Genomic DNA, 251,515 nt, shown 5'->3' on the forward strand with positions numbered 1-251,515 from the left:
GGCTGTCTTGACCAAATTCGGCTTTGGGGAGGGATTTCTTGGCTGGGTGAAGCTTCTTTACACGGGACCCATGGCTCAGGTGGTAGTTAATGGGTGGGTCTCTCGGCCCTTCGCTCTCGGTAGGGGTACGAGGCAGTGGTGCCCGTTGTCCCCTCTGCTCTTTGCTCTTGCCTTGGAGCCACTCGCTGCTTGGCTCCGCTGGGAGCCCTCGCTCAGAGGGATCCGGTGGGCCCCGGGCTTCGAGGATCGGGTCTCGTTGTATGCGGACGATATTCTCCTGTATCTCACCTCGCCGCGGCAGTCGCTTAATGTTCTCTTTGATGTTCTGACTTCCTTTGGGAGAAATTCGGGTCTAACGATCAACTGGTCTAAATCCTGTGTCTATCCTATCTCCGGTGACCCTCCTCTCTTGCCGCCTCGGCTTCCGATCCAATTATCTCTGTCCGGCTTTAAATACCTGGGAATATACGTCTCGATGGACCCGGTGGCTCGCTATGAGCAGAATCTCCTGCTTCCACTTCGTCGTTTGAGGGAGGACACGGCTCGGTGGTGTAAGCTGCCCTTGTCCCCGCTGGGTCGGGCAGCACTGTTTAAAATGATGTCCCTTCCCAGATTTCTCTATGCACTTCAGAACTCCTTCGATGTTATTCCTGTGTCCTACTTTCGGGAGGTGGAGAGCCTGCAGAGGAGACTGGTGTGGGACGGACGGGCACGTATCGCTCTGGCAAAGCTTACTCTCCCCTGGTACGACGGGGGCATCGCGCTTCCCGACATTCGCAGGTATTATTGGGCCTCACAGCTGTCGGCCATTAACCATGCCACGTATGCGCCTGGCTTGAATCCGGCGTATGAGATGGATAAATTCCTGCTTCCCGGCGGAAACTATAACAGGGCACTTTACTCCAGCTCGGCTGGACGGACCCTTACGGGCCCTACTAAGATTGCGGTACGGATCTGGAAGGCGGCCAATGTAGCCTTGGGCTGGAGTGAGCGATTAACATGTGCTACTCCTCTGTTTGCCTCCGACCGCCTGGGAAGCCTCTGGACAACGAAGGGGTTTGAACGTTGGGACACGATTGGTATTAGTAGAGTGGGAGACTTATGGATTAAGGGTGCTGTTAAAACATTCGCGGCGCTCCAGAGCGAATACGAACTCACGGAAAGGGAGTTCTTCCGCTACGCCCAGATCCGGCATGCCCTGCTCTCTGTTTTTGGGGAGGGGACCAATATCCCGGCTTCTTCGCCCCTCGAGGACCGCATACTCGATGGTCATGTCCCCGACAGTACTATTTCATTAATTTATAAAAAACTTATCAATAATCGGGCTGACCTCTTGGTGCGCCTCCGGGAGGCGTGGACAGGGGATGGGGTGGAACTGGACGACGAGGACTGGCAGTCCGCACTGTCGTCCCCCAAGGAAGTGGCCATTCCAGCCCGTCTCCGCCTGGTCCAACTTAAGATTCTCCACCGGGTGTATGTGACGGGTCCCCGTTTGGTCTCGATGGGATTTTCTGAAGACGGGCTTTGTAAGCGGGGATGTGGACTCAGTGCCACCTTTCTCCATATCCTTTGGGAGTGTCGCGAGGTGGCGGAATACTGGCGCCGGGTTCATGTGGTCATGGGACAAGTCACCGGGGTTGTGCTGCTGCCGGAGGTGCGTCGCTGTGTCTTGAATGTGTGGGAGCCCAATGATTATAACGCGGCTCAGACTCGGTGGGCGGCCCTGGGTAACATGATTGCCAAGAGAGATATAGCGCAGCTTTGGGGTTCCCAGCGGCCTCCCACCGTGTCCGTATGGAAGGAGAACATGGACTGGTGCATGTTCAGGGAGAAGACTGTGTATGTGGCTCGTGGTAAACCGGGGGCATGGGGTAGAATCTGGGGGCAATGGAACGCGTATCGTGGGGGTATCTGTGACCCCCCCCTAGTGGACACCGATATTGCCTTGTCCCCCTGACCCTTGATGGTTCCTTGCGGCTTTTGGAAGAGTCGAATATAGACGTTCCTCTCCCGCGACCCCCCCCCGACCTATCATTACTCCTTCCTTTTAAATAGCTATTTGAAGGTCAGAAGTAGAGTCCCCCGGATGTAGCCTGACCCACATTTTTTGCCCTTACGCCTCGCCTTTTGTTTTTATTTGTTATTTATGTTAAACTTATGTATCCTGCTTCCCTAGGACTATCCGGAGTCATGTACGGGGCTGGACCCCGGGAGTCGACTACTGCCTTAACATCTGTATGATCCTTTCTGAATATAGCGGCCGGCCCTGGTGGTTGTAGGCCCATGCTTGTAATTGATTTATTGTTCAATAAAATTTTCAAAAAAAAAAAAAAAAAAAAAAAAGGTTCACTACTTGAACTATGCATCCACTTGCCTAAAAACACTTTACAAAAGTTTGTTCTGTTCACTACTCTTTTCCTTTTGCTATGTGATTTCAGTACATTAACCATTTTGTCTAATGTACGCATCCTATTCAAAATTCATATGAATAGTTTCCTTTTTAATTCTAATGCCTTTGCTGCAATGGCTTCTATTTCTTTTTTTCTTTTATAAAACTTTGTCTTTTTCTTATATTTCTTCACATCCTTCATCAAATTAGACATAACTCTTCTCTGAAACATTTTTCTACGTATCTCTTTAAACGCTGTTTTTCTATTTATATAAATCTTTTCAGTTGCTGAAGGTATATTTGCATTAACTAAATTGTCAATTTTTTCCTCTCCTTTTTTTTTAAAAACATCCTTTCGAGTACAGACATTTTGTACATTTTTCATTCTTTTGAATATATTTTTAAGAAATTGTTTTTTGTGCTTACCAGAAGATTTTTTCTTTTTCCCAACATCAGCATCTTCTACTAACTTTGGTCCTCTAGTTGTCTTCAAATATAGGTTTTTTTTTAGCGTTTTTTGAACTCTGGATTTTGTAGGCATCTTAAATTTTGTTCACTGCTCTTCAGCAATACCTGAAAAAAACTAAAAAAAAAATTCCTTTATTTTATTTAAATATATTACTACATTTCTTTTCACAATAGTCACAAAACGAAATTTCTTTGCCAATTTGAATGCACACTTACTGCTCTTTTTTTTTGGCAAGTGAAAATCACTTTTACAGACCGACACATTATGAAACCACTTTTCAGATTTTTTAAAAAGCCCATGTCCAGACTGCTACACTCCAGCAAGGGCAACCAGCCTTAGTGATGCTGAATGTATTTGCATTACAGACTGAAACCTCAAAACCCCACTCGCTTGTAAATACTATGCATGATTATACATGGCAAGCAGCTGGGTGTGTGCTAAGAGTCTGCTTCTGCACCAAAAAATCGCTCCCCCTTTTTCCTACTAATGCAACTGTGAAATCACCAGAGCAAAACGCAATAAATCTCTGCCTGTAATTCCTATTTGCACACAGAGTCATGCTTTCACATTAGTCCCAAAACGAAATTTCTTTGCCAATTTGAATGCACACTTACTACTCTTTTTTTTTCAGCAAGTGAAAATCACTTTTACAGACTGACACATTATGAAACCACTTTTCAGTTTTTTTAAAAAGCCCATGTCCAGACTGCTTTTTCAGACCACCACCATGTGTAACCTGGGTGGCTGCCTACATTCCAGCAAGGGCAACCAGCCTTAGTGATGCTGAATGTATTTGCATTACAGACTGAAACCTGAAAACCCCACTCGCTTGTAAATACTGTGCATGATTATACATGGCAAGCAGCTGGGTGTGTGCTAAGAGTCTGCTTCTTCCCCCAAAAAATCGCTCCCCCTTTTTCCTACTAATGCAACTGTGAAATCACCAGAGCAAAACGCATTAAATCTCTGCCTGTAATTCCTATTTCCACACAGAGTCATGTTTTCACATTAGTCCCAAAACGAAATTTCTTTGCCAATTTGAATGCACACTTACTGCTCTTTTTTTTGGCAAGTTAAAATCACTTTTACAGACTGACACATTATGAAACCACTTTTCAGTTTTTTTAAAAAGCCCATGTCCAAACTGCTTTTTCAGACCCCCACCATGTGTAACCTGGGTGGCTGCCTACATTCCAGCAAGGGCAACCAGCCTTAGTGATGCTGAATGTATTTGCATTACAGACTGAAACCTGAAAACCCCACTCGCTTGTAAATACTGTGCATGATTATACATGGCAAGCAGCTGGGTGTGTGCTAAGAGTCTGCTTCTTCCCCCAAAAAATCGCTCCCCCTTTTTCCTACTAATGCAACTGTGAAATCACCGGAGAAAAACGCAATAAATCTCTGCCTGTAATTCCTATTTCCACACAGAGTCATGTTTTCACATTAGTCCCAAAACGAAATTTCTTTGCCAATTTGAAAGCACACTTACTGCTCTTTTTTTTTGGCAAGTGAAAATCACTTTTACAGACTGACACATTATGAATCCACTTTTTTGATTTTTTTAAATGCACATGTCCAAACTGCTTTTTCAGACCACCACCATGTGTAACCTGGGTGGCTGCCTACATTCCAGCAAGGGCAACCAGCCTTAGTGATGCTGAATGTATTTGCATTACAGACTGAAACCTGAAAACCCCACTCGCTTGTAAATACTGTGCATGATTATACATGGCAACCAGCTGGGTGTGTGCTAAGAGTCTGCTTCTGCATCAAAAAATCGCTCCCCCTTTTTCCTACTAATGCAACTGTGAAATCACCAGAGCAAAACGCAATAAATCTCTGCCTGTAATTCCTATTTCCACACAGAGTCATGTTTTCACATTAGTCCCAAAACGAAATTTCTTTGCCAATTTGAATGCACACTTACTGCTCTTTTTTTTTGGCAAGTTAAAATCACTTTTACAGACTGACACATTATGAAACCACTTTTCAGTTTTTTTAAAAAGCCCATGTCCAAACTGCTTTTTCAGACCACCACCATGTATAACCTGGGTGGCTGCCTACATTCCAGCAAGGGCAACCAGCCTTAGTGATGCTGAATGTATTTGCATTACAGACTGAAACCTGAAAACCCCACTAGCTTGTAAATACTGTGCATGATTATACATGGCAAGCAGCTGGGTGTGTGCTAAGAGTCTGCTTCTTCCCCCAAAAAATCGCTCCCCCTTTTTCCTACTAATGCAACTGTGAAATTACCAGAGAAAAACGCAATAAATCTCTGCCTGTAATTCCTATTTCCACACAGAGTCATGTTTTCACATTAGTCCCAAAACGAAATTTCTTTGCCAATTTGAAAGCACACTTACTGCTCTTTTTTTTTGGCAAGTGAAAATCACTTTTACAGACTGACACATTATGAATCCACTTTTTTGATTTTTTTAAATGCACATGTCCAAACTGCTTTTTCAGACCACCACCATGTGTAACCTGGGTGGCTGCCTACATTCCAGCAAGGGCAACCAGCCTTAGTGATGCTGAATGTATTTGCATTACAGACTGAAACCTGAAAACCCCACTCGCTTGTAAATACTGTGCATGATTATACATGGCAAGCAGCTGGGTGTGTGCTAAGAGTCTGCTTCCGCACCAAAAAATCGCTCCCCCTTTTTCCTACTAATGCAACTGTGAAATCACCAGAGCAAAACGCAATAAATCTCTGCCTGTAATTCCTATTTCCACACAGAGTCATGTTTTCACATTAGTCCCAAAACGAAATTTCTTTGCCAATTTGAATGCACACTTACTGCTCTTTTTTTTGGCAAGTTAAAATCACTTTTACAGACTGACACATTATGAAACCACTTTTCAGTTTTTTTAAAAAGCCCATGTCCAAACTGCTTTTTCAAACCACCACCATGTGTAACCTGGGTGGCTGCCTACATTCCAGCAAGGGCAACCAGCCTTAGTGATGCTGAATGTATTTGCATTACAGACTGAAACCTGAAAACCCCACTCGCTTATAAATACTGTGCATGATTATACATGGCAAGCAGCTGGGTGTGTGCTAAGAGTCTGCTTCTTCCCCCAAAAAATCGCTCCCCCTTTTTCCTACTAATGCAACTGTGAAATCACCAGAGAAAAACGCAATAAATCTCTGCCTGTAATTCCTATTTCCACACAGAGTCATGTTTTCACATTAGTCCCAAAACGAAATTTCTTTGCCAATTTGAAAGCACACTTACTGCTCTTTTTTTTTGGCAAGTGAAAATCACTTTTACAGACTGACACATTATGAAACCACTTTTCAGTTTTTTTAAAAAGCCCATGTCCAGACTGCTTTTTCAGACCACCACCATGTGTAACCTGGGTGGCTGCCTACATTCCAGCAAGGGCAACCAGCCTTAGTGATGCTGAATGTATTTGCATTACAGACTGAAACCTGAAAACCCCACTCGCTTGTAAATACTGTGCATGATTATACATGGCAAGCAGCTGGGTGTGTGCTAAGAGTCTGCTTCTTCCCCCAAAAAATCGCTCCCCCTTTTTCCTACTAATGCAACTGTGAAATCACCAGAGCAAAACGCATTAAATCTCTGCCTGTAATTCCTATTTCCACACAGAGTCATGTTTTCACATTAGTCCCAAAACGAAATTTCTTTGCCAATTTGAATGCACACTTACTGCTCTTTTTTTTGGCAAGTTAAAATCACTTTTACAGACTGACACATTATGAAACCACTTTTCAGTTTTTTTAAAAAGCCCATGTCCAAACTGCTTTTTCAGACCACCACCATGTGTAACCTGGGTGGCTGCCTACATTCCAGCAAGGGCAACCAGCCTTAGTGATGCTGAATGTATTTGCATTACAGACTGAAACCTGAAAACCCCACTCGCTTGTAAATACTGTGCATGATTATACATGGCAAGCAGCTGGGTGTGTGCTAAGAGTCTGCTTCTTCCCCCAAAAAATCGCTCCCCCTTTTTCCTACTAATGCAACTGTGAAATCACCGGAGAAAAACGCAATAAATCTCTGCCTGTAATTCCTATTTCCACACAGAGTCATGTTTTCACATTAGTCCCAAAACGAAATTTCTTTGCCAATTTGAAAGCACACTTACTGCTCTTTTTTTTTGGCAAGTGAAAATCACTTTTACAGACTGACACATTATGAATCCACTTTTTTGATTTTTTTAAATGCACATGTCCAAACTGCTTTTTCAGACCACCACCATGTGTAACCTGGGTGGCTGCCTACATTCCAGCAAGGGCAACCAGCCTTAGTGATGCTGAATGTATTTGCATTACTGAGTCCAACCTCAAACCCTTAAACTATTCTTTTTTTTTCCAGTACACCTTAATTTATCGTGAAAACATAGTCCATATTATTTTACATGTTCCTCACATTTAAATTTCTCCCAAAACAGAAAATGATAAACGCAACTTCAACAAAAGGATTTCCATTTCTATTATTCATTTCTTAATTTACCATATACATCTCCTCTCAAACTCTAACCTCACCTTTAAAATTAGTTAGTTGTGAAAGAAATGTGGCACTCAAACAGCAGATTAGCAGAGCCAGGATCTCAGAGCTGTACACCTCTCTCCTCTCAGCAGAACCAGATAATGGCAAACTTTCCCTCTATTTTTCCACACATATACATGTAAGTTTCAAATCTCAGTGCTTCCCCCTTTTTTTCAAATGTAATCACACATTTCTATTGGTTGAAAACCAACCCTTTTCCAAAAGTACCCTGCCCCCAACTTGACTTCTGCCTAGTACCCTTCCCCCAACTTGACTTCTGCCTGCTACCATAGCAACAGCTCATGGAACACTGCTGTGTGGAGTTAGGTCAGAAGTTCGCCACACAATGTTTCAATTCCACAGAGCAAGAGTGCTTGACTTTTCAAACCTAACAGCAAATCCATAGTACTGTTCTTTGGTAACACATTTTTTTGTACCAATACAAAACATGCTTCTATTAATTTACACATACAGCCTAGTTTTTATTCTAGAATGGCATGAAACAGCCAATCAGTTCTTTTTGTTTTGAAAAAAATATGTATGCCTCCATTTCCAAACTGTCTTTCTTTTCATATTGCCATTCTACTGAAAGACACCTCCTGAGTGCATCCAGTTCTCCTTTGAAGATGTTCACAGTGTGGATTGTAGGGCACAGCTATGTCTTCTGGAGTGAAAAGTTTGCAGAGAAAACAGGTATGGTGAGAGACCTTGCTTTGCCAAATGTAGACATTAAATGGATTGGTCAGAGAGGGTTAAAGTGGCACCAATTGATGCCATTGGTGAAATCCTTCATGCAAATCCAACACCCTGACCTCATAATAGTGCACTGTGGTGGCAATGACCTAGGCACTTTGACTGGGGTAGGTCTGGAAATGCTTATGAAGGACACCTTTGCACAACTGTTTTCACTTTTCCCTAAAACTGCCTTTGTGTTTTCCAACATATGCCAAAGGCAAAAATGGAACTGGTCCAATCATTTCTGTCCGCAGATTGACAAAGCAAGAAAGCACGTCAACAAATCTGTTTCTGCTTTCCTCCGTGACTATGGTATGGGTGCCATTTACCACAACAACTTGCGTTATGACATGCAAGACATTTATAGAGGAGATGGTGTGCACTTCAATGATGAAGGGAACAGAGTCTTCCTCTTGAACCTTAGACTCTGCATCGGTACTTACTTGTAGGTACCACTAAAAAAATGACTTCATAAACACAACAGCTCTTTTTAGAGCTCCCTAATATCTAAACTCTTAAATCTGCATTTCATTTCTTTTTTAATTTATTTTTTCTTCCGTACGCTTACCGTACGCGTACCCCATGATTTTTTTAAAAATCAATAAATGTTTTCTTTGAACTTTACAGTCCTTCTTTGACCCCCTCACAAATGTAAGGGGGTCTGTAACTCTCCTCCTTGCCCCCTTTTCTTGTTTTCACTCTTTTTTTTTCTGAGTGAAACACACAAAATGGCGGCCGCCGCTTCCTGGTTTCGGCCGATTCGAATGTTTACTAAGATCTAACAGCCAATCAGAATCGCGCTCGCGCACGCCACCGTACGCGTACGGTAAGCTTACGGTACGCGTACCGTAAGCTGGCTCAGATATATATATTGATTTAAAGGCTATTTTCTCAGAATCTACTGAACAGATTTACACCAAACCTACAAAAGGCACTTCCTTGACCTAGGGACTACCTCTCTACCAAATTTCTAGTAATTCTGTTCAGCCGTTCGGGCTGTAGCCCTGTCTAAAGGTCCTATGGAAAAATGCATGGGAAAAACGCGTTTTGGGACCCCCCTTTTATCTCAGCCCCCGCTTGACGAATCCCCCCGAGACTTTCAGGGTAGGAGCGGAGCGTAGCGCCCCACCTATTTTGAGAAATTCGCGAGGATTCATCGACCGGCGCCAAAGTTATTCAAAATAGAATGTTGCGGATTTCCTATGGAAAAGGGGTCCTAACTATAACTACCTACTGGCGACCGCCAGTAGGTAATATATATATATATATATATATATATATATATACATATCTACACACATAGCAGCATAGATATGAATCAGAAAAGCAATGGTTCTTGACTGATCAACTTATTATGTGCACCCAAACCTGGAAGGCACCCTGGTTAAAAAAAAGAAACTGTGCATGTGGGCTTTAATGCCAGTGATAAACGCCACACACATGGCTGAGATATGAAGGCAGCGAGGGACGGAATGACTACTTTTCTCTCGCTCCTTACACCAATGCTTTCAAATTGATTTTTCCTCAGCCACTACAGGAGATGTTTATGCTACCTGGGCTGAGAGAGGATCTAAAGAATTAGTGACCTGTTTAATCCTGCTGAAAACTTCAACCCTTTGAACAAATTAAGGATGAATGTGGGATCCCTGAGAGAGAAAGAATACATTACTTGCAAGTTCGACATTGGGAGATCCTGAACTCAATTACACCTTTCGTCTCCTGATACTTGTTTGAATTTGGAAAAATTGCTACTGATGAAAGATGGGTGCAAAAGACTAACTTTCGATAACACCTTATCTGGTAGAGACATGATCTAGCCACAGATTTCTTACCTTTAAACTTCCAGGCGTCAGGCTGGATCTGGAAGATTTTTGATAGCAGTACCCCTGCGTGCCGATAGGTGATGTTGTAGGCATCGGGTTAGTCTACGTCATGACATCCGTATCGTCTATATAGGTGCCACTCCGCGTGCTCACATCAGTACTTTCACGACTTTCCATGCGAGAAGCGCTGAGCCATGAAGTGACTGACCATGGTGTGTTAAAAAACAACTAGGGCTCTGAAGGGAAGCAGCCCTGCCACTAAAACTAATCTGCAGTGCGGGAAGGATGGGTGGGTCGGTAAGCAATCTGCAGCTAGATCACGGCTCTACCAGATAAGGCGTTACCAAAGGTAAGTAACTTGTCCATCTGATAGAAACATCTAGCCACAAACTCCTTACCTTTGACCAGATACCCAAGCAATACCATCCCCAGAGGAGGGACTGTGGAGAAGCTTCAAACCAAAATGTCGAGCAGAACAGACAAAAAGTCCCTCCCTGCGGACCTGGTTATCCAGGAAGTAATGCTTGGTGAACATGTGCAGAGATGCCCAAGTGGCTGCCTGGCAAATGTCACGAACTGGAACACCACGCTGAAGAACCGTGGTGGCTGCCTTTGCCCTGGTAGAATGGGCCCCGAGGCCTTCATGAGGCTGTTTCGTCACCAAGGTGTAACATATTTTACTGCAAAGAATGACCCAACGTTAAATGGTACTCTTCTGAACAGCACGCCCCTTCTCTGCTCCAGCATACCCTACGAACAGCTGGTCATCCTACAGGAACATTTTAGTGCGGTCAAGGTATAACAACAATGCTCTATTTGGGTCCAAGCGGTGGAGACGCTCTTCTTTTGAAAGATGTGGAGGAGCATGCACAGTGACAGATTGTCTCATATGGAAAGGTGTTACTAACTTGGGCAGAAAAGAAGTCCTTGTGCACAGCACTACTTTGTCTGGAAAGACGGTCAGGTAAGGAGGCTGAGATGACAGAGCCTGCAGTTTGCTCACCCTCCTGGCTGAAATTATTGCCACTAAAAAGGCTGTTTTGAAAGTGAGCAGCCAAAGGGGACAGTTATGCAATGGTTCAAATGAGGCATACATCAAGAAGGTGAGAACGAAATTAAGGTCCCACTGGGGCATAATAAAAAGTGAAGTGGCAAACAAATGAGTGAGCCCCTTCAGAAATCTCTGAACAAGAGGTGATTTAAAAAGTGATGGTTAGTCTGGCAATATAGGAAAAGCAGACAGGGCCGAAAAGTAGCCATTCAGGGTGCCCAGATCAGACCCCTCCTGTGCCAAGGAAAGAATGAATAGAAGAATGTCTGAGAGGGAAGCAGATAAGTGGTCAACAGACAGTTCAGTACAATATTTTCGAAATCTCTGCCACCGGCAGGCGTATTTTGACTTTGTGAAGGGACGCCTAGTTTCAGGGATTCTGGGGAGTCACAGTACTATGCTTGGGATTATGGGACCTTAGTAGGCAGGGACTGAGTCATCTTACCACCTGAGTACCCATGAGCCTGGGACTGACTAGCTATAGTGTCTCACTTGCCCTTCTACTCACTTTCAGGGGAACAAGTGGTTAGAAACCCAAGTACACAATACTCCAGACCCTCTCAGGAATCGTAGTTGCAGGACACACTCTTTCAATCTCACACTCTTACTAGTCCACAATGAGTTCTGACAGAGACACAAAGAAAGTTCAAATGTTTATTTTAACTAGCGTGCTCTGGTATGCAATATATGTGCCACAACAAGGAGAAAATGGCTAACACAAAGACGGTTAGCTTAGCAAGTAGTCTGTAAATCATAAATGGAGCTGTCCTTATGTAAGACAGTGCAGACTAACCTCCCTCTCCTTCTACAGAAGCAAAATAATTATATATCAGAAGATCTTATAGGTATTAGCAGCAGACCCTGTACCTCAGTATACACAGATGAAAGCTCTACATCTCAGGTGCTGTCATGATCTTTTCCCTGGAAAGGACCCTCTCCAAGTGTGTGTTACCTATCTGTGCATACCTATATGACAAAAAGTACGTGTTCCCAAACAACAGCTGCATTTGCATGTTTTGTCAAGGTGCAAGGGCCTGACCAGAACAGAATAACAAGGCGCATTGTTATTCGACCTTGCCTACATGTCTCAGACTAAATCCCAGGAATGAACAGAGTGTAAAAACAACAGCATGTTCTGTGTGAAAGTTCATTGTGGCACAAAGTAAAATATAGCTGTAAGGTAAAGTGTGCAAAGCAGAGGACAGTCTGCAACATGCTCATGCTAAAATAGGGAAAACGACAATGGGCCTGCACAGGACTTATGACACCCTCCCCTTGGTCAGGACAGTAGCACTGAATGACGACAGAAGTCAAACGGTAAGCAGAACCTAATGGCCGGCTTATAACGGGGCTTATGACAGCCTGGCTGCCAGGAAAACTGCACAGACTTCGGCAGGAAGGTCAAAAGCTGTCAAATGTTGCAGCTCAATCTCCACACAAGGAGGCGGAGAGTGGACAGGTTCGGGTGAAGAACCCTCCCCTGCTGCTGCGGCAGAAGATCCTCCCGAAAGGGCAGCTGGATTGGTAGATCAATGCTCATTTGCAGAAGCTCGGAATACCACACTCTCTGTTCCCTGTCCCGCAGCCACAAGGATTACTTGGGCCCAGCCTCTCCTGATCTTCTTGAGCACTCTGGGCAGGAGTGGTATGGGCGGAAAGGCATACAGGAGGCCTGTGAAAAGCACCGCCGAGGGAGAGCTGCCTTGGAAGCTCCAATCCGCAAAACTGCTAACATTGCACGTTCTCTTCAGAGACAAACAGATATAAACAAGGTTCTCCCCACTGTTGAAGGAAACCTTGCACCACCTCTGGATGGAGACAGCACTCGTGATCCGCAAGTGACTAACGGCTAAGTTTGTCTGCTCTGACGTTCAGCGAACCAAACAGATATTGAACCACAAGGGAAATGCTCTGTTGTTCCAGCCAAGTCCAGAGACACTGGGCCATTTGACTGAGGGTCCACGACCCCAACCCGCCTTGTTTGTTGCAGGACCACATGGCGGTAGTGTTGTCAGCAAACACTTGAACTTGTCTTCCCTTGAGGGGTGTTACGAAGACTTTCAGTGCCAATCAGATTGCACGAAGCTCCAAGATGTTGAAATGGAGCCTGGCTTCCGCAGGAGACCACAGTCCTCTGATGTCCACCTCTCCCAGATGGCCGCCCTATCCAAGAAGTGAAGCGTCCATCACTACCGTGAGATCTGGGTGGTGAAGGGAGAGGGGTCTGCCACTGACCCAATCGTGGTTTGTCAGCCACCACTGCAGGTTGTTCGTGGTGCCCTCTGATAACTGAACTAGGTCGGTGAGATTCCCCGATGCTGTCCCCATTGGAACTTTAAGTACCACTGCAGAGCCCGCATGTGCCATCTGGCATGGTCCACAAGCAGGAGGCAGGAGGCCATGAGGCCCAACAGCCTCAGAGTAATATTCACCGAAACCCAGAACAGAAGCTCAAACATCGGTATCATAGCCTAAATATATCCTGGACTTACTGCTCAGGATAATAAGCCCAAAACTGCACCGTGTCTAGAACTGCTCCGATGAAAGGGAGTGTCTAAGAGGGGGTCAGGTGTGACTTTGGCACGTTGATAGTGAATCCCAGCGAATGCAGGTGGTTCGCTGTAGAACGGAAGTGGGAGGCGACTGCTTGAGATGAGCCCTCCTTCAACAACTAGTCGTCGAGATAGTAGAAGACTGGAACACCTGATCTCCGCTGATGGGCTGCGACCACCACCATCAACTTTGTGAACACCTGAAGGGCACTGGTGAGGCCGAAGGGGAGCACTGTAAACTGAAAGTGCTATTGGCCCACCATAAACCGCAGATAGTGGAACAGGCAGGCAAGACGGGGATATGGAAATAGGCATCCTGCAAGTCCAACGCTACAAGTTTTCCGGGTCCATGGCAGACAGGGTTTGAGCAAGGGTGGGCATCCTGAACTTCTTTTTGAGGAAGTAGTTGAAGGCTCTGAGGTTGAGGATAGGACAAAGGCCTCCGACCTTCTTTTCTGGGACATGAACCCTCTCTATTGCCCCCTTGGCCAAGAGAGTCTCGACTTCCTCGCGGAGTAGCGCAAGGTGATCCTCTGTCAGCCGATCTAAGTTGGAGGCATGGAGTGAGGGGTAGTCTTAAAGGGGAGGGAGTTGCCCCTTCGCCTATTTGCAACACTCACCTGTCCGAGATGATATCTCACCAGTGGTGGAGGTGATGGCGTATCCTCCAACCAGCTGGACGGCCATAATCCAGAGGGATCAGACTAGGAAGGTTTTGCAGTGGAGGAGGTGTTTATGGCTTGACCTGACTTCTGGCCACCCGACCCGCAAGGTCTGGGTGAACTTCGTCCACGGCCCTACAGAGGTTGCTGGACTTGCAGAGTGCTCTGGCTGGAATAGGGTTGGCGCGGTTGGTAAGCCCTTCCGTAGCCACGAATGGGGCGAAAGGCAGACACAGCCCAGGATGACTTGGTGAGGCCCAACTTGGTTGAAGCACTCAAGCGCTGAATCTGCCTGGTCTCTGAAGGAACGGGAGCCATTAAAGGGCATGTCCTAAGGTTAGCTTGGACATCCCCTGAAAAGCTAGACGTCCTCAGTCAGGTGTGGCGCCTAACACCCACCGTCGAGGAAATCACTCTTCCTAGTGAGTCTGTCGTGTCTAAGCCACATCGTATGGCAAACTTCGCTGCATCTCTCCAGTCTGCAGCAGCTTGGGAGAGGAGAGCCCAGTCCTCCTTCAAGACTCTTGGCAACACTTGCGCAACCATGTCATATAGCGATTGGGAGTAACGGCCCAAGAGGCATGTGGTGTTTACGGACTACAATGCTAGGCTGGTGGAAGAAAAAATCTTCTTACCAAAGCTGTCCAGCCTTTTGGATTGCCTGTACGGGGGTGCGGAAGGGAACGAGCCATGGAAGTGGAGGCTTAGACCACCAAGCTCTGTGGGATGAGATGGGTGGAGAGGAAAGCTGGCTCGCCTCGTGCAGGGTGGTGGCGGTGAGCAATAGTTCTATTCACAGGAGCCTCTGTGCTGGGCTTGGACCAGGTGCCGGTAGAACGTCTGTCAAGGTCTCATAGAAAGGCAACAAGGGTTCCGAGGTAGACACACAAGGCTGCAAGACCTCTGTCAAGACATTAGTCTTGACTTCCACTGTAGGAAGCTGCAGGTGCAAGATCGCCATAGCCCTATGCACCACCATCGCAAAAGAAGCCCCCTCCTCCGTAGCCAGGTTAGGGTGAGACACCATGCCAGTATCTGGAGAGGTGTCCAGGCTGCTGGCATCACCCAGTCCAATTCCTGATTTGGTTGCGGGATTTCTAAGGGATCCTGATGCCCCTACAAATCATCATCCCCCGTAACCCTTCAGAATAGGGCAGACTTCATGGCATGGAGCTATATGGCTCCGTCTGCGCCGTTCTCGATAGACGCCTACCGTCTCTTCTGTCTCGTCACGTGACGGACAGAGTGAAGTCGAAGCACGCTTCGACTTTTTGCGCTTCTTACCAGACCATGAGGACTTCGACTGGGAGGAATAAGACTTTGACCCCCGGATTGGGGCTTGGACCTTCCTCTCAACCTCTGTGGTGCTGTACCCCGGGCTACGATTAGCTTTAGGGACAGCTCCCTCAAAAGCCTTCAGCACCATGGCCTGGCAGTTGGAGCATGACTTCGGGTAAAGTTGCGCTCCAGGCACCAAAGACACCCCAGGTGGGGGGTCTGTGATCGACATGGTGTGGGAGGTGCATGGCTTGAACCCAAAGGTCTTATTGCTGGACATACCCACACACCAAAAGGACTCGACAAAAAGTTTAAAAAAAAAGTCTGTCAAAAAGTTACAAGGGGTAGCTCTGTGACAGATCTGCGCTGGCTGGGGAAGAAAGAAATGAACTAACGTCCGAGCTCACGTGTTTTTGGGATGACTTACTGAATTATGTTGATACTGTTTTTGGGGTCCAAATTCCCAGATTCCTTACCTACACTTTACTAGGCTTGCCCAATATGCTAACATACTCACTACATTCAATCAAGGGCAGGTTGAAGACGATGGCTCTCTGCACAGCACTACAAGCGGTGGTGGGACTGTGGGGGCAGAGATATGTCCCTGGAACACCGCAATTGGACCTTTTGACTATGGGAGTTACTGGGTATGGAGAACATTTCCATGAGCATTGTGCAAACAAATGTATCCTTTAAAAAAGTATGGACTCTGTTTTTAACCCTTCTTGTAGACAAATTCAGAGAACTTACATGCCCCAGGTACCTAATAATATTAAACCTAACCAACAATACACAGAGCGATGAGGCACGGCAGTCACACGCCAGAGAATAAAGCGAGGGGCCTGGACTCAGCTTGGATCTGGTACAGGCTAAACAAGACTAGATGAGTCACCTTGACAGGAGAAGTGGATGCTTTCTTTCATTAAGTGCCTTACACTGTCCAGAAGATCATGTACTGACATTGCCTGGTCCTATTTGGGGGGAGGTGTCTATATTTTTGTTTTGCCTGTTTTCTTTTTTCCTCTTTCTGCCATTATCGCTACTTCCTTGCCGACACTGAATGTAGGTGAGCATATATGTTTCAGAAAACATTTAATAAAACTAATTGATCAATAAACCAGATTTTATATAAACAAACTTTCTTTCTAGAGCCCTGCCAGACTTTTACCCTCAGATCAGAAATTCTTGTTGCCGGTAGCTAAAACCTGGACCTGTAAATACAGGGATGCTGCAGCAAAGTTGTGGAACTCATTGCCCCTCCCTCTCCTCACAATTTCTGACTCAGGTCTGTTTATTTATTTTGATTTTAACCCCTTTCTTGTCCATTAGTTCTTTTCTAGTACAGCAGCAAGAAACCGCTCTGGTGGATGTACTAATCCGAATTTAAAGCAAGTAGAGCAGCGATGGCCTTTCTCCAGCGACCAGTCTGAGGGTAGGCACAGATGTTCAGTTTCAGAGTCTTGCCCTGAAACCCCCTCAGATCTAGAGGCCAGCCCTCACTTGCAGAGTTTGAATGTCAGCATTGGGTGGTCATTTGAAAAGTGGAAGCATTCAGGTTTGATTTGATTTTACTATACAAGATGTATGCCTAACGTGACTCAGAGGAACATTCCATAAAACTTTACACAATCACATACTTATAATACACAAGTCGCAATATATAAATAAAACATTTCTAAAAAGAAATGTAAATGTCTAAATCATAGACATTCAGGGTCTAGCATTTCTTTCCTTTTCATGTATGGATGGTCAAGTACTATCTTCAAAAAGGTTAATCCCAGACTAGGGCCTACATTTGTGGTAACAGAGTCATAACTCTATTCTGGGGGCTTCTGAAGTCATTTTAACAAAGGTAACTAATGTTCCACCAGACTCCACATGCATCCTTGGTCGTGAAGAGGTGTCCATGATGTCAAATCCAAAGTCCTCTCGACCAGAAAACTGGTGGGTCCCGGCTCACATACAGGGAATGACATCAAATGCTGCTTCCTGATCTGGCTAGGAATTGACAGCGTGCCATCCTTTGATGATTAAGTCCTTTCTTCACTCTTTGTTTGGACTTACATTTGCACCATGGACTAAGTGGGAGCCAAATGAAAGTGGCATATTCTAGAAACCAGAATTTCGGTCTAGTGGTTCCCCCAGAATGGAAAACCTGAAGGTTGATCCCAGATCAGTGCACAAAGTTCCTCAGTCTCCTAGCAAGGCATGCGCAAGCCAAGGCAGGTCCCAGGTGCTCCAGCTATGTTGTATCCCTAAGGCCCTTCCAGCCATGGGGGCACAATGAATAAACAAACATGGTTCTGGGTTTGGTAATATACACACAATTCAGGGCTGTATGGAGATACATTGGGGGAAAAAAATCACTCCGCACCAGAATACCTTAGATTTGTGCACATATGTCATTATGGGCCTCACTAACACAAAAAGTACCCTTTAGCATGACATTAAGCATCAGCGGTATCTAGATTGAGATTCTTATGTGAGGTACAGCCTGCAGTACACATTTCAATATAACTGGAAAATAGTAGGCCATGCACAATATGCCTTTTTACAGAAATTGCACCTTGTTCTTAGGAATATCCCACAACATTCTGTTTGCCGCTTGGTGACTGTTAGCCTTGCTATTTGCTGCAAACCCGGTAACACTAGCTCAGTAGGTCAGGTTCTGCGTCAACTCCAATGGTTAATGTGCCGTTGCCTATGTTGCGCTATATTTTTGTAATGATGAGGATGTTGCTGCTTTGCAACACAATATTTTTGGCAGTACATTCACAACTTTCGTTGTGTCCTCAGAGCTAAAACTCACCAGATGAAAAGTTGGCTGCAAGGACGGTGCAGGAATGAAATTGCAAGAGAAGTAGCACTTTCATGTACTGCAAGCGCAACTCCCCACCAACAAAACTTGAAATTTTCTTATATGGGAAACCCTTTAGCTATCAACTGACCACTATGAAGGGTACTTTTAGTTGACCTGAGAAAACTCAGCCAAAAGCACTGAACATCTGGGCACCTGTAGACACCAACTTGTGTATTCCGAAAAGTGAAACCACGATGCTTAATGCTGCTGCATGGGCGTTTTTTTAAGGGGCATGGTCGGAATTTTTTGGTTGTGAAAGCCAGTGGGGAACCATAAATAAATCGCTACAAAAGCGCCAGTCTCTTCTGAACTATTTTTATTGAAGCAAACAGAGACAAAATTGCCATTTAAAAAAAAGATAATAATAATACAGTGATGCAAGTAATTATATGTCAGGGCTGGAAGAACTGATTATACGTTTTGTTGATATCTACATATTGCATTAGTTTTATTGACTGTTGTAGTCTGGGTATTGCTGAGCGTCTCACCCTGTTCTAACACTTTGCAGCTGATTGCGGTCTTTGCTGATTATTATTTCGGCATCGGTGTGTTGTGAGTTATTGTTTCAAAATTGTGCTTGATTGTTCACAAAATTGCACGAGCTGCGTCGTGAATCTTGTATGCACGCCGGCTGTCCCCGAGGCGGATTTTTAGCCTCAGTGGAGCGGAAACAGGGAGCGGACTACGTCAATCTATGTGATGGGGGCTGTTCTCTTTCTATTTCCATACTCCGCACCACACTGGGCATGTGCATGTTTCCTTCAGGCCTGGGCGTAGTGGGGCTACATGGAGCAGCGCGTAGTGTGGCAAAATCCTGACCTAGAGTGTTTACAGGCTGCTTCCTCCACATTTAAATTGAGGCACCATATTTGCCTGGCAGGGGTTACATTCACCCTCTCTCTCTTGAATTACTAACTGACTAAAAAAGATATCAAGATAATGGCACAGTGGGAGCCTTATCAGGAGTTCTTCCCTGATGATAATGATGAGCAGTTGGAACTGGACTTGGATGCTCTTAACTGCAGTGTGCAGCAATCAGTTAATAAGGCTTTGGGCCCCTTTGCTCATCATTACATCATTACGACTATGCGAGCCAATGGGGTTGGCAGCTCTTGACCCCTTGGACAGGGAGCAATGCCGCCCTTACACAAAAGGACAATGCCAAGGCCAAAACGAAGACCCAGGTGGAGGTGCTGTGGAAATGTACCCAAAAGTGAGCACACTGGTGCAGGGTCACCCTCTCATCCACGGGTCCAAAGACTCACAAAAAGAGATCGGGACTGGAGTTGAAATAAAACAACAAGTTTATTAAACACGCATGAGCGGGACCACATCCACACAACACTCTCATGTGTTGTAGGAGGCGGTACACTGAACTCACAAACCATCATCCTTATATACAGTTTTGTTGCAATGTAAGCATATGGACAGAAATGGAAAGAACTAGTTTAGAAATAGCTATCAGCAAACAAGGGCAGATGGATGACCACTTGGTCAGCAAATAGGGAGGGGGAGCAGGAATGCTTATGGCGGCAGTAAACAGTCAACAGATAACATCTAGGACCAGGTGCACCAGCAGCTACAAACCCCCAGCACGTACATTGCTGAGCCATGTCGAAAGAGGTCAACTAAAATAGATGACACAAGCAGGGTGAAAAGGCGAACAGCAGAGGACGAAAGAATTACGAAGGAAACAAAATGGACATCACAGCCAAAATGGCTGTTGCTTATGCTAATGTAAAATATTACACGTTTCCACAGTGCAGGCAGAAGTATTTGAGAAACTGCGACACAAAAGAGACACTGAACCTGACTATAGCTCCTCCCTCAAGGAGAGACCACTCACAACTCCTCAGACTCTGTGCCTTCTCACTCGGAGGACCACAAAGAGGAAGATGCCCCTGGGCCTAGTAAAAAGAAACTCTTATCTCCATCCAAAACCCTTGAGTACTTACCTTTGAGCCCACAGAAATTTTACACCCCAGAGCTTCAAATTGGGCCCCTCCTCAGGTGGCAGATTATGTCCAATCGCACCTCCATCAGGACTTCAAAAAGGAAGTCCATGCTCGTCTTCGAGGACAATGCCCTCACCCAGATCTGTTTAGTAAGTTAGCAGATACCCCCAGAGAAAGTATGCAAAGGACCCTAAGAAGGGCCTAGACCGAACATGGCGCAATTGCCAGAACAAGCTCCCGGACATGTCTGGCCCATTGACAAAGATACTCAAATTAGCTTTCCATGCCAAAACTCTCTCCAGTGGACCCGGAAGTCCTAATGGGTTGGGCGCAGCGGGCCATTTGCCAACTGGGAAAGATAAACTGCGCTATTTCCACAGAATGATAGAGATCAATTCTCATGAGAATTGACCTCAAGCTTAACGATTTGGCCACCTCTTAAGCTGGCCCAGTGGCTGAGTTACTGCTTTTCGGGGGTTCATTTGTTAAAGAACTCATCAGATTCTGCTCCAAATATTCCACACTGGACAAGGCCCAAATGATACTTAAAAAAGTGTTTAGAGGGAGCCTTTTTGGGTGGGCACGCGTCAGGCTGGGGATCCTATCAAGGTGCTCAATAGGGATACTATCCCAGAGGCAGAGGCGGATGGCATGGGAAACCAGCAGAGCGCACCATCTATCCCACCCATTCCCGAGGAGGGAGTCCAAGCTTCCACCGTGGCAATCACAGAGAAGCACAAGGAGCTTTTCAAGATGCCGGCTATAACAGTGAGAATTATTCCTTTTTCGAAGGTAACTTTGGAAGGAAAGAATGGGGTTGTCCACAGGACATCTGAGATAGATTACCCAACACCAGTGGGTCCTAGAGACCATTCTAGGCTTCAAACTAAAATTCTACAACACCCCAGTCCAATCATGTCCCCCTAAACCAATGTGTTTTCCCCAGAAAGAACAGTCTTTTATAGACTCAGCAGTCTATCGAAGGGGCAGTATGTTTTTCGGTACCTCACCCCAAGGGGTTTCTAAGTCCCATTTTCCTGGCCGTAAGGAGGGGGTGGCTACCGTTTAGTTCTAACTCTAAAGGATTTCAACATCTGAATATTATACAGACATTTCAAAATTGAGGGAATTAATTTGCTAAGGGACATCCTTCAGGAAGGCGACTGGATGGTCCGAGTGGACCTGTAGGATGCCTACATTTCGGTTCCCATCTACCCGCCTCACAGGAAGTTTCTACAATTCCTGTGGCAGGTCAGGGCCTGGAATTTATGTCCCTTCCTTTTGGTCTCTCATCAGCCCACTGATAAGGCCAGAGGTGGAGTTGCTGAGAGCCCGGGGAGGACTTATGATGATGCATCGAGAAGACATTATTTTGATGGCACAGGATCTTCAGATGCTCAGGACTAATCTTTCATGGACCATTCAGTTTCTGCAATGTTTGGGTTTTATAATTAACTCACAGAAGTCAGTGTTGTCTCCTGCACAACAGATGCAATTTTTGGGATTCCACATAGATTCAGTCTAGGTCCAATCGATCCTTCTCTCCTAGAAGATTTGCAACATAATGAGAGAATTGAGGTCTGCATTGTGCAGCCAGACTCTGAGGCTGAGGTGGATTGACAAGATTGTGGGTCTGCTAGCCTCCTCGATCCAGGCCATTTTTCCAGATCCCCTCCATTACAGAGCCCATCAGAGACTAGAAATTCAACATTTGATTAAGGGTTTCTCTTATTCGGAACAGGTTCTTCTTTCGGACGAAGCTAGGACAGAGATGACATGGTGGTTGGAACACATGAAATCCTGGAAAGGCAAGTCTATTTTCGGCACCTCCCCAAATGTGGTGATAGAATCGTATGCCAGCCGTTTAAGCTGGGGAGCGGATCCCTTTCAGCTGGGGAGGGGGGGGGGGGTCGTTGGTCATAAGCAGAGCTGAGTCTCCATATAAATTGAGAAAAACAGATATATCCTGAGCATATTCCACAGTTCGTCAAAGTTCTTAATCAATCAACACCAAGTGGTCTTCCTAATCTTCTTTTATTTCTTACATTTCTTCCAAAAGCAGTCCTAGCCAACACGTGTTTCGTCTTAATGTGGTATGAACCACAGACTTCCTCAGGGCCAATTCACAAGTATTAGGACTAATAAAGTCCAAAATTGAGTAGCAACTATAATAAGGTTAATAAGCATCCAAGAATTTTAAATAATAATGTACGGTGGGACAAGTTATATAGTCTCCCAAATGTTCTCCAGTTTTCAAGAAAAACTTCAACATGTAACCGTGAGTAACGGCATGATGTAAGGCGGAGAATGGAAAAACGGTGTTGAAGTTTTTCTTGAAAACTAGAGAAGATTTGGGAGGCTATATAACATGTCCCACGGTACATTATTGTTTTAAATTCTTGGATACTTTATTATAGTTGCTACTCAATTTTGGACTTTATTAGTTGAAGAAATTTAAGAAGGGGAGCGCGGTGCTTGGAGTTCCCCAGGAGAAGAGGCAGAGCGTGGGCTTCGCAGCGCAGCGCTGCAGCCCCTTTAGGAGGGAATCCCGGTGGAGAGGCATTCCCCCGTGTGGACTAAAGCAGCGGGTGCCCACCCCGCTTATTTCGATATTCAAATAGTGGGTGCCCACCCCACATGGCCGATTCATGTTTATTTCTTGAGGACGGGTGCCCACCCCGCCTCGGTATGCATTTTAAAATTGGCGGGTGCCCACCCCACGTTGCTGCCCGGAGTGACGAAATCACCGCTGCGGCCCCTATCGGCCGAACAGGAAGTCAGGCAAACCTTGTCAGGACGTGGGCTGGTCTTGCCTTCGAACAGGAAGTCGCCTCAGGCCCCGGGGGAAGAACGAGGAGTGTGGCGTGGTGAGAGGGGCTCCCGTGACCTGTGGGGAGCCCTGGCGCCAGAAGGAGGAAGCAGAAGGCATCTGGAGCCTCGCGGGCTCCACATGGAAGTCCCGGGTCCCAGGAGGGGGCCCAGGTGAAGAGGAGAGGTGGCCGAGGCCACCGATGCCAGACAGGGCTCCCATGGTGAAGAGGGAGCCCCGCATGTAGCAACAGAGACTGGGCAGAGCAGAGATCGTGGGGAGCAGCGCAGAGTCCCACCAAGAGCCCGGCGATTAGGGCTTCTCCCTAGTTACTACCGAGCGGGGAACAGCGCGAGTTCTCGGTCCCTGAATGGTCCCACCAGGAAGCAGGCCGCTCCTACAAGTGGGGGCCATTTCCTTTGAAGGGTCCCGGAGTGGGGCTTGGTGGCATTTCTGGGCACAGGTTGTTGGAGCAAGTGAAGGCCCGTGCCTATTTGCCATGAGCGGACCCGCCGTTGCGGGTCGCTCCAATGTTGGGGCACATTGATTTAAAGCACCCCAGTGGGGCCGTTAGGCCACAGGTGTGCCAGGACCCCTCTGCTCATTTCCAGCTGTGCCACACCAGCGCGGGCAGCTACTGCGAGATGGGCATATTTGATCCGAGGGCACATTGAGTGCCCAAGCCCTTCTTTCATTCCCAGCTGCGCCGCAATTAGTGCCAGCTGCAACGTTTAGGCCACAGTTCCGTGGGGGGCTCCCGATCGGAGCACATTGTCGGTGCTCGTGCTCCTGCCACAGTTGCCCCGCTTGACAGTGGGCGACTGCAACGTTTTGCTTATTATTCAAAGGGCACAGTTGTGCCGGGACCCAGGTGACACTTTCCTCAGTTGCGCCGCCGTGGCGAGCAACTGCAACGTTTGGCATGTTGGTGACAGAGTCCCTGAGTGGGACAGGAGGGCACCGTGAGTGCCAGTGGGGTTCACAGCTGCACGGCAAGTAGCGTCAGCTGCAACGTTTAGGCCCACTGTTCTTTGGGGGCATTTTTAAAGGAGATAGGGGTGAGATGCACTCCTCTGCCCCAGTACTTTCACAGCTGCACGGCATTTAGCGTCAGCTGCCACGTTTAGGTATGCGCAATTGCGCACTCTTGAACTCTGCTGCATTGGCAGCCGCCCTGACTTTTGGACATAGTGCATTTGAGCCCCTTTGAGAAGGCCAGTTGGCCAGGGGGACTGTTAGGTTAATAGGGCACCTGGACCTAGTGTGATGTATGTGGGGCTAGGAAATGTGATGCATGTATTATGATTTACGCACACTGATTTATGCCTCTAAGGTGGTTTTATGATTATGAGGTTGTGCATACTGTGTCTATGTATGAGTTATTCTATACTGTGATACATGCCTCTAGATATGGTGTAGGTAGGAGGTTATCTGCATACTGTGTTTATGTCTGAGTTATTCTCCACTGTGGTTTATGCTAGTGAGATTATTTCCCAACGTTAGTTATGTTTAGGAGATTATGGTCTAATATGTTTAGGTTTTTTGAGGTTGGCGCAGAATATATTTCCCGCCTAAATGGGATACTGTGCATAATATGATATATGTTACAGGATGATGATGAGTACAGTGTTTGCCAGTAATTACTGGTTGTGTCCTATGCTTATTATATGTTCTACATTTACTATCTTTACTAAGTGATGGTTCTGACAGTGGTCCAAGTGGCCCTGTCATGTGTATATAATCCCCTGTAAATATTGCCCAGTGCCAGTTGGCACAGTGTATATTGTGATTACTATTCTAATGTGTTTTATGATAATACAGAGGCTGTTTTTGATATAACCTGGTGTGGAGTTCCTTTTGTGGTGTGCCTAGTATGTTGTTGCTGTGTGTGTTGCGCAAATGCTTTACACATTGCCTCTGGGATAAGCCTGACTGCTCGTGCCAAGCTACCAAGGGGGTGAGCAGGGGTTATCTTTGGCGTGTAACTCCCTTGCCCTGACTAGAGTGGTGGTTTCTGCCTGGCTTTGGCGCAAGCCTTAGCCAACCAAAAATCCCATTTCTAACATCTGCCTAAGTCATCAAATTTCGACCACAGTGGAATCTCTCCCGGGCAAGAGAAACACAATAGACAATTTGAATTCACGTCACCTAAGGGACTTCATAGACTGAATGCTGCATCCCATGGTATTCCAAGGCCTTCACAATCTGAGATGTCCATGCAGAGTAGACTTGTTTGCATCTCGGCTGGATCGTCAGCTACAGAAGTTCTTCAGTTGGCGCCCAGATCCAGAATCTAAGGTTACCAATGCGTTTCTCCAGGTCAGGTTTCAGTTTCAAGGTTATGCTTTTCCCCCATTTCCTCATGACACCCAGCGTCCTGCCACAAATCAGACATCAAAAGTCAGAGATCATTGTCTTGACTCCAGTCTGTAAGACTCAACCTTGGATCGCGGTAGACCTAGCAAGGGCTCCTCCAGTTCACCTCTGGTTCCATCTGAATCTACTATTGGATCCGGAGGGTGATCCTCATCCCTTGGTCTTGTCCGGACAACTCAGATTGATGGCTTGGATGGCTACAGGATAAGATGGTATACCACAGGCATTTCACAGCAAGCTGCTGTTTTCATTCGTCAGGAATGGGCAAACAGCACTCACAAGGGTTATGCCTCCGCTTGGAGGTGATGATGTGCTTGGTGAAATGAGCAGGGTATTTATCACATGGGGGCAGAGGGTTGCATGGTAATACATTTGCTTTCCAACCTTGCATATTCTGATTTGGCATACAGAACGTCAATTTTTTCAGGTCTGCTATTTCTGCAGGACATCTACCTTTTAAAGGTAAGCCAGTAGGTGAGCACCCCTTGATCTGCAAACTCCTCCGGTGACAAAGAACTAATCTCTGTGGGATGTGAATGTGGTTCTCAAGTTCCTGGGGCGATGGCTGCGAACAGATATTCGTCCTGCAAGCAGCTTGCGTCTAAAATCACTATGCTGCTATGCCTAATTTCGTGTAAAAGGATTACCGATGTTCAAACACTGAATTTGGCAGGTAGGGTTTTCCCTGAGATTGAGTGATGTTCAACATCACATGTCATATTAAAACAAATTCTAGGTGGGTATCCTACCCGGCTTTCCCGGGTAATTCTCAATTGTTTATTGTTCAATCTTTGAAAGAATACGAAGGTTCTACTAGTGAAGAGAGACAGGAATCTGGTGGCCAACTGCTCTTTGCTTTACAAAAGCCTTTTAGGCCGGTGTCCTCAGCCTCGTTAGCACGGTGGATGAGATGGTTGCTGGCAGAAGCAGGTATTAACAACTCCACTTTTGGAGCGCATTCTGCTAGGTGGGGGGACCAGGAATCAAAATCGTACACTTTAAGGTTCCCGCATAGAGGACATTATGAGGGCAGCAGATTGGTATATTTAATCTACATTTCAAAGGTTTTACTATAAGTCTATTGTGGATGTGGCGTCTGTTGTTTTAACGCAGCTTTGAACAAGCATAATCCGAGCCTCTGGTCCTGACATAAAATGTTCTAGCTTACACATAAAGAATTTTGAATTCTATTAAGGACACTGAGGCGAGGAATATATATACATACAGCACTGGTTCGTCCCGAATGATCCCCGTACAAACTCCGACACTTCACAGGAGGGGGTGGAAGGGGGTGGTGGTGGGTGGTGGTGGTGGTGGTTATATATATATATGAACAGAAGAATGGTTGAAAAGATGATTCCGTCTGTCATTGCTGTTCACTTATAAGATGGGGTCTAGCAACGCTTGATGCCTTTTACACTTCTGAGGCTCCAGTTCAGATGTCTGTGTCTGGTCCGGTTTAGATTGTTCTACGTCCCTGTTAGATCGTCTGGAAGCTGTTGGATTTACGTTTGGATCGCTTTTGACGTTTGGTGACTATTATGATGTTTGCAAATTGGAGACTTCTGTACTTATGACGTTGTGGTCCAAAGAAAGAGAACACAAAATGGAGTTGTCTGTACTTATATGGGCTGTTCTATAGTGATTTGGGCATGTGTCGTTTTTTGTTTATTCGCATGCTATTGCCTGCTGAAGATTTTCAGCAAAGAAAACAGAAGCATAATCCTAGCCTCCGTGTCCTTAATAGAACTGAAAATGCTTGACACGTAAGCTAGAATTTTTTTTATTCTAATCCTGTGTACATGCAGCTGACGCATTGCTCGCATTTGTCAGAACACGTGCGCACCAGCGGAATGACGATGGCACCACTTACTTTTATTTTTAATTTACCGATCCAAGATGAAGCATGCCACTTGGACTGATAAAACATTACTATTTTTTAGCGCTTTATTTTACCAAAAAAACGACTGCAAGGAGGGGGATTATGGAAAAGTGAATGAGGTGGGGACAAGGAGGCAAAGAGCATTGCATAGAGAGAAAGTCTAGCACTGATGGGGTGGGAGAGAGAATACCCTGGAAGACGTGGAAGTAGCACACGAAAATTACAGCAACACGGGGAGCCTGGAAGAAGCACCTGGGTGTGAACGACATGCAGCGTGAGGGCGCGGGAGGAGAAGTACATGAGAGAGCAACAGAGTGCAGGGAATGGCAGTTTTTGGGGAGCACACACGAAGCATAGATGCCAAGGTCTCAGATTGCTTATGTGTGACCTTTCCATAATTTCAGTGTAATTATGAGTGACAATTAACGACTATGAGTGACACTCTCACAAGCAAAATCAAGCAAAGAAGACGAGGGAGATACACACCTAGCGGTCGCCAGTAAATAGTTATAGTTAGGACCGAGTTCCCATAGGAAATCTGAAAATTCTATTTTGAATAACTTTGGCGCCGGTTGACGAATCCTCGCGAAATTTTCAAAACTAATGGGGCGCTCCGCTCAGCTCCTACCCTGAAAGTCTCGGGGTGATTCGTCAAGCGGGGGCTGAGAAAAAAGGGGTGGTCCCAAAACGCGTTTTCCCCATGCATTTTCCCATAGGACCTTTAGTCGAAGGTACAGCCCGAACGGCTGAACAGAATTACTTGAAATTTGGCAAAGAGGTAGTCCTCAGGTCAGGCATGTGCCTTTTGCATATATGATGTCAATCTGTTCAGTAGTTCCTGAGAAAATTGCAGTTAAAAGTACATAAATATCTATAGGCGTGCACCGTGCGCGGCGTAATTCTGATTGGTGGTTAGATGTCAGTCAACATTCGAATCGGTCGAAATCAGGAAGTGTCGGACGCCATTTTGTGTGTGGCAGTGAAAAAGAAAGGTGGAGAACGTGAAAAGGGGGCAGGGTAGAGAGTTCCTGACCCCCTAGCCTTTGTCAGGAGGTCCCTGAAGGACCTCGAAGGGTGGAACATTTTTTTTTTTTTTTTTTAAATCGCGGGGTGCGCGCACGGTGCGCGACACCATTTTGTGTGTGGCAGTGAAAAAGAAAGGTGGAGAACGTGAAAAGGGGGCAGGGTAGAGAGTTCCTGACCCCTTAGCCTTTGTCAGGGGGTCCCTGAAGGACCCCGAAGGGTGAAAAAAACATTTTATTTTTTTTCAAAAAATCGCGGGGTGCGCGCACCGTGCGCGCATGGTGAAAAACCCTTAAAAAAAAAAAAAACATTTTAAACTGTTTATAAGTTTATAGAAGATATTAATTATGCTGTTCAACTTTATCCAAATTCAAAATAAAAGAGCTGAGCCATTCCATATTAAAGGATACAGTCAATCTATAACTATATACATAGGTAGTTTATTGTAAATTAAATATATAAAAAATATAATAATACAGACATAAATTAGCATTTAAAAAACCTCACAAATTCACTAAAAAAACCATAGGTGTCACACACGTTATAGTTAGGAATTAGCATTTAAAAAACCTTGCAAATTCATTGAAAAAACCATAGGTTTCACACGTTATAGTTAGCTGGACATTTCACTCGTAAAAAACCATTGAAATTCCCCCGTTATAGTTAGTTCAGCTAACTATAACTCGCGCGACCGCAATCCACTGCTGATGACGTCACATATTACATCACTCATGACATGGTCAGTGACATCACTCATGACATCACTGATGACATCTCAAATGACATCACTGATGACATCATCCAGTGAATATGTGTCTTTCTGAAAAAAAAATATTTTTTATATATGTATATCTAAAGGTTAATGGAAGAATAAATGGGTAAATAAGTGTCTAAATGGATGTTTTTTTTGTAAAATTAATTGTATAACTGACTTATTTAACAGTATCTTAGTGAATACAGTGATGTAATATGCGACGTCATCAGCAGTGGATGGCGGTCGCGCGAGTTATAGTTAGCTGAACTAACTAGAACGGGGGAATTTCAATGTTTTTTTATGAGTGAAATGTCCAGCTAACTATAACATGTGTGAAACCTATGTTTTTTTCAGTGAATTTGCAAGGTTTTTTAAATGCTAATTCCTAACTATAACGTGTGTGAAACCTATGTTTTTTTTAGTGAATATATATATATATATATATATATATATATATATAGATACAGATATATATATATGAAAACTACACTCAGTTGAGCAACTAGAAACTCTAAGAAGATATTCAAACTGCTGGAAAACACCAGAAATGGAAGGACATTAGTGCCAGTGTGACCTGATTGTACTGATAAACTAATGCAACATAGGAGGGCCCACCTACAGGCAACTTCCAGAAAGCTGTGATGTTATTATTAAGTGTGAAAAGCGGACACACTAATGACCCTTGCTTTGTAATGTGCAGCTGCCGGGGGACTACTGGGCTGAAAGGTATTTAGCATGATATATGCACTATAAGTATAGTGAAACAGCGGCTTTGGAATGTAAGCTGTGTACTTCAGATTGTGTAAATGTCTCCCTTGATACCACGGTCGGGAATTCTCTGGCTTGTGCTCCTTGGTGGACAGGGTGTTTGCTGACTCACTGAAAAGAAAGAAAAAACTCTGTTTATTACAAATTTCCTATGGACTAGGGCTTTGTGTAAGGTTTGTATGTTGATTCATGCACAGCTTAGTGGGACTAAATATGAAATCACCAATTAATGGTGTGGGTTTAGACTCGGAAGTGCATTTAAATCCAGATCTGTGACCTGAGGCACGTACTGGCTGGCCCGGGGAAAGTTCTGTTATTGTAACATACCTGCCAACTTGAAGAACAATCTCACCCAGTGAGAACAGGGCGGAGCCTCATGCCGAGAAGTACCTACGAGGCACTTTTGAACCCCAACCCAAAAGGACTGGCGCTGATGTCCTGGGTTGTTTTGACACCCCTTAATGGATGTCTGTAGTTCAAAGCCTCAGAAAACAAGCTGGAAAACCACTATTTATAGTGGTTTTCAGCTTGTTTGCCCTGTCACCACGTGATATTGGCTCCTCACTGGGAGAACGGGTAATAGGGCCGATATCGTGTGTCACACGGGGGCACCGTGTGAGTTTGCAGGTATGTTGTGACCAAAATCCCTGCAAATAACTTAGAATTGCCCAGGCCAGTTTCCATAGCAACCGGTCACAGCTCAAGCTTCAATATGAAAGGGCGCTGATGTGCCTAATGGGAAGCAAACTACTATCCACACAATAAAATAACGATACAATACGATAAAATATGCAGTAAAGCAGTTAAATATTTCCCAACTTGCAAAACATTATTTTACTATCATGTAATCAATATTTGAGGAACCAAAAACTTGCATTTGAGCACTCACCTGACACTGTGCTCGGAACTTAACTCCAGTACCATGCAGCTGATAACGACCGGCCTTGAGAGTACCGGCGTCTCAGCCCGCCTGCCCCATCCAGGGAAGAGAGAGGAACGACTGGTGACAACTTGATGCCGGGCGCCTGGTACAGCAGCAGGTGGGCCCCCAGAGTGCTAAGGACCTATTAAGTGGAATCATCATGGGCACTGATAACCTGCCGTAATGTGCCCCGTGCACAGAGCCCCACTTCTCCACCGTGGCTCAAGCGGAGTGGCAGTGTGTGGGATAAAGCCTTGACCAGCCATGGCCTGAACTATCAAGTGTGGCGTACGCACTCTATTGCCTAAAAAGTAAAAGAAGGCAAGTGTATGCTGAATCGAGCCCTATGGATTCTCATGATTGCTAACAGCATGTGCCAACAGGTGGTGCACAAGACAGCAAGCCGGTGGGGTAGGGTCCAAAACTTTATGAAAACTGCCGGCGCCCACCGGTTACAACCGCAAGAGACAGCAGGGGAAGAAGGACCCGCCTATTAGTGTGTGCTGATAGAGTGCAAATGTGCTCTTTAATTTGTAGGGCTGCATTATAATCATAAGTAGATTGCACCTGTATTTATTATTTTGCCGTATTAAATAATGGTGTTAGAAATGTACTGTGATGACATGAAAGTGTTGTTATAGTTGTATTCACATGAATGTGAAAGGTGTTTGCACTATGGAATAGGTGTGCTCAGCTAAAAGCCTAACAGGCAACGAATTGTGTATGCTACTTACAGTTATTCACTTATTTGATGTGCCCATGTAACGTGGTGAATTAGAAGTGCTTAAGCAAGCATCCATTTATATGCAATTTCATGAGGCTTGTACGTCATTTTCTTATGTTGCCGGATGTCTGTAGGCCTGAAAATGTAATTTACCCTGGAGGCTCTCCAGAGGGGTTAAAGTGTAGGTTTGAATTTCATGTGCATGTTTAGTTGTTCTATTTTCCGTCGCAATTGGTGAATTCATCATTGTTAGTTAGAATAATGCTTTTGTTTTAGGAGTTAGGCTCGGAGAAGCAATGGATACAATGAGCGTATGAGAAGCTGATATCGGGATATGGTGTTCTTTTTCGTTGGAACAGGCCTGGGAAGCAAGGTCATCGCGTCAGGAGAGCAGAGGTGGAGTGGAAATTCACCTATGAGAAGATGCCCAGTGGGACGGGTCGATGAGGAGACCCGAATGGGCGTATTTTCTGGTTTGAACTAGGGACAATATCCCGGGGGTTGAGTTAGAAGAGGAGAGACAGGAGGAGAAGAGCAGCATCTTAGAACGAGCTCCATAGCTTATGCTACTTGACCCATACAACGCAAGTGTACTTCTTAGGAAGTCTTCACTCGCTGACACCTTTACCCTTTTCCTAACTTGCCTGGGAGTAAATGCTAAGTAGGTAAGTCACCTTAGGGATAGAGTAGGGATAGATTAATGCTTTTCATTTATGAACCTGTGATGAAGTCTGACATAGACGTGGGGGCACCTTTTGCCTGCGTTCTGTTTCTGGAAGTTGTCATTCTGTTTATGCTTCATCGAGTAAACTTTGCCCGTAGGTTTGGTTTTGTATTAGTTCCGATGTATTTCTACAACCTAGTTTTGAGGTGTCTGTATGTTCAGCTATTTTTGGCTTGGTAATAAACCGACTAACTTGAGAATTGGAGTCTGTGAGCCTTCGGAGTCATGATTTATTGGGCCTGCAACTTGGGTTGTAAGTAGTGATTATGCTATATCTCTTTCCTCTACACTGTTAAGCAGAAACCAGCGGTCCATCCGCCAGAGAGTGTTCCAAAGTAATCTTAGGTGGAACCTCAGCCCCATCAGTGCCATTGGGCGCTGACTCTGACCGTCCTGACGTGATTGATAATGCTGCTTCATCTAAATAGTGTTACATTGTAGCACTGTGCAGGCTGAGCTCAGCCAGGGCCCCTAAGCCTGTGGGAGCAGCGCCCAGTGCGCGCTGCCACTGCAGCTTGTATAGTGCATTACTATAGCAGTGCTCCGGGTGACAGCTGAGGAGGCACTAGTATAATATGTGACATTGCATTTCAGTGTGGTGCTTGCTGCGTTCACCTCACTGAAATGCGTTAGTCAAGCACCTGAAGCGTGGTACATGGCAGGGTCAACAAAGTAATGTACAGCTGGAGAACACATAGGTCTTGCATTAGTTACATTTTGGGGTATTGGCGCTGCAAATAGCAATGTTTCTTTATGTATGACTTCACAATTAACTAGTGGCGGGATCCCGAGAAAAAATAAGCAAAGCCAATGCATGCCAGATAAAGTAAACGGCAGCACTTTATCGGTTTTTAAGAGGGAAAGAGAGAGTGGAAAGGAAAGAGAGGAAGGGTGTGCTTTTTTAAGCCAGCATGGATGCCCCACAACCTTTGAGCTTTAAGGTGCAGGCAGGTGGGGCAACGATGCAGTCCTGTGATGTTGAAATGCAGCTATGCTAGGCAACCGAGCAGCAGCGCTTATTGAGAACAGCATTAGCCCCTGGGAATACTAAATCGCTGTGTTTCTTTAGTCACAAGCTGGAAGTACTTACAAGTACATGCCTGCTGGTTTATCCCTACGCCAGCCAAGGGAATGGTGCTAAGTGAATACAGGGTTTACTACTTTAGAAAATAGAGGTGGCTAAAAGGAGGGGTAAAAGCAAAAGCGAGTGTGGCAGCAAAAGAGGGAGAGGGGATGCATTTCGGCAACATTGGCCAAGGGACCCCCAAGAGTGGAATTACAACTTCAAGGGGGAACAGGGCTACCCACGAGGCAATAAAGCGCAAACTTGGCATGCGCTGCCTACGGTCAGTAGCTGAAAAATGGATGGATGACTGGGTGAATTGAATCAGCCAAGCCATTTATGTCCCATTTGCAGGCTTGAGCCATGACTCAAGAATGGATGAATGCGTAAATGAGCGAACACGTGGATAGACTGAATAATGAATGGACGGGTTAATTGAATGAGTGCACTTGTGGCCGAAAGATTGCATGGATGGCTGATAAATGGAATCAACATACGAAGATCAATGGAATCAATACAAGAATGCTAGGCTACCATGGATGAACACATGGCTCGTGATTTGATAAATGCATACAATGAATGAGCGTGTTGCCTCATGAAAGCTGAGGCTATTACAAATGAACGAACGCAGAAATGAGTGCATTAATGAATGAATGAAAGAATAATTAATTGATGATTAATTGAAGCCGTTAATACTCTTGTCTAATGGAACCTGAGGCTACTGGAAATAAACGAATCAATAATGAATACTGTTGTTCCACAGGAGCTGCATCCATGGAGATGAAAAGTTATGTACTTTTTTGTCCTGTTGGCAAGTTTAGTCATTACTTGATTTAAAGCTGGCTTCGTGAATCAAATGATCGCTGCTGGCACCTAAATGTCATGTTCTGGCTTCCAGCAATACCAGCTACGCGCTTCATCCTTCTATAGTCAACAAATCCAATACCATTACATTTGGTTACAGTAGCACATTTAAGCAGAAGAGACATGTTATAAGGTGCCATTTAACGGCTAATTATTATAGCTACTGTGAACGATACGCAGTATTTTAAGCAGGGGCGTAGTGCAGGAGAGGCCCCAACCTTCCAGGGGGCCCTAACCCATCAAGAGGACCCGATTCCGGCAATTTTGGCCAAGGGACTGTCATGGGTGGAATTACAACTTTAAAAGGAGAATGGGGTTTCCCAGGGGGCTTTGAGATAAGAAGGATGCCTAGGCAATGCAAGCATTTGCAATACAACAGGTCTTGCATTAACGAGAGTTTAAGCTATTGGCAATACAATAGCTTAAACTCTCACACACGCAAGACATATTGCTTTGTAAATATTCGTTTTTTTACTAACCTCCATACGGCGCTTTCACATGCATGAACGCCGCACCCCTTTCTTTAGACAAGGCACATCTAAAGAAAGGGGCGTGTTCAACATTAAAGTGAAACCGCAGCATGGGGGCTTTGACAAAAATAGCATCTGTTTGCCCATGCTGCACTTTCACTTTAATGTCGGCCGCGTACCTTTCTTCAGATGCGGTTTGTGTAAAGAAAGGGGTGTGGCCTCCATGAATGTGAAAGCGCAGCATGGGTGCTAGTAAACAATATAAATTAATAAGTAAGCACGGCCGGTAAATGTGGACCGCACTGCTAAAATAAATAAATAAAAAAACACGGTGGCTATAGTTAAAGAAGACCGCCATTAGTAAAAGTTGAAATAAAAGCGGGCGGCGTGCTGCGAGATAGTGGGTGGAATGGGGAAAAACATTAAATAAAATAGTGCTCTCCCACTTATAAAGCAGACCATGTAACAACACCAGTAAAAGGTCCAGTTGTTATGGGAGGTAGCAAATGCAGACAAGGCGGTACCAAGGAGGGACTAACAAGCCTTGGCATAGCCAATAGGTCTCGCCTTTGGGACCTTATAAGTGATTAGGCATGCAGTACATTAGACTGGGTGCTAGGCCGCTAGGAACTGAAGAGCTATACAATTGCTACACACTGGGTCATGCAGTCTGATTCAGGAATACATGTTGTATCTCATGTTCAAAATAGCTTAGTTCTTAAATGCCTACTATAGCAGATTCCAGACATGCAGAGTTCTCATGGCCTCACACATGAGGTGTGAAAACCTCACTCAATTTTTTTTTTCCTTTTGCATTGTAAAATTGGAAGCCCACAGCAATAATAAATGTTATTGTTGCTCCATGTAATGTTCAAGGGGCAACAAGACAGGCTCATGCTGCAACCAAATGAAACAAAAGGATAACAATGGAAAAAGCACAACTACAAGTACCACAATGCAAAGCGCAAAACAAAACTTGATGCAACTGACCTCGGACAACTTGAGATCTGTGCCTCAGACATTCATCTCTTTTAGAAGCACAAGCTTTTCACATCATTTTTGAATTTCTACCTGGTGATTCAGCTTTTCTACGTGCACCGTCACTTAAAAATGAGTGTACACTTAAAAGGTTAGTGGAAGGAACATTGCAGGGGCTGCCCCATCCAGCCCAACCTTCTTAAATATGTGCCTGTGTCAGGGCTTTGCAGCAATGACAGTAACACATCTTTGAAGTCTGCAGCAGGGACTCGCATTTCCTGGGGTGAGGGTGCAAATGTGCTGGGAGGGGCAGAAGCTGTCCAATTCTCACAGTACTTTGTGTGTAACACGTTAAAAACATCCAACTCAGAATATATTGCCTTCGTTTCACTAAGTGTGATTAGAGTTAATGTTTTCTTGTAGGGCTGCTACTAGTAACACTGCTCAGTGGGTTAATGGCCTGCCGGCCACATCCATGTGGCACTTGCTGGTAACAGAGAAGGCATTTAGTGGAGCCAGTTCATCTTTCATCCTTCTGATGTAGGTAAACTCGGTTGGGTGATTAAGTATTGTATTTGTTCAATTATTTTTGCACCCTGCATACACTGATCTCAGGTTTCAACCAAGTGCTTTTTCGAAAATAACGTGTGTGCAATTTTTTCACGCAAACAATTTTTCTCGAATATCCTAGTTTTTGCACCTAATGAAGTTGAATCGTTTCCTGGTTTACATTTCCCTTCACCCAATGCATTTTTGTGAGGCAGAAGGATACACCCAAAGAGCAAATAGCATTATCTGAGAGGTGAAGGCCCCAGTGAGCTGATCCAAGGTATGATTGACAAAAGCTTAAGCCAATGGCTGAAAAAGGCTGGATGAGGAGAGCAGGTGGTTGAATGGGGCAGACACAATGACCAAATTTTTTACATACTGAAACCAGTGGCTCTGGTTGACGTCTCAGCTGTCAAAAGCAAGACCTAATAACGCTAGGGGGCAATTCCGTGTGTGTGCTTGCTTAGATGGAAGACTGTAAGTCAAGAGAGGTGCCTAAAGCTTCGCTGCTCTTTGACATCACGCCCAAAGCCGCAAAGAAACTTATTTGCCAGACGGCACTAATAAATATTTTCAGAAATCGCGCAAGGATTTCTTGATCTCACACACCTTTTGGACCCTGCTATGGGGGCCCTTAAAGCAGAGCTCTGCAATCTTGTGGCTCCGATGAGCTTTCGACTACGAACGCTTGACCAAATTGTCGATTTTATTTCATTTTTTATTTCTCCTCAGAAGCTACTATTTTCTTCAGAATATGGGGCTATTTTGGTATTTCGTCACTGGGGAGTTCTGGAGTAAAGAGCGACAATTTACCACTGAACCTACAGCTGCCGATTTTAGACCGGGAAAGCAGATTGGAGTCCCAGCGTCAAATGTACAACCTGTGATTGTGGGCAAACCACTGAGTATCTCTCCCTATACCTAAAAATGAATGTGACCGCGTGCAACGTAACCTGCCCGCGCATAGCGCTGCAAAAACATTCGGGTTGAGTTTACTCTCTGTAAAGCTTTTCAAAACAAGCGGCTCGGGGAAAGAAAGAGTGACTGCAGCCTCGATGTTATGGCACAAAATAAGTAATTGGTTAAGGGAACGGCAGAGACGCACGTACAGCCTGGACCACCGTCCACTATTGTAACAAGCTGCTAATTAAAACAAGCAGCCAAACCAGCTGTGTGGGAGAGCTCGGTGAGAGGTGGAGAGCATATTGGAGTCCTGGCGTCAAATTTACAACCTGTGATTGTGGGCAAATCACAGAGTATCTCTCCCCATGCCTAAAAAAGAATGTGACCGTGTGCAATGTAACCTACTTGCGCACAGTGCCGCAAAAACTTTCGGGTTGAGTTTAAGCTATGTAAAACTAATTAAAACAAGAGGGGCAGTGTGGCGACCCTGAACGTGCTAATTGGAGAAACAAGCGGGGCAGCGCGGCAAATAGACCTCTCAAATGCTCGCTAGTTTACGTTCTTATTGTAATTCATTTATTAATGGAGATGTTGCGGATGGTTGTGGTACACTGAGGGGATTAAGCCGTGCTAGTGAGTCCGTTGGGTGGCGCCTGTGTCCCCTGCCTGGTCACCTGGACACAATCCTAAATCTATGCTATGATGCAATAGTATCTCACTTAAGTGCCTGTAGCTGTAAAACAGCTGAAGAGGGTAGCACCACCGATCAGCGGGGTCTCGGGGGCTGAAGTTGGGCTCATCACCTACTCCATGACACCCTCAGAAGATGCGCCACGCCCTTCCGCCTTCACTACCCATCTTACCAGCAGGGCTTGGGTGTTGCATGCGGCAAGTACTGCGGGTGGTAAGAGCCAAACCCTCATAGTGCGAATGGTTTACTGAATCTTGGGACTTGACTTGTGAGACGAGAGGCAGGAATTATATTTTCGTAGCAGTCCCCAAGGTTCTGTTAAAATGAAAATGAAAGCCTTGTTTGTTCTCAGACTGTGCGTCAAGGTCTAAAAGGGACGCGGTAGAAGCTTTATGTAACTGCTTGTCTTGGAAACGGTTAATAATTTCGATCTCCTTTGCTGTTTTGACAAACTCCTGACGGCCTGTAGCATTTGGCAGCTGTGGATTTTGTGGACAACAGCTCGCTGAGTGCCTGTGGGGCTCCCTGTTTACAGAAGACGATAAACAGTCCGAATCACTCTGGTTTACCCCAGACGCACTTATATGCACATGTTATTTGTACAGAGTCCCATCTTTGAGCAATTGTTGCCGTCGGGGCAATTCCTGAAAGAAAGCAAGGCTGGTTGAATAAACTTGGCATTCCTGCCTAAAACAAGCCATGAACATCAGAGACCAAGACATTGTGAGGCAGTATGGGCGATGGTTCTTTAACGATGCAGTAGATGTGGTCGCATTACCAGTCCAGTGGCCATGTTAGAACGGAAAGAACTCGTGGTAGTTCGTGAATGGTGCGCGCACCACAGCGAGACATCTGTTTTCTATTATCGCGCACGCGTCTGGGCACGATAATTTAAAACAGATGTCGCCGGTGATGGTAACCGCAAGCAATAGGCCGTGGGCGGAGCAAAGGCGGGACATGCACCCGATTTTGCCCAATTGCGTGCTGTCTTTCTTAGAAAGATGCACGCAAAGGCCAATAGCCTGTAACGAAAACAAAACCACACGCGCAAGCGTGTGGTGAGCTTTTGAAATCCCCTTACAAGAAGTCTCGCCAGAGCAACGCATGCGCGCTGCCCAGGCGAGACCTAAAAACAACTGGGACGTCAGCGTTTACCAAGGGCAATAACACTCGCCAATTAAAAATATAGGCGGAGAGTGGGCGCGGCTTCAAAGACATACTCATCTACTGCATGCCTCACAGCAGTGCATGCCCTGCCCAGGGTCGATCTAAAAAGAACATTTCCACAACAAGCATTTGCAATGCAATAGGTCTCGCATATATACGAGTTTGAGCTATTGGCATTGTAAATGACAGTGCCTTTTATTTATGTTTTAAAAAAACCAAACTTAAATAAAAAGCATTGTCATTTACAATGCCAATAGCTCAAACTCGTATAAATGCGAGACCTATTGCATTGCAAATGCTTGTTTTTATACCTTGCGCAATAATTTTACTTTAAGTTTTGGTTTCAATTCTCCGTTGTCGATCTGGGTAATAAAGCTTTCTAGTTTGGGATGTTTCAAACGTGCTGGGTCCATACGCACAACGTGTTCATGCAGATGCATAACTCAGCCTCCAATTTAACGTGTGTTGTTAATAAAAACGTTGTGGCGCTGTGTGGTGTCCTGTGGCATGTTCACTAATGTGATACAACAGTGCGCCCTGAGCGTCACATTGACAATGGGATAATCTGACACGTGACACAAAAAGTAGCTGAAAGCGGGCACACATTGTTCATGCTTCATTAGGCATGCCCTGTGCCTGAGAGTGCTGCGTTACAGGCAGCATTTTTTTACCTCCTCCATCTCATGCTAACGTCGCCGATAGAAGTACAGACAGCAGCAGAATGTTCTCTGGGTCATCTCTCAGGTGAGCATTGAGAACTCCTCGTCCTTAAGCGCGGCGCGCTTTTGAGGATAGCGCAATTTAAGAACTTTAATTTAACAAGGAGCTTTCGATTCTTAGTGTAGACAAAGTTCCCGTTTGAGAGTTCTGGACACAAAACTGGCGTGAAGTTCTGAGGCATTGGGTGTGGGCGGCCTGATGAGACGTTCGAGGGCGCCACATGTGGGTAGCAGGGCTCTGTGTTAGTTAATTGTACTGGCGGATTTAAGGGGGAAGAAAAGTGAGTTTTCTCTGCATGCATAATAAACAGGCCAATGAGCGTCTGTTGGCTGCTGACGGGGGTGTGTGTGGGGGGGGGTGGTGTTTTGTAGCTGAGAGGAAGGGGTCACATCAAAGCGGCCGTGCGGCCCGCGGAAGTGAAAGCAAACAAGTGCTTTCAGGCCTCCAAATGGTGCGCGCGCCCGGCCGACGCACATGCACTGTATTTGGAGGCCTGAAAAGCCACTGTTTGCACTTCCAAAACTCGCTTACTATAAGTCTCGCCAGAGCAGCGCTAAAGCGCTGTCTCAGTCGAGACCTAAAAATGAGCAATGGTCAGATATAAGCCAGCCAGCCAGCCAGAGAGGTGCCAAGAACCTATACAGCAAGGAAGGGACAAACACAAGATGGATAAACTGGGAAAGTGAATAAAAAGCAAGCAACGCAGAGTGTCAATAAAGCCAGCCAATGATAAACAGCCCCTGTAAAATCTCCGCTACCTACCAACCCTGTACCATATACTTGTTTTGACCAAAAATATTTTAAAACAGTACCGCGCTGAAAACGAAAAGTAAAAGAGTGGGAACAACTTAGGTGTGGAAGTATCCTAAAAGAGCGCACTTCGAGGGTTTAAAGTTGATAATTACATAACAGTTAAAGCGCCTCGAAGTATCCGTTAGGCGAAGCATCGCAGCTATGCGAAACACGATATATAAATTCCTCTCAGGTGTTTTCCCTCTGTTCTGAGCCAGGGTTATTTTTAGCCGCAGCACATAGCAGGCCTAATTCGAGACGCACAACCCGAGGCTGGGAATCTGGCGAGGAATGCAGCAGGCGAGGGCTGCAGGCTTGTTTTCTCTTGGGGCTGAGCCCCGGAGGAATGGAGACGCTCCCACCCGCTTCCGAAACCTGGGAATCGCATGACGGGGGAGTAGGGCATTCTAGCGACGGCCCGGGACTTCCACCGAATGACAGTCCAGGGTGAATACAATGCAGGAAGGGGGGGAGGGATGCACACAAAAAGCACGCGCTGCTGGCGGTTGACAACGAGCCGAACAGCACGTACACCGAAAACGAAAAGTCTGGACCATACCAAACCGAACGCTGGCGGAGGAGGGGTCTGCTCATCCCTGAGAGATCACTGGACGAAACCAATATCGAGATATTTATTATTGGACTAACTAAATCTTGGAAAACAATGCACCCGACATTGGGAGACCACTGCACATATATTAGGGCCACTGGAATTATGTGGCAGGGGAGGCTCAAATCATGTGGAAGGGGAGGGTTGAATTATGCTGTATGGTTAAGTAAATTATGCTGCAAGAAAAGCCCAATCGTGCGGCGTAATGCAACACATTTTGTTATAGTATTACTTCATTATTTTTACATTTGTACACTTCATAACACAGTCTGGGCATTGGTTGCCCCTCATTAGTACCAGTTTAACACCCTTTTATAGCAATAAGAAACAGAAAGGTGACCAGTCAAGCTTTGGCAATGGCCATCCACAGTGCGGCAACACATGCTGCTGCATTTTTAGTAACTTTTGAACCGTTTACATTAGTAGCATTTTTTGCTAATATCTGCAGATTATATAGTAGATGATGGATTAACTTTAGGGCTCCCGGTTTTATGGTATTTATTTTTTTGACATTTCCGTCTGTATTTATCCATATTTTATTTTTTGCTAATTTTATCTGTATTTATCCTATTTATTTTGGTATTTGTGAAAAAATGAAGGTGAAATTAGTATATTTCCACATATATTTAACTGATAAATATGCACTCATGCTTGAATGCCTTGCCAGGTTTCAGTGCTAGGAACACCCGCTGAAGGTAAATCAATGAACTTATATGAAAACATGCAAATTACAGTAATCAGCCTTGTGTATATCCACTGCTGTTTAAGCCTCTTTACTTAAATCCCCTTCACTTTTTAAACCCCCTTTCCTATCAACCTACACAGCTATTGGTTTGGCAGTCATAGGAGACAGAATTTAGAATTACTCAAAAAACAACCATATTTCTGTTTTTATCCACATTTAAAAGTAAATTCAGCCGCAAAAAGAAATGTTTTCTGTCTGTATTTATCTGTAAAAAATCAGTAAAAATGGAAAACAGGGAGCCCTGATTACGTTTTACATGCAGCAATCTATATTTATACGAAAAATGCAGCGGCCACATAATTGCGTCATTCCAGTGACCCCGACGCATAGACAAACCCAGCACTTAAAGGCCATTGACCAAACATTACCCAATATTGATGGCCATATGGGGCAAACTTTTTTTAAACAAAAAAAAAATGTGGAGAGCCCATTTAATGACTTTCACCTGATTCCAGTGGACAAACGCCACCCAGTATGGACAGCCGATAAACCAAATTTCACCTGACATGTGTCATTTGACAAACTTCACCCAGTCTTGATAGTACTTGAGACAAACTTCAGGGGAGAGGATGTGGTCCGTCGGCTAGACTGCTGGCTTTGGTGCTGGAAACCAGGGTTCGAGCCTCGGGGTCGCATCCACATCCTGTGATTCTGGGCAAATCACGTAATCTCCCCGTGCCTGAATATGTAATGTAAAAACGGTGCTCATGTAAAGTGCTCCAAAACCTTCGGGTCGAGTTCGGGCGATATAAATATGCCCAAAAAAAAATGCTGACAGGCGATTGGACGACTATCACCGATCACATAGACCCTCAGACGAACTTCACCCAACTCCTGATAGAATATTAGACATTCAGATTTTGTATAGCACACATAGCTGTAGGCACCACGATAGTGTCCATGTGTACTCTGACAGATGTGACTTTTAAATAGTGTAGCATGCACCGTCACACAACCTTGTTTAATCTTTTGCAGCTTAACCCCCTGGTTTGCTGGTCTCATGTATTCAACAGCTTTACTCTACCATACTGTTAGGCTAAACTCTGGAAATCGTTTTATAGGTCGAGCTTGATCAGCTAATGCGCTGCGTTCTGTATTGAAGTATGGCATTGAAGCACCGGCCATCTTTTCAATTGTGAATAGGCTTGGTAATCCCTCCTTGGTACCGCCTTATCTGCATTTGTAGCCTTCCATAACGACTGGACTTTTTACTTGTGTTGGTACACGGTCGGCGTTATGTAGTCGATGAGCACTATTTTCTTTAATGATCTAACCCCCTATTCCACCCACGACATCGCAGCATGCCGCACGCTTTTATATTATTAATAATGTATATTTTTTTACAGCATGGCATGCCACAGTGGCAGCCGCGCCTTTGGTTTATTTGCGGCGCCGAATGCGGCCGAATGTTTTTTTGTTTGTTTTTTTACTATTCATTCACCCTTTGGTTGTTGTTTTTAAGCACCCCATAATGCGCTTTCACGTTAATAGAGACAACACCCCTTTCTTTAGATGAGCTGTGACTAAAGAAAGGTCCGCGGCCACTATAAAAGTGAAAGCGCCGTATAGGGGCGCTTTTACCAAAAAAAGCATTAGTTTGTCAAGTTGAAAGTAAACAAAAAGCATTTGCAATGCAATAGGTCTCGCATTTTTGAGATGTTGACCTATTGGTATTGTAAATGAGAATGCCTTTTATTATTGCAGGTATTTTAAACACATAAATAATAAAAAGCATTGTCATTTACAATGCAAATAGCTAAAAATCTCGCAATTTCGAGACCTATTCCATTGCAAATGCTTGTGTAGAATATGGTCTACAAATTTGAGGGGGGGGGGGGGACAGTTGGGCTTATGATCCAAATACATTGGCCCAGCGTTGTAAATAGGGAAAGCTAGGAGAATGTGGGTTGCAATAACTCAAAATTTCCTTTAAAGCTCAGGTGTGTCAGCAAATAAAGACACCAGGGTCCTAGGGAGATGCCCTGCTCATGCTTTTATACTTTCCATTTTAGGGCAGCATGGACTAAGTTCAGTGCTTAATTTGTAAAAAAATAAATAAAAAAAAAAGTGAGTGCCTGGTCCCTTCTCGGGAGGCCACTATAGCCTGCGCCACGTATTGCCCCTGCCAGCACGGCCAATGAAAGTACCAACATAACACCTAACCATCACACTCCTACGACTGTGACAAGTCAGACTGTTTCAGGCCACACAAAACTTTAATAATGGTGTGAGAGGCTATTATTATTCATTTGCAATGCAGTTTGACTTAATAAAAACACTTGTTGTTGCGCCTCTCTGTAGATTAAACAGACAGCACCATGTGGAGGACTGTCATTCGAGCCGGTGCTGACAAATAAGTGCCGGTGTGGAGCACCAGACACCACCGGCACAAATTAAGCACTGACTAAGCTACCAAAATGGCACCGTGGTCAAAACCCAGCAAACTTGATGAGCGCATTTGGAGTATATTAGGTATATGGTAGAGGCCGCCTCCACACTTAAGGCTCTCTGTCAGGACCAAGATTCCACAAGTACGACAAGTTGAAACTAAAGAGCTAGAAGCAGAACCTAGAAAGAGACCAACAAGGGCTGGTATAAAAGGAGAAGGAGACAAACAAACTTTGGCAAAAGCAATACATCGGGCTTTCTGTTAGTGGGCACATTTGGTAATAGTTGGGCTACTTTGAGTTGTTTACAGCAGTCTTAGAAAGAAAATCCTACAGTGAAACTACATCTTGGGCTACAACAAAAATATGGTAGCTGGGAGCATGGGCTTTTTACAGATTTGACTGCTTTTGCCGAGTTTAGTTTCTCCCTCAGACAAGTTTGTTATGAAAAGGAGCCAGAAGATGGCGTATGCTTTTGTAAGTGTTTACTTGCAAGCCATATGCAGGAAAATATTGAACAGCAAATACCTTCGAAAAAGGGGCAGTATTTTCGTAGCATCTCTCCAAAACAATATGAGCATGTATGTCTTTACTTCGTCAAAAAAATAAAATGTTAATTCCACATGTTAGCATCACAGAAACGTAAAGGAATGAACAATGGAGTTAGTAAATAGCTGTGTCTTTATGACTCAGTGGGGCATCCAAAACAGCAAAACCATCATAAACGAAGAAGCCATAAATCAACAATTAATATATCATGCAAGCAAAGTAAATATATCAAAGAACAGACAACGAATCATGTCATATCTGTACTCTAACATAAGGACTGTTTGATGCCCCATCACTAAAGTTAACTGGAACACAAATGGAACAATGGAACCATCCTCGTAATCCCAGGGGTTTAATGGATAGCTCCCACAAGCAATGGCAAAGCATAACACAGCAAGTGAAAGCCATTGGCAGAAGGGGGATGACCCAAAGCCCTTTCCTTATACTTTTTCATATTGTACTCTTTAGATCTGGCACAGACTGCTTTATTGTCTCCAGACCTCAGGTCACCAGTTCTACAAAAATTACTATAGCCCGGGGGGAGGAGCCAAGATGGCGACCGGGACGGCAGCGTAGGCTCCCGGCTCCGTGACCCTCCGCATCCCGCACAGATATCCTGCATGAGATCCTTAGCCTGCGCTATGTGCCCGTGTTGGTGAATGAGAGCGGCAACCGATCGTGTGACTCCGAAGTTTCTGGCGGTGGTATCGCCGGAGAAATATCCATTTGAAGCTTGCGGCCTGTGCAACCCTGGAACCGGGACCTCGAGTGGATAACATGGCCGGGCGGCAGTTCAACAACAGCGGCCTTTGGTGACTGGGTGGAGTCGGACTAACCGGAGCGGTGCGATTATCGGCCTACATTTCGCCGTGGTCGTTCCTACCACTGAGCGTAGCGGAACGAGTGCACGCCCGAGGTGGCTAATCCAAGATTCCCCGGTGATTGCCTCAGCCTTCGCCGGTGTGCTGCCCGGCCGCCGCCCGTAACTCGCCCTGATTCTTGCGGACTGCTCCCGGATTTTCGCGGGCGCAGATCCGTGGTGGGGATGACTGTTGCCCGTGATCACACTTCGGATATATTTTTTGCCTGCCCCCGAAACCCTGATTCCAGTGACATGGAACCTGAGGCGCTTGTCCCTGAGTCCTGGTCCCAATCTGGGTTGGACCTACCCGGCGGCCATCTTGACAGGACGAAGTCTACCATCCTGTACACTGGGTCGCAGCACGATTGGAAGTGTGCGACTATGAGGAGCGTAGCGGAGCGAGCGCCGAGAGCTGTGCTGGGGTATGGTGATCTTCTCGAGGCTCTCGACGCCCTTCACTCCACCTTGGTTCACGGCGCCTGGGTATTGGGGAGTAAGCTTGATGGGGTGGCCTCAGCGTTGGAACAGTTGCTGCCTGCCTGTCCCCAGGTACACGGGGACTTCCTACACTGCACACAGGAGGACAGTGTCGTGGCCGCCCCTGTGGATAGCGACCAGCTGGAAACTCCGGACAGTATACTAATGTGTGATCGGTTGGCTGTGGGTCTGGTCTGTTCTGGAGGTCTTGGACCTGAGTGGGGGGTGGTGGCCTTGTCCCGTGCGCGGCCTCCGGCGACCCAGGCAATATTCAAGCGACGGTCGCCTGCTCTGGCTGATTTCGTCTTCTTGGACCTTGTGTGCAGTGCAGATCCTGGAGCGGCACTGGGAAAGATGACTCTCCATACTGCTGACTGTGTTGGGACTCAGAGACTTCCACCCTACCTGTGTGTGTCGCTTCATGTTCTGTTTTGGACGCTCCTCTTCTTTGTAACATTGGACATGGCACTGGGTCGATGGGTATGCATGGGTAGATTCGCAAAGAGTGGCCAAGGATAAGGCTGATCCTTCAGAGGTGGTCATCTAATAAGCGGGCGGGCTCTGGGGTTGCGTGCTCTCACGGCATAACTGTTAGTGTAATAGGCGCATAATGCTCCCCATTCTTCTTTGACATGGTTGATTCGGTGTTGCTTATTGTTTGCTCTGGGGGAAAACATATTGTGCGGGAGGGAGAAGCCGGGGGCATGTTTTGAAGGTCCTCCTCCAGTTTATTAATATTCTCTCTACCCCCCCGTCTGGTGGGGTTTCTTCTATATTTCGGGTCTGGTTCCGGGGCGACAGGCACACTGCTGGGGGGGGGGGGGGGGGGGGCGTACTCATCTGCAGAGGTGCAGGGTGGGGGGTTGGGGGAGGGGATCCTTTAGTCTTTAACCCCCTTTTTTTCCATGGCCTCCTTTTTCTTCTCTTATTCTTCTTTGTCTTTCTTTTCTGGGATCAGCATGGTAGAACTCCTTCGGTGTTAATCGCTGCGTTTTCATGTGTGCCACAATTTCCGTGGTGTCTTCTGGGTTTTAGGGCAGGGGACTGCAGGCGCAAATGGCCGTGATATTCCTCCACATCCTGAACTTCCTGTTTCAGCGCCATTGACTAGATAAATTGCTGTTTATCGTGGACGTTTATTATTCTGCCTGCCATTTCTTGCTGCTGGGAAACTGTTTGGCACCTGATCCTTCCATCCTCTTTTATTATAAAACGAAAACCTTTTGTATCCTGGTCTCCTACTTGGGCTGGTCAGTGGCGAGAGTATACTAGCATGGAGATTCTGCTCCCCGAGGTGCTGCCTGTGACAAATATTGATTTTTGTTACTCTGACTGCTTAGCGGCCGGCCCCGGGGGTTGTAGGCCCATACTTGTTATTTGTTGAAATCTCAATAAAGGTTTTTCAAAAAAAAAAAAAAAAAAAAAAAAATTACTATAGCCCATACAGAGAGAACGGGGGCTCTGGGCTAGCACACGGCAGCCACTGCACTCGTTTGACTGTTTTTTCATGTTCTGCCATTGTTTGGATGAACTGTTCATAAAGGCCATAGTATTTTGTGGATATTAAATTGCCCTACGGGAGAGATTTGGCGCAGCGGCCAAAGCGGCTGACTCTGGAGCGCAGAGTTCAAGGTTCGATCCACGGCTCAGCATCCTGTGACTCTGGACAATAGCTCACCTATTCTCCCCAACGGCCCCCAGTGGCTTGAAACCCTTAAGGGGGGTGATATGTTTGTTCTATACAAATAGGAATTATAATTCATATTTTATTAGGTGTTGATGATGGGGATTAAGCAATTCTTTTGTTTGATTAGAGTCAACGTCTGATCTTTGATGAATTCCCTTAGCTGTCATTGCAACCTTTTCCTTGCTTATTCAAGGCTTTTAGATAAGGATGTTGACAGACCTATTACATACAATACATATATAGTGGGCTTTGGTCCAACCCTTCCAACCATTGGATTTCTTCAATCAGCCTCCATCAGCCATTGGCTTGAAACTCTGTCAATCATATCTAAGCTGAGTATTCATCTCTTAACTAACACAACTGACTGACTGGATCCTTCCACCTCCACGTGAGTGTAGCTGTTTAATTCTGTGCCTCTTGGCTCCTTCCTGTGTCATATTGTTGTAGCCCAAGACGTCACTTCCCTGTGGGATATTATATCTAGAACAGCTGCAGAGCAACACACAGAAAGTTGTCCAACCATTACCAAACACCACTGTCCCTAAAAAAAAAAACAGACCTGTAAGCCTTGACAATGCATTTTTTTCTTTAGTGATCTGATAACATGAGGTCTTACATACAATTAAAGTTTGTTTTTTTTAATTTATTTTTTTTAACTTTATTTATTACAATTAAAGTTGTATGTGGTTCGAAATTTAAATAAATACATAAAAAACGGTCACTGGGTAGGACTACTGTATTTGAATGGAAAGGCCTTGTGGGCATGAGGGGCAAAAGGGTGAATGGAACCCATTGGGTAGACTTCACCCAACACTGGCATCCACCAGACACAATACAACGAACACACGGAGAGTTCATAAAAATATATGCGACAGCAATGCATCTGGACACAGCACACCCAACAACACACAGAAAATACCAAATACTGAGAAACCAATCGTTAAAGTTAACCAAACACAGCTGTTGTTAGACAGCAAACAGAGCATCGGCGAAAATGTGATCAGCAGAGAGGCCACTGCTCACATGTCACCCAACAATGGTGGTGTGGCTGGGTACAACACTCAGGATGCCGCAGAAAGCAATGCACCCTGCACTCGGACGCCATCGGACAGAGTACACACAAAACAGAACGCTTTGGACAAAGCCCACCCAGCACAAGACCACTGGACAAAATGCACCCGATGCTGGGAGGGCACTGGACAGCACGCGCCCAACTGAGGCAATGGCCGCCACACACTTCGGGAGAAAACTAGCTCGAACCAGTTTAATCAATAGATCAGAATTCGAAGGATGCTTTGGGAAACATTTATGGTTTCAAAACAGCCGTGATTGGGCAGGTTTTCCTCTGGAGCGAGATAAATCAGCCCAGCGCTGGAACTTTCCGCCCTCCACAGACACCTGGGATCAGAAGAGTAATCCGGCGGAAAAAGCAGGGGAACATTACGCATACCTTCCAGCACCTGCGGCGCAGCTGCCCCGCTGTGCGCCAGGCACCCCCCGACCAGGGTGGGTGGAGGTGGGCGAGTGTGGCAGGCCCTTGAAATCCAGTGGAGGGAGGGCGGAGGGCTCCGCCGGGAAGAAAGACTCGGGACAGGAGTGCCACGGGAAACCCCTTTCTTAGTCCCTCGAGGCCCCCTAATGCGGAGGGGGACCCTACACTGAAAGAAAAAGCTGTACTAAGAACTGAGACCAGCTCTATCAAACTGCACTACTCTGCACACGTAACAGAGAAGTATACAGGGCAGAGGACATTCCTGGCAACACTACCATCACGCACCTAGTAGCCTGCGCACACACATACGTATGGCACAGCTGGTCTCTTGAAATGTCCAACCATTAACTCCAAGGGTGTAGACCCCAATGAAAACCATGCACGTCCAACATGATTTGCGCCCCCCAAACATATATATATATATATATATATATATATATATATATATATCAATCAATCAAATTTAGCTTTATTCGGTTTTCAATTTGACACATAAAAAACCATAAAAGCACATATTTACAATGCCATGTCACATGTATTGCACAATAATCGTTAAGAAAATGATTTAGAAAGTCAACACAGTTTTGCCATTTTATATTGCACATATTATACAATAGTTATAAAAAAGAATTTATATTAAAAGTTAAAACATCATTTACAGGTTTAAAAAATAGTTAAGAATTACGGCGTATCAGCGTATTCTAAAAAAAGGACTAGGTTCAGAGATATTTCCTACATCTGATCGTACATTTCAAGAATAGGGCTATGTTTCTTACAAAGCATTCATTATCTAAGAACTGCAGTGCCAGGTAGGCCGGACGGCATTGCCTCAAACCCCAAATTTTCAAGATAGGTTTAATCCACCTCATCCTCTGCTCTAGATAGAATTTGCAGAACAGGACTACATGGATTCTTGATTGGGGTGAGATTCCATCGTAAGGACAATTTATTAAGGTTTTAGCCCAGTCGTTTGTGGTCGGAAAACTTACCAAACGATGGCATACATCAAGTCTGAGGCGTGTGAGAACAAATCTGTCATACCCCGTTGTTGTATGCGTTAAATATGGTTGAATAGCGAGGGTAGAGCACATCAGTTGGTTCAATTGAACTGTAGGCCTTGATGCCTCACTGGCAAATCTGTTTGCCTGCATGTGGGTTATGCATTGTTTTAAAAAAAATCTTTCTAGAGATTGAACCCATCGAGGAGGGATTAGGATAGTATTCAGGCTGGCCCAAATCAGTCATAAATTATTTTATATATTTCAACCACCTGATCTTTAGGGCTTGTTCTAACTTGAGACTGTCACTTAACACGTGCCGGTTAAATGTGTTTTTTAGCGAGGTCCAGATCCGGTGCCACAGTAAAACTGGTTGCACCTTTATTATGTCTGTAATATATGGTAGTCCCAACTCAGTGTGGCAAATATAGGTTGACATACTGCGTGGAACAGCCAGTAAGTACCTTAAAAATGTGTTCTCGACCCTCTGTATTTCGGTTACGTTACAGTATCCCCATATCCCGGCCCCATAGGTAGCTGTACTAACGCACTGGGCTTGGTAAATTTTAATCAGCTCTACTGGGGGCCTCTTACCTAACTTTTCTGAAAAATTTACTAGGGCTGTCGTAGTTCTCATAAACAGAAGTTTCCTAGCTTTGATTGCCTGACACCAGGATCCCTTGTGGTCGATTAAAATTCCTAAGTAGGAGTACTTTATAGTGGTTTCCACTTTTTTATTGTGTACAAAAATGTCCCTCGGCTTGCTTCTGCTCCTTCCACAGTTCATTATAAAAGTTTTAGTGGTATTTATTTTTAGGTCTAAATTTTTCATAAACTCATTGTAGCTATTAAGAGCCCGTTGACGCCCAATTGGTGTTCGGGCCATGATTACAGCGTCGTATGCGTAGAGTAGGGCTGGTATGGGGCGTTTTTGCAGCTGTGGTAGGTCCCGGCACCCTTCCAGCATGACTTTTTCCAAGCCATTAGTATATAAAGTAAACAGGAAGGGTGCCAGAATGCAGCCCTGTCTGACCCCCCTCTCCACTTGGAACGACGCTGTACACTCTCCATTGGGTCCATACCGTACCCAAGCTCTTGCATTTGTGTAGCGTTCTCTTATAAAGTGAATTAAAGGAGCCTCGACCCCCATTGCCTCTAGGATGCTCCATAGTTTTTCATGGCGTACGCAATCAAATGCGGCAGTGAGGTCGACAAAAGCCAGGTACATTTTTCCCTTTCTTGCTTTTGTATATTTCCCCATTAAGATGTGTAAATTGAGGCCCTGTTCTATTATACCTAACCCTCCCTAAAACCAAATTGCAGGTCTGATATTACGTTATTGTCCTCGGCCCATTGTTGGAGCCGGTTAAGGACAATAAGACCTGCCACTTTTCCCACCGAAACCAGCAAAGAAATAGGTCGGTAACATGCCGGGTTATGTCTGTCACCTTTTTTAAAGATTGGTACCATAATAGAGTCTGACCATGTTTCTATGAGTCTGATCGTGCAGCAGGCAGCTAACGCTCACGTTATTAAAGGACCCCATAGCTCTAAGTTTTGTTTAAAGATGTCTACAGGTACTCCGTCTGGGCCCGGAGCCTTTCCCCCCTTACTAGCTTTTAGGGCAGATTGTACCTCTTCTAAGGTGACGGCTAATTCAATTGGGAAGTCTTGTGATGGAGAACTAGGGCTTACGGTACTTACAGCTGTGCCATCCTTCTCCCTTGCCTGTCCAAAAATATTGGAAAAATGTTCCACCCAGTGTGTTTCATCGATGGTGATTTCTATAGTAGGGATGGCTTCAGTTGTCAGGAATGGGGATTTGACCACACGCCAAAAGGCAGTACTGTCCTTATTGACGCTTGCCTTATTAAAGTCAGCCCAGATATTCTTCTTTAATTCTCCTTAGCTTGTTTTCACGGCCTGGTTGAATGCCTTCCTACACTGCTTTATTTCGGTTCTATCCCTTTCCTTTTAATGTAATGCAAGTTTTAATTCTGTGTAGGCTTTTGTACATTTACTATTGAACCACCCCTTGTTGTTCCTTTTCCTCTTTTTTATTTCAACTTTCAATGCATTTCTAATTGTTTCAATTATTTGTGCATAAGACCCTAGTACTTCCTCGTGTGGTGTGTATTCGTTCAAACATTTCATTATCGGTTCTAAACTTTTCTCTTCCACTGTCTTGATGATCTTATGTGGTTCCACCTTATCCCACTTTATAGAGTAACCATTTATTTTGTTGATTACCAAATTTAGGGCCGCATATATCCTCTTATTATGGGGAATATGAGTTTTTGATGGAAGAGATATAGTTACGCTCAAAGGAAAGTGATCGCTTATGGCGTTCTTGTGCGTTTTATAACTCAGTTAACAGGAAGTGAACCTATTTAGAATTATTATAAAATCGATGATCGAACTCAAACCTCTCTCGTTGAAGGTCTGGGTGAATGGGATTGGTGGCGAGCTTAGTACATTGTATATATATATGTGCCTCCCGAATTACTGCCTTCTCCACGGATTTCCTCACTGCCACTTCCAAGCAGGGGCGCAACTAGAGCCAAATTTCGGGGGGGCTGATTCTTCTAGCAATATGCAGAGTAGAAATGCAGGGCTTTTAAGAAGGGGTGAAAACACAAGAAAGCCTTGTTAGCAAGTAAATGGTCTTTTAAAGACCTGTGAAGTACTCGGGTGCGGCTGCGTGTGTGCCCGGGAAGCTGTCTTAGCCCGGGCTGACACACACGACGGAGGGGGGGCACAGCCCCCTGAGCCCAATGGGCATTGCGCGCCTGCTTCCAAGCGTAGTTCTCCTCGGTCCATAGCCTTCCTCACACATTTTTTTTTTTTAAAAACCTTTATTGCACATAAAAACTCAATACAAACATGGGCCTACAACCACCAGGGCCGGCCGCTGATATATACATGTTCAACAACACTAAGGAAGCAATGGGCCCCCTGGGGCTCAGCCGAATTGACAAAGTACCGAGTGCACCTCAGAAGTTATCCGGATACATACATTTTAGAAATACAAACAAAAAAGGAAAAATAAAATAACACCAAAAGACAAGGCGGAAACCATCGAAAAAGAGGCGTCTAACCACGGCTGGGCGACCACACAGTTCCAACTCCACCCTCGGGTGGTCAATGAGGATGATCAAGGGGGAGGTGGGGGCGACGGGAGAGCCACAACCATCTACAGGTGCAATGCAATAGTCCGGGAACCTCAGGATCAGGGGGACAAGGCAGCATCAGATGAGTCCACGAGGGGGGGTGTGCAGATGTTCCCACGGTATGCGTTCCACTGGCCCCAAATTCTACCCCACGCCCCCGGCTTACCCCGGGCCACATACACAGTCTTCTCTCTGCACATGCACCAGTCCATGTTCTCCTTCCATACTGACACGGTGGGAGGCCGCCGGGAACCCCAAAGCTGTGCGATGTCCCTCTTAGCAACCATGTTCCCAAGGGCCGCCCGCCGAGTCTGAGCCGCATTATAATCGTTAGGCTCCCACACGTTCAGCACACATCGGCGAACCTCAGGCAACAGGGCGACCCCAGTGACACATTCCATGACAGCATGCACCCGGCGCCAATACTCCGCAACCTTACGGCACTCCCAGAGAACATGGAGAAAAGCGGCGCTGAGCCCACAGCCGCGCCTACAGAGCCCGTCTTCAGAGAAACCCATCAGAACTAAACGAGGGCCCGTCACGTAGACACGGTGGAGAATTTTAAGCTGGACAAGACGGAGACGCGCGGGTATGGCCACCTCCTTAGGGGAGGACAGCGCAGACTGCCAGTCCTCGTCGTCCAGTTCCACCCCATCCCCGATCCACGCCTCCCGCAGACGCACGAGGAGATCCGCCCGAATGTTTATTAGTTTTTTATAGATAAGGGAAATAGTACTGTCGGGCAAGTGACCGTCGAGTATGCGGTCCTCGAGTGGCGAAGACACAGGGACTGCAGTCCCGGCCCCGATGGCAGAGAGCAAAGCGTGGCGAACCTGAACGTACCGAAAGAACTCCCTCTCACTCAATTCGTACTCACTCTGCAGCGCAGCGAAGGATTTAACCGCACCCTTCACCCAAAGGTCACCTACTCTGCTGATGCCAATCGTGTCCCAACGCTCGAATCCCTTCGTCGTCCAGAGGCTTCCCAATCTTTCAGACGCAAACAAGGGGGTCGCGCCCGTCAAGCGATCATTCCAGCCCATGGCCACATTCGCAGCCTTCCACAAGCGTACTGCAATCTTAGTGGGACCGGTTAAGGTCCTCCCAGCCGATCGAGAGTAAAGCGCTCTGTTAAAGTTGCCGCCAGGCAACAAAAATCTATCCATTTCGAAAGCCGGATTCGGACCAGGTGAGTACGTTGCATGGTTAATAGCAGATAGCTGGGAAGCCCAATAGTACCTCCTGATGCCCGGGAGCGCAATGCCCCCATCGTACCAGGGGATAGTCAGTTTTGCAAGAGCAATACATGCACGACCGCCCCAAACAAGTCTCCTTTGTAAGCTCTCTACTTCCCGGAAGTAGGCCGCCGGAATAATATCAAAGGAGTTCTGAAGTGCGTAAAGAAATCGGGGAAGAGACATCATTTTAAAAAGTGCCGCACGACCGAGGGGAGACAAGGGAAGCTTACGCCAACGGGCCACGTCTAACCTCAATCTCCGAAGTGGAGAGAGGAGATTATGCTCGTAGCGGACAGCAGGATCCAATGAGACGTACACCCCCAGGTACGTAAAGCCGGAGCTGGACGCCTTAATGGGAAAACGAGAAGGCAAGAGAGGAAAGCCACCGGATATAGCATAGACACAAGATTTGGACCAGTTAATGATCAAACCAGAGTTCTTGCCGAAGGAAGTGAGGATGTCAAAGAGCACATTGAGTGACTTACGTGGTGAGGTGAGGTACAAGAGAATGTCGTCCGCGTACAACGAAACACGATCCTCGAAGCCAGGGGCCCACTGGATCCCTCTTATCGACTGTTCCCAACGGAGCCAAGCAGCGAGCGGTTCCAAAGCTAACGCGAAGAGCAGGGGAGACAACGGACACCCCTGCCTAGTGCCCCTCCCAAGAACGAAGGGCCGGGAAACCCTCCCATTAACGACCACCTGTGCCAGCGGGGCAGCGTATAAGAGTTTAACCCAGTTAATAAATCCCGCCCCGAAGCCAAACTTTGCCAGGGCGGCCCAAAGATACGGCCATTCTATCGTATCAAGGGCCATCGTGGCGTCCAAGGAAACCAAGATGGCCGGCTCTGAAGGATATTCCGCCCTTGCAAGTACGCCATGTAGGCGCCGCAAGTTAAGGGCCGTATTCCGGTGCGGGATAAAACCGGATTGGTCCGGATGCACGAGATCGCAAAATAACAGTAAGCAGGCGGTTCGCAAGAACCTTGGCAAGGATTTTCGGCTCTGCGTTCAGCAGAGAAATAGGCCTATACGAGGCGCAACGGTCCCGAGGCTTACCGTCCTTGGGAATCACGACTATAGTGGCCAGGCGTTGGTCATCAGGGAGAGAGCCGAGTTCAAGCGACTCCGAGAACATACGACGGAGAAATGGCGCAAGCTTATCTGGTTGCAGTTTATAGAGTTCAATCGGGAGTCCGTTGGGGCCCATAGCCTTGCCTGAGCGAAGGGAACGAATCGCGGTGGCAATCTCGTCAACCGAAAGTGGGGCATCCATCTGCTCACGCTCCTCCACCGACAACCAGGGCAAGGCAATATCCTTCAACAAGTGACGAGAGTCAGCCTCATCTCTAGTAGACACCGGGGAGTACACAGCACAGAAGTAGTCCGCAAAACACTCCACAATCTCACCAGGGTCAGTCACACTCACTCCCTCCGACGTCTGAAGCACGGGGACCACTCGATTCACTCTCTCCTTCTTATCAAGCCAAGCAATCAATTTACCCGCCTTATCCCCGGCATCATACAGTCTACCCTGCTGTTCCCTATACATTGTCTGAGCAGCATCCGTAACAAGGGACTTATATTCGAACTGCTTCAGGCTGAGGGCATGAAGCCCGTCCTGAGTGACACCCGTCTCCAAGGCAGCCTCCAACCCCGATATCTCAGCCTCCAACGCAACCACCTCCCCGTTCTTAGCTTTCTTGGCCTCCACGATCAGGGATAGGGCGTGTCCTTGGAGGACCGTTTTGAAGGCCTCCCACAGGGACACTGAGGACAAGACGGACCCCTCATTCTCCAGAAAATACTGATCAAGCGACTTAATGAGACCCTTGCGAATCTTGGGGTCATGCAAGTACCAGGGGTTAATGGGGGCGATCCGCCCGGCGGATCGCATCCCTGTATCGAAGAGGAGCCACAATGGGGAATGATCGGAAATGCCCCGGGCCAGGTGCTTAACCTCCCGGACCCGGGTGGTCTGGGCCGCGGGCATTAGAAAATAATCTAGTCTGGAGAGACTCCCGTGGGCCCCGGAGTGGAATGTGTACTGACTCTGTGTCGGATGCATCAACCTCCAGCAGTCCACCAGACCGAAAGTGTCCAAGAACCCGCCGAGCCACGCCTGGGCGGCAGAGAGGGCCCTGGGGGGGTAACGATCTAACTCGCCAGAAATCACGGAATTAAAATCCCCACCCACAATCAGGAGACTATCAGGAAGTTCAAGTAACATACGACCCACATCAGATAAAGTGGAGGTCTGGAGGCCCGGGGGAACATAGACCGAAACCAATGAAAGAGTTTGCCCCTCCCACCGCCCAGTCAAAGACGCATAGCGCCCTCTATCATCAAGAGTAACTTTGTCAATCTCAAGCGGGAGGGAAGAGCGCAGCAAGATGCCCACCCCTCTGGAGCCAGTGGTGAAGCCAGAGTGTGCGACCAGTCGGTAGCCCCCCCTGTTCATAGCATGACATACATTTCCCACCAAGTGCGTCTCTTGAAGAAATACCACATCAGGGGCCAATCGACGCAAATATTGCAACACAACCCCACGTTTGATACGGTCCCCCAATCCGTTGACGTTCCAAGACATCAGTTTCAACCCGTCCCCCCCCATCCCAACACAAGAAGCTGGAGTCCCCGGGCACGCAGCCAGACACCTGAAACTGAAAGGAAACAATAACACCGCCTTGAAAAGAAAAAACACACAACCCATCCACCACTGTCACCCTCCCACCCCCACACCATTGCCACCCCCCCACCCTGCACCCCTGCGGACTATACAGCCCCCCCAACTTGCAGTGTGCCTGTCGCCCTAACAATCCCATGCTACAAAAAGACCCTAGAGGAGGAAAGGGACCCGTCCCCGCCCGCACCCAGACGAAACATTAATAGACAATATATACAATTGAAGTAGAACCTGGCTGAGCACAGAAGGAAATGTCAAAGTGGAGGACCAAGAATTATTCCCGCAGAGGCCCACCGCCCTCGGCACCGCCAGTACGCCCAGTTCGGTCTCCCGGTTCCGGCAGGGAATCCAACCAGTCACTCACTGTGTCGGGGCGTTCAAAAAAGAGAGTCCGATCTCCATATTCCACACGAAGCCTGGCAGGGAAAAGCATAGAGTATTTGATGTCCAGATCTCGAAGACGGCGCTTCACCCCCTGAAAGCTCATTCTCTGTTTCTGAACGAGTTGGGTGAAGTCCGAGAAGAGGTTGACGGAGGAATTCTCATATTTAACTGGGCCGTGCACCCTCGAGGCCTGCAAGATCGCATCCCGGTCTCTGTAATGAAAAAGTTTTGCAATGATAGGCCTCGGGGGAGCGCCTGGTCGAGGCCTACCACCCGGGACCCGATGGGCACCCTCCACAGCGAAGAACTTGCTCAGGCCTGAAGGAGCAAGATGATTGAGGATGAGATCCTCGACCATAAGGTCCACCGGACGATTGTTGGAAGTCTCCGGTACACCTATGACACGGATATTATTGCGTCGTGCCCGACCTTCGAAATCCTCCAGCCGCCGGGACATCGCGTCGTTTGCAGACTTTAGATCGCCAAGAGTTGCCTGGAGGTCTGAGACATCCGTGACAAGAGTGGATGTCCTCAAGTCCAGCGATTGAACCCTCTCGTTAGTCTTAGAGAGATCCGCCCGGATTAACGTAACATCAATGGCGACCGTGTCAATTTTACGGGCCAGAGCCTCGTACTGCTGGGCGATGGTCTCCCTTATGCCGTTGATGGCGCCCATAACGTCCTGCAGCGACAATTCCGTGGGGACGGACGGACCCCCACCGGAGTCCTCCATGACGGCACCCGCCGGCCCGGGGGTCCCTTTACCCTGGGTATAGCGATCCATGATGTTACTCTGGACTGGTCCTCCACGCAGGGATGTCTTGGTCTTCCGTTTCTCGGGATCCCCCTTGCCCCCCATGTTGGGCGATGCTCACCGATAGCAAGGGGGCACCAGCAGATCAGACACAGACTGTCCGAGAGCCCATTCGGGAGAGTTGAGAAAAAGGCACAAATCAGTCCAGTACCAAGGCCGGAGGACGCCCCAGCCGTGCAAAGTGGCTCCTCGATCAGGACATGCAGAAGTGCAAAAGCGAAACTGAAAGTGGGGGCGCGGTCATTGGCAAGGCTCCGATGCCGCTGTTGTTCAACTACTCCCCGGCCCCACGGTTCACCAAAGCACCGGGCACAGCTTCCAGGTGGGCCTCCAAAATGCAAGACGCTGTATTTCAGGTCTCCCCGGTCCGATTTTCGTTCTGAGAAGAGTTATGGATTCAGCCAAGGTTCATCTTCCAGAATCCGTCCACAAATCCAGGATAATGTCAGGATAAGTTGCGAGGAGCGGCAAGGGTCCGGGGAGCCCTCACACTTATTTAATTTCTTTTATTATGCCCCTCATCCCAATGTATAGTGCGAGACTGTTTTACATCAGACACACAAACAGAGACAATTAATCATACAAGTACATAAAGCAATGTGTAGAAAACGTTTCACGAGACAACGAGGGATTCAAGGGGCAGATGATCCTGACTGGTAGCATTGTAAGTTAAGACTGCTTTCTCTAGAGAAACACAAAGTCAACATTTTAAATCTAACTGGTTGGGTGTGATGGAGCGGGTAAAATATTTTCTTTTTATATACCCAATCCATTTATATAAGTTTATATTAATACAAATAAAGAACTAATTCTAATGAATAATAGAGTGATGTGATGTTTATTGATCAATCTTATTAACCAAGAGAACACACGTGGGAATGCATTTGCATGGCTAAAATAATAAGTGAACTAAGTTGGTACGCATACTAAATTTATATGTTGGCTTAAGCAATGTTAATGTAATTTGCGCTTAAATAAACCAGCATTAATAGCCTTGAATGTTGCATATGGCTAGTTAAATACATACACATAAGGGTATTAGTAAGGGAATAACACTGTTTTAATTATTTCAATGTATTAATTACGATTTTGTGTTTTCTTTACTTAAGTTGACTATTCTGGCCTACCAAAAGATGGCTGCCGACTGAAACCTAAACTAAAGTACATGACTTCATAACTGAGCAATGGAAGAAGGCGCCTGTACCGACTTCGTTGTGGCTTTTCCATGAACTATCAGACCAGGTCCATGAAGACTACTCTGGGCGAAATGCCAATGTCCCTGAACATGAAGCAATTGTTGCCATTTGGGAACCAAAAACCACCTATTCACAATAGACTGATACTTTCCTGACCTGGGAACATCATTTCCCATGCGCCTAGTTTATTCATCATCCGTATGTGAAAATTGGAGAATGTTTCTTAATGTATTTGGATGAGGCTGAATTCAGCCAATCAGGGGCCTGGAAATAAAGAAAATGTTACTGTTATATGTAAATTTGGTATAAATATTAGTAGGCTAGAGAGGGAAATGACCGCTATTCCTTAGCACGAGGCACGTTCGTGACCCTAGCTGATCGATGCTACTCTACGCGACACTCTATGCTGCTCTTCGCTAGGAGATCCTTATGCTGACAGAAGAGGACGGGACTTTAGGATGCTGATGAATTTCCTGAGGACCGGTTCTGACTTAGAAAATGACAAATAGCCAGAATAGGTAAATATGACAAAAGATAATATGACACTGTTAGGATTTTAACCTGCACTTTAATTAGATAAAGAAAATCATTATTTGAAGAACTGTGTCGGTTGATTATTTCTGGCAATGTTTCATTGATTAAATGAGAGTTAAAGCGATTTACATCAAAACCTATCTTAACTAAATGATCTAGTCGACATCCGGATGGAGGAACTAGTAGGGTAAATCGATAGATGAGTTACCTCTATCCAAAGTGAATAACTGTAGTTCGGGATTGAATATCCTCTGTAGGCACGGATAGTGTGATGAGAATGAATGTTGGTGTTATGGGCCCCACCAGCGTGTGATGTGTGTATGTGCGTGTGACTGAGAAATCATTCCGTCCGTGGAAGCAGGGGAAGATTTTGTGTTCTGAACTGCACCAGGTGCACTAAAAAGAATATATTACACGTTGTGCGTGCTTTGCAACAGGCACTAAGTTATGAAGAGTAAAAAATGCAACTAGACAGTATTCATATTTCACTCATATTTCTTCAGCAAGTACATTAATCCCCAGTTTTATCTTGACATTTTAATTACCGCCTGAAGATTGTTCACTGCACAAAGAACTCAGCAGCAGGTGCTTTTAACCTCGTAAGTACGGCCACTGGAATTATGTGGCAGGGTTGAGTAAATTATGAAGCAAGGAAAGGCAAATTATGCGGCTCAATGTGGCACATGTTATGATAGTATTAAGCCATTATTTTGTCACTTATTAACATGGTCTGGGCATAGGTTGCACCTCATTAGTTCCAGTTTAACAGTCAAATATAGCAATAAGCAACAGAAAGGTGACCAGTCAAGCTTTGCAAAGGGCCTTCCACTGCGCAGAAACACTTGTCACTGCGCTTATGGTATCTTTTGAACTGTTTGAACTAGAATTTTTTTGTTGTTAGAATCTGCAGACTATGCAGCAAATGGTGGATTATGTATGTGTCAAATCTATAATTATGTAAAAAGTCCTGTGGCTGCACAATCGCATATCCAGCGGCCCTGAAAAAAAGATATTTCAAAATGGGGCACCATTGAAACTTGGCGACTCGGGCAGTAGCACTGAATGCACTACCCTAAAGTCAGCAGTGTCCCCCCCCAAGCAATCTATGCCCAAACTAAAAAAAAACATGCACTGGCCACGAGGCAGCATCCTGATACAATAATAATCCACAAGCCCTTTGAAACCGTTCATCTACAAGAGAATTGTTGAAGGCAACAAAAAGTCCTTGCATATCCAACTTTGAAATCAATAGAGACCAGCTCTTATACTAGAAAACTGTGAAAGGCATTGGGAAACCCACATGCCATCCCCACCACTAACCCATGAAGGGAAACATCCTTCACCAAACAGTGACTTTCCCAAGCTTCCATGCTAAGCACTAGTTCAGGTAAAGATATATATATATATATATATATACATACATATATATATATATATATATATATATATATATATATATATATATATCCTCTTGCTTCTCTCGAGTATTTCTTTGCCACTCCTTAGCAAGAGCTGCGTCGCCACGAAGGACCTCTCGAGAGCAGGTCCTAATACATCCATCCAAAGAAGACGACGCCGTGTGCGGTTCAAAGCTTTATTTAAACTGCCGTTATCAAACGCGTTTCAACTGCCAAGCAGCCTTGTTCACTGATAGCGAAATTCAAAACGCGCGGCCATTTTAAAGTGCATACGTGCCTGAAAACTAATCACATGGTAAACTTTAATCGTGACAAACGTGAAAACAGACTCGGAGCAAAACTGACAAATACTGTTTATATGTCAAACATTTATATGTCAAACATAATATTATGGCACCAAAATAGAGCGTGCAATGTTATTTTGTTTAAATGTTGAACTATCCGGCATGAATTTAATCATGAAAACCGCCGTGTATGATGTGAAGGTTTCATTCCAACAAACGCATTTGACTATTGATGTGCAATACTTGAAAAAACTACGTGTCTGTTTTCACGTTTGTCACGATTGTAGTTTACCATGTGATTAGTTTTCAGGCTAGTATGCACTTTAAAATGGCCGCGCGTTTTGAATTTCGCTATCAGTGAACAAGGCTGCTTGGCAGTTGAAACGCGTTTGATAACGGCAGTTTAAATAAAGCTTTGAACCGCACACGGCGTCGTCTTCTTTGGATGGATAGATACAGAAAGTGAATTACGAGTAGCCTTGTACAAAAATGTTCAAAACGTTGATTGTATTTTTTTCATGTCTATCACGCCAATTATGCGTCAGCCAATCAAGTTTGTTATACCTTGCACTTGCACTTTAAATTTCCCCTGCATAGCCTCAGGCGTCATGTGATCAAGGCCTTCCGTAGGCTGAAACGCGTCATGCAGGCATTGCTGGTCTAATGATAATAAATTAAATTTCTCACCCGCATCCTGGGTCAGCGTTCGTTTGTTCCTGGTCTCCTTTGGATTTGAGGCGCACAGGAGCGCTTGAAACGAAAAACTCCGTAAGCTACTTTACCGGCTTGCTTCTCCGGTACCTACGCTGACCCCTCCTTCGCAACGGGCTAAGTGGCAGGAAGCAGTTCTTTCTGGTGCTCCGGAAGGTTTTTTCCTGTTCCTGTCAGGTTCAGCCACTACAGCCCCCGCATCACCTGTAATACTCCCGTAACCGATGGTGGACCCGAGTTGCTGAGTGTCGGACGACATCAAATGCGCGAAGGGATTCACTCCGGTGGGGAGACTGATCGTATTGTGCGGTGAAGGAGTGCAGAGGATTCGGGCAGTTTCCGATTTTCTCCAACTGCCCGTGGATCCCGTGAGTACACATTTGTGTTGATAATTTATACAGCGCCATGTCTGCAGACGCTCTGAGAAGCAGGGAGGAGGCAGCCATCGATGTGTTCGATGACTCACCGGCTGGTGGGTCCAACGCTGTAAAACAAACAGTTGAGCACACTAGTGGGACTCCTAACCCACGTGACATCTTTAAACGGCTGGAAAAGTTGATGAAGGCTGAACAAGCCAAATGGTGGGAGCACCGCTCCCTGAACCGCTATTTGGAGGTGGGGCGCATCCCTCGGGGGCTTCGAATAATGCTGGCACCCAGCTATGAGCAACCTGATCCAAACATGCTCAATGAATGGGCGGAATGTAATCTGGAGTCATCGCGCAAGTTGGTGGTTATTTTGGTCAAATACGCGGAGAGTGATCGCGCAGCACTACAGACCCAGATAGACATTGTTGAAAATGAAATCCTTGCTTTGGGTTCTACTGTTGACTGCGCTAAATTCAGAGAGGAGATGGTTGAAATAATCAAAAAACGCAAGGCGTTTAAATTTCAACGCGATAAAACCGACTATCAAGAAGGTCGGATTTTCACCTTTGCTAGGAAGTTTGATGCCATCAAAACGTCCAAACCACCTCCAATGCAAGCGCCATCTGAGCCAGGTACAAGTGCCACTCAAGTACATCAAGGGGCTTCTTCAATCTCAGACCTGAGCTCAGTACCCGACAGCGAGTCTGACAGTGAACGCCATAGTAACCTAATGCGATTGGGGTTTACCAAACATTCCTTAGCGCAAGAGGTGGACTGCTTGCGACAAGAACGGCGCGAAACGCTGAGACCAAGACGCCAAAACTCCAACGGAGTAAAAGAATCAACCAAAAGCGTAGAGCGCGTCGACAAGCAGCCTCCAGGCGCCAAGCCCAAAAGAAATTACAACAGAAAATGGAAGAAACAGTAGTTGGGGACCATATGGAGGGGGTAGCAAGTAGCTCCATATCTGTTTTGAATCTCACAGATATTCAGTTGAGCCAAGCCGATATTAAAATCCTGCATTTGGGCTTGTCCTATAGTCCAGTTAGCAACTTTAGCTACTCCAAGACACGAATAGATTTGTATAAGTTCATTCGTAAGCTGAAATTGAGGAAGTACTTTCGGCTTAATCCTCCAGCACTACGACCCCAACCCTTGCCTATGGATACTCAATTTCATGGACTCCGAGCCAGTGATTTTCAATTATTACAAGATCTTCAACAACTGCATACTGAGGACTCTGGCTCCAGGCGTACTAATGATGAATTAATTCCTAATGTGTCTGGTCTTACCAAATTCAAGTCCAAATCAACGTTTTCTCCTCTAATGCTGCATGACAATCTAGACATCTTTCATGAATTATCTGTAGCTGGTATGAAAAAACTGTATGCATCCACACTTCAGGAAAAAAGGCAATACACCGCTCAGAACACTTGGTATGTTCAGTTGGTCAAAAAACTACAGGCAAACAACAACATCGTTGTCCGCCAATCAGACAAAGGCGGTAATGTGGTACTGTGGCCTCGTCAACTCTATCTAGATGAAGCCTTTAGCCAACTGAATGATCCTTTATGTTATAAAAGGTGTGAGGCAGCTACAATGAGGAAAGCACAGAATGACTTCTATGCACGTTTGGTTGCTTGGAGAAGTACCGGACTTTTGAGCCAGGATGAACTCAAGTACCTCAAAAATGAGTATCCAGTCACTCCGGTGATTTATTTCATCCCCAAAGTGCACAAGGATCCCGTTAAGCCTCCTGGCAGGCCTATCATCTCAGCCTGTGGGGGTTTATTGGAGAATACATCTGTGTATATTGATAATTTCTTGCAGGAGCATGTTCAAACCCTACCTTCATTTGTGCAGGACACAGGTGAATTTCTAAGAAAGATCGCAGACACTCCTTGGGACTCTATGTGTTGGTTGATTACACTTGATGTATCAGCGTTGTATACAAGTATACATCATTCTGATGGCTTGAAAGCTATTGCACACTATCTAGGGAATAGACCCATCATGCTAGCCAATCACAATAAGATGTTACTTGATATGATTTCATTTTGCTTGAACAATAATTTCTTCATGTTTGGAAATCAATATTTCCAACAGGTCAGGGGTGTAGCCATGGGGGCCTGTTTTTCTCCCAGCTATGCCTGTTTGCATATGGGCTGCTGGGAGGAGCAGGTCCTTTTTGGTCAACACCATGACACATTTTCCGGACATGTAACGGTATGGCTCCGCTATATCGATGACATCTTTTTGATATGGCGGGGTACCAAACAGGCAGCTCTTGATTTCATTAGTGTACTCAATATCAACACTCTCAACCTGTGCTTTACATCCAACATAAGCCAGGAGTCGGTGTGCTTCCTAGATGTGGAGATCGTTGCAGGCAATGATCAGTTGCTAACGCGACTATTTAGGAAGCCCACTGCTGGTAACACAGTGCTGCATGCCTCAAGTCATCATCCGGCTCATCTTATACGCAGCATACCCTATGGGGAGATGTTGCGTATAAGGCGGATTTGCAGCACTGACTCAGAACGTGTTATTGCTCAACAAGCAAGTAAAGCACGTTTTTTGCAAAGGGGCTACACTGTTGCGATGGTTGACAATGCAATTCAAAAAGCCAATCGCATCCCACGGAGTGAGGCCTTAAAGAAATCTATACCCATCGAAACGAGCTCACCTACTAACCAACCGATTAGATTAATTGTGACCTATAATCGTCAACATCAGGCTCTACGCAAAGTATTTAAGAAAAATTGGAGCCTTGTCTGTAATGACCCTGTCATTGGGGATCTGATGTCAGCTAGTCCGGTCATTACATTCAGAAAAGCTCGGTCGATGAAGGATGCGCTAGTTAAATCCAGCCCTGAAAATTCAGTAACTAGAACATGGCTGCAAACTTGTAAGGGCTTCAAACGCTGTTCCAGTTGTAAAGCGTGCAGACATGGGGCTAACAAAATGGAATATTGTATTCCGTTCTGTGATATTCCTCGCCCCATAAACAAATTCCTTTCTTGCAGAACTGACTTTGCGGTGTATGTGTTGGAGTGTCCGTGTGGCCTGCAATATGTTGGTAGTACCAAGTTGCAGGTTCACAAGCGGATACTCCAGCACATACGGGCCATCGATGGCAGTGATCCCGCATATCCTGTTGCACGCCACTTTAAGGAGTGTCACGATAACAAAAGTGAACTCCTTAGGTTTTTTGTCATCGATTCTGTGCCCCCGCTGAGACGAGGTGGCAATCGTGAGGCTCGCCTACGAGCGCTAGAAACCCGCTATATTCTAGAATTGGACTCTAAGACCCCTGCGGGTCTTAATGCTAGCGAAGACTTTTTCACCTGTCTGTAATTTTACCATTTTTTCATCAACTTTTTCCTTAAGTTTCAAAGATGCCAAAAATTATTCCATTGATGTATGGCCTCCATAACTTTTTTAGTATACAAAAAGAATGATAGATTTTGTAACAGCACCTTATAGTTCTTTACGACTGATTTTAATTTAGCACAATACCCGTGCACATTGTATACTTGCACCATCTTGATTGGCGCTCTGATGTAGACAGGATATTGTACATTGAGGATGGTTATTTATATTGCATATGTCCATTGATCATGTATATAATTAGGATTTACCCACTTGGGTTTTATTTGCACACATTGCGTCTTTTGCACGGCAGACTGCGTTGTTGCACAAGCAGGTGTTCAGTTTTTTTCATACAAAGCATTTCCAGCTTGCTTTAAACTGTCACTGTCCTGAGGTTTGTACCTTTAAATTTGATTGCACCTTATATCAGTGCCTCTTTTTTTAAGGATCATGGTACCAATTGGTTAACGTATTTTGCAATTTTTTTATGTATTTTACAGAAAGTGAATTACGAGTAGCCTTGTACAAAAATGTTCAAAACGTTGATTGTATTTTTTTCATGTCTATCACGCCAATTATGCGTCAGCCAATCAAGTTTGTTATACCTTGCACTTGCACTTTAAATTTCCCCTGCATAGCCTCAGGCGTCATGTGATCAAGGCCTTCCGTAGACTGAAACGCGTCATGCAGGCATTGCTGGTCTAATGATAATAAATTAAATTTCTCACCCGCATCCTGGGTCAGCGTTCGTTTGTTCCTGGTCTCCTTTGGATTTGAGGCGCACAGGAGCGCTTGAAACGAAAAACTCCGTAATATATATATATATATATATACACACTTACATATATACTAGGCAAAGAAAACACATGTATATACACATATACACATATATATATATTATCTACTGGCGGTCGCCAGTAGATAGTTATAGTTAGGACCGAGTTTCCATAGGAAATCTAAAAATTCTATTTTGAATAACTTTGGCGCCGGTTGATGAATCCTCGCGAAATGTTCAAAACTAATGAGGCGCTCCGCTCAGCTCCTACCATGAAAGTCTCGGGGTGATTCGTCAAGCGGGGGCCGAGAAAAAAGGGGGGTCCCAAAACGCGTTTTCTCCATGCATTTTCCCATAGGACCTTTAGTCGAAGGTACAGCCCGAACGACTGAACAGAATTACTTGAAATTTGACAGAGAGGTAGTCCTCAGGTCAGGCATGTGCCTTTTGCATATATGGAGTCAATCTGTACAGTAGTTCCTGAGAAAATTGCAGTTAAAAGTACATAAATATCTATAAGTGCGCACCGTGTGCGCACCGTGCGCGCACCCTTACGTGCGCGAGCGTAATTCTGATTGGTGGGTACATTTCAGTCAACGTTCGAATCGGTCGAAATCAGGAAGTGTCGGCCGCCATTTTGTTTGTTTTGGGTGCGACACTGAAAGAGAGAGGTGGCGAACGTGAAAAGGGGGCAGGGTAGAGAGTTCCTGACCCCCTAGCCTTTGTCAGGGGGTCCCTGAAGGACCCCGAAGGGTGGAAAAAAACATGTTTTTTTTTTTTTTTTTAAATCGCGGGGTACGCGCACGGTGAAAAACCTTAAATTTTTTTTATAATAATACATACATAACTTAGCATTTAAAAAACCGTACAAATTCACTTAAAAAAACCATAGGTTTCACACACGTTATAGTTAGGAATTAGCCTTTAAAAAACCTTGCAAATTCACTTAAAAAACCATAGGTTTCACATATGTTATAGTTAGGTGGACATTTCACTCGTAAAAAACCAATGAAATTCCCCCGTTATAGTTAGTTCAGATAACTATAACTCGCGCGACCGCCATGCTATCACAAGGATGATGTCATCAGTGATGTCATGAGTGATGCCACTGACCATGTCATGAGTGATGTAACGTCATGAGCAGTGGATTGCGGGCGCGCGAGTTATAGTTATCTGAACTAACTATAACGGGGGAATTTCATTGGTTTTTTACGAGTGAAATGTCCACCTAACTATAACATGTGTGAAACCTATGGTTTTTTAAGTGAATATATATATACACATATATATATTACCTACTGGCGGTCGCCAGTAGGTAGTTATAGTTAGGACCCCTTTTCCATAGGAAAACCTCAACATTCTATTTTGAATAACTTTGGCGCCGGTCGATGAATCCTCGCGAATTTCTCAAAATAGGTGGGGCGCTACGCTCCGCTCTTACCCTGAAAGTCTCGGGGGGATTCGTCAAGCGGGGGCTGAGATAAAAGGGGGGTCCCAAAACGCGTTTTTCCCATGCATTTTTCCATAGGACCTTTAGAACGAGCTACAGCCCGAACGGCTGAACAGAATTACTAGAAATTTGGCAGAGAGGTAGTCCCTAGGTCAAGGAAGTGCCTTTTGTAGGTTTGGTGTAAATCTGTTCAGTAGATTCTGAGAAAATAGCCTTTAAATCAATATATATATCTGAGCCCGCTTACGGTACGCTTACGGTACGCTTACCGTAAGCGTACGGTGGCGTGCGCGAGCGCGATTCTGATTGGCTCTTAGATCTTAGTAAACATTCGAATCGGCCGAAACCAGGAAGCGGCGGCCGCCATTTTGTCAGTGTTGTTTATCAAACAAGATGGCCAAAAACATGTTACGGGGCTGTTTTGACAACTCCCTCCCACATAGTCATGTTGAGGGAGTCCCCAAACATCCCCCAAGAGCAAAAACGGTTTTATTTTTTTTTCGGCAATTTCGCCGAGTACGCTTACCGTACGCTTACCGTAAGCGTACGGTAAAAAAAAAAAAAAAACACTATCCACACTTACCCCACCCCCTGTGCTTTTGGTGGCCGTAGGCCACCAAATGTACAGGGCTTATTAATAGGTAAAAAAAACTAAATTTTGGCAACATGAAATTATAAAATCGAAATAAAAAAAACACTATCCACATTGACCCCACCCCCTGTGCTTTTGGTTGCCGAAGGCCACCAAATGTACAGGGCTTATTAAAGTTGATAAAAACCGTGCACGGAACGAACTGCGTTAAGTGGGCGCGCACGCCTCGAATGGCGTAAAGTAACTTAGCATTTAAAAAACCGTACAAATTCACTGAAAAAACCATAGGTTTCACACACGTTATAGTTAGGAATTAGCATTTAAAAAACCTTGCAAATTCACTGAAAAAACCATAGGTTTCACACATGTTATAGTTAGCGGAAATTTTACTGATAAAAAACCAGTGAAATTGCCCCGTTATAGTTAGTGCTGGCAACTATAACTCACACGACCGCAATCTTCTGCTGATGACATATGTGTCTTTATGAAAAAAAAATATTTGTAATATATGTATAGCTAAAAATGTATGGAAGAAGACATGGGCAAATAAGTGTCTAAATACAGTATTAGCATCAGCAGAGGATTGCGGTCGCGTGAGTTATAGTTGCCAGCACTAACTATAACGGGGCAATTTCACTGGTAAAATTTCCGCTAACTATAACATGTGTGAAACCTATGGTTTTTTCAGTGAATATATATATATATATATATATATTTTTTTTTTCACTAAACAAACAAAGGGTACAGAGACCTTCTAGTTTAGTTCAGATTTTACACACACAAACTCATAGAAATTCAGCAATTAAAGTTAACTAGAACTCTTGCCCTAAGGTAACTAGAACTCGTGCCCCTGCCATGCATAGTTGTCTCATGAAAATTTTTACAGCAAATATTGCAGTGATATTATCAATGATGTCATAGAAGATGTCATGAGTGATGTAATATGTCGGGTCATTAGCAGTACATGGCGACGGCGCAGGTTATAGTTACCTTAGGGCACATGCAATAGTTACATGAAATAAATATAACTGCGGAATTTCTCTGGTTTTGTGTCTGTAAAATCTGAACCCAACTATAACATCTGTGTAACCTTTGTTTTTTTCAGTGAACTTCTAAATGTTTTATTTTTTCACCTAAATGAATATTTAATTACTATCCGTTAATCCAACCGCTACTGCACATAGCCTTTGGCCAAAAGCAGCGGAGGATTGGAGGCAGAGCCTGGCCTGTGGCCAGACCATTTGGCCAACTTGCCGCATGAAGCCCACTTGGGATGTTTTTGACCACATGGACCCCATCCCCCGGGGGCCCACTGCTGTATATATGGGGGGAGGGGGCACGCAGCCCCGGGGAAACCATTTCCCAAAGCCCGGCCATATTGTAAATGAGGAGAGGGGCAGGCAGCCCCCCTGCCCAGGAAGACTTCTAGCCCTGGGGACCCCATCTCTCTGTACCCGGGCATACATAAAGGCGAGAGGGGGCATACAGTCCCCCCCTCCCTGGGCCAAATTGGCCCCGGGGTCCCCATCCCCCTGGGGCCCTCCAACTTTTCAAATATGGAGGGGGCATGCAGCCCTCCTCCCCGTTCTGATTTTGGCCCAAGGGACCCCATTCGCCTGGGGCCTTGTCAATAAAGGGTGGGTGCCCTGGAGCCCACCCATGACACCTACTGTATCCTTGTTGTAGGGGAAGCCCCAAGGCCCCAGTCAGCTCTCCTCCTCCAGGGGGAGCCGGCATTGTCCTGCCCGCAGAGAGCCGCTAAAACTGCTGCACCCTGCGGATAGGAGCAATATTTCCAGATGTTTTGTCTGCTTCAGTGCGGGCAGAGAAATAGATGAAAAGTCCGCTCCCTGAGGGCAGGTGCATTTTTCATGCTCCCCGTCGCTGAGAGCGGACTTAGTGTTTGCTCTCGCTTGGCGGGATCTTTCAAATTGCTCTCGCCAAGCGAGAGCAAACACAGGTTTCCCTGTCTGCGCCTTTCTGGGCAGGGAAACCACTATGTCCTGGGGGTAGGCACCCCAGAACATAGCAGGAGCAAGCCCTGAGGCATGGGGTCTCCAGGGCTATTAATAGCTCCAGGGAGTGATTCGCAAGACCAGTCTCACTATTTAAAACATGGTCAGACCCCGGGGGAAAGGGTCCCCGGGACAGAACGAAGCCCGAGGAGGGGTGCCACTTGGCCCCTCCCCATTATATAATAATTAATTTCTCCACGGTTCCTGGCCCTGGCTAGTAAGACCAAGCGTGGGAAAAAATGTTTAAAAAAATATATATATATACATTCTCATGGATCCTCCGGGGATTTACAGGAATTTTTTCTTTTTAAAACTAAGTCTTTGGCCCCTTGCGGGGTCCCTGTAGGACCCCACCACCAGTCCTAAGGGGTGAGGGCATTCCTACCCTACCCCCTTGTCTTTTAAAAACATGTGTTTTCTCGGGACTGGGCTGAGTCAGAGTCCCAAGATGACTGCCACCACTTCCTGATTGAAGTGGCAACAGCTAATCAGATCTCATTTTGAGATCTATCAGATTCGTGGACCCTCAGCGTCTCTAGATCTACATAAATCTTTTTTCTTGAATAACTCAAAAACTACCGAACAGATTTAAACCAAATTACAACAAGCACTGGCATAGCCAAAAGGTCTCACCTTTATGACGTTATAAGTGTAAAGCCAGAACTATTGACTTTTCCAATGCCTTTAACCTATGCTCAGAAGTTATAATAAAGTGTTAGGCATTTTTGTTACCTCATATATAACCAAGAAGACATAATGCACAACTGAACGATCCTATTAAAAAAAGAATTAACATAAAAAAAGAATTAACATAAAAAATGCCTTCTAGTTTTTTTTGTCCTTGCAATGCTGGAAACTTCTTGCCTGTTCTATCTTATTTTTGTTAATGGGTGGGGGGCACAAACAACGGGAGGGTGGAGGTTGGGAAACAGTACCTGATTACAACACGAGCAGTGGACGGACCCTAGGGGAGAATCAACAGAAGGAGGGCAGACTGAGGTGGTCCTGAGGTAGTGTTGCGCTTCTGCCGGGGTCATGTTCAGGTGATGCTCCGGTGGTGCTGAGATGGTGGTGTGCTGGTGAGGAGGTGATGCTCCAGTGATGCTGAGGTGGTGCTGAGGTGATGGTGTTGAGCTGGTGCTGAGTTGGTGCTGTACTGATGCTGCATAAATGCGGAGGTGGTGCTGTGGCCGAGGTGTTGCTGCGCGGATGCTGAGGTGGTGGTGCGCGGATGCCGAGGTGGTGCTGCGCGGATGCCGAGGGGGTGCTGCGCGGATGCTGAGGGGGTGCTGAGTGATGCCGAGGTGGTGCTGAGTGATGACGAGGTGGTGCTGAGTGATGACGAGGTGGTGCTGAGTGATGACGAGGTGGTGCTGAGTGATGCCCAGGTGGTGCTGAGTGATGACGAGGTGGTGCTGAGTGATGCCCAGGTGGTGCTGAGTGATGCCCAGGTGGTGCTGAGTGATGCCCAGGTGGTGCTGAGTGATGCCCAGGTGGTGCTGAGTGATGCCCAGGTGGTGCTGAGTGATGCTCAGGTGGTGCTGAGTGATGCTCAGGTGGTGCTCAGTTGGTGCTGTGCTGGTGTTCAGGTGGTGTTTTGCTGGTGCTCAGGTGGTGCTGAGTGATACCGAGTTGTTGCTGCACTGGTGCTGAGGTGATGCTGCACTGGTGTTGAAGCGGTGCCTCTCTAATGCTGAAGTTGTGCTACATTGGTGCTAAGTTGCTGCCAAGGTGGTTCTGCGCCGATGCTGTAGTGGGGCTGCACTGATGCTGAGTTGGTGCTGCACTGGTGGTGGTGGTGCACTGATGTGGAGGTGGTGCTGTACGGATGCTGAGGTGTGGTCTTGATTTATGCTGAGGGGATGCTGCGGCGGTGCTGAGTGAGGCTGTGGTGGCTTTTAGTGATGCTGTGCTGAGTGATGCTCTGGTGGTGCCGAGTCTTGCTGAGGTGGTGCGGCGCTGGTGGTGAGATGGTGCTGAGTCATGCTGAGTTGGTGCTGTGCTGAGGTGATGCTGTACTGCTGCTGAAGCCATGCTGCTTTGGTCCCGAGTTGCTGCTCAGGTGCTGCTGAGGTTGGACTGCTATGGTGCTGAGGTGTGGCTGTGTTCTGGTCCACTGATGCAGAGGTGGTGCTGTGTGGATGCTGAGATGGTGCTGTTGAGGTGCTGAGTGATGCTGAGGTGGTGTTGAGTGATGCTGTGGTGGTGCTGAGTCACGCTGTGGTGGTGCTGAGTCATTGAGTCATGCTGTGGTGGTCGTGCTGGGCTGGTGCTCTGATGGTGCTGAGTTGGTGCTGTGGTGATGCTGCACCGACGCTGTGGTGGTGCTGCGTTGTTGCTGAACTGCTGCGGAGAAGAGGTTGCGCTTGTGTTAAGGTGGGGCTGCATTGGTGGTAGTGCACTGATGCAGGGGTAGTGCTGTGCTGATGCAGAGATTGTGCTGTGCGGATCTTGAGGTTGTGCTGGTGCTAAAGTGGTCCTGCGCTGATGCCTTAGTTGTGCTGCACTGGTGCTGAGGTGGTGGTGCCGAGTGATAGTGAGGTGGTGCTGAGTGATGCTGGGGTGGTACAGAGTGATGCTGGGGTAGTGCTGAGCCATGCTCGGGTTGTGATGCTGCACTGGTACACAGGTGGTGCTGAGTGAGGATGAGTTGGTGCTGAGGTGATGCTGCACTGATGCGAAGGTGGTGCTGCGCTGATGCTAAAGTTGTGCTGCGTTGGTGCCGGACTGCTCCTGAGGTGGGGTTGTGCTGGTGCCGAGGTGGGGTTGGGCTGGTGCCGAGGTGGGGCTGCGCTGATGCCAAGATGGGGCTGTGCTGGTGCCGGGGTGGGGCTGTGCTGGTGCCGGGGTGGGGCTGTGCTGGTGCCGGGGTGGGGCTGCGCTGGTGCCGGGGTGGGGCTGCGCTGGTGGTGAGATGGTGCTGTGCTGGTGTTGCGGTGGTGTGTTGGTGTGGTGCTGCGCTGGTGGTGCACTGATAAGGTGGTACAGTACTGATGCAGAAGTGGTGCTCAGGTGGTGCTGTGCTGATTCTGAGGTGGCACTGCCCTGATGCTGGTGCTGCACTGGTGCCGAGTGATACTGAGGTGGTGCTCAGGTCGTGGTGTGCTTGTGCAGAGGTGGTGCTGAGTGATACTGAATTGCTGCCTAAGTGATGCATGGATACTGAGGTTGTGCTGTGCTAATGCTGAAGTGGTGCTGTGTTGGTGCTGAGGTGCTGCTGCGCAGGTGGTGGTGCACTGAGGCGGAGGTAATGCTGTGCTAGTGCTCAAGTGGTGCTGAGTTGATGCTGCACTGGTGCTGAGGTGGTGCTGCATTAATGCTGAAGTGGTGCTGAGTTGCTGCTGAGGTGGTGATGCAGCAGTGGTACTTGGGTGGTGCTGCGATGATACTGTGGTTGTGCTGCGCTGATGCCAAGGTGGTGCTGAGTGATGCCAAGGTGGTGCTGAGCAATGCCATGGTGGTGCTGAGCAATGCCATGGTGGTGCTGAGCAATGCCATGGTGGTGCTGAGCAATGCCATGGTGGTGCTGTGCTGATGCAGAGGCTGTGCTGATCTTGAGGTGGTGCTAAGGTGGTCCTGCGCTGATGCCTAGGTGGTGCAGCACTGGTGCTGAGGTGGTGAGGACGTGGTGCTGAGTGAGGCTGGTGTGGTACTGAGTGATGCTGTGGTAGTGCTGAGCCATGCTCAGGTTGTAATGCTGCAATGGTACTGAGCTGGTACTCAGGTGGTGCTAAGTGATGAGTTGGTGCTGAGGTGATGCTGCGCTGATGTGAAGGTGGTGCTGCGCTGATGCTAAAGTGGTGCTGCGTTGGTCCTAAACTGCTCTTGAGGTGGTGTTGCAATGGTGCTGAGGTGGGGCTGTGCTGGTGCCGAGGTGGGGCTGTGCTGGTGCCGAGGTGGGGCTGTGCTGGTGCCGAGGTGGGGCTGCGCTGGTGCCGAGATGGGGCTGCGCTGGTGCCGAGATGGGGCTGCGCTGGTGCCGAGATGGGGCTGCGCTGGTGCCGAGATGGGGCTGCGCTGGTGCCGAGATGGGGCTGCGCTGGTGCCGAGATGGGTGCACTGATGTGGTGGTGGTGCTGTGCTGATGGTGAGATGGTGCTGTGCTGGTGCTGCACTAGTGGTGGTGCACTGATAAGGTGGTGCAGTACTGATGCTGAGGTGGTGCTGTGTTGATTCTGTGGTGGCCCTGCGCTGATGCTGCGCTGGTGCTGAGCGATACTGAGGTGGTGCTCAGGTCGTGGGGTGCTTGTGCAGAGGTGGTGCTGAGTTATACTGAGTTGCTGCTGAAGTGATGCATGGATGCTTAGGTGGTGCTGTGCTAATGCTGAAGTGGTGCGGAGTTGCTGCTGAGATGGTGCTGCACAGGTGGTGGTGCACTGAGTTGGAGGTAATGCTGTGCTGATGCTCAGGTGGTGCCGAGTTAATGCTGCACTGGTGCTGAGGTGGTGCTACATTAATGCTAATGTGGTGCTGTGTTTCTGCTGAGGTGGTGGTGCTGCACTGGTGCTTAGGTGGTGCTGCGCTGATGCTGTGGTGAAGTTGCACTGGCGCGGAGTTGGTGCTGCGCTGGTGGTGGTACACTGATGCAGAGGTGGTGCTGTGCTGGCGCAGAGGTGATGCGCTGTTGCTGAGGTGGTGCTGTGCTAGTGCTGCTGAGTGAAGCTCCGGTGCTGCTACTGAAGCGGTGCAGAATAATGCTGACCGGTGCTGAAGTGGTGCTGTGCTGAAGTGGTGTTGCACTGTCTACTTGCAGGCTAAATTGTTGTGTAACCTCACATTACATACCGCATTTGGAGAGCACAAGGAGGCATCCCTTAATATTGGTTTTATTTCACCAGCAATTGAAACCTAACAGAAAGCATCAAAAGTTGAAGGTGCGTAACACCTAAAGCTGCTTCCATTTTCATAAAGCGGAGCAGTAACAGCATGTTTACCTTTTTAATTGTTTTAATCACGCTGTCAAAAGCACAATATAAATTGGTTGATCCAACTTTCAGCTGTCTTCTTGAACTAAACTTCCATTAAGAAAGTATAATATTTAAGGTTTAGACATTTGAGCTAATGAAACCAAAAATGGTACAGGATGAAAAACACGGCCACTTGCTGAAAAAGCGCTCATGAAACCAAAGACAGTGGAAAACAAGATAAGGACAGGATTTGCAGCCCTCGGCTGAGCCCGTTTGGAAAGCCAAACAAACAAGCACATGCAAAAGAAAAAGTATTGCACCAAAACTAACATATATGGCCAACAGCGAATGTGATCCATGCAACTGGGCCAGTCTCCAGCACGTGACCAAAGCAGCAAAAAGAGGGACACATTTAAACTATTCACCAATGAAAACAAAGGAATTTGGAAAGGCACATCAAGGAACAAATAATAAGGTAGGGATTGCTGAAAGCCCATACATTAAATACAGCATGTCTTGAGATAGAGCACGTGTGCTGCCTAGGCGAGACCTTAAAAGGGCTCTTTCTGACAAATTTGGTGTAATTCATTCCAGCTGTTCGGGTTGTAATCGTGTCTAAAACCCCTATGGGAAATTGCATTGGGAAAACGTGTTTTGGGATCCCCCTTTTTCTCAGCTCCCTCTTGACATATCACCCTGAAAATTTCCAAACAGCAGCTGAATTGAGTGGCAAACTGGTTTTGAAAATGTCACAAAGATTCGTCAAACTGCGCCACAGTTATTAGCAAAACAAAAAAAGCTTTTCCTATGGTAAGTAGGTCCTACCTATGACTACCTACTGGTGACTGCCGGTAGGAGATAGATTTTTTTATCCACAAAAAAAAAAGAAAATGTTACAGGGACGTTATAGTAAGGCTCACATTACACGTGCACAAAACCGGAAAATTTCAGCAGTTAATAGTTACGTGAGCAAACTATAACTTACACTGCTGCAATGCACTGCTTATGGCCTCACATATTACATCACTCATGACATGGTCAGTGACATCACTTATGACATCATCCAGTATGTGTAAGGATGATACTATTTCTAATATGTTATCTGAGTGATTGTGAGACTGTCTGAATCAGTCTGTGAGTGGGTTTCTCAATAGCTGTATACATGTGTGAGTGGATATCTTGGTCGCTGTATGGGTGTGTGAGTGGCAGTATAGATGTGTTTGTGGGTATGTCAGTGGGTGTGTGAGTGGTTGTATGGGTTACTGAGTAGTTGTTGGAGTGTGTGTTTAGGAGAGGGTGTGAGTGCCTGTATAGGAGAGTGAATAAGTATGTGTGTGTGTGTGTGTGTGTGTGGTTGCATGGATGTGTGAATGGGTATGTAAGTGGCTGTGTGAGTGAGTTAGCAGGTGTAGGAGTATCTGTATGGGTGATTGTGAGGATACATGAGTGACTAGGTGAACAAGTGGTTGTGTGAGTGGCTGTATGGGTCAATGAGTGGGTGTGTGACTGGTTATATGAATGAGCAAGGGGGTGTGAGCGAGGCTCTATGGGAGAGTATGTGGTTGATTCAGTGAGTGTTAAGGTGACTGAGTACATGTGTTAGTATAAGTGAATGGGTGTGTGAGTTGCTCTATGCATGAATGTGTGGGTGAATGAGTATTTGTAATGGTTTGTAAATGGGTATGTGATTGGTTGTGTGGGTATATAAGAGGTTGTTTGGGGGTTGCTGGTTGTAACATAAGAGTTAAGTGGCATAAATAACAGTGGTGAAGAGTCGATTGGCGTAGAGTGCCTTGGTTTTGAGTAGATTGGCATAGAGTACATTGGTTTTGAGTACATTGGTTTTGAGTAAAGTGGTGGAGTGCATTGGCATAGAGTAGAGCCGTGCAAAGTAGGGTGCAATGGCATAGAGTGGAGCAGTGCAGAGTGGAGTAGAGTGGTGCAGAGTGAAGTGGCATACATTGGAATTCTGCAAGGTAGAGTGCAGAGGAGTGACACAGATTTGAGTGGTTCATAGTAGAGTGCAGTGGCAGAGTGCAGTCATGGAGAGTGCCAGGGTCGTAGAGTGGTGCAGGGACATAGTGTGGAGAAGAGTGATGTAGAGTACAGCGGTGCAGAGAAGAATAGAGTGGCATAGAGTGCAGTGGTGTAGAGTTACGTAGCGTGCAGTTGCATAGAGTAAAATATTGTATAGTGATAAAAAAGTGAAGTGGTGTAAAGTAGTTGGCATAGGTGCAATGGCATAAGGTGCATTGGTTGAGTGAAGTGGTGTAGAGTACATTGCCGTAGAAGCATCTCGTTGAGTGCAGTGGCATAGAGTAATTTGTTTCAGGGTGAGAGTATAGTGGTGCAGGGTAGAGCGCAGTGGTATAGAGTAGAATGGTGTAGAGTGGAGTGGCACAGGGTAGAGTGAAGTGGAATAGAGTAGTGGCGTAGAGTGCACTGGTGCAGATAGGAGTGGTCTAGACTGGAGTGTCAGAGTGCAGTGATGCACAGTAGATTAGAGTAGTGTGGAGTGCATGCATTGCTGTAGAGTGCAGTGAACAGTACAGTACAGTGGTATAGAGTAAAGTGGCGCAGAGTAGAGTGGCATAGAGTTCAGAGACAGACTGCAGTGCTGCAGAGTAGGGTGTCAGAGTGTGGGGTGTGGAGTGGCGTAGAATACAATGATGTAGTGTACAGTGGCGTAGTGTGGTGCAGAGTAAAGTGACAGAGTGCAGGGCGTAGAGTGCAGTGGCGTAGAGTGGTATAGATTTGAGTGGTGCAGAGTAGAGTGCAGCGGCATGAGTGCAGTCATGCAGTGTGTCAGGGTCGTAGAGTGGTGCAGGGTCATAGAGTGGAGAAGAGTGATGTAGAGTACAGTGGTGCAGAGAAGAATAGAGTGGCATAGAGTGCAGTGGTGTAGAGTTACATAGCATGCAGTGGCATAGAGTAAAATGTTGTATAGTGGTGAAAAGTGCAGTGGTTGGCATAGGTGCAATGGCGTAAGGTGCATTGGTTGAGTAAAGTGGTGTAGAGTGCATTGACGTAGAGTGGAGAAGAATCTCGTAGAGAGCTTTTGGCATAAAGTGCAGTGTCATAGAGTAGATTGTTTCAGGTTAAAGTATAGTAGTGCAGGGTAGAGCACAGTGGTGTAGAGTGTTGCACAGTAGAGTGTAGTGGTATAGAGTAGTGGCGTAGAGTGCACTGGTGCAGATAGGAGTGTCCTAGACTGGAGTGTCAGAGTGCAGTGATGCACATTAGATTAGAGTGGTGTGAAGTGCATTGCTGTAGAGTGCAGTTTACAGTAGAGTGCAATGGCTCAGAGTAGAGCGGCGCAGAGTAGAGTGGCATAGAGTTCAGATACAGAGAGTGCAGTGCTGCAGAGTAGAGTGGCGTGGAGTGCAATGGTGTTGCATGCAGTGGCGTAGAGTGGTGCAGAGCAAAGTGACAGAGTGCAATGGTGTAGAGTGGCATAGAGTGCAAGGTTGTAGAGTATGATGGTGTGCAGTGGTGCAGAGTAGATTTTTTTTATTAAAGTGGTGTAGAGAGCATTGGTGTAGAGTGCAGTGGCTTAAAGTGCAGCAGTATAAACTTGAGGGGTGTGGAGTGTCACAGAGTGGATTAGCGCAGACTGCAGTGGCAAGAAGTAGATTATTTCAGAGTAGAGTTATGTGGCGTAGAGTACAGTGGTATAGAGTAGATTAGAGTGGCTTAGAGTGGATTGGCATAGAGTACAGTGGCATAGAGTGGAACGATGCAGAGTAGAGTGGCGGAGAAAGTAGTGTTGCAGAGTAGAATGACAGACTGAGGTGGCATAAAGTGTAGTGGTGCAGGGTAGAGTGCATTGGCATAGAGTAGAGTAGTGCAGTGGCAGAGTGCAGTAGGGTGGCGCCAAGTGTAGTACAGCTGTGTTGAGTATAGTAGAGTGGAGTGGTGTGGCGTAGATTGCAGTGGCGCAGAGGGCAGTGACGTAGAGTACAGTAGTGTAAAATAGAGTGGCGTAGAGTGCAATGGCAAACAGCAATGGTGTAGAGTGACGTAGCATGCCGTGAGCGTAGAGTGCCGTGTCAGAGTAGAATGTTGTAGAGTATATTGGCATAAAGTGCAGTGGTGCCAAGTAGTTGGCAAAGGTACAGTGGTATAGGGTGCAATGGTAGTAAGCACAGAGGTTTAGCGTGAATTGGCGTAGAGTGCAGCGGTTAAGAGTAGAGTGACATAGCATGGAGTACAGTGGTGTAGACTGGCACAGCATACAGTGCAATGGCATGGAGTGGCACAAAGTGGCGTAGAGTAGATTGTTTCAGAGTAGATTGGACTGGTGCAGGGTAGAGTGCAGTAGCATGGAGTAGTAGCGTAGAGCACAGTGGCGTAGAGTGGCGTTGAGTAGAGGCACAGCATTGATTGCAGAAGAGTGGAGTGGTGCAGAGTAGAGTGGCGTAAAGTGCAGTGGCAGAGTGCAGTGGAAAAGAGTAGATTGTTTCAGAGTAAAGTGAAGTGGTGCAGGCGAGAGTAGCGTGGTATAGAGTAGTGGTGTAGAGTGCATTGGTGAAGAGTACAGTGGTGCATCATAGAGTGGAGTAGCGTGCACTGGCATAGAGTAGAGTGGTGCAGAGGCGTAGAGTGTATTGATACAGCGTGCAGTGTCAGAGTGCAGTGGTGCACAGTAAATTAAGAGTGGCGTATGGTGCAGTTGCATAGATTGCAGAAGAGTGGTGCAGAGTAGAGTGGCAGAGAGTGCGGTGCTGCAGAGTAGAGTAGCAGAGAGTGCAGTGGTGTAGAGTAGAGTGTCGTAAAGTACATTGATGTACAGTGCAGTGGCGCACAGTGGCACAGAGTAAAGTGAAGTAGAGTGCAAAGGCGTAGAATAGAGTGGCGTAGTATGCAGTGGTGCAGAGTAGAGTATAGTGGCATTCAAAGCAGTGCCGCAGAGTAGAATGGCATAGAGCGCAGTGGCATTAAGTATATTGGTTCTGAGTAAAGTGGTGTAAAATGCATTGGCGCAGAGTGTCGTAAAGTGCAGTGCTGCAGAGTAGATTAGAGTGGATTGGTTAAGATTTCAGTGGTGTAGAGTTTAGTGGCACAGAGTTCAGTGGCATAAAGTAGAGTGGCAGAGAGTGCAGTGTTGAGAAGTATACTGTTGTAGAGTGCAGTGGTGTATAGTAGAGTGGCGTGGAATGCACTGGCAGAGTACAGTGGTGTAGAGTGCAGTGGCATAGAGTAAAATAGAGTGGCTTAGAATATAGTAGAGTGATTTGGTGCCGAGTAGATTGGCGTAGAGTGAATAGGTTTTGAGTTAAGTGGTGTAGAGTGCATTGGTGTAGATTGCAGTGGCATAGAGCCCAGTAGTCTAGTGTTGCAGAGTATGGTGGCGTGGAGTGGCATTGAGTGGTGAAGAGTGCTGTGGTGAAGAGTGCAGTGGTGCATAGTAGAGTAGTGTGGAGTAGAGTGCATTCGCGTGGAGTGGTGTAGAGTAGAGAGGCTTAGAGTGGAGTGGTGCAGGCAAGAGTACAGTGCCGCAGTATGGAGTGGAGTAGCGTAGTGTGGAGAGGAGCAGTATAGAGTGCAGTGGAGTGGTGCAGAGTGGGGTAACACAGAGCAAGTATGGTATGGTAGCGTACTGCCATTACAGTCAGCACATCTTCAATTGAAATGACCGTTACATTTGCACTCACATACAGTTGTACTGATAATATACAGTGCACAAATGATATGTGGAAATGTCATCACCAAGTGTATTGGTTTGATTGTCAGCATAGTTAATTTACAAACATTTAAATGTTGTTGTGTGCTAGAAAAGAAAACATCTGTACAGACTTACTCAAGCAGACCATCACTAGCCATCAGGATTGTCACACAAATCCTCTCACTTTGAAGTCAGAGAAATAAAAATGTATACACCAAGCTCCCTGAAAGACACAGCCTGACATTTGACCTCTGTGTTTGAATGCACAGCAAATGTGACAAGATCAGAACAATGATTAAAGGCCTGTTTACAGAGAGCGAGTTTATGGAAGAATACAATAAACAAGTTTTGGGCAACGGGAGGAACCAACTTGAGCTGGACAGCCTAAAGCAAATAAAGCCAGCGACTAGAAAACCAGAAAATGTAAGTTAGTAAACCAGAAAGCCAATGGTAAGCAATGGGCAGAATGCATTCCTAGATCAACTATATGCACATTAGTAGGGGATTAACTTTTGTTAACTATACTTACCTTGCGTGGTAAAGGCATGTGTGGTAAAGGCATATGCCTGTTAAAGGATATGTGGGGAAAGGCATGTGTGGTAAACTAATGTGTTGTAGTACATTCACCAGTGAACATACTCATCCAAGAGAGCTGCACCTATAAGTCAGACAGCACTCTGGGACACCACTCTGTTAAATCCTAGTACACTTGTTCACATATTACAAATACCTAAAGGGTACAGGAAAATTCCTCAGATGCATCTAACCAAACAAAAACACCAGAACCTACTCCCTTATACACGAGAATTAATCCTATATGATATGGGGTGTTCCCTGGAGAGCCCTCCCACAACCCTAACAAACCTTCCCAATTTCCAGAAAACCTTACATGGCAAAAGTGATGCCTTGTACATGCAACAATTTTTTATTTTTTTTAAACTAAAGGGATATGCAAAAAACCTAACCTAACCTAACCAGCCAGCAAGCTGGACCTAAGAGTGCCATCCATGGCAGGAGAGCATCATTAAGGCATCTATCCCCTAAATCAACAGGAACCTGCTCATAGAGGAGACATACCCACAAGGCAAAATTCACCGAGGGATCCAACCTTTGATGCCTTCTCCCTTCAGAGAGAAATTAAACAAGGCAGACACATGGACCAGACTTTGATCCTGGTGCAAGCTTCTTCTGTGCCACAGAGCTTCCAAAGCCCGCTGCAGTCTGCTAGCAGAACATCAACATCAGTCGTGACTGCAAAACAGACGCTTGTTACCAGATCAACGCTATCTATCCCACAGAAGGCAGGCTGTGGAGCCAGGTTCAAAAGCAGATAACCACAAATATGTTGGCATGAGGCTGAAAACGTCAAACCAATGTGTCAGGCACATTTACCAAAAAAGCAGACGATGACTGTTTTTCTGGCTCCTGCCTCACTTTAGATCAAGCTGTGGAGACAGGAATGGCGGATTGCAGACTTATTCTCTAGCACGAAGGCAATTTCGTGTAAACATAGCGTGCATATTCTGTATTATTGTGATAACTAGGTCTCATGCAGCGCAAGGATTGGCATATCTTGAAGTACGATAGACCCACCCTGTAGTACAATGAAATTCTGTGGTCCAGTGATGGATGTCCTGTACAATAAAGATGGCTATGTTCTATAATGGTGGTCTCCTTGCCTAGTAGCACAATCATGGCCAAATCATGTCCTGTCGTACAAGGATGAGCTTTTCATGCAGCAGAGTTTAACTGTGGTACATTAATTCCCACTACATTTGCTGTAGTACATGAATTCCCACTCTATGTTGTGGTACAAAAATGGCCATATCCTTCCAGCAATGGCTGTATTCTATGGATCACACAGTATGAGGAGGGTCATGTGCCAGGAACCTCTCATTAGGAACAAGCTTTACGGTTGACACGGATCCACATGCTCATTCAAACATTCCACCACATAGACGCATGTACAGACCTACTGGCAGGCTTGCATTCAACAAAACGACAACAGAAGCCTGGCACAAAGAGCTCTCGCCAGTGCGGCATTAAACTTCGTGGAGGCTCCTAAGCAGTCGAAATTTCAGGCCCCCTCTCACAAATTATCTCCTAATACCCAATGTACCAGAATTTATTACAGACTGACAGTTGCCATAAGATGATCTTTTAAGAGACAAACGTATGTGATTCTCATGTCTTTGGTTTATGTGCTTTGAGTTGTTAATGGGTACATTACATCAATACTGTATTTTCTCTATAGAGCCTTCAATGCCAAGTTGTCGTGTCTTTGAGTTGATTCATTTTTCCCCATCTTTTGCAAACAATTTAAGAAACCTTGATTGTAAAATTCTTTCGAGATCAAATAAATATTGTGATCCATTGTTGTGAGGCCCCAAAAAGGATTGTGGCCCATAGGCCGGAGGCTACTTTGTCTATTTGGTACTCCAGAACTGGCCCTCGTCACCTCTGTGGTCAGTGAATTTTCCAGTACCTTCCAGTTAACAATCCTTCCATGGACTGAAGGTAAGTGGGAGCACACTACCTCACATCGGAGTACTCAGTTTGCCCCAATGCATCATGGTAAATGAGGTATGATAACACTTACTTCAGTAGTGGTCTTTCATGTTTCACCCTTGTTGGTGCCGCTTGTGCTGTGGAACTCCAGACACTTGTTTCTGGATTCCTTCAGTCATCAGTAGAGAGCAGCATCCTTCCCTGGGGTACAGCATCTGCCGCTCTCTGCCTACAGTGCAGACTGGGCCGGTTAAATGCAGTGACTGGGCATAGGGGGGTCATAAAGCTGATGCTCATTAGGCTCCAGAAAAGGGAGCTAAGCTATTAACAAAATGAAGTCGCCAACCACACATCCATTTAACTAATTGTATTTTTGAGGCGGCAAAGAAAGTTGTGACACTTAGAGTTCCTCACAATATTAGTAGGTTAATTGCTGTGGGAAAGAATCAAAGTAGGGTCTTCACACTCAAGCATGAATGAAAGGGCACCACTGACTGACACAGCGATGAACAGAAGACTCTAGCATACCGGAGACAGCAGTTAGGAGTTTTTTTAATAACCTGATCAACTCTGAGAGCAGGGCCCTTGGCTCAATGCAGCTGAATATATATTGGACAAGGGGAGCTCAGTGGGGTTTAAGAAGACTCAACTGGTGGACTGTGCCTCCCAGAGGATTATCTGGAGACCACTCACAGGAGGTAGGCTTTTTTTACTACTACTTTCCACAGATGCATCATTCCTGAATATCCTCCAGGCACCCTACAGGGACCAGAAAACTCTTTCCCATCAGAAGCTTCCTATGGGTGCATGGTTGCACTGCTACAGCTTCTGATAGGACTGTGTTCCATACAAGATGACAGACTCCTCATAACCTGTTAATCTATTTTTTCCACGCTTTTCAAACACAGATCCGGAGAACTTTATTGATTTCAAGACATCTGGAAGTTCTTTTTAGAGTTTCACACCTACTTGTCAGATTTGTTCCCCCCTGCAAGGTGTAGAAAGGTAGGATCCTTCTGCATGGTTACCCCCACCTTTTGCTTGGTGCTAAGCTGTTTTGGACTAGTCTGAACGGGATCCTGCTAATCAGGACCCTAGTCCCTCTGCTTTCTCCCTTAAATTATGTTCAGTACTTCGATACATCCCTGATTGGATACTGGAGTACACTTATAAGACCCTAGTATATGGTACTAAGGTACCCAGAGGTCCCACATGGGCTGAAGCATGCATTATGACACCCATGGGAGACCATTCAAAATGGAACTACAGGCCTGCCATTGCAGCCTGTGTAAGCTGGTGCTGGCACCACTTACTAAAGCTAAAGGTTTCCTATATCTAGGGTCACTGCACTTAAAACCTACAAGTCACCCCTCTAGCAGGCCTTTGCATTCCTTCAAGGCAGGGTGCTTGGTTCTATATGAGTGAGTGCCCCTGCATGAGCAGGACTCCTCTACAGCCTATGGAGTCCATTCTCCCACGTTGTCAGTGAAGCAGCCATATACCATATAGAGGGGCACCGCGTAATTATGCGATAAGCATCCCGAAACTGGCTGCAGCAAATACTATCATGTTTGGTATCAAACATGTTGGAATCGTACCCCCACACCGTAAACAGTGTGGTAGTTATGATTCCAAGCACTGGAAGAGTCCTCCGTTAGGCTCTCAGTGTTCCTGGTGCAAGCCTTCTAGACCCGGACAGCACAAAATGGTTGCTGCCGACCCGAGTCACATTTCTGTCCTCCTGCCGCTGAGCCAAGCTCGAGCAGGGGAAGGCAGAACAACAGGCATCCTGTCACAACAGGGAGGTGTGACCACCTCCAAGACAGGATTTAGTGTATTGGGACTGGGTGGGTGCACTTGCCAGCGCCAGAAAGTCTGCAGGAGGGGCACATTTGGTGTCCCTGTGCATAGTTCAGTTCAAACCAGTCCTTGTAGTCGTTGGCTCCCGCTCTGGCATGAAACTGGACCAAGGACATGGGAGTAACCTCCCCCGTCCTGACCCTCCCCTGCTAGGGTACCCTGAATCGTCCCAACCCTATCCTTAGGGTACTTAAGGGCTTACCGGTGGGTTTCTCCCTAGATTCGTCGTGGGACAAGATTCAGATCAGACACCACTTCTACTTCTACCATCTGAGCACTCTGGACTTCGTTTGGGCTCGACTTCGTCTTCCCTTCCATTCTGCTGCATTGTCTGTGCATGTGTACCATACAGGAACCTTCCAAGGCCTGTGGGCATCAGAGACACCTGAAGGTATCTCCCTTGAAGTGAAGGAGTCACTTCCCTGCATTCACAGGCACTGCAACTAAGTCGACCGGTCTGCTGATCCTGAGCTTCTCCGGACTCCGTAAGGTTCTGCAAAACAGGTGGTGGTTTTCCATAGCTCCCCGAGGCCTGCCCTGCCCTCTTACAAAGTTTGAGGCCAGTATCCCTCGAGGGGGCTGCAATAACAGAAACCCTGTGCACTGCGTCAACTTGCAGTTGCAAAGGCTTGTTGGCTTCCTTCCATCAAGATTTTCGGTCTCCAAGTAGCCCCAACCTCAAGCACCTCCAGTGACCATGGCCTGCATCTTTTGGTGAGCTGCTTGAGGTCCTCTTGCAACTTCAGTGCCTCCGGCCTGTGGGTCCTGTTGATAGTCACCTTTGTTTCTCTTGGGCTCCCCTGGTTTCTCGGGCCTGCCATGACCCCTGCTTGTGGTGTGTCCCCTGCACCTTGCTGGTCCAGACATTGCTCCTTCTTCAATTCCTGCGCTGGTACCATTTGCCAAGGCCTGTTGGTGCTCCAGACGGATACGACCCCTCAGCACTCTACATCCTCCTCAGCGTCACCTGGTCCCCTCAGCTACAGAGTCAAGGACATCGTCAACTCTCCTGCAATACCGGACATCGGAGGGCATTCATCTTCCAAGTCTCCTTGTCACTCCTGAGTGACATAGACTCTGTCCCCTCTGCTTGCAGGTACCGCTCATCTAGAATCCACCTTCAAATTCCACCGGACACTTTCTTCTTCTCCATCAGCGTTACTTTCCTGAAGTCCTCCACTGGGTTCGACGGCGGTTTCAGACACTACTTCACACATATGCACCTGGCTTCCCTAGTGTAGGTAACGTGGGTACTTGGGTATCCACAGGTGGGGAGGCTCTGCAACCTTCTGTCTTCCACTCGACTTACATGTAGACTTGTACGGAGAACGCGGTCGTGTTCCCACACTGTACACAACCTCAGCGGGGCTCCTAGTCTCTCACCTTGAGTGGTTCCTTGGGTCCCTGGCACTTCTACGTCCTCTCGACATCGTCCTGACTCGAGTCGTGTTTTTTTTACCACTTTCTTATTAAATGGTTTGGTCCCCCCCTGGAGTCCACTGTGTATTCTGTGCTATTTACTGCATTTCTTCTTAAAGTATTGTGTGCATTGTGCATATCTCCGGGTAGGAGATATTTGCATGTCAGAGAGTATTATATAATAAATACATATTTTTATAAATACCTTGTGTGGTTCTTTTTCAATTAATCTATATTATAAGATTGCATTCTGGTAAAACAAGCTGCTTTACACTCCTTCTGGACTAAGCCTGAAGGATGCTCTCTACAGCTACCACTTAGAGATCTTTCTAAGGTTGTCTAAGACCTCTTAAATCGCCATAAGCGTTGTCTGGACTAGTGCAGGGTGCCCACTTAAATTAGTGGACATCATATACCAGGCCAGCTTCTCACACAAGGGGATTACAGCACCTCTGAAAAGGTCATCTCTTAAGCCCGGTCCACCCTGGAAAAAGGCCTAGGTCCATTCATGGCTGTCTTTAGCACTGGTAGTGACTGGTGCGACAATCTTTTTGGCGCCCCCATGACCTCTTCTACGCACCTCCAACAGCGTCCCCCCATCTCTTCGTAGCCTCTATCTGACACATGTATCATTTGTTATAGTGCTACTCATAGTTCACTCACACTCAGTCCTGTGATCTGCATGGTACACATTCTTTGCCGCAGGCACATTAACCCTTTGCACTACTTCTGGCTGAGTTAAAACTGCCACTAAACCTAGAGGTATTTTGACATGTTTATTGCTGTCTAAAAACTGGACACACTCTGCAGCGTGCTTTTAAACCAATACATTATTTTTTAAACACAGCACCCCCCCCCCACCCGACATCCCCCCCAACCAGGTCAGCGCCAGGTGCGGCTCCACCATTCGCACCACCCTAAAGCCGACAATGTCCATTTCAAAACCTAGCAGCACCTTTTTTGCCAAATATATTAATTGAACAATTTTCAGAATATAAAAACATGGACCGTTGACAGCAGAAATGCAGGCAAGCTTATCCGAACAAAAATAGACCTCGCATAAGGTAAACCAGATGTACTGTAAACTTTAAAAAGTTGAGTAACCCTGTCCAGCCTTTAAGGGTGGTGCATAGTCCTTTCCAACAGACAACATGCAACAAACACCGGGTGAATTCCACTTCACCACCTGAGGAAGGACAGGTCTCTATAGCAGGGTGAAGAGAAGGGCCGAGCCAGGAGTCTATGGAAATAGGCAGGGCCAGTTGTAGGATTTTTGGGTCCCCGGGCGAAGGGGAATGTGCAAGGCCCCTCTAATTTACATAAGTGACACCTTCAGGGCTCCGGAAGCTGCTTTGTGGAGACTTCTCCAGGGCCACAGCTCCTCCTCTCAGCCTCCTACAAGCACCTCTTTTACAGCTCATATCGGGCTGAAGGTGTGAGAATTGCTTGTGGGCTAAGAGTTAAAACTGTGGGGGCGCTAAAGTGCTATACAATGGGTTTCCCACAGTGTCTCTGAATGGGCAGGCGGCAGGAGGCCTAATTGCAGGACAATCCTGCAAAATGTGTTTCATTGTAACTGGGACAATAGGAAGTGTCCCCCTCCCCTAGGCATTCCCACACCATCCCGGAGAGGCCCATGTGTTACGAGACACCTTTCTTTCAATTGGATCGGTAGGGGTACATGAGCACCGTTGTTGTGTTGCACTTGCGCTGGGCCCATGCTGGTAGGCTGAGTGTGAGGCCTTGGGCAGCTGCCCATGCCTTACGCTTGCTCTGGAAATAGGGAACCAAGAAATCCCATCCCACCTCTCATCAGGAGAAGTGTACAAAGGTCCGAGACCCCCTCGGAAGTCTGAAGGGGCTACTCACGGGGTCCCCACTTCTTGTAGGTGCGAGGTTACATATGTATCAACCAGAGGTGTACGGATCTCAACCTGGGAGGATTCACAGCACCTTTAAAGTGGTGTGTAAGGGTAAACCACGATTCACCTTTCTGTGGCAAGTGTGCACAGATGCACGCTGAGGCAGTGATACACAGGGAGGTCAAGGTCTTCCCGGCGAAGGCTCATCACGGACCGGCATCACAAGAGGCAAGTCCTGTTCCAAGCAGAACAGCCAGTGAGACGGCACAGGCGTATTAGAATTTACCAAAAGAAGAATCAATGGTCCTCTAGAAAGAGCACCAGGTCTAGAAACAAATCTGTTGGTCGGTAGTACAGCTTCCTAACATCGGAGACACCCACTCCCTCTTCCGAGCCACTGTCGGTGCTAAAAAAAACTGCCAACAGCACTTCTTCCTCCGTCTACTAGTACCTTCAAGCAGGCGATGCTGGATATTTTTATGTAACTTTGAACAGGCAGGTGTCAATCCAGCACGGGCCACCTCCTTCAGATCCAAAGTTTCTGCTCCCCGATTTCCAGAAAGCTGGTGTTATAAGTCCCTTCAGGTAAGCTTGAAGGCCAATTATTTCCCGACTGCGTCCCAAAGACAGAGAAAGCATAATGGTGCACAAAATGTGTACATCTAAGAGTATAGCACTCCAATGGTTTGTGAGACTTGTGATTACTAGCCTGCCAGATCATATAAAAGAACCTTTTCACAGATGTCCATAAGGGGCTTGATGCGGCCAAACAAACTTTGAAGACAGGGATGGACATGGCCAATGCTGTGGCATGCTCCGTGAACACAAAAGTTATCATACTAGGACACACGCTCTTGCAATCCGTAGGGTTCACTGGGAATGTCTAGGCTAATCTTATTGATCTACTCCTTTGGATGTGTGTAACTATAAGGAGAACAAGTATTGGCAACACCAATAGGTCTCATCTATGCAAGAGCTATTGGCTTTGCCAATGTGTTTTAGCCATGTTGCACACCAGCGTGCCTGCTGTTTAGGATGGCTAAACGTTAGTGGGGTAGAAAAGAGTGGCGTAGAGTGAAATGCTACAGCATGGAGTAGAGTGGCAGAGAGTGCCTTGTATTGGAGTGGATTAGTGAGGGGTGTGTAGAGTGGCATACACTGGAGTGACAAAGTAGAGTGCATTGCTGTGGAGAGTCAGAGTTTAGTGGCACAGAGTACAGTGGCATTGAATTCAGTGGCGTACAATGAAGTGCTGTAGAATGCAGTGGCTTACATCAGAGGGGTGCATAGTAGAGTGGAGAGGCACAGAGTGGCGTGGAGTGAAGTAGAGGAGTGATGTAGAGAGGAGTGGAGTAGTGTTAAGTGATACAGAGGGCATAAGCGCAGAGTAGTCTCCAGAAGCATAAAGTGCAATGGCGTAGAGGGCAGAGTGCAGTGGTGTTTGAGTGGTGCAGAGTACAGTATGGTGCAGAGTACAATATAGTGCAGTGTTGCAGAGTGGCGTGTCAGAGTGCAATGGTGTGGAGTGGAGAGGCATAAAGTACAGCTATGCAGAGTGGAGTGGCGTAGAGTGCAGTGACATAATGCAGTTCTGTAAAGTGGCGTGGCACAGAGTAGACTGTTTAAGAGTAGAGTGAAGTAGAGTACTGTGGCATAGTTTAATAGTGTAAAGTGGCGTAGAGTGCAGGGGCATAGAATTGAGTGTTACAGAGTAAAGTGCAATGACATGGAGTGTATTGGCATAGAGTGCAGTTGCGTAGAGTGCAGTGTTGTAGAGTGGAATTGTGCAGAGTATAATGGTGTGGCCTTGTCTGGAGTGCAGTGGCGAAGAGTGCATTGGCATGGTATAGAGGGGTACACAGTGGAGTTGATAGGTATAGAGTGCAGTGGCGTACAGTGGTCCAGAGTGCAGTGGAGTATTCATGGTGTAGTAGCATACTGCCATTACATACAACACATTTTAAATTGAAATGACCATTACATTTGCACATAGTTTTACTAATAAAACTAGGTAGTGCTCAGACAAAAACGAGTGGAAATGACATCACCCAGTGTAAAGATGTATTTTGATCATATTAAAAGTACTTCTTTCCAAAACGCTTGAAAAAACACAAAATGTGCTTCATTTGGGCTCCTAATTCTGAAATACTTACACACTTCATTTAAGTGTAATTCTGTTCTAGAAAAAACTATTTTCTACCCTCCGTGCCCAGCAAGATTTTCACATAAATCCTCTCACTTTGAAGTCGGAGAAAGAAAAGTAAACAAGCGCCCTCGGAAGACAGTGCCTGACATTTGCCCTAAGTCTTTGAATGCATAGCAAATGTGACGAGATAAGAACAAGCTTTACAGGCCTGTTTACAGAAAGCGATTAGGCAACAAGAGGGAAGAACTGAACCTGGAGAGCTTAAAGCAAAATAAGACAGCAAATAAGACAGCCAGAAAATGTGAGTTACAAACCACAAAGCCAATGGTAATAAAAGGGCAGAATCCATCCTAGTTCTACTTCCTGAAAGTTCCGAAGAGGTCTTTAACAAACCAGACAACTGCTCTGTTTGGTAGGCTGCGACCTAAAGAGTGCATTCCTCTTTGGACCACTTCTAATATAGCAGGGCCAATGTGTGATTGCAAGGCTTGGGACCCCCATGCACCAATTCCACCAACGGAAATGCAAGTTACTCTAGGCAGAGACCCCATTGCACCAATAGCAATGCAAGTTACTCTACGCGGAGGGTGCCAATCCATTTGGTTCCTGGACCGAGTGGTTTCATCAGTACAGGGACAAGGAGTGCTACAGACAGGGAAAAGCACCATAGGTAGTCTCTTCATCAGCACAAGTATTAACAAAAAAAACACATTAAATTGCACTCCAAAAAGCACAAGCACACAAAGTAGGTGTACGGGTGGCGTTTAAGTAAATGAAAAATGATTTAATGGGTTCTACAGATTGCTCGGTGGAATTATTTACTCCCATTAGTGCGAACGCCCTTGCTGGTTTTACCATCTGAGTCCTCTCTCCTCTCCTCTCCCCTACACCGACATAAATCCAGCTACTGTTGGAGAAAGGTGCTCTAGAAAGGGTCTCTCTATATATAATATATAAAAAAAGAGAGAGAGTTGGCCTTTCATTTAGGAGTGTGAAAAAAGGATAGTGGTTTGACCAAGACGCCAAATGATATGTCTTAGATCCAGATGTAAGTATCTTTCAAAGCACAAGCCCTCCAAAGACTCCGGTACCTCGACAAATACTAGAAGAAAAGCTCAAGACATGGACATTGCCTCACGTGCTACCAGCTTTACATCAGTACGACTGGGCGGTGTCTTTGGACTTGCAAGATGTTTACTCTCAAATAAAAGGTCTTCAGAGACACCGTGTACATTTTGTGCTTAGGTGTGAGCACATTCAATAGGTCTTGGTCCCATAAGTCTGAATGTCAGCCGGGTATGTTCTTACATAAGTTGTGGCAAGATGCCTGCGCAGAACACAGGACTACAGGTTTTTCCATATTTCTCTTTAGAGCCTGAGAACCTGCAATCAACTTTTTCACCTGGTTTCTTAGGCTTCTGATGTGGATAAACGCAATTTACGTTGCCAGGCACCTTTCTACCAAATCCATCTAGATTGGCTATTGGATTAACTGTCAGTTGGTGTGTTATGGCACAGTTTGATCCGCTACGTTTCAAACATTTTGTTGCTTGGAGTTTTGATATTTCGCTCGCAAGTCAAGGACTCAATTTAAGCACAGGGAAGGTATACCTATCCACTTTGTTTGCTTTTTTGCTCTTAGCCTGGCAAGCTTTCATTTACATTTTTTTGAAGGTGCTATTCTTGCAAGGGTTGAATCATACATATGGCCCTACTTTGTGATCACTTTTGGATGGTGTGAATTCAGTCCAAGCGTTTTTTCTCAATATAGTTGTAAACATTACAATTATTTTTCTCGATTGCTGTCACGCCAGCTCTTAGAGTCTGGTACTTGAAGGCCGAGTCTGTCAAGTTGCTGTGTACTTTTTCCAGATTAGTTTGTGGACAGGCGAAACATTCTTCCTCAAAGAGGGCTCCTCTCATCCTGAATCCGAGGCTTTCACTTTGCAAATATTTTTCCTCCTCACACTCTTTAGTATGAGGAGAGGACATAGGCTGGACACTTGGGAAGGCTTTGAGTTCCTAAATGGATAAACCAAATGTTCTTCGACGTCATGATCAGCTAAAAAAAAAAAAAAAAAGATTTGAAAGTGGGCTGCTACCTCCTAAATTGTTCTCTGCAGTCAAACTACACCGTATTCTTTTACACTGGAACAGCACTTCATACCCCCTGGCAAGGTCACAAAGCCCTCCAATGTGCATTGAGTGCGGGCCTTTTCGGAACGCATGGTTGAAAAGGGTGTTGGTTGTAGTTTGACCTGTATGGAAGGTGGTGGGGGAGGTGTAGAAATGCTGTAAACATGGTGCAGAGACATCACTGAGTATAAGATTGTGTGGCACAGTGCACGAGAACAGACGCACTAACACACAAGTATACATACTTACCTTTTGATGTGCTCTGTACCATGAGGTAGCCATTGATGTGGATCAGTGACCTTCACACTTAAAATATTACATGGAGTGTACCAAGTCATTACCCTTCGGGCACTGGTATATCACTGGGAGGCCTATATGGAATCCAACCCAGAGTGACCGAGCTACAGCCTATTCAAGATCAGGAATCTGCAGAAGTAGTACTCTTCAGCAAAACAAGGCATTTATCATCAGAATGCTTTTTCTGGTGCATACTATGGTGAAGAATCCTTATCGCCAACCAGCCTCCTGGTTTGAGGCAGCACTGGTTCAAAGGATGGCGTTCGAAAGAAAAAAATATATGGTTGGAAAGCACTACATTTATTGTTCGTGGTATGACGTTGGGGTACACTGGTGATTTTCATTTTGTGTTTGACAGGGACCTGTACGTTGGGACGTGACGTGGCACCTTTAATGGCTCCCGGTTGTCATATACTGTGGAAAGGGCAGATCCCCGGCTAGTGCTGCGGCGGTGCTATCCATTGTTAGACACTGAGTCTTAGTTTTTCCAGATCAAGTCTGCCCCCAGGAGGATATTCGAAGATGAGGAATATGCATCGAGATTGCATATCCACCACTAAGAGTATATCTGACGGAAAGCAACTTGTTCTTCCTTTGAATTACATAAGGGTTCCCTGCATTGCCCAACTCCATTTCTTTGGGGCAGATGCCACTGTCCCTGGTGCACCAAACCTGCAACCTTTTGGAGGTGGCCTCGCACTCAGCTTGGCTTAACGGGATAGCTGCTTGTTTACCAAAGTTAAGTAACTTAAAATACGCTAATACCACTTTGTTGCATGGTGGGTTTCCTCAGTGGTTCCTGCAATAGAGGGCCATAGCGTGGGCAGGCCTTTTAGGGCTACACAACGATGCAAATTTAGCCTGCTAGGGATGCACAGCAGTTTTGGGCCCGTCTAGATATAGGGATTAGGGTGGAGTGTAAAAGACTACCCTTCCCCCCAGCGTCTTGTGCACAAGGACCTTGAAGTGAAGTACACTTGTTGTCTGACCTACTGGCCACTGTTGGCGTACTATAGTGTCCACAGCCATCCTCTCCTGTATAAAGCATTATCATTTATTGTAATTTGCCTTTGAATTCCGCCAGACGCCCTCACCATAAAAGGCAAAGACTGAGCGGGCGGTGGACGTTCTGTTCAGACGCAGGAGCCCTTCTTCCTGATCAATGACAGCCGCTCTGGGGGCGACAGTGATGGTTAGGAATGTTTCAGAGGAGCTCAGAAGATAATGCAAAGCATTTTTATGGAATTACAGAGGCATTCGAAGCATCTGCGAGAGGAGCCAGTCCAGGGCGGCTGCTCCCGAGAATCACGAAAGAGATGTCAACAGCATCTCTGCAGTGCAAGAGATGCACTCCTCTGAGGTACCGCATGTCTTCAAATATGCGGCAAACCACCAGCCTCCTTCCATTATCATTCCGTAGCACCTCTGGGGAATGGTGGGTACTTCCCTTTAGGGGTCTGGTAGGCTCATCTTCGGCAGTATCCTTCCCTATCTGCCTAACATGACTTTGTCGCTCTCTCATCAAGCACCACACCCCATAACGTCACATTACAAGTACAGCACTGCGTATCATAGCACAACTTCAACACCACAGCACCACCCCACTCAAGGAAAACAGCACATTTCACCAGCAAAGACCATTTACACCATATTCTTACTGTATCAGAACAGCTTCGTCCAAACTTTCGCTACCTAAAACACAGTACCCCCGTGTCAGCACTATAGTGAAGGCAAACACCTGAAAAAAACACATTTAACACAAATGTAAATTGGCCAGTTTGTTTAAATTTGTTTTTGGTTCTTCATGAAACAGAAAACCCAAAGTAACCACATCCTGTGATGTAACCTTCGGACCATAACGTTGTGAAATTAGGAAGACACGAGAGGAGAGTCTAGTTCCATCAAGTCTTTAATACTGAACTCAGTGCAGAGTGTGTACAAAAGAGGGGCCTGGTGTCCCCGAGGTGCGGAAAGCACATTCAGGCTCCTCTGTACATGAGTAAACACCAATAAAAAAGGGGAAGTCCACCTAATAGTGAGCTATAAACCGCCCATAGGTGACTTTAAAAAATAAAATGTTATTACTATAGCTGGAAACACATCCTCGAAGTACAAAACAGGGAGAAAACTGGGTCGCAGGGGAGTCCACTTGTGACCCAACCATCTCAAAGGGGGAAAGGACACGGGATCCATAAAGCACTGGGTCAGAGAATTGAAGCAGTCCATAACTTACTGGTGAGGCTCCTCCTCAGGAGGGGAAGATAAGTGTTGGCCCATAGTTTACCGGGACCTGGTTTCTACATTTGGAAGATGGCGGGAGGACAGGGTACTTCAGAGAGTGACCCCTTACTATCCCAGTATAAAATGTAATCTGCGAGCTCCGACTCCTCCCCGCCCTCCTCGCGGGTGCGCTTTCCGGCGCTGCAGTGCCCGCCTGCTCGTCACATCCGGTTAGTTCCCCGCAGCGCCCCCTCACTCCTTCAGGAAGAAATGCATCTTGTCGTTGATGTTCTTCCGCTCCGGGTTTAGCCGCTTCAGGATCTGAGCCAGGACGTTGACCGTCTGCTCGCTGCTCAGACCCGTCTTCTTGGTCTGGAACTTCTTCAGGAGGTCCTTGGTGGTCATGGGCTTGCGGGTCAGGTAGCGCCTGACCGCCTCCTCGGTCAGCTGTACATCCCTGCGGGAAGAGGAAAAAATAAAGGTCATTCATGGAGTGGACAGGCAAGACGTAGGGAGGGAAGTGGTGCAAAACTGCCCGCCATTCAGCACTCCCAAATTCATACGACATGTTTCACTGATCTGCACCATTTTGCAACAGGAATGTTAACTTTTTGACTGCTGCGTGGCCCCAATACACTCTTTCTGAGATGCTTAATAAAGATCTCTGCTCAATTGTATTGTGCATCTCTTTAGGCTGACCCAGCTGTTTTCGGCAACTCTTTTCTGACATCCTGCCCCATCCCCGACCCCTTGATTCCTGCACCAGCAGGATGATATTCCCTTGGAAGAACGTCTAGGAGAGACACTTTATTTCTGAATCTGGAGCCCACAGCTTTCTGGTCAGTGCAATGCTACTTCCCTGAAAACAAAATCTGTGCAGTTAAACTGCTGGCATTCTTCCGTAGCTTACCATGCAGGGGCACAATGGAGCTTTTTCAATAGTTGCTTTCCCTCTGCTCTGTCGATTTGCATTATATGTCACCATGCATAATTGTACAGTACTTTGTGTGACCTTAAGGTTGCCCAAAAGTGTGAAGAGGGTAGGATTGTGTAGGAGAGATGGAAAAAAAGGCTCAGGATAGAGTAAAATGAGGGTACAAGATAGCTGGAATATAGGAAATGAGTCTTGTGGCTATCAATTACAAAACATCCATTATCATGATTGTAGGTCCCAGATCGATCTAATCAAGAAGTTATTTTATACAGGGATGTGAGATCACAAACGTAGAGGCATTTTCATATCCAAGTGTGCAGTTTGCTTGCAATGGTACTTGGTTGTAGGAGCTCCTGGCACTTAAAAACTAGTTGATGGCCCATACTGTCTCAGTGGCTTCTGACTTTGCTTCTAGACTAGTGAAATACGCATATCAAAGTCATCATTAAGATCTATCAGACGAAGTGTGTTTCAGTCGCTTGTTACAGTAGGGATATTTGGGGATGAACAGACACCTCTGAACAGCAAGAAAGAATTTGTTGAGGCAGCTATCAGTACTCCAGTGTTACATCATTTGTTGCTTATGAAGAGCTAAGTAAGGAATACACCGCAGACATACTTGCTTCATGCCCCCCCAAGGATGGAGCTCGATTTAGCTCAAGAGAGACCAAGTTAAATCGTGTGATTTTGAGGGATTGTATAAGCCTAGAGGGTGGAATCGGGATTCCCTGGCTAAAATATATAAAATCTGTATTCACAGATTTGGGCCGCCCTGAATTATTTGACACCCACTGAACTCATTGTTATGTCAGATTTGAATTGGACAAAAACTGGAAATTTTGTCCAATGTATGGGAGAAAAGAGTAGCAAGGGAACTGTGAAAACCTCTCATTCATGCTCATGCTTTATTGAGAACTTTTTCTGAACTGTACTCAACTTTGGTGACAAAAACTAACTATTGTTTCTTTAACCAGATTCAGGTTAAACCCGATACACTTTCTTCTGCTTAATCCAAGGGCTTGGCATTTAGTAGAAAATCTGGACCCGTGTGAATGTGACGTATTTTCTGAAAAGGACACCATGCAATGTATCATGTTTTATGAAGATTTGAAGAATTGAGTACCGAGTACATTTTACCTTTGCTGGGCGGCATGATCTTTACTTAAGTCAGACCGGCGCTGGCTCACTTGCACATGTTACGGAATGAACTTGCATGTTTTAATGTTGCTGGTTTCTTAAAAGGTGCTGTCAGGAAGCGATCCATGTTGGGTTTTTCAGTGGTTGACGATTATATGTTTTTTCTTTTATGGTTTTATTATAAAAACGAAAATAAAGATTATGATGATGCTTAGTCTTGTGGATGGAATAGTCTTCCCCAATAGCTAGAATCACAACGAACAAAGGGGTTAATGCCCTTTAAGTAGCTGGTCCTGTAGCATTCTTGGAGGACGTAGGATGAGAGGTAAGGGACGGGAATTAGAATGGGGGCAGTGAAGTGGAATGTAATAGGGGGAGGGAGACTAAATCGAAGGGAGCATGGAGAACGAGCTAGAGTTGACAGTGCGAGAAATCTGGGCAGAACTGAATTTGATATCCTGGTACACTGCTGCCGAGCAATTTAAAAAAAAGGCCAGAGATAACCCTTGTAAGACAGGAAACTGGTTCCTCCCAGGTCCCGCCTATGAAGCCTCTTCCCAAAGCTACCATCGACCCATGGGTTCGCACTATCTTCTCTTTTAGTATGTGGCAATCATGTAGAACGAATGTGTCACATTTACCAGCCTGTTGTGCAGAGCACTTTTGGAATGCGGTTTTCAGACCACTGGTCAGCCACCAGTGCTTGGGAGCCGTATGAAATGGCCAACAAAGCCTCCAAGTTCCGCAACGCGCCCGTGGTGCAGTGGTGTTCTTCTTGGTCAGTAAGCTGTTTGGTTCCACTTTATAAGCAACCACATATTTCAAAGGGATTACTCTTCCACAGAGCGCTTCATAACTCAACGGCGAAAGAGTTGGGCTATCAGCATACCTTTAACACCAAAGCACACTTACCGTTTAGTCCCTTCACCTAGTTTGTCTGTGTCCTTTGATACTTTTTGGATAAGAAATATCCTACACGCTGGATCCTCCCTCTAGCTCTTTACGGCTGCATACCACACCCGTACCGGTCTCCTGCTGAATAGGCGCAACTCATGTGCTATACTTGTTCTTACTGAGATGCTGAGTATTTTTTACCATCCCTATGACATAAGTGATTTAACATCTCATGGCAGAACTCCTACTCTGAAAACTGTTCTAGCACCGCAAGTGTGGAGAAATTGGAGAAGAGTTAGTGAGTACCCTTAAACATGTAAGTTTGAAGGCATACAGACTCGCAGGGAATTCGAACCCTAGAACTGGCAATATGCTGCATACTTCCAGTCTCTGCAGGCATTTGAGATAATGTGGCAAAACCAAAGCCTTGCTAGAACCCTCACCCTAAAGGGTCCTGGCATAAGCAGAGAGACTATTATCAAGAGGCATGACAATGAAAAAACTGCCATTAGTTTTCACCTCACTGTATGGCATCAGAAGCGACAGGTTCTTTTACCGGAGGGGTAGATTTCTCAAGTGCCTTGTCCTATGAGGAGTAGATGTTTAATTCAATTCCACACCTCAGTTTATGGTACTTTCTTGTTCAGCTCCAAATGCCATTGATGTGAGGCCTGTCTGCCCACCTAAAGCAATTCAAGGTTTCCGCTGCATAGTTTCTGGATACAAGTGACTGTCTCCTCCAATATTCTGTGTGTTTTTACCTAACCACTTACTTTCGTCATACTAATTTCACCTATTCTGCATGCCCCTTCTTAAGGCATTAACTTACTCTTCACAATACACTCCCTCCCCTGCACTCAAATTCTCCCTCTATATGGCCAAGAGGAAGGAGTATGGCTCAAAGGTTTTCGACAAGAGCCTGCACTTCCTAGAGTAAGATGGCTAGGAGGTCCTCTGAAAGCCACTCTGATGTAGGGGAAAGATGTGGTGGGACACAAAGGAATGGGAGTGCATAGCCCTGTTGGACAATCTGGAGGTCTGATGTAATCTGTCGCTATCCCGGACGAAAGTGACAGATCCAACTGCCTACAAGGTCGTCATAAGCCGCTAAGGGCAAGCTAAAGCAGTTTCGAGGCTGCTGTCGCAGGGCTCAATAACAGAGAGGATTTGTATCCCTGCTGATCAGCATGTTGCCTGGCTGATAACGGTCCCCTATACCTAAAGGACTGGGGTGCTTGCTATGGCAGCAGGATGACCTGGGTCAGTATACCAACCCTCTGTAGAATCCCATGAAGGGCCAAGTTTCCAGAGGGGAATTGCTTGGTAGGAGCCGAAACGCCCAAGGGACGTGCCATGGCTCTGCTTTCTTTAAAGCATTTTAGGGCACAATCTGCTGTCTCTCCAAAGAAATGAGAAACATCAAATGAAATATCTGTAAGGGCTGCCTGACCAGCCCCAGGAAAACAAACAGCATCATCGAAGGGTGAAAGGGGGAAGATGAGAAAAAAAACATGGCTTAAAGGGAAGAAACATAAAATTGCTATGACACGGCCAGCATTGACCACATCGTACATTTTATTTTTCTTAAGCCATGTTGTGCTGCTGTGCAATATTAAAAAAGACGCAACAAGCAACGATGAGAGGTGGAAGTAACAATAAAAAGAAGAGGGAAGGGTGGGTGTATGTGCAAGCAAGGATGGCATGGATGATGTTGGGGGGCAGCAACACAAAGAAGCGGTGGGTGGGAGGTGAAAGAAGAAAGAAACAAGCAACAAGTAAAAAAAAAAAAGTACCTCAATCACAGTGCGAGCAGTAGAGGGACACTAAGAAACCCAATCTGTGCTTGCTCCATGCACCAAAGAAGAAACCGGAAGACACGCCTGGCCCACGCTGTCCAATTAGGAAGCAGCAAAGAAGAGTGACCCTGAAGCCAACGAATGGTAAGCAGTGTGTGCGGGCTCCAAGCCCTTTTTCATAAATAGTGCCTCGCAAGCGAGCGTGACTCTAAAGGCTGGTGGCGCACCTGATGGTGGCTCTGTGGGAAGGTTAGCTTTCTGGCAGAATCAGATTGAATGGGCATGTCAATGTGGAATCCAGACACAACCTCGTTCAAGGCAGAAACAAGTTCGGCTCCGAGTCAAACACCAAAATCCGGCACAGACACCGGTGCAGAACTCGAAGCGGGTTTGAGGTGTGTAGACTGGCCAGAGGATGAATCTGCCAGTGGTAACCAGACTGGAGGTCCCTGCAGATCTTTGGGGCACAAAGGCATGCCAGAGGGAACCAGGGTAGTGCAACATGGCTCCCTGAAGGCCTCGATCTTTAGCGACATTAACAGTGATCCGGGGAAATCAGGGTGCATTAAGCCAATATCACAATCGGTTCCTCAGTGGATTGGAAGCGAGGTAGGTGGCACGTTGATGCCCTCCTGACTTCTCGGGAGACAAAGTGGTGAGATGTGGACAGGTCCTGCTTGGCATTTGAGTTTCCTCTTCTTTTTAGATCTATACTTATTTGAAGACTTTGACCTTGATGGCGACCTGTTGTGGGAACGGTCTTCGGAGTGGGAGCGAGTCAACGCTCCCTAATTTGAGGCAGACTTGCAAGGTTTTGGGGACATACAGCTTTGCTTCATGATCCTTCAGTTTCATGAGGGCGCACTCCTCACATGACTCGTGCCCGAGCCAAAACGCCAAAGGAACACCTTTTGGGGGTCTGTCACAGACATTGGTTTGCCACAGTAACTGCATGGTTTAAATCCTATAGTTTTTGGAGAGGACACTAGTTTTAATTTTTTGAAAAGAAACATGGCAAAACTTTCTTCAAATGCCAGAGAAAAAGAAAAGCAGAGCCCTGTCTGAACGTGCTGAAAGACAAGAACTGACGTCAGTGCAGAGGGGTGGTGCCTGTATCAGCTCCGTTCCGTTACTTCTGGGGTGGAACAAAATCAAATCGGAGCAGCATGTCACCACCTTCTAACACGCTGGAGTGTACTGTGAACAGCTTCCTGATCTAGTCTAGCACCTGGTGATTATTCTAAAAGGTTAGTAATATGCAGTTAGAAGTATCAATCAGAAAATACATTTGGTTCATTTTGCAATTTTTTTGTGTACGTTTTATATTGAAAGCAAACAATCACCAATTCTGCTTTCAGGCTTTAGCGTGTATCTGCATACAAATAGTGAGCATTCTGGGAGCATTAAAAGTAGTCTTAACTTGTTACATTTTGTGGTGCATGGCCAAGCAACATGGCCGTCAGGACGCAAGTCTCCGAACTCCCGCCGGTCTGCGCTGAAATCTTGTAAATTCTGCCCAATTCGGCCAACAAACATACCTACGGCATGACAGCCAGACCTGGGGGATAGATTGGTGCCAAAATCGGGGCTCTGCGTCGACCGGTGACGGACTGGGCTGTGGAGACCGCAAGGTAGTGGGCTTGCCTCGCAGTGATTCGGACCAGATTGCTCTTGCCTTGTGGTTGTCGCTGCCCCTGGCCTGCTGCGGCCCGCAGTGGTCCTGCTGTGAGCCGGAGCCCCCGGTGATGGGGAAAACACAATAAGAGGACACTGAACCTGGAGTCCATGGCTCCGGGGGGCTACCTGAGGCTAGTGGAGTGTGGACTGCTGTAGCGTAGTGGCAGTGGCAGATGGGGTTGGCTGGGGCCACCCTCTGCCAGGGTCCCTGCCAGAGCTGAGGGAGGTCCCTCCTGGTCCTACGGTCTGTTTGCTAGGCTGCGGTAGGTCTGCCTCCCCCACCCCGAGCCTCGATTGTGGACCCCCCCACACATGGAGAGAGGGGCCTGAGGGAAGCCAACAGAGCCCTGGGCGCCCTGAGCCGGTAGCATTCACGCTACATTCCTAGGACCCCTGCCTCTTGCCCAGCTGCTGACTCAGCTTTGCGTACTGCAGAGGGCGGAGAGAGTGGAACCGGCTGGGCCGTACCACCTGCGCGAGACGAGCTGTGAGGAATGCCTGTACGCCATGTAGCTGTGGTCGATATTGGGCCTCACTTGGGACACCCTCTTGATCAGTCCTCATTGCAAGGCCACGGACAGGATGTAGGTGAGGCTACCACCTCCGGCACAGGCGCTTGTCCCCCCCCCCCCCCAATCTACTGACAGTAGGTGCTGGCCCCCGAACTGAATCAGAGTTATGGAAGGCCCCCTTAAGGTCTGCCTGGCATAAGGTCTCTGCCACGTCCCCAGGCACGGGGGCGATCGGTGGGGGCACCCAGCAGCAGCTGGACCTGGGTGGCAGGAGCCATGGGTCTGGCATAATACCTGATGAAGTCAGCTTCCTGGGGGCTCGCGGATGTGAGCATCTGAGGGCTCGCTGCCTGGACGGCGAGTGCCCGGCCAATTGGGATCGGACGACTGTGGCTGTGTGACGAGACTACCACTCACACGGGACTGAGTCAGTGGGGGTGGGAGCGCACTCCCACGTAGGGACCATGGGCAAAGACAGGCCGAAGTGCTCGCATCCTGCCAATATCATTACACAGTATACAACTCTTCGACAGAAGCCCCAGAGATTTACGAAACAGGTAGGGGCGGATAATGTGGATGGTTTCCCCGAGAGGGAGCAGAAACCAACCAGGGCTGAGCTGCTGGCTGCCATACTCGGATCACAGTCTGTTCTGGAAAACAAAATTCAAACCATCTCCAATGACGTCAACCTCCTTAGGGCTGATTTAAGGAAGGTGGCAGACAAGGTCACTACAGAAGATAACATGGAAGCTTTGCAGGGGGAGGAGGCATCACTTAAAGGACAAATGGCGCATATGTCCAGGATCTCTGGGGAGCTCGAGCGTAGAGTCGAGGACACGGAGGGTCGCTCTAGACGCTGCAATATCTGGGTACTGGGGTTCCCAAAGAGGGCAGATGGGACCTCAGCAGAAAATTTCATCGAGAATAATTGGGTGAGGAGGGAGCTCCGGCCGCAAGGACTGTCAGACTTCTTTGTGGCAAAGTAGGCCCACAGGGCCTTGGTGGCCTCCCTCGCTGGCCCCGCAGAGTGTGTTAATCACCAAGATCCCAGACTACCGCGACAGGGACAGCGTGCCTCTCGAGAACAGTCGGTGCCCCTCTCCGAGAACTGTAGGATTTCCATGTATCTAGAATATACCAAAAAGGTGTAGGAGCAATGCAAATCCTCCTTGGCTGTAAAGCGAAAGCTGAAGGCGCTACAGCTAAAATACATGCTCCTATACCCCTTGAGGTTTGAAAGTCATCTTGCAGGGGAGGGCACACTTTTTTGACCACCCTGAGGATGTCTGGGATTGGCTGGCGATTTAAGACCATACCAAGATCCATCGTCCTGATGGCACCTGGTCACGCCACCAGCAGAGCCCCCAGACATAAGCACGCCAGAGGTGCTGGCCCATCTGATGCCCAATGAGTGACTATTTGTGATGATGGCACCATGCAAGTACATGACACTGGAGATACTGAGGTGGTGCCGGACAGTGGGGCTCAGATTCATGGAGATGCTGCAGAGGCCGGAGCATAGAACCCGGCAATGGACTTTGTGCCAGACACACTGCTGGCCCCAGAGGTGGGGGAATGGTGCAGATGTTGATGACAGACGAATGCTCCTTTACTGTGTGATGGCCTTGACTGTTTGCGAGCGTGTCTTATGTATGTGCTGTATGCTGCCGGCCCCTCGAGGCAGATGGCGAATGGCGCTGGTAAGTGGCTGGGCAATTGCTACTGCTGTGTTTGGCCCCAAAGATAGCAGCACATGGTGGCCCGCAGGGTGCACCTGGTCGATGACTAAGGACCGGACTCCCTGTACAATTGTGCGCGGCTGGCTGAGCAGCTGTTTGTATTCGCTTGTCCCAACTGGATGGGCGGGGATGCTGTGCAGGTCCTGGCACATGCAATGGTTGGGCATTATAGTTGGCACGCTTCTCTGAGGATGGGTGAATGATGTTTGGTTTCATGAGTTTAAAGTGTTTTTTGTTTTTCACAGTGCTTGGCAATGTGTGTGGTACAGTGGGGGGAGGAGGGCACCCACGGGTCCTTTGTCTAGTTGATGGGGGGGACATTTTAGATTATGGACGTGGAACGTCAGGGGATTATGTTCCTATCTAAAATGATGCAGGGTGCTCACTTTCCTGAAACACCACAACATTATGGTTGCATGCTTGCAGGAAACACATCTGGGGGATGCTGGGGGCCATATGCCTGACCAGGAAAAGGCGGGGTCAGGTTTTCCATTCCCCCTATTTTACATATGCCAAGTGGGTCCTGGGAATCCATTTGCCACAACTTAAGTCAAGGCAGATGTGGAGGGCAGGTATGTTGTTTTTGCACGGGACTCTAGATGGTAGGCCATTGACTTTATTGAACATATATGCCTCTAAAACAGACAACCCTTTTTTTTCTACCAATACAGGATCTAGTTGTGAGGCATGCGGATACGCCTATCATCTGGCTGGACGACTAACTGCATGTTGGACGGGAGCATGGATCGAACTCTGCCTAGAGAGAGGACTAAGCTCCACATGACTACTGCACTTAATGCTGTGATGACTAACATAGGCCTAGTCAATGACTGGCATGCTTGTCATCCCGCACGGCAATCATGCACGTCACTCACTGACTCACAATACGTGTAGTAGACTAGGCAGGATCCTGGTGGGAGGAGTCCCACGGGCTGAGGACATAGAGGTTGTTGTTCTTGGCGGTGATTATGCAGGGCCTGCTGGACTTTTTCCTTGAGGTCAGGAAGAAGGGTATGCTACCCCCACAATGTGGGAGGGGGGCATTTGTATGCTACTAAAACGTGGCGGTAACAAGCAGGCTCAGCAGCGTATAGGCCGCTCACAATGATTAAATCTGATGTGAAGGTCCTGTGCAAACTATTAGCCAATCGCTTGAACCCCCGTATGACTGGCTTGGTCCAGGAGGACCATTGTGGGTTTATCCCAGGCCGTAACACTGGGATGAATCTTCGGCGGTTGTCCCATGTTATACATGAGGTCGAGCATCAAGGAGAGACATGGCCTGGTCTCAACTGACCTACAAAAGGAGTTCGACACCTGAACATAGGCAAGATTGAGTCGGAAGTTGACGACCTCAGTCGCTTTCTGGAATACACTCCCGCTGTCATTAATGGATCGGCTTGCCAGCTCTAAGATGGTCCTTCTTCCACGCTGCATATACACCCTTCAGAATTTGCTTTGTCCCCTGCCAACCAGGGTGTTTCAAGAATTAGACTTCATCCTAGTTTCTTTGCTCCGGGCGGGCAGGCGCAGAAGAGTGGCCTTGACCACACTGACCAGACTTTATGGTGAAGGTGGCCGGGAGGCGCCTCAAGTGGATCTGTATTATTATGCTGCGCACATGTGGCTCGCAGACTAGACCCTGGAGACAGCTGGGAATAGCGCCTGCTTGCAGGAACGATCTGAGTCGGGCAGTTGCTGCAGATTTTAATGGAGGGTGCTGGAGCCCCAGATTGCGTGCCATAGGTGGTGCGATTGCGCAAATTTAGAAATGCTTCATCACCACGGTGTTGCATCCTGCTCCATTCCATCGGGAGTTGCCTGTGTGGATATTGGCACCAGTCTGACAATTGGTGGCTCATATGTCCTACCAGGCTTGGAGAGAGTAGGGCTGTACTATATTGGGAGATTTGTACGCCAGCGAGAACTTAATCACCTTTGAGGACGCTCGGATGGAGTTTTTACTGGGGCCGGGCCAATTTGTGCACCATGCAGGCCTGGTGGAGGTGACCAGGCAGGCCTGGCCCTCTTTTCCTGCTGTGCCTGGGTCGTCCGACTTTGTGGGAACCCTGTTGACCTGTGGGTCGGGTAGGCGTTTGATCTCCTTGCTCTACAAAGCCATGAGGGCAGATGCAGTGGGCGCTCAGCTACGGGCTCGTGCAGTTTGTGATGCGGACCGCTAGAGGACACTGACTGGGCATGTGTTTGTGAACTCACGCAGTTTCTTGCAATGCCAGATTCAAGCTCATACACTATAATTTCTTACACCACACTTACCTAACCCACAAGACCCTTCACTGCATCTCTCATGCCCGTGCTGACTGTTGCCCTAGCTGTTGAATTCAGGGGGAAGATTTCCTCCACTTGGCCTGGGGCTGCCGGGCCATGCAGAGCTATTGGCACCAGGTGGTGGAGGAGCTATCGTGAGCCACTTCCTTGCAGGTGGTGGTGACCCCGCAGTGTTGCTTGATAGGAAACCTCAGGAGGCCCAGGGGTTGTAACATAGCTGTACAAATTTACAAGCTATCACTGGTGCATGCCAGGCATAGTAGGGTGGCCATTATGTGGATGGAACAGTGTGCTCCCGAGGTGTATCACTGGCACAAGGATGTGGCGGAATGGATGCTAGCCAAGGAACACAATATAAAGTTAAGCAGGAATGATGACAAGGTGGGGGAGGATCTCATTGTTTGGTGGAGTCGGTGATGAGCTCTTGGATCCTGATCCCACAATGATGAGCGAAGATGGGGGAGGCTCTGATGGCTCGGAGGGCCCGGCGCTGCCTGCCTCAGCTGAACAGCCTCCATGAGACAGATCTGATTGAGCGTGGTGTGCATTTGGGACCCAGAGCTGGGCAGATGTATTGCATTCTTGATTGCCCTAATATTATCTCTGTGTGTACGTATTAATTATACTCCAGAGGTGCTGCAGGGGCTTAGACCTACTTATCCAGTTGACAAAGTAAACATGAAAACTTGTTGTCCTTGACCCCAAACAATGTCACAGGTACCACAGACAGAAGAGTAACATAGGAGAAAGTAAGGCTATGGTTGGTTCAGCCACAAAATAAACAGCTCCTGTATAACGACCATATACAGCTAGGTCCATGCTACTTCTAGTCTCTTCCAAAAACACCAGAGCCAAATCTGTCCCCAATGGAACCATTCCACATGCGCTCCTGCTTTACCCGGACTCTCTTTTTCAGTCAGGCCCATACATCCACCTAATAGGCGGATTGGAGTGACACAGAACACTACTCCTCAGTACTCTTTACTATCCGTTGGAGGTGCATTCCTAGTTTCAGAAATAGCTTTGCTACAGAAATAAACTCATTAATGGTCTTACCCGCTGCTGGGTGTGGATTTGCCAGATTGAGGCTGCGGAGTGGATTTTCCAGATGTTTTTGGGCCACCCTCCATCTTTAGTCGCTTGGCTGCTGGAAGATTTCCAGATGCTCCTTGACGTTTCCCTAAACCAGAATAAAAATACACAACTGGTAAGAGGTCAAGAACTCCAGGGCCCTGGTAAACTGTAAACCACCCTGACCCTGCAATGTCGTTTCCCACCCTTCACCCTGGGTCTAGTGGACTCAAAGACCTCTCCTCCCAAGTAGCTGCTCTGAGACCCAGGAGTGAGGAACCTTGGCAAATACAAGCCATACATATACCTTGCTCTGGCTTACAAGGAAAGAGACTTTGTCTTGTTTCAACAGAGTGAAAACAGCCCAAGAATTTACCTTGCTCCAGCTTGCTTGCTGCTGCCCGCAGAGTTGACGAGGTACTACTGGCATCCACTGTGGGTGTCCCAGGGCGACTGCTTGCTTTAGAGCTTGAGGCGGATCCCCTTTTCTCCTTCTTTGGCGGTGTTTTCTTTTTCTAGAATAAACAGTAATTCCGTTTGCTTTTCCTGTACCAAAAATAATTGCCATCTCCTACACCCCATTTCATTGTCATGGTACCAGCTCCTGGTTCACCCGATACTGTCAAATCCCTGGGCTGAATGATCCTCCGCTAACCCAGGGACCCTTAGCACTCACATGCCTGGAGCTAGAGAAAAGATCTATGCTCCTAACTCGATCAGGTAAAATTGTTCCCTTTCTACGACTAATACTACTCCCAAGTTAGTGAAATTGACTGGAATATCTTTCATTTACGCTTTCCTTAGAATATAAACTAACTGAGGTCTAATAAAGTATGATGTTGTTCGTGGAATGTACCAAACTTACAATGCTCACCTTTTGCTGAAAAAAATACAAAATAAGGCTGCTTACAAGCCATAGTGCCTTGCCAGGGTCTGTATGTGAGAAGCTTCAAAGCCAAGTTCACGCTTGGTGCTAGTCTTTTGTGGGACTTGTACAGATTGTAAAATCAGTTTCTATTTCTCGGTTACGTTACCTGTAGATTCGACATCCAGCTAGCACATTCCTATACAGTCCCATCAAACATCAGGTCTGTCTACAGCCTTATTTTCTTTCCCCACCTACTAACCTACGAGTCTTCCTCCCCTTCTGGCTTCCCTCATCTATTTTAATTGCATGCAAAGTATTTCATCCTGTAAAGAAAACCAGATGTGAAACCACATTCTAAAACAGTTCCTTCTCAAACGCTTGAACTGCACATTTAGGTTTATTTGGTCATCTCCTTCTTCCAACCTTCCACAGTGGAGGTGAGGAGTTCTCATATTTGAATTTCCTCCTCCAAGTCTACAAAACCTTTGCAAATCTAGACATGACTAAAATAAAATCCAGTTTAAATGTTTCTTTGCAATCCATGCCAAAAGCAATGAAGACAGTACAGAATGAGTTGGAGTGAGTTACCTGGATGAGCAAGGCAGAGGAGGCTTCGCCGTCTATGTCACTCTCTTCGGAAGTTTCGGACTCATCGCTACTATCTAGCAGGATGAGATGGAATCACAATTAGAACAATAGGGCATAAAAGGAAGAATGTAATAGTAGAAGCAAACTGAAAGAGAATATGAGATGAGGGGCAAACTGAGATAAGTGGTGGGCAAGATGTTGATGAGGGGGTGTTCTAAGGTTTGCAAGACAGAAGATGACAACCAAGTACAGAGGATGGTAATTAAACAAGACTATACGTTTAATTATTGATGCAGGCTTGATTGCCTTCTCCAAGTCTTTGCCACTAAGGCTTGTTTACCTAATTTAAAGTACATATCTGCTGGCTGTGATGTTGGTATGCACATGAGGCCACATACGACCTCATCACAGAACAAAAACGTCCTAAATATCCATGTCTATCTGAGCATCTAAACTGAAAATCATAAATAGGATGGAATCCCTTCTTGTGTACAGACGCAACATATCACCAAGAAGGCAAGTAGCAAACATAGTGAAGAACTGTTTTCCCGACAAATGTGGGAATTACACCAGCAAAGTAACAACACACAATCTTTTCAGTTATTGAAAAACCAGTCATGCCATGTTTTGTTTTGTGCCGAAGAATCCAATATAGTCAAGCTCATTTTGCTTAAAGCTAACGTAAGTTACTTTGAAGCACTGCAAACATTGATATCACTGACTTCAGCAGTAAAAACAACTCAATCTGCAGTAGCAGTGCAACATTCCCTAACGCACAGCATGGGGCTTACCGCTCATTAGTGTAGCATGTGTGGTGGCATGGGTACGAGTGGCACATTGCACTCAAATTGTGCTTGTTGTTTTCTAGCCAACAGTGGCCCATTAACCTACTTTACCCACAGTGTACAAAATATACTCGGGTGAAACATCCCCTTCCCTGTGAAATCCTCTTAAGGAAGGTGGGCTCTTCCGCAACAAAACTCAGAGAGTAGCAAGCAAGTGGGTAGCGCCAATGCAGGAAACTAGAGGCATGAGTGGCAAAAGTAGGAAACAGCATCTCAAGAAAGACTTTGTAGACCCACATTAATTTATTTTCATTTGTATTTATATACTTAATAAATTAAGCACTGGTTATGGTTTACCAGTGAGAGCTAAATTGCCTATTCACCCATGCGTTATCACCATAGCTACCTTGAAATCAAAGATGCTACAGATCTGCTTTACTAAAGCTCTTGCAGTGCCAGGGAAATCTTATTAAGTTAGTTGTCTACAACATTCATTTCACAGCATCTTATTTATGGTTTCACATGCTCTACTTGCTCCCACCGCATAGTTATTACATCTGGAATGGTTCACGGCGTTATGGGCCTGAAAATGAACTGTGGGCTTTGAAAGAGAATTGGGTTTTAACCAGACTATGGGACTAGAATCCTAGAATCCCATGTGATCGAGAGATTTAAAATAGTCTTGTATAGACACAAAATCTCTTCACTTTCTTCAAACCCGCACCCCTCAAGGAAATTGCATAGGTCGCATGTGCATCTACAACAGATGACCACCTGCAAAGCCAGTGTTATAGAAAACTAAATGGCTCTTTAAACAGTTGATTGATTAAGATGCATTTGCTTTACATACATTGCCTGAGGCTGCAATCCAGAGGTGGTGGTTCGAAAGATATACTGTTACAAAATACATTTCTTAATGGCTCTTGCACGTAAGTATTGATCTACAAAGGTAAATAGTTCACCTACACATGTCCTCCAATGACATTTCACTTAGTAATGCTTCCATACCTACCTCTCCCCTTGTTTAGCCCATTGGTAGTAGCATAGAAAGCTGCTTATTGCCTAAATCATATGCATCATGCAATCCTTCTTGACAATCTTGCCTTTGATGCGGCAACCTTTACCTCTGAACCCTGGCCCATAGACCTCACATTTGAGGGCACTTCTTACAACTGCACTTTGGTCAGTGCAGTACAGCAATGTCCTTCTGGTATGCAGTTGTAAAGTTTAACAGGCAAAAGTGATCCTGGGAAGACTGCAAGCATCCGATTAATGTAAAAATAGTACATGCTATTAGGGATTAAAGATGGACATTATGGTTTCTTTGGAAATCGAACTCACTATATGTGCAGAAGTAATCATCACAAACTGTGTTCCAGGAAAGGAAATTAAAATCACATATGTGCATGGATTAAACAGGGCAATTATACACTTTGAAAAGTACACTGTTAAGATCAGAATACACTGGATGTAGACCTGCAGGCAATGTCCTTTTCCACCGCAAATTTACCAAGTGTTTCTCCAAGCAGGTTTTAATTTTTAGTGCACTCCAAAAGGCAGGAACACATGCCTCACTCAAGCCAAGTGATGAGAGTCTGAGATATCTCCAATTTGGAAGTTAACCCTGTTCACTCAGTAACTCTTTCCAGTGAAGACTCAGTATTATTTAAAATCTCTTATTTGTTAACAGCCTCATCATTGGGAGTAACAGGTGCATTTCTTTCAAAGCCCTCTAGAATTCGTAGGGCGGTCTTCTTTCTCTCTTTTTTTTCCAGTTTAAGCTTGAAACTTTACAGAACCTTCCTAAGCTGCTTCCCAAAGAGAGAAAGTCTAAAAAGAAAAAAAATCCTCATTGCACACCCTAGATTCCTATTTTCCAACCAGTCCAGCTAAGTCTATTTGAACAAGATTGCATTGTATCACACTAGTGGCTATAAAGAAGGGGGGCAGATGCCTGGCCGCATTGATGAACACTGAACCAAGACAGCCTCAGAGACTGGCCTGTGGAACCTGAACATCATTTGAAAGTCTACTGGGTACATTGTGAACAAATACAATAGTCTTCCTTCAGCTAAAGGAATGTTAGTCAGCGTTCCTTGAGAAAGTTTGAAACCACAAAGACGTCAGAGAGACTGCGTAGCTTTGAGCTTGCCTGAATTATACCAAAAGTGATTTCAAGCCCTGCGCAATCCACAGAGCTCCCACAATTCAGTCTCTGACAATCTTAATGTCAAGGTCCAGAGTAAAGGGTTTTATTCAGTACGATACTGTCCTCATCACCTCTTGAAGGCTGCCCTTACTTGTTGGAATGCAGTACCTTAACATGCTCATGCTGCAGGTCAAAAGGACCTGAGTGCCCATGCACTTCAATCCCACATGCAGTGAGTGAAATACTGTCACTTGAGATATTTTTACAGAACAGCAATACTGAGGCTTGTGCTAGTGGCTTAACCTAAGTGTGTGGTCCATGTACTTGATTTCGACGTAACATGTATGCAGTTTGAACCAGTTATACGATACACCCAAGTTGCGCAAACTAGTGTATGTCTGCTTACACACAAAAGTAACTATCATTTACGAAATCGCAACAGCTAGACTTACCAAAGGGGCCCAACGTTGGATAGTACAAACACAATAAGCACCATCGGAAGTTGCGAATGGGCACTGTTGGTAAGTGTACACTGGTGTTTAATGCACCATCTTGAGATCCATGTCTGAACTACGAAACATGGATCCAGATCCCAAGGGGTACACTCATCTCTCCGTTCCTGAATAACTATCAACACAAACTGCTTTGGAGGAACCCGATAGCGAAATAAAGAATCTAAGATGGAAATCATGGAGTGGGGAAATCGCAAGGGGGGGGGGGGGTGCCTGAAACCAAAGAAATTTAAGATAAAAGTAAGAGGGGGAGAGGTAAAGTTTCCAGAACAAACCACTGGATTGAAGAAAAAAGCACAGCATGTGTACCTAGAAGAGGTTCACACTGCAAAATATGATTACTATGCTTCATTGCATCAACAAATGCTACACAACAAGATGTTAATTGCGACACAGGTATTTTTGAACTATACATATCTGCACAGTAATCGCACTTGTTTACAGAGTTAAAATTTTGATCTGCCACCACGGAACTTAGCTTGCGGAGGTGGGTATTTCAGATATGTACCCTAAAATGCTTGTGACAGGTCTTTTCAACTAGTAGAAATTATAAATTTAATAGACTTCATTGTGCTTGTTAAACATTAACAGAATTGCATAATCTTTGAATTATTAAATTAAAACACTGCTGGATTGTATGATTATATACATCTCTTTGTAAATCAGATACCGTGGATGATAGAGACAAGATGGCATCTCTGTGCAGAGATCGTAGCGCTCTCCCGATCCCTCGCCGCTCGATGTCAACTGGGGAAGCGGAGCGAAGTTTGAAGACATCACGCTCGCTCGCTGAAAAGGTCACAGCCTGTGGAGTGCCTACCTGGGTCAAGGTAGCGGCTCCATGGCTCGCGTAGCTGTGGGGGGCTACGAAGGCCCTGGCGGCGGTAGGGGGCTTCTTTTACAAGGCTCACTCTTTCCGTCCAAGCCGCTACAGAGCTTCTGGCTGTGCTCGCAATATGGCCTGGGTGGCTCTTGGTGCAGAAAAGCATCAAATTCAGTATGCCCCCCCCATACAAGTCTGCCTGCTCTGCTCGAGATCGGAGTGGAGAAGCTAGACAGCCTGGATTGACAGCTGTCACTATGGGGGCAAGTCCTCCCCCAGGCACCAAGGGACTAAAGACCACTCTCTCCAGTAGAACCAAGAATGCCACCAATGGAAATAAGGGTCTGGAGGCCAATGCCAGCAAGAATAATACCAATGAAGATAAGGGGCAAAAGCAGACTCTCCCCTGCAGCAATCTATTTCCGAGTTCTTTACCCCCATGACGACGGCACCTGAAGGAAGGCAGGATATCACCAGCGAGGTAGGAGGTGATGGATGGGGGAGGGGGGGGGGGGGGGGGTCAGAGCACCAACCTGTAACTGAAGGTAAAGAACTGAACCCCTATGATGGTACTAACGGCTAACGCTAAGGGGGGCGGATCTGGGTCAGAACAAATGATACATACATTGGAAAGAGACTCCTTCATCAGCCCCAGTTCACGAAGACCCAGGGCTAGGGCAAGGGCCGAGTGCCATTCAACTGGAGGAAGTGGCTCAGGCCAGAGTGTAGCAAGGCCACGCCAGAGGCTTCATGTCTCCCGTCTTGTAACAGGGTAGATCTTGAGACAAAGGCATTAACAAGGGGGGTCGCAAGTCTCAGGTCCCTTGAGGATCCCTGGACCGAGGGGACTCGTTATTTTCCCTGACGGATGACTCTGATACGAGCGTGGCAGTATCTAAGGGGGAGAGTGTGTCTATATCTCCAGCTCGGACCCTAGCAGCCAGCTGAATGGGCCAGATACAGTAGTTCACAGGAAGAAAAATCTCAGGTGAAGCAGAGTGGATGTCCCAGGGTCAGGGCAAGGAGGGCCTGAAGAAGCAAGGAAGTCTCGCTTTAAAGTGGGATTATTCTGCCACGCAAAAAGCATATGAGGAGCCCTATATGGAGGTCAGACAGGGACACAGTAATCAAGACCCTCAGTTAAAAAAAAACAACAACAAAAAACAAGACCCTCAGGAAGCGACCTTCAGATTGATATGACTCGATCAAACAACACCAGGAAGAGACGCGGCGAGATAGCAAAAAAAAAATAAAACGCCTGGCAACCAAGAAATTACAAGGGGCTGTCAGAAAGGTAGCGAAAGCCTGTACTGAAATAGGCGAAAGGATTAAAGCGGTAGAGTAACGCACGGCAGGTCTAGAGAATGAAGTGGCAAAAGGATAAAGCCAAACAGAAGCCCTGGGAGCACAAATAGCAGACAAGCATTGGAAGCTCGAGGACTATGAGAATAGGCTAAGACGCAACAGCCTAAGGTTCCTGGGTATAGAAGAAGGCATAGAAGGAGGAGACATCAGAGCCTATATCTTAAAACCGTTAAAAGGGGCTTTCCCGGTGCTCCAGCAGTGGAACTGGAACATGCAAGTCCAACGGCTCCTTCGCCACCTTCTTATGCTTAAAAACCCCAGGCAGGCTCAGTCAGAAGGTATGCAACAACCAAGAGGTATCATAGTATATTTTGGGAACTTTTTATTGCGAGAGACAGTATTCCTTAAAGCTCGCCCGGATTCCAAACGATCATATGAAGGACAGTCATTCTTCACTCAACCCGACTTCTGCCATGTGACTGTGGAAAGAAGCTGGCGCCTGAGACAGCTGATCCAACCTTGTCAAGCACATGGGGCAAAGGCGTACCTACTAAATCCAGCCCACTTGAAAGTAATTTACAACAACAAAGTGAGAGTCTTCACATCTGAAATAAAGGCAAAGGAATACCTGGATGAAATATGGAAGAAGAGACAGAACAAGAGCAATGAAATAAATTAGTCATCTGTATGATGAAGGGATAAAATGGGGCAGTGAAGAGAGACTTTGCTTAGACGCTCCCAGACACAAGGTTTTGGTTATAGGTGGGGGTACTGAGCAGGGGGAGGGGTGGACAGGCACCATCAATCAGACCTCACAAGGTCTGTTTGTCTCACTAATTGGGTAGGGGAGTGGGGGGAGGGAGGGGCGGGGTTAGGGGCAGTCAAGGGAGGAAATGGGGCACAACAAGCACCAGAGAGATTTCAGATCAGAGTAGTTGTTAACTCTTGGGAGAGGAAGAGTAAGAATAGAGTATTTAATGGAGGGAGGTGGCTTCTCCTAGAGGCAGAAAAATAAAGATTACCATGACTAACTTACGGATAGCATTGGTTGTTATATTATCGTATCAGAGGTACATGTCGTAAAATTCATGGCACATTTCCGAGTCCTCCAGCCGCTCTCCCGGCCCTTGAACAAATATTAACTAATTCCTCCCCCAGTAAACTCATTATTCGATTATATAATACTATGCAGCGATCATCCTCTGTGACACAGCCAAAAGCACTAGAGGGCTGGAACTTTGATTTAGATGAGCCCATGCCAGAAGATCAGTGGCGGTTCTGTTGCGTTAAACTAGAAATGCTGTCCCCAAATCATTAACGGAGACTTATACATTTCAAGTTCCTACACCGTATATATAGGACGCCCATTCAACTCAATGCATGGGGCTCCGCGCTGATGCGATCTGCTGGAGATGCAATGCCCCCCAGGCCTCGTTCCTCCATACCGCCTGGGATTGTCCTCCGATAAAGAAATTTTGGGTTGAAATATTTCAAACGGTTAGCGAGATATTGGTATTCAATATAGACCCAATATCCAAAGTGGGGCTACTGGGATAAGTACAAGAGGCTCAGATCGGATTCAGTCGACTCTTGGCCATGCTCCTGGCAAAGCATAGAGTTGCCATGCACTGGGGAAAGCTAAACGTTCCCACTATAAAGGCTTGGGTTCTAGACATCACATTTTGTCAGAACAATTTGACCACATTCTGGCAGCTGCTACCGCTGGCATCCAGAGACATATGGGGGCCCTTTTAAACATGGCTAACCACTTATAACCTAGCCCAAGACTCAACTTCATAATCAGATCGCACATCCGATCAGTGCATGTGCTGAGTTAATAACCAGCCGCCTCTAAGATGCAAATAACACGTCCACACCGACACTATCTGGGAGAGCAATATGCATAATACAGAGTTGGAAGGGGGCACTCAAGGAAAGGATAATATTGTGAGCTCAAGTGAACCTTACGGTGCACTTCAGGAATGAAAAGTATGCTGTCTTACTTCCTTTAGTGTTGTTGTTATAGTTGTTGTTCAACAGAAATGGTTATAATATGATATAGGATATCAATATGTGTACTTGCTGGAATATATGTACTCTTTTTCAAATGCCAATAAACCCCCCCCCCCAAAAAAACGGATAGCATCAGTTAACATTTGTGGTCTAAATGATTCTGGAAAACGACGTAGGGTGGCAGAGTATATGAAAATGCTGCATTCTGCCATTGTCTGCCTCCAGGAAACATATTTTGGGTGCGGAAAAAAAGTTTTAGATCAACTCGGGCCTAATCTTATAACTCATACCACAAAGGGCACCAGAACTAGAGGGGTAGCTATTTTAACTCAGAGGAAAGAGATTTTAAGCAAGAAACAATTGGCCGATAAATACGGGCACTGGGTTATCGCAGAGCTACATATTTCTGCATTCTCATTAAACTTGTGCTCAATATACGGGCCAACTGGGATCAATCCGGAGGTTTTTGATTTTTTGAATCTGGGACTAGCAGGATGGCTGATCCTGATTATAATGTGTGGGGATTTGAACATTAATGGGATTGGTGTGCTGCGGTGGGGTGACAGCCCGGGATCATATAAAGGCAGGAAACCCAGGGTCTATAGGGCTTTGACCCATTTAGCGGAAGGGAATGGGCTATTAGATGTATGGGGATATCTAAAAATGACAAACCTTGATTCAGGAAGTACCTATTTTTCGGCCCCTCACAGAACAGTAGCCCGGCTGGATTACTTTTTTGTTTCTCAGTGTATAATTAGGAAATGTCCTCCTAGGGATAACACAGATCAGGGGAGAGGACAAAACAGAATTGGACCTTTGAAAGCGGGCTGCTAGTGGATGAGGGTTAATTGCCCACATGAAAAAATGGATAGAAGAGTTTCTGGGAAATAACAGAGGGAGTGTATGGTCTGGGATGCCCTAAAGGCTGGCATCCGTGGAGAGACACTGAATTTTAGTCTACACCGCTCTAAAAAGCAATGTCAGCAATTAACTGAACTATATCAAAGATTAAGAGTAATTGAAGAACTAGTTGGGGTAATAGAGGCTGGAGAGAATATGGAGGGTATATTGAGCAGGCTTGCCCTAGCCAAAGCAGCAATAGGCGACATAGTTATAGCAAAGGTTTCCCAGAAATATACGACACGAAGGGAGGAATGCTACGAGTGCAGTGAACGGGCAGGACGTACATTAGCAATGCATACTAGACAGAAAAATGTGCGGAGTGAGATAACAGCAATTCAGAATGAGAAAGGGAATCTGGATACTACAGCTCCGGGAATCCAAGAGGAATTCTGCAGGTTTTATATGAAATTATATGATTCTGAGACAGACAGCGAAGAGAATGCAATTAGAGAATATCTAGCATCTGACTGCTGAAGGAAATTCACTTCGGAGGATCTGGAAGCTCTAGTAGTTACCTTCCTTCCCAATGAAATATTCAGAGCACTTAGTGAGCTCTCAGCAGGAAAAGATGCAGGGCCAGACCGGATTCCGCTTGAGTTTTATAAAGCTTTTTGGCCATCTCTCGGGCAGACTTTTCAAGTATGCTCCATCAGGTACAGATGGGCGGAGTCTACCCCAGAATCTTGGGCGCAAGCTAGTATCGTGGTATTCTTGAAGAAGGGGAAACCAGCCATAGACCCAGGTTCATATCGACCAATCATGCTGATGAACACGGATGCCAAAATATTCTCTAAGGTCTTGGCAAACAGTTTGAGCTCGGTTATCGGATGAGTCATCCTGCCCTGACTGCATGGATTCATACCTGGGAAGGAGACCAAAGACCATGTCAGAAGAGTTATTACGCTTTTTGATGCTGCTTCAGTCGCAGGAGACCCTATGGCAATCCTATTACTAGATGAAGAGAAAGCATTTGATAGGGTCTCCTGGGACTTTCTGTGGGCTGCACTTGAACGTCTGGGGGTCTGAATGGGTTTTATCAAAGCCCTACGCGTTTTGTATGCCTCTCCTACAGCCAGACTCATATTGGTGGGAGGACAAAGGGAGGAATTTAAGATAAAAAGGGGGACCAGGCAGGGCTGCCCTTGCTCTCCGTTATTGTTCGCCTGCTGTATTGACCCTCTAATTCGTAGGATTGATGCCAACCCAGGTATAAAGCCTAGAAGCTATTATGGATTTGAAATGAAGATCTTGGGTTATGCAGACGACCTAGTGGTCATTACATCACTTCCGGAGTTGGCACTGGCTGAAATAACGAAAGAAACACTGGCCTTTGGGAAAATATCAGGGTACTCACTCAATCAATATAAAACCCAAATTTTAATTAACGAATATCTTGGGCTGAACGACCCTTGAGTCGCCCAGTCTGCAACGTATTTAGGGGTAAATATATCACCCAATATAGGGCAAATTGTAGAGCTGAATCTAGCTCCGGTCATTCAGAAGGGGGTCACAGGATTTTGCCCGGCTGAATAATCTCCACTTATCATTGATAAGCCGTTGTAATGTGGTGAAAATGATCTTTCTGCCTAAAGTTCTTTTTTTATTACAGATCAATACCTCTGATATTCGAGACAGTGTGGTTTCAGAAGTTAGAGGGGATGATAAATAGATTTATATGGGCATACGGGAAGACAAGGCACACCCTGAAGTTCATGTCTCTCCCAAGGTGGAGAGCTGGATCGACTATCCCAGATGAGATTATATCACCTAGCATCAGCCCTGCAATATATGTCTGGATTTGTTGGGGTAATCCCTTCAATCCCTGGAAAGGAAAGATGCCAAAAACTTCTATTTAATATTTACCGAGCCTAGTTACTACAAGAAGGTGAGGTTCAAGAGTCTATCAGCAGCAGGTCAGGTTAGACTAGCCAAAAACATCATGATGGATGGGCTAAGGGAGGAGGAAGGGTGTACCATCAGTAGACTCTATAGTGAGCTGATCGCCATGCAGCCAGAGGATTTAGAGAGGCAGGCGGACAAATGGGACCAAAGGCTCGGAATAAAAGAATCCGGCTTCCTCGATTCCTTAGATAAGGGACACACTATACTCTGTTCATCAAAATTACAGGCGCAGCATTTTAAAACGATTTTAGATTTGTACTACACGCCAGATAAAATACGAAAGTGTGTGTGTGTGGGGGGGGGGGGGGGTGATCAGTAGATATCAGATGCCCCCGCTGCTAAGGCCTCAGGGCAGATGTAGTTCACACGTTCGACCTTTCCGCGGCTTGATGCCCTAAAGAAAGATATAGAGCAGTTCCTAGAGTTAACCCTTAAGGTGAATGTGGTATTAACCCCAGAATTAATGCTACTGGGGGCAAGTAGCTCAGGATCAGATAGTACCCAACCATACTTAGTTTCTCGCGATGGCAGTGGCTAAAATCTGTATCACCACAGCCTGTTTGGATCCGGTGGCCCCATCCTTTTCACAAAGGTTTGCCTGGCTCCTCTCCATTTCTAATCTGGAGACAGGAATCCATGAAAGAAAAGGCCGAAAAACTGGGTAAAACAATATGGGCTCCAGTTTATCCGGTGGAAGGCGGAGGGGGGGGGGGACTTTGAAGTAATAACGAATTGAAATACTGTATATTAAAGTAACGCTGCTATTAATGTAAAGGTTTTTATCCCAATGCTTATTTTATCTCTATGAAATCTCTCTGAATAATCGCCTGTATATGAATTTATTTATGTGCCCCACTCAAAAAATACTTCAATAAAAATATATATTAAAAAAATAAAGTAAATCAGATACATACTTAAACAGGTTGCAGGTTTATATGTAGATGGTCTGTTTCAGGTTACTTACAGGACCACCATACTAGGGCAGCATCTTGCCAACTCAGCCCAATATCTTACTGCCAACATAGCCACAAAATTGCCTCCCTAGCAGTCTATGGTCTTATAAGCAAAGTTGAGCAAAAAAATAAGGCGCTACAAAAAAAAATAGCAGTTTATAACACATTTCCTTCCCTTAGAAAATAATAAACCCCAGGGATGTAGGTTTGTTGTAGGTATTAAGTCATAGGTTGCTTAGTAGAACACTCAACCAGGAGCAGCATCTGTGCTAAGCCCACCCTCTATTACTGCCAGCCTATGGCTGTTCCTATTGGGGGTAGGATCAAGGCTGATTTGCATATGGCTGGGTCTAATCTAAGGTAGCATTGTAGGAAAAAAGAAACATAAGGACTGGGATGTGGCCCAAAGGAAATTAGCAGTGGAAGATTAATTCATGCATCCCACCCATCATTCTTTTGTTTACTTCAGCCCAAGCACACAGGCACTCGCCAACATTTAATGACCCCAACAGCTAGGCTGAGCAAAGCAAGGAAGGCTTTACATGAACAGCAGATTGCAACAATGCTACTCTTATTCTCTGGAGACAGACCATGCCCCGAATCAACATTTCAGTGCACTATATTAATGGACAAATAATTGATAATTCCTTAAAAGATATGAATAGCCGCAATTTGAATGAGCCACAAATCTAATTTTAAAACCTAGCACAGGGTATTTGTTGCAAGTCACCATCATTCAGAAACATTCTAAATAATTCTTTGCAGTAAGACAAGATAGGAAATAGTTCACAGCAGTTTGTCCGATATTCGTGAAGATTATGCAAAGCTAAATGTTCCTATCCGACACCCAATGGCAACTTTCAAATACCTGCTGGCCACATACCTACCAACGTAGTTCTGCTTTAGGGGAAGAGGAGGGGCCATGCATACATTAGCTCTGCTCCTCCCTTTTGAACTCTCTTCAACTGCATCTCCAGTTTGAACCCAAATGATCAGTTCAGAGGAGCTCTAAAGACCATTTGCACATTTCTGAATATGGATCAAAGACCAAAGAAAGGGTTTCCTCCTTTCTGAATATGGATCAGACCAAACAATGGGTTTAATTTATGTGCTTTCTCAAACACACCAGTCCATCTGTTCATTTATATCTTCCTCCCTATTCTCTACTCAAACAATTTGAAGTAATTATTTAGAAGCCCATGCAAAGGACAAAAGAACTAAAATCAAGAGCATTAGCTAAACAATAGGATCACAATACAGTGCTTCGACTACTACATCGCTATACAAGGCAATTACCTTTCTTTTTCTTCTTCTCTTGTGGCGTAGGCACTTTCTTCTCCTCCTCCTCTTCCTCCTCCTTTTCCTCTTCTCCTGCTGGCTTCTCTTCTTCACTCTCCTCCTCACTCTGGTTTCTCTCATCAATTCCTGGGGGGAGGGAGGAACAGTAGGTGAGAGCTGAACCTTGTCAAAAGGCCTAAAGACAGCCCTAACGGAAGAATGTAAGGCTGGGATAGGGTACAGAAGCTGATGAGTGAACTACAAGGTTAACTTCTTTTATAGATGGCAAAGTGAGCCACCTCAGTTGGATTCCAGGCAGTGTAAAAAGCACCAATGTAGGGAAGGCTCAGTAGTCAAATCACTTATATTCTGGGATCATTTACACCTCAAAACAGTATAGAGGACGAAACCTCACAGCTGAATTTCTAGATTTTAAAACACATAGTTTACTTTTCAGATTTCAAAAACATATCCAAGGCTACAAATCAAATGCAAACCACACACTATGTTACAAACCAACCATGTACTGACAACAATTTAGAAGAAGTCAGGCATGTACCACATCCCAGGTTCAGAGAGAACATGAAGGCTATATATAATAAGAGTAAATATGTGGATTTGAGAAGGATACAAAAAGATGCATTTTCTACATCCTAGGTTACACGGATAAAATTGTGTCAATACTCTGAAGCAATCAGAATTAAGACCACACAGAATGAATCAAAAACTTTCAATGGAAAGCTTGAAAGTGCATGTTTGCATAGCAACCAGATACTGGTTTGACACGTTGGGATTGAGTTTTTATTTCACTCGCCTCGGCCTCAACACAAATCTCAACTTTAACCCTCACCCTAACTCTATGCTTTAACCCAGCTGCAAACCTAACCTTTAAGCCAACCCTAAGCCCCACCATATTCAGATCTACTTGCAGGTTTCAAAATCATCTTTCCTTGTGTTTTTCACTACTTAAGCTTTCAAACTACAAGTAATTTGAACCAAGTGACTGATTACCTAGAGGCAGAATTGTGTACACATCCCAGGTACGAGTCGTGCCCTAGGCAGACAAACCTGCATTTACCCAATTCACTATCCAACTTCCGTCCTGTGGAGAGTGTTTTTTTAGACAGACATCGCACAACTTGTTTTTCCTCTTTTATGATGGCCAGACCACATTTGTTTCTTTAGCATGTATCTGTTGGATGTGGCGCACCATCTGACGGGTTGTTCTTAATGCACTGATGGGGTTGCAGTAGTGATCAGGGAGATATTGGATTTTCTCCCAATTTATATGGACACCAGAAGAGGCCCCATACTTCAAAAACTCATATGTACGGAGATAGATTGTATGCAGAGTTTTCAATGAAGACACAAATATAATCCTCAATGACGGACATCTGGAGCTTTCGGATGAGAACTGCTATTCCCCTATTAGAGTGTCACTCGCACAGTATAGTGGCCAAATGTTCCATTCCCAAGGCAAAAAAGCAGGGAGTGGGGAGAGATGGCAGCCCAGCCTCGTACATCATGGAAATGGATTGGAAACCAATAGGACTAGAAAGACAGTTAACGCGTTCTGGGCTGCTCAGGTTGGTGTATACATGTTTAATGATTAAGACAAGGTAGCTGCTTGCAGTCTCTCCAAGACCACCATTACTTTCAACCATACCGCACAGTAGCCGCACGGTTGTACAACATGACTTTAAAAAAAACATTGACAAAGCCAATAAATCTCACATAGGTGAGACCTATTGGCTCCACAAATGCTTTTTTTTCCTGGTAGGAGGAGGCATGTCTTAAACGGCAAGAAACTTCAGAGAGGGGTTTGAGGGGGTGATGGGGCAAGCAATGACGGGAAGGTGGCGGGGGAGGCAGGAACAGGTCAAGCCAGTCAACTATATTTTGTTTTACAAAGATGATTGGAGTTTTATATGAAAGTATATACAGTATGGTATGGCCTTTCACTGTATGGTATGACATGGTCTGTCACTGTATTGTATGCTATGGCCTCTCTTTGTATAGTATGGTATGCAGAGGCCTGGCTTATCATAATATAGTATGGTATGGCCTACCAATGTATAATACGGTATGGCATGACTATCATATGGCCTGCCCTTGCATAGTTTTGATGGAGCAAGGACTCGTTTATGTGAGACTTGCTCGAAATTCAATGCACTCGTTTAACTTATTAACAAGAATTATTATGTTTCGTGATTAATCCTTGTACCTTACAGCTACATAAATAAGACAGAGAAGCTTGCCTATGTGTTTTCTAACCATTAATACGGATAGCGGACTAAAAGTGCGGCTTTAACAGGGAAAACTTTACGTAGATGTAATTGACGCATGCGTAGTAATGTGACGTGTAACAAGCTTTGGAGGGAATTTCTCGCGCATGAGAAAAATGCACTAACAGGGCGTCTTCATTACCCACATGCATGGCATCTGCTTTGCTGTTTAGAAAACGCTTTATTTACTAAGAGCTAATGCAGGGAAAGTATTAATTAAATAAAGGGGAATAGAGTAGATGTAGGTGGTATACAGTGAAATAATTTATTTCTTGAATTCATATTTTCTCTCTTCACCTTTTATTAGTTCGGATTTTGGGCCTTCTTGCCACAACCCGAGTGATTGAAAGGCAGCCTTCTGAGCATGTGTGACCGCTATTTTCCCTGGAAGAATGATCCCATGATTGGACCACATCCAAGGCCATCGACTACTAAACCCTGGGAAACTCGGATGTCGGAACTGAAGTGGCTAAAAGTCATATGAACATTATTGATAACATTGTATCAACTATGAGTAAAGCTCTGGTGGGAAATAAAATAAAATGCATATTAATAAGGGGATGGGTTTGGGAACAAAGAAAGTGCTATGCCATCATGGTGTGATGACTAAGACGCCCCTTGCTTGTCCAATCAGAGTTCATATTTTTAAGACATTGCAACTTTAGGGGGTGGTACATGAATCCCAAAAGGTATAACTAAGGTAGTTTAGTTAGTTGGGTGTGCGTGATCCTGAGAGAATGCTGAGAGGGAAGATGATGTCGGAGTGAGATACTGAAGAAGATTCAATTAGAGAATTACCTATTCTAAAGAAATTGATTAGAAGACTATCGTGTAAGAATCTCGAGGAGGAAGAGTGTCAGAGAGGGGTGCGACGTGTTCGGCGGTCTAGAGAGGTTCACTATCCTGTCCTGATTCCTGTCCTGAAGTCTTTGTCTCTGATCTTTCCCGGGGACCCTCATCAGCCCTTTGGCCAGGGGGTGGGTCTTCACACCATCTGTGGCAACTATAAATTCCCCGATGTACTGTGGTTTATATTCTCCCCTTTCTGAGCAACGTCAATCTATTGAAGCGTGAAAGTATTTGAATTGATCGATTCTTCCTTCCTAATGATTAATGGTGTCTGTGGTGTATTTGAATGGTTCACTCACATTTAAACATTAGATAAAGGTTTTGAAAACTTCCTGAATCTGTGTTTATTATTATAGATGAATTATTTACAAGATAGGTTACCATCAACTAGTTCCAACTAATTTAGTTCATCGACCAAATGGAAAGAACTTATTGATCAGTGATAATAAATAGGGTGAAATATGAGTTATTGCGGTACTGATCAATTCATGAAATAATAAACAAACAACACCCCCCCGACCCTCCCCAGCGGCTAACCAGATGAATTTGACTGTAGGTGTGATTGATGGGCCCAATTGATTATATGGTATTGGAGTATCTGTAGTTGGTGCGCCGCTCGATCAGTATGGCCTGTCATTATAATGTATGGAATTGCATATTGGGGGGGGGGGGGGGGGGGATGTCAGACGACCAAGAGAGAGCAATGTGGAGCACAGGGGGTGTGCAGACAGGCAAAAGAGAGCAATGTGGAACACGCAGAGTAGCACATGGTTGAGAAGGGGGGTGGGGTAGTACAAAAGGACAATCACAACAAGAAGCAATGATGGGAAGGTGGGTGGGGGAGGTAGAAACAAGTCAAGCAGTAATGTGGGAGGGAGCAGGGGAACATGGGCAAGCAACGGCGACAGGTAACAGGACTCAAGCTACAATGCGGCAAGGGGGACAAGGGGATGGGAGACAGTCAGCAAACACATACACGGTTAGTGAGGAGGGCAAATAGAAGAAAAAAAGTAGCATGGGCCATAAAGCATGAGCCGTGGAAGAAAACTCCCAAAGGACGCAATACGTGGGCCGTGCTCCAGGGGAGAGAGAAACTCACAAAGATGAAGAGAAGCCGGCACACGCTGACCAAACAGGAGCTAGCAAATCAGAGCAACGATTAAGCGGACCAATGGGCAGGCTCTAAGCCCCCGTTTAAGCAAATCAAATAACCCACGAGCGACAGAGCCTGCAGATAGAAGCAAGCAAATGAGATGACAACAAAGCAAACTAATGGTATCAGGCCTCAAAAAATGTACTCGCCCACTCGCTATGGCGAGTCAATTTCTTCAAGGGCGAGCCCGCTGTCAGGCCTACTTTACCGGCCTGGCGAGTGAGCTCTGCCACTGAGCTAATCTGAGTTTACTACAGCTAGTGCAGTGCCAGTGGCAAGCTCTAGGGGGCAGCAGGGTGAATTGTTATTTGAAAACACAATAAATGTGGGAAAGCAAGGGTATTGATTGGTTGGTTGCAACACAGGCTCAGACTGCCGAGGCTTAGTTGCAAACAGCCATTCAGATGGCAGCTCTCATTTGGGCTCTCCTTTATGGACATAGTGTATTGAATATGCTACTTACCAGTATGCATCTGTTCTTGGCATGTAGGGCTGCTGACATTCATATCTGTGCATAGATCGCCGCCTAGTGTTGGGTCCGGATGTTTGCACGTTGTTGTCCTGGAAGAGTCTTCGAAGTATCCTTGGATAGGTGACTCCTCCCCTGGACTACAGTGCGCATGGGCATCCTCTCCATCCTCAGATTGTTTTTCGCCATTGTGGCAGTGATGGAGTAGATACAGAAAGTGATGACCATGCTTGCAGTAATTCTGAGAGCTGCAGCTGCGACAGGCGCCGGGGAGGAGGGAGGGCGATATGAATGTCAGCAGCCCTACATGCCAAGAACAGATGCATACTGGTAAGTAGCATATTCAGTTCGAGGCATGTGGGCTGCTGAATTCATATCTGTGCATAGAATACATAGCAGTGCCCTCTATTGGCGGCGGCTACCCGTGCCAGCTGCAGCGGTCTGAAAAAGTGTTTTGAGAACAGCCTGTCCTACAGCTGCCTGCTGTTTTGACTGCACATCTACGCAATAGTGTTTTGTAAATGTGTGTGTAGTGGACCATGTGGCTGCTCTGCATATATCATGCAGGGGAATATTTCCTAGGAAGGCCATGGAAGCCCCCAACTTACGTGTTGAGTGGGCTCGTGGTGGAATAGTTAATGTGCGTTTTGCTTTTTGATAACAGATTTGAATACACTTAACTATCCATCTGGCTATCCCTGCTTTGGAGATGGCGTTACCTTTGTGGTGTGGGGCAAAGGCAACGAACAGTTGTTTTGTCTTCCTGAAGGGTTTTAGTCCTATCGATGTAGTACATGAGGGCCCTCCGTACATCTAGTGTATGTAGTGCCCTTTCTGCAACAGTTTGTGGGTTGTGGAAGAAAACTGGCAGTTCAATAGTTTGATTCATGTGGAACTGCGATATTACTTTGGGCATGAATTTGGGGTTGGTACGTAGTACGACCCTGTTGGTGTGAACCTGTATAAATGGCTCTTGAACGGTTAGTGCCTGGAGTTCACTAACTCTTCTTAGGGAAGTGATCGCTACAAGGAAGGCCACTTTCCAGGTAAGGAATTGAATCTCGCATGAGTGTAGAGGTTCAAAGGGTGGACCCATCAGGCGTGTGAGGACCAAGTTGAGGTTCCACATTGGAGCCGGTGGGTGGCTTGGTGGAATGACTCGTTTGAGTCCTTCCAAGAATGCTTTGATGGCAGGCACTCTGAATAGAGAGAGGTGCTGCCTGGTTTGCAGATAGGCTGAGATTGCGGTCAAATGGACACGTATAGAGGTGTACGCCAGATTGCATCGATATAGGTGTAAGAGATAACAGATGATGTTTTGGATGGATGCGTCCAGCGGGTTGATGTCATTATTACCGCAATAAATGACGAACCTTTTCCATTTGGCTGCATAGCAAGCTCTGGTAGTGGGTCTCCTGGCCTCCTTGATGATGTCCATACAGTCAGGTGGCAGGTTGAGATAGCCAAACTCTAGGACTTCAGGAGCCAGATCGCCAGATTCAGCTGTTGCGGATCTGGGTGCTGAACCTCTCCATGGTTCTGCGTCAAATGCGCGGGTTTGATCCGCAGCCTTTGATGCGGCACCACGGAAAGTTCGAGGAAGGTGGTGTACCACGGCTGGCGTGCCCACGTGGGAGCAACTAGGACGAGTGTCAGGGAGTGTTGTCGGAGTTTGCGGGCCACTAGCGGTATCAATGGCGCTGGGGGAAAAGCGTACGCAAATCTGCCGGACCAGTTCATCCATATCGCATTGCCCTGCGACTGCGGATGTGGGAATCTGGCGGCGAAGCTTTGGCATTTTGCGTTTTCGCTTGTCGCGAATAGGTCTATCTCCGGATGACCCCACTGCTGGAAGTACGGTTGGAGTACTGATGGGTGTAACTCCCACTCGTGCATCTGGTGGCTGTGTCTGCTGAGCAGATCCGCCATCTGGTTGTCCTTGCCAGGGAGGTGTTCCGCCATGAGGAACATGTTCCTTTGAATGGCCCACTTCCACATGCTCTGAGCCAGATGAGACAACTGTGGAGAGTGTGTTCCTCCCTGTTTCTGTATGTAGTACATTGCGGTCATGTTGTCCGTCCGGATCAACACGACCTTGTTGCATAGATGTACTTTGAATGCCTTCATGGCTAGGAAGATTGCCATCAATTCCAGAAGGTTGATGTGCAATTTCTTTTGTTGTGTTGTCCATAGTCCTTGCACTGTGTAGTGGAGTACATGAGCTCCCCATCCCTGGAGAGACGCGTCCGCTGTCAGTACTATCTGTGGGACAGGCTCTTGGAATGGTCGGCCCTTGCAAAGGTTTTGTGGATTCCACCAATGCAGAGAGTTGTATGCCCGACCGCTCACCAACACTAGGTCCTTTAACTGTCCTTGAGCCTGATTCCACTGACGTGCTAGGCACTCCTGAAGTGGGCGCATATGTAATCTCGCGTGCGGGACTATGAAGATGCAGGAGGCCATCATGCCTATCAACTGCATAAACACTCGCGCTGGAAGTGAGTGATTGGGTTTGAATTTGGAGATCAGCAGTTGTATGCTGTTGATCCTCACTAAATTTGGCTGAGCTGTGGCCGCCAGAGTGTCTATAGTCGCACCTAGGTACTGTTGTACGTGTGCGGGCTGGAGATGGGACTTTGGATAATTTAGTGAGAATCCCAGACTGTGAAGAAGGTGAATGGTGCGGGACATGTGGCTTGCACATTGCTGGGCTGACTTCGCTTGAACGAGCCAGTCGTCTAGGTAGGGGTAGACGTGTATATGCTGCCTCCGTAGATGTGCTGCCACCGTAGCTAGGCACTTCGTGAAAACCCTGGGCGCTGTTGTCACGCCGAAGGGAAGGACTTTGAACTGATAGTGCTGCCCCTGAACAGTGAACCTGAGGTATTTTTTGTGTGAGGGGTGGATGGGTATGTGAAAGTACGCATCCTTGAGGTCCAGTGTGGCTAGGAAGTCTCCCTGCTTGAGAAGCGGAAGGACTTGCTGTAGAGTGAGCATGTGAAAGTGCTCTGAAAGAATGTACTGGTTCAGGGGTCTCAGGTCTAATATAGGTCTGAGCGACCCGTCCTTTTTTGGAATTAAGAAGTAGAGGGAGTACACTCCCGTACCCTGCTCATGGATGGGTACGACCTCTATAGCGCCTTTTAGAAGCATACTTTGCACTTCTTGCTGTAAGAGCGTTAAGTGCTCTGAGGACATAGGACGGCTTCTTGGTGGTATTGTGGGTGGAGTGGAGGTTAACTCCAGACAGTAACCGTATTTTACAATATCTTTGACCCACCTGTCCGTGGTGATGGAATTCCACGTGGACAGGAACTTTTGTAGCCTTCCCCCGACAGGTGTTATGTGGTCGGGAGGAAGGGAGAGGGCGTCACTGCTTGTTCTTGGGGGAGGACCTGGTGTTGCCGTAGCCGCGTCCTCTGCCCTTTGTGCTGTAGCCACGATATCCACCTCGGGTGTTTTTATCATAGGTGGTCTGTGTATTGCCTTTGTTATATGTTTGTTGTGACCCCTGTCCTCTACCTGCTCCCTTGTTTCCGGGGCGACGAAAGGAGCCGCTCCGAAAGGACTGAGTTTGTAGGGCGCCCATGGACTTTGCAGTGTCCGTGTCCTTTTTTATCTTTTCGAGGGTGGTGTCAACCTCTGGCCCGAATAAATAGTCGGGGTTGACGGGCTGGTTCAGTATATTGTTTTGTACCTCAGGCTTGAATCCTGAGATCCGTAGCCAGGCATGTCGTCGCAACATGACGCTTGTGTTTATGGCTCTGGCAGCCGTGTCTGCAGCATCTAGTGCGCATTTGATGGAAGCGTTCGTTAGTAGCTGTCCTTCTCTGATGAGCATTTCTGCGCCTTCCTTGAACTGGTCAGGGAGATGTTGGAATATTTGCTCCAGTGTGTCATAGTGCGCTCTATCATAGCGAGCAAGGAGCGCTTGAGTGTTGGCTATGCGCCATATGTTGGCAGCTTGGGCGGCAACTCGCTTGCCAGAGGTTTCTAACACCTTGGACTCTTTGTCCGGGGGAGGAGCGTCACCTGTTGTTTGCGAGTGTGCCCTCTTGCGTGCATTCGCTACGACGATGGAGTCGAGTGGTAATTGTCCTCTGATGTAAGTAGGATCCCCAGGTGCTGATCTGTATTTTTTATCAATCCTGGGGTTTATCACTCGTGCCCTGGTGGGTTCTTTGAAAATGTCCTTGGCTGGTTTGAGGACCCCCTTCAACATTGGCAGAGTCTTTACATGTCTTTCTGAGGATGCAAAGGTGTCCATTAGAAAGTCATCTTCGATGGTATCAGAGTGAAGCTGTACCCCATGGTTATTTGCAGCACGTTCGATAAGAGCGTTGAACGCCGCAGTATCCTCCGTAGGAGATGTTTTTGCCCCATAGAGTTGTTGGTCCTGTGCATCGAGAGGTGCACTGGGGTCTGCTGGGTCGCCCCAAGTTTGATCAGGGTCCTGCTGGTCATCAGGGTCCGTGTCTACATGGTAGGGGACTTGGTCATCCATGTAGTCCTCCAATGCATCTGTATCGGAGCGTGTGGGGGAGAACCGGTGTGGATCCTGGTAGGATGAATGGAAGGGTTCATAAAGGAGAGGTTCCGATTCTGCAGGCAACTTCCTTTTTAGTGGGATCCTGAAAGGGTCCAACGGCGGCTCCGAAGTTATCCTTCGGTCGTGGAGAATCATCCTGCCAGTGTCGGCGTCGATGATACGTGCCGGAGACGTCTCAGCAGGTGTGACCGTAGGTTGGGTGACCCGTGTCCTGAGTTGGAACATTTTTGGGATTGTTGACGGAGGCAAGCCGAAGGTAATGTTGGCCGGCACCGAAGAGGCTGCTGGAGCTCCGATCGAACCGGAACCCGACGTGTCCTGGAGGACAGCTGTGGTTTTGCTGCCTTGCGCCGCACCAGGTCGTACTTGGGGCGCCTTCGAGGCTTTGGCACCGGCCAGGCTCGTAGAGGCGGCCGTAGATTTTTTCGGCGCCGGCGGTTCATCGAGTCGAGGTGCAGAGATCACCGTCGAAGTCTTCGATACCTGAGGCTGAGGTGTCGTCGAGGGAGCGATGCGAGACACAGCAGGCGGTACGGCCCTTGGTGTCGTTGGTGCCGGTAGCCGAGCAGGTTTGTCGGTGCCGATGGCTTTTTTCCGTTTCTCGACTCCAACGTCGCCCGCTTCAAGTTCGGCACCGAAGTCCCTCTTGGTGCGGTCGGTGCCGACGCGGTGCGCTGGCGTCGAAGGCCTCGATCCGACCAGCGCCACTTTCAGTTTCGGTTTCGGTGGAACCTGAGCAGCTTTCGGTTTCGGTTTTGTGGTAGGGAAACCAGCCTGTTTATGTAGTAATGGCTGCCGCTGAACGTCCGAGGCCGGGCCCGAGGGCGGGGCCGAAGAACTGCGGGATGGGTCTCGGGTAAGGCCCGAAGGCGATCCCTCGACCGGAGCCATAGGCTGTGGCACTGGTGTTTGAACGGTTTGAACAGGTAGGCCTTGTTCATCATTGGAGCTACTTTCTTCGGCCCCTAAGGCCTCCTCGTCGTCTCCTACCTCGGTGTCGTCTTCACCTCTGTGGAAGAGTGACTCGTCTACCTCGTCCGATCCGGGTTCGTGTTCGGAAACGGGACTGGAGGGCAAGACTTCTAATTCCTCGACGTCTTCGGCCTCGTCGAAGATGTCTGTTGGGGCCGGTGCCGCGTGCTGCGCCTCAAGTCTCGCCGCTCGTCGATTCCGCAGAGTCTTCTTGGAACGGAACCGGGCACAGGCCATGCATGTCGATTCGTCGTGGTCCGGCGAAAGGCATTTGTTGCACACCGGATGGACGTCGATGTGTGGGTACTTCGCATTGCATACCGGACACCTTTTGAATGGCGTCCTCGATTCCATCGTCGAAGTAGTCGATGGACAGGTAAATGCGAAAAAAGTCGGTGCTGAAAGTTAGTAAACTAACAGGATTGTATCGAAACCCGATCGATAAACAGTACCGACGCAAACTAAAGGCCTTTTGGCCTCGAAAAAATATTTTCCTAACTTGAGCTAAGATAGCACATCCGAACCCAATGGCGGAAAAAAACAATCTGAGGATGGAGAGGATGCCCATGCGCACTGTAGTCCAGGGGAGGAGTCACCTATCCAAGGATACTTCGAAGACTCTTCCAGGACAACAACGTGCAAACATCCGGACCCAACACTAGGCGGCGATCTATGCACAGATATGAATTCAGCAGCCCACATGCCTCGAACAAGCATGTTTCTCATTGGCTGATTACAATGAGACACGGTGCAATATACATCACAAGAAGCGCGCAAACTACTTTGCCAGCCCCTACATGGGTGTTTCCAGATCCGTGGTGGCAGTGAACTGGCTGGGCACAGCGTAGTGCCATATTTCAGTTGTGCTCCACTTCATAAGTGGCCACTCCATGAGCAGCAGACCTTGCTCAGCAGTAGGTAAGCTGGCGCTTCTTGCTCTCCTACTGGGCCTTGAGACACCGTTGCCATTTCTCTGAAGCTCCAGAAGGCACGACCTGGGATGTACAGCCGGAACAGGATGGAAGTGTGACAAGCTCTTTAACAGGGCATGGGGTGAACATATACCTGTTTTGTTCAAGTTACAAAGGTCATGTGTGGGACGAGCAGTCGCAACACAACTTGTTGGTGCAGAGTGAGTGTGGTGGCAACTACAACTTGGTGAAAGCAGGGAAGGGCTCGAGGCCAGCAGGACCTTCTTCCAAACAGGAGACGTGAGTCTGGGCTGACTGAGAACGAGTACGTCGGTTCAGTTAATTGTGCTAACCTGCAGCCGACCTACAGCCAAATGTTAGAGTTAAAAAGAGAACCCTGTTCTAGAGGTCTTAGTAATGTCCATGCTTAAGATTACCGGATGACTCTATGCCACAGACGAATTAACGATCCAGTTCAGGGCTTTCCTTTAACAGAGCCTTGTTGTCAGGAATTTTAGCTCAATAGAACCAACTGATATGAACCAGGACTACAACGCCCCGAATGCATAATTAAGGCAAAACTGAGCATGAGACTGCTATGTTCTTGCTGTCATGGACTTAACTGATATTCTTACTGCAGCTGCACCTTCAGAGGGCCATCTTCGTGGCATTGAATATCACAGGATTCCATAATTGCAACTGATAAATAAAATCAAACACATGCTGGACCTTATTCAGCACACTTTATAGTGCTCTCTAAAAACTGAGCATTTCTTTGCAATAATTGTTTCAAGCCTCGTACAAGAGACCATACTTAGATTTTACCCCTAGGGTCTTGGGGACGAGACTGTGTTTGGTTAGCCATATCATAATATCCTTTGACTTTGATTTTGTGTGTTTAAGCTTTATTTCGACAACTAGTGTCATAAAAGCTAGAAAAAGCTTTTTTATAAAAGAGATACATAATAAGCTGATCAGACAGCAACATACTAACAGTAATATATACAAGTAGTCCATACAAGTACACTGCTGCACCCTCGGTGTGAAGTGCAGTTACCGGGATCAGCTGGTTAAAAAATTAATACACATCATATCAGTAAGAACATACATTTAATGCAATAAAAATAAAAGGGGAGGAACAGTGTCACAATTCATCTTGATAAAATACTTTATAATAGGGTCAGGCTGCAGCCCCCCGTAGACCTACTAAAAAGTTCCAACCCTCATTTTGGTAACAGCATGGGAGGTTAAGAATAAGAACAGAAAGTGCACATGCGTAACGTGATTTTAGAGCTAAAATGAGCAGCATTAGAGCCCTGCAGCAGTTGCGTGTCAGCATAATTCGGCAGAGTGCTGTGCCATTCCGGTCAGGGTCTTCTGTCTGATAAGCCATGCATGACTAAGGAACCTTGCCACACTGCATGCAAAAAGAGTTCTGGGATCAGACCCAAGGATGCGCAGGGCAACCTGTTAGTCCTGTGAGCCCAGTTGCCGGCATATCGTTTATTTTTATTTTTAAATTATATTTGATTGAACTTTCTATGCAAAACATTCTTGGAGCACAGTGTAGCATCATACCAAAAGCATACAAAACACACGATGGTCTGTAAATTACAGAAATATAAAACACATGAAGATCTTCTGTAAATAAATGTACAGTTGAAATGGGATGCCCATATATTGATCTGGCACCAGGCGCGAAAACCCTCCCGCCAGCACAGGTGTGTTATCCTGGGTACTAAGGTATCGTGGAATCATGATATCTAAGGTGACGCAGCAGAGGATGGGCAACCAAAAGCAGGCTAAGTAACAGGAGTATGGATACTGCTATCGAGCGCAGAGGTAAACACGCCACTTGTATCAGTCTCTCTAGTGGACAAGTATGTTGTGTAAAGCCCCCAGAAGTTCTTGGGTCGGCTCGGGGGGTGCAAGTAGGTCGCTGAAGTTCTCGGTTTGGTTGCTACAATAGAGCATGTCATGCAACCACTTTGCCATAGTAGGTGTAGGGCCCCTAGACCAGCTTATAGCTACCCTCCGTTTCGCCATGAGGAGTCCCATGTCTACTAATCTACGAATTGCCTTGGGCAGCTGTTTGGAATATCCCAAAAGGGCCAGAGCTGGGTCCGGAGGGAGTGTCGAGTCAGTTATTTTCCCCAGTTCTTGATAGACCATGCCAGATTAAAGAAATCTGCGGACTGTGCAGGACATCTGTTGCAAGCCGGGCTATCCGACAGCCCGAACCTATGTAATCTCTCTGGAGTGTAATACACTCTGTTCACATACTTGAAGTGTATCAGCCTATGTCTGCAGTGTAAAGAAATACGTTGTGTAGTAGTATAACAGTAAGTCCACATGGGGTCATCTATAGTTTGTTGTGAATCACACTGCCAGGCGAGCCTGGCCGCGGTATAGTGATTTGCCCTATGGGACATTGCTAGCTTATATGGGCAGGAGTAATAATGGGAATGATGCAATCCTAACAAAGTCTTATTAGGTGGCAATCATTTTGCATTTGGTTTTTAATGTCTTAAATATAAGGTCTGGGAACTGCCCTGCATTGTTAAGTGTCTCAAGAGAGGAAATGTCAGGCGCAGCAAGACCAACAAGTCCCATACTATGGGTCACCATGGGCCTTAAGGAGACTGTATTCCTATGGTAAGGTGGTATGATAAGTGGTGCAAGCCTGGAGCGCAGTGTTCTGTTTGGTATGTATTGCTTGAATTGAACTTGTAGGTATAGCGGTGCTGTTTATGCTGGTATGCAAAAGATGGGAAGATGCAACATACTGATTTCATGGTGTAGAAGACACTTTTTTTTTTTTTTTTGAAAAACCTTTATTGACATTTCAATCAATAACAAGTATGGGCCTACAACCCCCCGGGGCCGGCCGCTAAGCAGTCAGAGCAACAGAGATCAAATGTTAACACAGGCAGCACCTCGGGGAGCAGAATCTTTATGCTAATATAGTCTGGCCAGTGAAGAGCGCAGGTAGGACACCAGGATAAAAAGGGGTTTTCATTTTATAATCGAAAAAGACAGAAGGATCAGGTGCCGAACAATTTCCCAACAGCGATAAGAGGCAGGCAGAGTGATAAACGTAAGCAATAAACAGCAATCTATTGGATCAATGGCGCAGACACAGGAAATTCAGGATGGGGAAGAATATCATGCCCAGCTGCGCCTGCAGTCCCCTGCCCTAAAGCCCAGAGAACACCCCGGAAATTGTGGCACACATGAAAAGGCAACGATTCACAACAAAGGAGGTGTACCACACTGATCCCAGAAAAGAGAAAACAAGAAGAAGCAGAGAAGAAAAAGGAGGCCATGGAAAAAGGAGATTAAAGACTAAAGAATCCCCTCCCCCAACCCCCCACCCTGCACCTCTGCAGATGAGTACGCCCCCCCCCCCCCCCAGCAGTGTGCCTGTCGCCCTGGAACCAGACCCGAAATATAGAAGAAACAGGGAAAAAGGAGTAAGAAAAGAACCCCACCAGAAGGGGGGGTAGAGAGAGTATTAATAAACTGGAGGAGGGCCTTCAAAACATGCCCCCAACGTCTCCCTCCCGCACATTATGTTTCCCCCAAAGCAAATAGTAAACAACACAAAATCGACCATGTCAAAGAAAGATGGGGAGCATTTTGCACCTACTATACCGACAGTTATACCATGAGAGCACGCAACCCCGAGCCCGCCCGCCTATTAGCCGACCACCACTGAAAGAGCATTCTTATCCTTGGCCACTCTTGGCAAATCCGCCCATGCATACCCCTCGACCCGGCGCCATGTCCAATGCTACACGGTAAAGGAGCGTCCAAAAACGACCAGGAAGCGACGCACCCCGGTGGGGTGGAAGTCTCTGAGTACCAACCCAGTCAGCATTATGGAGGAACGTCTTTCCCAGTGCTGCCCCACTGCACACAAGGTCCAGGAAGGCGGAATCAGCCAGAGTAGACAACCGTTGCTGGAGTTTTCCCAGGGTCGCCGGAGGCCGCACACCGGACAAGGCTACCCCCCCCCCCACTCAGGTCCAATACCTCCGGGACAGATCAGACCCACAGCCAGCCGATCACACAATAGTAGACTGTCCGGAGTTTCCAGCTGGTCACTAGGCACAGGGGTGGCCCCGACGTTGTCGTCCTGAGTGCAGTGCAGGAAGTCCCTGTGTATCGGAGGACAGGCAGGCCGCAACTGTCCCAACGCTGATGCCACACCATCAAGCCTACTCCCCAATACCCAAACGCCATGAAGCAAGGAGGAATGAAAGGCACCGAGAGCCTCGAGAAGGTCCCAGTACCCCAACACAGCTCTCTGCGATCGCTCCGCTACGCTCCCCAGAGTCGCACACTCCCGATCCTGCTGTGACCTGGTGGACAGGATGGTAGACTTCATCGTGACAAGATGGCCGCCGGGTAGGTCCAACCCGTATTGGGACCGGGACCCAGGGGCAAGCGCATCAAGGTCCATGTCGCTGGCAAACAGGGTTCCAGAGGCAGACCAAAAATGTATCCGTTATGTAGTCACGGGCAACAGTCGTCCCCACCACGGACCAGCGTCCGCGAAAATCCGGGAGCAGCCCGCAGGAATCAGGGCGAGTTACGGGCGGCGTTCGGGCAGCTCACCGTCGAAGGCAGAGGCAATCACCGGAGAGTCGTGGAACTGCCACCCCGGGCATGCACTTGTTCCGCTCCGCTTAGTGGTGGGAAGCGACCACGGCGAAATGTAGGCCGATAGTCGCACCGATCCGGCAGTCCGACTCCACCCAGTCACCAAAGGCCGCTGTTGTGAAACTGCCACCCGGCCAAGGTGTCCACTCGAGGTCCCGGCTCCAGGGCCGCGCAGGCCGCAAATTGCAAATACCCGTTTCTCCGGCGGTACAGCCGCCAGAAACTTCGGAGTCACTCGATCGGTTGCCGCTCTCATTCACAAACACGGGCGCATAGCGCAGGCTGAGGATCTAATGCAGGATATCCGTGCGGGATACGGAGGTTCACGGAGCCGGGAGTCTACGCTGCCGTCCCGGTCGCCATCTTGGCTCCTCCCCTAGAAGACACTCTTTATGACATTGTTAGCATGAGGTATCAAGGATGGGTCTGAAACCATTTTTGAAATTTCCCTTCTCTCCCTCTCCCCAGCTGCAACTAGAAACTGAAAGAGGACCACTCCCGCCCCGCCCCTGAATATTCCACTGGAAAGAAAGCCTTATTATCACAGAAAGAGGACTAACCCAGTCCCTCCGTTACCTGTATAGTTCTTAACCCCTGCCCTCCTGAATCCTCAGCCCCCTCCCTCTGAAACCAGCAGACACTGACACAGAAATGGGACTACCCCAGCCCACAGAGCAACCATCTTGAAACAGGATTCCATCCTCTCACTATGTGTGTTTATCTATATACATGTGTATGTTTATACATATCTCCACTACTCTGATTTATTACTCTGATTAAATGTGTATTTATACATACACTCATATGTTTGTATTTATCTCTATATATCTATATACATGTGTGTTTATACATACATGTTTGTACACACACATGTATATATTTATCTCTATATATCTATACTTAAGCGATTCTATCTCCGCACGCCCTTTCTATCGCATGTCCTCCAATCCTACACCACCGAAAGGCCCCCTACTACTATCTCCCCCCCCCCCCACTTAATTCTCACCACGGGCCCTCACTTTTATGATCGATAGGCTCTAAACACCATCCTTCTCACTTTATCACTCCAGTCCTTATTCACCATGCCTGCCACCACAGTTCCCCACCCCCCTATGTCTTACCTCCTGAAACCTCTTTGCCCAAACTCCTACATATCCTACCCCCCCAACCTCTCAATCACCGCCTCAAAAAAACTCAAACACAATCTAATCAAACATCATCATGAAACACTCATAACAGATCTCTATCACAACCCCTACAAAGGACAGGAAAAATCCGATCTCATCTTCTACACCACCCGACCCCTGAAATGGAACTCTACCCTCACCAACTACCTACGCATCAGCAAAACCTCCAACATCCCTCACTGCCATATACTGACAATATCTCACTCCCCCATGTTCAAAGGCAAGGCCACCCTCACTATCTATAGAAACGGTATCATACTGATCCAAGCCACTGACACCAACCTACGCTCTTTTGAATCTATATTCCCCACTCTCTGCAAGTCTCTCGCCCTCATACATAACACCTCCCTAAACAAATCCCACCACAGAGATGCCATCCAGAAAAATGATACCCACATCAGCCTCCCCAAAGCTTCCGTTCCGCCACTACCACAAGCATGACCACAGTTTCCACGCACATACCCCCTCACCTGAAGCCGGACACAAACTTCCCACCCACCCAGACCAGGAACCCTCACCCCCAGAACAACCACACAAATAGAACTACCACTATCAGCACAGACCCGAACCCCTACGTCAATCCTCCCACTCAACCCATCTCCGTTCCCAAATTCCCGCCCCAAAACCACACACCCTTCTGTCCATCCACCCACATCATTAATGAAACAGCTTCCACTCCGAATAGACACAACCCCTCCTCTCCCCCTCCCTAACTGCGTACTGAACCCTTGCCACCTCCACTTAAAGCACCCTCCGAAACCGCCCCTAACAGACAAAGCACCAACACAACCCCCGCTCCCACACCCACCAACCTGTTCCCTGCATACTTTGAACACTTCACTCCCAACAAGTCGCAGCCACTCATCCCCGCTCGCTCCCTCCCTCCCTCCCTCCCTAACCAAACCCCACGCCAGACCTAAAGGAAAGTCTAAATCTCATGGTAACTCTGCTCAATAAAGTGATTCTAAGTATCAATAAAATCCGAACTTCCCTCGAAACCGGCATTGACCATGCCCACTGCTCACCCCTCTACCCCTCGCCCTACACCAGACCCCCACTCCAACCCCCAGAATCTCAGCCTAACAAATGGCTCACCACTCCTTCAAAAGAATGCGCTCACAGACCGTTTCGATCCACTCCCAAGATGTCACACAGCGAAGCGACAGAGCTGGCCAAAGCATACAAATCGACACCAACCAGAAAAAGAGAACCTACCTCCAATAACCAGGTGATCACTGGTATCGGGAGAAACCCTGTTCCACCCAGGTCACCGGCCAGACCGCCAGCATACCTCTCTGATATCCCAAGGGCTCCCACCTCTCAGAAACATGACAGCAACTCGAGGAATACCAACTGTCTACTTATAAACTGTAGATCTGCCTCCAAGTATGAGACAGAACTGGCTGAAACAATCCTTAACTATGACATTGACATTGCATTCATCAAGAGACTTGGCTTAATGAATCATCCTACCCGATCCTCGACTTACTAGTTCCTCCTGAATTCTCAATCATCAAAAAAGACCGAATCGACCAAATAGGCGGGGGCTTAGCCATTATCCACAAGAATACCATCACGATGGTGGAATCTGTCTCCTCAACTTACAGCACCTTTGAATATCTCAACACCTCTATTCGGTTGAAAAACAATAAGTCAACAAACTGCCACCTTCTCTACCACCCCCCAGGTAACACTCTCCCTTTCCTCGACCAACTATCAGACTTGGTAACACACTGCTCACTCTCAGATGCCATGCTTGAGTTTGAAGAAAAAAAAATCACCAAAACTGGTTCAGCAAAGAAGACATTTAGTCAGGACCACGGTCTTTAAGCTGGTTTTTCTTCCTAAGCACATACAACCAGGTCATCCATGGTACATGCGCAGTATCAATAGCATAATGGAGGTCATTTTTGGTATATTTGAAGCACTCATGACAAAATCCTGGCACTGGCACACTGTAGGTGATTGATAGTTTTTGGGCGGTGGCCAAAAGGTTTTTTAAAAAGCCAACTCCTCTTGTGCTTCAGGCTTCACTAGAACATCATGAAAGTCCTTGAAATGTATTAAGCGCCCTTTCAGAGCCTACGGTGTTTTAAAATGAACTAACTGATCTTATTTTTCTCCAAACAATTCTCAGTAGGAGCACCATCCCCGCAAAACACCTCCTAAAAGAATTTTGGACCACTCACTGGAATGAGGGACACGTGTTTTGCCCCCGACAACTTTCAAAGATCACCAGCTGTCACTGCATGGTATCAAGTTTAATTGCCATCTATTTGCTCCTCAATTCTGTCTGGCCCCTACCCTACGTTCCCTACCTCTGCCTTGCCTTACGACAAATAACTCACCGCATGATACCCGACACCATGTTCCTTGTGACCTGTTGGAGCGGCTTCTCTCTATATACGGTCTCTAATTCAACCGCCTACTGACATTTATTTTTCTTTTACCTTTTCCCCTCTTATTATTTACAATTTCTTTTGGGTGCTGTATTTTATGCTACCTTGATATGATGCGATTCACATTAGTTTTGATATAAGTTCATGTTTATTTTACAACATCCTTCTATACAGATTCCTCTGTAATAGCCTTAGGTTCTTCATTAAGCACCGTTCTGTATTTTGTTAGTGTTTCTCCCTCCATTGTTGACTTGTTTTTTCAAAATGGTCAATAAAAGTCTTTTGAAAGATTTTTTTTTTTTTTTTAAATGTTTCACTGCTACATCCAAGAAGACTCCTAAGAACCTGTGTGGAAAGGGGAAGATTGGCTGGGAGGAAATTAAAAGGGGAATACGGAGGAGCAGGGGGGATGAGTTGACCTTACCTTGGGGAATATTATCTTCCTCTTTCTTCTGTTTTGGTTTTCCTGGGCCCTCATCATCAGAACTACTGCAAACAATTAGGAACCAGAAGAGTATATGTAAGAATCAGCACCTTAAATAGCAGTACTCATAATGAAAGGCATCAACATCCTCAAACGACTAAACTATTGCTGTCTAATGCATCGGCATGGATTCACTAAAATGGCATAGGTGGTGGAAGCAACATCATGCTCCTTTTATTGCAATGTTGACCTGTTCCATATCCCACTCTACACCCCTCAATAGCATCCAATATGCTGTTGAGGACCCAGCAACCCCGTATGTTGCTGGATATATATAGATATATATATATATATATATATATATATATATATATATATATATATATATATATATATATATATATATATATATTTTTTACATCATTAATTTGTAGCTCGCTTATTAGGCCAATGCAGGGGAACTCCGCTTAGATGGTAAGAAGCATTGAGCCAGGTGATACATTTACTGTGGGGTAAAAGTCCATGGTAAAGGGGGTCAGGTGGGATTAGAGGGGCAGCTTGGTGGAGAGGCTCTTTCCTGCAGATGCAGACCCCAAAAGGAATCCCGGTATCCCATGCCCATGCTGCTGTTCTTCACAGTTCTTCGCAGTGAAAGAAAGTCCTCTACAACTCAGAGGTAGTGGTATGTATAATGCACAGTTAATATGATGTTAAAATGTTTTGTAGAGTGCACAGCTACCAACAAGGAACTAAAGCTGCCATGACCAAATTGAATCCAACAGTAAACAGATTATTTCCAAGCATCTTCAAAAGGGCAAGGTAATTACTGGTAAAAAGCAAGTAAGGAGGGAGAGAATTTCACATTCAAGGAGGCCACACACAAAAAGGAAGTTGTCCTAGTTTCAATTTATGGATCTTTTGAGGAGTTAGTATGCATGTTTTGGCTGAAAGCAGATTCTGTGTAGGTACATGAACAGTGATCAGAGATTTTATGCTGCAACTGTTCTATGGATGGCCTTATGGCAGCTAGAGTGCTCTGGAGTTTGTTTTAGGGGATACTGCCAAATAGAATGCATTATAATAATTAAGGAACAACTCCTAATGCCTGCATCCTTTCAAATTTTTGAGCAGCTGGCTGGAGAATTTCCAGTGTGCACATGTATAAAAAACCAGGACTATGAACATTTTGCCATCAGTGCTGAACAATCAATATTACTGCTAAACATAAACCAGAGATTATCAACAGAGTTTACTGGGGTGGGACATTCTACCAGCAATGACCACTATGCATTTAGCTAGATAAATGATAATTCTCCTAAAATCAGTACATCTGTCTTGTCTGTAATAAGCTTAAGACCATTCCTTTCCTTTGAATTTGCTACATATTTCATACAGTCCATAAAATTAGTCTGCGCCTGGAAGAAATCATAATGATTTTTTTATGATTATCCGGGCATCTTCACCGTATGTCCTAAGGTCCACCTCATCCGATCTATTACGATGGACCACATATGTTAAACAAGGTTGTTCTCTGGTATGACTCCTGTGGGACACCATACTCAAATTTGGTATAGGTGGAAGTGTAAGGTGGCAACATCAATGAGAGACAAAACTTCAATCATGGCCATTTTTGGAATCATTAGCACCACCCATTTTCCAGAGACACTGTGGCTCACCCAACTCAAGTCCACTGGTTATCACTCTGCCCCCATCACCCCCAGACCTCAAGGGCTTTGGTCATCACCAGAAGCACTTAGAGACGCTATCTCTTACTTACTTGAACTGTGCACGCACTCACCAACAAGGGATCTACATCATTTCTCTTCCTTGCAGCCACTGGTTGCTAACCTCTTCTCCTCCTCCTTACAAGGACTGACACTGAACCCCCACCGCCATCTGAATTTGTTGGATGCCCATTTTAATCATACCTAGACTGGTCAGACATGTAGTCCACTTCCTGTCCCTCAAAGTCCCCATCATCACTCTCCTCCAGAGCTTCGTCATCAGACCCCTTCTTTTTCTTCTTCTTCCCAGGTGCTGCCTTTTTCTTCGGTTTTGGTGGTTTGTCCTCTGAGCAAAGAGAAAACAAAATGAGAAGATGCTTATGGGGCTTTGGTGCCAGCTCAGTCAACTTCTTCACACTATCTGTTGCCTTCCTCTCCCATTCAAATCACAAGTTTATGTCTCCACTCAGCTTCCAAGACATATTTGCAGCCGCAGTGCCAAGTCACAATCCCAACTGTACTGTCCTCCGATGACACTCAAGAGATATGACACTCTGATCCACTCACCACCACCACTGCCGCTCTCGCTCTCTGTTGTGCTCAGCTCCAGGTCATCCTCTAAATCGTGAATTTTTAGATCACTGGTTTTCTTTTTCTTCTTCTTCTTCTTGCCCTTCTTATCCTTGTCCTCATCTTCATCATCATCATCATCACCTTGGTCCCGAAGTCGACGCTGTTGCATGATGGTGAAGTGGTTCAGCACTTTGTTGCGCCTAATGGCAGAGTACAAAGGTGACATGAACAGTTGGGCACCTGCAGATGCCGCCAACATGAGAGAATAAAAGACAGGTATACAAACCTGCGTGGTGCCCTGTCTGAGCCCACAGACTTCATTAACCCCTTATCCAACCCAAAAGGTCTACATTTTTGAGCCATCCAACATGCAATCAGACTGTCCGTATGCTTCAAAAAACTAGTTAGTGAACTATGTACAGCAGTCTTGGCCAAGTGTTGCTTTCTTTTAGAAGTTTATAATGCAGTATATTCCATTTCGCAGGGCTATATATTACACAGGTCAAATTAAATAGTACAGAACGATTTTAGTAAAAAATGAATACTAATGAACACCCCTGTCGTCCCCAGAGGGATAAGGCAATTAAGGTCTTAAAAAGTACAATTTCAGTTGAAACCATACCATGGCAGGCTTCTCTATCTGATGTAGCCCCAATCAAGTTATTTTAGCTGGATCAAACCACAATTGCAGTACAGAGTTAGCAGCAGGGTTTAAGATAGGACTCGGAAAGGAAACATGCATACTATGTAGGTTAAACCAAGGCATGTTAATCTATTAAAGCTAAATGATATGCATTTTAGAATGGTATTTTGTGACCCTATGATTTGAACTTAGATAGGTACCACACGATATATGGTTTCATGAGAAGAACCACTGTGTAGACAGTATCCAGCATAGGTAGAATATTAATATGAAACAATACATTAATGCCTATATTAATTATATGATTAAGGCCTGACCACCTGGGTGAATAAACCTTCGGGCAAGCCTGAGTGAACCCCCCCCCCCCCCCCCCCATCAGTTCTAGTACAGCCCTGCGTTTTATATCTCTACATGAATTCTTACCTGGTCCTTTATATTTTTAGGTACGAGTCAGCCTATACAAGGGGGCTGAGCCACTTGAGATTGTTTTTTTTTGTTTTGGGCAAGTCATCCTCAGATATGATTGTTTGATTTATGTTACAGTAGTGCATAGGACAAGCCCTGGAATTCAGCAACAGGAAGCTTACTCAAAAGAACATTAGGTCTTAGATCTAACATTTATGAAAACAGTTTGTTTTGCTTTAATATAAATTTAAGTTAGTTGCTGTATTATTACTGTCCTTGTAACTAGTCATTTTACAATTGGAATGAGGGCACTTGTCTGGTGTTTATTTTATTTTGCACGCAACTCATGTTGCCGTGTGGGGACGTCTATGAAATGGTTTCACTTAAAGCCTTGCATGGATTTCAATAAACAAATATTTTCTTATTTGTATATAGGATTACTATCTATGTATAATTTGTAAAATAGATATCACGTAAAATGAGGGTTCTATTGTGGTTTAGGATTGAAAAAGACTTGAAACCCTCCATGGATAAAGTGTGTAATTTGGATGCTGGTACTGTAGAAAATAGTTCATATTCATAACAGAGCCATCAAAATGTGTGTTGACTCTCCCCTGATTTTAGGGCTCCTGGATGTAGACTGTGTAAAATACAATCCAGGAAATAATAATGGACACAGTTTCGAGGGTCGAGTTTCTTGTCCAGGAATTACTGTTTTTATGAGTGAAGTTAATGAATGTGTGGTGTATTGAGTCATTTCGTACAATGAGGAATATCTCATGCAATGAAATTGGACTGAATATACAAGGTATTTATAAACTGTTTAGTGATTTAATGTTTGATCAAATTTGAAATCCTTTGTGAATAAAATAAAACGACTTTATATTTTTTCATGGATTGTAATAAATGTGTTTCTTTAAGCAGCAATAGATGTTGAGCAAGATTAGGTTTGGGTATTGTAGTTATTAGATCAATAGTGCTGACCTGATTATTGTTTTCAGAGCCCAGGTACTGGACCTTCATTTGTACCCTGCCCCAACCTTTGCTTCAATATTGTAGTTATTAACCACATCCTGTGACCTTAAAGTACTATATGGGGGTACATTTCTGTCAGACTCCGAATTGAGGCATTGTCACTCAAGAGGACTCTCACACTGAAGCACATCTTTCTTTGAAGTTGTCGATAATGTCATTCAGTGCATATGCACACTGAAATTGGCAACCTTGCAGGTTGCCACAAAGAATTAAGAGTGCAGCGGAGTCAGATAATCAACTCTGAGTGTTTACTCCTTGATAGAGGATCCTCCTTCCGCTTACTACAACTGTCTAAACACGACTTTGGTTTGGTTTTTCTAAATGCTTACTGTGTCGCAGAGTGCTCTAAACCAACTGCCAGACAGCACTTTAGCACTATATATAACTCTTGAACCTACAGGGTTGTTCTTACATTTTAGAATGCCTGTCACAGGAGGCCAGAGTCAAGTTACAAAAAGGTTATACTGTCAATTTAAAACAATTGTTTCAACTGGCCATCAACTACTTCAGAAAAGGCTTTGTGGTTTAGTCTGTATGAGTAGCTGGTTAATCGAATACACCAGGACGTATTCCTGAGAAATCGGTGGTTCTGCACAAGGTTCACCAATGGAACAAGTGTCCTAAATTACTTCAAACCAAAAGTGACCCACTTTCTAGCTCTTTCTCAGTATGAATCTGAACAGTTAATACACCTCTCAGTAAAGAGATCTACAATTAGAGAATGGGAGACTGATACAGCAGAAATGGAATTTGGCTCACACATACCACTAGCCACAGAAGTCTACATAAATAGGATTGTTCCGTTCTGGAAAAGATCATAGTAGAAAATCCACATAACATTAAGGATAGTAAAAGCCATACCCAGCAGGGCCACTATAATCTCTACTAGAGAAATCAATAGATAGACTGTACCTTTACCAAGTCACTTGTTATTTAAACCAATGAACAGCAATGAACTTAGTTGAATGTACCTTAAATTATAATATTCTCCCATACTCGATCATATAATCTGGCCTAAGACATACAACTGCAGCCCTCTCCCTCGGCAACAGGCAATGATTCTTGAAACAGCTCTTTGCACTGTCGCACGTGTTCCCTTCAAGCCATATGTACACATTCCCTTCTACTTCCTACCAGACACTCTCTTCCACTCTATACACTTTAACTTGAGAAGACGGTCTCCTCACTTACACATACAACAGCCCCTAACCATGCACACTTCACTCATTCTATTTTTGGAGTGGTAATTTTATCCTAGAAACTACTATACCAGAGCCCTAGCTACATTTTTATACTAAAAACAGATGACCCGTGCACACATGAGAATATTAACAGTATAGATTACTGTCAGTGAACAAAAACACAATTATAACAGCGGTCAGATGGCGTTTTCTTTCTTTTGTGGTTTTTAATTGGTGATCAATTGCCCAGCCAACAAGTGTTTCGTCTGGGTGTTAACCCACGACTTCTTCAGGGCTATTGGACAGATTGTCAGAAAGAGTAAAGTTCTCTACGCCGGTTGTAATTCCGTCCCAGCTAGCAAATATGGGTAGAAAGGACAATGCGAAATTATGAGGTCAGTACCAGAACAGGAGCACTAATGTGATCCTGATATGGGGCATCAGCGAGTATGCATAGAAGTGTGTGGAAGTATCAGATACCGGAATATCTGAAGTTGTGGGTTAACACCCAGACGAAACACGTGTTGGCTGGGCAATTGATCACCAATTAAAAACCACAAAAGAAAGAAAACGCCATCTGACCGCTGTTAGAATTGTGTTTTTGTTCACTGACAGTAATCTATACTGTTAATATTCTCATGTGTGCACGGGTCATCTGTTTTTGCTTTAATCGTAGACTTCGGTCTATATTGGGGGTTTAGGGTTATTCCCCTACCTGTAGCACCGTGCAAATTTGTATTGCAATATACTTACGTACATACGAGTAGGCGCCATCGCATACCGCATCACGTCAAACCCTCTGAGATTTTATACATTTTTATACTTATCAAATGATCAGATCACATAGAAAATGTTTCGACTCCAAGCCCATGGCTACCAAAAAAAAAGCATACACATTTACATTTGACCATGTATGTGAATCGGAGGCTTAGAAGAAGGAAGGAGAAAAGTTGTAAGGGCACCCCTCTCTGGGGTGTCAGGCAATAATCGTGAACAGTTGAAGGCATAATTCTCCTTAAAGGTGTGACGAGGAAGTGGAGGATTAGTTGGGATAAGTTACAGATGCGATTGTCGTCTTGTCACACTATCACAAACTCCCTCCTCCCATGCAAACAAACATTCTTCATACCACCTTCCAACTCTTTTTGATATACAAACAATTTAACAGTGATAACAAACGGGCCCCATTTACTTCTAGCTATGCAAGCAATCCTTGCCCCCTTGTCATGGCTACAGACTTACCTCTCCCATTCTTCCTCAGCCTCCTCTGCAGTAAGTGTCCGGTGCTTGGCAATAGGGGTGAAGTTGTACCAGTTGTGCACTGGGAAAGCTTCAAAGGCCCCATCCGGGCACTGGGTGAAGATGTAATAGGATGCATTTTCAGTCACTCCTCCTTTCTTGATCCCTTTGAATCTAAAAAAAGCAAAAGCAGCAATATAGAGGAAGACATTTTTCCTTCAACATCAACTCACCAGTACCTTGCTTCCTACTCTTCCAACCCCAGTTCCACCACTATAAACTACAGCTCAAAGGTCCCCTACCTTTAGCCTTTTTCTCCCTACCCATCTCCGAATTTTCCCAGCCTAACAATAACCGTCAGTCTGCTGGCTGCAAAGTCTTCTCTCACATAATTTTTCTACTTCTCTGATCGGTTTCTTTTTCCAATTCATGATATTGCACGGATGTCCCACTTCCCCACATTAATAATGCACAAGTTTGCTCCATCTTCCTTTCCACATATTGCAGCCGATAACCAGCGACATTTACCTGCGTCCTGCCTTTCCATTCACCCTTAGCAGCCATGGCTGGTCTTCCGGTTTGAACTCCTTGTGGACAATGCCAAACTTCTTCCTCCACGCCTCATCGCGCTGCTTGCGGTTAAACTCACTTCCAGCACCCGATTCTGGCATCTCCTCCTCCTGGTAAATCTTTTTGTTGCTGAGGTCCCGTTCCATTCTAGCCTGAAAGTTGACAGAATTGTGGGAACAGAACCATAGAGCTTTAAAAAGGAAGAGCGCAGCAATAAAAGAAATGACTTTCAAACGAAAACCATTCCTCTTTTGCTACAGTCCACAAGAAACTGTGTGACTACCCCATTTGAGGGAAGCTAAATTTCCATGCGCAGCCTAGCTTCAGCACAGGGTTGAAGCTGGCATGAGCACTCCTCCCCATTGCCATTCTGGCCCCCACAGCGGCCCAACCCAACTCCTGCAGCAGCGACTTCCACCCTGCCCAACTTAAGAAGCCACTGAACCAGTATCCACTACTCCTGGCTCAAAGTCCAGGCCACAAAGTCAGGCTGCAGAACGCAACCAGTGCCACAGGCACAGGCCCTTTCCTTCTCCCCATGCTCGCCTATAGACTTACGACATCAGCCAAATCTAGCTTGTATCTGCATGCACAACTTCAAATTTCCCCCAAATTAATCCCAGCTAACTAACACATTTTTAATACTGCCTAGCTCCAGAGCTCTGTGGACTTGTCGGCCTTCCAAGTTCTCCTCAAACGCTGCTCTGGTTTTCTGTCTCATATGGATCCTATACTTCCTCATGCCCTGCCTGGCTTGAGCAACCACGCCAGCCTTACCTGAGTCCATGTTGCAAAGTTGATTTTTTCTGCCGCATTGAAGCCCATGAGGTTGTATTTCTTTGTGGTGTTTCTGCCATTAAAATAAAAAAAGAGTGAGTTTTTCAATAAATACATATAAATACTACCCTCAGTGCCTGATGTGATCACTGGAAACCACAACAATTCAAATGGCACAACTTTTAATGCTGGATTTTAGGAATGCTGTACTGTAACTCTGCTGCCACATTTGTGCTCTTTGATTCCTCTCAGGCCAGGAGGTGTGCAATCTAAGGGCCCAATGTAACCTCAGATCCTCTGGTAGACTACCACTCGCAGTATTTAGAGATTGGTGGGGATCTGTGCCTTCAAGAGGAGCGCCGCCATGGCATTTTGTTTTACAAAAACTCTCAAAGCGGGAGTTTGTTTGTGTAAAGCAAAATCCTAATGACCACGACACCCTTGGAGGTTCTCCCACAGAGTGAGGTTAATTTTTCTTTTTTGCTGTTCTGGACTGGCAGGCTTTCCCACGCAGTCTGAATAAAACATTTTTTAAATAAAATACATCAGATTGTTTGCTCTACATAGAGCGGATGGTCTGATGTGCTTACACAAACGGCCCAAAGTCAGTCAGGCTGGCAGTGTAAGGTTTCCGCCAGAAGAGCCAGCGGGGGCACCACCAGCAAAAGCATGGCAGTCCAGCCAACTCTACAGAGTGGGCAGACCGTCCGTTTGGTACCGCCATGTTCAAACTCTAAATATCCCTATAAGAATCGAACCTTTCAGTACAGTGTTGTGCTTGTCAGACTGGTATTTGATGCACAATTAAGGTTTGCTTTTGAAGGCTCTAGTGCTTTGATGCAAATTATGTGAAGAAATAAGAGTTTCCACATTCCTTATTTACCATCTAGATGTTCACTCAGTTTACACAATTTCTTTATAATCAAACGAGCATACACTGCAGTTTTTCTTAGCTGATAAAATAGGGGAGCAGCAGTCTATGCTCAATGGAGGCTGCCTTTGCATGAGTTCTGCTTGGTATGCACCATCATAACCACTATTTACCTCTGCAGTATACCACGGGCAAGACAATTTGTTGATCCCAAGGCGGCTATGCCAGTGCAGGCCAAATAAAGTGCATAAGGGGGCACGAGATGTGCCCAGCAAGAGACGTTCTGTAGCTATAGATGTCCCCTGGTAGATTTACTACGAAGATCAAGGCGATACTACTCATAAGTGGCATACTGAGGGGAGGTGGAGCATCCTGTCACTGGCCAAAAAGGCATGAATTACAGAAGGAAGCAGGGGAATGATAAAGCCTCGCAAATTACTTACAGCCAAGCTGGAGCTGCAGGTTATTTTGGCAGGTGGTGATGGAAGGAAGCAGGGTGCTAAAACGCACAGCACAGAGAAGGCTCCCAGTTACAAACAGATGGCCAGAAAGACCTGCAGCGGTTGAATCAACTGACCGAGGGTATTCAGAGATGTTTCAACAGTTCTGTGTACCTGGACCTCTAGCGTGCTTTTAGAGGGCGGGTGGGGCACAGCACCACTCAGATGTCCTCAACTCCTAAATGCTCTGAGAATCCATGCTTTTCCTTCACTAAACTGGTGTCGTGTTTCTACGCGGTTCTAGTAGTAGTATCATACACTGCCCTACGCGTTGTGTCAAAGTCCCTACACTTGGCACACCCTATTCAGGTGAAATAGACTATGCAAGCTCCCAAGCATGGTACCTTGAACACAGCAGTTGGTCATCTACATGATGCAGCCCCTGGCCGCTTACTTTTGAAAAGCCTGTGGTTGTGTCCTGGTGTAGTGGAGGCAACTGGGCCGTACTCTTGTGGATCAAGGTCGTTCACCATTGGGTCTACAGCCACAATATTATTACTCAAATTGAAACGGCTCCCGTTGATAAGTACTTCCTTTTAGCACAATTGTCTTGGTGGTAACCTGAATGTCCAGTTAATAAGTAACTTTTAGAAAAGATGATGTTTTATTTTAGGAGGAAAGAAGCACATTTAAAATTATGATCAGGAAAGAAAACCAGAAGTACCCGACACCTACTGCGTCAGGGAATAAACCTCAGACTAACTGATGCACCATCTTGCTCATTGTTTAACATATAACCCTTTGGTCAATGTTGTTCTAAGGGGGCTGCTTTAGGTCAATCTGGATAGAGTCAGAAAGCGCTCAGGGCGCATATCTAGAAGTAGTTGTTTAGGTGACTAGGTACAAGCAGGGCTACTTTAACTTTGATCTAGACATCTCAGGTACCCAAGGATGCTCTAAGATTAAAAAGAGCTGCCCCTAAAAAGAAAGTCCAGCCTATTGTTTTTTAAAATGTCCACCTCAAAACCAACCACCAAAATAGGATGCCAATCAACAGGAGTTTTTGCACTTACTTCAGGTGGTGACGGGCTGTTACTTTGAAAAGCTCAAAAGCTCCTCCAATCCTGGAGGACAACTTCCCATTGTTGAATGGTTTTTGCAGACTCAAAGCCCTGGGGGCCAAAACAGGACCAGTTTGGGATGGTTCAGGATAGTATGGTTTTTTCTGATGTCTGAAGTGCTCTCACTGCCCTGGAAGAACACATTGCAGAAAATGGGGCCGCATTGGTTTCAAAGTAGTAGAGGAAATCTTGACTACACAAATGTATACGGTTGGCTAACAACCATATCCACCAGATTTATGTAGTATTAGGGGGATGGGAAGGAGATGGGTACATGCATGCTGCAATGTCGGAGAGGGACAAAAGCAGCCAGACACAATGGATACCATTTGTTCTGATCGTTTTGCTCTCCAGTCCACTGATGTACAAGATGAATGCAGAGTGAAATTGAATAGTGTGAGCCGCAGTAACTGACTTGACTTGTCAATCTCAATCAGTGAAAAAAGCAAATTGTCTGAGGTGTGAATAAATGGATTAATTCTTCAGATGATGGCAGATTCTGGTTGACCTAGCACAATAATTTCTGAGAGGACGTTTTAGGAATATTGGGATAGGGATTTTCTATTATCCAACACTGAGATTAATCTCAAAGCATTTGGGGAACAGAATATTGACAGGCTTGGCTTTTTTAAACAGTACATTTTAGTGTCTCAACACGAACACCATTACCAAAATGTATGTTTCCATAAAGGGAAAAGATGTCACCGATTGGCAGGGCCTAGCTAGATTAAGTCTATGGTTGAAACCATGTGTGAATGCTGCAGTTGTTCTTGGAGATATGCACATTTTACAGGTAGATGATTGCATTGCCTGTGAGAATTTATAAGCAGATTAAATTCTTAATTTCCTGAAGAATACTAACTGCACTGGTAAAGTAAAAATGCTTTGCACACTACATTTGTCTAAACGTTCAGGCAATTCCAGTTGTCCATTAATGCAGACCAGTTCTGCTAAGGGTTTAAAAAAATAAAAAAGAGGAGTTAGGTATCTGCTTGATAATCTCGGTTCTGAAGGGATAATTCAACCCACAGATGTGTAAATGGGTCTCACCAACAGTTACTCACTCTCAACAAAAATATTTATTTTTACTGTCAACCCTTTAAACGCTTTCAATTGCTGGCCAATTTAGGGGAATACAGGTATTTTTCTATTGAGGATTTCCATTCAGCATATAATAGAGTTTTCTTGACAGTAAAATCACAGGAATTAACTTTTGTGATGCATTCTGGTGCAATTAATTACTTACATTTAATGTTTGGTCTTGCCTCAGTGGCAAGCATCTTATAAAAAAAAATATGGATGGCTTGTTTTATGGTATGCCTGGCGTATAGCCATTCCAGGATTACATTTTTCAAAGGATACGTGAGCATTTTATGTCAGTCTGGAACAGGTGTTGGACAACTTGAGAGACAGAGGGATGACCATGAGACAGGGAAAGTCTACAAAAATATAATTTGAGTCAGGCAATTGTAGAGGCTAAACTGACAGTTGTGAAAGATGCATTAATGAGTTTCTTAGGGTTAAGTGAATATTAACACACGTTGTGTACGGATATGCGGTAGTTGTGGAACCCTATAGTTAAAAAAGCTCTATGTTTGTTTGGTTAGAAGAAGCATTTGTGAAAGTAAAAAAAAATATATTATGGATACACCAGCTCAGTTCCTCTGCAGCAGGCAAAGAAATGCATTATTACGGTAGATACTATTCGAGGTTTGGGTACTCTCTAAGTCAAATCATAGATGGACATGAGCAAACAGTTACTTTACATCACATACCTTAGGACAAGCAGAAAGAAATTACAGTGCAGTAGAAAGAGGCTCCTGAATGTTCCTGGCCCATAAAGAAATGTAAGAATTAGACATGGGGGAGTCAAATTTGAAATCTTTAAAGGATCACAAGCCATTAGTCTATTTGTAGAGTGGCAATGGTATTGGAAAGGCTTTCATCAGACTGTTATAGCCGTTATTTAAATTGTAGGAATTTAGTTTTGCTATCAAATACATTCCTGCATGAAAGAATGAAACAGTGGACTGCCTTTCATGCCTGCCACTGTCAGAGGATTCAGATGTGAAAAACTTTGATGATTCAGAATGTGCAGTAGCAGCATTGGACGCTGTACAAATTTTTGAGGGACACAAGTCAAAGAGTGGCTGAGAGGCACATCAAAATGCTTTGCTGTGCATTGTCACTGAGAGCATAAGGAATGGGGGGCCCAAATAGCAATGTTAGATTCCTTAATAAAGATATTACGCTCAAGAAGCGTCTGAACGGTCTCTCATCCAAGGGATGATCATGAGGTAGGAAGGATTTATTCCACCTGTGTCACAAAGAGAATGGTTATTAAAAACAGCAGATGTTGGACACTGGTGGGGAGGGGGGGGGGGAATGGTCACAGATACTTGTAAACCACTATAACAGCATTACTGGTGGTCTTCTCTTGATAGTCGAGTGCTCAAGTGGCTCGATAGTTGCTTTGAGTATTCTGGTTTTAGATAAACATCGAAACACTTGAGAGAATCCACTCAATTCTGTACCACTTCCAGGTGCCCATGGCATAAAGTTGCTATGAATTCTGCCAGTCCATTTAAACTTCTACAAAAAAAATCTTTATGGTCATGATGGATTCAAATTATAGATATATTATTCTTTTGTTGAAAATTTGATCTAGATCCTTAAGTATTACTTCTCTGTTGAGGGTTCAACTAGACAATTGGTTACTTATAACAGCAATCGTTTTGTTTCAGAGTGCATGCAACATTTCTTGTTTCAACGGGATATCAAACACTTGCAGGATGCCCTGAACAGTCCCTCTTCCACTGGCCCAGTTGAGAGGGCTAATCGGTTTTTAAAAGAGTACTCAATAAGCCTCAGCGGCTCCACTCTGTGGAGGACTTCTTGAAACAGATATTGTAGAGTTTTACTGTTACCCTAGATGTGTATACTGGCATATCGCCTTACAAACGTCTGGGAGGAAGAGATCCTAGTAGTAGGCTATACCCAAGAAGGTTAAAGGACATTAAGACTAACAGCGTTAATTGTGATTCTATGCATGGTATTGAGAGTGAAAAAGTTATGTGCAAGTAGTGATCTTCAAAACACTATTTAAAATAAATTAGTTCAAAGTGGGGGGGGATTGGGTTTTGATCAAATCTCCAAAACTGGTTGCACAAAAGGGCTCTAACGTTTATTGTCAGAGTTTTGAGAGCAGCTATTTTACTATAAGGGAAAGGTTAGTGCAATAAAAGAAACACAGTAGGAGTTACTGAAGAAGAAGCAAAAATGATTTGCAAAAGAAAACACTGAAGTACGCAAGAAGGATCAGATTAGTTAGCATGGGCAAAAGAAAATGAAGTTTCCACTGATATGCCTATGACTAGTAGTAACAAGGGACCTGAGAGTAGCTCTGTTTCGTTAGAGATGTATGATGCGAAAAGAAATTCCCCTGAAAGGCAGTGTTCCGGATCTACTTCAATTGAAACATGTTCCATATATTACCACTTGCTATGTCTAAATTCTGAAAAATATTGCTTTACCAATGTCTTTGAAGGTTTTTCACACTTCATATAATAGGAAAAATGATACCCTCATTAGACAACAGAATGACTGTGCAACATTCTCGCATGATAAACTGATTCACTGTTGCGAAGAAAAATAGGTGCTCGTGTTGTGAAGCTTTAACTTCAATAATTTGTCTCATGCTGTACCATGCTCTGGGCTGTCAAATGTTCAGAGCATGTACTTGAATACATTTTAATTATTTCTACTTGCCTGCCTTTGGATACTTTAATGGCAATGCCACAGGGCAGTATCCACTTTCATAAAGGTCCTCTTTGTACGATCCCTGACAATAGGGCACAGATGTCAAAAATATAGTTGAAAGAAGAGCCTCCAATGAGCCGATAGGATTATTGAGCACACTGGGGATAAACATACGGCTGCCCAGAAAAAGTTCAAATGAACACAGGCACACCTTCCCAAAGCCTACCAGAAAACTCATGTCCCATGGGTCTTCCTCTCTCCACTAAAAAACTGCTGTCATTCCTCCTCCTCCTCCTCAGCCTGTTAGCTGCCAGTTTGCCAATGTGATGCTGCCCTCTAATTGCTACTCACTGCTGTGCTCTCAGTGATCCTGCCAGCCCAAGACGTAGAAGTCCAAGTGATCGCCCTGACAACCAGTCACTTTGTGATGCTCAATACAGCCTCTGCCCTTGGCTGTACTGTTCTATCTTCCCTTTGTTGCATTGTGAGGGAATACTTTGTTGCCCATATGGCCTTTTCAAATTGACAAAGTTTTTACTACCCAAAGACTAAGCTGAACAGTAGCCTATTTATTCAGTGGTGTTGCCTGGAGGGGCAACCTTAGATAATATTTAGTAAATGCCCGTGTTTAATAAAAAGAAAAAAAAAGTCTCTGCTATCCTTCTGACATTTACAAGAGGCAAAGGTCAGAATCCACACCAGCAAACACTTAGTGAGGAGAGCTAGAGCAAAATCAAAGTCCAAAGCATAATTAAGCACTGGGGATTAGGGGGGAGAATATGAGGGGTTCCCACATGAACTGGGCGGTAAAACGCAGGCTAAGACTTCAGGACACCAGTGAAACAGGACAGTATTGTCAGAGACAATGTGCTATTTCAGACACCTTAGAAATATTGCAAATCCCGCAACTCCACCATTCGGAGCTCAGAACCATTCACAGAAACACATTTTCTCTGAACCAAGGAATGAGAAGCAGATTCAAACCTGCAACTCGGTAATTTATAAAGATTCACAACGTTTAAGTATGGCCAAGAATGGGCCCCTTGTTAATTAACACAACCTCTTTCATATTTACACAGTTGTCTTCTGACAAGGAGGACCCTTTCCCTCTGGCACAGTAAAGGACAAGTTCACCATCTGGTCCTCATAGTAAGGCCCAGGCTCTCGATGAAAGCATCCTTCAGTCTCATATTCATATATATTTTTTTTTTTATAATTATTTTTATTTGCATTTCCAACACAAACCATAATAAGCATGTCACATTGAATCGTCCAACACCTTCTACCCCACCACCACCCACCGCCCACCTCCCCCAGCATAGCGCAAAACATATCAATGCATTGATATAGAAGAACCCACCATCCATGTAGGGAATTAGCTGCATCCAAGTCCCTCCCATATGCAATAAGGCTGCCAGAATAACCCTCTCTACCCCCTCAGAGCCCCCCATCCAGGCCATAATAACGTCGCCATTTCTCCCACACTCTGGAAAATTTATTCGGGCAGCCCCTCGCTTTGTAAGTAACCCTTTCAGCCGCCATATATATGTCCATCCCCCTCCTCCATTCGTCAAGCTTCGGGGGGTTCACGGCTCCCCATTCCCGTGCCACATCCCTCTTGGCCACCTCTTGTGCTAATGTCAGGAAGATGAGATGGGGTTGAGTCAGATCTATATCGTTAGTTATCCCCAGTAAAACTAATTTGGGCTCCAGGGGTAGGGACACTTCAAGTATTTCCCCGAGTTCTCTCATTATCCTGGCCCAGTAACTTTGGAGGACCCCACACTCCCAAATGGTGTGGTAAAAGTTGCCCTCGGCATGTCCACACCACAAACAGCTAGGGTCGGTAGCCCGCCCCATCCGGTGTAGGCGGAGTCGATCATAGTAGACTCTGTGGAGGATCTTGAATTGGATGAGTCGGAGTCGTGATTTTATTGCCACTTCCCTAGGGTGCATCAGGGCAATTTCCCAATCAAGCGTGTCCATCTCCCCTAGATTCGATTCCCACACACTCTTCAGTTTCACCAGTCCGTCCGGCATGTTGTTAAGTAGGGTTTTATAAGTCAAGGAAACTAGCTTGGCCTGAACCTGGTCCTGTAGTAGGCGGCCCTCCAGCGGAGCATATCTCATATTCATATTAAACCTCACCCTCCAACATGCCTTTTTCCAGGAGAGAGCATGTTTACAGGGACATCTGCACATGCCATGACAAATTTGAGCGTAAAATCCCCATGGTGTTATAAAATCTTTAGGAATTAATAACTGCTAGGGTTAAGCTTTATGATGCCATTTGAATGTTTTATTACATTGTATTTATGCATCAAGGATACTGAATGAAGTGAAATCTATTGTATGCATTACTCAGATGTTTTGTACCTTTGATGGTTATGACATTGAATAAAGAATCTTTGATTGATCGAATAACTAGTCTATATTAACATTAGGATTATAGAGACAAATAGATCTACTCCAAGATCAGGAGTAGGTGCCTAGCTAAGAAACATTACCACATACAGGATTTTCTAGCAGTGCTAGTCTTGTCAAGAGTTCAGAAGTCCCCACCCAATCCGGTTTGATCAACAAGAACATTCCAGCCCACATAATGATTGAAATATTAAGGTTACCTCCTTCCCTGAATGCTTGCCTTTCTAATTTCCAGGGTTTTATGGAAACTCCAGCAGTAAGCGGATTCAAACAGGTTGGTTCAAAGTAGTCATCGAGCAGACAGTCAACGCTTGCAGTGGCCATAAAAGATACCATTGATTGTCAAATTAGCTCACATCACTCAGAAATCATGCATTTGTCTCCTTGAGTAACAAATTAACTAGCTATATTAATACCAGGGTTAAACCCTCCCACCCGGTCATAAAGAAGAGACCAACGAAATGGATGCAAATTAGACAAACTATGAGGATAAAGAATCAAAACAACATTTCAATGTAGGAAAATAAACCTCACAACTTACTTTGGAACTCTGACAACATAGTCAGTTACCAATTGGCTGCTTGCACCCTAAAAGAGAAACCAAAACAGGAGGCATTATTCTTAAAATGCACTACTGAGCTTTAAAAAGTTTCCAATGAAAAGAGACAGCGAACTTCCTCCCTCCCACACTGTACAGCTGTTAGTGTTGGGATCTCTGTAGTTGATTAGTAAGTATGGCTCGTTTACCAATTCTACCTTTAGAACACAATTCCAAGGACTTAATATATGTTCATTGGCTCAGAATGCATGACGGAGAATAATTTTAGAAACTTTCTTAGAAATCACCTGCTCTACAAATAAGACACTGGTATAATATGTTCCTCCCAACAGTCCGAGATCATCTCAAGGAGCAAACATAATAGATATTCGATGGGACACAGAGAACAGTCTCAGTATTCCAGCCCCAAGTTTGTCTTGTAATGACAAGCTGCCAACTAGGGCATGAAAGTCTGTGCGGAGCATATTCTTCACTTCCATGTCGAAGTCAATTGGGCATCTTCAGTGTGGCATAACCTGTGGATTATCCAAAGAACGCTCTGCATGCGTTAACAACACACTAGTGACACTGTACCACGACATCACTCAGCCATCCAGCAGGTAATGTTCAGTTGCCACTCTTATTCACCAACAAGGATATTTAACTATCTGCCAACCTTCGCCCTATTCAACACATACTGCTAACATATACCTATTGTGAAGAATATTTAGTCTGCTATCCACAGCCGCTCCTACCTATCAAAAATACACTTAAAAAAATATACTTACCATCCACGTTTTTGCTGTCACTCAAACAAAGCCCATCACGTCAACAGCTCAAGACCACAACAACAGCTAAATAAATGATGACTACTTACACACCAACCAGAAAACCATCATCTCAGGAAAGAAGAAAACAATTTTGCATCCATGCTCTTGAATGTATTCACTGAAAACATCCCCAAATAAACTATTGGGAAAAATCATGCCAGGACATATTTGTGGCCTTCTTTCACATTGATCCTGAAAACTAACAAGGACTGTCCTAGAAGTTTACAGTCAGATCATGTTTTTGTGGGGGAAGGAAGACACTGAGCAAACAGGTGCTACTGGGCCACAATTGTGGCGGGTGGCGTCATTTCACTCTGGTGTGCGCCTCCCTACTACGGTTCTGCACAGTGAAAAGTTGACCCCTTCCGTCCGTGTCTCTGAACATAGTGAGAGCAAGCTGTCAAAGTATTCAAAGGAGGTAGTGTGTTGGGCAGAAACTCAGAACTAAAGCAGTAAAACAGAAACGTTGTTTCTTTGGTCAGTCCAGTGCTCGTTTTATCAAAAGAGAATTACTTTAATCTCACAGAAAAAAAGAATACTAAATAGATAAATGGGGAATTCAGCTAGAGGGTTCTACAAAACAACTACTAGGTTTTAGCAAAGTTCTACAGGAATTTCTGACAGGTCTAAAGAGTTCTAGCATCAATGTAAAAGCCCATAGGCCATAATCAGGCACAGCTGCGAGTTCATAATTGGGCTGTGTAAGCAATTATGTTCATTAATCTGAAATTCAGTTTGTATCATACCTTGATCAAATCAATTTCTCAGTGCAAACTACTGATGTGTCTAACGAGCAGAATGTTGTGCTTGTAGCATGTGTGGCTCTAGGTACACATCCTTAGGATACCCCTACCATCAAGTATTGGGCAAGTTGTTTTTCTTTGAAGATGTCTCTCAAGTCAGAGGAAAGGTCTGACTCCTCCAGGTGTACATTGCAATTCAATTCGTCTTTATTTCGATTTATCAAATCATTAAAGACAATATACACCATTAAAAGGACATCTGAGAAAAAAATTCATAATATTTAAACCTAAAAGACCATCATGTGTTAAAAATATATTAAACAAAGACAGAAATAGGAGAGTAGTAAAAATTCCAAATTTAACAAATATCACCGCAAGGTCCAATGAGAGAAAGAATAAAACCATATACATGATCATGGAACAAAAAGCAATCATGAGCTCTTAGTACTAGTGCTAAAAATAGTTATTAGCTACTACAGGGTTCTTTTTAGTTTAGCACAAATGGCCCACATCCATCCCAGGAATTTTGCCAAAGCAATCGCTATAGGCTCACAAGTGTCTGTCTTTAAAATCCTTAATGCCTCTACCCCCGACCTTGTGCCAAGATTTAAGCAAACTGGTTTAAGCCATCTAACTCTGGGGTCTTTGTAGGCCGGGCAGGCAAACAGAACATGAGCGGTTGTTTCTTTCTGAGATGGACATACAATACAGTAAGCCTCATTCAGAGGGTGCCATTTGCTTGTAAAAGACTTGATAGGGAGTGAACCCACTCTGAACTGATGATACAGTTTCCTATCTTTTGGAACAGTGATAAAATCCCAATAGCTTTCATACAAATATTCTTGTTTGTTCTCCAGGAAGGCCCGCGTCAAACTAGGACTTGTTCTAGATGAAAAACATTCCATCTTGATCATGTTCCAATAAGCTGACCTGAGCTCTTTCTTTGAAGGAAATGTAGTGCCTGAGGGGTTATCCCATAAGCCGATCATCCCCATCTCACTCAAGGTGTCTTTTAACTTTCTAAATCAGGAGATCTTACTTGAGCAATCAGCCTGCCTGGTTTCAAGAAGAGCTTGGGCATACAGGGTCAATTCAGGGGTAACCCATAACCTTCTCCAATAGGCCACAGGTCTAAATCGGGCTAGATCTTCAAGCTGGTTACATCCCAAATCGAGATAAAGAGGCATAAGTGGTGAAGAAGATAGAAGATGTAACAAAGCTCGCACAAACTTATTTTGAGCTACAGTCAGGGATGTTAGATCTTCAAACCCCCACAACTCAGCCCCATATAGTACTGAGGAACTAATTTTAGTTTCATAAATCTTTATAACGGGGGCCACCGGTTTGGAATAGGATAGTCTCTGCTCCTTCATGAGGACTCCCGTCAGTTGGGCATGTTTGAGAGCCAACCTATCGATCTGGGATTTCCATTTTAATTTCCTCCCCAAGGTAATTCCCAGATACGTAAAAACATCGGTCTGCTCAAGCTGAACTTTATTCATAAAAACTTTCCCTTTGATGGCCTTGCGGTTATGGAGGACCATAAACTATGTCTTCCCCACATTCACCTCAAGGTCATGATCACTGCAGAACTCTTCAAACCTAGTAAGTGCTGTCTGCAGTCCTTTCTGAGTTTTAGATAATATCAGAGTATCGTCTGCGAACATTATTAGGGGTATTTTCAAACCTGCCAGAGTGGGGGCATTTGTGGGGTAGTCTGTATAGTATTCCACGACCCTATTGATAAAAAGAGAAAACCGGGTCGGAGCAAGAACGCACCCCTGGCGTACCCCATTGGCGATGGAAAACTTATTTGTAACTTCCCCGTTAATGCCCCAACGTACCCGAGCAAAATTAGAGTTATGCAGTGTAACTAGAACAGCCAATATTTCTAATGGCATCCCCATGTCTAAAAAGGCTCTCCACATTTTAGCACGGGGCACCAGATCGAAAGCCGATTTGAGATCGATGAAGGCTGCAAATAAAGTCCCCCCTCCTATAATTACCACCTTGCAATAAATAGTTTCAAACCTAAGAACCTGATCAATAGTACAGGTGTGTAGCCGGAACCCTGCCTGCATTGGTGATAAAATCTCCGTTTCCTCGATCCACGTCTGGATTCTACTTAGGACAAGTCTAGCAAAAATCTTTTAAATACAGTCAGTGAGGCTTATGGGTCTGTAATTACCAGGATTTGATCAATCCCCCTTTTTATAAACCGGGATGATCTCTGCTCCAGACCAGGACTACGGAACGGGGGCTCCACTTGCTATTGCATTGGCAAGATGTTGAATATAAGTCGTCCAATTATCCCCATCAAACGTAAACAGGTCCGCAGGTATACAATCCAGACCTGGTGCCCCGCCTTTCGGGATTGATTTAATAACTTTTAAAACATCTTGTTTGGAAAAATGCAGGGTAGTGGTGGTATTAGGCATTATAAATTGGACTAAGCTATCCTTACTAACAGCAAACTGAGCCTTGAAATAAGTAATCCACTTCTCCGGTGGAACATGATTTACAGGTGCTGGATATAATACACCACTTCCCCATTTGACAAGATGCCAAAATGTAGTCAGGTTCTTTTCCTTACTTGCATTCAGTAAGTTTTGCCAATGCTTTTCATCCCAATCCCTTTTTGCTTGTTTAAGAACTTGCCTATACCCAACCCTAGCCTTTTTAGTGTCTTCCATGTTTTTTAATCTAATAGCTCTAGATAGACTCCTTTAAGCCTCTCTCCATGGTTTATTATACCACGAGGCTGCTTTTACGCATAGTTCTTTCCTTGTTTTTTTTTTTAAGCTTTTTAGTACAAAAATATTTAAGTTTAGAGAAAAGCTTGTTGTGAACCTGCAGAATGATAATTTATATCCTCCTGGGTATCATAATTTTGTAGAGTGGCAAGGTGGAACTCAACCAAACTCCTCATCTGTATTAGGTGCCCTTCACAGACTACGACCCTAGCCCATTTGACTCTCCTGGAGTCCTTGGTAAGCTCCACTTCCCAATTGGCATGAACGTTTTCCTCATGGTCATAAATTGGAAGACCAGGAACCAGCAAGGAAAGTACCAAAGGATTATGGTCACTATCGAGCCGTTCATGAACTGCCATGTCCTGTAGGGACGACCAAAATTCCATATTGAGAAGTATATAAATCAATCCGACTACTTCTTATGCCGTTATTAAAAGTATGAGGGCCCCGCCTGTCAGACTTGGACCTCCCATTAACTGCCCTTAACCCCTGTTCTAAACATAGCCCTTTCAATTGTAATGCCGACTCAGTCCATTTTTTAATGGGAGGAAGGTCAAGGGACGGTATGTCCCATTGTACATCCTCCTCAAGACTGAGATTGCCATCTTCATGATCCAGGGGCTCGAAGGTGCAATTAAAATCTCCTACATTTATCAAGTTGCTACGTCCCCTATGTTTACCTAAGAACCCTTCTAAAAATGCAACAGTGGTGGACCCTTTGTGCCCAGGGGATCCTCTTGCATAGACACTAATAACCATCAACTCTGCAGCCTTTCCTGTCCGCAATTTGACTGCTATAACATCCCCATTATCGATCTTAACTTCCTCCACTGTGAAGCATGCTTGCTGTCTGACCCAGATGACAAGTCCCCCTTTGGGTCTACCCCTCTGTCCCCCCATGGCTGGTTTATAAAAGTTAAGAAAACCTGGGTGACAAATTGGTTCTAAAGCCCAGGTTTCTTGAAATGCCAGGATATCATAGTTTTCAATAAATGCAGACCATTCAATTGAGGGAATTTTAGAGGAGAGACCTGCAATATTCCAACAGACTAGTGTTAAGTTTGGTTTATTGGGCCCTTGGATATGAATACTAGAAATGTCAACAAATGGCCGAACATTATCCTTAATCATAACCTCCTGTCTGCACCCATCACTAAACGTAGGGAGCCCTACGGGTAGGGGGGATAGAAAGATGGTCCTCCTCTACAGCATTACTACAATCCACCCCACCTTGATCATATTCCCCCCAATCCGGGGTACCACCCGCATGTCCCAACCCAACATGTAGGTGGTCCCCAGATGGAGTTGGTACATTGGTTCTCAGCGGGAGTGGATCACATCCATTCTTACAAGTGCCCCTAAGGTCATATGGTCTTGTTGGCGGTGCATCAGTATCAGAACAAAGTCAAATGATATCTTCAAGGGAAGCAAGAGCGCCAAAACAGTTGTATGTGGGAATTCAATAGGTAGATGCATCACAGATTTGGGGTACCCCCTTCCAATTTAGATGTAAACCCCTGGTGGCTATGTTAGGTTGGTAAAAAAAATACAAGGGGAGGATGTTTATATCATCCAACCTTATTTGGCGGTTTCCGGCCCTATTCGAAATATGTTTGACCAACCCTGGGGACCTAAAACTTAGCACCACACATTACCCTGTAAGGGACTTGTGTGAGCTACCAATCCATGAAATTCGTCGGGCCATTTTGAAGTTGGAAAAAAGGTCAGTTGTGATACCTGTCCTAGCGGACAGCAAATGTAATGCGCTATTTCTCAACAAGGACCAGTGTTCCTGTACTGCAGGCTGCAGCACTGGGACATTGCAATAACTACAAAATCCAGAAACCTAGGGTCAGAACAAGGAAAGAGTGATAAAGCTTGTGAGTACTTCAGCAAGTGAAGATAAATCCCATCAGCCACTGGGTAGCAACCACCATCATTTGGGATTCAGTGTCCCTGACTGTGAACCCCATGGAAATCAGGGCAACAGCACCAATGGACAACAAAAACCTTGCTTATCGGTTTGAGATCTAGTATCCGCCGAAGTTCTCAATAATGTGGTTTAGTTGGTAATGGTGGTGAGGGAAGCAGTGCAGTGAAAAGTGAAAAATTTAAAATCTACTGAACAGATATGATGCTTTATTGGTTCTGTTCAAGTGACGAAATAAAACCAGTGCAGGAGCGGTTTTGAAATAATGACTGCTCAAGTCCAGATAGAAAAAGGGTCTACATGTTTCAGCCTCTTGATTAAGTGATAATCAGGCTTTCGTCAGGACCTATGATGTAATGCTACTGCTATCTATCTTTGTGTAATCCAAAAGTAAAAACACAATAGTATTGGAAATTATACAACCTACTTTGGTTGCGAATTTTTCACACAACACTCTGTACAAATTCTTCAGGAGTGTTGATCCATTTCCCGTTCCTGTACGGGAGCTCTCCTCACCTCACAAGGCATCCGCTCTGAGAAATGAGGCCCCGCTCTGTCCGTCGGTACCTCGGTTGTTAAGAACCGAGGTACCGACGGACAGAGCGGGGCCTCATTTCTCAGAGCGGATGCCTGGTGAGGTGAGAAGAGCTCCCGTACATGAACGGGAAATGGATCAACACTCCAGAAGAATTTGTACAGAGTGTTGTGTGAAAAATTCGCAACCAAAGTAGGTTGTATAATTTCCAATACTATTGTGTTTTTACTTTTGGATTACACAAAGATAGATAGCAGTAGCATTACATCATAGGTCCTGACGAAAGCCTGATTATCACTTAATCAAGAGGCTGAAACAAGTAGACCCATTTTCTATCTGAACTTGAGCAGTTATTTCAAAACAGCTCCTGCACTGGTTTTATTTCGTCACTTGAACAGAACCAATAAAGCATCATATCTGTTCCAGTAGATGATTTTAAAATTTTCACTTTTCACTGCACTGCTTCCCTCACCACCATTACCAACTAAACCACATTATTGAGAACTTCGGCAGATACTATATCTCAAACCGATAAGCAAGGTTTTGTTGTCCATTGGTGCTGTTGCCCCGATTTCCATGGGGTTCAGTCAGGGACACTGAATCCCAAATGATGGTGGTTGCTACCCGGTGGCTGATGGGATTTATCTTCACTTGCTGAAGTACTCACGAGCTTCATCACTCTTTCCTTGTTCTGACCCTAGGTTTCTGGATTTTGTAGTTATTGTAAGTTGAGAATAAGGGGATGAGAAACCTAGTGGTCATTAAACATTGTTCCCTTTGACCCTCACGATAGACCTGGCAAATCTTAGGTTTATCTAGTTATTTAGCACTGGCACATTACCCAAAACAACAGTATAGAGAGTTTCCTCAGGAGGGAGATGAAGAGACATATATGTTTTGGGATTGACAATTCCATTATTTTGCAAAGCCCGTCTACGTAGTACCTCTCCAGGCTGAACAAAGGTGGAACGTGTACCACTGCTACTCGGGTGCAAGGGTTGAATGGTCGTGGGTGCAACCGGGACTAGGAGAGGGAAACTGTGTGCAGTATTAGTACGTTCCCCCGAATATGAACTACTCGCCACCTGAGGGGCTATCCCATCACTCCACTCTGTTGTGCGTTAGAATTGGTTTTCAGGGTGTTCGAGATGGTCAGCTCTATTTTAGTCAACCTGCCTTCTATTAGGGTCAGTTTATCAAGGAGCGGGATCATCAGGGCCTGAAGTTTTTTTTCTACCCGAATAATGAGGGCAACCTCTAATGAAGTAGATGATAAATCAATAGTTGTAGTGGCAGCGGGGTGGTGCAATCATTACTGGTGGTGATGTTATCGTGTGAGCTACCTGTGCACCCATTACCACCGCCTTACGTTTGTTTAATCTGAATGACTGCTGGGCGGGTTTGATGGTACCCCGCAATTTCCTTTTCTTAGACGGTGGCTCCCCGCCACGGGCTTGACAACATTTTTGGCTCCTTGTATCAACCATAGAAGTAACGGGAGTATGGGCGTTAATCCCCAAACCGAAGTGGGGGTGAATTAGATGGTGCCGGAGAGGCCTGGCTAATCAGAGGAGCAGCATCAGTGGTAACAGTGCCCTCGGAAATGGCTTTCAGCACAACATTAGTCAACGGTGGTGGGGGTTCCAGCGATAGTCTGCGTTCAGTGAGCTGGATCTCATAAATCAAAGCCGATTCAGCTCTAGAGAGGAACGCATCTAGTGTCCCTACAACACCAGAACTCACACCCACCTTCCGCTTATTCATTTTAGCCTATATATGAAAGCGGCAACACCAAAGTTATAACCAATGTGAAATTTACAAATTAGATGTGAGATGTTAAGGGGGTGGCCCAGCCCCAGTCTCTACCTATCTCTAACGTCATACCGCGCCGCGGGGGGAGAGGCAGCGCTTTATGCGCGGTCACCACGCCGCCCACATACTCGCGGCAGCTGTGGGGTTTCTGGTGCACCCTGGGGGCTGGAGTCCTCAGGGTGTTAGTCCAACAGAGCGTCCCTCGCTCTCAAGTCAGAAGAAAGGTCTGACTCCTCCAGGTGTACTTTGCACTTTGGCATCATCTTTATGTCAGAGTGAATGTTTTTACCACCACCAGGGTCAGATGACCAAGTGTTCTCCAAGCTTATGCTCGGAGCCCGTTCTGTCGGTCCGTTCATATCCTTATCTATTACATCAGACTTTTGCAAGCTCTTTTCATCTCCTGACGCGTGAAGACACTGAAGATCATTGCAGATTTCATGGGTGTTGAGGGCCTTGTGTCTCTCGAAGGTAGAGTGCTTTCTCCAATCCACTTGCCAGCAGAGAATGCTGCATGGGTGATGGAAGGGACACCCTTTCAAAATACCCACGCTGCATTTTAAAATACCTATGATCAGATCACCACTAACTGTGCAATTTGTGTCTGTCCCCTGATCACGATGAAATCTCTTGGCTCGCTTTCAGATCTAAGAAGGTACTGCAGTAGTGAAAGGAGCAGTGAGGATACACCAAAGGATGCACCAGGAGACCTCAAACATCTTTAGTGAAGATCATCTTCTTGGCACCAAAGAATAAGAAGAGGTGGGCCCTTCAGATCTGCAGGCCAGGCAGCAAGCACCCAGTCTGGAGACAGTGTCTTCCAGCAACTTTTACCACGAAGAAATGGAAGATATTGAGGAAAGGCAAAGACTAGCAGCCCGCACACCAAAACCATGCCTTGGGTCATGAGTATGCTATTGGTCCCTGAAGACCATACCACCAAGGGGGAGCCCCAAATGAAATCCCATGTCAAAGTAGAGCACCACTCCTGCAGGAGGCGTGAGTTGAGCAAAGAAAATAGATGCAAAGAAAAGGGAAGTCAAGGTAAGGCCCTAAATCACCTTTATCTCTGGTCAACCTCAGCAAAAGCCGCGGTACTAAGCAGGCCTCCGCCACAGGGAGTCAACCTCCATCAGCCGTCAAGCGTGAGCTGCCTCGAGGGCAATGAACACCTTCTCTTGCACCCGAACCCAGCATCAGTCAATTTTGAGGCCTTCGTCAATGCTCAGAGCTATGGATATCATGGTTCCTACCCTCAAAAGACTCAACAAGAACTCTATAAGCGACACATGCACTTGACCATCCACCCAGTAAAGGGCAAGATCTCGGTTAAGACATCTCCATTGGAGCCTCCAGAGCTTTGGAAGAGGAGACTGGCCTTCGAGGCGGAACCTTCTTCCAAGCCTACCTCCATAGAGCCAGCACTGAGGAAGTGACTGGCAAAGCCACCTGTCCTATTCCTGTGCCAAAAGCCCATTCTACCTAAAATAACACCCCAACCACACCTATAGACACACACCACCCACACTGCCTCCTAAAAAGTCACCCTCTTATATTAAGATTCCCGGAAGTCCTGATGGCCTCTTTGACCATTATAATCAGCCCTTAATGCCAGGTCCCACTGATGATCCGCGGGAAGACAAATGCAGACCCTGCAAGTGATCCAGATTTCAAACACTATCCAGTAAAGTCCTCACTCACTGACATCATGGCCTAATATGAAGTGATTCAAAAGGTACCGCAGTCTTTCATAAAGTGGGCATGCATGTCAACCAAGAGGCCGACAACTTCTTTGTGGACATGCTCTCCAAGTCAGAGAGCACAGTTGTTTTTTTGTATGCTGGAGGAAATGCTAGACTCTGTTCCTGATAACTTTAAGGAGCCTGTCATGGCCAAGGTAGGAACTTCACAAGTGACTTGCCGGAGGCAGGATACTTCACTTTCCAATCTTTATTTCGGCCATTTGGCCATAAAAGAAAAACAATACACATATACAATCACAATAAATCCAAACATTAAAACATTGGAAGTACATATGTTAAAAATACAATAAAAACTGTGCATCTAAAATTTTAAGGGGGACCCAACACCTTTAAAATGCGGTTGCGCGTATGCCAAACATTAGTAAGAAATTTAGATAATGCGAGGACAGTTGGACCAGAGAGATCAGATTTTAAAATCCTATACATTGGAGCATATTCCCTGCCGCCCATATTCCAAATCAAGGGAAGAAGCCAGTATTTCCGAGCTGCCCTGTAGGCTGGGCAGAAGAAGGCCACGTGTAAATCGGTTTCCTCCAAGGCATCACAAGCCGGGCACTGCGTCGTAGTGGGGGGCGATGACCAAGTACTTGTAAAGGACCGAAAGGGCAATGAGCCGTATCTCCATTGGAGAAACAGCTTCCTAGCAAGTACCGGAAAGATAGGATCCAATACCCTCTCAAACCTATAAAGGTCCTTGCTTTGCAAAACCACAGAGGATAGAGACCCTTCTGCCTGGGTAACTCGGGCCCTAGCTAATTTGCGTTCGTGGTATACGTTAGTCAGGGACCTTTTAGAGATATTCAGTGCGGCATTCGCAGGGTCAGTCCATAAGTCGGGGAGCCCTAGTTCCATGCAGGTGGATTGGATGTTTTTGACCCAGGGGATACGGAGCGCTTTTGGGTGGTTCAATAATTCTGCCAGTTCCGCCCTGTATGCTGCAAGATCATTACTGCTCCACAACCTACGCCAGAAGGCTATTGGTCTCAGGCTTATTTCATCAGATAATGGTCGTAGACCGAGGTCAAGCCTCAAGGGGAGGAGCGGGGTACTGGGGGGAAGCGCGGTTATCTGTCTTATAAACTTGTTTTCTATTAATGACAGGCTATGGCATGGTGTGTGTCCCCACAGTTCCGCCCCATACATGATCGCTCCCCTGGCCTGAGCCTTGTATATCTGAATTAGGGCCCCCAGCGGGCGGTATGAGGAGCCGGTCATCATCCGGGCGATACCCCCAGTAATTTGTGTAAGTTTGAGGTTCGCCCTAATCTGGTGGGATCCCCAAGTCATGGTTTCATTGAGAGTCACACCTAGATATTCAAAGGTGACAACCCTCTCGAGCCGTGCTACTCCCAATTGCGGATTCGGCCGCAATTTTTGGCTCGGATTTAAAACCATGAATTTAGTTTTGGCCGCATTGATTTCTAGCCCTCTGTCCGTACAGAAGGCTACAAATGAATCAAGGATCCTCTGTATCCCCATGGGGGTTTTAGATAGCAGCAGGGTGTCGTCCGCAAACATGATTGCGGGCACCCTGCTGCCATTAAGTTTGGGGGCGTCAGTATAATCAGTGGCATTTAGGTGGGCGATTACCCCGTTGACGAAGAGGCAAAACAGGGTCGGTGCCAACACACAACCCTGCCTTACCCCTCGGTCAACGGGGAATCTATCGGTCAATTCCCCCGACCTCCCACACCTCACTCGGGCATAATTATTATGGTGAAGCCTCTGTAAGATTACTAGGATGTCCGGGGGGACGCCCATCTCTGCCAAGACGCTCCAGAGTTTTCCCCTGGGCACCAGATCGAAGGCGGCCCGTAAGTCCACAAAAATTGTGTACAGACTGCCGCCCTCGAATATTGCTGCCCTCCAATAGATGAGATTCAACCTAAAAGCCTGGTCCACTGTGGATACCCCCTTCCTAAATCCCGCCTGATAGGGACTAAGGGCACCCACCTCTTCCATCCAATCCTGGAGGCGATTCAGCAAAACCCTGCCAAACAGCTTCTGTGCTACGTCGATTAAGCTGATGGGTCTGTAGTTGGCCGGGAGGAGAGGCGAGCCCTTTTTAAAGATAGGGACCACCTCTGCCCCCAGCCAAGTACCAGGGATTTCCATGCCGCTTAGAACTCCATTGAAAAGGGCAGTAAGGTAGGGGGCCCATACAATGGGCTCCTGTTTGAACATATCCCCAGGTAAGCCATCCAGTCCTGGCGCCTTTCCAGAAGCAAGACCTGAGATGGCAGCGGTGACCTCACCCAGCGTTATCAGCTCTCCTTCATAGCCTGGCCAACCAACCTCGGTGACAGTAGGAGATTCTCCCGGCTCCGAACTGTAAAGAGACTGAAAGTGAGCCTGCCACACCCCTGGGGCAATATTGGGCTCTATTGCCGATTGAAGATGCCCCGACCCCCCCATTCACTATCCTCCAGAACAGACGTTGGTTTTGGGTCGCTAGGGCCTTGCTAAGTTCTTCCCACTGATTTTCCTCCCACTCGGCCTTAGCGTGGGTAACTAGTTTCTTGTAAGCCCGCCTGCTTTGTCTTAGGCTATCCCCCCCTAGTCCCTCCTTAATAAGTCTGAGGAGTTCTGCTTTTGCCCTTCTGCATGCCGGACTATACCATGTTGTTTTGCCTTGTCGCCCCTGTCTAGGTTTTCGTGAGCTACTAGAGAGATGAGGGGCCGCAGCCTTTATAAGGTCCTCATGAGCCTTGTACAATTTAGCCCGGGAATCATTATTGCTTGCCTCGTTGTCCAAACTCCCCACAGTTTCCAAGATGGGAGTTATCCAGTCATAGAGCATGGGGAGTTTGTTCTTACTTGTAACCAAGTGCTCCCACCTGATTCTTCTCCTACTATTTTCCAGGAGAAGCGCAGGTTTGTTCCCTTCTACATTGGTCACAGGAGCTTGAGGGCCAGGGGTGACCAGGTCGAGCTCGAGCGCATTATGGTCGCTATCTGACCGTTCCATAACCCTAAAATCCTGAATGGTCGGCCACTTCACTATTTGGGCCAGGACATAATCCAGGCGGGACTCTCTTCCCAGTCTGTTGTAGGTGGTTTTACTGGGTATATCTGATTTCATTCGCCCGTTACAGGCTCTGATTCCGAACTTTAGGGTTAGAGCTGTGATTTGTAATGCAAGTGGGGTCCAAGCCTTCGGGGGGGGAGCTTCCACTGGGGGGACTGCCCATCTGGCCTCTTCTTCCGATGAGAACCCCTCCAAAAGACCAGGAAGTGGCTCAAAATGAGAATTAAAATCCCCTCCCACCACATAAAATGAATCACTCGGTAGTTCCGATATAAAGTTCGTGAGTTCATCTATGGTCGGTGATTCCTTTGCAATTCCCACTGGCCTAGAATAGATGTTAATTAACACAAGTTTGGCTTGGTTAGGCCAGGATAATGAAACCACAAGAATGTCTTCTGAGTTAGCCGGCAGCCGTGTTGCCGTGCAGCCTAGATGAGATGCAACCCAGATCGTCAGCCCCCCTGACGGACGTCCCTTGCCTTCCCACCTAGCTGGGATGGAAAAGGACATGTAGCCTTGATGACCATAATTCTCTCTAGCCCAGGTTTCCTGGAACATACATACATCTCCAGTCTCGATGTAATTTACCCAGTCCGGGTCACCCAGTTTGTTGGCCAGTCCAGCAACATTCCAGCAGATTAGCCTTAGGTGTTCGGAGGTGTCAGTTGCCGTGCCAGAAGGGTTGGAGGAGATGGTTACAGGTGCCGCTTCGATCAATAGTTCTGGGACATTACCGACGGTGGGGGCAGATGGCTCAGGGAGACTGCAGGGGCCATTATCCAGGAGCTCTGGACCATTTAATAGTTCAGTAACATTGCCAGCACTACGGGCGAGTGGATCAGAGGGTCTGCAAGAGCCATTGTCCGGGGTCACCGTGACATTCAATAGACCAGGAATTTTACCAGCGATCGGGGGAGATGGATCAGGAAATCCGTCGGTGCCATTATCCAGAGTCACTGGGCTGTGAGCAGAGAGTCAGTCAACCCCATCCAAGCTGTTCAAGCAGTTAAAACGATTGAAGTGGAAGTAGGGTGTATCAGGCACTTTGAAGTTAGGGTGCTGTGCATAAGCTTTGTGTCCGCGTCTACGTTCCACCCTTATCCATTCGTCATGCAGAGGAGCATAGTGCATGCGAATAGGAGGGAAGAAAAAGGATACTGGGCGGGTCTGGATGGTGGAATCCAATGAACGATTTACTCCTTCACAAATATGCAAAACGGTGCCCGGATCTTTAAAAGTTACCAGAATGCAGTCCCCTATTATTGTTTTTCTGGTCTTCCCTAGCCAAGGGACCCTTCTAACCATAATAATCTCGTTGTTAAAATGAGATGGTAAGGGTCGGTTCCAATTTAGCCACTTGATCACCTTTTTCTTTAGGGATTGGTAATCTTCATTTTCGCCAGTTCTTAGTTGAGGAGCACCTGCTAACACCACCGTTAGATTATTAGCTTCTGGCGGCAGATCTGGTCTCCGTGGTCTTGGGACTGGTCGCCCCGGGGGAAGAAGGAGGGTGCTTCCAGCTTCGGGGAGGCCATCATTGGTCCCTGTCTGAGAGCTTTGGGGGGCAGAGTCTGTTGGTTGTAAAGGCCTATAAGTTGGATTATTACGCGGTGGCTGGACTGGAATAGCCATTAGTTGCTGCAGGGGGGGAGCAGTAGGAGCTCCCCGGGAGGGGACTATGTTGGTACCCTGTAAAGCTCCTGTTTTAGGGGTGTTTCCTACAGGGAGATGAGGTCCCACATTCTTGGATTGCTTACTAACTAAGGTATTTAGGGATGTCTCTAGTATAGTCAGCCTTATCTCAACCTTTTTCAGGCTGTCACTAATAGGCTGCAAGAGGGAACGCAATAAGAATTCTATACTCCCTATAGATGTGAGAGGGGGGTTTGTGTTGGATGTGTTGGCCACTGGATCGCTGTTAATAGCAGCTGTGTTGGGGCTTGGATCTTTGGGGGGGGGGGGGGGGGGGACAGCGATAGGCGCAGTCTCATTGTCCTTCCCAGATTGGAGTGCATTTTTATGTTTTTTGCCAAAATCTAGGTGAGATAGTTTGGTTTTCCCCCGCCCCCCCATGGACTTCCTACTGCGTTTGCTAGGTGGAGGTTAACTGGAGTGTCAGATGACAAGAGTGGAGTTGTGTCTGCGACTTTTTCAGGCAGCATGCCAGGGGTGCTTGGGATTTCCCGAAGTAAGAGGGGGAAGTCCTCAAGGGTCGTCGGATTCAAGCTATTGGGGGGAGTACCCTCCTCTTGAGAGATAGGATACGGGATAATTTCAGTCAGGGGTCTACTCTTCATTGATTCAATGGATCGCCGACGGTCCGCCCTACGTCTCTCTAGGGAGTTTTCTTTGCCCCCATCTCCTTTGGCGGGTTTGAAGTAATTGTCCAGCGTCCCAGTATTGCTACCCCCCTCCCTTGCTGGAGTTTCACTTGCTGCAGGTGAGGGCATCACCTTATGCACAAGCAGAGTTCAACCAGAGATTGGGTGGAAAGGATAAGGGGTATGGCCCAGCCCGGCCTCCTTTGGCCCCTGACGGCCACAGACGGTCCCGCCCTTGTCCCGGGCTTCTCCCGGCGAGCTCCCGCGCAGCGGTACTCACGCATTAGTTTATAGCTGTGGTGGAGGTGGGCAGGTCGTTGGGGGCGGGGCGGGGAGGGAGAGCAGCCCAGGTGGAGCGGGCGCGGGTTGCTGGGGCTCCTGGGAAATGGAGTCCCAGCCCTCTTGCTCGCAGCCCTCGGCCCCTGGTGTACCCCCGCAGCAGCTTCAGCCCAGGAAAGCGCCCCTCCGCGAGGCGTGGACAAAGTTTCACAGAGTGTCCTCAGGAATCCAAAACGGCAGAGGCAAGTTTGTTAGAAGGTCCCACGAACTGCAGGGCAAGCCGGTATTTAATTCACCTGGTCGTTGGGGGCGGGGCGGGGAGGGAGAGCAGCCCAGGTGGAGCGGGCGCGGGTTGCTGGGGCTCCTGGGAAATGGAGTCCCAGCCCTCTTGCTCGCAGGCCTCGGCCCCTGGTGTACCCCCGCAGCAGCTTCAGCCCAGGAAAGCGCCCCTCTGCGAAGCGGGACCCGCGCAGCGGGTTCCGCTAGGCGTGGACAAAGTTTCACAGAGTGTCCTCAGGAATCCAAAACGGCAGAGGCAAGTTTGTTAGAAGGTCCCACGAACTGCAGGGCAAGCCGGTATTTAATTCACCTGGTCGTTGGGGGCGGGGCGGGGAGGGAGAGCAGCCCAGGTGGAGCGGGCGCGGGTTGCTGGGGCTCCTGGGAAATGGAGTCCCAGCCCTCTTGCTCGCAGCCCTCGGCCCCTGGTGTACCCCCGCAGCAGCTTCAGCCCAGGAAAGCGCCCCTCTGCGAAGCGGGACCCGCGCAGCGGGTTCCGCGAGGCGTGGACAAAGTTTCACAGAGTGTCCTCAGGAATCCAAAACGGCAGAGGCAAGTTTGTTAGGAGGCAGGATACACAATTTCCTCTCTTGCTGGGATAAAATCACACTGCACCAGTAAGATCTAGTGGTGGTCCAACGCGGCTATTAAATCAAACTACACACACGTCACCCCCCTAACATACCACGCAGTACACATGCTCCCAGCAGAATACACCTCTACCTCCTTCAAGATGAATGCATATTCTCATACAAAAACAGTTGCTATAGAGAGTGAGCCCCTCCAACATCAAGGGGCAAGCTAAAATCTTGTATCGATAACTTGCAGGAGCCGGTCAAGGCCAGGGTTGTAACACCAAAGGTTGAAAATAAATTCAGCCCAATCCTAGTGACTCAGTGTACATCAATGGCTATGTTCCTCCAGTGTCTCTACTCACCCACACCATCCACAAGCGTACCTCTGCCTAGTCCACTGGTAATGCTTCTCTTTCCGATAAGAGCCAAAAGATTGAGGAGGCGTAAAACAGGGTAGCAGTCGGCAGCGACCCATTGGTATATAGCCAATTCTGGGCCCAATTGTAGGCAATGCAAGATCTCCTTAAACATCTCTCAAAGGAGTACAAAAAACAATGGGAGGAGATAGGGAGTGTTAGATGCTGTGGACACTAGGGGCATTTATACTAGTATTATCCTCCGGCGCCATGTCTTGCTTGGCATCTTCTGCTTCAAGCCTGAAGCCTAGCAACATCTACTCAACCTCCCATTCAACAAAGAGCACCTTTTTAGGGCCTTAGGTTGACAAGATGCTGGAAAAAATATTTGTCTTAAAGATATGGAGACAGCAAGGTCCATGGAGATGGTCCAAACAACTCCTTACACTGCTCCTTTCGTAAACAGCAACTCAGGAGAGGAGCTAAGACATCGCCCGAGCAACCACATTTGATCCAGAACCAGCTGTCCTTCCACCAGCAACCTGGGACGGTGTACTACAGAGGGTCCTACAGGGGTAGAGGTAAAGGTGTCTCCAGCAAAGGAGCAGCCACTTCCAAACAGTGGCTTGACACACCTTCTGAGATCACACATGACCATTCAGTTGCAGGATACTTAAAATTCCTCTCTCGTTGGGATTAAAGCACATCTTACCAGTGGGTTTAAGTGGTGGTCCAACACGGCTATTGCATCAAACTACACACATGCTCCTCCAAACCACCCACCCAGTACACACACTCCCAGCAAAGAACACCTCTCTCTCCTTCAGGAATAAGTGCACACCCTCCTACAAAAGGGCACCATAGAGGGTGTCCCCACAACATCAAGGGAGCAACGCCTACGCTCTAGTTTCTTATCCCCAAAAAGGATGGCTCTCTCAGGCTCAGCCTAAGGCCTCTCAACAGCTGCATCAATCAGAACATTTTTGCATGACAATTCTGCAGGATGTCACCCCCCTTCTTCAATAAGGAGATTACATGACGGCGCTTAATCTCAAGAATGACCATTTCTACACACCCATTTACCCTGCACGTTGGTGGCCTTCACTTTGTATTACGCTAACCACACTACCAATTCAAAGTGCTTCCTACAGGGGTCACCACGGCTCTGGCAGTGTTAACAAAGTGCCTAGCAGTGGTGACTGTGTATTTAAGAAGGGAGATCATACACATTCTCCCCTACCTCTACAACCAGTTGATCAAGAGTGGCTCCAGTGCCTAGACAACACAGACTGCGGTGTCCCTGCTCCATAGTCTGGAAGGGTCATCAAAGATTGCCACTAAGTCTCAACTACAGCATCTGCAGATGCAGTCCTTTCTAGGATCCACGTTAGATGCAGTCTCAGGAAAAGCTTACTCCAACCAGAAAAGAATGGGAGCCTTTTAGCTGCGGTTACCTCCACTTCAATACAATCCTCAGTTCACATTAAGAACAGTGTGCACCATTTAGGAATGATTGCCTTGTGTATCTCAATTGTTCCCCACATGTGGCTTCATAGGTGCCCCCTCAAAGAGTGCCTTACTGTTCAATGGTTGCAGGCTGACAGTCACTGGGAAGATCTAGTGCTGGTACAGGTCACGGCTCACTGCTCTCTAGAGTAGTAGAACATCAACAATTTGCTGTATGGCAGGCCCTTTACAGACTATTCACTTATTATCCTGGGAGCATGGCCTTCCTTATGGGCACTACCTCTCTCAGACGCATTAAGAAACTGCAAGCGCTGTTCAATCTTGGATGGATCAGCTGAATTTACTCAACAATAAACCCATCATTGTCGACAGCGCTAATTCCCTAGGTGTCACACTTGACAAAAGACTCAACCCAATCTCCCACATCAACTATATTGCTAAGAACGCACGTTACGAGTTGCGCCTTCTGTGGGGGATTCTTTGGTTCTTCCCGGAGAAAGACCTAAAAACCTTGGTACAATCGCTGGTTCTCTCTAGACTGGATTATTGCAATTCTCTTCTGACGGGCCTACCCAAATCCCACCTCTCTCCTCTCAAATCCATCCTCCACTCAGCAGCTCGCTTTATTTCAGGGTCCAAACGAAGCGACCACATCACTCCTATCCTGTCTTCTCTTCGATGGCTTCCCATCGAGGCAAAATCTATTTACAAAACTGCCTGCATCACCCACAAAGCCTTGCACACTTCCTTCCCTCGTTACCTGGCGGATAAACTGAAAATGTCTGGATACTCTAGACCTTCTTGTAATGCGGAAAAGTTTCTGCTTGAACACCCCTTTTTCAAAAAGGAAAGATCGATGGCGCAATCCTTCTCAGGTAATGCGGTGAGAATCTGGAACTCGCTTCCTCCATTGCTCCGTGTCACCTCTGTAGGAAAGTGGCTCTGTATATACTGTTCCCAAATAGGTACAGGGTGCACACAGTCCACAGAGGTTTGGCAGAGGCTAAAGTTAGATATAACCTTACTCTCTAAAGTGGTAGCTTGGTCGAGCAGTAAGGCAGTATCAGAGGACAGTGTAAAGCATTTGTTGCACACACTCAGTCAGCAAATGGTCTCACACACTCAATAACTGAACTCTAGGCCAATGGTTTGGTCTAAAAATATATGGTTGTTTTATTTTAGAACCAACAATAGTTTTAAAAATATACTTTCTCTGAATGAGAGGCTTTATATAAATACTTTCAATATGCAGTAGGCTTTTGAATGCAATAGACACAGTTGTTGCAATAGGCAACACAATTTCAAACACAATAATACATAGAGCTCAATGGGAATTTCTAATTAAATGCAATTAGTTACTTTGAGGATTACTTTTCTAACCACAGGACTGGATCCTGGATTCAGTCCCAGGACATTTCCTGTAAACAGTTGAGTAAAAGCGTTTTGGTTACAGTAGTGATTTTTAAGCAATATATATATATTTTTTTAAAGTTGACACTTAAAAACGTATTCTCATAGAATCACCAATGTTATCCTATGGGAGGAATTTCACTTAACAGGTAAGTGGGGTTATGGTTACTTTTTCTGACTCAGTGTTGGATCCTGGATCCAGCACTGGGGCACCCCCTGTAAACAGTTGGAAGAATGTGTTTTGGTTATACAGGCGATTTTTAACGAATATTTGTAAGTTTGCAAAATCGACACTTAGAAACTTTTTCAGCAAAAACCAGGCAATGTTATCCTATGGAAGGAAATTCAAGTTGCAGGTAAAGTATGTTCTTGTTACTTTCGTAATCCAGTGCTGGACTCCTAGGTTCAGCACTGGGACATCTATCTAAAACAGGTAAGTAATTACGTTTTCACAGTTGGTGTGATTTTTAAAGAATATTTGTAGTTTGCAAAAATCTACACTTAGAAGAAATTTCACAGAAAAACAGTCAATGGTTTCCTATGGAAGAAAATTGGGTTAGCGGCAAGTATGGTTGTAATTACTTTTCAGGGTCAGTGCTGGGCACCAAGATCCAGCACTGGGATCTCTCCTGATGGCAGGTGAGTATTTTTGTTTCCGTTACTCGGTTGATTTTAGATGAATATTTTAAAGTTTAGAAACTCCACACTTAGAAGAATTTCCAAGTGAAACCAGTCAATGTAACCCTATGGAAGAAAGGAGAGTTATCGGCTTTTGGGTAAGTACTAGACTGGCAGAGTTAAAGTTCTGGGCATAGACTCGGGGTTCTCCCAGGGTCAGGTCAGTACAGTTGTTACACCCTCAGCGGCACAGGGGCAGCCGGGTGCAGAGTAAGTTAGGCCCAATGTTATCCTATGGGAGGCAGGGGGCTCTTGGTTGGTGGCTGCTGGCTAGTAGGCCACGCGGCTGTGGGAGCTGGGCTCCTGGTCACTTGCTCAGGGCAAATGGGGAAGTAGAATAGAGGAGGGATTGCACTGCCAGGGGCACTCGGGCGGCTGGGTGCAGGGTGCTTTTGAGCCTTCGGGCGCTCAATGGATTGCAATGGAGAAGCTCAAAAGGAACAAAGGCTGCAAGCTCGGGACGAAGATTCTTCAGGTGTGACCACCACTACGAGAGGCAAGTTGGGTAGTTGGAGAATAGGCAGGCACCCAGGAGTTGGGCACAGGGGGCTGCAGGGCGCCGGGTGCCTTTTGGTGTCGGGAAATCTTACCCTCGGCTGGTCGCGGTTGGAGGGTTCCCTGGTTCTGAGGCTGCAGGTGTCATCAGGAGCGTCGAGGTGGGTCCTTGGGTGCTGGATTCGGCAGTCAAAGTCGGCAGGGGAACGGACATCCTCGGGGTCTTTGTCCACTCCAGCACAGGCCAGGCTTGGTGGGTGCAGAGTGTGCAGGGTTCGCGGTTCCTGGCTGATGCCAGGGGTCAGTTACTTGCTTTGAACAGTACCACTGCTCGTGGGAGTGTCAGTTGCTTAGAGTCACAAGGTAGCCAGGTTCTCCGGGGTTTGTGAGGTTGCTGGCCACTGGAGATGCCGGGGTTTAGCAGGAGCAGGTTCGAGGGTCGACAGGCCGGGGCCAAAGCAGTTGGTGTCTTCCTCTTGTGAGCAGCTGCACGGCAGGTCTTATTGTCTCTTGATCTTTTTTGCTGTTTCGGAATCTGGATCTAAGGAAGGAAGGTTCAGGGTGCCCCTAAATACTAAATTTAGGGGCGTTACAGGTAGGTAAAGGGCAGGGACCACTGGGTCCCTGCCCTTGGGTGGGTACACCCCCTATCCTGCCACTCTCCTGTGGGAGGAGGGCAGTGGCCTAGTCCTGATTGGGCAGGGCTCCGCATCTTCAAGATGGCGAGAGCCCGGAGATATGCTTCACTCGCCTCCCCCACCTGAGGGGTGGGGTTGGCAGAGGCTGGCACACCCCCTGTCCTTCCTTGGGGTTTCCGGACAGTCTTCCCGCCAGAGGGGGGGGGGGGTTTAGAACCGGTAGGGGCCAGTTGCTGAGTACAGCAAGTGGCCTGGAGAAGCTCACAAAGGTGGCATGCCTTTGAAGCTTCCCCTGACCATCCTGGGGGAGGAGACCTAGCACCTCGCCCAGGATGTGCATTGTTGCAGGCCCAGGAGAGCGGATGGCTCTCTACCCAGGGGTCCAGCAACATGTCTGCTGTGTGGCAGCATAGGCAGCCCCTCAGACAAGACGTGGATTGTAGGTTAGGTTCAGCGGGCACCTCTAAGATGCGCTCTGTCGTGCATTGTACATTAAATCCTGCACTGGCATCAGTGCGGGTTTAATGTGCTGAGAAGTTTGATGCACCATATACTCTTAAATGGCAGCACTGCACTTACAGTGCCCAGGAATGGACCTGGGTACTGTAGGGGCACAGGGCTCATGCACCTGTACCCACACCACTGGCATAGGGCACCCAGCTAGAGGGGTGGCTGATGTATGTCAGGGCAGTGTGTGTTGTGGGCATGGCACACAGGGATGTGTGCCATGTCGATTCTTTTGTTCTGTACCCAGACACTCAGCCTGCAAGGGCAGTGTGTATGTGTGTCAGGGTACAGGGCTTCTAACGGTGGCACAATAAGTGCTGCAGCCCTTAGGGGTCTTCACTGGTCACAAGGCCCTGGGTACCTAGTGTACCATTTACCAGGGGCTGACATGTGGCCAGGGTTTGCCAATTTGGGTTTAGGTTTCAGCACAGTTTTTAGGGAAGGAACATAGGCCCTGGGTACCTGATTGGCAAGAGCCCAGGGCACACTCAGTCAAAGTACATTCAGCAATTCAGCAAAAAATGGGGGCATACCATGCAAGAAAGATGGCACTTTCTCACAACCTCCTCTACCCGGATCTTCAAAGCTGACCTCAAATCGCTCCTCTTCCAAAGACACTTTCAGAACTAATACTTTCATTCTCAGGCCCCTCTAGGAAGTTCGTTCATTAGTGTAAATTTGTAAAAAAAAAAATGTACATTCCTCACCCTTGCTTGCTATGTTTTTTGTACCCTATCTCTTCTAGTCTCTTGTTTGTTTTTGTAACGTTCTATTGTGTAACACTTTTCTCATGTAACATAACTGGTTCTATTGTACAGCACTGTGACACCTTCGGGTAATGTCCGCGCTATATAAAAATGCATTAAGTAAATAAAAATAAATTCTGCAAGAACCATTCAGTCAGGTCCAGAAGGGCAAGGTTGTTCTTAGAACCAATCCTAAGTTCCTCCCCAAGGTGATATCACCCTTCCTCCCTCACTAAACAATAAAATCCTAGTCTCTTTCCGGCAACCAGACTGTCAAGGAAAGGGTGCTGCCCAAATTAAACGGCAAAAGAGCTCTCATGTATTACACAGAACGTACCAGGTCTTTCCATAAATCTGATCAGCTCTATGTTGCCTTCGCAAACCCTCACAAAGGGCACCACATCCCCAAAGCAGGTATGCACAGTTTGGTGGATAGTTAAATGCATCCAGGCCTGCAACCACAAAGCTAAGAGAGTCCTACCCGTTCCACCCAGGGCATACTCCACTCGTAAAAAGAGCAGCAACATAGCCTTTCTAAGTAACATCCCTCTAGCGGATATTTTTAAGGCAGCTTCTTGGTCTTTTTTACACCTTTATCAAGCATTACTGTGTGGGTATCAAAGCCTAACAACAGCCCATAATAGTCAGACATCTGTTATCATTCATACACTAGCTATCGTTTCTAGAAAGCACTGATTGATAAGCCTCTGTATCTACAGCCTCACATGCAACGAAAGGAAAATACTACTTACCTTGTAAGCATGTTTGCTGAAAGTTGTGCTGTAGATTCACATGCAACCGCCAACCTCCCCGAAAGCTTATGTGCATTTTTGCAGATCTTGGGCTTCATGTATTTTCACTGTACATTGTGCTTCAGGCTTATCTAAGTTAAGACTCCATACATACTCCCACCCGCTGTGTGACAAAAAACCGAACATGCAGTTGGTGCCCATGCGCAATATACACCAAGAGGAATCACATCTCAAGGGTCAAGAGACTTCTTCTAAGAAAAGCAACTTGAAAGTGCCCGGTCTCAACACTAGATCGCCGGAGTATGCTTTCCATGCGAATCTACAGCACTACACGCTACGAACAGATGCTTAAATGGCAAGTAGCATTTTCCTCCTAAGAGCATAGACAGGATCTTTCAGTTTCTAGATTTGGACCTCTTGGTATCCGTTTGCTTGGTGCAGGCGCTGTCTGCCTGTTGTAGTGGTAGCTGCATAGTCAGCACATCAGTCAGCAGCTTGGGTCTAGATGATGGATGCAGAACAGCACGGCAAGCTTCTGCACAAGTCATTTATTGCCTGAAATTACGGCCTTTAGGCTGGTGGGGGTTTCTGCTACAGCCGGTGTTGTCTTGTGAAGCCGGACATCAACGGCAGAGGCAGTTCAGGTCCCTCAGGTCTTGCCACGGTGATGCTGATGGCATGTTGTCACTTGAGGTGAATGATGATGCATGTAGTGTGCCAAATAAATCTTGCAGCGAGGCCAAGAGACCCCTCGTAGATCAGGTCTGTGCTGGTTACCTTCGGTTAGCTAAGACCGCTCTTCTGGATGCTCCACACGCTGCAAATAGGGCTGTGATTCCCTGCCTGGGTGATCTCTCCTCCAGCTGGGCCAGGCACAATTCTCTCTCTGAGCAGACAGGCTCCTATGTACTAAGTACCCAGAGGAGCACTCTCTTCAATGGGCACGATAAACCTGGAACAGGGACAAAGTTGAATGGTTTGGGTTCCACCATAAAAATGATTTTACAGACTGGGGCATAGAGCCAATGTCCAAAATCCAGGGCTCGCTTTGGAGAGGGACACTTTTCAAATTTAATTTTCTGACAGCAGTGCAGGCTGTCTTGGTGGCCCTTACAGCAGGTAGTGGCAATGTTGGTTACAAGCAGGAGTACCCAAAACATGAGCACAATCAAGTGTGAAACCTCTGCACCTGACCTATCAGTTTCTTGAAGTAGCACTGAGGAGAGACAAAAGGGACAGGACCTACCTAAAAACGTCCCTCCATCCACCAACAGAATCAGTTGGCCAAAGCCTATTCCCCTCCCATTACCAAACGGCAGGGCTCAAGAAGGCTTAATCAGCAATTTGCTGCTAAAAAGGCCTCATAGGATGCCTAAAAGCAATCCTGTCCCTATCCTCCCACAGTCCCTTCAGCTTCAGGAATGCAGGCAATACATGTGAACTCTTTGGAGAAGCTGTAATCCAACCTCAATCTTGGATCATGTAAAAACTAGTGGCTATCTAAAACTGATTGTAATGATCTCAGCAACAAAACACTGAAAACACAAAGTTTCACTACCATCCACACTAAACACGCAAACTAGACATGCACAATTGATGTCAACACAAGTGTCGGGTGTCATTTATAAGCAGACCTTTACACAAGGGAGGCGTAGAGGCACTGCACTTTGTCTAAACCAGAGAAAAAGGATCTGTTCAGTTCTATAATTAATAAACATTGGCATAGCCAATAGGTCACGCCTTTGGGACCTTATAAGTGTTTAGCTATCCAGCACAATTTACTTGGTGCAACAACATCAAGTGTTGCATGGCTAAACACTTATAAGGTCCCAAAGGAGAGCCCTATTGGTTATGCCAATGCTCGTTTTGAGGGAGTGGCTCGTGCAGGTATGCCACTGTGAGGTAGAGATGCTGCGAGTGCTTATACAGGAGCCCCTGTGACATTGTGCCTCTTCAAAATGTATCTTGGGTCTGGTGTAATACTTCTAGCCCCTATTTCTGTCTTCTCGCACACAATGCATCCTTAAATGTCCCATGTACAGCCAGGGGTTGACACTCCTATTACCCCTGCCCTCCAGTGACACTTTACCTGTCACGGGTGGTGGAGGACGTGGTGGTGGTGGACGTGGTGGACGTGGTGGTGGTGGACGTGGCGGTGGTGGACGTGGCGGTGGTGGACGTGGCGGTGGTGGACGAGGCGAATATCATGGTGGTGGTGGATGTGGTGGACGTGGTGGTGGACGTGGTGGTGGTGGGTGACGTGGCAGATATGGTGGTAGTGGTGGCCTTGGTGGTGGAAGTGGTGGTGGACATTGTGGTGGTGGTGGACATGGTGCATGGTGGTGGTGGTGGACATGGTGGTGGACGAGGTGGTGCTGGACATGGTGAAGATCGTGGTGGTGGACGTGGTGGTGGTGGAAATGGTGGTAGTGGTGGCCGTGGTGGAAGTGGTGGAAATGGTGGTAGTGGTGGCCTTGGTGGTGGACGTGGTGGAGGACGTGGTGGTGGTGGAGGACGTAGTGGTGGTGGAGGACGTAGTGGTGGTGGAGGACGTAGTGGTGGTGGAGGACGTAGTGGTGGGCGTGGTGGTGGAGAAGGACGTGGTGGTGGAGGAGGACGTGGTGGTGGAGGAGGACGTGGTGGTGGAGGAGGACGTGACATGGTGGACGTGACATGGTGGACGTGGAGGAGGACGCGTTGTGGAGGACGTGGTGGTGGACGTGACATGGTGGACGTGACATGGTGGAGGAGGTGGTGGTGGTGGAAATGGTGGTAGTGGTGGCCTTGGTGGTGGAGGACGTGGTGGTGGTGGAGGATGTGGTGGAGGACGTGGTGGTGGTGGAGGACGTGGTGGTGGAGGACGTGGTGGTGGAGGACGTGACATGGTGGACGAGGTGGTGGTGGACGAGGTGGTGGTGGACGAGGTGGTGGTGGACGTGGTGAAAATTGTGGTAGTGGTGGCCTTGGTGGTGGACGTGGTGGAGGACGTGGTGGTGGTGGAGGACGTGGTGGAGGACGTGGTGGAGGACGTGACATGGTGGACGAGGTGGTGGTGGTGGACGTGGTGGAAATTGTGGTAGTGGTGGCCTTGGTGGTGGACGTGGTGAAGGACGTGGTGGCGGTGGAGGACATGGTGGTGGTGGAGGACGTGGTGGTGGTGGAGGACGTGGTGGTGGAGGAGGACGTGGTGGTGGTGGAGGACGTGGTGGTGGTGGAGGACGTGGTGGTGGTGGAGCACGTGGTGGTGGTGGAGGACGTGGTGGTAGAGGAGGACATGGTGGTGGTTGACGTGGACATGGTGGACGTGGTGGTGGTGAATGTGGTGGTGGTGGAGGACGTGGTGGTGGACGCGGTGGTGGGGGGAGGACGCGGTGGTGGGGGAGGACGCGGTGGTGGGGGAGGACGCGGTGGTGGGGGTGAACGCGGTGGTGGGGGGGAGGACGCGGTGGTGGGGGGAGGACGCGGTGGTGGACGACACAGCGGTGGACGACGCGGTGGTGGTGGTGGACGACGCGGCGGTGGAAGACGTGGTGGAGGACGTGGTGGTGGAGGACGTGGTGGTGGACGCGGTGGTGGGGGGAGGACGCGGTGGTGGGGGAGGACGCGGTGGTGGGGGAGGACGCGGTGGTGGGGGGAGGACGCGGTGGTGGGGGGAGGACGCGGTGGTGGACATGGTGGTGGACGACACAGCGGTGGATGACGCGGTGGTGGTGGTGGACGACGCGGCGGTGGAAGACGTGGTGGAGGACGTGGTGGTGGTGGAGGACGTGGTGGTGGTGGAGGACGTGGTGGTGGTGGTGGACGTGGTGGTGGTGGAGGACGTGGTGGTGGTGGTGGAGGACGTGGTGGTGGTGGTGGAGGACGTGGTGGTGGTGGTGGAGGACGTGGTGGTGGTGGTGGAGGACGTGGTGGAGGACGTGGTGGTGGTGGAGGAGGACGTGGTGGAGGACGTGGTGAAGGAGGACGTGGTGGTGGTGGAGGAGGACGTGGTGGAGGACGTGGTGAAGGAGGACGTGGTGGTGGTGGAGGACATGGTGGTGGTGGAGGACGTGGTGGTGGAGTACGCGGTGGTGGGGGAGGACGCGGTGGTGGGGGTGGAGTACGTGGTGGTGGTGGAGTACGTGGTGGTGGTGGAGTACGTGGTGGTGGTGGTGGAGTACGTGGTGGTGGTGGTGGAGTACGTGGTGGTGGTGGAGGACGCGGTGGTGGTGGAGGACGCGGTGGTGGTGGAGGACGCGGTGGTGGTGGAGGACGCGGTGGTGGTGGAGGACGCGGTGGTGGTGGTGGACATGGTGGTGGTGGATGACGCGGTGGTGGTGGATGACGTGGTGGTGGTGGAGGACGCGGTGGTGGAGGACGCGGTGGTGGTGGTGGACGCGGTGGTGGTGGTGGAGGACGCGGTGGTGGTGGAGGACGCGGTGGTGGTGGAGGACGCGGTGGTGGTGGTGGACGTGGTGGTAGACGTGGTGGAGAACGTGGACGTGGTGGTGGATGTGGTGGTGGTTGGCGTGGTGGTGGTTGGCATGTTGGTGGCGCTCGTGGTGGTGGTGGTGAACGTGGTGGCGGTGGTGGATGACGTGGCGGTGGTGGATGACGTGGCCGTGGTGGAGGACATGGCCGTGGCACTGTTGGAGGACGCGGCGGTGGTGGTGGACGCGGCGGTCGATGTGGTGGTGGAGGAGGACGTGGTGGTGGAGGAGGACGTGGTGGTGGAGGAGGAGGACCTGGTGGTGGAGGAGGACGTGGTGGTGGTGGTGGTGGAGGAGGAGGACGTGGTGGTGGAGGAGGAGGACGTGGCGGTGGTGGATGACGTGGCGGTGGTGGATGACGTGGCCGTGGTGGAGGACATGGCCGTGGCACTGTTGGAGGACGCGGCGGTGGTGGTGGACGCGGCGGTCGATGTGGTGGTGGAGGAGGACGTGGTGGTGGAGGAGGAGGACCTGGTGGTGGAGGAGGACGTGGTGGTGGTGGTGGAGGAGGAGGACGTGGTGGTGGAGGAGGACGATGTGGTGGTGGAGGAGGACGATGTGGTGGTGGTGGAGGAGGACTTGGTGGTGGTGGAGGAGGACGTGGTGGTGGTGGAGGAGGACGTGGTGGTGGTGGAGGAGGAGGACGTGGTGGTGGTGGAGGAGGACGACGTGGTGGTGGTGGAGGAGGACGACGTGGTGGTGGAGGAGGAGGACGTGGTGGTGGAGGAGGACGTGGTGGTGGAGGAGGACGTGGTGGTGGAGGAGGAGGACGTGGTGGTGGAGGAGGAGGACGTGGTGGTGGAGGAGGAGGACGTGGTGGTGGAGGAGGAGGACGTGGTGGTGGAGGAGGAGGACGTGGTGGTGGAGGACGTGGTGGTGGTGGTGGAGGAGGACGTGGTGGTGGTGGAGGAGGACGTGGTGGTGGTGGAGGAGGACGTGGTGGTGGTGGAGGAGGACGTGGTGGTGGAGGAGGAGGACGTGGTGGAGGAGGACGTGGTGGTGGAGGAGGACGTGGTGGTGGAGGAGGACGTGGTGGTGGAGGAGGACGTGGTGGTGGAGGAGGACGTGGTGGTGGAGGAGGACGTGGTGGTGGAGGAGGACGTGGTGGTGGAGGAGGACGTGGTGGTGGAGGAGGACGTGGTGGTGGAGGAGGACGTGGTGGAGGAGGAGGACGTGGTGGTGGAGGAGGAGGACGTGGTGGTGGAGGAGGAGGACGTGGTGGTGGAGGAGGAGGACGTGGTGGTGGAGGAGGAGGACGTGGTGGTGGAGGAGGAGGACATGGAGGACGTGGTGGTGGTGGTGGAGGACGTGGTGGTGGTGGAGGACATCGTGGTGGTGAAGGACGTGGTGGTGGTGAAGGACGTGGTGGTGGTGAAGGACGTGGTGGTGGTGAAGGACGTGGTGGTGGTGAAGGACGTGGTGGTGGTGAAGGACGTGGTGGTGGTGGACGTGGTGGTGGTGGACGTGGTGGATGTGGTTGACGTGGTGGTGGTGAAGGACGTGGTGGATGTGGTTGACGTGGTGGATGTGGTTGACGTGGTGGTTGACGTGGTGGAGGACGTGGTGGAGGACGTGGTGGAGGACGTGGTGGTGGAGGACGTGGAGGATGTGGTGGTGGAGGACGTGGTGGTGGTGGAGGACGTGGTGGTGGAGGAGGACGTGGTGGAGGAGGAGGACGAGTGGTGGAGGAGGAGGACGTGGTGGTGGAGGAGGAGGACGTGGTGGTGGAGGAGGACGTGGTGGAAATGGTGGTGAACGTGGTGGTGGTGGTAAAGGGCGTGGTGGTGGTAAAGGGCGTGGTGGTGGTAAAGGGCGTGGTGGTGGTGGACATGGTGGGCGTGGTGGTGGAGAGGGTGGTGGACATGGTGGAGGACATGGTGGGCGTGGTGGTGGAGAGGGTGGTGGACATGGTGGTGGTGGACATGGGTGGTGGTGGACGTGGTATTGGTGGACGTGGTGACAAATAGTGGGAAAAGGGAAAAGCAAAACAGTGAATGATAAAAAAAAGAAAGCAAGATAGAGCACAAGGGAAGAAGTGATGAGAAAACTGTCACAGTGAAAGCAAAACACAAAACTAATGCTGCTATTTTGAAGCTCAAGCGTGCTTGTCACAGTAAAAGCAAAACACAGAGTAAATGATAGCCCTGCACCAGTGAATAACTAATGCTGCTATTTTAACCCCTTTGACGCTTATGACGGAACGGTTCCGTCATGCACGTCGGTTGGGCTGTGCTTATGACGGAACCGTTCCGTCATGGCCCCGCCCGCGCTCAGAACCTTCAGCACCGCGCGTAAATCCGCGCAGCGCTGAAGGGTTCAAAGTACACCAGTGCTTGTCACAGTTGAAGCAAAACACACTGCTGGCACTGCAATTGTGTGTTTGCTGGCCCGGGAGTGGTGCGTGCGTGGCAAGTAGGCTCTTTTTGGAAGCACATACTTGTGCTTGTGGGCACGCCCCTGCTTGCTCCCGCAAGGTGGATGCTGCCACAAGCACGAGTATGTGCTTCCAAAAAGAGCAGAGCGATGGCTAAAGGTCCTCCTATGCAGCGCATGCGTGCTGAGTAGGCGAGACCTAAAAAAAACGGTAAGCTGCCAACACAACTATAGGTAAACAACCCAGGACATGGACAATAGGAGTTGCATGTCGAACTAAGGGGTAGCTTGTTGCACCTGTTCTGGTCACAGAAAAGGTTATAGACTTTAGAATAATCATGGACCGACCCAATCCTCAGTATGCATGCCAGATTTGCATGTTAGCTGGGCCAAAACAACAGGATAGCAGTTCCACATGCAGTCAGGTTGCTTACTTAGTGTACATGCCAATGCATGGCACATTTGTCCCAAGATTTACCTTAAAGAAAGTACCCAATTAACTTGTTCCAGAAAGCCATTGCTACACCATCATACAACCCTCTGTTACAGTCCTGTTCAAGAAAGCCACACATGATCCACCAACCAATAGTCCATCAGTAGCCTTTCCGCCACACGAATAATAATTCCCAATACAATTCTCACTTTGGCAAAGACTGCCTACTTTAACCACTAGTTTGGTTTCCCACCCAGTCTGGCATCGAAACAGTCTTCAAAATCTGGCACAATGCCTGTGAAGCTACCTAGGAAGGAAGACATGCCTGCCAATATCTTTTCAATCTAAATGTAACTGTCAGCACCATATACCATAAGATCCCATTCTATCACCAATCAGCAGTAGCAGGCATTGCAGAGTGTTCAGTTTTCTAGTCCATAGTGTAGGAAAGTGGCTCTATATTCACTGTTCCTAAATAGGTACAGTGTGTATAGAGTCCACAGTCCCCAGAGGTTTGGCAGAGGCTAAAGTTAGATGTAACCTTACTCTCTAAAGTGGTAGCTTGGTCGAGCAGTAAGGCAGTATCAGAGGACAGTGTAAAGCATTTGTTGTACACATTCAGTCAGCAAATGGTCTCACACATTCAAGAACTGAACTCTAGGCCAATGGTTTGTATATAAAAATATATATGGTTGTTTTATTTTAGAACCAACAATAGGTATCAAAATATACTTTCTCAGAACGAGATGCTTTAGTTAAATACTTTGCAAAAGACAATTGACTTGAAATGAAATAGTTACAGTTTGTTGCAATAGGCAACACAATTTCCAACATAATACATTGAGCTCAATGGGAATTTTAAGTTATATGCAATTGATTACTTTCAGGATTACTTTTCTAACTCCAGGACTGGATCCTAGATTTATTCCTGGGACAGTTCTTGGAAACAAATGAGTAAATACGTTTTAGTTACTGTTGTGATTTTTAAGCAATATTCTGCTATTTTAAAAGTTGACACTATGAAACTTTTTCTGATCAAATTACCAATGTTATCCTATGGAAGGAAATTCACTTAGCAGGTAAGTGGGATTATGGTTACTTTTTCTAGGTCAGTGTTGGATCCTGGATCCAGCACTAGTGTACCACCTGTAAGCAATTGAGAAACTGCGCTTAAGTTATACAGGCAATTTTTAAGGAATATTTATAAGTTTGCAAAATCGATACTTAGAAGAAAGTTCACAGAAAAACAGTCAACGGCTTCCTATGAAAGAAAATTGAGTTAGTGGTACGTACGGTTGGGAGTACTTTTCAGAGTCAGTGCTGGGCACCAAGATCCAGCACTGGGATCTCTCCTAATAGCAGGTGAGTATTTCCATTTTCGTTACTCGGTCGATTTTAGGTGAATATTTTAAAGTTTAGAAACTCCACACTTCGAAGAAATGTCAGAAGAAACCAGTCAATGTTACCGTATGGAAGAAAAGTGAGTTATCGGCTTTTGGGAAAGTACTCAACTGGCAGAGTTAAAGTTCTGGGCAGAGACTCAGAGGTCTCCCAGAGTCAGGTAAGTACAGTTGTTACACCCTCAGCGGCACAGGGGCAGAGTGAGTTAGGCCCAATGTTATCCTCTGGGAGGCAGGGGGGCCTTGGTTGGAGGGCGCTGACTAGCAGGCCACGCGGCTGTGGGAGCTGGGCTCCTGGTCACTTGCTCAGGGCAAATGGGGAAATAGGTAGGAGTAGAAGTTACACTGCCAGGGCTACTCGGGCAGCTGGGTGCAGGGTGCTTTTGAGCCTTCGGGCGCTCAATGGATTGCAATGGAAAAGCTCAAGGATGAACAAAGGCTGCAAGCTCGGGGACGAAGATTCTTCAGGTGTGACCACCACTTCGAGAGGTAAGTTGGGTAGTTGGAGGATAGGTAGGTACCCAGGAGTCGGGCACAGGGGGCCGCAGGGCGCCGGGGTGCCTTTTGGTGTCAGGAAATCTTACCCTCTGTTGATTGCGGTTGGGTGGGTCCGTGTTCTGAGGCTGCAGCCATCGTCAAGAGCGTCGATGTGGGTCCTTGGGTGCCGGATTAGGGGTCACAGTCGCTGGGGGGACGTCCTCGGGGTCTTTGTCCACTCCAGCACAGGCCAGGCTTGGCGGGTGCAGAGTGTGCAGGGTTCGCAGTTCCTGGCTGATGCCAGGGGTTAGCTACTTGCTTTGAGCAGAGCCACTGCTCGTGGGAGTCCCAGATGCTCAGAGTCGCAAGGTAGCCAGGTCCTCCGGGGTTTGTGAGGTTGATGGCCACAGGAAGTGCCGGGATTTAGCAGGAGCAGGTTCGAGGGTCGACAGGCCGGTAGGGCTGGGGTCAAAGCAGTTGGTGTCTTCCTCTTATTAGCAGCTGCACGGCAGGTCTTCTTTCTTCTTGATCTTCTTTGCTGTTTCGGAATCTGGAATTTGAGGTAAGAAGGTTCAGGGTGCCCCTAAATACTAAATTTAGGGGTGTTACAGGTAGGTAAAGGGCAGGGACCACTGGGTCCCTGCTCTGGGGTGGGTACACCCCCTATCCTGCCACTCTCCTGTGGGAGGGGGGCAGTGGCCTGGTCCTGATTGGGCAGGGCTCCCCATCTTCAAGATGGCGAGAGCCCGGGGACGTGCTTCACCTCGCCTCCCCCACCTGAGGGGTGGGGTTGGCAGAGGCTGGCACACCCCCTGTCCTTCCTTGGGGTTTCCGGGCAGTTTTCCCGCCAGAGTGGGGGTTGAGAACCGGTTGGGGCCAGTTGCAGGGTACAGCAAGTGGCCTGGAGAAGCTCACAAAGGCGGCATGCCTTTGAAGCTTCCCCTTGCCCATCCTGGGGGAGGAGACCTAGCACCTCGCCCAGGATGTGCATTGTTGCAGGCCCAGGAGAGCGAATGGCTCTCTACCCAGGGGTCCAGCAACATGTCTGCTGTGTGGCAGCCCCTGAGACCAGACGTGGATTGTAGGTTAGGTTCAGGGGGCATCTCTAAGATGCCCTGTGTCATGCATTGTACATTAAATCCTGCACTGGCATCAGTGCGGGTTTAATGTGCGGAGGAGTTTGATTTCAAACTCCTCAGTCTTCAGTGAAGCCATCATGGTGCTGTGGAGTTTGTGTTTGACGATCTCGCAGCACCATATACTCTTAAATGGCAGCACTGGACTTACAGTGCCCAGGAATGGACCTAGGCACTGCAGGGGCACAGGGCTCATGCTCCTGTGCCCACACCACTGGCATAGGGCACCCAGCTAGAGGGGTGGCTGATGTATGCCAAGGCAGTGTATGTTGTGGGCATGGAACACAGGGATGTGTGCCATGTCGAATCTCTGCTTTGTCCTGTACCCAGACACTCAGCCTGCAAGGGCAGTGTGTTTGTGTTAGGGTACAGGGCCTCTAAGGGTGGCACAATAAGTGCTGCAGCCCATATAGGCTTTTCCTGGTCACAAGGCTCTGGGTACCTAGGGTACCATTTACCAGGGGCTGACATGTGGCCAGGGTTTGCCAATTTAGGTTTTAGGGAAGGAACATAGGCCCTGGGCACCCGATTGGCAGGAGTCCAGGGCACACTCAGTCAAAGTACATTCAGCAAAAAGTGGGAGCATACCATGCAAGAAAGATGGCACTTTCTAACACATAGCATTCCTCACTGATAATTTTAATTAATCAGTCTGGGCCCCTTACTGATCAACATCAGATAAGTATCATACGGAGTCCAGCAAAAACCACTCCCCTCTCCAATGCATGGAGAAAATGTACCTTCTACAATCCTGGTGGTCTATGGTCAGTGCAGTCTCCTCGGGTACACTCCTGCACAGACGGCACTCACCTTTTTTTTTTCTTCTTTTTTTATGGGGCATTTATAGGGCACACTGTCGCTCCCAAAGGAGCCTCCTGGTGCTATACAGATAACTGGCAAACTACTAAGGAGTTAGAGCCTAGATAAGGGCTAGACTGGATACATCACTTATTCCATAGATCCAGGTCTTTAGAGCTTTCCTAAACAGGTTTTCTGATGCAATCGTTTTCAGTTTGTTAGGCATAAAATTCCAGGCTTTTACATCCAATACTGTAGCAGCTTTCCCTCCCCTGGTTTTAAGTTTAAAACCAGGTAGTTTGAGGAGGTTAGCAGATGTGCATCTAAGGCTCCTCCCTGGAATGTATGGTGTAAATCTCCTAGAGAGATATTCTGGTCCGATTTGACGAGTAGCTCTTAAGGTGATGACCAAGAGTTTTAATCGAATTCTCTTGTGCAGCGGAAGCCAATGAAGAGTTTTCAGAGCGTCTGATGCAGATGACCTACGTGGAAGTTTCAAAACAAGTCTAGCCGCTACGTGTTGTACTACTTGTAGTCTCTTCAAGGTGGATTTATTAACCTCTACAAGCAGGCTGTTACAGTAGTCTAGTCGTGACAGTATTAACGCCACAGCCACTGTTTTCCTTGCAGCCAGTGAGATCAACTCAAATAATTTTTTCATGGTTTTAATCATTCCAAAGCAGGTGCCCACCACCTTAAGGGTATGGTGTTTGAAGGAAAGAGAGGAGTCAAACCACACTGCCACATTTTTGGCTACCTTCACTGTGGCCGGAGGAGCTGCTGCTTCCTCCGGCCACCAATCCTTCGGTTGAAAGGGATTGTCTTTCCCGATCAACAGGATTTCTGTCTTGTCCATATTACAACGGAGATGGTTATTTTTCATCCATGTGATAACCGCTGAGAGACAGGATTTAAAATTTTCTTCAGCCTCTGTGGAGTTTTACTCAAGGGACAATATCAGCTGAGTATCGTCAGCATAGGATGTGGTTTCAATCCCATAGGCCGAAATGAGAGAAATAAGTGGGGCCATGTATATATTAAACAAGAGTGGACTAAGTGAGTCCCCCTGGGGGACTCCTGTGTTGGTAGAACTTTCTGAATAAAGAAAGGTGCCCAAGGAGACTGCTTGCTTCCTATGGGACAGGAAGGATGTGATCCAAGCTAGAGCTGTGTTGGATATGCCACAGGATATTAATCTGGCCAGAAGGATGTCATGAGATATGGTATCGAAAGCAGCCAACAGATCCAGAAAGATCAGCACTGCTTTCCTGCCATTGTCGGTGCTGAATTTCAGCGTGTCAGATATCTCCAATAGGCTGATTCCATGGAATATTTCGGGCGGAAGCCAGATTGTCGAGGATGGAGGATCTGGGCTGACTCGACAAAATTAGAGAGTCCCTTATAGACCATTTTTTCCAGTGACCTTACCCAAGATAGGTAGTAAGGATATGGGCCTATAATTGGAAAGATTGGAAGAATCGATATTTTGTTTTTTCTTTAAGGGCTTCACTATCGCGAATTTCCACGCATCAGGCACTATGCCAGTGGACAGCGAGGAATTCACAATCCTATTAATCACGGGATTCACTAAATCAATAATGTGATGCAATATTATAGGGGGACATGCATCCAATGGGGAGCCTGATTTACATGCTAAGATAGCTTCATGTGTCTGGGATAGGGTAGCTGTTTGAAAGGTACGTAGAAAAGGTCTATCCTGCCTATGATTTGATTCCAACTCATTCGCCACTTCTTCTGTTCTTAATGTTCCAAAATCTTTTTGGATATTGGTGATTTTTTCCTCGAAGAATGTTGCGATGTCATTGCAGAGAGATTGAGGGGGGAGGGACCTCTGAATGTAAGGCTTTCGGATCCATAAAAGAATTCACAATAGCAAATATCTCTTTTTGGTTTTACTTTGCCATAGCAATTCTATTCCCAAAATAATATTTTTTTGCAAGTTTGATGGCTGTATGGTATTGCTTCCTGAATGATTTAAAGATCTGTAGATTAGCCATCTCATAGCCCCTTCTCCATCTACGTTCTAGTTGTTTACTATGTAGGTGGAGCTTTTCTAGATTTTTAGTGAACCATAGATCATTACGTGATTTTGTTTTGCCCCTTCTAGGGGAATATTTTAGAGGCATTAAGTCATCACTTATGGCCCTCATCCAGGTATTGAAGCGATGAGTCTTCCGCTGGCTCTCCAGTCAGTATCTGGCTTTTTTCTTGGGCAATTTTGGGCAAGCCAGGATTGGTGGCTAATAGATGCCATTTCCGTTTTGGTACCCCTATATGGCTATTCTTGGTTTGTGGCGCTTTAGGTATTGAGATAACCAAGGGGATAAAATGATGGTCTGACCAGGCCTGAGGAATAGATGCCTCTACCTGGATTGAGGAAGAATTAGAGCAAACCCCATCTAATGTGTGTCCTGCCCTATGTGTCGGACCTTGAACTAGTTGATTCAGGCCAAGGGGAGTAACAGTTTCCAGGAATGTAGTGACCGCAGGGTTATCACCACATTCTAAGTGGAGATGTATGTCCCCGAGCAGTGTAAAGTTGGCATATCTAAACAGAGCTTGGCCAAGAGATTTCCCTAATGAGTTTAAAAAAGCACCACTGTTGCCAGGGGGACGATAAATTAAGGCACCTCACCTGTAGCTACAAAACACAATCAAGCAAAACCAATACGAGATGGTGCAAACAAATTAAAGATCTCTTTTGGCAACCTGCTTGCTTCCTCTTTCCCCCACACTCCAGGTCTGAACATGTATTTTTTAAAGGTTACTGACAGTCTGTGACTTCTGACAGCTCCACTGTCCAAGTGACTTCACATTCACAAAATGTGCGAATACATGTTATTTTTTTTTTTTAATCCTATTCTCTTCACTCATCCTCAGCCACTCAATCACTTCCAGGAAAGAGGTTGTCTCTCAATTGAAATGAGCCTTAATGCCCAGCTTGAACTGTTGTTAGAAAATGCTACACTGCTCTCTCTGGCAATCCAATGTGTTCTCCTTGACACCCTCTTGAGTAGTAACCAGAACTTGAGTGTACTACCTGCATCTACAGCCACTACCAGGACATCAGCCTGGCCAGAACTCATTTCTAATCTCCGAGTAATCTAGAACGACATAATCAGACCTGTAGCTGGAAAGAAACCCCTGGAGATGTGTCTGAAATTACTGCACGGATTTCCCATCAACACCAGAGTCACTTTACGGTCTACTTCGCCCATAAAACAAAATACGGAAACATTACCCCACTGCAGCCATGCCATCATCCACCAAAAACCTACATTTGCAGTGCCATAGAACCTGCGCAGTTCCACCTCCTGTATGGTCTAAGGGAGTAGGGCATACCTGCGGCAAACTTGCTTGTAGTGGGGAAAAGTCTATCACAAACGGACAGGTTTACAACAACAACAAAAATAATAAACAACAAGAGTTTCTTAAACTGTCCTGGTACAGTGCTGTTAAGGCCGGAATAACAGCTTGTGTCAGTACAGGGAACAGTAAGTGGGAGCAGAAATGGCAACGACGCCTTCTACTTACCAGAGCGGTCATGGTTAAAAGAACTTTAGTCTTCACCTGGTCCAACAGTCACTCTCCACGACGCCTACAAGAAAAAATAAAGTGCTATGAGCGCTATGCTACCAGAACAATGACCAAGAACGAATCGTGGGTACCAGGTTAAGCAACCTACTGTCGGTATAAACAACCCAGTAAAAGTCCTGCTACCAACCCTGCACCTCACAACCAGAAGCAGCAACACACTGTGTGAGATGCTACCAGCAGCCCAGAGAGACATGAAAGTCCTGATACGGAGACAAACAACGCGTTGTGTGGCCCACGACCAAAGTTATCAGTCAACAAGCGACAAGATGCGGGGTAGAGCACCCCATTGATTCGCCTGCTCCCATGTCATCACCAAAAGGAAGGCCATGTGGCCACTGCTTTTGGGATTAGCCACAGAGATGCAAGCCCTGCTATCAAACCATCAGCAAGGTACAGCTGTGAAAAGAAGAACCAACATTTTAGAGCCGGGATTAAAAGCACAGGAGACTGGGCACATTTACCATCAAACTATAAGGAATCCCGTTACCAGCAGTTCCCAGAACGCGGGGAAGCTCCGCTGGCACCGGCTGCCTTAATATACACCAGGTTATAGTGACCATCTGTACTCTACTTACACTAAACGTGTTTTAGATCAAGCTCACATATGTTGCCGGTCGCTAATCTTCTCACGAACGTCATTTGTCCATCAGTTAGCACTTCCGGGTCGTATAACAACCACTCGCACGGCTCCCCATATTCCAGGAAATGGGCGGTTACTGTTAATGTGCATAGTGTCTTACGGTTGGAGCAATGAGGTAACCAAGCCAATCCTAGTAGGCTATACAGAAGTCAGAAGTGATGATTGGTCACTGAGCCTACACTTGCAGTTGTGGGATCCGCCCACCTACAGTCGGCGGACGGCGGGTGCAGTCCGAACTGGGATCAGCGAATTCAGCGTACGGGAGTTGGTCCATCGACTGGTTCAGGCTGCTACTGTCTTCTGTTGCGGGTTGGGGAGGACCGAGTAGAGTATTGTGTCTTGTGGTCAGATGCAGGGCCGGATTGGTAACTCGGGCAGTGCCCGAGCGGCCGGTGTCCAGTTCCAGGTGTGGCTGTTTTTTTAAGCAGTCTGGGGGCCGATATGGTTAGTTTCTGCGTTGTTCGGATACTGCCAGCGGTTCCCTGAGTGGCCTTTCTGGAGGCAGATGAGGGTCCATTACCTCACTTTCATTAACCCCTTCGCCGCGGCACGAATTTTGCGGCGGTGCTGGTGGGGTTCGGGGTGAGCGCGGCGCCGCCATGCTCGTGACGGAACCACACCGTCATGAGCCACGGGCGCGCTGTGCTCATGACGGAGTGGTTCCGTCACGACTCCGCCCACTTGCATTGTTCGCCCGCACAGGCGGGGAATCAGCGCTGCGTGGGCGGAGCGGCCGCAACGGCGTAGCATGACGGAACCACTCCGTCATGAGCACACGGCGCCCGTGGCTCATGACGGAGTGGTTCCGTCATGAGCAGGCAAGAGGTTAAAGGGCAGAGCTGGCACTCCCTTTCGCTCACTGAGCCGGCCAAATAATCTGTGCATACTGAGCAGGGGCAGGGGTCCTGAGCAGAAGAGGCCTCACTTGTTTTCAGGTGTATTTAACCAGTGTTAACTAATCCCTGCGTTTTTTTTACACCTCCCCCCTTTTTTAGGTCTCACCTGACCCAGCGCATGCGCTGGTCTGGCGAGACATTTAGTAGGTGGGTTTCGAAAGTGCTACCCACATTTTTGTGCTGGGGACAAGCTACAGTGCATAATGCCATGCACGCGCACAGCTGCTCCCCGCATTCCCCCCTCCCTTCTCGCCCAGCCATCTGCCTTTCCTGCGCGCGCATCCCTAGTGTGCGTCATCGCGATCACTTTCGCTTTTGTGATCGCAATCGCGATGAGGGCACTGCCCCCCAATCAATGGAGGAAAACAAATCCTGTTACACTGCCCACGCGATTCACACTCTCTCTTGGATACGTCTTGGCATTTTTTTTCTTTTTAATCTGACCTAATTAACGTTCCCTCATGCATTCACGTGACTTCAACGAGATTAGTACATATTGCGAAAAGCGTGGCCTGTTTGCTCTGCAAGGTTATATTAACAAGATTACCTGTTAACAAGGTCACCCTCGATAGGCTATCGGAACACGAAGTCTAGCTACTCGCGCTCAGACGACCATCGTCCACAACAGCGGGGTCCGCTGGAAGCTCTCGGTCTGAGTGCGCATGTGCAAGCCTGGTACATCCCATTTTTTTTTTTTACATTTTTTTTTTTAAACCAAATATATTCTTGCTGTTCACTGAGCTTTCTGCTCGCTCTGCAGAGCAAATGATGTTAAACTCCCTCAGTAAGCCCCATCTCCCCCAGGGGCAGACAAACTGTGGGGCCCTTTATGTTTGGGGGTTAGGCCAAATGCTTGGATGGGGAAACAAGCATTGGCATAGCCAATAGGTCTCGCCTTTGGGACCTTATAAGTGTTTAGCCATGCATCAGTTGCATAACTAAATACTTATAAGGTCCCAAAAACGAGACCTATTGGCTATGCCAATGCTTGTTATAATCTTTAGCCGAAGCAGGGTTTTGCGAAAGGCAATATACAAATGTGGGGCACTTTTTTTTGCGGGCTGATTTTTTTTCGTGCTAGTCGTGATTGGTGCGGCCGTGAGTCTAGAAACGTGGTGTGAGAATAGGCCATATAGAATGTACAGTTTACTGTTAATAAAGTTTGTTATGTTACAGTAGTTCCTTTCAGACCCTACTTCTACTTTCACTGCTCCCTGTAGGAATGCGGTTTATGGCCAGTGCATGCGAGGCATTCAAGCGCGAAGCTGGCATCTGGCATCGGACTTGAAAGCAGCAGACTGCTTTCGCCAGCGCGCTCTTGGCCTCACTTCCTGCATCCCCTCTTACAACAATTAACTTTAGTTATAACTCGCACCCCATATGCTTGTTCCCTCCCACCCTTCCTTTGATGCCCGCTTTCTTGTTGTTTACAAACCCCGCCACACACTGCTGCATGCCACACACTGCTGCACGCCACACACTGCTGCACGCCACACACTGCTACACGCCACACACAGCTGCACGCCGCACACTACCGCACGCCACACACTGCTGCGCACACTGCTGCATTACACACTGCTGCACGCCACACACTGCTGCACCCCGCACACTGCTGCACGCCGCACACTGCTACACGAAACACTGCTGCACGCCACACACTGCTGCACGCCACACACTGCTGCACATCACACACTGCTGCACGCCGCACACTGCTGCACGCCACACACTACTGCACACTGCTGCATTACTCACTGCTGCACGCCGCACACTGCTGCACGCCGCACACTGCTGCACGCCACACAGTGCTGCATGCCTCACACTGCTACACGAAACACTGCTGCACGCCGCACACTGCTGCACGCCACACACTGCTGCACGCCGCACAGTGCTGCACGCCTCACACTGCTACACGAAACACTGCTGCACGCCACACACTGCTGCACGCCACACACTGCTGCACGCCACACTGCTGTACGCCACACACTGCTGCATGCCGCACAATGCTACACGAAACACTGCTGCACGGCACACACTGCTGCACGCCGCACACTGCTGCACGCCGCACACTGCTGCACGCCACACACTGATGCACGCCGCACAATGCTACACAAAACACTGCTGCACGCCACACACAGCTGCACGCCGCACACTGCTGCACACTGCTGCATTACTCACTGCTGCATGCTGCACGACAATGCTGCACGCCGCACACTGCTGCACGCCGCACACTGCTGCACGCTGCTGCACGCCACACAGTGCTGCATGCCTCACACTGCTACACGAAACACTGCTGCATGCCGCACACTGCTGCACGCCACACACTTCTGCACGCCTCACACTGCTGCACGCCGCACACTGCTGCACGCCTCACACTGCTGCACGCCGCACACTGCTGCACGCTGCACACTGCTGCACTCCACACACTGCTTTTATGCAAGTTTATGCTACTGACATTGTAAATGACAATGCCTTTTATTTGTTTTAAAACCAAAACATAAATAAAAAGGCATTGTAATTTTACAATGCCATTAGCTCAAACTCTTATAAATGCGAGACCTATTGCATTGGAAATGCTTGTTATCTCCCAGTCAACGTGGAACTTGCTGGCCTCGCTCTTGTGAGCCTTTATTTACTTGTTCTTCTTCCCATTACGGTATGACCGGTGAATCAGCCTTCTTCAGCCATTGGATGCCTTGCACTGTGAGTGACGATATTTTGCCTCATAGAGTGGACATCTGCCTTTACGAAGTGCAACTTGAATGCCTGGGCTAGTATAGCAATACTATTCCTTTTTTTATTTTTATGTTACCCATGTGTGGTTTTACTGTCTTCAGCTTTCAATAAATAATTCAAACCTTGTAATGTGCTTTTAAACCTAACCAGCATTGGCAATATCATTAGGTAGTGACTACCACTGTAGTAAGTTTATGTGATTTAGTTAATTCAAATTGTTACAAAAGGACCGGCACATGCCATATAACACGAATATAATTCCATTCATAGACCCACTATTCTTGTAAAAGGTTTGGGCGTTCTATCGTAGATAAAAATAAAATATAAGCGTGCATAAAGACTCAGTTAAAATACCTTTCATGTAAACACTGTTCTCGTTGAGTCTGTCAAGAAAGGGTAGTGGTGCGCTCTGTCATCTGGTTGGCACCCCGTGAGTTGTTTGTGTTCACTGATGGGGCCACATCTGGGAAAGTGCGACATGCTGTTGTGGAAACCAAACACTGATGCAAAGGGCAAATTATGAATTGGAAATTGTTGCAAATGGCAACGGAGCGTGCCACAGGACGCAGATACAGTCAGTGTTTGTGTGTGTGGCACGTAATGTTGGTGTGCATGTTGTTGAGAGTGGGCTGAGCAGCAAGGATGCTGCTCCTGGCGGGGGCTTTAACCATGAACCTGTAACTAAGATATAACTTATGCAGTAAATCTATTTCTTATAACTAACAAAGGATAAATCTTTATTTTCATCACCTAACTTGTTTTTTTCAGTGCCATTTTTTAATGACATTGGGTGGATTGGGATATTTTCATAATTTCCCCTGGCCAAATTTAGTTTTGTGCATGCCTCAGTCAAGTAGTCTTACATGGGGTTGGTTCTTCCAGACTTTGAATATGCCTTTCTGGACCTCTTTCATTGTGTTTGGCACCGAAGAACGAGCGCTGTTGTATTACTGAATGATGGCGACTGAATTCTAGAGATTGTTTGCTGAAGCCAAACCTTAAGCGTACTAGGAAATTTCGGTCATTTAATTTTTTTTTTTAATTAATGGAAATTTCGGTCATATGAGGATAGTCGGAAAATGCTCTTATAGGCTTGACATTGCGCCCTCTCCATAGTATCCACTAAAGCTCCGGGCAAGGCTGTTTGGCCATAACAGATGGTAGGTAGGAGCTTAGCTGTTATTGCCCTCCGTGTTGCTTCGGTAGACGGGCTGTGTAGGCTTGTGTGGAGTTTGCACAAAGCATAGGCCACTGCATTTCCCTTTTCTTCCATGTGAGTAATGTGCAGTATTGGCTCTGTTGCTTGGCTTTCTATTTCTTGGGAACCATGCGGTGAGAGGAATTGGCCTAACAGCAAGGGGGTCGATCTCTAATCTGGGGAACTGGGTTCGAGTCTCGGCAATGACACTGAACATCCTGTGATTCTGGGCAAATCACTTAATCTCCCCGTGCCTAACAAAACAAGCATTTGCAATGCAATAGGTCTCGCATTTACACAAGTTTGATCTATTGGCATTGTAAATGACAATGCCTTTTATTTTATGTTTTGGTTTTTAAAACGTAAATAAAAGGTATTGTCATTTCCAATGCCAATAGCTTAAACTAGCGTAAATGCGAGACATATTGCATTGCAAATGCTTGTTGATTCTACCTGTTACTCCACTGTATGCAACACTACATTTCAGCTGCAGATTAAGAGCAATACACTAATAAGTTTAGGATTGTCCATGCTTCAATGGGAGTGTCAAACCTAGTTGTGTAGAATTATGTTGTTCTATATTCGGGCTATGATTACACATGACAGTCGTCTGTGTGCATGCCATACACCTGCCACCAAGTCAAGAACCTGTCGGTTATCCCAGACCATTCAATTCAGCAGTTGTTAGTAGGTAGATTGTAGAAAGCACCAAAATGCCGTATGTTGTGGTCACTAATTTTTGGAAATAAAGCGCACATATTGTACATCTGTTTCTGTGGCACCCAGGACCTGCTACACAATGAAAAATTGTCTAGCAGTTGTGAATATTTTTTTTCAATTCTATTAAGGACACGGAGGCGAGGATTATGCTTCTCAATCTTTACTGACATTTACAGCAGCCAATAAAAACTTTCAACTTTAAACTGGCATGACCCCGGAAGGCAAACCCCCTCCTTTGTATGCACCAATCACGACACAGTCCAGCACAGAAGTGTCATTGGAAAGACTACAACTTCCTTTTTCTTTGCGATCAAAATCAACAATCCAACCATAACTGGAAACCAAACGTGACGTAGATCCTTGTCACCACCGAAGGTCTCTTCAACTCCTACTGAACTTCACACCGCCACCTGCGATAACTCCACTGTCTCAGGTTTGCTTGCTCTGGTCACCTGAAAAGGAAACTAACGCTGTAACTTCCATTTCCAACTAATGGAAAAAACACATCAACACTGAACCAATTCAAGGGCGGGTAAATGCATTATATTGTACATAATACTGTAACTGACGATGTAGCCTGGGTGGGATAATCCTCGCACCGTGTCCTTAATAGAATTGAAAATTCTTTGTCGCGACTGCTAGACAATTTTTCATTCTATGTCAGTCCACGGAGGCTCTGATTATGCAAGTTTAAAGTTGTTCCACCACCACCGAAGCCACATCCACAATAGGTTTATGATAAAACGTCTTAAATGTGGAATCAGCAGACCAATCCACCACGGTCATGATGTCTTGCAACCGGGAACCGGCCCCAAATGATTTGGAGGCCATAGCCGCTCTAACCGAATGAGCTCCAAAAATGGAAGTGTCCAACCCAGCTAGACCCAGTAACCAAGTGACCCACCTGGCCAGGGTTGCAGAAGTGACCGGGCGAAAAGGTCTCTGAAGGGAAATCAACAACTGACCTAACACATCAGTCCTAAATTCCCTAGTACAGTCCTCATAAACCTTTAAACATTTGACCACACATAATTTGCTGTGATGAGGATAAGCAGGGTAAGAAATACAATGCGAATGTGTTTTTGTACGTCTTGAAATCGTAAAGGAAACTCTCGAAGGAGTAAATACTCTACCTGCCAAATCCAAAGCCCGTACATCCGACACTCGTCTGCATGAGATCAGACACAACAAAAGTGTTAATTTTGTCGATAACTGCTTCCTAGACAAAGCTTCATTACTCGGCCAGCTTACCAAAAAACGCAGTACCACAGTAACGTCCCAAAGTACGTTGTACTTAGGCTGAGGAGGATTCACCAACCGAATACCTCGCACCACCTTGCAAACCAGAGGATGCTCCCCCACCGGTTTGCCCTCTATGTGTGGATGTCCGGCCGAAATCGCTGACCTGAAGTTATTCACAGTCCTATACGCTAACCCTGATTTGGCTAGCTCCGACAAGAAATTTACTATCATATGTATGTCGGATCCCACGGGATCACCCTGTCGTTCACCACACCAACCAACCCATCGTCTCCAAGCGGATTCGTACCGTTTGTGTGTGGAGGGTGCCCAAGCTTGTGACAAGAAAAAGAGAGTGTCCTGTGAAACTCCAGGCACTTGCCAACGACGCCTGAAAGTCTCCAAGCCATGAGGACTAACTGGTCTTGTAATACCAACAGATGTTGAAGCCCCTGAGGATCTGTGAGGATATCTGGGAACGACCGAATTCGAACCGGAGGCGCACAGGCTAGCGCCAGCGCGATCGGAAACCACGCTTGTGCCTTCCAACATGGTGAAATTAGAATGATCTCCGCCTTCTGTCTGCGGACCTGCGCCAGAACCCTTGGGATCATGACAAATGGTGGAAAGGTATATAGAATGCCCATCGTCCATGACTGAAGGAAGGCATCCGAGCTGACCGCTAAAGGATCTGGTCGCCAACTGTAGAATAGTGGAAGTTGTCTGTTGAGTCTGGACGCAAACAGGTCCAACACACAAGGGCCCCATTTGAGGTCCAAATCCCTGAAAATCCTGGGATGCAGCATCCAATCGCTGACGTCCCTCAAGTACCGCGAATTCCAATCTGCTATCACGTTGGTTGACCCGGGAATATATTCCGCTGTCACCACTATGCGATGGTCTAGGCAATAATGCCAGAAGTTCTTGGCGATTTCCGCCAGGAGACGAGATCTGGTCCCTCCGAGACGATTTATGTTACGGACCGCGGACACATTGTCCATGCGGAGGAGAATGCAAGAAGAAACCCGCTGAGGGGCCAGAGTGCTAATCGCAAATGAGCCCGCTAGAAGCTCCAAACAATTGATGTGCAGATTCAACTCCTCCCGGGACCACCGACACCCCCGTCTCCAGAGTTCCACAACATGCTCCCCAGCCCCAGCGACTGGCATCCGACTCTATCACTACGTCCGGGCTGGTTGAAAAAATGGCTCTGCCATTCCAGGCATCCATATGCTCTAACCACCAATTCATCTCCGTACGAGCCTCTGTCGAAAGCACAATCTGCTGCGCGTACGAAAGACCCTTGCGCAGATGTAAAATCTTCAATCTCTGTAGGGCCCTGTAGTGTAAGGGTCCCGGAAATATCGCCTGAATGGAGGCTGCTAAAAACCTACCAGGCGAGCTAGTGTCCTTAATGATATTGTCGGAGAGGCAAGGGCCCTCCTCAACTCTTTCCTGATCGCCACTCTCTTTCTGAGAGGCAGAAGAAGTTGTGTCGTGAGAGAATTGACCTGAAAACCCAGAAAATCTATTATCTGCGATGGTATCAATATCGATTTCTCCAGATTCAGAATTAACCCTAACTCCTGCAGAATTTGTATTGTCCATGAAAGATGTACTAACAGAAGATCATTCGACTGCGCCATAATCAATATGTCGTCTAGATAAATGATCAGACGCACCCCCCTTTCTCTCAACCACTGTACGACCGGCCTCATCAGTTTGGTGAAACACCAAGGGGCGGACGAAAGGCCAAAGGGCATGACGGAAAATTCGAACCATTGGTCGCGCCACAGAAACTGAAGAAAACGCCTGTGGGGTGGGAATATGGGTACCGCGAGATAGGCGTCTTTCGTGTTCTAGCAGGATGTCCTGCAGAAGGTGTATGCCCTCCATTTTGAAATGACGATACACCACCCAAGAGTTGAACTCCCTGAGATTTAGCACAAAACGGAAACCCTGATCCTTCTTGGGAACCAAGAAAATCGTGCTTACGAAGCCCTGAGTGTGTGGGGTTGCCCCCACGATTGCTCCCTTCTGGAGCAAAGCCTCCACTTCCTTGTCGATGAAACTCTGCTCTAGTAGGGAAAAAAGTAGGGGTCCGGGCACATCAGTCTGCTGTGGAGAGGCATAAAACTCTATGCGAAAACCCTGCACTGTCTGTAAAATCCAGGGGTCGGACGTGAGATCTTGCCACCTGTGAAGGAACAATGCAATCCGACCTCCCACCATACATTCCTTTGGACTTAAGACCTTTACCTGAATAGGAGCCATCTCCCGCTGAATTCTGTTGCCCTCGGTAAACTCCTCTCTGGCCTCTGCCTCTTCCTCCCCTGTTGCGGGAGGGATAGAAATGTGGCTTCTGGTTGCCTCTGCCTCGTTGCTCCGCTCCTCGTGAGGTCTGACTAAAACCTCGGCCGGACCCTCGACCTCGTGAGCGGCCGGCCCTGTCAAAAACACCTGTGTGAAACACTTTTTTAATGTTCGCCTGAGCCTTGTCTAATGCCGAAAACGTGGCCACGTATTTCCCCATTTCTTTAACAAATTTGTCCCCGAAAAGCATGCCGTTGGCGAGGGAACCCGGTTCTGTAGTGGCCATCTCCGCCAACTGGGAATCAATGCGCATCAAAAAGGAGCGTCTCCTCTCCGTAGAGAGAGCCACGTTGGCATTGCCAAGAAAGCACAAAGCCCTTTGAGCCCATTCCATGACGTCCGACGTGTCCAACAGAACATTTTGATTCTTCGCGTTGACTGCCGCTTCCAGAATTTTTGTGAGGGGTCCAGAGACATCTAATAATTTGTCTTGGCACCCCGCCAAGCCCTAGCTAAACCCTTCTTAGGATCCTTCGCGAATTATCTTATAAAAGTCGCCATATTCGGGTCTAATTCTGGCGTATCTGCCACCTTCCCAGTCAAAGAGGGCCTCGGGCATTCCGATCGTAAAGTGGCCCGCACCTCCTTCTCAAAGCCTTGCCGCAAATTCGTAGTCACATATTGTGCCACCTCCGGACAAGGTACCCACTCAGTGGACCTAGGATGGATCAAACTCTGAGGATCAAACAACAGGTTCTTGGGCGCTTGGCTGTCATCCGCTTTGTATGCTGTGTGCTTAGACTTTTTCGCCTTCTTTTTAGGCAGCACCGATTCAACCTCGGAATCTGAGGTAGCCGGTGTGGACGGGGAAGACTCTTCGGTAGTATAATTAACCATGGAGCCATGATCCTTCATCACATTTCTGGCCATGCGCGCTAACACTTGGGCCGATGACTGCGCGTGCTCTGCGCTTTTATGAGAAGATTTCATCTTCCTCTTACCATAATTGTGAAGGGGTTTTGTAAATGGCTTCAAAGCCTTTATCAGGGCTTTATTGACAAAGCCCTGGACGTGGGTGTCCAGGGCTTCCAAAAGATTCTCCTCCAACTGTTCATCCTCTGGCTCCTGATATTCCTCAAATTGGTTGCATTCAACCCACTGTTCTTTCTCTTCGGCGTAGTACGCCATTGCTCTAAAGCAGAGAGGAGTGGAGGAGCTTTCACAAGGGGGGGAGCAACCCAGGGGTGTCTCGGACCATTAAAATGACACTAACTGCTGTATCAAACACTACCCTACTGTGGTCTGAGATGTGTTAATCAAGGTGGAAGGAGACCCCTACAACTCCCCTAGAGGCAAGCTCTATTCTGGAAAGCGCTCCGGTCAGCGTTCAAATGAGGCCAGAGATGTATGCAGTCTAGCCGAGCGCTACACGCGAAGAGCCGGTCACTCGTAATGCGAGAAAAACGGCTCTTCGCGCTCACGTGCAGCGTTTGAGGGCAACGACGAGACTGCTCTCTGCGCGCGAGGGTCTCGCGTCTGCCTCCTCCTGCTCCACCGCCCCCTACCGCGCGCACCGTCGGTGAAACCTGATACACGTCGCAACCACGCGCGAGCGAGTGAACGAGCGAGTCACCGCTACCACATTAATTTTACAAATTCATAAACGATAATCCGACCTCTCCAAACATTTTTACCACAACGATAAAGTAATGGGACAGGTACTTATCTGCTGCTGCAGCAGCAAAGAAAGAGGAAGTTGTGGTCTTCCCAATGACACTTATGTGCTGGACTGTGTCGTGATTGGTGCATACACAGGAGGGGGATTGCCTTCCGGGGTCATGCCAGTTTAAAATTGAAAGTTTTTATTGGCTGCTGTAAATGTCAGTAAAGATTGAGAAGCATAATCAGAGCCTCCGTGGACTGACATAGAATTCTTTGTACTGTTTGTTCTGATGTGTCCGATGTAATCTCTCATGCTTTTGCCTTACTTTATAGAGTGAAACAAATCTAGCATTTAACTTTAGTGCTATGGGTGCTACATTAGTTATTTGTAAAGTGCTATAAAAACATTTACACTACCTTTTGACCACACAGCTGCAGTATAGCAATGAAGAGACGGGTTTAGTTGCTTCCTAAAATTGAACAGCAGTGGCTGGGAGCATAGTTGAAATGGAAAGGAAACCAGAGTCTTCATGCTGCTACTGAAAAAAACATCTATTGACCTTAGTTCACGCACTGGAGAGATAGGAAGCAAAAATTGATTAGATGATCATCCATTTGAATTTTGCAGCCAGAAAAGGAGGCGGAGCTGCATAGAGCACGTGATGTATGATTGTATAAGATTTAAAGAAGGGGAACCTGCATTGACCTCCTGATGTATGATTGCAAGAGATTTAAAGACAATGTTTACATACATAGAATCTTTGTTGGTTCGGTCTTGTTTTATTCAGAATATAATTATTTTTCTAAACCTGTCTGGAGTCTTTTTGTGGTGTATTCATTGTGTTACTCTGTGTTTGTTGCACAAGTACTTTACACATTGCCTCTTTAAATATGCCTGACTGCTCCTTGCCAAGCTTCCAGAGTAGGTGAGCCCAGGTCATCTTTTAGTGTGCATCTAGCTTACCCTGACGAGTGGTGGTTCCTGTCTGACATGGGTGCATACCTCAGCCAACCTGGAATCCCAAGTCTAACAACTACTTTCATAAACAATGCGAGTTTGTTCTCCATATTGTCCTACTGGACATGTTTAAGTTCTGTATCCACAGCATTTGTGTTTGCTAAGCACTTAGGCTTTCTCAATTAGAAACAATGGTAGCCTGCCTCGCTTGGAGACTGAGATCCTGGGGCTGAAGTTACATTATGACTCAAGAGATGATGTTGAACTGCCTGGTGAGATTCATTTCTAGCTACAGGAATTCAGCCATTTCACAGCATGTGAAGTCAAATTCTTGTGGCCAGGGCCCATGTTGGGAGGGAGTGGCTATGATGTTGATACCCACATGGGTCCCTGCCTATTGAATCTGCTGATAAATTTGTGCAGTGCGATACTCCTCGTATTTTAGCCTGGATCAGGAAATACTATGAATACCTCTGTTTTTCACAGCTGACCCACTCGGACATCCGAGTATTGTAATTGTATTTATATAGTGCTTACTACCCCTTATTTTGACAGATAGAGCATGGTGTGGATGAAATTAAAAATGCTGTCAGTGATATGCTGGGTGCCCATGCCTGTGGGGCTGAGGGTCTCAACAGATTTTTTTATAAAGATTGCATTGATGTCTTGGCTCCACATATTCTAGCCTTGTTTGATGAAGGTCACAACTGTGGCTTTCTTCTACTGTCCTGTAGGTAAGCATCTATCATGATGCTTCTAAAACCTAACAAACTGGATGTTTTCAGCGTGTCTTAAATAAATTAAAATCTTGACAAAGATTATAGCTAATCATCTCTTCTTTATGCTGGGACTTGTTCTTGATGACAAAGTGGTTTTATTCCTGGCTGGTCCACTACGTGTAACCTGCGCACCTTTTTACTTCCAGGGATCTATTGAGTTCGGATGTGAAGGCTGATATGGTCTTTTTAGATGCAGAAAAGACATTTTAATTGCTGGACTGGGGAGGGGGGAATATGTTGGATGCACTTGAGCGATTTGAAGTTGTTAATGCTCTGCTGTTCTGGGTAACACAACTTTACGCTATCACTACTTCTAGAATTAAGGTAAACGGCCCTGCCAGACCCAATGGATGTTAAACGGGATACCCTCCGGGGTTCCCCTCTGTCCTCTTTGTTATATGCTCTATCCACAGAGCCAGTAGCATGTGCAGTTCAAGAACACCGTTCACATAGGTGCATTAGATTCACTAGTCGACACATAACAATATCTTTATACGTGTATATCTTGTACTTTAAGGACTCTGGTGTCAGTCTGTCTTCATCCTACGTGAAATCTTGCAAAATGGCTTGCTTTTTGGGATCAGTGTAAAGTGGGGTAAGTTTTCATTTCCCATTGACTGAGAGTCCAACTTAGTGTTTCTGGGATCTAATCCTCCAAGGGACCCAGTTTGATACTTGTACCTTCAAGTGCAGTGTGTAGCCGCAAAAGTATGTGAAGATAATTATGGGACGGTGCTGAGCCGGTTGCCAAAGCATGTTGATTAAGGTCCTGCCAGTGGGCAAACATTGATCATGAATGCTGGTTCTACCCCGATTGTTATTTTTAGTAACATACCCGTCATCCAGCCAGAGGTTTCTTTGATTCATTTGGTTCTGATAGCATTAGATTAACCTGGGCTTGAAAACAGCCCTGTCTGAATTGGAGTATGTGCACCATATCATATGGGGCTGGAGGGGTCTCTGTCTCCGAATCCAAATGATAGTTTCAAGTGCCGCAAGCCTAATTTACTTACGTTTGGGTTCATGGTCCTCTGGCACTGCCCACCTTGCGGCTGAGCAGAACACAGCTTTGCAATACCCTCTAAGTACGGCTATGCTGTTCCACGTAACACATACTGTTGATGACCCTGATGTCACTGGCCACAGGTAAGGACAGCGCTTAACACTTAGATACTCCTAGCCCACACTGGACACCCCCTGTCTACACCACTGGGGAACTGACAGCACCCAGCAATGAAGTCTCCCCTTCCTTAGCTTTGGACAAGCACATCTTTTGGAGCTTCACAGAGCAGATCGCAGCCGGCTGCACTCTAGCAGCACTAGACAGCAGTTTCATGGTCCTCCCCAGCCCCCTTCCTCGTCCCCCAAGCCGCCCTGATAGCACTGTTGCCGAGACCACGGGGGTTTCATTACACAAAGCTCTTTGTTACGCTCAGTTCCTTGCATTGACGAACCTACTAGGAATGGCTTCATTTGGTAGACAACATTTCCGAATCCAAACAGCATCTGTTAATGTCTCTGTTCACATGCTTTAGCACCTTAAAGCCAGACCTTCGAGGACTGAATACTCTTCAAAGCTGCCCTTAATCACTGCAACCACCTCCTGAAAAACACCAACAAGACCACCCTAGCCACCCACATCAATGACAGCTCCAACAACACCAAGGAACTTTTTGACATAGTCAAGGAATTCACCACCCCTTCAGCAACGGAAAACAACATTACATCCTTGCAAGATCTCTGCGAGGCCTTGACGGTTTTCTTCCACAACAAAATTAACACCATCTACCAAGACTTCACACCCCGACCCCCTGCCACAGACAACTTCAACTTCCTCATGCAAACTGACACCCACCCGCACCAGCTCACCTCGTGGAACCCCCCCTCACCGAAAAGGAAACGGCTACTGTGATAAGACCTCGGCAATCAACTCATCAGGGTCCTCAGCTCCTTGATCATCATAGTCCACTTGCCCCAGAATTAGAAAACCGCCAACATGAAGCCTTTGCTGAAGAAGCCATCCGCAGACTCAGGGGAACAGAAGAACTACCGTCCCATCTCTCTGCTCCGCTTCCCAGCCAAGGTCATTGGAAGGCAATCAACATCCAGCTCACCAGACATCTGGAGAGCCACAACCTCCTGGACCCCTCCCAATCCAGCTTCAGAGCAAACCACAACATCGAGACAGCTCCAGTTGCAGCCACAGATGACATCTGAATGCTACTAGACCAGAGAGAAACAGTGGCCCTCATCCTCCTCGACCTCTCAGCAGCATTCAACACCGTATCCCATCACACACTGATCAACAGTCTTCATCAGATCGGAATCCAAGGAGCAGCCTTCAAGTGGATCGCATCATACCTCACAAGAGGAACGCAGAAATTCATCCTTTTTCCTACTCCTTGCTTCCTAAAAAATTCACCTGCGGGGTACCTCGAGGCTCATCCCTCAGCCCAACACAAGACAAGTTTCAATTATGCATGAAAGATACTGCCAACTGGATAAACATCCACTGTACCAAACTCAGCACTGACAAGACAGAAATACTCATCTTCTGCAAAGGCAAGGATGCACACTGGAACAACAAATGGTGGCCCCCGGAACAGGGCTTAATCCTGATACCCACCGAACACGCCTACAACCTCGGCATAATCCTCTATCCATGAAGAAGCAAGTCAGCGCCGTCTTCACCGCCTGCTTCCTCACGCTCTGTATGCTCAGGAAGGTGTTCAGATGGCTCCCGACCAACACCAGGTGAACAATCACATGGGCTCTCATCACCATCAGACTTAACTACAGCAACTCCCTCTACATAGGAATAACAGTCCAACTCATGAAGAAGCTCCAGACAATCCAGAACACAGCAGCCAGGCTCATCCTCGACCTCCCCAGACGGACACACATAACCCCTCACCTCAAGAAACTCCACTGGCTACCAGTCATGAAGAGATGCCAGTACAAGCTACTCACCCACCTATACAAGGCATTTGTTGTAAATATATTACCAAACGCACAGATGAGAGACGTGACGTTTAATCAACAGATAATGAAGGACCTGCATACCTCAAACAACGCATCACCTTTCACCAGCCCACCAGGAAACTCAGATCCGGATCCCTCGCCCTAGCTGCCACCTATTGCATCCGCCAAACAAACCGCGGAGGTTGCTCTTTCTCTCATCTGGCTGCCAAGACCTAGAACGACCTCCCCTTTCACCTCAGAGCATCACCATCGCTCCAGCAATTCAAGAAGGACCTCAAAACATGGATGTTCAACCAATAGGAGAACAGGCAATTAATCAGACAGCGCCTCGAGACCCTCATGGTTGATGCAGCCGAGCTCTACAAGTTCTGATTAATTGATTGATATGCAAGAAGCAGGCTTCAGAAAAGGTGAAACTTCATTCTCACAATGTAAAGGGTAAAGGGGTTAAGGCGCTCCCAGGGGGCGCAGGAGATCTTCAGACATACATAAGCAACAAGAAAGAGGGAAATACTGAAACTCGTTAAGTGTGAAAAGTTGCACGGTCTAGACACCCAAACAATAAAGCATACAGCCTGCACTCACACTGGTTCTCTTTAACTGTGCTGCATAGGTCCAGGCAATATTCAAAGTTTGTGATTATTACAGGGAATAGGGTGGCGTTTCTCAGCAGTTAAAAATAAAATGAGCGAGGTAAATGGGGGAACAAAGGACACCCTGCACAGAAGCACAACGGGAAGGGGGGGCAAGAGCGCAGACGGTGAAAACAGGAAGGGACTGTAGACACATTCACTGGCATAGAGTGCATGTAAAATTTTTGTAAAAAGTACCTGTAGGAGAATGCAGCCAATGGAAGGGCACTGGCCGCAAACAGTAAACTGTGCTAGGTCCATGCTCCTCGGCATGCACTCCCACTGAAAGTGCCAGGAGGAAGCAGAACGTAGCAGGACGTGCTGACCAAGCAGAATCAAGGAAACAAGAGTGACATGAACACCAACCAATGATAAGTAACAATGAGTAATGGGCGGGCTCTAAGACCCTTTTTAGGTCGAAGCCTGGGCACTAAAGACTTCTTGGGGACATTCTGAAAGCTGGCCTGAGAATACATTGCGCCCATTGCTTACCATTGAATTCGTGGTTTGTAACTCAGATTTGCATGCTTTCTATTTCCTGGCTTTAGTTATTTTACGCTGTCCATCATGTCTTTGTCCTTACCATGGAGCATAGCCTTTTCAATTATTCTTCCATGAGTGCTCACTTTCTGTAAACAGTTGTTTAAATATTCTTCTTATATTGTCACATTTGCTGTGCATTCAAAGATAGAGGTTAAATGTCAGGCTCTGTCTTCCAGAGAGATTGGTGTTTAATTGTTTTTCTCTGATTTCAAAATGAGAGGATTTATCTGACAATCTGGGGTGTAAAAGGGAAGGCTTTCTTCTAGCACACAACAAAATTTAAATGTCTGTAAATGAACAGTGCAAATATTCAGAGTATATCAGAATTAGGAAAGCACAAATGAAGCACATTTTTTGTAAGTCTGAAGTATGCATACGAACAAAAACTGGGTGATGCCATTTCCACGCATTGTCGGTTGTGCGTTGTATTGTTTTATCAGTAAAATGGTATGTCTGTGCAAATGTAATGGTCATTTTAATTGAAAATGTGTTGGTTGTTATGGTAGTAAACTACCACACTATGTGTACTTCACTCTACGCCACTCCATTCTACGCCACTCTACTGCACAAAATCCTTTTCTATGCTTCTCCACTCTACACCACTTTACACCACTCCACTGTATGTGACTCCATGACACTCTACGCCACTTCACTCTATACCACTCTACTCTACTCCACTCTACGCCACTGTACTCCACTCTGCACTGCTCTACTCCACTCTATGCCACTCCACTCATGCCACTCCATTCTACGACACACTATGCTAGTCCACTCTAAGACAGTCCACTCTACTCTACTCCACTTCACTCTGACACTTTACTCCCCTTTATGCCACTCCACTCTAAGCCACTATACCCCATTCTTCTCCACTCTTTGATAATTCACACTACGACACTCCACTCTATCCCACCCCACTGTACTCCACTCCATGACAGTCTATGACATTCTGCTCTATGACACTCCACACCCCTCCACTCTGAGACCCCACTCCACTATACTACATACCTTTACTGCACTCTACGGCACTCCATTCTACAACACTACGCCTCTCCACTGTACACCACTCCTGTCTATGCCACTTTACGTCACTCTATGACATCCACTCTATGACACTCTATGTCATTCTACGATGCCACACTCTATGCCACTTCACTCTACACAACTCTAAGACACTCCTCTCTATGACACTCAATGACACTCGACACCATTTCACTCTACACCACTCTATGACGCTTCGCTCTACGACACTCTACACCCCTCTACTCTATGCCACTCCACGACTGTACTCCACTCTATGACACTCCACTCTACGACACACTACGCCACAGTATGCCACTCAACTGTACGTCACCTGACACTATCCCACTCCACTCTATTACACTCCACTCTGACGCTTTATGACAATCTACAACACTTTACGGTACTCAACTGTATGATAATCCACGCCATTCCACTCCACTCTATGAAACTCAACTCTACAACACTCTACGACTCTATGCCAGTCTATGCCGTTTCACTCTACTACACTCCACACCACATTAATCCACACTACGCCACTCCACTCTATGCCGCTCTACACACTCCCCTCTATGACGCGTCACTCTATGCCACTCCATTCTGCAACACTCTACACTACTTTAAGACACTCCACTCTACGACACTCCACTCTATGACACTCTATTATATTCCACTCTACGACACTCCATGCTGCTCTACAACACTCTGTCACTCTATTCCACTCCACTCTACCACAATCCACCCCACTTTACTCCACTCTACGCCACTCAACTTTACTTCAGTCTACTCCACTCCACGGCTCTCCATTCTACATCCTTCCACTACACAACACTCCAATCCATTCTAAAACACCCTTTTCCATGCCACTCTATTTCATTCTATGTTCCTCCACTCTGTGCACCTCGACTCTACAGCCCTCCACTGTACAACACTCCCTTATACCCCACTCTACTCTATGCCACTTTACTCTAATCAATGACTCTTTACCCCAGTCTTTGACACTTCACACCACGCTACGCTATGTCATTCCACTGTACTCTACTACTCAACTGTATCCCACTCCACTCTATTCCACTCCACTCAATGACACTCCACTCTGCTACACTATACTCTACAACACTCCACTATACGATTATCCTTTCTACAGAAATGCACTCTATGACACTCCACTCCACGATACTCCACTCTTTACCACTCCACTCCATGATACTCCACTCTACGACACTCTACTCCAGTGTATGGTATTACACTTTATGCCACTCTATGCCATTTTCCTCTGCTCCACTTTTCTCTTCTCCACTCTACGACTCTTTACTCTATTCAACTCTTCAGCACCTCAGTCCACTCTACAATACTTTACTTCACTCTATGCTATGCAACTCCACTCTATGACACTCCAATCTACGATACACCCCTTTACAAAACTCCACTCTATGGCCCTCTAATCCACAACACTCTACTCCATTCTACACCACCCTACTCTATGCCATTCTATTCCACTTTACTCCTCTCTATGCCACTCCACTCTATGCCACTCTACACCTCTATATGCCACTTTACTCCACTCTATGCCACTCAAATCAACCCTACTCTATTCCACTACATGCCACTCTATAACACTTTACTTCACTCCACTTCACTCTACACCATCTACTCTACTTCACTCTACCTTATTCTGCTCCACTCTATGCCATTCTACACCACTCCACTCTGCACTACTGTACTCCACTCTGTCATTTTACTCTACTTCATGAGACTCCACTTTACGCCATTCTACGACACTCTACTCCACCCTATTCTATGCCACTCTATTCCATTCTATTCTTGTCCACACTACTCCACTCTGCCACTCCACTCTACGCAACACCATGACACTTTACGACCCTCCACTCTTTGACACTCCACTCTATGGCACTCTACTCTACGACACTCCACTATACGACCTTCCACTCTATGACCCTCCACTCTGACTGTACTCTACGACACTGTACTCTATGAAACTCTAGTCTACGACACTCTACTGTAAAACACTGCATTCCACGACACTCTACTTCACTCTATGCCTCTCCATTCTACACCTATCCACTCTACGACACTCTATGCCACTCCACTCTACAAAACACTACTCCACTCTATGCCACTCTCTCTACACCACTTTGCCCCACTCAACGCCACTCAAATCTACTCCACTCTACGACATGCTACTCCACTCTATGCCACCCTGCTCTACGACACTCAATGCCACTCCACTCTATGACACTCCACGCCCCTCCACTCTATGTCCCTCCACTCTACAACACTCTACACCACTCATTCCACTCCATAACACTCTACACCATTCCACTCTACACCACTCTGTGACATTCCACTCTATGACATTCCTTGCCACTTTATGCCACTCCATCCTACGACACTGTACTCCACTCAACAACACTCCACTCTACAAGACTCCACAACATTCCACTCTACGACACTCCCCTCTACAACCCTCCACTCCACTGTACCCCATTCCCAACACTCTACACCACTCCACTCTACACCACACCACTCCATGACACTCCACTCCACTGGACTTGTAAATACCCCCATCTAACTCATCTATTGTAAACCACTTCAAAGTACCGCTTTGCAAATCAAGGTGATAGGCTAGCCTCCTATGATCCTCACAGCTTGGTCTGTATTATAGAAAACGAAAATCCTGCAAAAAATAAAATTGTACATTATGAGGTACAAGTGTTGTAATGGCATGTTTTTCTTCAGAATGATGCTATATTCGATATGTCATGAGTAAGGCTCCCAGTTTTCTGTTTTTACTGATTTTTACAGACAAATACAGACAGAAAACTATATGTTCTCCTGTCTGTAATAAAAATGGAAATTCAGTTGTTTTTCATGTGATTCAAAACTCTGTTAGTCATGACTGCCAGCTCAATACGTGTGCTAATTGACAGGTAAGGGAGTAAAGCATGAGAGAAAGTTTCTTAATGAGGCTGAAACAGCTGTTGGTGTGCATAAGATTGATATTAAAATGTACTTGTTTTCACACCAATGAACTGATTTAGAATTTACGGATATTCATGTTATTGAAAGCTGGCAGGTGTTCGATTATGAGTGTACATTTATTTATTGGTTAAAGAAATGTGAAAATATACTAGTTTCAACGTAATTTTTTTCTGAAAACTTAAAATAAATATCGATAAATACAGACACAATTATTAAAAAAGAAATATGGATAAATACAGATGGAAGTGTAAAAAAAAAATACCCTAAAACCGGGAGACTCATGCGATACGTTATTAGTATTTTGGGGCTTATACAAAACAGCATTTTGTTTGCTGGAACTCCACTAGGTGGCGCTCAAAGACCTCGCATTACAGAAACACGAGTCCTTTTTAAGTCTCGCCTGAGTCAGCGCATGCGGTGCTCGGCGAGACATTTAGTAAACGGGCTTTTAGAAGTGCGACGCACGCTTTTTGCTGGCATTCTGCCTGTGTTCATGTGCACAGGCATTAACAGAGGTGCCATATGGCTTTCCTCTCGCTCGGCCAAGCCCGCGCGTGCCGCGCTTCAATGCCCCTCCCCCACCACAGAGCGTGTCTCACAGCTTTTTTTTTATTTACTTTGAGCGCCAGGCACGTGTGCGGCCAATGCTGGTTTTACATTGCTTTATTTACATGCATTTGATTAACACTGTGAGATGTAAATACTGTGTTCCCATGTCCTCACGTGAGAGCCAGTGATGCACTTGGTCAAGAGCAATTAACCCTCACTCCATTACATTGCTGAAGGTGTCAAACAATAAGGAACATCTGGATCAATATTTGTAACAGGAACTTGACGAACAGGTGGGCCCTGTACATTAGTGCCTGCTTTAAAATACAGGCTTACCCTGCCCCAAAAACAGGAACTCCTGCTTGCTGTTCGCCTCCTTCGAAGCTTCAGGTCCTATGAAGGGAATCTCGCCTAATCCCTTGCACCACCCCAGCACCTTTTATGCAGCTAGCTCTCAAAATACAGATGTGGCATATTAGAATGGCATTAAAATGGCAGATTGTTTTCGGTTAGCTGTTAATTTTGCATGCTACCGCCACCTATTTACTCTTCTGTACTATCATTTTCTTTCATTGCTAAAATGTTTAACCGGTATGCTAATTAATAATAATACAATTTATATGAAGTCAAGAACATATATCTGCATGTGCTTTCTTTGTGAATGGGTGTAAAGAACTACTCTACGCTCATGTGAATGATCGTGCAAGATGATGACACTTTGCAAATGTGATGCACTAGAACGTTAGCAAGCTGAAGTACAACAAGCCATAACAACCACACCAATGACTGCCTCTTTGTGTTCTAAAGAGAACATCTGGCGTGACCCTGCTTGTGGTAGTGGTCAGTGCAAAGATAAAGGGAGCAATATTTCACAATACTCTATAAGAAGCACTGTGCCTATGAAAACACCTATTGGCAATGGCAGTAGGCTTGCTTCTAAGTAAAGATTAGCAAAATGAATTGGTGTTGCCATTGTTTGTTTTTCATTGACTGAGTTAGTCTTAAGAGCTAACAGGCTTCTCACATCTTGCTCAAAACTCCGCCTGTCCCTTTTTCCCATCCACCTCCTTCACTTCAGCTCATCCGTAGCTCTGTCACACATCCTAATTCATGTTTTATTATAATTTTTTGTAAATGCTCAAGCTTTTTCTAGTGAGTGTGCTGCTGGCTGCTGCACACTGCTATTCAGCCGCTCGATTCTTGCTCTGTCCTTAGGCCCCTCAGCAAATCGGTCGCTCCACCAGCCCCTCACATACTAAATCTATTTCTTACATGTATTTGTGGAGCAACCGGTGGGTGCTCACTTCTGCTTGAGCTTGCTGTAAGCATTCTTCAAATGGCAAATGACACATACAGTTAATTTCAGATTGTCTGCAGTGCTTTACTGCACATATGCATGCACCGGCGGCCTTCTTGGGATGTCTTTCCTTTGTGAAAATGCCACTTGAATATTTCAATAACAAACATTTGCAATGCAATAGGTCTCGCATTTTTTTTAGAGTTAGAGCTATTGGCGTAATGGAAATGTTTTTTTTTACTTTTGTTGTTTGGAGTAAAGTGGATGTATGTGATGGCAATTTTATGTTTTACAATAAATCTAAAAAGAAGCGCGCTGATGGTTGGATGTGATGTATGGGGCATGTGAGCGCATGTAAATATATTGTGAACACTGGTCCAAAGTGAGGTGACATGGTGTGCAAAATAATGATGGACTAGCGTGCGGCCAGTGGCTGAGAATAATTCAAGCATTCCATTTATCACCTTTTTGTATGTCAGTTACAGATTTGAATTAGATCATAATATAGTGTAAACGGTTACTGTACCTGCTGCAGAGCACAGAGAACCGTAAATAACCGGAGCATTGCTTCCCCTACATCTTACGAGGATGAAGGTTAGCCTGCACGGTGACTTTAATAATTGACACAATCACTGCTGTTGTGTTGTCACAAGTTTATTTGTTAGCTAGGTTAGGATAACATAGGTAGTCCTGGTGTCAGCAGAGCAACCTCGGAGTGGATGGGGTGGGCAACCAAGGCACAGGGAGACAATCGTAACATAAATTAAAATTCAGGGTCCCAACAGCGATCTCGGAGCGGTGGTGGGGGCGGGCAAACAAGGGGCAGGAAACACGCCTCACGTAAATTCTGGGCTTTCAGTAACTTTCAGCTATGCTGAATAGCAGATGTGCTGTTGACATCATGGCTAAAAGACATTCACATTGACAAAGCCAAAAGCTTGGGCATTGCCGTGACCATTTGGCTTTGCCAATGCTTGTTTTATGTTGATCACATTACTTTGCCAATAGTTCTCGCTTTTGGGACCTTATAAGTATTTAGTTATGCAGCACAATATCCTTTGTGCAACAACATCAACTGTTGCATGGCTAAACACTTATAAGGTCCCAAAAGCGAGAACTATTGGCTATGCCAATGCTTGTTATCTTCGAGCCATTTGTTGCTTTCTGTCAAATTTAGACCCACTGAAAGTCACCAAGTTAATCTAATATGCATATTTAAATACAATAGCGCCCTGTGAGAGGCGCTGCCGGAAAAATCACTCAGAAAGCTACACAGGCTCCAGGCGAATACACTGCGTAAAACCCAGCACAGGCCAAAAAGACACTAAACGAGGCCAGTTTGTCTGCTGTTGCATTGAACCGGTGTGATTGCAGAAGGTCAGCCTGATTCCAGCGGTCTAACCCCTGCGAGTGTGCGTATGTACCTGCTGGCACCGGCGCCCCTTAAGTAGAAGTGAAATCCATTCCTGACGCCCCGGGGCTCAAACGTGTGGTTTAAGTGGCCTCGGTATCTTATTTTAGTTGCACATGTTTGAGTGACCTACTTCCATCATAACTGTTGTTCATGTTATGATATCACAGAGAGGCCCCATGTAGGTGGGTGTTAAAGACATGGCTGTGTATTCACAGCCTCTCAAGTTTCCTCATTCTCAATACTTCGCAGAGAGATTTAACCTTGTATATGAGCCCAAGGTCACACTGAAATATGTCAAGCACAAGACTCATTTATTTGGACAAGTAGCCTTTTAGATCAGCCCCAAGTGAACCCTATGGGTAGGGTGACCAACCATCTGTAAATTTCACAGACTGCCCGTTATTTGGGCCTCTTGTCCGTGAGGGTTTCTTCTACTACGGACGCCTTTTGTCCAGTGGCGTAACAACACTTAAGGGGGCCCCCCTGCAAAGTACATGAAGGGGTCCTGCACTCCGGACTTAGTCAGGAGCTCTCTGGCCAGTGGCCCGCCGCCTGAGAACAGTGCTGGAGGGGACCATGTGGAGCTAGGGTGCCCCCCCGCACCACAGGGGCTGCAGGGCCTAAAGTTACGCCACTTACTCCATAGCGCTGAGGAAGCCTTGAACAGTAAGAGTCCTGAGGGTCTGTAGGAGAAGGCGAAGCTGGTTTTAAGCATCTCATACAGATCACTTCAATTCAAATTATGTGTGCCAGAAGACACATTTCAACAGGATGCTCCCATTGTTATCCCATATTGTCACCATAAGGACCCCTATGCTATTGCAAAAGCTCTTTTGTCAATATTTTTCCTGCAAGATAAAAGGTTAAAGGCTGGGCTGCAGAAACAAAGTGGTTGGATCCCTGCAGTTTACAGGGGTTTTCATCACTTAATACAGCAGATTGCGGCACAATTTGGCATAGATGAGCAAAACTATTGCTTGTGCATAGCATTCCAATCTGTAACTCAACAGACATCACCCAATCCAATGGACGATTCTTTGTTAACCTGCTAGGTGGAGCCATGTTGTCTTACAAAAGCCTGTGTGGCATTGACATTCTGGTAGCTTCATTTGTATCCAGACATTAAGCGGTGTAGCTATCATTAGTGCAGTGGCTCTTGGACCCTGGCATGTGAGATGCCCTGTACAACACAATTATGACTTTATAGTACCCACAATGTTTGGGCAGGTAGGGCCATCTTCTTGCTTGCATTAGAGGCCAACCACTCAGGCTACACTGCTGCAGAAAATGTGCACTTTTAAACTCCATGCCTACCATACTGAAGCACAATCATTCTGAATGTCACAATTGTGCACTTTTATTTAGCAAAAGTAAACATGTTCTGTTTTGAGATAAAGAAGGTATTTACTAACAAGAGTATACAGTGAGGAAGCCTTACTCTGCCACATATTGAAACTATCTTCAAATAATGGGTGGGTGATATGTCCTTAACAGTGGTAAACACATCGCCATTGAGAAAAATATCTCTGTCAGAGAACTGATGATCGGGTCAACGAGGGAAGGGAAGTAGTGAGATACTAGAAAACATTTACAAAAGAAAGTTGGCTCAGTGAGTGAAGTACTTGCTGCTGACATCTATATGATCTGCTTGCGCTGGTGAAATCGCAGCAGGACCAACTAAGCCTTTCTTCCTTCTGAGGTTGATAAACTAAATACGTTTAAGTTAGGTTATAGAAACAGTAAATTTACAGCTCTTAGATAAAACTAAAACTGCTGTACTAAGCACTATCCAAAGAAAGAAGTCATTGTTATTAAGCTGCGTGCACGAATCCATGTGGTTATCACAGCTCACAGCACAGCAACAGCCCAAGCAGCACCAGTTGAACTGGTACTTGATTCATTTTAAACCTTGTTATGCTGACATGAGGCTTGCACATGGTTGGTAGTCGGGAAGAAGCGAATGTGGGATTGCTTGTCTTCCCATTCTGAGTAGAGGTAGTTTAGCATTTAGAATTGAGGTGTGACTTTTGGGGCATGTGGTGCACATGGCTGGCCTCCATTAGTACATATGAGCTAAACACATGAATGGAATGCCCCTGGGGAGCTACCAGTGGTTCTGATTGACTTCATCAGTCCTATTAATCGCTGTTATGCTGCCAGTGTGTGGAGATCTGTGACTACCACAGCCAGATCCATTCCTGCCATGTCCTAATCTGCCATGCGAAAACGTCTTATCACATGATTTTCTTGTGACTTCAAAAACGTCAAATATCTGTGGCAACACTTCGGCATGGATTGCAAGCATGGCTTCAGATATTTCGGCAGCAGGCGAAGGGTAGAGTTTACTTTGAGTAGGCATCGTATTTTTAGAGTTTCTGATTTTTCTGCCTTTCAAATCTGCCAGAACAATTGAAAACAGATATTCAGAGCAGTACCATTTGCGGGTATTAAGACTCGAATAAGTATCAGGAAAAATATATAATTTCCCTTGTGTCTGTGCAAATGCATAAAAACAGGTGCACAGCAGTGCTGTGCTCGAGTACAGACATTTATGTATGTATGTGTGTTCTTATATAGCGCTCAACTTACCCTTGGGCATCTCGGCACTTGCTTTGGGAACCTGTCCTGGCTTTCCCTGTGAGATAACCCGTACTGGGCATCCCCAAGGGGAAAGCCAGGCATCCCGCCGCAGGGGGCCGTAGTGGAGATTAAGCAAGCTATTGCCCAGAGTGTAACCCAGGGGTCTCCAACCTTTTCTGTAGTGAGAGCTACTTCTGCTCAAGGAAAGTCTTCCCGAGCTACTAGCAAATTTTATACCTGTAAAATAGTGACTACACTATAACCACCCAAAGCAGGATTTTCAGTAGTTACCACCCAAGCATATCAAGTGTGGCTACCAGCAGAAATTCTGGGAAAAAGGTCTTCAATATTAAATGCCTCCCCTTGAATTGTGAAGTAACATTCATATCTTGACATGCCCAGTGGCACAAAGGACGTAAGCACAGCAGTACGTCTCCCCAGCTCAGCTTGAATTATCATTCACTAGTTTCTGAAAATGCACATTTTTCTGTCTAATACTACTTTCCACTGTGGGCAAACAAACTCAATTTTCCAGAAGAAACCCCATTTTGGCTTGTTTCCGGTCCAGGGAGGACCTTGCTTGGCAGTTCGGGCTGGACTGTTCCCATGAGGCACAGGGTCAAGACTGATTTGCATATGGCCAGGTCTAAACTGGGATGGCATGGTGAGCAAAAGAATGATGGATTTAACCCAGATCTCTTGACTGGGGGCGAATGTTTTGATTTGTTCTGCATTCCGTCCATCAATTGTGTGTCTTTTGCTTTATCATTAATGTACCACCATTTTCTTTACATTTCATGATTTTCTGATGACGTACAGAGAACATTCATGCGTAAAAAGGCAGGGCTGGGATGAAATCAGGTACAGGCCCACTGGGGGAGAGTGTCGACGTTTCGACCCTGGTGCAATGAGGGTAATTTATATCCTCTGTAGGCTTGTCTTCCTCAGGACGGGGGAGGGGAGGCAACCTAGGGTGAAGTACAGTCAGGATACAGCCCCTGAGGAAGACCTGCCTGCAGAGGATATAAATTACCCTCATTGCACCAGGGTCGAAACGTCAACACTCTCCCCCAGTGGGCCTGTACCTGATATCATCCGAGCCTGCCTTTTCACTGATGAATGTTCTCTGTGCATCATCAGAAAATCATGAAATGAATATTTGTAAATCCATAAGGGACTGGCCTATCTGTAAAACTGGTGCCACTATGAACCACAACCAGTTTTACTAAGGATACCAGAATGTGTAATTGATTGGTTATTGAATTTGCCTTTTGGATTCCCCTCCTTTATATCTGTCCTACTTCACGAGCACTTTCCTTATTCACACTCCCCTTGGAGCAACCTCTTTCTCTATTTAGAGCATTGAATGTAGTGATCTGTTATAAAAGTAACTAAATAATAAACAGCCACTATTGCAGAGATATTTTGTGCCTTTGTGTCTTTTGAGGATATACTTGTTTGCATTGTAAAGAAAATGGTGGTACATTAATGATACAATGCTAATTCTATCTGTACCGGATGCCCTTTGACCAATGAATGTCTTTCATAACTGAATTGTAGCTTTAAAGAAGCCTAGGACCGTTCGTTACCCAGGTCCGTGGACAATTGTGGGTTACCCCTTTATATCATAATGGATGCTCACCATAGCACCACGGATGCCTGAATTATGCCAGTAATGCCCACCATTATACTAGGGCCACAGTTGTGTCAAGGCTGGAAACCAGAAGGATCAGGGATAAGACCACATATCAGCCATGACCATTAATATGCCAGGAATAGGTACATGTAGGCCAGTCATGTTCAGCGTAGGTCTATGATGGCTGCCAGCATACCACAACTAGACCAAAAATACTAAAATAGTCAAGGATGACCATAATTATGCCATTGGCATTATTATGTCAGGAATGGACATAATTATGCCAAATATAACACTCTTATGATGGTGCTAGCATATATATTTGGCGGTTCTTGGCACCAGGCATAGTTTCAGGAAGCAATAGTGTTTATTATGGGCACACACATAAATGTTGACGAGTCTCTTAATTTTCTCTGGTCTGGATCATACCCTGTTCTCCTCAGGACTTGAGCTGATCATGCATCTAACTGACACATTTTCACTCCGACTCCTGCAGTCACGCACTTTGGTGGGTCAGCACTGATTACAGCTCAAGCTACTGCTGCCATACTTTTTTGATGGTGCACTGTTCACACACATGTAGTGACTGATAAAGGAGGGACTGCAACATGGTCAATCTCATTGTGGCTTAATTATATTGAGATTGGATACAGACTGTCATGTAGCAGGTCCTAAAAGCTGGCACAGTGTGTGTTTGAGTGTTAGTATGAGTTACTGTGATAGGTTTGGCTGGCTGTCACTCTTAGGGTCTTGAGATGATCTGTGCTGCCTTCTTTAATACGCACCTACTCTGAAATTGATGCTGGGCTTGACTTCACCTCAGAGAGCTACTTTGAAGGTACTGGCGAGCTACCAGTAGCTCCCGAGCTACTCGTTGGAGACCCCTGGTGTAACCCATGATTCGAGTAGGCACCGAAGTGAGAATTATCGAGTCCGTGGACACTTGGGCTCCGACCCTGCTGTGTCGGGAATTGAACCCTGGTCCCGGGTCTGACCTCTGCTTCAGGGTATGCCTCCTCTAACCAGTGAGCCACACTTCTCCTTTATGTCACGACCCCAGGCCTTCAAGACATCCTTTATATGAAAGGAGATTTTTTTCCTGTACATTGTCGATGGAGATTTAGCCACGTTGGTGATCAAGATGATAAAACGTAATATCAATCAAGATATTGCTAGATTTTTAATTAAACAAGTCACATTGGCTTAAATTGGTCATTTTGGCCCTGCTCTTCAAGGTATATTATCTCACCAACATCAGGGACTGGTTGTCTCAGCTCAGAAGGGGATGTAGATGTGACAGGAGGCATAAAATCTCATGTACGTGCAGACGTCCTGGTGTGAAGGCCACGCTGTGTGCGGGACCTCTGTCTGCAGTGATCACGCAGCCTACCATGAGGTGTGTGTGGCCTCCAGCATGGAAGCGGCAGCAGAAGTCACACCTTGGGGCACCTTACAATGCAGAGAAGCGAGAACGAAAGTACCGAGTTGGCTGGGGGATTGAAACGTTCCTGACTTGACCCTCTTGTGACACATTAGGAGTGCACATTTGCCATATATTAATTGAGAGTTCTTTCAGGAGTAGAGAGATCTCTGGCCTCAACTCAAGGCAGTTGTCTTCAACCCCCTTGCTGCTGGGAGCTCAAGTCAACTGCACCCACCGCACGCACGCACTACGGGCGATAGAGTTTAGTGCTGTGTGCGCTACAGCTACTGGGTGCTGAGGGGGGCCCCTGGAGGCTGGAGCACAGGGGCTGCGGGGCTATGTTATGCCCATGATGTGACTGTAACAACTACAAGTACTGTATGCCCAGCCCAGCCCCCACACCCTCTGACTGAGAGACTCCGACTCACCTGAGGCCTGCAGCTTCGGTGACAGGCGCGGGCGGGCGGCACATTGAAGGCTAGGCTAGCTAGCAATTATTAAATTATGGCCGTATGGTCCTTCTCGGACGCCTCACGTCATGCGCACTGTTAATTGCGCATGACAATGCCACTAAGCCCGGCCACACCCTATGCCCCACCCTAAGGGGGAAGACGACCACCACGCAGACAGCGCTGACGCATCTGCGCACCATTTACCTTATGTCTGAGACTTGGTGCAACGACGGCGAGCGTAACATAATCACCTCAGCACCACACACATCGGAGACGGACATGTGTAATGCTTGCTGGCTGCGTGGCAGCGGAGGGGGCCCCTGGAGTGCAGGAGCCCCCCCACAACTCGGGGGCTGCGGGGGCCTGTGTTACGCTCCTGCTTTTGTCCGTAATCTCAGAGACTGGAGAAGGCTGTCCCTCTGCAAGCAGCCTGAGAGTCAAGTACCCAGGGCACAAGTCCTCTAAAAAGAAGTGGGGGGACTGACCATGTAAGACAATATGCAAATGACCTCATGACGTCACGACGTAGCGCTATAAAAGCAATAAAATAGTGCTATTTAAATTATTTGTGTAAAAAGTGGGACAGACTAACCCATCTGATAGTCTTACAGTGTCAGCATTATATACAGAGACAGAACAAAGGCAAAAGCATGCCTCTCCTAAGTGCCTGTGAAGAGAAGGCAAGCTGCGCGCCTTTGTTTCTTTCTGTAGGTTTCAGAAAAGGGGAGTGATTCTGTTTAGGACTGAAGAGGCTGGAATCAAGTATACATTACTTCTGGAGGGTGCCTTTCAGACCATGGATTCTCAGACTTTTATACTTGGAGGTCTCCTACTCGTCCCTCTAAGTCTGTTCAATTAATGAACATGGATTACTTTTATTATTTTTCAGTCATCGTTCTATTGTTTTTCCATCTCGAGATTCACAAAGTACAACAAATGAAATTAGTATCAAATGTTCTTTGTATTTCATGTACATTTACTGTATCAATCGTTTGAATTCTTGAAACAGACATTGATAGAAACACAGCAGTGAATTTATATAAATGACAAAACAACTGATGTATTAGTAAGAGTATGACCCATACGCGGAATGACTGGTTAACACATGCTAAACAAAGGACATTGTGAACAATACAAACATACTACTAATACATCAAACAAGGCATACATACATTTTATGGGCTAGTGAGAATTTAATCTGTCCTACTCTACTCTATTGTATCAGGATCTTTCTCCTTTGTCTCCTCGATACTAACTCAATTAGAGGTCCAAGTGAGGTCAGAGTGCAGTTCAGTTAGTCCTTAACTATACCAGGTTATTCTGGATTAGACGTTCTGTCCTTTGAACCACTCTTTAGAAATGGGGGTTACTCTTGGTCTCAATGCAGGATGTGCCGACGCGTTTCGACCTTCTTGATGGGACTGTAGGGATTTTCTCAGAAGGTCTTCCTCAGGGCTGACGGGGCTTTGGTGTAGGACACGCATTTATGGCATATTAGTTTTAAGCCATATATTGGGGAACCAAGGGGGATGAAAGTCCGTCAGGAGTGCGGGTTCTGTATCATCCCGTGATTGTCTTTTTTACATCTCTGGGTGTTGTCTCTGAAGGTAATTCTTTAGCGTTTCGTCACTCAGATATAGCTCATCCTCAGCTTCTTCACTGTTCCCGGGAGTTGATTCCAGTCGGGAGAGGCCTCGACCAGCTTCCCGGGTTCAGGCACTGCTTCCCCAAGGGCTGCTCCAAGAATATTTCCAGGGCTGCTTTGGGTTCCCAGTCCGACCCTGGTTGCACCCAAGTTATAGCAGTTTGTTGCTACAAAACGAGAGGGGTGGCATTTTCCTTGGCTGCATTTGGGCTCATGGCACCATTGCTACGCCATTGATGTAGACGGGCGTCTGTGCTTCACAACTAGGGTTTAAGCAGTGCTTAATTTGTGCAGGTCGGTGGGACTGGGACTAATTTTTGGGGACCAGGACTTATTTTTCATTGACAGACGTGGAACCAGAGCATGGGAAAGAGAAGTGGAAAAGGAAACAAAGGAGGAACAGAAAGATAGGAAAACAGTTATAGAGGGAGAAAAGGGGCCGAGCCTAGCTCAAGATGGAGACGGATTTCCGCTTTGCGAGCTACGCTGTAGCTCCTGGGCAGGAGCGTATCTTAGTCAGTGAGATTTGGGGGGCTGTGAATTTCAAATTTCCTAACTAAAAAGGCAGTGGGTCACAGGATGAATTTGTGAGGTGAACAAGCTTCGGGATGGACTGTTAGATGAGGAGGAGGGTAAGTACTTATTTGCATTATGTGGGCCTCCTGGCTGATTTGGAGTTAGGGGGACAGGTACTCAGTTACAACCCAGTACCCTGTACTCCAAACTCAAGGTCTGCCTGCATGATTTAGAGTCAGAAAGGACCCCAAGATTTACGCCGGCAGAGTAAAACGTCCTTTGACAGCCTGGCAGAGTAGATGCCATCAGAAGTAAGCCATCTAGCCATCTGCCCCATTTAGAGTAGATAATCACATAGCTTTTTTTTTTTAACTAACCATAACCATCAGATATATCCTGGTGGTGAGGGACAGTAAAAAAAGAAAATAATGACCCCAGACCATATGAGAAAACTTCCAGCTTCTGAGTTTGTTTTTGAAAAATAAAAAGCTCTGGAAAAGTTTGACGGCCACTCGTCATGTATGACAGATCCATCATTAAACTTTTCCTACACTTGACTGGAACATCAATGACGGCAGTTCCTGGCATTGTATAGAGATGTCTGCTGGACCAGTGGACATCTCTAAATTTGGGGGCCTGTGTAAAGACAGTAAAGTTCTCCACCACCCTACCTGCCTGTACTCTGTCTGCTAAATCCTAAATCAGACTCCCTGTCTAGAGTGGCACAGTGGGCACAAAACACTTATTTTTGAATGCTACCCAAGGGTTTGCAAGTGGTTATACTATTTGCAAGCATTCACCCTGTCATCAGATATTGGGTGTTGTATTACCATTAGCATGATTGAAAGCCTGAGATTGGTGTACCTTTCCAAGCCTACTGCTGCCAATATTTATCATTTCTAAAAAGTAGTACATTTGCATCCATTCAAGGAGTACTTCTTTGGGTGCAGATTTGCTACTTTTTTTTTTTTTAGAAAACTGGTCACTAAGGGGCATATTTACAAAGAAGTGGCACAATGCAGAGCAGCAAGACCAGTTTCTGAGCTATGTTGTGTGATCTGAAGAGAGCAGAACTGTGCCATCTCTTCAAAGAAATGGCACATTTCTGATCTTTCCTTGCGCTGGCGCATTATGGGCTGCTTAGTGCCAATGCAGACATCAAGCACCATAGTGCAAGGGTGTCTGCGCTATGATCAGAATAGTTTTTGTGCAGAATGCACCACACATGCAAAGAGCGAACAATGTGGAGAAATAAATATACTTCTCTGTGTTAAGCCAGCCTCATACATGCGCATCATTTTGGGTCATAGCCAAGTCTACAAGTCTACAACTCTTTATAAACGCCTTTTTTTTTCCGAACGGAAACACGAGGACCACCTGGTCTGCGGGTTATTATGCCATTGCGGAAATATAACAAGAATACAGAAGTCATGCGTGCTTTGGATTGTCAAACATTTGACCTGCATAAACGTCTTTATGAATACACTTTGTGTCACATTGTGAAGCCCTGAAGAAGTCTCTATGAGACGAAATGCGTTGGCTATGAATCTTTGCCTTTGAGGAAATAAAGAGAAATCCTTTTAAGAAAAATAAAGAAAAAGCTTTTTCAAGAAAACATACATCTGGATTTGGATATCTTTCCGTGTGCTCTTTGTCTTGAACTTTAATGTGGACTCTTTATAACATGATATATAGTGCTGGACCGTTTGCATGTTATCTTTATAAATTTGGGTTTGCATCAAAATCCATGGGTGGGGGCATGGGAACATCAATGAACCATCGACAGAACGCATACCAGATGCAAAGTAATGCACGGCAGTGCAATGTGCTGCATTGTGTTACTTTTTCATACAAAGCCATGCAAATCAACATTTGTAAATACCAAAACGGATTTTGCTGCTGGGCTGCATCAAAAAAGTGACACAGCCCAGTCCCAAAATCTTTATATAGGTGGGCCTATGTAAATGTGGGTTTGCGTCCAAATCCACAGGTGGATGCACAGGAACGACCATGCACCACCTTTGGAACGCATTCCTGACACAATGTGCTACGTCGCATTTTTTTTTTAAATTAACATTTGCGTGGCTTTGTAAATACCAAAAAGGATTTTGCATTGAGGCTGCATAAAAAAGAGTGACACAATCCTGACACAAAATCTCTGTAAATCTAGGCATAAATATATTTAAGTTCCTGATCCCAAAAATGAACAAGTTCTTAGTGAAAACAGGATGACAAGAAAAACCAACATATCCGACCTGACAGAGCTCCCAGACCTAAATAGCAAACCAATCATGTATTTATTTAGGGTGTGTTGGGTCTCACCCCAAACATCCTTCCAATGCTACGCCCATGGCCCCGGGAAAGAAGTGTACTGTTCGCTCCCCGAGGGATCCAAGAGAAGAAATACTTCCTGAGAGGTGTCCTAAGAGAAGAGACGTGGGAGCACCTCTTACTATGCCAGGAGTCCTTGCAGGGGAGATGGCACAGGGGCCCTGCTGGTCCACTAGCAACCCCAGTTGTCTAGAGGAGAGGATCTGGAAACTACAGAAAGGACAGAGATGGCAGAGACTTGAACAAAGGCCATTGTGCTGACTCCTCCTAGGTACAGGGTAGGTGGCTTGCAGGTTCAGTGAATAGGGTCTAAACTGCTGAGCATTGTTTTGGGCCAAAATCGCTAGGGTGAAGAGGGGGGCAGAGGGTTACTCGCCACACAGTATTCCATACTTGCGTTAGGGTACCCTTTAGGTACTGTAGTTAGTTGTTGTCTGTTTGCCATGCAGGCCTTTTCTCTAGGCTGCTGGGGAAATATAGTGGTTTGTTTTTGGTTAATTGGGGGGAGCATGAGGTGTGGAGATCATGACCATCCACACTATATTTAAACACAAGAGACTCCCCCACATTTTGCAGCCATTGTATTATTCCTGACACTGTTTATGCTGCAAGGATCACATCTTTTAAAGTAACACCATATAATGTAAGGGGACTAAATCTCACAGCTATCCTATGGGATCTCACCGTACTCAACACCAGGGGCGGCTCCTCCATAATGTTGGAGGAGCACCCACCCTCTGCTAAAAGAGGAAAAATAAAATGATAATAAAAGCATTTCCTTTTAATTCTATTTTTCCCTGTCTGGCAGCTGATGACGTGAGTCTTCAGCGAGGTGGAGCCAGGCAATCCTGTGTAGCATGGCAGGGGGAGGAGTGGGGGGCACTTTTAAGTGTGCATGTCTGTTTGGCCGGCCATTTCACAACGGTGAAACAGACATGCGGATTTAAGTTTTTCCAATTAAGCTGTGCTGCTCAGTCGGGTTGGAGAGTCACCACAGGCTCCCAGGCACTGTCTGAGCAGCACACGAAGCCACTCAGACCAATCCCAGCTCTTAAACTGCAGCCGGAGTCCAGGATGGGCCGAGAGAAGCAAGGCGGAGGCCGTCAGAGGGGCAGGTAAGTGTAATTTTAAGAATTTTAAATATGTGTTTAGTTTTTATTGTTTTCTTCCCCCGCCTCACCACTAAGCAATGATAGCAGCTGCCACTGCTCAACAGTGACTCTTTCAGGAGACCCACCTGTTGACAATTGACCAAAAGCGTCTCCAGTACAAAGCCTTCCGCCAGCACTTCTTTTCTTCTGCAGCTATGAAAGCAGCTGAGGTGGGAATTCTTATAGGGCGCACCTCGGATTTTAGTGCGTCAGGTCATATAAAAGATAAAAGGGGTAGGTGAGCTGCAGTTAGGGGGCATATGAGATGTAGTCCCCTCACCCTAGCCTCAATTTACAGTCCTAATCAGGGGCAAGAACAGTTCTCACATCAGACTACGCTCACACTAACAGAGTGGGAAGTCTGTCTTATTGTAATAAGTAGGGATCTTAATTTAGTTATGTGCACCAAGATGAGTATAACACAACACAGGTATAGGGGCACATCTTTCTGATGAGGGAGATATTGGTCCCCTGACAGATATTCTATGGCATGCCTCTGGTGATGCATGTCCTGCTTAAATTCTAATCTGTTCTTTTAGGACTCTGTGCTTAGCAAGCCTCCTCAGCTAGGGATCTAATATAGAAGCTTGCATTAGAATTCTACGCTGTTGGCTGGAGGATAACACAGCCGCCGCAGTGCCCTCTCGTAAATGATGTGCGACAACTCAAACAAGTTGCAACATCTTTCTGCTTCACTGCAATGCCTCATGATGAAAGGTTTCCGAAGGCGTATGTTAGACACCACTGGGGGAGTTACAAGCTCCTATGTAGCTGGTTGCCCTGGAGAAGTTCTTCTGGAAACCCTATCCCCTCTCCTGCTTGCCAATACTTTCCATCTGGGGGTCATTCATAATCCTTTCGATGCTAGTGGAGGGGTAGAATTTGGTTGATATTGGATGTGGAAAAACAAGGGGACAAAAAGTCTTTGAGAAACACTGGCCCCCACTGACTACCTAGCTGGCCAAGGACTCCAGAGCACTAAGCTGCCCTAAAAGACTACGTGCCCTACAAATATTGAATGATTCCCATATTGGCCTGTATGGTCCAAGTATCAGAGTCGCTCTGGACTCTTAAACTAGATAATAGCCAAGCAAGGGGTGGGGTGGGGGGGGGGGAGGATTTTGGTGAAACCTCCACCCTGGATGCTAATGTAAGGTGGAGATCCAAGGTGGAAGGTGCAAGCAAGGTGGTCATGTGAGATGGGTGGTGTGGTGGCATTGTTGTATTGTCTTTGCATTTTGCACAGTTAAAATAGAATAAAATGATATTTAAAAATAAAAAGAACCTGCAAGAGAGAGAGAAAAATAGACAGGATGTGTAGGGTGGTAGAAGAAAAAGGCATGAGGTGGAATCAAGCTTAGTTAGCCTTGGTGTTCTGTAACCCCGGCATTTGACAGGCGTTTCTAAGTAAAACATTGGGCTTCACTTATTTTTCTTACAGATAAAGCACTGGGCTTGAGGCAAAAACTGGGCATTAGCCGGACATGTCACTGGCTTTTCCCTAGGTGCTGGGACTTGTCTCACCCTGGTCGTCCCCAGGACTTTGAAGGTGGCCCGAGAGGCCCTGGACATCCAAGCTGCGCATGTAGGTAGGTGAGATGTGTACGACTAGGCACATGTCCAGATGAGGTTGAGCGCCAAGGCCATGATCAGGAGTCGGCTTTTGGGACGGCTGTAGTCAGGGCCTTACTGGGAACTTAAAACAGCCCTGGCAAAAATGATAAATTAACCCCCATGTGCAAATGTGCTAATGCGCACTAGAACCAGAGCAACTCTTTCAACTTGCTGCCGGGATCATGTAACTTGCCTCGCCACTCCTGGGGGCCGAAACAAGCCTCCAAGTGTCCAAACCGGCCTCCTGGTGCTCCAGCCTCCTGGGGAATTGCCTTCTTGCCAGGTGGCCAGTCCGGCCATGACCGTAGTCAACTGAGAGGAGTGGGCTTATCGTAGGATGGAAGTGGGCTCTCGAGGAAGTCCTTTATATAAACCAGCCCTTTCCCTCCTTCTCCCAGAGCTATAGTTGCCACTGTCTGTTAAATGAGGGTGATCAAGGCCCCCCAGAGTGCACAAGCGATACATCAGCCACAGAGAGGCCTGGTCCTTATGCCGGTCTCTTCTTGTGCAGGAAGTGGGGTGTCGTGTGATTAAGCTGCTTCCTGGTGATGGCTGGCAGGAGGCTGGGGAGAGAGCTGGTGGCGCCTGTTGCTTATCTGTAACACGACCTTGAATAAAGAAGTGAGGCCGTTTTGTACCTACAAGGGCCTGTCCTATCAGCTTACAAATTGTCGCGTCATAGAATTTCACATTCTGCAGTTTCCCTGTTAGCGGCTTGATGTATACCTCCAACAGGTCTCTCTTCCATTTTATTATGTAACCTCTCCTTGTCCTTCTCTCAAATGTATTACATTTCCTAGCTTTTACATGAAACATAACAACGATACAGCGTTTCTTTTCACATAATTAACGCAATCAAATATTTTATAGTGAATTTATTGCTCAAAAAAATAAATTGAGCGCTTCATCCAGGTTACAGAGAAAGCCCCAGGCAGACTTGCACCCCAATTTAGAAAATATGTATACTTTCAACATCAACCTCATCTGGTCCAGTCCCCAACAGTACTTTTGAAAATAAAAACAGGAGACGGTAAACTAATATTGCTTCGGAAAGTATCTTAATATGCCTGAAATATGCCTATGTGAAGACGTAAAGCTACTCCATGTGGCATAAAGATAGGCAATGCCATATTATATATACACATATGCATGTAAGATTGTAATAGGCCCACATTAAAATTGTATTGCAAGTGTGTTCCCTCACCTGTTGTGGGTCCTTAATGTGAAACAATGTAAAGAAACTATTTGAAATCAAGCATTGTTTGTTGTGGAGGTCTTTGTACTCTGCCCCCCCCCCCCTCCCCACCTGATACCATTAAAAGAGGAATCGGATGTAAAAGCTGACTTCGAGGACATTTTGGAGTAAGTCCCTGTTGACAAACAGATCACGTTAAATACATTTGATCTTTGAAGGACACATTCTCAGGTAAACCCGCCACTTGCCGGTGGGGAGAAGCGCTGGGGGTGGTGCATCTTACACTTTAAAAAATGACATGGGATATCTAAAGGGTAACTTCATGGAGTATCTGTATATTCTATGAACGCAGTAACAGAGATGGGGTAAAACTGCTATAGTGTTCATCAAGGCTGGCATTCTTACATTCTGATGGACCCATTCTACAACTTTTTGGGCACTGGAGTGAGAGTTATGAGAGCAGAAACGATTTTGAAATATCAGTTCCACATCCTAATTCACAGAATAAGAATGTGCTAAGTTTTACAATCATAAAGTTAATTTATAATGGTGCAAAGCTTTCCATAGCTGCCGTTTTTTCACCATTGTGCATTTACGGTCTTTTCAGGGTGGGTTACCTTGCACTAGTTGTGCAACACCAAGAAACTAGTGACTTTTTGGTATTCACATACCCTATATGGGCAGTTGCCCAACTTTTTCTTTCTTTTTTTGTGTGCAGTTTTATAGAGCGCAAACTCGACCCGAAGGTATCAGAGAGCTTTACATGAGCAGCAGTTGCGTTACAGATGGACACAATTTTTTAGTTTTTTAGGCACGGGAACATTAAAGTGATCTGCCCAGAATCACAGGATGTACGAGCGTCCTGCCAGACTCGAAGCTGGTTCCTCAGCTGCAAAGTCAGTGACTCTAGCTTTTATGCCACATTCTTAAAAAGCGTGAAAATGAGCTCCTGCAAAAAGCATCTGTAAGTGCCTTTTTAGGTCGAGCCTTAGCGCAGCGTGCATGCGCTGCTCTAAGGATTGCAGCTGAACTCCACTTTTCACAAGCTCGTGCTTGTGTGGATTTTTCAGCATTATTTTAATTGGCGTTTGCGTGCGTCTTTAAACAAAGACAGCACGCAATTGGGTAAAGGTGGGGGCATGTCCCGCCTTTCCCAGCCAATGTAACCACCCACGGCCTAAGGCTTGCGGTTACGGACACGGGCACCATCTGTTTTAAATTATCATGCCCAGACGTGGGTGCAATAATTGAAAACAGATTGCCTGGTGCTCGCTCTCGCGCGCACCACTCGCTGGCTTATTCTTGCCTGCCTGCCTCCCCTCCCGTATTGTGCCTTTCACCTACTCCTCCCCGTTCACCAGTTTGCCTTTTTACACCACTTGTGGGCTTCTTAACAAAGGCCAGCATGGAGTGAAGACAAAAAACAGTTCCACAAACAAAGGCTCTCCATTCTGAGCTGACTGGCTATTAATAATACGAACCGCTTACATGCGCCTGAGCTTGAGAATTGTAGGCGCTAGGCACTTTCCCAACCAAATCTGGATTACGTTTATTGCACTAAGATGCAGTCGTAACAAAAAACATTCATGTGGAATCCCCCCCATAACTCTCTTTACACCTTTGGCCTTTTTCCCTGCAAAATTATTCCCCAAACCTTAATGAAGCCGTTCTGTATTCAGGAGTCACCCCCACATGCCTGCTCCCTTTCAACCGCAGACGGAACCGTAGAAAGAACAGTGCAAGAGCCCAAAGCGGGCGCCATATCTTTAAGTCCAGCGCGGGCCCGGCGCTGCCTGCGAGGGGTTTCCCAATAGCGCTTTTCCGTGCAAACTACCAAATTCTACCTGTTAAAACAAGATGGATTGGGAAGAAAAACACAGCAGCAGGAACCTGAAAAACCAGCGCCCATCTCCATGACCATGACTTGAACTTTCCTGACAGGCCGGCTATAATGGCGACTGTCTGTGGAGCAGCAGTTGCTTCAGTAGACACTGCTTTATTTATTTTTTGTCAAGGAACACAGTTGTTTTAGTTCCCTTTTTTTATGTTTGATCTTTAGTCAGTGAGGTGCTCCGGTCCTGAACTGTCAGGAGCGTATTATTGCGCCAATACATCATTTAGTGTTTAGGGACTTCCCTCACGTTTGAAAATGAATCTATCATGTATTAACTGTGCATCTTCAGAATATAAATCTCATTTACAGGAGACACTGCCTGCGGAGCTAGGAAGCTTTCAAATTTCAACTTCAATGTATACCCTTTAAGTCGGGCTGTATATCTGCATCCCACTTTGCACTGTACGTTAAAGGATTTGCCTTCTTGGAAGTGACTCCATCCAGTAACGATTTAGCAATATATGTTCGGAAAGCCTTTTACCCAGGAGATCTGTCATAAATTCTGGCCTCCGTCACGTCATGATCTTTGTGCGTTTCGTAACATTTAAATTGCCTTTAAGGACCTCCCCCCTAGCACTTACATCACTTTGACACTACCTCTCATATAATTTTTGATCGCATGTCTGTGTGGCTATAAGGCTTATAAGGTCCCAAAGGTGAGACCTATTGGCTATGCCAATGCTTGTTCAGAGTGGGGATGGGGAGGGAACCTTGGATATTTAATGGGAGTGTCTAACAACGGGTTCTTAAAACATACAATATTTTCACTGCGGAAAAAAAAAAACATAATTACACCTTCAACTGAGGAAATTCGCACATTTTCCAAAGAGTGGAAAACTGCATGCGTATGTTTTGTGAACTGGAATACTCCACGGATGAGTGGGGCAACGCGCACCCAAGAGCGCGGATGAGTGGGGCAGTGCCCACCAGAAGAGTGCGGATGAGTGGGGAAGTGCTCACCCAAAGAGCTCGGAAGAGTGGGGCAGTGTTCACCCAAAGAGCGTGGATGAGTGGGGCAGTGTTCACCCAAAGAAGGCGGTTGAGTGGGGCAGCGCACACCCAAAGAGGGCGGATGAGTGGGGCAGTGCCCACCAGAAGAGCGCGGATGAGTGGGGCAGTGCTCTTTGCCCACCAGAAGAGCGCAGATGAGTGGGGCAGTGCCCACCAGAAGAGCGCGGATGAGTGGGGCAGTGCTCACCCAAAGAGCTCGGAAGAGTGGGGCAGTGCTCACCCAAAGAGCGTGGATGAGTGGGGCAGTGTTCACCCAAAGAGGGCGGTTGAGTTGGGCAGTGCCCACCAGAAGAGCGCGGATGAGTGGGGCAGTGCTCACCCAAAGAGCACAGATGTGTGGGGCAGTGCTCACCAATAAAGCGCGGATGAGTGGGGCAGTACTCCCTCAAAGAGTGTGGATGAGTGGGACAGTGGTCACTCAAAGACGCGGATGAGTGGGACCGTGCCCACCAGAAGAGCGCCGATGAGTGGGGTAGCACTCATCCAAAGAGCGCGGATGAGTTGGGTAGCGCTCACCCAAAGAGCGCGGATGAGTGGGGCAGTGACCACCAGAAGAGCGCGGCTGAGTGGGGCAGTGCTCACCCAAAGAGCGCCGATGATTGGGACCGTGCCCACCAGAAGAGCGCGGATGAGTGGGGCAGTGCCCACCAGAAGAGCGCAGATGAGTGGGGCAGTGCTCACCCAAAGAGCGTGGATGAGTGGGGCAGTGCTCACCCAAAGAGCGCCGATGAGCGGGGCAGTGCTCACCAATAAAGCGCGGATGAGTGGGGCAGTGCTCCCTCAAAGAGTGCGGATGAGTGGGACAGTGGTCACTCAAAGACGCGGATGAGTGGGGCAGTGCTCACCCAAAGAGCGCGGATGAGTGGGGCAGTGCCCACCAGAAGAGCGCGGATGAGTGGGGCAGTGCTCACCCAAAGAGCGCTGATGAGTAGGGCAGGCTCACTCAAAGAGCGCGGATGAGTGGGGCTGTGCCCACCCAAAGAGTGCGGATGAGTGGGGCAGTGTTCACCCAAAGAGGGCGGTTGAGTCGGGCAGTGCTCACCCAAAGAGCGCTGATGAGTAGGGCAGGCTCGGGGCTGTGCCCACCCAAAGAGCACGGATGAGTGGGGCAGTGTTCACCCAAAGAGGGCGGTTGAGTCGGGCAGTGCCCACCAGAAGAGCGCGGATGAGTGGGGCAGTGTTCACCCAAAGAGGGCGGATGAGTGGGGCAGTGCCCACCAGAGGAGCGCGGATGAGTGAGGCAGTGTTCACCCAAAGAGGGCGGATGAGTGGGGCAGTGCTCACCCAAAGAGCTCGGAAGAGTGGGGCAGTGCCCACCCAAAGAGCGTGGATGAGTGGGGCAGTGCTCACCCAAAGAGGGCAGATGAGTGGGGCAGTGCCCACCAGAAGAGCGCGGATGAGTGGGGCAGTGCTCACACGAATAGCTCGGAGGAGTGTGCCAGTGCCCACCAACTCACAGACTCATCAGAATTGTGTGTGGTTGGACAGAGGGGCCATTACTTCCCAGCTCCTATGCTTTATCCGGGCCTTGCATGTGTGCTACTATTTGAACTTATAAACTTTAAATCACCAATGCCCTTTTTATTAATGACGAGGAAGCTAAAGCAGCTAATACCACTAGACTGAGCCAGATGTAGTATCTGATGAGTGTTCTCTTTCATTGCAGACCATTTATTTAAGCTTTAAAACAGTTCTATGGGGCTCTGATTGAGTTTGTAGACCCGAGCCCCACAAAAAACGTCAGCGCACACCTAGACCCCCAGAGCAGATGCACCCGGACATCCCAGAGCAGTGTGGCAACAGTTCTCGTCAAGAGAGCAATACGGCACTGCACAACGAGCTGTGGCACTCGTATCTCAGTCCATCCAGAAGGGCACCGCAGTGCTGCTATAACTGCTTCCGCTTTATGAGGTCTGTGTAGTACCTGCATTTCCTAGTTTGAAATCGCGGTGGTGACTCTCATCCTTCTGAGGTCGGTAAAGCGAGTACATTCTGTTGGTAAATAACTTCTAGAAACGATTCAGTTTGTGTAGAGCGCTATGCAAGTGTGTTGTTAAAACACACCCAGAGCGGTCTCGTTACACAGATATCTAAGAAAAGGGCATTTCTGGAGCCTCGACGGTGCTACACCGGCGGAAAAGACGATCTGTCAGGCATCAACTGCGACATTCCAATATTCAGTTTCCTGTTATCCCACAAGGGGGTAGTATTGCATTTAATAAACGTACCTGTCTGCGCCGCGGCTCTTATATAACCAATGTTATCATTTCGGTTCTTACAGGCGCCAACTTTAGGGCTCTGCCCTCACCGGCTCCACCCGTCCTGGTCTGGCCGCACTAACTGCCCCCTAACTGGTTCTAAGCTCACTCGTCTTTTCTCGTTGTAACCTTCAAGGCTCGTACTTCGCTGGCTTTCCATGTTACTGGTTCTGACCTCGCTTCTTCTCATCGCATTGGTTGTGACCTCACCTTTTGTGATGTCACTGCCTCTGCTCTCATTGGCTCTCGCTTCCCTGACCACCCGAAGAGCAGGCAGGGCGATCAATCAACTAAAGCTGTTAGTATAAAGTCGAGTCGGACACGGGCGAAACAAAGTTAAGTTCCTTTATTCATGAAAAGAAACACTGGTGCAGCAATTAGGGGGAACCCCCCATTCTTCATCCAGCTCCTAACGTCCACTGCCAGGGATCTAAAATAGAATTACTGACGCGTGCAAGGAGCTGGGCGCTGAACATGGAACACAAATACAAAGGGGCAGATTTACAAGCCCCTTGCGTCACTTTTATCATGGGAAAAGTGACGCAAAAGTGGCGCAAGGGGCTTATAAATCTGCCCCAAAGTATGGAACACATCTGCAAAAGTAAACACAATTAGGCACCCCTATAGTATCCAAATGTATAAACACTGTTCACAGGAAGAAAACGAATATGGGTGAATAATGGAAGTTAGGCGCACTGGAACATAGTACCCTTAATAGTTTAGATGTAAACAATCAACGCAGTGCTCCAAAGTGCAAGCCCCCATTCCTTCAGAACAGATCCAACAATGCAGAGCAGTGCAAGCATTCATCACTCACAGAACATGAACGAGTAAGGCACGAGTGACATGTAGGTTACAGACCGATGTCTGGAACAGGTGCTTAACCTACTAAGGGGCATATTAACAAGGAACAGGGAAAATTAACACTAAGGGCGCTAAGCGTTAATGTTTTTAACGCCCGCTATTGCTGGATAATATTGCCTGGTTATCGCGTTATTAACAACGCTAACCGCCTAGGCGATAAAAAATCCAGCGATAGCGGTATTTTGGGAGGTTATCGCTGGTAATGCAGCGATAAAACTACAAGGATAGGGATATCCTTGTTGATAGCCCATGGTGGATTTAGCCATGTAATCCACCTCCCATTGGATTACATGGCTAAGTATGAAAATTAGCAGACGTAAAAAAGCAGCGTTAACCATGGTTAGCGCTGTTTTTTTGTCTCTAACAGGGTTAGCGTGAAGCTTGATAATAGGAGAAATGTCGCTTAGCGACATTTCTCCTATTATTTTGCTCTGGAACGCCCACTTTGCAACTCATTAGAGATGCAAAGGGAAGTGTAGTGAAAAAGGGTGCTAACATGCGATTTTGCATGTTAGCACCCTGTTGTTGATAGGGCGATATTTTTATCTCCGCTTCTTTGGCTTTTAAAGCCAAAAAAGCGGAGATAAAGCCCTTGTTAATATGCCCCTAAGAGTCATGTGTAAAAGGATGAATGAGTGAATATGCGAGCTCTGACACCATTACCCCCCTCGTCATACCTTCTCGTCCCAGTCATTACAATGTGAGGGGACATGACTGGAACGAGGAGAACCTCACTCGGTGTAATAAAGTTTACCGGTAAGTAATGAACCATTACATACCAGTAAACTTCATTACCCCGATTAAGCTCCACATCGTCCCAGTCATGTCCCCTTATATTGTAATGACTGGGATGAGGCGGAACTTAATCGGGGTAATGAAGTTTACTGGTAAGTAATGGTTAATTCTCTCTTAAGTGAAATTCCATGTCAACATACGGAAATTCCTGCTGCCATCACTGTTTATGTTGATTCTATAGTTTTCCATGTATTAAGAAATTTCAGTAGTCTAGTAGGTCATTGTTATTTGGAACAGACTTTCCACAGTCTAAGTTACTATGCTGTAGACAGGCACACAGGTGCCAACCTCTTCGTAAAGGTTTTGGATGTGTGCACATCAGGCCTGTGTAATCCCTGCCTCAGTGCTGCACCTGTTCAAAGTGTCATGAGCCAGAAGTGATATGCAGTGTGGCTGGTGGGGGCAGTCTGCCAACAAGAGGCATTCGCAGGGCCGGACTGGCTATAGCAGGCACCGGGTATTTCCCCGGTGGGCCGCCTGGTTGGGGGCCGGTTTTGGGCCCCCTGGGGGGCCATTTTTGTTACATGGCTGTTTTTGCAGCATAGCTGCAAAATCGGCCCCTGTAACAAAATCAGCCGAAACAGGCCCTCGCAAACAGCTCGGTTGCACCCCCAACCCCTCGGGGAACCGGCCAAGCACTTTGCCAGGGCCGGTTTTGGTTCCCAGTCCGGCCCTGGGCATTCGCCCATTTCTAGGAGTAATATGGCGATGCTGTCGGAGGTTGTTCACCTGCCTCGCTACAGTAGCACAAGGTCTGTCAGGGGTACCCATATATAGGGAGAGGCAGGTCAAGGTGTACCCATGCTAGGGACCACGCTCTGTCATCTTTCTACACATGCTCCACCGTGTAAACATCTCACCATGTATGATATTGCCAGTGTGTTAGGGAGCAGAATAATTTGTGTTTGTGTGTAGTCGGATGGAGTAGAACTCAAACATTTAATTATAAGAGGCACTGTGTTATTGGAGATTGTGTTTGAGTGTTATTAACACAAGATGGTGCATTGGCATGTGGTTACATTTATCATTTGATGGACTTTTTTGATTGACAGAGAAGAGGCAAAGGGGTTACCAATCAATAAAACTATTTAATATTTGTGTGGCACATTTGACAACACAATAATGACCAAGAATCAGTAACTAAATTTAAGTGGGTTTATTAAGCATTTATCAGCATATCAAAGTAATGCAAATTAACCATCATTTAGATACATAATTTAAATTGGAAGCATTAGTAAAAGATGGAAATTCAGTTTGATTGTATCAAATATGAGACAACATAGCCACATAAGTACAAATGGCAAAACACAGAAGTTGATGTTCCTTAAAGAAAAGCAAACTCTCCTTCTCAGCATGTATATATTAAAGTGATCTAACAGGTGCTCTAAGTTTAGATTGGGGACGTTTCAGAATTGAAAATCTCAGAGACATTTAAGAAGCAAGAAGGTAACATTAAAAAAAGCAGGAAGGTGTCAGCATCGTGAAGATTTCAGTAGAAATCTTCTAAAAGGGAACAAGTGTTTAGCATATAGCTTTCCACTCGCCAGAAGCAGAGAAGTCTGTATCTCTCTGTAATACATTTGAATACTTCACTTTTCATTAATAAAGTTAGGTACGCAGGGTGTATGATGCGAAGTGCACATATAAATTGCACTTCCTGGACATGTACGAGTGGAACTAAAGTTGCGCTCCTCCACACAATTCAGGATGACAACAGACAGTACACAAATCAAAACAGCAGAAGACATATGTACAATTGTGTATGTTCCAGACAGTGTTTGTAAGGTTGTTTTTTGTTTGTATAGCGATGCCTAATAGCAACCGGTAATTATCATAGGCACTGCTGACGTCACCAGGGGAAGGTGTTTTTCTGTTTGTGCGTTTGCCTGTGGGAGGTGTCTGTGTTATTACTCTTCACTGAAAACCTGCCTGGGATCAGTGGTTAGTGACCCAACTACCCCTCCCAGGTCACTGGTCCTATTTACAAAGAACACAAACCTCAGTGACGTCTGTCCTCCACAGCTCTTAGAAACATTGAAGCTGAGCTATTAAGCGCTATTGAAACGTGTTATTATTTTATTACGTAAGACCTTTGTGGCATACCCAGTGGCGCCTGGCTCTCCACGCTTTGGAGCAGGGGCGTCGCGAACCCCCCGCTTGCAGTTACCGCGGGGGTGGGGCTCTTTTTGGGCCTCTTCTGTCTGCAACTCTCCAGACAAACTCTCATAAGTAACGCTATGAAGCAAGAGAGCGTCAACAGAAGAGCAAGTGGAAGCAAGGAAAAACAAACGAAGAGCCAATAGAGAAGGGACAGAAGGAAGGAATATTGACTAGAAGGAAGGGTGAAGGGAAGGATAGAGGGATGAGTAGGTGGATAAATGAGTGGGTGGATGAATGGGTGAAAGAATGAGTGAACGGAATGGGTGGGTAGACAGGTGAAAGGATGCCCCGATGGATGGATAGATAGACAGGTCAAAGGGGGACAGAGTAAATGGATGGATAGGTGGATGGACAGGTGAAAGGATGGTAAAGGGATGGATGGATGGATGGATGAGAGGGTGAAGGGATGAGCAAATGGATGGCAGAGTGGATGAATGGCAAAGTGGATGGAAGGATGATGGATGAATGGCATGGTAAATGGATGGTAGGGTGGATAGATTAATGGCAGAATGAATTAATGAGAGTATAGATGGATGGATGGCACAGTGAATGGAAGGAGACATAGATGGATAGATGGCAGAGTGAAGGATGGTTCGGTGGATGGCAAAGTAGATGGATTGATAGAATGGGAAAAGACTGATTGATGCATGCAAAATTGAATGGATGTAAGAATGTAAAAGTGAATGAGGGGATATCAGCAGGTGGATAGAAGCATAAAAGAATAAATGTATAGATGCCTGGATGGAAGATACAGGGGTGCTCTTTAAGGAGGAGCCGGCTCGCTTGCTTCACTTGCTTTGTGGCATCAGAGCTGTCATTTCAAATTGGTGGGGGGCTTTAATTTTCTGGCGACTCCCTCACACTGGAGGCACAGAGGGCACGAGCTCCCCAGCTTCACCCTGCTATTGCAGCACTCCCACGAAGTTTGGCCAATGACAGAGGGGAAGAGACAGGGACGCAAGAGGAAAGGTGGAGAATGCGAGTGATTTATCCAGCTGTCCATGTCTATTGGGGTGGATTCTGTGGGTTTTACAGCTTTCACAGGTGGGGTGAGTTTGGTTGCTGCTCGGAGAACCAGATACTACTCGGAGACTCATAACACCTGCTTCACTACAAGCACGAGGTTCGGCATTGTCCTGCCCACGGTCACACGCAGTGTCTAGTAGTCGCTGAGACCTGAGGTCACGAATTGTTGACTGCAAGCTAGGCCTACGTTTATGCAAGTTTGTAGATGCGCTAGTGTTACGTGGTTTGCCATTCTTCAGAGAGAAAAATACCAACCATCAATCAATCATTTGTAGAGCGCAATACATACCCGCGAGGGTCTCAAGGCGCTGGGGGGGGGGGCGCTACTGGTCAAACAGTCAGGTCTTGAGTAGCCTCCTGAAGGTCAGCAGGTCTTGGGTCGGTCATAGGCTCAGTGGGAGGGTGTTCCAGGTCTTGGCGGCGAGGTGGGAGAAGGATCTCCCGACGGTGGTTTCTAATTTCTGCATGATACTTAAGCAGGACTTTATAAAAATCGTCTGTAGACATTTTTGTAAACTACTTTTCTGCCTTTGTTTAGCTATCAGTTACATTTTAGGACAGCTCTAGAACACATTTTAAAGTGCTTTCTTCTTATAGTTGCTATTTTAAGTATGCATGGTTAAGAGGAAAAAAAGACCTGTTTTAGCTGATTTTCTATTTCTGTACGGCTCCAACATCACCAAAATAGTGGTTATGCCGGACCGCCCAGGTGGTAACCCACTTTAGTGCTGCACTCTATGGCCTCTAACACGGTAAGTAAATTGACATGTCTTGTGCGTCACGTGTTTCATGGGGGCGCCTGTGCAAAACTTTAGTAAACGTGGGCCTAAGTGCTCCTAACGGCGGTTGATATCTAGAATCAAAACCAGACCGCATACTTAGGCACTAGGCCGGTTTCTGGGGCCAACATAGGTCCAGGGAGACAGGAACCATGCCAGATTTATAGTCTAGCCTGTCCATTGCCTATGTTAAGGGGTCCCCTTTAGATTATTTTAAGTCAGTTTATCTCGTTTGGAAATCCTAAAACTCTGGCATAAATTTGGTCGTCCTGGACACAAGTTGTACCCAACTGGTTTCAACAGGAGAAAATGTGTCTTAAGGGCCCCAGCTCGAGCGTCAGCAGCTCCGTTTGAACAGGGATTAGGATGATAAAATATGCGGAGTGTACCACAACTTGTAATTACTGGGTGTCATAAACCCTGCAACCCAATCATTTTCACCAGGTGTATTTCAGCAAGTTCTACATGTTGAACCATACCAGGGTCAGGTGCCTAGAATATACCTGGACCTGCAGGTTGTAGAGTGGAAAGCAGCAACCCTATATGTTATGCTGCATTTTTAGCACAAACTCACAATAGGTGCATTGTCTCATCCAATAAATTCCGAATCCAGGGGTATTTCATTTAACAGGTGCGATAAATACTGCAAAGGCCCTTGCGACGCTCATAATTAGTAGACAACAATGACGAATAAGGATGTAAATTCGGATCCCTTCACAGAGATCAGAATTACCAGTAGCAGAAACTTTGAATAGGTGGAAATTACTTCCCTAGATAAAAAAGACCTCTCCTGTGGTGAAGGGGGGAGGGAGGTGCATACCTCAGGGTTGAGCCCAGCTTGTAATCAGGGCCTAAGACTGGAGTTGTGCTCCCCTGTGCGTTCTTGCAATATACCAGCTCACTCCGAACCGTCTGTCTTGCACCCCACCCCCTGAACCGACCCCTGCTGCATTTGCCACCGTCCGTTAAAATGTGCAGGACTTTGCTGGGGCAGTCAGAGCTGCGTTGCACGATGCGCGCACAATTGAATAAGTGAGTGATTTGCGAACAGGGTCACCCGGTTCTCATCCTGTGACGCAGAACTGCCCTCACTAAGGTTCAGATTTACAAACCCCTTGCGCCACTTTTGCGTCACTTTTCCCATGTTAAAAGGCACGCAAAAGTGTCGCTAGGGGCTTGTAAATCTGCCCCTAAGTCTCCATTGGTGTGCACCTGCTCTGCACCCGGTGGGTCTGCCCGGGTTTTTGGTATACCGGGACACCTTTACTTATTTAGGCGTAAGACATATTTTTGGTCCATGCATTTGTGTTTTTTCGCGTCGGCGTAGTTTGTATTCGTGGAGCGGCGAGTGCTGTTCCCGAAGCGCTGAGTGCTGTCCCTCGGCGTCCCTCGGCCCGCTCTGGAGCACCGAGTGCAGCTCCTCGGCAGTCTGAGCTCAGCGCCTCGAGGCCTTCCACCGCTCCCCGAGGAGCCCCGGCTTTTCCTGGAGCGCGGCTCCTCCGAGACCGTGAACCTGCACCTGGCCTCTTCCTGGTTGTAAACTGTTATTCACAGGTGAGCGCGCTCGGTCGCCATGGAGACAGAGACGCATCAGGTGGCAGGTTACCTGTCGTGTGTGTCTTACAAGTTGTGGCGGGCCACTGCTCTTGAACCCCGAAGGGTACATCTAAGCGTGCTTTGCCTCTGGAGTGAGATACATAGGTAGGCCAGTGAGAAGGTCTGTTGGATTTGCTGATAATTTATTGCCGCTCTGGTTCTGCTTGTCTCGATGGTGATTGCTGATCTCTGTTTTGATGGTGATTGATAGTCTCCTGAACTGCCTGTTTTGGTGTTATTTGCTCTCTTTTCTATACTGTCTACTTTGTTGGTGATTGCTGACCTCTATTGTCCACTACTTGGTGGGTGATTGCTGGGGTCTCTGTTTTGTTCTTGGATGCTGGTCTTTTTAATTCAGTTTGCCCAGTTATTGTCCATCCCTTTTTGGACTTTGAATGGTACTTGCTGTCCTTTTTACAAAGGAATGTATCCGTTTTGGTTTCTGACCTCGTTGGTTCCGTCTATTTGGGTGATGCTGATTGCTGACCTCGTTGGATTTTGGTTGTTGAGCAGTACATTTTCCAGTTCAGTTTCGATGGCAATTGGTAATACCTGTGAGTCTGGTTTTTCCTTTGGTTTGTGATTGTTGAGTTCTTGCTCACTAATTATGATTCGAAATCCCTTACTCTGCCTCGTTAGATGTGTGGTTGAAGATTGCTGACTTCGCTGAACTCTTTGGGTCTTTTTGTTCGATTGAGGGTTGATGCCCACTCTGCTTATATTTGCATAGTAATTACTAACTTTTCATCTCCTGTTTAATTGGATTTTGATTTTTTATATTTCTGAAACTGTTAAAGTGGCTAGTGTTGGTTTCTGTGTAGATAGTTATCGCTAAATTCTGTGGGTATTTTTTGTTTGTGATGTTTGAAATCTCGGACTATGCTTCTGTGACTTTCTTGGTTCTGTTTGGCTGATTAGTTGTGGGCTCCCAAGGTCTGTTTGACTGAACTTCATAAATATGCTTGTTTTATTACTGACAATTCACGACTATGGTTTTGTCTCCTTCAGTGGTGATTGCTGGCTGCTTCCAGGGCCTGCTTTTTTTTGGCTTGTGATTGTTCTCTTCTTTTCTGGATCTAGAGGTGCTAACCACAGTGCGTTTTTGGTAGGTAGTTGCAGACTACTCCGTGTCTGTTTGTCTGGTAATCGCGCACTGCTCTAGTACTTTCCTGTGATTAGCAATTAGGACATCTTTGGGTCTATTTGGATGGTGTTTGCTGACTTTGCTGTGCCTCTCTGATGAATGTTTCCATCTCTTGGTCTTTTTATTGGTTCTGCCTGACATTCCCAGAGTTGTTACATGCTCAATGAATGCATCCTTGCTGTGTCTGTTTGGCTGGAGTGTTTGTTTGATAAGTTATCACTGACCTCCGAGTCTTTGGCAGGTAAATGCTGACCTTGCTGACCACTGTTGGCCTGTCTGGTTGGCGTTTGCTGACGTCTGTTTAGTGGTGATCAGTAACATTTTTAGGTATGTTTGATGATTGCTGACCTCTGTTTGACTAGTGGTTGCTGATTTTGCTGGGTCTGTTGAATTTGGCTGGTTGTTATAGACCTTTCTTGATCTGTTTGTTTATCACATGATTGTTGGTCTCTAATTCTGTTTGGTTGATGATTGCTGATCCATATGGGCCTGTTTGCTTGGCCATTGCTGACCCCTCTTATCTTTATGGTTAGACATTTCTTAACTCTCTGGTTCTGTTTGGCTGGTAGTTGCTATCTCCTGGTCGTTGTGGTCATTGTTTTGTCATGTCTCGGCATTTTTTTGGTTGGTGATTTTTAAACAATTTATGTGTGTTATGAGTGCTGACC

The 251,515-nt window shown here is 46.6% G+C and overlaps 1 protein-coding gene across 3 annotated transcripts; it reads right to left on the reverse strand.

Moving 5' to 3' along the window:
- Positions 1-95,984: 95,984 nt before the first annotated feature.
- Positions 95,985-242,472, reverse strand: GTF2F1 (general transcription factor IIF subunit 1). 3 transcript variants are annotated; one of them, XM_085600446.1, is made up of 14 exons: positions 242,454-242,472; positions 198,140-198,203; positions 159,608-159,654; positions 150,452-150,524; positions 149,633-149,826; positions 149,108-149,278; positions 144,596-144,801; positions 144,233-144,374; positions 142,305-142,369; positions 122,460-122,588; positions 109,819-109,892; positions 108,739-108,877; positions 108,348-108,471; positions 95,985-96,770 (listed from the first exon to the last, which is right to left on the reverse strand). In XM_085600446.1, exons 2-14 carry the CDS (start codon positions 198,149-198,151, stop codon positions 96,566-96,568), a joined length of 1,581 nt encoding a protein of 526 aa, XP_085456572.1. In that variant the 5' UTR covers positions 198,152-198,203; positions 242,454-242,472; the 3' UTR covers positions 95,985-96,565. The 3 variants fall into 3 exon arrangements, with proteins under 3 accessions (XP_085456572.1, XP_085456570.1, XP_085456571.1); XM_085600444.1 differs by lacking the exon at positions 242,454-242,472 and adding an exon at positions 198,778-198,912; XM_085600445.1 differs by lacking the exon at positions 242,454-242,472 and adding an exon at positions 198,664-198,781.
- Between the last annotated feature and the right edge of the window lie 9,043 nt (positions 242,473-251,515).

This window comes from Triturus cristatus, chromosome 4_2, assembly GCF_964204655.1.
Source record: "Triturus cristatus chromosome 4_2, aTriCri1.1, whole genome shotgun sequence".
Classification (NCBI taxonomy): Eukaryota; Metazoa; Chordata; class Amphibia; order Caudata; family Salamandridae; genus Triturus; species Triturus cristatus.

Excerpts from the sequence above, each read along its gene's own strand:
- GTF2F1 (XM_085600446.1), bottom strand. Across the intron at positions 142,370-144,232 it reads TACATGTCTGACCAGTCTAG|TAGTTCTGATGATGAGGGCC; the intron begins GTATGATTAAAA and ends AATTGTTTGCAG. Across the intron at positions 109,893-122,459 it reads AGAGAAGAAGAAAAAGAAAG|ATAGTAGCGATGAGTCCGAA; the intron begins GTAATTGCCTTG and ends TCATCCTGCTAG.